The following is a 288,358-nucleotide window of genomic DNA, read 5'->3' on the forward strand; positions in this document are numbered from 1 at the left end:
ATAAACTTGGCTTGCAAAAGAAACAGGTTTCGCAAAATGAAAAGCAAAACTACTCCAATAATTTCTTTTAATATTGTAAGGATTTATTTACATCATCGTTATAATTTTTCTACCAGACATTGGAAAGCCGAATATGGCTGGGAAAACGATTGCAACAATAGGCAATTACGAAATTCCCTGAGAGGCTATCAGATCGAAAACAAATTTAAAATATCATCGCCAGAACTAACAAAAATTAATCCGCTTTATGGGAAAGTATTTAAAAAAAACCTTAAGTATTTTTAACTCTAATAGTCTTATCGGCTAACATCGATTTCTATATAAATTACACAGCTTAATAAATAGAAAAAGTCGCAAACTATATCCAAATAGATAAAGTAACAGTCTTTTGGCAGATATACAAAATAGTCTATAGAATCACGCCGTCATTGCCGCGTCCTTACCGTCGTTCAATACTGCTCGCTAGCACTATACTATAGGATTTTTTTTAAGTAGCTACCTAGTAAACATCGCTTTTGGTACATTTGGTAAAAAAAAAGGAATCGCACAACTGTATTTGTATTTTCGTTCGGCACAGAATTTTTTCCGCCATATATATATATATATATATATATATATATATATATATATATATATATATATATATATATATATATATATATATATATATATATATATATATATCACTTAAAATTTGGGGTTAAATATGCCTGCATAATAATTTAGTTCTAATAACTAAATCACATTCATTAACGGTTGCTTTTATTAATTGCATTTAAATTTACAGCGCATCTTTCAAACATAGGGATGAACATTTCAAAAGAGATTTTAAACCAGATTATGTGATCCGTGTACGTTTTGTTGTCTGTTGTTTTTCAAAACTGGCAAATAGAAAAAAAAAATCCCCTAGCGAAAGATACACTGAAATAAGATCTAATATAAAAACTCTATGTACATACACGCCTTAAAAACTGGCCATTTTATTCTTTACATTAAGGTAAACACTGACGCATTCATCTTTAGCCTCAATAATACTCGTTTTAGACTTAAACTTAAATTTTGTACTGGGTATCAAAAATCTTCGAATTTGTCAAAAGAATGTTGGTACCAACTCTAAAACAATGAAAAAACGATTTCCCTATACAGCCGCAATTTTTTTTCTTAAAACAAAAACACACATTCTGTCGCCACGCGCTTCCGTTTATCTCTCACTGTACACGTCTACCGAAAAAAAAAACACGAAACAAAAATATCAAAATAAATACAAAACTATACTTAAAAACACTGTTTTTGAACACACTAGCCGCGGCCGATCGGTTTTTAGGAAGCTGATGCTGTTCTCGTATTGGTTTGCGAGTTTTGTGCGAACAACACGCCCTGGTACGTCACGCCGTTCAGCTCCATGCTAACCACTAGGGAGTTGTCGCCACTTCGAGAATCACCTGCAAAAACAGCTATTTTTACGACAAATTTGGTGAAAATTCTACTGCTTCTGTTTTGGTTAATTTTAATTAGTTTTTTTGTTGAAACCTTGATTTATATAACGAATGAAAATATTTATATTCTCTCTTAGAAATGTCTTGCTGACGTTTCGTCAATCACCGTGTTGGCTTCTTCAGAGCCTAACTAAAATTAGTTTGAATTCTGCTCTGTACCTGCTTATATACTGTTTGAGGGAATTAAATAAAGAGGCAAGACAAATACCTCGATTGCAGTTAAGATTGTCGGATTTGTCTTTGGTAGAAGAATTAATCATATGCAAGAACTGCTTGTGAGATTATTTGTCATAGTCTTAAAGTACTTTCGTGAACTTTTAGCTTCGTTGATATTTTTCGTCCTGTCTCTCCAATGTATTCTTTGCAGCATATGAATGGAATGCTGTAAACTCCGGTTGTCTCGAACGGAATTTTATCTTAGACGGATGTAAAATATTGTGAGATTTTTGGACAAGTGATAAATCTGTTTTTAACATTCAATTTCTTAAGAACTTTTGATATGTAGTCAGTCTTTGAGCGTTTGTGGTGTGCATTTTGTAATGGAATGCTTAATGTCTCTAACGTGAACATTATTTGAGAGAAGAGTAGTGCCTTTCCTCCGTCATGAAGCAATAATATGGGGCAATATATAAGGTGAGAGCAAAGTCTCTTTATTAATATAGATTTTAAAAATAAGTTGAGTGTATCTGGATGGGATTTCACATTTTTTCTCTCTGTCCTTTCCTGAAATCTCATCAAAATCAAATAAAGCCTAAAGTTGTTGTGCTCTAAAACACCCCTTTTGAGGAAATTACTTTTTCACATTTTGCTCACTGTTGAATGTTAATCAAGTTTTGGGGGAAAATTCTTCAGACTTAAAAAATTAATCAGATTATAAGGTCGACTTGAAATAAAGAAATTAAAGTACTTTTTGCCCTTCTTGGCAAAGATTATAGAACTGAACACTTTGCACATGTGAGGTAAAGCTGTATTTCAGGTTATGTTGTATTCGTTGTGCTTTTGGTTAATAATAAAATATATAATAATAATAAATAATAAAGTATTTCTGTGTGGTTAAATTATCACCGACATTCAGAAGAACCTCTTCAAGCGGAGCGGTGTTCTGGTAAAGATTTGGAACTACGTGGAACTTCTATTTTGAGTTCGTCTGATACTAAATTTACTAGACCATGTCTTGCATTATCGCGTCTCAGGTACCATTTTCTGTTCCACAGCGCTGTTCTTTCATTAGCTATCGTCAATAACAAAAGTAATAAATTTGGCAATGAAGAAACAAGGATGGTGTTAATTATATATTTTTTTATTTATTTTTTTTTATTAAATTATTGTAAGAGTGGGTTTTTTGAGCGTTTGTTGGGATTCATATGAAAAATGTTACGAAAAATGACATTAACTCTAATATCAAATCACAAACAAAAGTTTGTACGTCCAAAGCGAATCGATTTGATAATTGTAAGATATTTTTTTAGTTAATATTCTCTTAATCTTTTAGAGAATCCCAAAAGCCCAGAGATCCCATTAAATTTTCAGAGTCTCGCCCAAGTAAATAAGTTATGCAATAAAGCTTAACTAAAGGACAAATCTATAAGTCCTCCCTACCGGTCACAAAAGGCGACGTTTGCGGAAAATAAACTTTAATTGCGCGGAAAACGTCCAACAATCGACAATCAATCACCGAAAATTAATGATCTCGCGAACTTAATAAACGTAGGGACCTGTCGCTCCGGCACGCGCATAAAAAAAACTTCCGGGCAAATTTAAACCGCTTCAAACGAGTCGGGTGATTAATGATGTTGGGATATCTAGAGGAGTTTTGCAATAAAATGCGACCGGCTAAAAGTTTCCTCCTGCGCGTAGATACTCCGTTGCTTTAGTGCTAGCAGTAGTTCTTGTTCGAAAATTCAAATGATCGACCCGGAAGCAATAAACACAATACGGGGTGGACCATTTTTTAAGGGATAACACGTATCAAAAAAAATAAAAGTAAAATTACGTTGCATTTATTGTTTTTTATTTAACAAGATTTCTCCCAAATATTAGCATTTACTGATTTACAGATTGAAATCTTAATTGACTTAGCTGAACTAGTTGTTTTTGAAAGTTTTGTATTGCCATTTAAATAAGTTAGAAAAGGTATATAATATAGCAATCAATAATGGTAATCAACTCAATCAGAAATCGAGTAAGCCTAAAACCTCCAGGTAGTCGTGATAGAATATGGCACAGATCTGGAGAAAGGTCTTATGATTCTACTATCAATCAAATCAGGTGGTGATTCAAAAATATTGTGCAGTAAATATGTTTAAGGACCGAGGTATACACCAAATTTCAATGACTGTTTTTTGTTACTTAAGTGACATCTTCGAGTGGCCACCACGTAGCCTATAGAGCACCTTCGGGATGTTCTAAAAATATTCCTCAAGCAACCAGCCAAAACTTAATAGCAAACTTAACGAGAAGAATATAACCAGTTATAAAAGCTCTAGGAGGTACTAGGTGTTATTGAAGTTCATTGACCTTTTGTATAACGAAAATTCTCTGTCAAGTTAAGTTTAATTCTATATTTTTTAAGTTTTTGTACTTTTGATTTTTTCAGGGAATTTTAGACATATTTCATACATGTATAACAACATCTTATACTTAAGTTTTAAAGTTTCTGACATAGAATGAATTTTATGTCGAAAGTGAAGTTTGCTGATTTAAATATTAAATACATCTCCTGTACAACAAAAAAATGGTGAAAATAAAAACGTCTTCCGACAAATTCTCAAGAGAAGTGAAAAAATATTTTTGAGATGCGCGTGTGGAATTAAAAATTAAACATCAGCACAAATTTGCCAGTCTCTTTATAACTTTTAAAAATTTCCTATATTGTAGATCATCATGTGATATCTTGCAGTATCTAACTCTACAATAATTTAATTTACTATAATATAGACAAAATATGTTATGCATTTTTTATGAGAAAATGCACAAGAAACAATAATAATAAACGCCATTAATTTTAATTAAACTTGAAAATATTTGAGTGAATAATCATCCCACTAGATGACTAACATCAGCACATATAACTTTACAGCGATAACTTTAATCGATTTTGAAAGATTAGTGATTACAAAAAATATTTGATAATTTTTTCGATGAGTATATTGAGTGTTTCAAAACAAATGCGAAAAATTTAAGGTGGTGATTCCTTTTTTAAAATAAAGAGTAGTTTGTTAAATAAATCTTGGGTCAAAAGCCTGGGTGACGGAGGAAAAGAACTTGGAAATTAAGTTCCCAATTTGGACAATAAACTAAACACTGTAAAAGATGAAATAAATATACTTACCCCTACTATTAATTTTGATATGCGTGCTGGGCGTCAAGAGGGGTGATGCTGGCGACAAGGGTTTCGGGTTGTCGTCCTGCTCCTTGGTTATCCTCTTCGAAGGCGGTGGGGAATCCATGCAATCGGGTTCGCGTTTAATGGCCGGCGAGGTGTCCGAGAGGTTGATGGGCTCTTTTTGCGGTTCTATTTGGGGCTGGTTGTTATTGTAGAGATTGAAAAGTGTCATCCGCGACATTTCGAATTGATTGAGGGGGGACGTTGCGTTTGGAGGAGAGATCTCTCCCGGTCTCGGGGGCGTGCCTGCCGACGATCTGCAATGATACAGATTATTACGTCACGGATACAAAAAGCTGGTTGGTAAGTGATAAGACGAAATTAATACATTTCGGTGCTTGCTATTGGGTTCCACGTTTACATAACTAAGTGTATGGTCGAAGAGCTATTTTGTTGATTAATATTGAGTGTTGGTTCTATTACGAAAAGAAACAAAAGGGTTAAGCTCCTTTGTGCAATCAGTTTGAAACAACTCGTCGCCATACAACAGGCATTCATACGTAACTTAGTATACATTGCCGCTGGTCATATATGGAAATTTTAGGGAAAACGAGTGGTAATTACTAATAATTAGTGGAAATCAGTGGTGATCCTTAGTGAAGTTACAGTGGAAATATTAGGTATTTTAACGAAATTTTGGAAATAATTAGTAGAAACTTTAAGGGAAATTGGGTTTGAATTAGCAATAATTAGTGGAAGTATATTGGTAACTTGTGAATAGTAGAATTATAGTGGTAATACTAGGTAACTTAAGGAAATTCTGCACTAATTAGTAGAAATTTTAAAAGGAATTGAGTGGTAATTATTGGTAGTCAGTGAAAGTATACCGGAAATCAGTAGTCATTACTTGTAATAAATAGTTAAAAATACGTTTGATTCTGAAGACACGTCGAAAAATATACCGTTAATATACCCTACTTAGATTCTGTTCAAAGAGTCAGTGATGTGTAATTCCTAATAATGTTATGAACCTTTTGATTGAATTGGTGGCTTTCACTTAAAATTATTAAATATAAACAAACACTGTACGAGTTCGAAGAAACTCTTTAAATGTAGTACCTATTTTCTACTTTATTATTTTTTTAAAATTGAATTTAAGTTTTAAGTACTGTTTTGGAAAAGATGAAACAAATGAAAACAATCTTCTATAACTTTTGCGTCTGCGGACACGCCAGCGACGACGTCGTGAGAGTTTTAAATAATTTCTGTGTCAGTTATATAATTACCAACATGACTCTATAGTCGCCTTCCAGAGGAGTTAAGACATTTTACACTGACACTGTTATCCTTTTTTTTTTCGTTTGTTCGAATGAATTTGAAAAAGTTGTAAGTTTTTTTTTCTTGTTCAATTCTACTTTTTGTTGTAGTAACCAGAACTAAATAAATATCGATACATCTATATGTCTATTATTAAAACTGAAAAGTATTTTATTACGTGTCCCACGCTTTCCACTTCTCATTTTCCTCCTTTTTCCTTTGAGAGTCTACCTTCACCCATTCTCTCTACGCGACCATAGCACCCCAGAAGTGCATTTCTAATGAGAAGGCTTTGTTTGTGTTTCGCTTCCAAACAGGACTTTGTTTTAATATCTTGACCCCCCCCCCCCCACCCAAGTCATAGTTTTTGTTTGTTTGTTGGGTTTTCACATTTTAGAGTGAGTAGATTTTGACTGTTGGTCTCCATCACTATCTTAATTTGTTGCCAAATTTAACAAACGAGTTGTTTAGATTGCTCGCTTTTATGTTTTAGTTGGATTAGGTGGCTCAAAGAATGCATCTTATCACATCCTAAATATGTTACGTAAAATGTATAAGAAAAATATTTAAAAAAAATTGTTTCGACTTCATCTTGTTTCTATGTGTTGAATTTTGATATTATTCTTCCTCTTGTCGAATAAGATGTTTTGTTTTTGTTATTATTCTCCTAATTTAGATGATTAAATAGAACATTTGAAAAATTTTCTGTACTAACTGTAAATATTTATTTAATGGAATCGAGATTAATCAGTTCAAATTGGTATATAGTGATAATTCCGGAAGTGATTTCTGATAGAAGTGGTAATTTATCGAAAACAGATGCACAACTAACATCCTTAGTTGGTTGACCAAAAAAGCTCGGACAAATATTCTTTTTCTGAAGGATTTCTAGACAAAGCTTTTAGAACCACTAACCATGGCTATTTTTTGCAATACAATTATTATTGTTGTGTATTCCTACAGTTTCTCGAATTTAGAGTAAGCATCAACAACATAGACAACATTTTCATATACCTCTGTTAGCTATCATAATGGTGGTCGAATATAAAAATACTGGAAAATTGGACACCCTGTACGACACCGCACTTATCAATGCTTTCCAAATTGTTATGATTAATCGTAGGAAATAAGCGTAATGTTCTAATAAATACGGACCAAAATATCCGTCACTCAGATAAATTTCCTGGGAATTTAAAAGTAATTTGAAAGGTCTAATGAACCAATACATTGTATCCAGCTAAGAAATCAACCGGAAATGAGGGATTTCGTGAGTACGACGCCTATCGTTATCCCTGTTAATTTAAAACCAATTAAACATAATTTTAATTTTAATGGCTCCGGTTTTGGGAAAAATAATCCCCGACGGCCGGTTAGAAACCAGCGGTACTCATTGAATTTACCGTATTTCCCAGAAATTCGTCTCATATTGACATTATAACATAATTACTAATTTGTAAATGAAAAAAAATAATTTTATTAATTGATAAAAGCTATAAAGTTCGACAATAGAAAGAAATCTTCAACAATTTTATTATATTTCATTATTTCTACAAGTAACTTTACAATGCACAGTCCAAAGTTTTTATCAGGGGAGTTAGTAACTCTCAAAGACACTTGGGACACTAAAACTAACCAAAACTAACCACCCCACTCAGATCAACAAACTCAAGTGAAAATTCTGTTTTAGTCAGAATTGTCGAGCTTTATTTACAAAGACACTGTAACAATAAAGATATTGACAAATAGGTAGATATATTGATCTTTCCTTTTTTTTGTTGTATGTATTTATAGTTCTAGTTCAACATCTTGTTTTTCATATTTTGGTATAGTTTGCATATTGTAGCTAAAAGAGAATACTTGTTATGGATTTTTATTACCCTTGGTATTCAAAATAAATAAACAAAAAAATAAGTAATAGAAAATTATTTTAAAAATATTTTTTGTTAACTCAATAAAAAATTGATGAGAAACAGTTCCTGTACGAGGGTGGACTGATAAGTGCCAATAGTTATATAGTCTTTATAAATCAAAACGTCAACTTCATTTTCGCCAAATGTCTTTTTTCCTTTAATTATTAGCTCAATTCAGGCAATTAATGTGTATGTAATATGAGTAAATGGGTTACACTCCTTCCCGCTGCTGTCTGCTGCTTTGACTGTTTTTTTATTTTCAGCAGTGTAGTGGCGGATCCATAGTTACAAATCGACGCTAAAATTCGTCAGGATTTCGTTTCGTTTAATTCTCACTTGAAAGTTTTCGTTTACAGCTATTACTCAGGCGTTAGCAGGCACAATCTTGGGCAGAGCTTCCTTGTGTGCAAAAATATTATTTAAAATAGTGCCAACGCGCTCTTTTGATATTGCAGCACATTTCAGGCCATATTGAATATTTATTCGAGAAGACTTTAAACACTTAAATGTGTTTATAATTTCACGTTTTTCAAGATGTTCCAATTTTGTTAAAGCTTCAATAGTGTTAAGCTGTCAACTGAATATTAATGTAATAAACTGCAACTTCATATATTGTAAGACAGTACTACAGAATGCTCATAAAAGCTATTATATGGAGACACTATTTTTACATCAGGACCAGGACTAATAAGCATACTATCCTACATATTTTGAAAAACTACGATGTATCTAGGAAAATTGAACTGCAGACCATTTTCTTATTTTATTATTATTTGTTATCCATTTATATATTTTTATTTTTAATATTTTCTCTATCGCTTATGCGTGCAAACTATTGAATTTGGTATTATATTCTAAATGTTACTGAAAATCTTATGATTTTGTAAATATGTGAATGAATGCAATTAACGCAATAACCTGAAATTTTATATAGGTTTGTATTATAGAATGACGATAAAAATTTTAATATGGAGACCCGGGACTTATCAGCCCTTCCTCGTATTCAGCGACATGATACGTGTATATTGCAAGTAATCATCAATAACATTTATGTGCTATGGTCCTGAAAATGCATTACCTCATCTCTTTATTCAGCAACTTCATATACTCCATCATTCTTGCCTCGAATTCGCTAGGTGCCAAATTGGGCAGCGGTCCTCCGTTCACCAGTGGCTGGCCCATCGGCTGCGGATGACTGGGATGATGAGCCCCGTTATGGAGGTTCATGCTTCCGCTCATCACGGAATTCATCCGCGCAGCGATCTGCTGTTGCTGCGCAGCAGATACCAGCGATAACGGGTTCAACTGGTGCGTGGGGTTAGGCGACCTTAACAGAAAGCTTAATATTTAATTTAGGTATACCGTTGTCACTATGGTATTTTTTAATCAGACCTCTGTACTCTGTATCTCTATACAGAGTACAAAGTATCTCGAAAGATCAAAAACTATTTGAAAAATAGAAAAGGCAGCGTCCAGAATGAGTCCTAATTTCATACAGAAGCAACATTTTTTATTATATTTTATCGTACTAGTAGTGAATAAAACTGTAGTGAAAAAAGTGTATGCCGCTGTTTTTTTTTCTTCTAAAAATCGTTTTTGAAATTCGTATTTAATTTACAGCAAATTTGAATCCCTATTTTTTCCCTCCGTTGCCGTTGTGGCGTAAAAATATATATACCGTACCTAGACATCGAATCGTATTGTCCGTAACTACTTCTTCTACCCTCTCGCCTATTGCCGTCTATCGCCGCCTGTAGTTCCGATGGCGTACTGAGGTGTCGCTTGTCGCATTCATACGGATAAAGGTATTTCATGTATCTGAAATAGTAGTGAAGGAAATTAATGCATCGCAATAACAAGACTAAAAAACAGCTCAATATCACAACTAATTTAAACTAATGCAAGTTTAAATATCTGTTTTCCATAGTAAACAGTAAATTTATGGACAGCATTTCTTTATAAACTAAGACTGGCACATACATTACAAGAAAGTATATGTATGAGAATTTCAAAAAAAAAAACAAAAGAAGCAGCCCAAGAAGCACTAAGGATCAGAATTTAGAGAAAATATCATAGTAATAGTTTTTATGGAATCAAGATTTAGAGAAACTACTTACCAGAGATAGCTAAACAGCCAGGATGCAGCGAAAGAATTCCAAAGGTGATATACAGGGTGTTTTCTAATTGAATGTTAATAATTAAGAGAGCAATTTTTGGGTTCATTTTAAAAACAAAACTTCATATGAACATATGTCCTAAACCTCTTGAGATAGAGGATGGTAAAGTTTTTAAAAATAAAATATATTTTTTTAATATCTGTAATACTACTTTAGATATTTTAATAAAATTTTACATACATGTACTATGTATCAAGAGACATTATTTAGCGTACCGCATTTTTTTTTTCAAACACACCAGTGCCGGGCGTGCGGAGTTTCGCCTCTCTATTTTGGCAGATATTGATGGAACGCCACTGATTTCTCTTAAAATAAAAGTTATTCTGACAATCTTCAATCATTTCTAAAGAAATTTAATTTCTTGATTTTTTCAATCCGATGGACGGTTTTCGCTTAAAAAAATAGAAACCTCTTCTCTGCATGGCCATAACAATATATACAAATAATTTGACAGTCGCTTATTGAAACAATATTCATGTGTTTAAGCGAAGAGTAAAGTTCATTATCTCATTGGTTTCACAAGTTATGAAAAAATGAAAGATACAAAAGTTGAAAAGATTGTTAGGATGCACAATCTAAAATTTTTGCAAAGTATAGAGGGTGACTCAAAAAAAATATGACGAATAAAGCATACTTTTTTTTAATGGAACACTCCATTTTGAAATTTTGTTTTCAATTCCTTTTAAAATTCTTCAATTTTTTTACTAATACCTAAATATAATGTTTTAAAGTTTTGACACCTACAAGGAAATTACCATAGCGCCATTTTTAAAACTCAAATTTGCTATTAGCGTTATTTAAAGATGACGTAACCGAATTTGAATTAGATGCAGAGAATTAATATCATTATTATTTCTTACTTAAGTAATTCTCAATATGTATTATTAAAATACTTCAAAAAATCGAAGTACAAATACGAAGGACGTAAATTTTAAAGTTTATTTTTGAAATATTTATAACTATTTCTTATCATTTTGTTAGGCTGTAAGAATTATTAACTCTGTTGTCAATGCGGTTGTTTGGCGGCTGTTTGACATCAGTTTTTAAATTAAGTTTTTCGCGTCTTATTAATTTCGTTAAAATATCAGAGCATTGTTATTTTTAAAAAGAATGGTAGAGTTTACTAATGAGGAGTTGGCAGATATGCATTTTATGTATGGTTTGGCTGATGGCAGCGGCAGAGCGCTTTCCTAATAGTCACACCAGATAGACGAACATTTTCAAATGGACATAAAAGGTTGACTGAAACAGGTACTTTGAGGGCAAATAATCACTTAACCATATTTGGGTCGATGAAAAGCCCTCTGCAGTTGTAAAATTTAAACACCAATAATAGTTTTCAGTAAATGTTTGGGCTGGAATTGTTGGAAATGACTTAATTGGACATTTTTTCCTGACAGAAAGGCTAAATTGCCATAATTATCGCCGGCTTTTAGAAGGGGATTTGTAAATAGTGCTAGAAGAAGTACCATATTTACTTAGGAACAAAATGTGGTTCATGCATGACGGCGTGCCTGCTCACTTTGGTGTTGCAGTAAGAGAATATTTAAACCACACATTTAATGACCAATGGGTAGGTCAGATTTTAATAGTTTGGACATTTTATTATGGAGCATCTTTAAAATCTGGTTTGTCGCACGGGAGTTAATACTGAAGATGAACTGAAAGATGGTTACGAGCTTCCTGCGATTTAATAAGAAACACTGGAGGTATACTTCAAAGAGTGCGCGGAAATATGGAGAAAAGAGCTGAACCATGTATCCTTCAAGGTGGAGGAAACTCTTAACAACTGATCTAGTTTCTATGTTCTACTTTTTTTCAAAAGGTTTGTTATTAATTTATTAACATACAATCTTATCAAAAATTATTAATAGCATGTAGTGTTTTTTTTTAATAATAAGAATCGTTTATTATTTATCTTGTTGTTAGGATGTAATGTTATTTCATTAAAACTGTAAAAGTAAAAAGAACAGTTTTCTAATATTTTTTTCTGAAGGAAGTTGGCAACTATAAACTAGATATTTTGTTTTAGATAGATATTTTATTTTTCACAAAAAAAAAATCTCGATTTAACCAATGCAGTGCTATTTAACAAAAATATTATTGGTTCATAGACAGTCAGTGGCACGCCACTGATTTCCTTTTAAAAAAATGACCTTTGCATTTATTTAAAAAAAGTTTGCGAGCGAGAATGGCGGACTCAATGTTTTAAGTGTAAAATACAATTTGATGATGTGAAATCAATAATACAGTGTACTAACTGTAATCGATATTATCATGGTAAATTCGTGAATGGCGACCTAAGAGGTTTCACATGAAAAGATCAAGTTGGAAGTGTGTGATTCAGTTTTGGAGGTTAGGAGTGAAACTGTAAACAAACCTGAGCAGGCAAGGAAGAGAAACAGAACCGATGAATGTTTTATTGATCAAAATTATATTGATGTCATAAACAATACTTTGGATTTGCTACTCAAAAACACATCGGAATTAAATGGCATAATCGACTACTATCTAATACAGGAAAATTTAAGTTTGAAACAAGAACTGCAAAAACTAAAGAGTAGTGATAGGTTAACGGAAATTAATTAGATGCAACCGAAATCTTATGCAAATGTTACCAAGATCAAGGGTACTGATAAAATATTGGTTGTAAAGCAAAAGGGATCTTAAAAAGACACAAATGAAATAAAAAAGACGCTTCAAACTAAAATCATTCCCACTGAAATAGGAGCGGGTGTATCAATGGGGCGTTCTATCAAGAATGGCGGACTAATACTGGAATGTGGCGTTGAAAAAGAGATTTCAAATATTCAAGCAGAAATACAGACTAAACTTGGTACAGTATATGAAGTAGAAAGACCTAAATTAGGTGAACATAGAATAAAAGTGGTGGGAGTTGATGAGAGTGAGTACAACGCTGAAGATAATATATTATTGAGAAAATCGTTCAACAAAAAGAAGGTAAAGCCAAATGATAAGGATTTTAAATTGAAAATTTTGAGAAAAACTAAAGTATTTAGTAGCAAATTTAATATCATTTTTGAGGTAGACTCACAAACATACAACATACTGATGCTGAATCAGAGGATGAATATAAGATGGAGCCGTTGCTTGGTTTATACTGATTATGGAATAATTAGATGTTTCAAGTGTTGCAAATATGAACATCAACAAAAAGAATGTAAGGAAAAAAATGTTTGTGGTAAATGTGGTGGCGAGCATGATTTCAAAAATTGCAACAGTAGTGTAAGTAAATGTAACAACTGTGCATTGTCTAATAGCAAATATGGAATGAAATTAAATATTGATCACATTGCATGGGATATAAATAGTTGTGAAACATATACGAGAATAGAACAAATACAACGTAATAAATATATTAAATGGCAATTACACAATAATATCGAGTTAATGTCAACAGCCGTTTATTTTAATTGTCAGGGTTTCTTAAATAATAACGACAGTATTAATATATTGATTAATGATTGGAGGCCGAAAATATTATTATTGTCCGAAACACATGTGTCCGCCGAGATAGAACGTACCGAAATAAATATCGATGAGTATCAGTTGGAGCAGTGTACCACCACAAAATAGGAGAACTGGTGGGGTAATGGTTCGTGTACGAAACGATATCAAATATAAGATCTGTGATACGAAGTGCGTTGAGAAATATGTTTGGTTACTGTCTCTGGAAATTGTCGTGAGCGGGTTGAAATATTTGTTTACTGTTGTTTATCACCCTCCACAGATTGAAAATGCGCAGTTTTTGGATTTTTTTCTCTGACTATTTGGATCGAATATCTAATTTTGAAGGAGTCAATGTTATACTTGGAGATTTTTACTACGACGTTTTAAAAAAATCGTTTTACAGTGATAAACTTTTAAAAATAATACATTCCAATGGGTTCCATCAGATTATTACTAGTCCAACACGTATAACTGATAGTAGTCAAACCCTTATTGACTATATTGTCTCGAATGAAAGAAACCTGTCGCACAAAGTCCACTTGACACCAAAAATCAGCGATCATTGCATTTAAACCATTGATGTCCAGAAGTTGTCCAGAAATTATGTGATAGATTCTTTCAGAAGGTGCTGGAAAAAGTATACTGCCGAACAGTTTCTCACAGTTCACTACTGGAAGTTCAGTGTGATGGTTGGCACTCAAATGTTGACGCGATTGCCAATAGATTTGTACAAAACCTAACTGGCATATCAAATACAATGTGATGAAAGAAAGAGATAAAATTTATGTTAGGGCTGTTTGTCACAGAGACGTTGGAGAATGGAGTGCATATAAAAGATTACGAAACAACATCGTTAATAAAATAAGGTACGAAAAAGACAAATACTTCAGAGAGGTGATAGATGAAAGTAAGCAAAATTGAAGAGAGTTCTGGAAACATTTGAAGGCATTAATCCAGAATAAAAGTTTATCTAGTCAAAGGAAAATTGTTTTTGAACAGGGACTGGTGAAAACTGATAAAGATATAGCCAGTGAATTTAATAAATATTTTGTGCGGAGCATTGAAGATATCATATCGGCAATAACTAGACCATCCGTCAATTTGATGTGTTTAGATCAAAACCAGGATATGGAAAATCACTGCGTAACGGAGTTCCCGAGGTTTGAAAACAATTCATTGGTTCACTTAAAAAAAATTGTGCATGGAATGAAAAATGTTGGTGGGGGTGAATCTGGCATTTCAACAAGAGCATTCAAGGATGCTTTTACGGTGGTTGGAAAGAGAATACTGGACGTTATCAATGGGTCATTAGAATCATTGGAACTCGTTGCAAAGGAGCAGCTGCAGAGACATTCTGAAGAAAATAATTTAGTTGTCTCTAGTCAATCGAGATTTCGAAAGGCACATTCTTGCGAGACTGTCATGGTTAGTATCTGTGATGAATTTGTTGAGGCTGTTGATGACAATAGTTTTGGTTAGTGTTTTGGCTGTGTTTTTGGACTTTAGAAGAGCTTTTGAGACTGTCAATAAGGATATTTTAATAGCTAAGCTAGAAAATCTGAGTATAGAGTACTTAGCCTTGGATTGGCTAAAATCTTACTTATCTGGCAGAACACAAAAAGTAAATTATGATACATCTATGTCTATCTTGGTGGAACATAGGGTACCACAGGGGACTGTTTTGGGGCCATTATTCTTTCTTCTGTATATTAATGATTTAGCTCAAGTTGTTGAAAAACAGCAAAATTACATTATTTGCCGACGATACTATGATATGTGTCGTTGTCGTTACAAATAGTGTTACAAATATTAACTGTAAAGCAAAAAGTAATATTTGATGCCTTTATATTTATATTTAAGATAAAAAATAAAATGTTGCCGCCATACATTGGTAATAGGGTAAATTACTTTTAGAATGTTCATGATTATAACACTAAAAACCGTACTGATTTCATCCTACTCAATCGATGTGAAACTACACATATGTCGAATAACATTTTAAATAAATGTTTGTTAGAGTTTAATAGGGTGCCAAAAAATATTAAGGAGAGTGTGATTTTTCTTTTATAATTGTTTCTGCTGTTATAGACTATTGTTTTGTGTACTTTTGTACTTTTATACTTATTTTAATTCTCCTATTTTGCTATTGACTCTCATATTTAAAATGTAAATACGATTGTTTTCTGTTATAGCTTTATGCTACAATATAAAATAAAAAAAAATATATATGATCTGAATGAGCAGATCTGATTTCATTTTTTTTGTCCGTAGCATGGTTTTAGCTTAAAAATAAAAACTAATTTCTCTGCATGCTGTCTTATTAATGATATTGTTGTGACCATGCAGAGAAACGGTTTTTATTTTTTTAAGCGAAAACCGTACATCAGATTGAAAAAAAATCAAGAAATCAAATTTCTTTAGAGATGGTTGGAGGTTGTAATAACGCCTCTCTAAAGTAGTATTCAGACATTATAAAAATATATTTTATTTTTGAAAACTTTACCGCCCTGTATTTCAAAGGTTAAGAAGCGCTTCCTTAATTATTAACATTCAATTAGAAACCACCCTGTATATCCAATACCTTTGGAATTCTTTCGTTGCATCCTGGTTGCTTAGCCATCTCTGGTAAGTATTTTCTCTAAATCTCCACTCCACCAAAAACTGTTACTATGATATTTTCTCCAGTTTCTCGTTCTTAGTGCTTTTTGGGCTGCATCTTTAAGTTTTGTTTAAGTTTTGCAATGTCTTTGCTTCGTCCGTGTTTTGATTATACGTCGAGATTCTCAATTACGCAGTCTATAAAAAATTATTTTCGTAGGCTGGTAGTGATGAAGAAACAGTAATATTTTGGCGGCAATGTTAGAAAAAACAGAAGTATATAAGGAAATTCCTACAAAGTTTGTTCTATATTGCGAACTACTTATCCTTAACATTGCAATTTAATTCTGAGCATCCGCCGACAGAATCAGCCATTTTATAACAATTCCCGAAGAATGAAAGTCACTCGCAAAATCATGAGCCATGGAAAGTTCAAAGGAGCAATGCAGAAAACACGGTTATGGATGTTAAAAAGCACACCTTAAGATTAAGAGAAGGGAAGAAACTAAGAAAAGAAGCGAAAATAGAATTAAAAAATGTTCAATTTTTTCCAGATTCCTTTTAGAACTTCTAGTAATTGGTTTGAAATTTGTATAATGTGTACGTACCAGTACTGGCAACGAAAACATTGTTTTCCCAAATAAAAAATTTAAAAGAATAATATGAAAATAGACAAATTATAGTAAATATATTTATTGTTTTTAAATCATTCAAAATTCAATTCCTTCAAAGCTTTTGACAAATTTCTTTTTGTCCATTGATTGTTTTGGTATTTTTTAAGTAAAATGAGGGTATTATTTTTTTAATGAAGGTCCTCATTTACTTCAGTTTCTTTTCTTCCCTTACTTTCCTTTGGTGATCTGATGGGGCCGTGTTTATCCTAGTGCACAACTGTCCAGCGCCAGTCATATATTGGGTTTTGTTGACGAAGAGTTTTGATCACATTGAACACAGAATAACAATTTTCTCGTTTTTCTCAGCAACAAATTTAGAAACACTAGTCATTTTCAGTGACGAACTTTACCAATAACTACCGGAGAGTAACTGTAATTCTAGTTTTAAACAGTAAGGCTGTGTTAACTAGGATCTATTTCTTTTTTATTTCAGATCAGATTGCAGTCAAAATGGGCATTTCCGCCATTTATTGGACAGAAAACATCAAGAAACCAGCAGATATCATGAAGAATCTCTTCTTGAGTCAAAGTGGCGCTCTTCTTTGATTTCGATCATATTTCAGTGAACATCGACTTCATCGTTACTTATTGCAAGCTTACTGGGTGATTGATTTTGATCATATTCCAGTCAAAATCAGCTTCACTACTAACAATTGCAAAGAAATCTACACTAAACCAGTAGATATCAGATTAAACCCTCCCTTAGTCGTTTGTATAGTATTGTAGCTTGTTCTTCTTGATTTTAATCGGATTCCTGTCAAAATGGGGTTTCCGAGACTTGTTGCAACTAAAACGGTTAGCTAGCGATACTACTGCTAACCTCATGAATTTAAACCGATAAGCACATTTTTTTCCCGTTTTTTTTGCTAAAATTTTTTTACTGATTCCGAGCATATCGTTAATATTATTTTTGGTCATTTTATAATAATTAGAGGAAAATGAATTTTCATGTGAACGCCTCGATTTGTTTACGTGTTGGAAATAACACAGGTCACTAAAATACCGGCGCGCACAACACTTTAAAATCCAGTAAATCCGTTGAAGGGAACAAAGCCGGTACCTCCGAACTCGACCTTATTTTACGCAAATCCCGTAGACAAAACGCGGTAATAAATCATTTTTATTAAATATAATTAACCTCGAGAACGCTCTGCCGGGGATTTATAATAATTAAACCCGATTCAAGATCATTGGAGCTTTAAAAAAAAAGCTCTCCCACCTTCGCGTCCATCCATTTTTATGATTGGCCTCGCCCGCTGATGTATCAGTTTATAGCATATGATTTAAATTTTTATTAACGCAACGGTAGTAAATCATCTTTTGACTTTCTCGGCCTTCGTATTGAAAAACAATCGTGTCCCTTTAAGCTTTTTTTTCCCTTCCTTTTTGGTGAGTTTTATAGTCCATTTCGGCGTCGAGTGCGCACAAAAGGAACCCACATTTTCTGTATTTTTTTATACCGCTGTAGCATCAGCTCTTCATTATCGACGAAGGATTTCTTAAACATAAAATGGCGTAATTTACATAAGCAAATTTAAATAAAATATTTTTAACTGCGATTTTTAATTTGGTTCGGTATAAAAACGCGTTAATTCGTTTTTCGATGGAGATAATAATAACTTCGGTTTTGTATGGGATAGACCAAGTAAAGGCTGGCTTTAACAAATTGAGAAAGCAATGAAAAAGAGTAATCTAAATAATGATGGAGACTGACCCAATCGACAAAGATGGAAGTAAGTCTATGAAAGCTGTAAAAACCCGCAATATATATATATATATATATATATATATATATATATATATATATATATATATATATATATATATATATATATATATATATATATATATATATATATATATATATATATATATATATATATATATATATATATATATATATATAAAAAAACTCCGTTGTCCTACTGTGAAGAAACGTACATCCGGGCTTCGCATTATTGTTTTGGTTCGTCGTCTTATCAATGTGGCTTGTCGATTTACATATTCAATATGTCTGTTGTGAATGTTGTAAAACTGTAAATTACCAAACAACTATATAGTGAACCGTTGATTTTTGGCTTAAGGTATGTATGTAATCGTAATATAAAAAATTATGTATGTTTTATTGTTGTGCATCTATTTTTAAACAATTTTTAATCACTTTGTTTGTTCTATTGACTTGCACTAGTAATTTTTAATCATTTCAATGCTGACTCCTGTACAAAAATTTTATCTATGTTTTAATTATGACCAGGAAAACAATGCTATAAATAATTTTATTTAAAAACACATTTTTGTAGATTAAAATTAAATGTCTGAAGAAGGTCTTGAAGGCCGAAACGTCACAAAAAATAAAATGTTTCACAAGTAACGGAAACTTATTTTAATTTCACTAAAAAAGGACCAAAAAAAACCCAAGAACCATTTCTTAAGAATATATAAAATCAAAAGGATCCAAGAACTCACAAACTAGAAATATATATATATATATATATATATATATATATATATATATATATACATATATATATATATATATATATATATATATATATATATATATATATATATATATATATATATATATATATATATATATATATATATATATATATATATATATATATATATATATATATATATATATATATATATATATATATATATATATATATATATATATATATATATATATATATATATATATATATATATATATATAACACTAACAAAAGTTTTTATTTTTTGTTTTTTTTTCTAAAGTTTATTTACTTACGAGCTATAAAAAAAGTCTAATTACACTAAGGAAAAATAAAAAGCAAAACTAAAAACTTTTTCCAATAGTTTTTAATTTAAGTTTGGTAGAGACCGCATAGTTGGTGTATTGTTATAGAAAAAAATGTCTGAAAATTAATAGAAAATGAAAACTCTTAATTTTAATTTTTAAGGAATTTGATGGACTAATTCGAAACTGAAAAACAATGTACAATTAAAGTTGTTATCTTTTTCACCTGAACTCTTTCAAAGTCTCTTTTATTTATCTATTCGCCGATCAAACTCATTTAAAAATCACAACATATTATTTAAGATGAATAACAAGATCTGCATTAAGTTATGGAATAGAAAAAACACAATCTCCATTTCATTACGATATGTTAACTTTAATGACCACCAAAAAAAAACTATTTTGTGTGCTAAGCTAAAAATTAAAAATTATAAAGAGAAGAAATATTGGACGTAAGAAGTAATAATCGATATTGTTGATGAATAGATTGAAAAGCAGCTGGCCCAAGGCCCAGAACCTTTTTTTTTAATTTTGAAAGACACTTTCACAGGCTAGTGTAATACTATTTACACATCTTCTGAAACTAAACCAGTTTCGGTTATGTTCTGAAGAAGCCAACAGGATGATTGGCGGAACGTCAGCAAGTTTGATTCTTCAACAACCGACGTTGGAGGAATCCAGATGTGTAAATAGATGTGTAATTCACTCTGTCAAACGTCTCGGAGAAATTCTTTATATTAAACTGAGGTGGATTTTACTTTATGAAAATCGGTTTATCGAAATAAATAAGAACTAAACATTCAGATTTTCACGAAATTATATATTTTTACATGACAATTGTTTCGACAACACCGTGTCTTTATCAAATGTAATAATTACAAACTGCCTGTTACTATATATATCGAAAAATGACAATAAAACCTTAATTTATGTTGTGAGAATTTAAGTTCAATAAAGGAGAGGTATTTAAATATAATTGATCGTTAAGCAATACATTTATATGTCTCATTTTGTTAATCTCCATGGCTTCCAATAAATTTAATTTTCTACCTTTTGTGGCTGTACGTAAAATACTAAAATTGTTGTCAAAAATGTGCTTTTCTGTGTTTAAGTGTGTAGCATAATTAGAATCTAGACTATTGTTTTTAAACGCTCTTGCGTTTCTTAATGGATCTTACCTGGTTGTCCAATATAAATTTTAGGACAAGATCCGCATTTAAACTTGTAGACACCCGATTTTTGAGATTTTGGACATATCCTTCTACTTTTAAAAATTTTCCTATTGTGTTGTTAGTTCTGAACGCTATTTTTAAACCACATTTTGACAAATGTTTTAAAACTTTTTCACTGGGTTCTCCTATGTATGTAATTGTTTTAAATTGTTCGTGTTCTGTATTAGGTATCGGATAAATAGAGTTTACTGTTGTGTGGATTTGTTTTTTATTTACAATTTTATATATCTATAATGGACGGATTGTAGCCGTTGTTGAGTGCAATTGATTCTTTGTTGTAATTTTCTGTTGAGAGTGGTGTATTAAGAAGTCTATGTATAAAAGAATGAAATGCAGCCATTTTGTGTGTATAAGGGTGATTTGAGCTGTTATGTATGACTATGTCCGTGTGTGGAGGTTTATGATAATTGGAAAAATCTAATTTGTTTTGCGTTTTCGTAATTGTTAACCCTAAAAAAATAATAGAGTTATCCCGTTCAATCTCGATAGTGAATTTTATACGATTATGTAATGAATTAATGTAATGTAAAAAAGAATTCAATTCTGTCCATTCCAACAAAGCATCTATACCACCATAGAAAACTTTTACTTAAAGGATGTTCTAGTATGATATTTTCCAAATTATCCATAAAAATCTCGGCTACCAAAGGACTAAGTGGGTTTCCCATAATCAAACTTTCCCTAGAGATGTAAATCTGTCCATTAAATTCAAAATAATTTTGGTCTAAAGATACTATTAAGTAATCTAATAAATCTTGTTTCACCAATGGGTTAACCTGTTTCCGAGTTAGGATAAACTCTACTAAATCTATACGCCAATCTCAACAGAAAATTACAACAATGAACAACGGCAAAAACAAATCCAGACAACAGTAAACTCTATTTATCCGAAACCTAATACAGAACACAATTTAAAACAAAACAAAATAGCTTTCTGAAGTAACAACACAATAGGAAAATTTTTAAAAAACAATAAAACGAAATGTCCAAAATCTAAAAAATCAGGTCTACAAGTTGACATGCGGATCTTGTCCTAAAATTTATCTTGGACAAACAGATAGGTCCTTCAAGAAACGCATTAACGAACATAAGAGACATAAAAAACAATAAGGTAGATTCTAATTATGCTACACACTTAAACAGAGAAAAACACATTTTTGACGACAATTTTGATATTTTACATACAGCCACAAAAGGTGAAAAATTAAATTTATTGGAAGCCATGGAGATTAACAAAATGAGACATTCAAATGTATTGCTTAACGATCAATTAGATTTAAATACCTCTCCTTTATTGAACTTAAATTCTCACAACATTAATTAAGGTTTTATTGTCATTTTTCGGTATATATAGTAGCAGGTAGCTTGTAAATATTATATTTGATAAAGACACCGTGTTGTCGAATAATTGTCATGTAAAAATATATACTTTCTTGAAAATCTGAACTTTTAGTTCTTATTTATTTTGAAATCGGTATATATAGGCTGAGTTGACCTATCAACAGAGGATATTTGCAATTGTTATATGAACCTGTGAATGTACATCTTGTGCGAAATTTACTTTTACAAGTGGAGGTTTCAGAGTTTCATATTTATCAGAACGAAGTATTTAACCAAATTTTTTACGGAGCATGCCCGCCAATGCATAATCTGATGGGGGAAAAAAGGTTGTCTTTGCTTTAATTTTTAAATTCTTAACGATTATATCGTGAAAAAAACAAAAATTAGAACATTACAACAACTTTGGCTAAAACAACTTCAAATGACTCCAATATACAGAATTTTACAGAAAGAACAACTTTAATAATTTTAATTTAAAGGCAATGAACAATATTAACTATTTTTTAAATTGTTGAATTAATAAGAAAGGTTCTGCGAACTATTCTGTCACGTTTGTGCAACTGAGAAACTGATAAGATTTTTATTTTTAATCACTGATAATTAAGACAAATTCATATAACATATAACAAACAAACAAATAAAGATAATTTCGTTTTTAACAAAATTTTGCATTGTGTTTTATTGTGAGTTAAGTTTTGATTTATGTAAATACGACATAAAACAGCACATTATGTAGAAAAAAAATTTCTGAAAAATAATTTTAAAGAAATAATTCCTCTATCAATTTTAATTTAAAGGAAATCTATATTTTTCAGACAAAAAAAAATATAAATTTAATTTGTTGGCAGTTTTCATTTGTTGCTTAGATTTGAGGGACTAGTTCGCAACTGAGAAACAGGTGCCTTATCTTATTATCTTATTTATCTTTTTTTGTGAATACTATTATTAACAGTTATTATTAACAAGAAACACACATGCAATACAATAATGAAAAAAAAAACTGCTATTTCGACCTAACCTAAAAACTAAAATAATTATAAAGAGAGGAAATAGGGAATGTAGGAAAATGTCAAACACGTCGGTATATACCAGCTGACTGGACATATTAATAGAGGTAATTGGGAGTTGTTTTAGCCAAACAAACTATTTTTAAAAAATTTGAAATAACTAAGTATAAATGTATAAGTTCTTCAGTTTCCTGCTAAAAGGTTCCAGTTTTCTTTGCTTTACTTTCGAAAAAACAAAAATTAGAATAACTGAACCACTCGCCACGTTCCTATAAAGCATGTTTGATGAAAATGACTGCAAAAGACTTCTACTAACGTATCCTCCCTGTCCTTCTAAGGCATTTGCCGAAAGTCCTATATATGTGACTAGATTTAATTAGGTTTCCAAGCCAAATTGTCCAGAGATAATTTTGGATGATAATGATGACAAGGACAATATTTTCAAAAATTTTTGAAATTGCTCTGACAATGCAGATTAGTAGTTGTGTTTCTCATATTCAGAAATAGCTATCTCTATCAAAGATTTTTTGAAGATAAAATGCAAAAGTTTCGGCAATACGAAGCGACGGTTGTCAAGTATAGTATAGCATTTGGTTTTAGTTTAAGTTGTAAACATCTTTGTCGCCGAACCCATTCTTATGGGTCAATTTTTTCTGAAAGCCTAATAAAATAAGATAATACAAGTAAAACAACTTACTGTGTCCTTAACGTAAAAGCAGCAGAAGTGATCGATGACGGTAAGTGCAGTCCTTTGATTATTTCTTGCCAGAGTTTCTTGTTTATCACATCCACTAATCCGCCTCTAGCTATGACTAAGTTATATAATTCGTATAAGTCTAAGACCGATTTGGCCATGATGGGCAGTCTGTTGATTGGGGTACCTGAAAAAAGAAGAACGACATAGATTAAAATCGATCGCTAAAGCGGAGGGATTATGTTTTTACCAGGACGGGCTGATAAGTCAGGTGCCTATGAGATCTCCAATATAAAATTTCTACGGGCAATATTTTCAGATTATTACATTAATCAGTATTAAAAAAAAAATACGCTGAATGCTAAAAAAAATGGGTTTCTGAATTTAAAAATGGTCGCATGAGCATTACCGATGCGCCACGCTCCGGATTTCCTTTGGAAATGGCAACACCTGAAATAGCAGAAAAACTCCACAAAACGGTGCTAGAAGACCGAAGATTAAAATTGCCTGAGATCGCGGATGCCTGAGCGCCGCGTTTGCTAATGTCTGAGCAAAAGTTGAAAAGGAAAACTGAGGACACTATGCTAAAAAATAAAACAAAAAAACTTTTAAAACGTTGTTTATGTTGTCAGACCCAGGAATTATTGGCCCATTCTCGTATAACTAAAGTACGTAGGACCATTTTAACGTTTTTGTTCATCCTGTATCGCGTAGACAACTATATTTACGAAATCCACAATGCTAACGACCGTTTTAAAAATCTTTTAATAACCTGAATCATCATTTGACATTTTCGTTTTGTTTTCCTGGCTCGAATCTTTAGAATTCCGAGATGATTTATTTAATTTTAGAGCTTGTAGATTATGATTTAGAAGTTCTATTTCGGGTGAGAGTAATTACGACCGATGCGTGTTCTTTTTAACAAATGTTTTCAATCTTAAGACTCGCCGTCTCTACCGTTTGAAATAGATTTTACGAAACCGATCGAATTCATCCATTTATTTTCAGGAATCAAGAATTAAATTTGGACAATAAGCCAAAGTCATTTTCAATTAGTGATTCCAATAACTTCCGGATTAATGTTTATGGTTCTAGGGAAATGAACGGCCAAAAAAAAAACGTTGAAAATTAATTTAGAATTTCTGAAATGGTAACCTTTGATTTTGAAAACCCGGTTAATGTAAAATTTTATTATATTCACCACAATTAGTGTGCAACTGTTTACCTGGTCACCAAGATGGCGTTTTCTGAAATAATCGCAAAAACTAGAGAGCTCATTTGATATCTTTATCTCAACCTAAAAAACGAATAAAAGAACTAAAAATTAAAAAAAAAAATTGAATTGAGGCATTTATACTTAATGCGTTTTTTATTAATGTTCTTTTAACCCAAATTTACCAAAGAAAATTAGTTCAATTTCTGGAATATTTGAAATTTAATTTTAATGTTTTTTATCAACCTAAATATGTGCCTCTTATGAAGTAAATTACTGAATTCAAGTTAAAAGGCAGGAAGTAATTAAGAACAAAATGTTGAAAAGAAAATTATAAAAACATTCTTTTTATGCCCGTTTTGAAAATGTATGGATTTTATAAAATAAAACTGACAGTACTAGTTGGAAAGAGGTTTTGAATGTATTTTTCTTGTACTTTAATAGTGTTTTTCGTTACAATGGAATACAAAAATGTTTCCCATACCCTAAGAATTAATTTTCAAAATCGGTCAAATCCGTAAATACAATTAGAAATCTGTAAAATCTGAAATTTGTGAAATCACTGTGAAAAAAATATGTGAAATGTTATGGTTGGGTGAAATCCGAATACAATTAATGATCCGAATTTAATTTACACGCAATAGGTCTTGTATTGAGGACGATCAAATTTTTAATATATTAGTAACAGCGGTAACGGGCTATGCATCTATTATATTTTTATATAGTAACACTAATTATAACAGGATTTGGAACTTGACTAGTACCAATTATACTAGGTGCATTTATATATAGTTTTCCCGCATTTTTTTTATAATTTCGAAGCTAGCAATGTATATAGTTCAGCGATTCTAATTTAGGAAATTTGGTGCAATTTCGTCGTGGTAATTCGAAAATTTTACTATATAATTGATTTGGTGGTTTTGTGGCATATTCTACCTCGAAAATAAGCCCTCCTATTTTTCTATATAAACATATGTACGGAGAGAGTTCCTTTCCAAGATACAGGGTGTTCAAATTCTAAGAAAAAATAATTTTTAATTTTCAAACCACTAGATATTTTATTAACATTTCGTACACACTGCTTTCAAGCCAGCCAAAGACATTTTTTGGTGCGAAATATTTTTTAAAAAATTGTCCATTGACAGTTTAATCATGATTTAGATTTTGGTTGTTTAATTTCTTTACCTTGAAAAAAAAATTCAAGAGATCACATGTGTTTCAATTGAACGGGGATTTCAAAAATATATTATTTAAGGCACAGCAGTGGTGCACCAATTTTTTCTTAAAACATATTACAAACAAATCTGATAGATATGGTTAAAAAAATATATCTAAAAATGTCATTTGCTTCTGGAAAGCGGTGAAATATCAGGTTTTGAAAATGAAGATTAAAAAAAGTTTTTTTTTAATTTCACCATTTTGGAAAGGAAGCGTTTCCCGACGTATGTTTGTGTCCCATATTCGCTTCTCTACACAGGAATCTCAGTTTCCACTGAACCTACAGCAAATGGGAAAAGTTTTAGAGGAAACTTAGTGCATCTGATAGGCGGTTTCGGATTTACGATCGGTGAAATGCTTTGGGAAATATCAGCGAAAAACCGACAATGGCAGATTTCGTTTTTCGCCAGTATCATCCAACGGAAAATTAGCAGCTGTCAAAATATGACATTGTTCAGACACTTTTTTAAGACGAGTAAGTTAGTGTGTATGACATGTTTCAATGCACTGTTTTTTTCCATTTTTGGAAAGAGCACAAAAATATTTTCATTAATTTGTAAGTAGGTCATTATTTATTTAACATTAATGTTAATAAGTCACACATAAAATACGCATAAACGCATTGAATTTTCACTAGAACATGAAGGTAAAATACGACTTCTCAATAAGTCAGATACTTTGTGCAAATTACCAATTGTGTTTAAAAAAATAGTTAAAGAAGTCTTCGTTAATTTAATTAACACTGGAATAACCTACAAGTTTGATAAAAATTGGAAAAAAAAATCAGTACAGAAACAAGATACAAATAACGTAATATAAAATGTAATTACACAATTACACTATTTGAAAAATGACGTCAGCAATATTTGGCAATTAGTGACTGTTTTTCGTACAACCCTAGCAAGCGAATTTCTGTTAATGTTTCTAAATGTGTCCAAAATTCTTTGACCTCATTTTTTGTGTGACCCCCATCAGACCATTAAATAAAATAGTTCCTATGTCAAATGCTCGTTTAAGAAGTTACTGACTTAAATTTTGTTACATTTGTGATTTTAATACGAGAAAACGTACTACTTATTGAAATTCAACTTTGATACTTTGAATTATTTAACGTCAAAGTCAAAGCCCTCCTTAGATGGAAAAAATCAATCACGAACTACTCATAAAATAACTTGGAATATACCATAAAAATTTGATACACCAACTAATACTGTTCATACCATTACTGTTCACGGTTCCATCGATATTGTCCGCTAATTGGACGTATCCGCTTAACAGAGACAACTATCAAATTTGAAGACATATTATAACGTACATGTACAACTAAGTAGGACAACCCAAATGGAAAACTAAATAACAATTCAAAAATTATAAAACCCATAAAAAATCAGTTTTTTTTAGTTATTTGTTGATAAATTCTAAAATATTCGGTTGACGCATGTTTTGTATTCTTTTCTTCAAACCAGTGATAATGAAATATTTTTTTCAGGTGTAGTCCTAATTTAAAAAAAATAACAGAGACAACTACCAAATTTGAAGATATATTATAACGTACATGTACAACTACGCAGAACAACTCAAATGGAAAACTAAATAACAATTGAAAAATTATAAAACCCATAAAAAATCAGTTTTTTTTAGTTATTTGTTGATAAATTCTAAAATATTCTGTTGACGCATGTTCTGCATTCTTTTCTTCAAACCAGTGATAATGAAATAAAATTTTGAGGTGTAGCCCTAATTTAAAAAAAAATTTAGATAGTTATTCACTTCCAAAACTTTACGAAGTTTTTCCTTTTGCAGCATCGGGTTCAATGACATTTTGAATTGCATTGTCATTGTTTAAAGTTATCAAATCCGTGTGCTCAAGATTTTCTTGTGTTATATTAATTTTTTCGGTCATCGTTGAGTTACCATAGATAAAGGAAGAAGAGAAGAGGAAGTTTTCTGGATCTCATTGAATCGATGTACAATTGTCAGTATCATTTTTCTGAAAACAATTTTATATCGTTACTGACGAAACTTCATTCCAGGCACTTCTAATGTAATAAACAGCATAAAAACTATTTATGCAGTACTTTAGCTAGCTCTCAGTATTATGTTACTTCATCAATTAAAAAAAAATGTCCGCGTCAGGTAAGAATGTCCGGTTATAGGAGTGATTTTTATATTTAAGAAATAAGCAAAAGTTTGTTTTCAGAAAACATGTCCGCTTACTCAAGGTTTGACTTTATTGAGAAGAAAATTAGAAAGGATTTGTTTTGGTCGTCTAACTGCATTTAGAGAGGCAGCAATGGTCCATCAACGAATTACGGTTCCCGAATGGTGCGGAATACGAAACAATAGCTGTCAAAACTAAATATAAATTCGAACGTTCTCGGAACATGCCTTTTAAAATCTACATTCGATTCGACATCAGGCGTCCTCATACACGTATTGTTTCGACGAAAACGTTATTAAAACGTCGGCCCGTTTGATCCACGATCGTAAAATCAAATAAATTAACACAGCTGCATTTTAATTGCGGCCCGAGTATTATTTTTCAATAAAAAGTGTTCGTCTAGTTTTTATTTCTGCATCTCGCTCATTGTGCGGAAAGCAAAGCACGGTCGTCGTCGCAGCCAAACCTTTTCTTGGGGCCTGTGAATTATTTGATGTCTAACTGCTTCTTATAGCGTCGGATAATTTGGGCCGCGCAACAATGTTGGTGGATTCGAATATGGGATTTTTAGCGGTGAAGATGATTTACAAGTCTCCAAATAATTCTTTAACGCGTCGTCAAGACGTCACACGTTCAAGTTCAAGTTATCAGTGACAAGAAATAATAAAGTTATGCCTACGTTAATTTTTTAAATAATTGTATTTTTTTGCTTTAATTGTTGCATTTTTCATTAAGCTCTATCCGTAAATCCCTTACTTTATGAGATATTTCACTATATTTCAAAATTACGCGAAAAGTGGCGGATATTAAAATGTTTGACTCAAGCTTGCTTTCAGAAATCTTATTGAACTATTGTGGTCTTTAAATATTCATGGAAAGTCCGATAGTTTGCTGGTGTCACAAGTTAAGTTTATTTAGACAGCTGTTGTGCAATAATTGCATGTAACAATGCATTTCGCAGCATTTGTGCATTTGGGAAATTGATGGGAGTGATGGGAATTCTTAAGCAAGTTGCCTAGTATTTTTTTGGATTTTCAACTACACTTAGAGCGATCAGCATTTTATTTCCATCTTATTTCAACCGGTTGGACAACGTTCATGTTTTTGATACGTCACATTTTCTATTTTTTTGAATCTATTCTTCTATCTTTGAAACATGTGGAGGCTCTCGCCATGTTGCCAGCAAAATTCATTATAAACAATAATAATAATAATAATAATGATAAATGATAGATAACTTGAAAACCGGGAAATTGTAATTTAATTAAATTTATTTTCAAAGCAATCTTGATTAAAACATTTTAAGAGCTGTTATTTTGGGCATAATTTTGAAATAAAGGTAAGGGATTTAGATGTATGTCACACTTTGCTTTATTAGGTCAATAAGGTGAAGCAAAGAAATACAGAATTTGTTTTTTTCTTTAATTTGTAGAGCTATAACAGACAAAACTATTTTGAAAATAAAAATCGAGTACATACCAGAAACCTTTGGTTAAGTATGGAATTGATTTTGAACGTCTACCTTGAGTTTTACAGAGCCTCTGTTGATTGAAACAAGGCACTTATATCGCAATAAAACAGAAAAAAAAGAGCAGTAATGCATCAAAATAATTAAGAAAATGTAAATATCTTTCTTTCTCTTTGGCAATAACCATTTTTAACTAACCATGTATAATTAATTATTTTTAACTTGTAGATTCTTTATCAATCTTGTAACTTTTGGCTAAAAGAGTTTTCCCTATCCCTGGTCGTCTATGAACTCTCCAGAAAACCGTTTGTTACTACTTTGGGTAAACCGAAAAAGAAGCTAGAAGAAGATGAAAGGTATATAACTGTTAACCGTTTCAACTCCAATAGATAAAAATCAAGATTGCTTTCGAAAAATCGTAGCTGGGCTGGGTAAATTCGTAGCGCGTAGCGAGAAACACCTTTGTATCTCAAAAAAGAAGCCGCTTCGCAGTTCCTTGTCCTAGCCTAGCATTGTTTTTCTATCATGTTCCTGTGAATAACTATTGTGTAAATAAAGTGACTTTCACCTCTCATCGAATTTGAATGTCACGGCAAAATTTGGTAAATACAAAAGTTTTTACAAATAATAGCGATTTCCAATGATATTTTTCCCAATATCTTGAGCACCCTGTAGGATAGACGATGCCTAAAACTCTGTATGAAGTGTCAACGAAATTCAAAATTATGGCAATATAATTTTTTTTATCAGTAAGGGCGATTTACAATAATATTTTCATTCAAATATCTCGGGCACCCTGTATAATAGACATGAACTATAAATCAAAAAAATGTAGCTCTGGACACAGTTTATGATGCTATCAAAACCAAATTATCCCATCTTTTACAGTTTTTCATTTAAGGCCAATAATTTACCCACAAAAACGGAAATTTTCGAGGTCTTTTAGATTTGTGTTCATACCTAAAAAACCTTGTATATAATCAAAAAAATGAGCGAAACAAAAGTTATATAGCCGGATCTCCACCATATCATGGTTTCAACATTTTTCCGATCAGATGAATAGTTTTGGAAGAAAACATGTTCTTCCGGAAGCCAAAATAACCACACAAAAAAAAATTAAAACAAAAATACTTTGCGGTATTTGATTGCTCCAAATATAAAGAGTATAAATGTTGACTCGCACTTCTAGTTCTCTGCCAAATCTGAAATCGATATCGGAAAATTGGGGGCACCTATTACGTTTTTTAATATTGCAAAAAATATCGCGAACATTTTATACAACAGGTAAAAACCTTAAATACAAAACTTTTAGCTGTCTATACGGGCTATATTGTCCACAAATATCTTTGAATGTTTCGTGAAAGTTACTAAATAATAAGGCAGGGGGCCACATTACATCAATGGCTTTGGCGAGTAGCGCTGCCACCTAACTCAGTTTAGGGGTGTGCCGGCAGTAGCCCAAATGGGTGCATCCCCAAATGGGTGCATAATATTGTCGGAGGCTTCGTTTGGCTATCTCCCACACGACAGTCTTTACTCCTCTAGTTATGAGCAACAGAGGTCAAAACCCCCACACCCGATTTCGTTCGGACAGGAATCAAGGTGAAGGTGGTGGGGTTCAACCCCCGCCGTGGGTATATCAATTGTAGTGTGAGTCACATCCAGATCTAACACATTTGACCCAGACCTGAGGCGTAGAGGATTTGTTGAACTCCTTGGCGTTCCAGAGGGGGAAAACGAGGTCACGGCCAGTAATATACATCGTCCTATTGCAGCCACACCGCTGCTACCTCTGCATATCGATTTTACTGAGAGAAGGTTATTACATCGCATTAAACGTCTGAGACATGACCAATTGGCCGAGCTGAACAGATCTGTGAGTGAGAGAATACCTGCCAACTCGGATATAGGCAATCTCAGTGATATTCTCTATGAGCAAATTTCGCCCTATTTAAATGCAGCGCCCACTACAGAGGATCCGAGGGTAGCGAAGGACAGACACAGAGTAAAGAAGCTAGAAAAGAAAATATTATTAGCTCGTAGATACGCTTCTCAGGTGCGAAGTGTTCTGGATACATTGAATTCTAACAAGTCTTTTACAAAGAAACTAAAAAATATTGCGTCTAAACTTAGGCGGCACCATCACACCCTTGATAGGATAGTCTTGGCAACAGTGAAGCAGCACAATCTGAACCGCCTGCGAATGTTGGTGGCGGCAAAGAAATCAATTCTTAAACGTATTGATTTTTTTAGCAAGAATTACACTTTTATTAACAACCCATCCCGCCTTTTTAGTGAACAAGCCTTTAACATTGAAAATCTTCCCACTGTTTCACACGTAGAAGAATATTGGAGAATTATATGTGAGCAATCTGAACAACTTAAACAAGAAATCACTGTCTCCAACTGTTTAGCAATTTTTGTAGCAAGAAAATCAGACAGCGTGTTCCTTTGACTCGGTTAACTCAAGACTAAATAAAACAAGCATTGGTTGGGTCCAAGAATTTCTCTGCAACAGGACCTGATGGTATAAATAACTACTGCTGGAAAAAAGTGACAGCTGTACATGAACACCTCTCAAATATCTTTAATTCATGGCTTGATGGGGAGCCCGTCCTGATTGGGTAGTTCAGAGAAAAACTATCCTTCTTCCAAAAGAGGGAGATCTGTCTCAACCACAAAATTACAGGCCTATAGCATGTCTCAATACATGCTGCAAATTACATACTTCAAACTATTAAGCCCGTTTACAAACACATTTATGAACAGCGCGGCAGGGCGTCGCGGGGTGCAGGAAGAATCTTTTGATAGACAGGTGTGTTACGCAGGATAGGGCTCAGTTCAAAAGGAACTTATCCATGACCTGGATTGACTACCGAAAGGCCTTTGACACAACATCTCACGATCTAATTATTTGCCTTCTTAAGAGCCTTTCGGTAGATGAAACCATAGTTCGGTGTGTTGAACATCTAATGTCTAAATTGCGGACAAAATATTTTATAAGCGAAACAATAGTGACGCAATCCATTAGACTACGTCGGGGTGTTTTCCAGGGCGACTCTTTGAGCCCTGTGCTGTTCTGCGTTTCGTTATTTCCATTATCTCTGCCTTAAGATCGGGAGCAGGATACCTGTGTGGTTCACCAGGCCGTAGGAACTTTAAAATAACGCACTTGTTCTACGTTGTATACCTCCGATAGCGGTATGAGTTTCGGACTTGATAAATGTGCGCGCATTAACCTAACAAAAGGCAGAGATCCTAGGGCTCAGAATAACTAGGACTTGGTTGATGACAGCATAAGTCGTCTATTGAGCCATGAGGAACACTACAAATATCTTGGTATTAAACAACGTCACCTACAGGCAGCTACAAGCGTAAAAAGCGTACTTATCTCTCGCTCTCTAGCTGATATAATAATATAATTTAGAGCCAAAATTAAACAAATTTGGAGCTCCCATTAACATCCCGCAATAAAATTCTTGCAACCAATATGATGGCAGTCCCAATCGTAGCATATACATTTGCAGCCGTCAAGTAGACGCAATTAGAACTTCTTCAACAAGTGGACCAAACAATGAGAAAATTAATGACCATGAATCGTAGCTTGTATCCCCGCTCCTCAGTACCAAGGCTCTATCTTTCCCGCCCGTCCGGTGGTCGGGGCCTGATTGGACTATAAAACTTCTATAACTTCTTCTTCTTCGAATGGTTTACTGCCACGAAAAGTCTGGGGTGGATGCCTTTCTTTTTGGGAGAAAGCAGCCGAACAACTTAACCTTACCTTCGACTCACTTAATCGTTAAGAATCGTTGACTAAGTTAGAGTCAAAACGCATTAAAACAGTAATAAAGCAATCTGAGCAAATACTCTTATTAAACACCCACAAGTCTAAGTCGCTACATGGTCAGTACTATCAGTTAATTGACATTGGTTCACTAAGCACAGGATTAGCATTTTCGATTTAGTTTTGTTGGATCATTATTCATGTTTGAATTTTCGGCCCTTTTTGATCAAAACATAGCAAACAAGGAGCAGGGAAAGAGACAAAAATATCAAGACCTGCTAGAAGACAAATTTGTGCTGGGCACACAGTAAAGGAGGCATTTTTGAACATGTTAACCAAACAAATTATCATCTGTTTATCCTAAGAATAAGCGCGTTTTTATGAAATATCTTGTATATTTGGGATCCACTTCGAGATTCCTATGTGAAGCAATAGATACCAGGCACTTATACTTTGGTTTGAGACTTGGGATTAGTCACATAAAACTAAACAAAGTCAGAATAATTAAAATCGTCGAGATTCATCGAAGCAATTGACAAATAAAGATTGCGTATTTTACGCTTCACGTGATTGTTTTGGTTTTTTAGATTCGATGGCAAAACAGCGTGTTTAACCAATGAGACGCATTTTTCTACTCGTATCCTGTGCCTTGTCCAACATTATTTTCATTATATCCATGAAATTGAATTGTCCTTCAAACGTGGTTTTCAATAACCTTAATGAAGTGATTATTTATTTATAAGTAAAAAAAGAAATTCACACAGCACATGCAACCAGGCATGCATAAAAAATCGATCGCTCGCCATGCGACCGACACACGTAACGCAAAATATTAGATATTGTTTAAATGTGTTTACTACGTTTGTGTTTAATTGCTAAGTGAAATGTATTCATATATGTGAGAAAGTCTGACGAAATAATAAATGGACAGTATTAACTTCTGAATAATTTGTGTTATACATATAATAGAGAAGGAAACCGAAAATTTTGAAAATTTAATCGTTTTGCAATTGACCATATAAAATGCTGGAACTTATATTAATAAAAAACAAATTGTAAATTTATTGAAAAGTTAATATGGTTCTATAAATTTCCCAATTTCCTTCGTAAATATTTACTTTACCTCTTTTTTATATTTCTTATGATTGATATGATTGGATGGGAGGATGTCTGGTAAGTAAGAAGCATGCAACATGAGTTTTTTTAACAAAGTGATGATTATATAGGTATAAACCTCTATGAATGTTCTATATTTTCGTGGGAAAAACTGAACAACTTACAAAAGCAAATGCCCAAAAAGAGGAATTGGGAAAGTATGCTTTTTTTCATTTAATATGATGAATTAGGCTGATGATTTTTTTACCAAAAGTACTTTAATGTTTTTTTTTTGTTTAGAATATTTTTCTGCAAATTTAAAAGTGAGAATCAGGAAGTTGAAAAAGTTTGCAGGAGAGGAAAATAAAATTTTGAAAATAGAGACTATAAGGATTTTTTCAAAAGTATCATACAAATATTTTCAATTCCCAACTCTAACGAAAGCATACAAAGTATATCGGAATATATCATATTAAAATGTAAGTAGTAGGAATGTATATAAAAATACAAAACAATTATTATTTCACACATACCGTATCCCTTGAAATATTAATGTAGCTATGAATTTTTCAATTTCTTTGGTAAATTGTAGGAAGTTATAGCAATATTTCCTTTATCTCTTTTTGAAATTCATTATCGTTGATCCATTATTGTTATTAAATTGGATGAAAAAAATTTACGAATTTATCCATAACTAGTTAATTTTAGTTTAACCTTTGTCTTTGAAATATATTTTTTAAATTTAGAAGCATTAATCAATAAATTGAAATAGTTTGCAGAAGGGAAAAGCAGACAATTTTGCTGCTGTTTAATTTGAGTGTTTTTTTCTGACAGTATAAAATTCTGGAAAGCTTTATTGAGGATTTTAGACGTCAACCCAGAAAAAGGCTTCTTGCAGTTTTTGGTACTTATACCCCTCAAAAAATTCAGTGTGGCAAAATTACTAAAACATTAAAATTCCCTTGCCATAATTATTCTAATATAAACAAAGAAATTAGTCTTAGATTTTGAAAGTCGATGACATTTCCGACATCATTTTCATTAAATTATCCTATAAAAAAACAATGTTGATTCAAAGTATCCAATATGGACGGCGATCAGGTTGGGTCCCTTCTTTCTCAAGTTCGCGCATCAGCCGCCAGGGTCGCATGGATTAATTAAGTACAAAACTTGCATGTCATCGGTACATTATTTTCATTTTTTAAAATACATCGGAGCCCGCAGTCAGATGATATGCCATAGGCATGCATGGAAAATCGGGACAGATATAAACTATTTATATGATTCGGTGTTCCACATTAATATTTTTATTTGTCTCTCGCCTCTAATTTAATCACATGTCTGCTATAATCAGTCATCGTCTGTCACCTGTCAGTCTGCTATTTTTAATATCTAACTTGCCCGCAGCATCAGGTATTTTAATACGCGTGTACATTGTCTGCCTGATCTAAATAATATTTGGATCGAGATCAAACTTTTGTTTTCGTTGTTGGATCGTCAGAACAATGGTGGGCGGCGACATCAATAAAACATATTTTTATAAAAAATATTTTTTGAATGGCAATCTACCAGAATTCCATATCCGCAGATAAACAGATATAACAAGAGAATATCCAACCCATTAAACCAATTAACGCAACCCTATAAACCTTTAAATTGAAATAAACCTTTAAATACGAGGGACGTTTCCAAAGTTCTGTGAACTGTGCTATGATTAAACTACATCACTGTTTAATCAGATTTAGATGTTTGATTCGTATAACACTGTTTTTGTAACCGATAGAAAGTGCAGTAAAATGTTAAAGTGCAAAGATTTTACGTTTGTGGAAAAAAGGTGTGACATCAGAAATTATTCAGCGTCTGCAAGTATTTAGTGAGTCCGCAGATTGCTAAAAACCACTGCTTATCACTGGATTGATTGTTTTAAAGCCGGCGGAAGATCACTAGAAGATGAGGGACGAGAAAGAAACATTACTGCCAACATGAAAGAGTACAAGACAACGCCATTAGTCAAATTAGTGTGCGCCTTGTGAGAAGTATTCAACAAGTTCATGACGTCTTGCATGATTGGGCGTGGTTTCGACTCGCTGACTGCCAAGGGAAACATTCAGTCTGATATTTTTCTTCAACTTCAAGAGCTGTTTGCCTTTCATGGTGATCAATTTTGGAAAGAGTGAACCCGAACAAGAGCCTCCAATTGCAGTCCATGCAGCTCTGTCTGTAGGAAAGGTAATGCTTACTGTATTCTGGGATTGCGAAGGGATTATTTACATGGATTATTTAAAAAAAATTCCTACAATTAACGCAGAATATTATTTAAATTTATTATTCAGACCACTGTGACAGGCATTTTTCATAAAAATGCAACAGGATAATGAAGTTAAGAAAATAATTATAGTTAAATTAACAAAACTTTGGAAACATACGAAGTCGAAAGCTATTTGCTTATAGCTAAAAATTTTCTGTTTAGTTCGATGGCATCGGCATAACCATATAAAAAAGAACCAGGTTCAAAAGCTCGAATTCAGAATATCCTTCACAGACTTGTAACTCTTGCCTTTTATTTAGTTGAGTTTTTCCTTCGCAACACTTCTTGATTGGTAATGTCAATAATATCTTCGGAATCCACCAATACAATCTACAGCTCAGTGTTCATGGCAGTGGCGGTTCTTGGGAAAAATATTAAGGTGCTCTGAAATTCTTGCAAAAAATTTTTGCTTTGACCAAAAACCAAAAAATTTTATCAATTATTTATTCATGGAAAATTTTAAGCATACACTGCAACAGATCTTTCTGAATTTCTTTAGAAGTGCTCCTAAATATCGAACTTTTTAAATGCTCACTTAGAGGTATCTAATTCAGCTGAAAAACTAATAAGTCCATAAAAGATCCCAGGATTCTATTTAATTTAATACAAATAATAATTTTTGATGAAATATGTCTATTCTTAGACACATTTTGATTATATTTCTGTATATTTATCCACTAAGCAAAATCTAATTGAATTGAATTGAATCTACTGGTCCAGCTTTTTCAATGGTAATATCTGGTAATGGCCTAGCTTTTGCTAATTCTAACTTTTCTTCTTATGAATATTTAAAAAAGCATATTAATTAAATTAATGACTACCTCCATAACTTCCAGTAAATATAAATTGTCAGAAATGCTTAAGAACAGAAGCATACAAGCGAACTCTTCCCCTATCTAAACCGCAACGTTGGTTTAGACCATCGCGAAGGTTGAGGTGTGCAGCGTGGGTATTCGAAAGAGCGCTGAGAGCATGTTCGTCTTGCCCAGAGCAACTCGACGATTGTAGGTTGGTTATTCCACTGGTCCATTTTACCACCGCGATCGGCGGCATTTCTATTACAGTTTTTTAGCATTATGACGATGCGAATACGAAATATTAGTAATTTTATTGTTCATAAAAGAAAATATTTCAATTATTATTATTGTTTTCTGTTTGTTCTTAATTTTTTGAGAGCTCTGCGGCACTACAGCGAGTATGCACCGGCTGCCCCTGCTTCACCGTGTAGAAGCACTGAGAACACATTTAAGAAGTCTAATTTTTGTATGTTTTGTCTGATATTGATGTTGATCTATACCGATAGGTAATACCTAAGCAACTGCAAATGCCGATGAAAGACAAATATTGAAAAATGCCATATATATATATATATATATATATATATATATATATATATATATATATATATATATATATATATATATATATATATATATATATATATATATATATATATATATATATATATATATATATATATATATATATATATATATATATATATATATATATATATATATATATATATATATATTCTTAAGAAATGGTTCTTGGGTTTTTTTTGTCCTTTTTTAGTGAAATTAAAATAAGTTTCCGTTACTTGTGAAACATTTTATTTTTTGCGACGTTTCGGCCTTCAAGACCTTCTTCAGACATTTAATTTTAACCTACAAAAATGTGTATTTAACCTACAAAAATGTGTTTTTAAATATTATTTAAAAACACATTTTTGTAGGTTAAAATTAAATGTCTGAAGAAGGTCTTGAAGGCCGAAACGTCGCAAAAAATAAAATGTTTCACAAGTAACGGAAACTTATTTTAATTTCACTAAAAAAGGACCAAAAAAACCCAAGAACCATTTCATAAGAATATATAAAATCAAAAGGATCCAAGAACTCACAAACTAGAATATATATATATATATATATATATATATATATATATATATATATATATATATATATATATATATATATATATATATATATATATATATATATATATATATATATATATATATATATATATATATATATATATATATATATATATATATATATATATATATATATATATATATATATATATATAACCAAAAAATAAAAAAACAAAAATCCTTTTCGGTTGTGGTTCCTAGAAAAGGGCTATTATTATGATTATTCTTATTACGAATTATATATGATGATATATGAAGAACATGGGATTATTCAGAAATTTAGAACAGAAACTAATGGAACTAACCAAAATAGTGGATCCACTAATGATGAGACTACAACAAGAGGTTTTTTTGGAAATTATCAAAGAAACATCCGAAATTGCAGGTGTAAATAAAAAATTATATGTTGTTTTTATAATGTTTCTCAATCATTTTCCAGTGGATTTAAGGCCAAGACAGAAACTTTTAAGTATATTGCGAACTCGTGACTCAAATGCCATTTACCACACTTGTTGCATAATACTAATTGCTTGCACACACTTGCTTGTTCGGGCTTCTGGCCATAGTTTTTACTTTTGTGTTAGTATCTATCTATCTAAAAATTACGTAAAGAATTAATTCTGAAAATAACTTATTTTCAAACAATTTACCAGAAAAACACCTTACAACTTCGTTGTGAGTTCGTTTAGTAACAACTAAAGCATTCTAAAGAAGAGTTTTTGATATTAATATGAACTTTTCTTCTACATCTCAGTAAGTATGTAATAAAACATTCTAAAAATATTTTCAGTAACATCACGACAGCAAATTCCAAAGTATCTCTCCATCGCATGCGCAAAAACAAGTTTGCGGCGCAATAAAATTCCCACAGGAAGCGATTTAAAAGTCGCTTAGAATTGATCCCGCAAAATTGACGTATTCCGATGCGGTTTAATCAAATACTTTGGCATTTATCTTTTGTTTGTTCCGTTAAAATTTTAACATTTGAAATGCAAACACTGTTTTACAATTATTAAAGGTTTAACCAGCGCAAATATCCGCCATAATAAATAATATTTTAGCATTAATTCGAGATGAACAAATAATGAATTATCTAATTTTCTACTTTCTAATGGGTCGGAAACCATTGCCAAACAAGAGTTCGCATCGAACGAATCGAACATGAGTCATTAAATTCCGTTTTACTTTGACTTGAAAATTCTTGAGATAATACTTCTAGCAGATTATAAAAAGATTATTAGATTCTTCGTTTGATTTGAAAATATTTATATATCAGTTTTTATCATCGCCTGATTGTTTTGCTGCAGCTAAAGAGTTAAATATTTTTGATAAATGGCTTTAGTAAAAAAATAATGTGACGGGCACTTTTTTATAGAAATCTTACAGTTTACAAATAAGATGTAAAGCAATGTATGTTGAAAGACAATATTTGATTGATGCGGGATGAAAAGCTTTACAATTATACAAAATGCATGTCTGCCATTTCTGCAGTCGCGCAATTCACCATTATTGAATAGAACTGTTATTAATTAATTAATCAATTAAACAAATTAATTTTTAAGAATTCAGTTTAAATTATATTATTTTTTTTTATTAGTCCTATTTTGTATTCCAACTAGTGTTGGGGCTGCTCAATTGACCACTTCTTAATTGTAATTGAAGGGTCTTATCTATCGTTTTTTAATAATAACATGCATTTTATAAAAAATTATGCTTTCGATGTCCAATTTACCTATGACCCTCTTCGAGGAATACCCGAATACGATACTTAGCGATATATATCGACTCCATTTAATTCCCAGAACCACGCGAAGGCGACATAACGCTCAATATAAATAAATATAAATTTCAATGTATTTTTAAAATTATTTCGGTCACTGGACACCAAAAAATTCTACCGGTCAATTCCACAACCCTAATTCCAACTAAATAAGCAACATAAAGCAATAATAAGAAACGCCGTAACAATATATATATATATATATATATATATATATATATATATATATATATATATATATATATATATATATATATATATATATATATATATATATATATATATTCAGAAAATGTGTTCCCACAATAATAAAGCCTTCGTTATATTTGATTGCAATCTATTTTCGTTTTTAAGATAAAAAATAAACACATTTTTTCCCCGCCATATTGGTAGCGCGAAATCTTCCTAATTTTCCTTTCCCTTTATTTTCAACAAATAATCACCCCCTTAAGTTGTATGTATTAGGAACACCCTGTATAAATATGTAAAAATATTCACTAAAACATTGTAACTATCCATAACTTAAACAAACTTGACACTTATAATTGCCGATTTAATGTAATCATCCACGTTTAGTTTCCTAGGTGTGTCATACAGGTGGCCGATAATCTAGTGTACGGCTTATTTTCGACGCTCGCATTAATTTCTGAACACCCTGTAAAGCATTAAAATACCTCGTTCGCGGTTAACGTATATTTATATATTATGCAAAACGTAATTTTAATAACTTCAATTCGCCGTTCGATGTTTCATTAGGCTATTGTCAGGCTTTCTTCGGAACATAATTACTTTGTTGCTAATGAAAAAGGACAATAATTCAAATGGTTTTTTTCCCTTAGCGTTTCTATTTTAGTATAAGCAGGTTTTGCATCGCTCTAGTTTTGCAGTTAATAACAATTATAATTTGTAGTAAATCGTGATGAAATTTATGAATTCATCTGCGTCGCACGCATATACGCGTTATAATGCGATACTCTCGAAAGTTAAAATGTCAGATGCGGCTGTGATTGATGAGGACGCATTTATAATTAGCGGACACTTCCGGTTTGTTTATGTTGGCAGCCCCTATATAAGCACACCCGTCACTCACCGCACGTCCTATAATGTCTTATTGCCAACTTCACATGTGTTACATCTACCCCGAGATTAATTAATCAGACGCACAAACGAAACGAACAACGATAGAGGACATTACGGTTGCGCTCTTAATTACAACGTTTCTTCTTGTTTCACGGGGTGCTTCGACTTGTTACCGAACGCAACACCGAAGTACCATTTGGGATGGAACTTTCACAATAAAAATGGGTAGTAAAAAAGTTAGGAAATTTTGAAGAATTGCGGGGGATAAACCGAGTGTACATGGTAATTCCTTGTAAGCTAACAATTGCAATGCTATACTACAACTAACTGGAATTTTGATCTGACATTTTGTTCAGATTTTGTTTTGGTTCCAAAAATTCGAGGCTCGTGGAAAAAAATGAGGAATAGTCACTTTTACAATGATATATGATAATTTTGGCAAGCATACTGCCACAGAACAAAATGTGTCATACTAATTATAACCTTCCTGATGATGTTTAAGGCAAATAATTTTTTTTTCAAAGAAACTTCCACAGGCCATTTTAATACTTTTTACAAAACTTCCGGATTCCTCCTGCGTCGATTTTTGCTGAGTCGAAATTGCTGAACTTTAAACCATCCTGTTGGCTTGTTCGGAGGTTGACTGAAACTGTTTCAGTCAAGCTCTGGAGGGATCCAGAAGTTTTGTAAAAAGTGTTACAGTAGCCTGTGGAAGTTTCTTTGAAAAATTAACAAGCCTTTATGGAGAGGACATCAAGCGCAAAAGCAGAAAGTTAGAAGATCACCGACTGAAACTGGTAAAGTTACTCTGTACACTGACGTTTTTATTACGTTGTACAAACCATAACGTTATCCCCAATTTTCTTAAAATATCCCATCACGTCAAAACCTCATCCGCTGATAAAACTCTTGAAAAACTTAGTTTCGCTTTACTTCGAGAAAGAATTCACAAAACCCGTAAGGAAATAAACCTAAGGCTCTTCTGTCTCTACACCTTGAAATTTCTTCCATTTCGTCGATACCCTTTCAAACATGATTCACAACAAAGCTTTAAATCTTTATTTACCTACTACCCAAAATCACATTCAGAAATGTAAAAAACTAATTTCAATCTAGGAAAACCATCAAACTCTTCTCAACTACCAAACACTGTAATAAATGTATCATCGCACCAACTATCGGAAACGGAAAAATTAGTTCTTTTAAAAGGTTCCAACTTCGTCCATGCCCCACGTATTATCCCAGAAGAGAAAATCATTTCAAATGTCCATTCTATCCTAAACAAATTGTTATCTCAAACAGCTAATGAAATTCGATTTGAAACCGCAAAAATCCTTAAAAAATCAAAACCTCCTAAATCAAATATTGCAAAGCCTGAACGCATTGCCCTAAAATCTCTAAAATCTAATCCAGACATCGTAATCCTAAAAGCAGATAAAGGAAATTTTACGGTGGTCATGGACACAAATGAATATAAGGAAAAGATTCAAAATATTCCTCCAGACGGATATCACTTACTTAAAAAAAAAACTTAAAAAAAGGACCCTACGTCATCTATGAATCGCAACCTTAAACCTGTTATTAAGGCTTCTTCTCTATCGGACTCCGTGAAAAATCTGTCACCCCCATGACTCTAAAATTCCTCATCTCTACGGACTCCCAAAGATCCACAAACCAGGATTACCCCTTCGAGCTATTGTCAGCACCATTGTTTTCCCAACATATTCTCTAGCAAAATATCTAGTTTGCTTATTAAAAACCCTTACAGGGAAAACTGCCAGTTTCGTACTTAATTCGTTTCATTTCATTGAAGAATTGAAAAGCATTACATTAGATACACAAGATATTCTAGTTAGTTTCGATGTAGAATCCCTCCTTACCAAAGTTCTTATTCCTGAAACTCTCAACATCATTTCAGATATATTAAAGTCCAAGAATCTGGAACCAAACCTTCTCACCTTAATTGAAAAATGCTTGTTGGAACATATTTTTCTAATAACGGTCATATTTTTCAACAAACGTCGGAAACAGCTATGAACTTTGAGAAGAAAGCTCTCGACACCTTTTTGGAAAAAGCTAATTTAAAACTAAATATTAAAAAGTGTTTCTTTTTTGAAACCAACATTAATTATTTGGGATATGAAATTTGTCAAGGACAAATCTAACCAGGTAAACAAAAAATAAACGCAGTCGCTAACTTCCCAAAGCCCAAAAACATAAATCAATTTTTAGGTCTTAGCTTATATTTCAGAATCCGAGGCACAAACACTTGTAATCGGGACCGACGATTGGTTTTTAACAGTTACAACATCCAGCTTTAAATTTAATCCGTGAAAAATTAAAATCTACTGACTGTGATAAAGAGTTAAAAATATGTCTTAAAAAAAGATTAAAAGCTTTATAGGAAAACAGCTGACGGTTTCAGCATTTTAAGGATATACCATATCAACGTAAAAAAATACAGTACGGAAAAATAGGGGTTCCCTTTTTCCAATTAATAAACCAGAGCAGCCTTTTCATACATAGCAATCGACCACCTTCGGAAAGATATTCTTATATATTAATGGTAGTTGAATAATATTCAAAATATTTATTTACAAGACCGTCAAAATCAGTAAAATCTACAGAAACTATAAAAATTCTGAAAGATCTTTTCAGTATATTTTCAGTACCTAAAAGAATCGTTTCTGATTGTGGAAAAACTTTTAAAACCAAAACATTCAAACAATTTTCTTTCGAGTACAAATTTCAGCATATTCTTAATGCCGTTGCTTCACCAAGATCTAACGGCCAAGTTGAAAGGAACAATCGGCGTCAGAAGCTGCCATTAATACGAGTAAATCTGACGAAAGTCAATGGCGTTTAGGTCTTCCTGATACAGTGTGGTATAAACATTTCTATAAATTCGAGTACAGGGATGACACCTCATAGATTAATATTTGCTTTTGATCAACTGAAACACCCTGATGTAGATCACACTACTGCAAAGGTAGACAGAAAACAAGATTCAAATATCACAAAAGCTAATATGAATAAACAAAAAAAAATGAAACGAAATTTTGAAAAATAGCAAAAGTAAGCAAAAACACGGGTCTTAAATTCGGTGGGCCCTATAAAATAATTAAGTTTAATTCGAATCAATCAAAAAAATATACTGCTGGTGTTCTTTGAAAATCCAATTCCGATAGTGAGGTAAACAAGCTGGAAAATTAAAATAAAACGGCTCTAGAGCATACAACCACAGTAAATCAGAGCTCTAAAGAGCATAAAACAACAATACAAATAGTGCTCTAAAGCGCATAAAAAAACAATTAAACTCTGAACAGCATAAAATTAAAATGGATATAAATATATAAAAAAAGGATATTGTTAAATCTTTCACAAACACTATTAACATTAACATTAACATTAACAAATTCTATTATTCTATTATTTCTATTATTCTCTGAAATTCTACGCGGAATTCCTTGATATGCTTCATCAATTAGTTGGAATTACTCTGGAATTTATTCATGTTCTACATAATTACTTTCATATCCTTCCGTCGGGGATTTCTAAGTCTACTTAATTTACTAATATAAATCCAAATTACTCTAATTTTATTATTACTAGAGTATTTCCTATATTATTTAAATTTAGAAAGTTTATAGTCTGATTAGCCATCGAGAACATTTTAGAGTGTGGGTAAAATTGAATATCAAACGCTGTTCACGAAAATAGGTTGCACTATTAAATATTGAACTTTTGAATGATGTATACTAGCTAGAGTTCTAAAAATCACAATTGTTTTGTTGATAGTGACTTATTTTTACGTCGTAAATTAATCTTAGAACAAAACCTAGTTTTCGTTACTTTCTAATTGAAGTTCACTAAACAATGCATGTTCCTCGTTTGCTACCCTGCAAAATAAAAATTATGCAATTTGAAAAACTTTTTTATAGCGTAGCGTACAGTACTTTCGAATTAACACCATATAAAAAAAAGTCGGACGTGATTTTTATAAATAAAATCTTAATTTAAATTGGATAATTAAATCTGGCCAAGAGTAAATATTTGCTTTTGGCAGCTTTTCTCCATCAACAGATGCTGCATTTGATACACGTAATTAAAATCTGAGAGAACACGTGTTTGGAAATACTTAAACGGCAATAAAATGTCGGGGACGAAACATTGTAAGTTGGGTTTCCCGTTTCAAACATCAAATTAATCTTTTGAATGTTAAATTTAATTATCCTTGGGTCAAAAATTGCTTTTATTCGAATTCTGTGCATATTTTTAAGGGTTTAACCTTGGACCTACAAAATTAGTCCAATTTGTCAATTGATTAATTGTAAAGTTTATTTTCTGTGAGATATAATGCAGCACTTTCTTACTATAACTTTTGCATTTAAACATTTAAAAAAAAAGATAATCTTAGGAAGATATAGAAGAATTCATCATAACGCTATATGGAGATTGGAAAATTAAAAATTGGGTTGGGCCGTAAGGGGTTATGATATCAATTTTTAAAATATTCGGGACATTGCACCGTCGCCTATATGTATATTATTACATTTTTAGATTCTATGAAAAGTTCTAAAATTTTATATGTAAAACAGCTCATAGATCTCTTGAGATACTTTAATATTAAACCAACATTTTTAGCTATAATGGTTGACGGATTATTTTCTACCAAACTTTCTAAAAAATAATTTTTATCTCCAACCAAAGAAAATGTCAGACAATTTATTAATAAAAAAATGAATTTGTCAAATACTATTAAAATAGTTTCATTTTGGAAACTACGGTTATCGTCCCATTTCAAAATATTTGTTTTAGTTTATTTTCAATTCGCGGCTAGAATGGAAATAAAGTCATCACCACTTCTAGCTACAGTAAACAATGAACGGCTTGCGCATAATTTGCATAATTATTTTCAATTCGTAGTGACCAGTTTAATGACGCATCTCACGCTGGCTCTTCGTCTAGCCCAGTCATGTACTCGTTGACAATAAAAATAAGAAATAAGAAAAATCAGTGGTGGCGGATTTTTTCGATTCTGATATACGCTTTTTGAATAATTGGATATTTATTTCTCATTGTTTTATAAAAAGGCTTCCCATCTTATAACAATTTTAAGGAGCTACAACTTTATTTTTAACGAACCAGGGAATGAGGTAGTCAATTAAAATTTGTGAATGTTACAAACTAACGGTGGCATTCAACCGAATTGAGGAAAATCCTCTAATAGCATTAACATCGCTGGCAGATATCAATATTCCGAAAAACAATTTTAAGATTACTGCTATGATGTTTCAATCTCTTCACATCGACATTTTGCTACTAATTACTATGAAAAGAAAAAGTTCTGTCGCTATTTTCCAGTTTTGTGACGCAATGAATTTGTTAATTGATACCAAATTCATTCTAAACTAAACTACATCTAAAACTACAAAATCTAAAACTGAAAGACTTTCCAAATTGCCAGTGGATTGTTAAAATTTTTTGGAAAAAATTTATTGGACTGACGAAGAAACATTTTCAAACTTTTAGCACTCACAACGCACATTTCTAGAGAATCCGAGGATGGTTCGAAGAACTAACTTTCAACATTGGTTTTCTATCAATGTGGGAAAGTCTCCTCATAGGTAATACGTTAATATGCCCTTTCATTTTGCGAAACAGATTAAATGATAATTCTCAGGTCCATTCATTATACGGCCGATAGGCCTTTCTCGACATATATGTTTGGATGTGGAATGGAAATAGTTTGTCTCACTAATTTCGTGTTTGCATTATTAGATTTTAGACAATTCCCAAAATATAAAAAAAACTTTAGTGCAATTTTTTATTGCAGTAAGTTTTGCGTAAGTTTTGTTCTCTATGTCCATGGTGAACGACTTTGTTTTGATCCAGTGTGCTAGTGTGGGCTTGCGTGATATAGAGTGTAAAGAAAAGCGGAGTCAACATTTCGCCATGGCCCGCTGCTTATTGACCCAACGTAAACTTCAATCTGACCGGGACAATTCACTTATTTTTTCCATTTTCAGGTTTGATAACTGCCCTTTATCGTCAACTTGCAAATTGCTATTGGTGTTGCTAGTTGGGCATAATTCCTATTTCACTTTTAACCTATTTTAACTCGAACAATAGGAAGAATGATGCGTGTTTATTAACCTTACTATTTTTCGTGTCGCTTTAATTTCTGTAATTTCACGTCAATACTGCAAGTTGACCGACACCGGTACCGAAGTGTTCACTTACTAAGATAATAATCATAACACTGACTTTGTTCCATTGCATAATTACAAAAGGTGAAATTGAAGCTTAGCTTCTAAACTTAACCTATTTGGAATATTAAATCAAACATTATGGCAAACTTATAAGTTAGTTAAATGTGATGAGACTCTCCATTATTAAATTTAAGGGCACTGAGCTCTTTTGAGTTAACTGGTACCTTATTATAACAGGTGTAAATCTGGTAACTAAATGATACTTGTGTTAAATCCAAATTATGAGCATCATGCTTGAATTCTATTTTTGATATAAATATGACATTTGGAGGAGACTACTTTATTATAAAGTATTAGGCTATGTACCCACAGTGGCTTTAAAAAATTGAGAAAGGAAGGATCTAAGCTGTTATGATTAACATGTAAATGAAAAGGAATTTTGTATCTTCGCTGTGGAGCTTTCATAAACCGCTCTATGTGTTGCAACTGGATGAGTCACTAGAGAAATAGATTATGGAGTACATCAAGGTAAAATTCCGGGTACTTTACTTTTGAAGATCTCAACGATTCGTTTATTTTAAAAACTTTGACTGATATTATAAGTTATAATTGCAAGGCGATGATATTAATGCTTTTTGCTCATAACATACCTGGAATGGATGAAAACATCTACCTGAACAAGATTTCCAAACAATAAATTCTTGATTCGTATTTATCAGAATCATTTACCAAACTTTAGTTGCTTAAAAATAATAATAATCAAGAAAGCCCGGAAGAAACATCTATTAGACACCTAGAAATATTTGTAGAAGTACACACATGAAATAAGATTTACAAATGAAAGATGTATATAAAATATTTGCATCTTTACCAAAATTTCGATATTTCAAGGAATTCTTACAAAAAAAAAACAGTTTATCTCAATCACATTTCTTGGATTTTAAGTTGGGTTCGAGTATCGTTGAAATCTCTAAGCAATGCCGAAAAATGGTTCCTTCAACTTATATATCACAAAGGAAAAACCTACTTGCATTTTTCAATAAATCAAAATTTTTGGATATCCGCCAGATTTATTGTTTAGAAATATCAAAAATCATTCAAGGGTAATATCCTATTAATAAAAAAGGAAGAAAAATATTCTAATAGAAAGAAGAAAGTATAGTAGTAGAATATTAAGAGTATAGCTTTCTCTCTTAGATTTCATCGCAGCGCTCAGTGGAATAGTTTGCATCAAGAAGTTTCAATCATTTGCCAGTAAATATTCATGCTGGAAAATCATTCTATAAATTTAAGTGGCACTCTGAAATATGGATTTTAGATAATAAAAGTAAAATATAATGAACTAATTAATGTAAAGTATAGTAAAAAATAATTTTGTTTTATTAATTTTGTAGTATTTTTTGGTTTCTAGTCAACAAGTACGATATGACTTGCATATGTTAATTCTTGCTGTACATGAAATGGTATTATAATTACTTTAAGAAAAAGTGAAACTTTATTATTGTTATACCTTTTTTTCTTTTCATTCGGTATATTAATAATAAAACGTAACATTTAACATCGATCGAATTGCAATACCAATTTCGGTTTATAATCCGAGAGTTATTCTAACGTTGAATGTAAAAAAAAATATGCAACAATCATTAACGTTGTTTATATTATGTGCCGGTTTCGTTGAGCATCACCATTAAACAATTGGTTTTGTAAAACCGCGAAAAAATGAATTTAAGATTAAGATAAATTTGCTGTTGCACCTCACCTTCATCGCCAATTTAATAATTAGAAAAAAATTAAGTACCTATTTAGGCATGTAGTGTATTAAATCATGTAATAAAAGTCTCACAAATGTTTACTTGCTGGAGAGAGAAGAGAGAAATATAATAATACTAATATAATATATTAGTAATTATAATGTACAACAATAATACTAATAAACAATATTACAATGTATTTATCATGCAAACCAAGTCAGTTTTAAACTTTTTGTGATACTGCTTTAAGCATTGGTTTTGAAAGTTTCGGAAGCAGAATTATAAAGTTTTTATTATGTTTTAGTACTGTTATATTAACTTTTCTTTAATATCAAATTATCATAATTTCGAAATAATTGACGGGGCGCTTTAAAACTACTTGTTTTTGAGTATTTACAACAGTAGGTCTTTTTTGACCTTGTGATCTAATCAGCGAAACATTGTTTAAAGCTAAAAAATTCGATTTTAATTGTTTTCCTGAAAACTATTTTTAAATTACTTATGCTATTGCCATTGCGTTTACTTTCCACCAAGAGACGTTATATTAATTTAAAATCATAAACTAGTATTGTTACAATTTTTTTTAACTGGAATAACACTTGTATACAAAGACATAAATATATCGTGTTAGAACACGGTATTCTACATATATGGTATGAGCCGTTTATTTTGACAGTGGCCTAACTCCATTTTTCATTTTGTTGGATCAAAGTACGAAAATCAGCTAGGAATTCACTAAAACAAGATCAGATTATTATTTTGCTTTCTTGTTCGACCTCCAAAAAGCATTACTGAATCCCAAGTTGACTACCTCAGTAGTATATTAATTACATAGTATGTATGTTCTAAATTAGGGTATTCACAATTTTCAAAACACAATTAAATTAGAACAAAAATGTTCAGACTTTTATAGCTAGTTATAGGTTTATGACAGCTGTTTCGGCAACGCCGTGTCGTTATCAAATACAAAATATGAATGACAATATTCCAGTGGTGTTTGAATAAAAAATAAAAGGCAGACATTTTCTGTGACTTGAGTTATTTGTGAGTGATTTAAGTTATGTGTTACTTTGTCTGTGTGTGAGGGTTTGTGGTAAATGAAAAAATCTAATTTGTGGTGTAATTTTGGTTATAGTTAAGTCCACAAAGTTTAAAGGGTTATCTAGTTCCGTCCCTGTGGTAAATTTTATACAGTTATGAATGGAGTTAATATGATTCAAAAAGGACAGTCTTTCCGTTCCAGTGAAACAAGCAAAAACATCTACGTCTCTATAATATCAAAGAAATCTTTATTCAGAGGATGTTTATGTATGATATTTACTACAGTGTCAATGAAAATTTTTATATTGTGGAGCAAGGGGGTTTCCCACAATTAATCCTTCTTTAGCAATATAAAATTGACTATTAAATTCAAAACAATTTTGGTCTAAATAAACTGCTAAACTATCTAACAAGTGTTGTTTTATGATAGGTTTGACTTATCTCTGAGTGAGAATATTGTCTATTAGGTTTACTAGGTCAATCAGTGGAATACTAGATTTTGGACCTCAAAGGAAACTAGAATTGCTTTATGAAGAATTTTAACCTTGTTCATTAGTTCGAACTTAAAGACAATATGATATTTTATTTTTTTTATTAACCTTGTTGTAAGTCTAACTGACGGCTGTTACAAAAGAAACCATAAGCCCAGTGTTTGTGTAATTTAATTAAAGAATATAATTTTGGATGTTGAGGATTCATAATTATTAGTTGTTGTTTTTCCCTGTCATTAAAAAGTGATCAATGTATAATTACAGTGTTGATTTGTTTTTGATATAACTCGGTGGGATGCTTTGGTATATGTCTGATTTAAGAAACTGTTTGGTTTTTGTCACATATTGTAGAGAATCGATAGCCATGACTGTCTTTCCTTGTAAATACGATATTATTTTAGGAAGCCTCCTTTTTAATTAATTTTACCATAGACATATGTGAATTTACGTTAGTTAGTCTAAGTTGAGATTTTATTAAATTAGCTAATACGTGTTTCTTTACGATATTGTCGTTATTACCGTTAATTTAATTGTGGTAAACGGATTTTCATCAAGTAAAAGCCACCTAAGTTCAATTTTCAGCACGATAATGTTTACATGTACGTTAGGGATGAAACTGTTGCATCCTGAAGTGCTTAAAAAAATTGTTTCATGCATCCTATAACATATAAAAATGTTTATAGCTTACAGTGACATGTGCGCCGGATATTAAAGCAGCTTTAATGTGGTTAAAAATTGTCCACACTTTGGAAAATCATGTGGAAATCATAATATCAGGACATTCGTTTTTACTAAATAATTTATTTTTCGCTCCTCAAGATTATTCACAACTCTGGGAAAGGTAATAGATTTGTTGTAAATGAAATGAGACAAGAATATCTTGTATTAAAAAAATACTACAAGACGCAAAGTTTTGGTTAGTTTTATATTGTATTGACACCACTGTATAAAAATATAAGACAAGGACATAACTGACCTATCACGATATATACCACCGGAACATCATCCATTCCTCAAATCCCTTTCATACACACAAAATCTAGAGGAGCAGTAAATTTGTTGCAATAAATTTATGCTTGTAATTTTGCACATTATGCAGTTAAAAATGTGTTGAATCGTATAAATTATGTTTCCAAAGTAGTTTAAAGATATGTATGTAAAATTTAAAAATTGTTTTAGAAATTAAAACATAAGACATTATTTACTATTTTAATAAGCAGTATGACTCATTAGTATCCTATACGTCTATTTCGAAACTAATTGAAATGCAAACTATGCCGATTTGAAGATAAATGGACTTAGGAGATTTTCAAAATAAAAAGTCTTATATACATTATGAGATAGTAGCCCATAAAACATTGTAAACACACGTAACTTGATGGTGTCATAACACTCTTTAATTGAGTATTAGATTGTTCCAATCGTAATGGAAAATATCCTATGAAAAATGTGTAATTACATGATAAATGTAGAATTTTATGTCTGTAATTGTTCACACACTTGCATGGCATACAGGGATCTAGTGTAAATTTTACAAAAAAATCAGTGCAGTTATTAACACAATCTCAATTTTCATCTCCGGTTTCAAATGACTTCTAATTTTCCACTCTTTCCTCCCCTCCCGCAACTTTACTTCGCGCACACATACGCCCATTACACCCCGCTTAGAAAACCAACTACGTAATATTTTCTGTACGGCAGTAAATTGAGCTACGAGCCCCATCAAAGTCTAACTGCAACTATAACTTCGGAGTTAAATCGCGTAATATACAACAATGTAATTCAACTGTAATTGTTGTTGGTGGAGGTATATAAGCGAGCACCTACGCCACAAGCACGTTCCATGGTAAGTAAATACCGGATATTTTTTGAAGCGTTTCTGTTGGGTCTATTAGTGAGTTTGTAACGTTTATAAGTTCATTGTCGTGGTAACTATGACGTAGGAAAGCTGCGGTACATTGTATTTAGTACGCAACTTTGTTTTTAAAGAAAACGTTGAAATTTTTATTGCACTAGATCTCCTTAAAAATAAAACTTACCTTAATTTTTTAGGCCGACAATTTTTATTTTTTTCCGATACGAAAATATAAGTTACTAAATCAGTAACTTCTCAAAAATTGGACGTTAATAATACGAACATAATGTAATACATAATATACAAGTACAATAATACTCCCTAAAACATTGTTTCAGCGCCAAAAAATCCCTAATTTTTCATATATATTGATTTTCAAATCATATATTTATTATTTATTAGTTGATTTTCTATGTTAGGTGTTAACGAAATATATAAAACAAGACTTTAAATGTAAAACATTGGTTTTTGTGTCTTAAATAGCACTAAACAAATAATTAACTTAGAAAAATTATTCCTATTTATTTTTGATTTCGTGATATTTGCATATATATATATATATATATATATATATATATATATATATATATATATATATATATATATATATATATATATATATATATAATATTTTGCCTGTTCATTTGACTAAAATTGCTTTTTTTTTGAGATGATTGAGGAGAAAAAATAATTAGAAAAAATCAAAGTAAAGAGTAATCAACAGACGAGTGATCAGAAGAAGTTCTTTTCGGGGTCAAGTCAAAAAGTATATTTTTTACATTTATTTTACAATTTAAATTTTTGGGTTTATATTTTTTTTGAACGGTAAATCATGATTTGCACTATGATATGTCATATTAAATCAACCGTTTTTAATTTTCAGTGTTATTATGGAAGCAAATAATTGTTATGATGTATTTTATAGAGTGAAGAACAGGTAATAACATTGTTTTTTAAAATCCTTTTTCTACTCCTTTTTGTAAAATACCTAATTACACACCGATCTAGCGTGCGGAAAGTGTCATTTACGGCGTCAGCTTTTTTTCGAGTCACTTCGGACATTCCCCGTACATGACGGCACGAGTTGGGAGCAATCGGACGTGCATGTATTCATGTTGTTTTGCATAAATTACCAAAAAATTCGTAGGTGCTAGAAAAAGTTTAGCATGGAACAAATTATGTGACAGAATATGCTGATGAAATGCTAGCTTCAGTATTCCCAGTATCTGCGACGCGACGCTTGCATAAAAACTTTATATATATGAGAATTTTGTACTTTGTGTTCAGTTCTCCTTGTAATGGGTTAAATAAAACCTCGTAGTTCTGTTTGTAAAACAAAAAAAGTGTTTTTTAAAAACGAGATCCTTCGTTCGAAAACCTTAACTGGCGCAGTCGTGACGGATTTGGGGTATTTTTCGGTCAAAGCCACGTCATCGGGACGATTTGATCGCGAAACGTGGGTTTCAACCCTTAGACTCCAAAACGAACCAGTGATAGACTGTCTGACAAACCCAACGTGATTCAGTTCGACTGAGGGCAAGGAAGGCAAGAAATCACCCTCGCAAGCAGTGCTACGCAAGGAAAATTCCAATAGGAAGAATAGGCTGACGACTAAGAGAAATCAAGGTTAGTGCCCAAAATTCCTATTGTTCTCCTTTCATCTTCCCTGGTTAGGACGGTGGAAATAATTTTAGGATTCTTAGTTTTAAGTTCAATTTTAAGAAATTTCAAAATCAATTAAATTTATGAACGAAGATAAAGACGTCAACAATTTAAGTGCGTTTTTTACTTCGTTAAACTTAGTGGAAAAGAAAGTAGAGAACAGTCAAATCAATTTGAAAATGAATTCTAATCAATCGTCGAATTCAGGTGTAAATTACACTTTGCTAAAAATGTTTATAGATAGTATTCTGCCTTATAATGGTGATCCCAACACTTTAAATAGTTTTCTATCAGCTGGAGATTTCCTTTTTGATACATATGGCCAAGGAAACGACGAAATTTTAAAACAATATTTGTTAAGAACTATACGAATGAAACTTGTTGATCGCGCACAAATTCTAGTAGGCTGTAGAATGGAGTTAGTAACGTGGAACAATATTAAAGTAGCTTTGTTAAATTGTTTTGGCGATAGACGAAACTTAGAATGTTTAGAACAGGACTTGTTTATGGCCACCCCCTTTAAAAATGAACATCCTTTAGATTTTGGGAAAAGATTACAAGTTTTAAGAAGTATCCTTGCTCAAAAAATTAATGCATTTCCTGCCGATACTATGGATAATGCAAGCAAAGTAATTCATTTACGTCAATACGATCAAATTTGTTTAAGGACGTTTATTAGAGGATTACTAGGACAATTACAAAGTATTATAAGACTTAAAAATCCGAGCTGTATAGAATTAGCTACGACCCAAATTACTGAAGAGGAAAATTTTCAATATACACAAAATATCTTCAGAACTCCAATTCAATCAAAAGTTTTGCCTAATACTTCTATCGAACCCGTTAAACAATTTTCACAAAATCCAAATTATTTTAGTAACCAAAATTTTAATTATGTACAACCGATTCGCCCTACAAATTATTTTCAAAACAATAATCACTAGAATTAGGCATGATCAAAATCAGTTTACTGCCCAGACTAATAGTTTTCCCAGAGGTCCAATTAATATGCCTCAACCACGCGAAGTTCCAAGAAATTTTCCTACAAATAGCAAAGTTTTTCGCCCACCTAAAAACGTATTTAAACCGATAGGTCAGGTACCTAACAATAAACCCGAACCTATGTCAACAAGAACAAACTATACTATACCACGTCAAAATAATCAAATTAACCATTTCAAACCTACTGGCCCTAGAAATTTTATTTCGCAAGAATTTTACCAAATCGACGAAAGTAACGCGGTACAAACAGATGAAACATCTGCGATATTTCAAAATGAAAATATTTACCAAGAGGAATACTCTGAAATTGAATTTTCAAATCAAATTGAATACTCTAATAACACTCAAAATTTTGACGAACACCCTGAAATTGAAAATCAAATCTCTCAAAATTTTACAATAACGAGCCAATGCGACTCAACGAAATGACATTAGAAATGTATACCGAAATTAATAATAGTTTACCGTACATCCAGATTAAAGAACCCGCAATTAAACTTTTAATTGATACTGGTTGTTTTCACTCGATTCTTCAACCTTCCATTGCAGAAAAATTTTATTGTGAAAAAATATATCATTCCCCAACTATTATTAAAACAGGAAATATTTAAAGCAGATATTCCGGCTTTCCCAGAATTAAAGGCTAATACCAACCTATCTTTTATTCTTTTTGACTTTCATAAATTTTTTGACGGTATAATAGGATTAAACGACCTAAAACGTTTTAATTTTTCTATCGATCTTGTCAATAAACAATTAAGGAATAATACAACTAATATACCAATTTTATTTGCACACGAAATTGTTAACGTAAGAATTCCAGTAACACAAAACAATGATGTTATTATTCCCGAGCAAGTCATTGAAGGTCTCTATTTTCCAGAAACACTTACTACTGCAAAAAACGGTTTTGCGCAAACAGAAGTTTTTAATTACACTGAGAAAAATATAACCTTAAATTTCCCACAACCTCTAAATGTTTTATCTTTTCCGGACTTTCATAAAGAAAATTTTGAACTTTTTAATTTAGAACACATCTTACCAAAACATAAAGAACAATTTAGTAAATGCGATATTTCCAAAATAATTCGTTGCGAACATTTAAATTTAGAAGAAAAATCTGCTATAATAAGGCTTTGTAAAGAATATAACGATATTTTCCATCATGAAAACAAAAAGTTAACATTCACCAATAAAATCAAACATTGTATAAGAACAACGGATGAATTGCCTGTATACACTAAATCATATAGATACCCTTTATCCATAAAGAGGAAGTTCAACGGCAAATTAACAAAATGTTAGACGACGGAATCATTAGACACAGCCAAAGCCCTTGGAGCAGCCCCATTTGGGTAGTCTCGAAGAAACCTGACGCTAGCGACAAGCAGAAATGGAGGATTGTTTGTGACTTTCGTAAGGTAAATGAGAAAACGATAGACGACCGCTATCCATTGCCTAATATAAATGATATACTCGATAAATTGGGACGGTGTAATTATTTTTCAACTATCGATCTTTCATCTGGTTTTCATCAGATCGAAATGGATCCGGAATCAATTGAAAAAACAGCTTTTAGTGTCGAGAATGGTCATTTTGAGTTTGTTAAAATGCCTTTCGGATTGAAAAATGCCCCCGCGATATTCCAGCGCGTCATGGATAATGTTTTGCGTGATGTACAGGGAAAGGTTTGTCTAGTATACATGGACGATATCATAGTATTTTCGTCATCCCTAGAAGAACACATCAAACATCTTAAACTTGTTTTCCAAAAACTGCGACAAGCTAGACTAAAAATTCAACTAGATAAAACGGAATTCCTACGAACCGAAGTAGAATTTTTGGGTCACATAATAACAAAAAACGGAATTAAACCGAATCCCAAGAAAATTATTGCAATCCAGAAATTTCCTGTACCGAAAACAGCAAAAGACATAAAATCCTTTCTAGGCCTTCGGATACTATAGAAGATTTATTAACGGATTTGCAAAACTCACCAAGCCATTCACAAATTGCCTAAAGAAAGGAGCGACCATCAAACACACGCCAGAATTTCTAGAAGCACTCGATGTTTTTAAAAATATCTTGTGCAATGATCCAATACTACAATATCCAGATTTCGAAAAACCTTTTATATTGACAACGGACGCGTCTAATGTTTCTATAGGAGCGGTTCTCAGCCAAGGAAAAATTGGTAGTGATCTTCCCATAGCCTTTGCCTCTAGGACATTGAACCCGGCTGAAAGCAATTACTCAACCATAGAGAAAGAATTATTAGCAATCGTGGGGTCAACAAAATATTTCCGACCATATTTATTTGGCCCAAAATTTGTGATAGTTACCGATCACAAACCTCTACAATACCTGTTTAATATGAAAGAACCAAATTCCAGATTGCTAAGATGGCGACTAAAACTGGAAGAGTTTGATTACACAGTTCATTATAAGAAGGGCAAACTGAACACCAACGCTGATGCCCTGTCACGCATCGAACTAAATATGATAGATAAAGAGTCACTTTTCGGAAATCCTGGAGATATTAATGAAGACATCGATAAATACATACATGAAGAAGATCAAAATATAAGCCTTGAACAATTGGAACAAATTGAAGACGTGTTTAACCCTCTAGAAAATGTAAACACTCCAAAAATTAATATCATCTCGGACATTCAACTTAAACCGCCAAATATTCCTAATACTGGTGAGACAGTACACTCAGCAGCTGAAGATCCAATATTAAATATACCAATTACCGAAAATATTTTAAATACTTACTCTAATCAAATAATATTTAACCAAAAAACAAACGGTCGTTATCATGTGATTAGGAATTACCCATTTCAAAATAAATCTAGATTTTCTGTTTACTTAAGTCAGAACTATCAAAATTAAATAATTAAATTCTTTTTAGATTATTTGGATCCAACAAAAATGTACTGCCTTTATGTACAAAACACCGAAATAGATTCAAATCGAGAACTATCTGTTTTGTTACCAAATACATTTAAAAACCATGCTTACAAATCGGTAATATCGAAAACTCTTTTAACTGACATCACTGACAGGACAAAACAAAAAGACCTAATTGCATATCATCATGAAAAAACCGGTCATCGTGGAATTAATGAAAGCCTAATAGCATTAAAAAGGCTCTATTATTGGCCAAATATGAAAACTGACCTAACTGAATATATTAATAATTGTGACACGTGCCAACAAACAAAATATGATAGACATCCGCCAAAATTAAAGTTTATGTTGACACCGACCCCTTCTGAACCATTAGAATCCATCCATATGGATACTTTTCAAATATGTAACGTAAAATTTCTTACAATTATAGACGTATTTTCACGGTACGCCCAAGCTTATCCGTTAGAACCCGCTTGCACAGCAATTGCCATCTTAGACGGTTTAGCGACCTTTATAAGTCATCACGGTCTACCTCAACAAAAAACGTGTGATAATGGTACGGAATTTAAAACGTCTTTGCTTTTAGATTTCTGTAAATTGCATAAAATTGCAATTCATTTTACAACTCCCGGCAATTCTAATAGTAATAGTCCAATAGAGAGATTTCACTCTACTCTTGTTGAATTATATAGGGTACTAAAATTAAAAGAACCTAAAGAAGCCCCTAAAAATTTAATAAAACACGCAATTATAGGTTACAATTCATCAATGCATAGCGTAACAAAACAAAAACCTTTGGACGTTATTAATGGAAAAGTAAACGGTTTAGATCCCTTTGGTTTAACGGATGAAATCATTGTAAATAATTATATCGCAGATAGACGTGAAAGACTAAAAACTATCTATCAACAAATCTACGAAACATCGTTAGAAACAAAAATACGTTTAAATGAGAAACAAAACGAAAAACGAGAAAATCCACCTGAAATGAAACAAAATACCAAGGTTTACGTTACTGACAAAACAGCAAAACGTAGTAAGGACAAACCCCGAAGAAAACCTGTTATTATAGATCAAGATATTGGGAATAAAATTATCACAAAAAATAAAAAAATAATTCATAAATCTCAGATCCAAAAACCTAAAGCTTTTTCTTCTTCGCAGGTTAATGAACCGGACAACGCTGTTCCTTCTTGCAGCTACGCTGTTATTAGTGATAGTGAATAATGATATTGAAGTTATCCCAATTAAAACACCACTTCTCCCCTTCCGCTTAGGAAATGCTCGAATAATTCAACATCAACATACATTTTTGCATTTTGAAGAAACATCTCAACTTTTTTATCAATTACGTAATTTAGAATACGCTTACGCTGTAATCGCAAAATCATTAAACTATACAAATAAACATAATTATCAGAATGTCCACTATATTAATGGAAATAATTTACTTAATAATGTTCGATATTTAATTACACAAGTAAAATTTAAACTTGGTAACATAAAACCTAATAACCGTACAAAAAGAGGTTTAATAAATGTTGTAGGTAAATTATCGAAATGGCTTTTTGGCACTCTCGATTCAGAGGATGGACAAAAATATGATAAAATTATCACAGAACTTGTGCGTAGTAAACATTCATCTGACATCCAACTAAAAAAGCAAACCTCGTTGATTCAACAGCTGATTGACAACTATAATGATACTATAACACTTCTACAGAAAAATCAAGAAGCTATTAAAAAACATATAGACATTTTTGAATATAATTCAAATAAAACTATTACTGACATAACTACTTTGATTAAAGCTCAATATACACTAATGCAAATAATTCTAAATTGCCAAAGTTTTATAACTTTTTGGATAATTTAGAAAATGCCATTACATTTACGAAATTAAACACATTACATCCTGTAGTAATATCGGCGGCTGAATTAGAACAAATAATTTTTAAATTGACTATTCTCTATGGTGATGATCAAATTCTAATTTTTGAAAATCAAAATATATATTATCAGTTAACAAACTTACAAGTTAAATTTACAAAAGATAAAATAATTTTTGCCGTCCATATTCCGATTTTTTGAAATATTCCACTTGTTCCCAGTACCTGTGAATCACTCCTTAATTATACCTAATTTACCCTACCTAATATTGGGCACTGACATGCAACAATATCAAGAATCAATCTGCCCAATCATTGAAGACACCTACGTTTGCGAAAATCAACTTACCCAGCCCATCAGTGATTGTGTGACAACCCTCATTAAATATGCGGAAAACAAAAATTGCCACGTAGTCAATGTAAATGTTTCAACGCATATAATACGACCAATCACTAGTAGATTTGTTTGATCGGAACAGAAACTTAAATTACAAATGCATTGTCGAAACAAAGAAATAGCTTTTATTGAAGAAGCCTGCCTAATCAATGTTCCCTATAATTGCGGTATAAGTACCCAAAATACTGAGCTTTGGAATAAAGAAGAAATTTTTAAAGCAAACCCATTCTCACTGCCACCCATTAAAATTGAAAATATGGAACATCACGATGTGAAGTACCAGCCACTCCAACTACAATCAATTGATCTCAATACGATCAAAAAAAACTACGATAAGCTGCGAAATCATCGATCCCCGACATTGGTTATGAAATTCATCCAGTCACTTGGACTCTCGCCACTTCAACAGGAATGATGTTTATTTTAATCTTGTTAATAGTTATAGCATGGAAAATCTACAAGAGCCATTTGCTGCAAGATTCCAAGAAAACCAAGTCTTCCGAAAACAACCCTTCGTCCCTGTTGTTTTCCACTTCGGAGGGAGGAATTATGTGACAGAATATGCTGATGAAATGCAAGCTTCAGTATTCCCTGTATCTGCGACGCGACGCTTGCATAAAAACTTTATATATATGAGAATTTTGTACTTTGTGTTCAGTTCTCCTTGTAACGGGTTAAATAAAACCTCGTAGTTTGTAAAACAAAAAAAGTGTTTTTTAAAAACGAGATCCTTCGTTCGAAAACCTTAACTAACACGATTGCTACACTTTTTCAGTCAAATGCCGTTTACCATACTTGTTGCATAATATACTATTACAGTCTCCTCAGGTCTAACTTTTGTCATATATATCCGGACGCAGCCAAACAAGCATATATCTAAACCCATTTTAACAAGTTTTGGCTCCTTCAAAAAGCACAGAGCGAAAGTTTACAATAAGGAGGAGGCTGAGGAATTTAACATTTTGGCTGGTGTTAATGTAACTTGCAGAAACAGACAAAAGCGGGTGAAATAAGTCGCGGGTACAAAGGATATTAAAAACACACAAATACAAACATGAAGTCTGCGTTGTACAAACATCCTGGATATGCCGAATGAAGTATTAATTTTTCTCAATGATTTTTACAAAAAATTAATAACTCAAGTTTTGGGAGTTCAACAAATCATATTTAAGTAGAGCGGAAATATTTAACAGGCGTAATATTAGACATTGCTCGCGAGCTACAAGGAAGTTTCTGGTTTAATATCGGTTGTTTACATTAAAAAAATCGACACAAAACTGTGATCAGCATGTCAATGCAATATAATTTTATACGCAGAGTATCTGACGGTTATAGTGGAAAGTGAAGATTAGATTACCAAGAGCTATATACAGACTACAAAAACAACGTGATCAATATTGTATGAAAATTGCAACAGAGAAAACAAAAATTATGGCTTTTTTAGAAACATATATAGAAATATGTTTAAAAATAGTTTTGAATAGTACAGTTTTGGAACAAACAAAAAACTTTCAATATCTAGGCTGGAACATCTATTATCATTATAACCAATTAACCATAATATCGAAAAAAACTGAATAAATTTGCCCAAATATGTGTGGAACAATCACGAAAATTCTAAAGAACAAATCCAGGAAAGAAACACAAAATTTTACACAACTCTAAAAGAAAATTAAATATTTTAGAATTAATACTATATTATGTTCCGAGTGTGGTAAACGGCATTTGAATCACGAGTTTATTTGGGACAAGCGGAGCGCAGCAGCGCGAGTATTTAATAAACGAGTGACGCTTCCCACATGTTAGATCGATGTATAATTAGATATTTCACAGAAGGAAGTAGAAAAAAGCATTTACAACTGAGGTTCTTTAATTCTGAAGGCAATTTGTTATAAAAAGTAGGTGGATATTTTTTTTTTGAATTATAATATTTGCGAATAAAAGGATAATAAATAAAATAAATAAAAATAAGCGGTTTAAAAAATAAAATAAAAAATTAATGTTTGTCAACACATAAGACTTTTTAAATGCCGAGACACGTTTCAAAATAAACTTAGTTTTTTTTATACGGCATAGCCGAAATGGGGCTGTCTCCACCTGATATCCATCTTTCCAATATACAATTTTAATTAAAATTCATAATAAGGTGCCTATTTAATATAACTACGCACATATATAAGTTTAGGTTTGATTGATACGACCAGTCAACGTTTAAGATCATTTATCAAAGAAATAATTAGGTGAAATAAATATAATTTTCTCTGATTTGCCTCGAGGCCGCTTCGTTAATACGCCTGTGCGGGTTCAAAATACTTTTCCAATTTTTAATTTACTTATATTTTTAGCATAACACGGCGGCTAGCGGATGTTTCAGCAAATTATGCAAATCTTTTTAGCTGATTTTGACAAAACTTGCCGGGCTTATTTGTCACCGTATCGGTCTTTCTTTTATGTTATTACAATATAATTGTCCATTTCAGTGGCGTCTCTGAGAGTAATCTAATTGATGTTTTAAAGATTTTATAATTTTATATTTAAAACTTGGATTAATCGATATATTACTAAATATTTTGGTCCAAGTAGATAAAGCAAAATTACGATTTTTTTTTCAAATGAGCCTAAATACAAAAAACGTGAAAAGAAAGGTTTTTATTTTTGAATACTTGATATAAAAAAATATTAAAACATCAGTGGCGGAACATCACTCTACCTATGAATATCACTTACATCACCCTCTCAAAGGTCAAATCTTTAAAATACTAACATTCACGGGTTAAGGAAAACATATAGCGAAAGCAAAGCGGAAGATATATCGGCTGGCTTTGGATTTCCACAGTTGTGCTAATAAGTGGAATTCGCACGACCGCGGCTGTAAACTAACATTTTTTGAGTTTGCATCAATTTTTTGTTATCCATAAAGAGAATGAAGTACTATGCGAATGAATAATTCTACATATATTTAGACTATGGGCTTTTTATACCATTTCCCTAAACAACGTTTTATTTTGGCACTAGCTACTTTTTAATTTTTTTGAATAAAAACTACAACTAAACTAAAAAAAATAATGTAAATTTATCCTTATGTTGATCAGTGTGAAAAATGTCACCTTCAGGACGGTGTAAACAAAATATTTTGCGTGTTCCACAAAAAAGCCCAAATTCCTAAATAATTAACTCTTTAGTGACAAGATAAACCGGGTGTCCCAGCAAGGACGGCGAGGTACGGTATTAGAAACAGATAATCCTAGAAATTAAAAAAAAAAAGATTAAGTAAAGCATCCAAAAGAAAATACTGGAAATTATGTTCAAGTCTCTCAAACGGTCACTGGGGGGCATAATTGTTATCTTGAATTTTAAGACTCCGTTTCTGCAAAAATTTCTAATGTTAACCATAGTTGAAGTGCATCCCATTTTAAAGCTGAGACAAATTTCAAATCTTTTTTTGTTGAATACGAATTTTAATTTTTTAAAAATTTGAAAAACGCTTTTGACATATTGAAGTTTCTAGTGCAATTTACGCAAACGGATTACAGCTGCATTATCGGTGGCGCCCATTTTAGCCGATTGATTTTCATTCGCGCACTAAAAATATTTTACGTTAACAAGACGCGATCGGTCCATTCGGACTGCCAAAACAATTCCGGAACGGGCTTTCGTTCGAATTGTGATCCATAAAATGCGAAACGTTGAAACGACTGCGAGCCAACACCGTTCGAACATTATTCCAAATGCAATTATGAAAATGTGACTTAATGTTCCCGAGATTTATGCCACGACTTAAATATATTAATTTACGATCTTATCCTTGCTCCGGGCACCGAATGCGAATGCAGCTTTTATTATTTTTCGCTTTTTTATTTTTTGTTTCTTTGACGATATTACGTGTTGAGAGGGAGGAGGGGGGATTCGAAGATATCCTCTCCCAATGTGATGCGTTCGACAACGAACAAACTGTTATTTCCCTTCAATTCTTTGGTCACCTATACTATGTACTATACTATACTATAGTGAAAACTGTGTGGTTTTCGCACGTATCTATTGTTCGTAATGTTTTTCGATGATTATAATCTCTTATTGGGCACAAGTCTGTTGATTACTTAATAATAAATAAATAAATAAGTAAAGGTCCAAATATTAATTGTTTTAATAAGTTTTTGTAATGAGTAGTGCATTGTAATAATAATGGATATTGACGACTTAGGTACTCACAAAATATAGTGAGTTTTTAAACGATTTTCTTTGAATAAAAAATATCATACAGCATTAAAATTTACGTAATTTTTAACTTATATAAAAGTAATATAGTTCTAGAGGTAGTACCTTTTACCAAGAACGGGGATGACTAACGGCCGTGCCGGAAGTTAGTTGGTGGTAACTGGCCCTCAGAAGACTCCCAATTCTCACTTATGACTCCTAGCGCCATATCCCGGGCAACTGCATCGATCTGCAGGCCAAATCAAGTGAGGATAGTCAGATATGACGAAGCTAGCACCTAGTGGAGGCGGTATAACTTCAATAAAACAAAATGGTTGACTAGAATATTTACCAATGTCTATTCAACAGGGGAAATTCCAGCAGACTGGTTGAAGTCAGAATTCATCACACTCCCCAGAAAAGCAAGTGCGAAAACTTGTGGTGATTTTAGAACAATAAGCTTAATGAGTCATCTCTTAAAGTTATTTCTTAAGATAATACATAAAGGAATATATAGACTTTGTGAAGAACAGATTGCAACAAATCAGTTTGGATTTATGAAGGCCGATGGCACAACAAAGGCCCTATTTAGTGTTCAAGTGCCTTTTCAGAGATGCTGGAATTTCAGCTGTGATGTGTTTGCTTGCTTGATAGACTATCAGAAAGTATTTGACCGAGTGAGTGATAAAATGGTCGACATACTAAAGATTTTAACATAATTATAAATTTGTATTGGAATCAGACGGCAGTTTTAAGAATTGATGGCGGGCACATAGAACAAATAAAAATATTGCAAGGGGTAAGGCAGGGATGTATTCTATCCCCTATCTTATTTAACGTGTACTCAGAATACATCTTTAGAGATGCACTTCGCAGTATTCAAGAATAACCATAAATGTTGCTAAACTAAATTACATAAGGTACGCAGATGACACTATAATGTTTGCAGATAGTCTTCAAGGACTACAAAAACTAATGGATAGGGTGACTGAGGCTAGCTCACAGTACGGGTTGGAAAAGAATATAAACAAAACCAAACTTCTTGTTTGTAGTAAGTAAAAGAGGCATCACAGAAGACAATTTATACACCAACCAAAGTAGAATACAAAGAGTAAAGCAGTACACATACTTGGGGACAACCCTAAACAAGAACTGGGACAACTCCCAAGAAATACGATGTCGCATCGAGAAGGCCCGCTCAGTATTTATTAAAATGTGCTCGCTTTTTATGAGTCACAATCTGTCCTTACACATGAAACTCAGACTATTGCGTTGCTCGTTTTCTCGGACCTTCTGTATGGTGTAGAAACTTGGACACTCATTAAAGAAACCACCAAGAGACTGGTAGCATTCGAACTATGGCTGTACAGGAGAATATTGAAAATATTTTTGACACAAAAAATAACCCAACATAGAAGTATTACGACGTATGAACAGAACTGCTTGAAACCGTAAAATGTCGTTGTTGTTAGCAAACCTTAGAACGTAGTTTAACAAATCATCAGCAGAACTTTTCCGGATCGCCATCAACAAAATAAATATAGCCATGCTAATCTATCTAATCTTGGTAAAAGGTACAACATCCGGAACGGACAAGAAGATACAAGTAAAGAGTTTTTCATTAGTGAAGTAAATGAGTTCTTTCTTATATTTTACGTTTTTCAAGTGATATCTTGCCGATAGTTAAATGAGCCTCAAAAAAAATATTTTCTTGTCATTTGGGTCCCCGTCAATATATAAATAACTTGATTATTCAAAAATTCAGACCAGAAACTTAGATCAGTGATGGCAAACTGTTTGAGCTTGATGTGTGTGTCACACGTCACTAAAGTAAAAACTAACAACAGGAATATTTATCATTTACGAAAGTTAATTATTTGTTTTGATGCCATTTAATATAAAAAAAATTCAATTAATTATTTACATTTAAGGACTTGTCTTACGTGTTTCATTGACACTTTACATAGAAAACCAAGTAAAATATATACAAAAGATTTGAAAATAAATACTATTAACGTAAGTAATAATATTATTAATTACCAACTCTATACCAAAAATATAAAATGTCAAGTGTCAACACTGGCACGTGGTCATAGATTCGTCATCGCTGTCTTGAATCCACCAAACCACGATAGTGGATAAAAATATAGGTATATTTAACTATATATGGATTTCTTCAGATCCTATAATATCTTGTTGAAAACGAATAAAGGAAGAAAGGAAGTTCTGCCTTCCTAGAAATTTACCATGGACACACAGTAAATAGTTACTTTAAAGTGAACAACAACAGTAGTGTAAAAATGTAAAAAAAAAAATCAAAATTAGGTAAAAGGCAACCGCAAATTTGATTTATATAAAACTTTCATTAATAAATAGTTTTCTTCAAATAATTAAGCATATTCCATTGCAAATGATGATTGCATTGTATGCTTAAAATTCAGCTATGAATTAATTAGAAAAATAATGCGTTTCCAAACAGTTTATTAGAAAAACATGCAACTCGATTTATAGATGTTGTTTATTTTTCATATTAATATCAATTTTTATACTATACCTGAATAAGTATACACTGCACGGATTTTTTATACCACACGTCAAAAAATTTATGAAAAACGTCACACAGTGTTTATAAGCAATGCGAGAAATATTTATCTGCAGTGCTCTCCTAATAAAATAATTCCCTTCCACGTGGCCCCAACTTTATAAATTTAACGTTATTTTTAAAATGATGAATGTTTTAGTAAGTCGTTGGTGTTGCCTATTTTATGTACTAATCTATAAAAGTCAAGGGGAAAATAATACAATTAATTTTGCAGTTCATTTTAAAAATAACCATTATTTAAGAGCATAAAGAAATGTTAAAAGGGTGTTATTAATTTCTACATACTAATTAAATAATTTAAAATCCAAAAACTAAAAATAAAGAAAAGAAAAACCTACAACAAATATTTTTGCTGATAATTTCTTTGTTGAACTTTTTTAAAAAATCAATTGTTCAAAAAATAATATTCATAACCAACATTTGTTTATTCTGTTTTATTAATTGTTTGTTATCTTGATTACTTGGTTATTATGTTAAGTTATATGGCTTACGTTAGAGAAGCGACCTGCAGGTACGGATTTTTAAACATTAGGTTGTTTTTCAAAAACCTATCTTTAGAAGTAATAGTTTTGTTTAGTTTTGGTTTAGAAACTTAAACGACATTAACCGAGAAGTTTAGTCAACTATTTTCCTGAATTCAAAAAATATTTGTAAACAATGAAAATGTTTTAATAAACCGCGAAAAGTAAATAGTAAATCGCGAAGCCGAAAAGAAGTCGTAATAACAGAAATGATACATAAATTGCAAAATGTTCTTTGACTGCTCGAATACCGACGGTACTACACACGGGCACGTCGTAAAAATAATGCCCGTTGCCACATTGAAACTATAACTTATCCCCGGTTGACATTTATGAATTAAAACCGATGCGCAAGAAGGAATGAAGGATGACTGGTCGGTAAAATGGCCGCGGGAAATATAACGCGGTGGTAAAAAAGTTTCGATCAAAGAGATAGAACGCCTTTGTTAAAGCTAGGTTTACAAATAAGATTATCAAAACTGATAATGTTGACGATTAACCCCATGTCTTATTTTTATAGTATTTCTTCAATCTAACTGTCATACGCAGAAACTTCCATTTCCATTCATTATTCGAAGAAAGCCAAAAAAAGTAAGTATTTTTTCAAGCATGGTCATACTGGCAGTTTTTGATCCACTCATTCATTGTACTTTACGGTTGGTTTACTAAGCTACCCTTCGATAATGTTGCAACTTATCAATAAATCTACAATCCCTTATGGAAAAATGAACTTACAGAAGAGAAATAAAGATGGAAAAGGTTAGTAATAATGCAATTGCACTGTACACAGCAAAATTATATCCTAGTTAGTTAGCAATGCTTTTATGGCTGCCAGGTTTCGATGCGCCGAAAAAGTAGCCCCCGAAAGCTGGTCGAGACGTAAGATTGAATGACCCCTTTGTAGTGTGGCCAAACCCATTTCAAATCAATAAAAATGTATAAAAAGAGAAACCCTGAAATGGTGGAGCAGACATGCTCAAACAGGTCAAGGAATTCCTCAGAGAACGAAATTTATAGCTTCCATAGGGTGCAAAGAAAATAAATGCAGATTCTGAAGAGGAAAAAACAACAACATAGGTGCTACGGAAATGTAACGGTCTATCGAGAATGGATTTTTATTTGCAGAGGCAACGAGCTACGCGAAGGAGCAACTATCGAAACTCTAAAGTCTAATCAGAGAGATGAACGTAGATAAAACTCTATAGCTATGGAGCGCGTCACAATGGATCTTTTGGCTGGCAATTTGAATATTGATTCTTGAGTCTTTAGCGTGCTGAGTATTTTGGCTCACGCGGTACGAAACTTTATACGTCGATGTGGCCAAATTAAACGAGAGGATTGCGTGGCAAGTCGGCACGAACTTTTGACTTAGCTCCGAGTACTGGTACGAACTAATAACATAACCACTTTGAAATTGTAAAATCGTTTGATTTCTGTTCAACCTGAACCGTACAATTATGTTTATGTATAGATGTATAGATATATAGTATTGCGGGAGTTTCTAGTAGATCACGAAATGATTATAATATTACGGGCAAATATTATTCACCACACCGGACTGTTATTACGGGTCGTGGTCCTCCTATCTTCGGCAATTTTCTCTCTGAGAAAAAATGTTGGGAGGAAAGCTGCGGGCGCCATTCGCATATCAAAATATCGGACGTGCCTCGAAGGAATTAAAGACATTTCTCTCGTAATTGCGAAAATTTTGACGAGAAGAAAATGTCGGTTACAAGCATAAACACGTTACATAGTTGCATAGTTACATAGTTGATAAGGCGTTGTTATTTTCACCTCTATTGTAAATTCACTTCAATGCATGAAAAGGAAACAGATATCGTGTATACTTTCCTTTTAAAATAATAATTTTATCTATTTACGCAGGTGATAAATAAATTAATTACAGAAAAACTGAGAGCATATAATTATAAAGTAAAGTTACTAAAACCGATTTATTATTCGACTTAAATATAGTGTTTTAGCGTTAAGTTTAGAGTCCATATTATGCAATGTTAGAATAAATAGGCATTTAATAAGATCCTTAAGGTTCAGGTAAAACTAACCAAAATTTCAAAATTTTATACAAATTTGCCTATCTCGACGAATTTACTGTCAAACCGTACACTGGAACTTGCTTAAGCTGGTTAGGTTCTAGTATATTATCCAAAAAGTTTAATAAACGCTGGTTTCATTTGGTACCAGCGTAGCGCAGCAGACGGGTGCTGAATAAACGAGTGACTCAAGAAGCTGTCTAGGTTACGCTAAATGCGATTTATTTTTAAATCGCCCCTTCACTGCACTTTTGAATGCGAAAAAATAAATTTCCAAATAAACAAAAAAAAATTGTTGGTTTTAAGGATCTAAAATCTTAATTCTAATTTAAACCATGTATGTAAGTAATTATTTGTATGTTATTTGTCTTGAACTTTCTCGCAATTTTCTTTTTGTCTAAATCACCTGCAATCTAATGAATAATTTACTTACTAATCTCAAAAGTTAGAAGCTTACTTAAGACACATATAAGTATTGAAATAAAAAATGAATTTAATTTTTTTTCCTTTATTTTGCTTCTTTTAATTCTTGTAATATCTTGTAAACTGTCAAATCTGAACTCTGCCTAAACAACGAATGGGTTCATGTATGTCGCAATACCGACAACGTTTTGTCATAGAAAAGCCACTGCTTCCCTATCGAATATTCATAATTTATTTCAATTCATCCTAAATGTCTCAATAAAGTATTGTTACAATTCGGATATGGATATTCAAGATATTTATTATTATTATTTAAGATATTTTTGAAACTCCTTTTCTTAAGTTTGACACCCTGGATGTTGAAGACTATGTTTATATTATATATGTGCCTTATAAAAAAAAACTTTTTTTAAGTCGAAGTCACCTTTTAAATTATTTCAACGTTTCTTCCGGACATCCTGTACTGGGAACTATTAAGGGCACGGACGGTGCTAGAAACTTTTTTTATGTAAATCGATCAAAAGAAAATGCTGGAAATTATTAAAATTCAATTTTTTTTGTTTAATTTTATCGATCGTGCTATGAATGACGCGATTGCGATTGATTAACTTGGTAACCAATGGTGTTTGGTGGCATAATTGCAAAATAAACAATTTTTGGAAAGAAAAAAAAAGTTACGATATGATTTTTTTTCTGTCATCCGACAGCGAAATAAAGGCAAAATAACCCTGTGAAAACCGCGTCTCAATATCTTTATCGTCACTGAAAAAAAGAACGCTCAACAAAAGTTCGATTTTGGGAAAAATTATCTCTTTGCGGGTTGTTATTAATGTCTAATTATCCAAAATTTACAAACTGGGTACATTTTTAATTAGAACATTTAATTAATTTTAAATTCATAATAAAATTATGTTATTTATCTGTTAATTTTTCTACAATTCCATTGGTTCGCACAAAATTACCAAAAAGCTGACATTTTTTATGTCATTTTGATATCATCGCCGCCATTTTGATATCAATTAATTTACTATTCTCACTTTTTTTTATTAATAATTATCTTTAGGCCAGTTACCAAAACTAACCAGTTTAATTAATTATTGATTTATTTAAGTAGAATTTGTTTTGAAATATTCAGTTTTTTCTTAGATCCTAACACGTCGATCCCTTCTGGGTAATGGATTACGATGAATTTAAACGAGATGTTTTTAATGCATTAAACATTTAACAAATTTAAACTAAACAAAATTAAACTAAAAGATTGTTTTATTCATTTCTTAAATGGTTTTCCTCATTTTATTATTTAAATAAGTCAATAGTTAATAAAATCAGTTAGTTTGAAATAATTAATTAGTGATCAAGTTTGTGATTAGACTTAATTAAAAAAAAAGCGATAAGAATGTCAAAATGTAGTAATTGTCAACTAAGCTCGTTACCTTGAAAGGAAAAAAAGTCATAAGAAAAAATAATAACATTTCATATGGATTTTAAATATTTGGCATCCTGAATAATAATTAGTGGTAAATTCCGGATAATTAGATAGCAATAACAAGTCGTACAGTGGAAAATTTTACCAAAATCCAACTTTTTCTTGAGCATTCCTCTCTTTGATTTATATATCGTTATATTCTTGCATCTATTCTCTTTTCAGAAAATCATTTGTGTTATACTACCATTACTAGGACGTTGCATATTCCTTGCATATATCATAAAAATGCGCATGCGTACGTAATGCGTACGTGCGCATTTCAGACGAATCATTATCCGTTGCGTTCTCACAGTTTACGAAAGAGACCACCTGCGATTTGTCCGGTGTAAGCCAATACAAATCAATTAAAACAATAAAGGAACGTTGACAGCTCGGCGAACAAATCGTCGCGAATCAACAGAACACAAACACATCACGTAGAGGGAAATATAAATACGGCCGTTAATCGTGGTTAAATTATTCCCAGACGCGGATTCGGAGAAAAGCGTTTGTATCGGCACACCCGAGCGACGAAATAAAAACTTTCGACTTTATTTCGTTTCTACATTGAGAAATTGTTTTTTGTGTGTGAGACATTTTGGTTAAATTGTTAACGGTCCGCGAAGGCATTGTTGGACCAGCTTGGATACGGTTTACGAAAACCACAAATGGTGTTGCCACTAAACGACACGGATTTTCCTTGTTTATTAATTTATTTAATTTATACCAGGTTGTCCCAAACATATTAAAAGTCTCGAAAGTTGCTTTTTCTATGGAAACCGTTTTATTTGATAGAATTTTTAGATTCCACTACCAAAATAAGTGTGTGTTTCAATCTGGTTTTTGAAGGATTTATTACTAAAGTTTTTGAAATAATTTGAGTCAAAAAATATTCAAACTTTAATGTACGAAATGTATAAGCATTTATATTAAGTCAGCAAAATTTACAGTGGAGTGTAACAATATATATACATTTCTTCGACAATTATCCTGTTGGCTTCTTCAGAGCTTGACTAAAACTGGCTCGCATTTTACTCTGTACCTGCTTATATATTATTTGAGGGGGTGGAGCTAAATGAGGAGCAGAAACACTGTCTCGGATGACCGATTCTCATGTTGGTGACAGGTAAAGACCCGAGTCGGGGTTAAGGTTGTTATAGATTTCTACAGACTCTCGGATTTTTCCTTGGTCGAAGAATTGATCCAAGAATTTTAGTTTTATTGAATAAAATTTTTATGTCCAGTTTCGTGATTGTGTTCCGCAACTGCTGATAAGTTTATTTGTCTTAGTCTTAAGGCTCTTCCATGATCTTTGAGCCTATTGGATATTTTCTCCAATGTATTCTTTGTCGACGCAGGAGGAATCCAAAAGTTTCGTAAATAGTATTTTTATGAGCTGTTATTCTTTTTTCCAGTTTTTGTGAAGTCTGTCAAATGTAAAGCCTGTCACATTTAGTCCTCAAGGCATAAACCTCTTGCGGTTTCTAAGATGGCGGAGTTGTGTCTTTAAGAATAAAGTATAATTGTCTTTTATAGATCTAGATTATATTTAGATATAATAAGGTTCATCGGATGGAAAAATCTAATCACTTTAAACTTTATAGTGTCGTCTTCATAGAATAAAATTTTATTCAACAATGAATTGAGATATTTATTATGCAATAAAATGTCTCTTAGATGCAATAATTTTGATTGTATTAGAGTGGGATGGCATATAGAATTTTAGTGTTATCGAACAAAATTTTATGTCTGGTTTCGTGATTGTGTTCGGCAACTGCTTAGTTTTAAGGCTCTTTCATGTTCTTTCAGCATAGTTAATATTTTTCGTCCGGTCTCTCCAATGTATTCTTTGCCGCATATGCATGGATTGCTGTAAACTCCCGGCATCTCAAATGGAATTTTGTCTTTGACGGATCGAAAATGTTGACAGATTTTTGAACAAGTGGTAAATCTGGTTTTGACGTTATATTTCTTAAGAACTATTGATACGTGGTCAGTGATGTTTTGAATGTAAGGAAAGACAAGAGTGGAACTTGTGGGATTGCTTTCGGCCTCATTGGTATTGGAAGGTTATGCTGAAGTGTATTTTGTGATGGAACGCGAGCCAGTTTCAGCCAAGGAAGAAGCCAACAGGATGATTGGCGAAACGTTAGCAAGTTCGACTCAGCAAAAACCGACGCAGGAAGAATCCAGAAGTTTTTTGGAAGTTTCTTTGAAAAATTAGCCTTTAAATCATTTTTCAAGCTTTTTGGGACATCCTGACCCACTTTGTGTACTAAGCTTTTGTTATATGCTTTCAAAAAATCTGTTTCAAAAACCGGACACAGTATTAATTACATATAAATATAAACTGAACAACAGTAATCTTAAATATCTTTGTTTTATTCACCCTGACTCTGGGTCTAAGACTTTTAAATCAAAAGACAAGAGTGAAAATCACGAGTAATTTACTATTACTATTTCTGTTATAAAACTGTTCCTCATAAATACTTATGGGAGAAACAGTGTTTTTTATATGTTTCATAATATGTTTACGAGTCTCAAAGTCGCATAAAAAATATTGTACTATGTTCTCTCTATATTTTTGTTAATAACGATAGATGTTTGTAATACAAAAACTCCGTCACTTGTTACTTAATCACAATGTCTATGCCTATTTTTGAATTAAATAATTTTAAAGTAACCGTCTCATGGTTTTCTAAATACAACCCTAATTCAATTTATTAAATATCTTGATTATTAATCTGAATTTGTAGAATATATTTTAAGAGTACAGTAAAAAAACTGTGAATATAATCGTCGTTTTTGCGTACGAGTCGTTAATTTAAAAAAACTGTTAGAAAACGTCGTACAATTCCAATTTTGCCCTGTTTCTCGCAAACTGAACATTTTTTCACCATCGTTTTTTTATATTTAAGTACGAAGCTAAGTTGCAAACAACTGAGAAACATAAAGAAAAACTATGGAAAACCTTTAAGGCCGCTTTAGAAGGACGTTGATGTCCGTGTTGATGTATGCGCATTTAGAAACATGCATGTAAAAACGTTAATGTGTAAGCAGATAAAAATCACATATTTATTTGAATGCTCAGTCAATAGAAAGGATCTTGTAGATGCTTCTGGATGCAGACTTAGTGAACCTTTTTGAATGTGTATACAACAACGTTTGTCTGTAGGGGCGTAAACCAGTTCTAATAAAAATCCATTATTAACATCCAGTGGGACATTGCCGTCACCAGCTATGTTATGCAACTTTCTGGGAATCTATAATCCAAGCTAGGCTATGTACAAGAGAAAATAGGGTGTTCTCAAAAACAACATTTTCTGTGAAAATAATATTTATAGAGAATATAACCGCGATATTGTTATACTTGATATAATGTTAAACATTTAAAAAACAAAAAAATTGGCCTTCCCTATACACCGGCCCTGGGTGTTTACATAAATTACGGGATTATAATATCAATAATCGCAGAGAAAAAAATGTTTATTTTACATACGGGACCCGGTCATGATCTAGGTGCTCTCATTATCATTTTGTGTTTCAAAGCGTCGGCAATTGCGAGGATCAAAATGTGCAAAGGCTGAAAATTGTCCTAATTATATCGTGACCGAGGGGATCGTGCAGTTATTAAATTTATTAAAATACTGGCAGTTGTTTGCACTTCTCAGAAACGCCGGTGAGAAATAAATGTGCAGTGGCGGGTGTTTACATTTCAACACGCATCGGCGCATCTCTATCGTATAGCTTTCGAAAGAACTTTAACGTTAATGACCGACACATACACACATAAGCAATTAGAATTTAAAAAATTTATCGTGTTGGCTAGTTTTGAAGAAAGAAGAAATCATGATTTAAACAAAAATAATTAATACTGATTTAACTTTTCTATTTTGGAATTTTGTAACTCATTAAACAACTCAGTATACAAAACAATACAGAACGATATTCATTTTTTAAAAAATGATCTACAAAAAAGCTCTTTTTATGGAAGTTAGGTCTCAAAAATTATTGAAGAAAAAATGAAAATCTTGTTATTCGTTTTTTATTTAACTTCATAAATTACAAATTATTATACAATCAAACATTCAAAATAATGTTGAAATTATTAAAATGATAATATTCTACGGATTAGTATAATATGATATTTTTAATATGTTAAAAAAACTCTTTCAAAAGTATATATTAAAAGACTCTTTTTTGTACATCATTAATTTTCTTTAGAAATCAATATTGTTATATTGAGTTGTTCGTTAGTTACAAAATTGCAAAATGAAAAAGTTAAACCAAGAAAACTTTTTAATAAACACTACAAAATTTTTCAATCAGAGCTAAATGTTGGGGTTACTTTGAATCTATAGAAATTTGATTATGATTGTATTTTAACTGACAAAATCATCTTAAAAAATATTGAAATCAAGTCCCGTTGAAGAAATTCGAAGTTTCCAGAAATAAAAAGGTTACGGGGATTTTTTTTTTAATTCATGTGTTTGAGAGTTACCCCGTAGCTCAGAAACGAGTTGACGTATCAATATGTGGTTTCGATATTTGAAGTTGTTTCTAAAATTGTAAAAATTATCAAATATCTTTAACGAAAAAAATTTGTTATTCACAGCGCAAGAATGGAGAAGGAAAAAGCAAATATTTGAAATGCGAGTGAGCTTTCTTATTGAATACGGTGAACTAAAAAAATACGGGGTCCCCAAAAAAATTCAGTTAGAGGTATTTGGTAGGTATAACTGGCAACTTTTCACGTTTAGTGTTGATTAAAAAATTCGGTTATCTTTAATCTAATCTCATTCATAATCTTCTATCCATATAAAATTTTCACACAAAATCAACACGAAGAGAATATAATAATAAATAATTTTCTATTCCGTCTCAACCGAATAAATATTTCGATTTTAAGTTTCGATTCCATCGATCCTGAGGGATTTGTTGCAACATGTTGAGCACAAAGCAAAATCAGTTTTTGGATGTATGGAAGATCGATGGTGCTATACGGCTCAACGAAAGAAATCGAACTGATGTCGCCCATGTGTGATGAGTGTGGGTCGGGCACTCTTCTAATATTAAACACCGCCGCGCTGTTATCCTGTCACGTGACCGTCTGTCTAGCGGCATTGGGATCGGATATGGCGCACACTTTCGATTTCAAAAATATATCTTAATTTGAAGCATCAACTCAAGGTCGTTGCATCATATATAACATTTTTCCTGACTTAAACTCACCGGGTCATTAGAGTTATTTATTTCAGGATAAATTGGGATTCCCCAATGAAGTGCTTTTAAAAGAATCTTCTGTGCGGTCTTTACAGCAGCGACAAAAAATCGCGAAATTATTTTGCATTTTTTGCTTGCTTAGTCAAATCAACATTGCAGTAAAGCGTTCTCGACCAGATATGTTAGAACACATTTCATTTATTTTTTTATCTTTATGCATTTTTATTTATTACATTGCTTCGAAGCTCACCCTTAATGGTGTTAAAATTATGAATTTTTGCCTTAAATCAGTATCTTGATATTCATTAAAATTGGCCTATAAAAATGTGTCAGCTTTTTGGCCTATTTGCTTTTGACACTTATTTGTTCCAACAATTCCCCTTTCTTGCATTCATTAAGGTTTGGTGCACTGCAAATAAGTTTCAGTTAAGCTCTGAAGAAACCAACAGGATGATTGGCCAGACGTCAGCAGGTTCGATTTATCAACAACGAACGCATTAGGAATTAATTATTCATAAAGAGTCGGTACACTTTTTGAATGTTACAAAAAGCACACTAGCAGGAACATGCCATTTTTTTTTAATTAAAAATAATCAAAATGAAACCGGTTGCTGCTCCATTCTTGGAAAATTTGTAGCGAGTGCCTTTAAAATTTGAGTGTATAAAAAATATTAAAAAAAAAAACACTGAAACCGAAAACCGCTTTCGGAACGTTTAGGATCAATATCGACCAAATTGTTCAGAGCGGTGTGGCTCTGGTCTCGTTTTAGACCAAATTTAAATCGTCAAAACCTTCATTAGGTCAAAGAAACGCCAAATTTCCGTCGAAATGATAATAAAGCCAATATAGCTGCGAGGTAGCGCTGAATCATGACGAATAGTGCTAGGTTACAACGTGATCGTCAGAGAAATCTTAAACGGTAGCGACAGACCCGCATAATTCAATAATAACATAATAATAGGGCACCGGAATTTGATACAGGGCTTAGTTGCAAGCTGATGGCAGTAATTTCTGACCCGAGAGATGTACCTGTGTGCTGTTGGCTACCGTATCGGTCGCGTTTATCTCAAATCTTTCTACGCCATGACTTGATTTATTTGAATTTAAACGTCTTATTACCGGCAATTTACGAAACGGACGATGAATTATTATTAGCGGGCTCGAAACCAAAAAATTGCTCTGTTTGCGGACGATTTTTTTTTTAAATAAATACGGTGACTTTTAAGCTGCGAGTGTAATGTAAAGATAACATTGTATGTCAAACTTTTTGCGACCACTTTTTTCAATCTAAAGGGTGGTTTAAAAAGAAAGTCGGATTTGAAAAGGCTGCAATAGCAGACTGATTGACATCGATGACTCATACTTGTAGGTGGTCGATATTAGTCCATATTTATATAATAATGTTTTCTACATTATCCAAGAGGGCAAGTGGACGTTGACGGGGGTTAAGTTGAACTGCGTCGAAATCAGTCTGATTTAAATAATTTTATGCACGTGGTATTATAAAACTCCTCTTGCAATTTGGCAAGCTTATTCGTTAGACATTAAATTGCGTAATTTATTGAATCACAGATAAAGATATGAGTAAAGAACAAGTGCTCAGGATTTGACAAACATTGAATATAAAACTGGTTTTGACGTTTCGCCAGAATTTCATCTGGCATCTTCAGAACCTGCGCGTCCATGTCAGTTGTCCGCACTTGTTTGACGCCAGAGTAAAATTTCATCTGGCATCTTCAGAAGCTGCGCGTATGTGAGTTTAAGTGGGGACACGTATAGGTATTTTTTTATAAAATGAGTCTCTAAAACCAACTCTTGGGGATAGGTTAATTAGCGCATTCATTTTATTACCTAAACCTTTTTTCCATTTTTTGTGCCCTTTGTCTTAAGTCTTTTTTAAAACCATTTTTGTGTTTTGTTTCCTTCCAACCAATGGTCTATTCCAAAAAATCTCAACAGCGCGAAAGTTACAGTTACAAAAAATAATCAAACTTAAATACGTTAACTAACCACAACGAACCATAAAATACACATTAGCGACAATTACGAACAAAAAATTCAATGCTGAGTCGAAACAGGAATTTTATAATATAATGTTTATAATATAATGTTGAAATGTTTATTTTTTATTGGTCTAACTTAAGCAGTTATAATTCAGTCATTCGTTTGGTATTTTCCAAAGTGAACGGAACGCGATCCGACAAAGATAGTCTAGCTTTATAAAAGCACTAGTTAGGTCGGATTTTAAATAGCTCCAAAATTTTATTTTGGATAGCCTATTTGATTATATTGATCGAGCGGGTCGCGGATCGTTGGATTCCTTTTAATAATCAATTAAGGGATTAGATTCTTTATTCTTTTAAAATGTCCGAGAAGTCTAACCCTGAATATAATGACCGCGATGAGTGCAGTACTAAATAAATGTGGTACTGTTCGATGGATAAAGTGCAAGAGAAAAAAATTGAATGCCGTTCTTGGCAGTATTTGCAAAAACAATAGATTTATGGGAGTCATGAAGAATGTTTTGTCACTTAAAATGTTTGCTGTTTTGTTGCTATGGTATGTTGTAAGGGTGACTAGACAAACGATTGGCTCTATTTCCCTCCGGTCGTCATACTGGATCGAAGCGTTAATCTTTGTCGTTGCCCTATAGTACTAAAATTTTGCGTAACCGATCTTCGAAATTTTATGTGACAAGTTATTCCATGTTTCGCTCCATCTCCGGGCAAATAGCTAAGAACAGAGTCTCCCTGGTTCTTTAAAGCTCCAATTTGGTGAGATCTTTCCTTTTTACTTAGCACGGATTCAGATTGTTTTCTATTGAAAAAAACTATTGCATGTAAATATGATGGCAAATGTCTGAACACTTTGCCCACTTTGAGGGACAGTACTAGCTAGCTCTTGAAGATGCAATAAACAAATGCTGCGTTTTGAAACAATTCAGCAAATTTTCTTTTTATGGATGACCAGGTATCTCTATTCGTTTTTGGTTTAAATGATCTTTGCTTTAATTGAGAATTAAATGTGCTAGTTTGAAAAAAAAAAGTTAATTTTTGTAACATGGCCAAACAATTTTCGTACAAGGAGTTTTACTTATTACCGTAAGCTCGGGTATCTTAGAAATTTGCTTAAAAAAGACAAATGATTCATTTACAGCAAAATATAATAAGAACTGGTTGTTTATCTTTTTTTTATTCCAACGATTCTATTAAAGCAAAAATAGGGCACCACGTAAATTATAAACCACTTAACGTTACTCAAAATATCAAATTGTAGAAACACTGACAGGTAGTATGTAGCTCAATGACACGATGAGGCCCTTTTAAAAGTTGGCAAAAACATATGATTCCAAACAATATTTTTTCAGTAAAATGGAAAGAAATAATTCTTTATTTTACTTCATTAATGACATTCGGTATTGGGAGAAAACTTTATAGAAAATTTAGAAACGTTATTAGTCATGTATGGTGCAAGTGAGAAAATGTTTTGTTAATTGTTTATTTTGGGCGATAAAGTATCTCACCTCAGGTATGCAATTTGCACTGACATTTCCAATAAATTAAGTAGCAAAAGTGATACGAAACAATACGTCTCTGTAAGCATTGACGCATTTATCAAATTTGTATTGTTTATGTTCTATAACTGCCGAAATAGCTGTTAATTGTTTAAAAATCTAACAATTTGTTTGGTGCTCTTTCTGGTATGAGTCGTGGAAGTGTTTTGCTAGCAGTGAATTGTTATTTTGTAGTGAAATTCAATCTTAAATTGCATTTTATTGCTCATTGCACTACTAGGGGCTAACGAACAAGCAAAGAATTATGCAAATCTGCAATTATCACTTAAGTGCACAAAACATGAGGTTATTGTGCTTAATCCAGCACAATTTTTATTCGGCAAATCAGTTTACTCTTTGGAATTACAAAAAATTGTTACACCAATAATACTGTGCTGACATCTCCTTCACTCTCTGAAAGTTGTGATGTAGCAAGTAAAAATATCGATAAGGTGGCAAAAAAAATGTGAAAATAAAAGAAAAGTTGGAAAAAGTTACTGTAAAGTCCTTTCCAGTAGACGATTTCGTATATCATAAAACAAGTGAGTACATAATTTCCAAATTAGATCGTAAATCTCGAGGTCAATTTATAATTACCGCAGTTTTAAAAAAGTGCAAAAGTACGTTTTCGAATTTGCTCCGCTTATTCGTGGGCCTGATGAGCAAGGTAAAGCGAAAACTGAAAAATGAGTAACAGAATGAGCCTGTGTCGGAGAATTCTTAAAAGAAATAGGTAATATTTCGATAGACAAAATTCACTCCCTCCTGACAAAACTAAGTAAAAATAATAAAATAAATAAATAATAAAAATGTTCTTGATAACTGATGCTTTCGTAGGTTTGCAAAATGATATTTGTATATTGGTAAATATTAATAATAACAATAACTTTTATTTTTCTTGGTTAGTCAGAATGGACAAGTGAAGGTAAAGCTTTTGAGGTCTAACTGAACATCAGGGGTCCGAGGACGTGCACTAGTCAGTATGGCCGTGTCGGCGTCCTTAGCTTATACGAAGATAGTCTCACTTTATAGAAGCATTGGTTAAGTCGGATTTTAAGTAGCTCAGATAGTTTATTTTGAATAGGCTATTTGGTAGTTGATCGAGCGGGTCGCGGATCGTTAAATTCCCTTGTATAATCAATTAAGTGATTAGATTATTCATTTGTTTCAAGCATTGTATTGTGCATTCTTTTAATATGTCCGAGAAGACTTTATGACGTCTCGCTAGCCATCAGAACCCGCCACTCCGGGTTTGTATTTCTATTTTATTATTTTTATAACCTTATTTATTATTATTTCTTACGATCTCCGACCTATATTTTAATAATATTTTGCGTTACTTTACTGATTTCTTAGTAACACATTTTTGATATTATAAAAGGTGCGGATGGACGGTTATACAGTCTGTACGAGTAAATGCGAAAAGAAAAGGAAACGAACGAAATTTGAAAAATAATTTTATAAAATAAATCGGCGAAGACAAAATGCTGGAAATTATTTTTGAGTTTCTATAATATCCACCATATTTGCATAATTTAATTTTAAATCTATTTTTCTACAAAAATTTCTATTCCTTTTTGTTTAATGCTCTTGGTCAATGTCTACAAGGAAAGTGGTAGGAGTGTTCCAACATCTCCAAACAGGATTAACGCTTTTTAATAAACTTGCAGTAATTAAAAGGGGCTTTTCTAGGCTATCAATAGACATAATCGCAAAGAAAATTGCTGGAAAAAGAATGAATGAAACGATGTGAGTTTTTTATGTTATTAAATAGTCAAATAAGAGCCCAACAACTTAGCGCAAACCGCATCTCAATTTTTTTATCATGAAATAAATGTGAATAAAAAAAATTAACACCAAAAAAAATTGAATTTTCGTAAAATTTCGAGTTATTTTAAGTATTTAATGTCTAATAGTTCGTTAGCTAATTATTCTACAACAATTTAGTGATTAAACATTATTACTAGAAAAATAATGCTAAATAGTTGAAAACAGCTAAGTATATCAAAACGTATTGTAAAAAAAGTATAAAGGAAAAAATATTACTTGTCTACTAAAATAATAAATTTCCGTTTTAATTGGTAAATTCGGCAGTAATAACTATACATTAATAACAGCACCTAAATAATAAATTTCACCCAAAATCCTTTCACAATCAGCACCATAGCACAAGTGAAGGAAAAGCCCTGTTTATAGTCTCGAAGTTTATTAAAATGCGTTAATCCTTTTTGGAGATACAGATATTTAGTTAGGATAACATTCCAACCCCCAACCACTTTGCTCGCACAAATAGAACAAACATCATTAAACAAGAAAGATTTGATTTTTTAATAGTATATAATAAGAAGAATAACAAGTCAAAATATGTAGGAGCTTCCATTGAAACAAACATATGGTAAACAAAATATATTTTTTGCCGCCCGTTTGCAATTTCATGAAGCGCACCTTAAAACATCTTTTCCAAATTGTGTTAAATAAGGGAGATATTGTACTTTATCACGTTAATGCTAAGTGCTAGTGGCGACACAATATTTTATGAAAATAAACAAATCATTTTACTGTTCATCTCAAAATTGTCGCTTAAAATATTAAAACAATGAGGCGACGCCATCTGTCTAAAAGATCGACAGCAGGATATAGGAACCCAAAAAACACATTTTTATGACAATTTAAATAAGCATGGACCAAACAAATGGCACCGCCATCCGATATTATGCGATTGACAAAAGCCCAATAAAACGATTTATCAAAAGGACATATTTCCAAAATTATAGCTTGTTTGGTTATTGTCTATTACCGGGTATTTTCTATTCAAGCGCAGGTACTCGGAAAACAGCGATCCCGGCTGGGATTTCGATTTATTTAGACTTAAAGACTTAAGGGTGAAATCGGGATTTCTCGGAAAGAGGGTCGTCCGCAGATATAACTGTATATATAAAAACCATAATCGCATTACAAGGCCGCCGTAAAATGCAACTTTTAGACTTACCACGTTTTTGCATAAACGAGAAGAGATCGTCCAGGAATTCCTTACGTTTTGGGTCGTCGTTGATTTCGTATAACTGAAATAAAAAAAATCTATTAACGCAATGATTCTTTTGGGATTTTTTTTACCGGCAGCTGTGTACGTCGATTGAAGCAAGATTTTAGCCACACTTTTTGGAAAAAATTTGCTATAATTAGAAATTAATTTTGTAAAAATACATTTTGGCCAACTAATTCGTTATAATAAACAACATAACAACAACCTAAATAAAGTAAAAGAAAAATTCAATGAACTGAAATTATTCATTTGTCGATTATTTCAATAGTCTAAATTCTAGCCGTTGTGTTGTAAAATATTATGATCCTGAACTGTATAAAAAAATATCACAAAATATAATGCTTGGGTTGTTCTTGAGTTATTCAATAATGGCAAAATTCTTTAAATTTGTTATTCATTTTTTATTAGACGTTTCAATCAGTATGTGAATCTTTATCAAGAATATAAAATACATACAAATATTATAAAAATTTAATGTTTCATATTAAAATATTTACATTCTTTAGTGATATTTTTAATGAATTAGGAAAAGTACAAAAATGAATAATTGACATTAATATTTCGACATATTGATTATTAATTGCTAATTGCTGGTTTATTTTCAACACTATTATTATAAGAAAGTCGATTTGAATTTTAATTTACAGTATGTTATTAAATTGTGGTAATAACTGACTTAAATTACCAATATTTTTTCAATAATTTGTCTTTTACTGCCAATTTTTAATAAATCTTATCTAGCGTTAAAATTTTATTCTCTTTAAAATTAAATTCATGATTTGTTAAATTTTATTTAAAGCAGTTGATTCTTTTTTAGTATATTTATGTTGATTTATACGATTTTCAAAAAGTTGGCTTGTGATTTGGGCAATTTAAACAAGGTATTGAATGTACATACGATATTTAATTCCCTTTTAACTGAAATTTTATTTTTTAATGGAGCAAAAATTGATTTTATGAATTTGTAAGAAATTGTGGGAAACTGTAATATCATATTTAGAAAGAATATGTTTTTTTAAATGTTTTTTTCTGATTATTTGTATTAGTTTATTATATTTTCTTTTTATTATAAAACAGGTTCGCTGTTTAAAAATGATATTATGATGTTAGTCTTACATCACGATCTGTTAAACCATTAACAGTATTTTGTTGATTTCTAGAATTATTATTTAGATCTTTTCGTATATTTTGCGTACCATTTTGTTTTTTATTATCATTAAGATTTCTTGTTAAAGTTAAGTCAAGAAAATTTATATTTTTTATTTCAATAGTGAATTTTAATTTAGAATGAAAATTATTCAAAGCATTGAGAATATCATTAACATGATTTTTTGGCATAGGTGATAAATAATCATCAACAAAATATCTGAAAAAAAGTTCAAATTTAAATTTCAAAATTGGTAATCCATTTAATGGTTGGTAAAATAATTATTATTTAATGTTATGTTGACTGCTTCTGTAGAATGTTTTAATAAAATAGAAGTGTGATATTTTAATATACCCTTATTTTTTTAGAAATGCAGTTATAATTTTAATTTAATAAAATAAGTCAAATTGTCTTTAATCTTTAATAATTATTGCATTATTGCATGCTGCTGTTCTGCGCTTTGGTATTAAAAATTTTAATTTATTTTTGGCATCCCTGTTATCAGAGTTCGCTTGAATTTATTTTTAAGACTCTCTAAAGTAAAAAAAGCGCTTTTTGCTAAACCATGTAAAAAACGACCCAAATGATAAGTCCTTCGATAAAACATGTTCAACAAGGTTTCACTAAATGTAAAATTGTGGCAGGCAATACTGATACTCAAATTTGACATTAAGAAATCTTTATTTGTCGTCTTGCCAAATAGAAGTAATTTTAATTTGGAGGCATTCAGTTTTAGGGCGTGATGCTCAGAAAAATCCTTTAGTAGATTTAAATCGGAACGAATGGCCTCCGTGTAAGTATTAAAATCAGTACAAGGAAAGTGAGCACATGGCCCGAGGTAGTACATTTAAGAAGCTCTGAAGTGCAGGTTACAAAAAATAGAGGATCAAGTATAGAGCACTGGGGCACCTCAGAATAGTATATTATGCAACAACCAATAACCGGCATTTGACTCACGAGCTTATTTCACACGCAGGGGAGCGAGTGTTTAATAAACCAGTGACTTAAAAAGTTTACCGCACGTGTTGCATACTACATTTCTTGTACGACCGTTAGTTTTTGGGTACACGAATACATTAACTGACATGACCGTCAAAATTGACAAACGTCAAAATTCAAAAAGTGGGAAATATCTGCGAAAACATCCGATTGCTCCCAAATCCGTGCGGTAAAATCCCGGAAATGTCCGAAGTGGCTCGGTTCCGTGGGAAACGAAAGTGACGTGGTAAAGTGACGCTTCCCGCACGTTAGATCGGTGTGTAATAAGGTATTTTACAGACGGGAGTAGAAAAAGCATATTACTGGTCTCTAAAAAAACACCAGAACCAGAATTTGTTGTGACCTTTCACAAAAATATTATATCTAATACTAATAAGCTAATAACATGTAATACTTAAGACGTGATGCAAATTTTTTGACAGGTGCAACACTTAGAACTACTAACTAAGAAAATCTAAACCTACCTATATCATCTTCCAATGCAAATTTCAGGATTGTTTTTGTCTGAAGATAAGAATGTTTTATCTAAGCATTCTAATACAGACCTGTATATTGTTAATACTATAGTCATGTCTACTGCAAATTTTTGGGATATGATTTCTGGTTCTAAGCAATCCAGTCTCATAATGCGTGTTGAACAATATAGACGTTTTTTCTTCTTTTTCTTATACTTATTCTTCATTTGAAGTATTATGCTTAATGTTCTTATTACGGTACCCATCTGTTTCTAGGTCTCCCTATTCTAGGCTCATTTTATATTTTCTTTTACTTTATCATGTCCACTTGTTACCTCTGATTCCTCTCTTATATCTGCATTTCGAAGGCGATCGAGTCCTGTAAATGTCATTTCAGTTGCTTGCAGGCGACTTTCTTGGTTTTTATTGAAGATCCCTCTGTAGAGTACTGTTGATATTGCTATGGTCTATACAATTTAATTCTCATGTTTGTTCTTGTTTTGTGTTTAAGGTGGCGGTTTATTTGACATATCTGGCTAAATGTGCTAAGTTTGTTTTTAGTGTCGTTGTCTAAATCATAAGAGATGTCGCAACCAAAGACTTGGAGAGATCGAGAAATTTTCCCACGAGTACTAATTTTGTTCGTACTAGGTTTTTCCCAATAAAACCATAGGTTTGATTTTTTGAAAAGATATTGTGATATCATACATATTTCATTCAGCTTATAAGTTCATTTTCTGTGGTGGCCAGGATCACGATTTCATATTGGTAAGCTTTAACCCTTTGTTATATGTTGTTTTTTGATGTTTAATGATGTTATTGATGTATACAAAAAGCGTTGGGGAGACGGAGCATCCCTGTCTGACAACTTCATTTGTAAGAATTATTTTTGTAATTCTTCCTTTGATTGTTGTTGTTGATATTAATGTTCAGGCGAATTTTTGTTTCCATAAGTTTTGGGTATCCTCTCCTTTGGATTGTATCTGATAGCCTAGATCGATTTAAGTAGTTTTTCAAATGTAGAATTCTGGTATATATTTTGTAGGTTGCATCTAACAAAGTGATAACTCTATAATTTTCACAATTATTTCCATATTATCCCCTTTCTTAAAGAGTGAAGTTATACTTGCTTCTTACTATTTTTAAAACGTTTTCCCAGATTTCCAAAACATGTTGTACAAGTTATTTTGAGTAGTTCCATATACCGTCATATCAGTAGCTTTTCTGTTTTCGGTTTCCAGTTAGCTAAGGGAAGAAACTCCTACAGATAAATCTCGGACCTGCAGGATAGGGGGCTGAGCAGATGGTTGGTTCGTTCTCGTAAAATTCTCTATTACTTTCAGTACCCAAATCAGCCTCGGAAAAAATGACAGAACTACGTTGACCGACATAGCACGAAATAACGACATTTTTTTAACTTTATAAATAAGATGATACTAATTTTGGTTACTTTAATTGTAAATGTTGAATTAAGGAGTCGGCAGCCCGTCAACAAAGTACAGTTTAATCCTATAATACATTAATGAGGAATGCGCGGATTTATATGGCAAAATAAAAAAAATATATGCCGTGAGAAGAATACCCCGTCTTCTATTTTACATCGGCACCGTTAGTGTCGCGGCGTATCGAAAATAGTAAAAATAGGAACTTAAGTATTTAATTACCCTTGTCGATTGTGTGAAAACAGCCTCTTAACGGGCACACGCAATGAAATTTCTCTCGTTAATTTGTCAATTAATTGAAAAGCCCAAGTCAACAAAGGTTAAAACCTGACCATATAATTTTATTAAACAATTTAAAAGTAAACGTTGAAGGTTTAAATTTTACGTACGTTGCATATTCAGAAATGTGTTTAAGTTCAATAAAAATGGCCCGGACGTTTACGCTAGTAAAAATGTTTCCCCCAATAAATAATAGAAATCGCCGCATGACGTGTAATTATTGATTTGTAAAATTAATGCGTGCGAGTTGTAAAATACAGTTTATATGGCATTTTAATTACACAATGGAGGTATTCTACCTACGCCATTCCCATTTAGTTCTAATGATTTAAAATTATAACCCTATAGACGCGAACGATTAAGTTTATATTAATGTCCGCTGACGTGTATGGCGAGAGGCGTGGCGAGATGAATTTTACGAAACCTAGAGAAAACCAATTAATTTTCTGCGTCTCTTTTTTACCTCTACGTTTCCATTTCACCATTATAGTGCAAAGATGTATGACGTATCGTAATTACACCACTTATTAATTGCATTTTGCTTTGCTAAAATTATTGTCAGTAAAATACAAATTAGCCGTGGAGAAATTTGGTAGTTTATATTTTCTTTACTTATTCCAATTACAAAACAAAATAAAATACAAAGTAGTGAACCAGTAGCAAATTTTATTTAGAAGGAGACGGATAGTAATGGGGATTTTTTATTTTGTCATACAAGTTATTGTTGTACCGGGTGTTTCAGTAAGGGCGATGAGGTATGATATTAGGAAAACGAACGGTTCAAGAAATTTGAAAAAAAAAAAAGAGTAAATCAGTTTCGAGTTTGGAATGGCCATTATCGGACGTAATTATCTTGAATTCTAAAACTGGGTTTCTACAAAAATTTTTAATCCTAACCACAGTTACAGTGAGGTCGGTTATTTATAAAGCAAACTTGCTGACGTTTCGCCAATCATTCTATTGGCTTCTTCAGAGCATAATTGAAATACGCTTACATATGTTGTTATTTATCTTTATTAGTTTTTTAGAATTGTTTACAAATTTCGCAAATTACCTCGTAGTTGACATTTCTATGCTTTGTTTTGTTTTCAAATATTTAATATTATCACTTATTCTTCCATTAATAATTAGGTTTAGTAAACTAACCAAAACTAATTTTTCAAAGAAACTTCCACAGGCTACTGTAATACAATACTTCTGGATTCCTCCTGCGTCGGTTTTTGCTGAGTCGAACTCGCTGACGCTTCGCCAATCATCCTGTTGGCTTCTTCAGAGCTTGAAGTCAGGAGGAAGGAGGAAGAAAGGCAGGAGAAATCCAGAAGTTTTGTAAAAAGTATCCAAAACTAAAATATTTCAGTAATTCCAACCTATTTTAGTAATTATTGATTATTAAAATAATCAGTATTTTGCTTAGTTCCTTAAACGTCGATCTCTTGAAGGCAATGGACTACTAGAGCTTTGCTCCAACCGCAGTCAGAAATTCCTATCACTCAACTGATTTTTTTGATATGATGAATGTTTTGACCTGACAAAAATCAGTTGAGTGACAGCAATTTACAGTTCCAACCCGGTTTCTAACTGCGGTTGGAACAAAGCTTCCAAGTTTAAATAAGACCTTTTCAATGCAAATAAATATTTAACAAATTTAAACTAATTAAAACGGTAGGCGATCGAGAGACTTGTCAGATAAGCACAAAATTTCTGTCAAAGACCTTTCATTAATGTTTAAATGGTTTTCCACATTTTACTACTTAAATACGTCAATAGTTAATAAAATTATGTGGTCTGCAACAATGGATTAGTGAGCGAGCTAGTGATTAAATGTAATTTTTCATCTAAGTGTGTCAAAATATAAAAATGTCAGCTGCAGGCAAACTTGATGCCCTTCGTCATAATTGTAAATTAAGTATTAAACATAAATAGTAACATTTTATTTTGATTTTAAGTATCGTTTGGCATTACAAATAATTAATTAGCGTTTTATTTGGTAAATTCAAGATAATAAGACCCTAATAACAACCCGCAAAATGGAAATTTTTCCCAAAAATCAAACGTTTTTTAGGCGTTAAGTTATTTTATTCGTATTTTAGGTTAGGACATAGACATTGCGATGTGGTTTTCACCGGGTCGTTGAGCCCTTATTTTTCTATCTAGTGGCATAAAAAACATTATTATTTTAGTATTAACAATTTTTTTTTGCGATAAGGTCAGAAAAATTCATTGCAACGTAAGCAACTACAATGGCTTCACTCACTTATAGCCTCACTATTGATAGCCTAGGAAAAGCACTTTTTAACAATCCAAGGCATTTATTTAAGAAAATATTCGATTTGAATTTCTCTCAGGTATAAAATATTTTTTGTAGAATTCGAGTGTTCACTTTTAAGATAAAAACTACGCCCCCTGGTGGCAATTTCAGAAACTCGTAACTAATTGTCAGCATTTTCTTTAAGTCGATTCACATCTTACCACCCCCTACTTGGACACCCAATATATATTATTTCTCAATTTTCCTACCCATTCCTGGTAATGCTCCTTTACTTTCTGTAAATCCAAATTAATCTACATTTAGGAGCCCATTACTGGCAAAATATCAGTATCAGTCAGTAGGCTTCCAGTTGCTTTTTAAATATAAGCATTACTCTACTCTTCTTAAACATTCCGGAAAATATCCATTTTTCATACAATCATAAAATCTACGTGGAAACTGGAAGTGTTGCCCCAGAAATTATACAGATAGGAGGACTAATTGATGAGTGCAACAGGAAACAAGTAATGGACAGACAGGAAATTTTTCCACTTATTATTAATGTTGACGACGACTCTAGTGATTCTAGTGATTTCAGTGAAGAATAACTAATGAATAAAAATATTCTACATGTATTCCAGTATTCAGAATATCTAATTATCATTATTTGTTATATTTATATACCGTTTTTCTTAAGTTTATGATAGAAAAACAATATAAATGATATCACGCTTTGAAACATTGTTTATATATAAAATATAAAATATTTTGATTAAAGGAGAACGCTGAAACTTATTTTTTTATGAGCTATATATAACCTTCACTAAATCTCTTCTCATCTAGATAAAATATATTTTTCTGCTCTATTCAATACTTCTCAAGTATTTTTGTTCCAAGCAAACAATTTCATCGCTGTCCAGTAGAAGTGGTTCACGGTTATGCTTTTCCCAGGCAAAAGCCATAAAAGTTTTCTAGTTATCAACGGAATAACTGACTTTATTTTATTGCACAAAGTTTACCTACGCGGAGCTGGACGGAATTTCCTATTTCATTTCTCTACACTCTTCCGAAACAGCCTATAAAATGCCAATTAAAGATCAGCGCGAAGTTCCCAAACAGCAACCGACTGGAAGTGTTAACGTTATCTCAAATCGGGCCTACCAAAACGAAAAAAATAAAAAAACGAAAACCGTTTCATAAATTCGTTATTGTTGTAATCGAGGTTGCAGTCCGAATAAAAGGAGATCGCCCGGAGCCGGGCCGAGTAACTTGTAAAGATAGATGATTCCGGCGGACAGATTAGTTAACCAGGGTTATTAATGGCCGTGTTTAACCTTCACAACCCCACCTCACAACAATGGCCGGTGTTTTAACACCACATTACAACCGATTACCGGCGGTCCACGGGCCGTAGAAGCGGCACACATACAAGTATATGAAATATTCCGGTGTGCGTGGAACCAATAATAATCGTGCCGATAATTTTCTAATTAAGATTTTTATTACGGAGACAGACGAGAAAATTGCATTTACCGAATCGGGTTACGTAACAATTTAGATTAATTGTTTAAATAAGGAAGTGACGCGTGCACTTAATGAATCGCCCATAACAAATTAAGAAAATTTATTTAGTTACCACGCGGACCTGTTCGGCTATTATCTTCTGTCGCGTAGCAGTGCGACCGAGTGGTACGTAGAACTTCTACGGGGTGTCTTATATGTGCCAAAGAACAACGGGATATACTGTACCTAGATTATAAGCAATTTCGAGGAATTTTAGAGAAACTACAAAAAATTTTGAGAAAAATACAAAGGATTTACAAAGAATTATAAGCTTAAAAGTAATTCCAACTAATTACAGAGGTATTCCGAGAATTATTCCAGTTAATTTCCAAAGAATTATAAGTCCAAAAGGTATAATTGGCGGATTGTTAAACTGAAGAATTATAGTGTTTAAAGGAATTGTAACTAAATATAGAGCCAGAGAATTTCCAAGGAATTTCGAGATAACTTAAAGTTTGATTTTCAAAGAATTGTAAGTCCAAAAGATATTACTCTATACATTTTTCTCTCTGAAATTTGTTAATCGGAGGAATTATGGTGTTTAAAGGATGTTTAACTATATATAGAGCAATTTCATGGAATCCCGCAAAGAATGTCAGAGAATTTCCAAGGAATTATAAATCTAAAAGGGACCACTCTCCCCTCCAAGGTTCCCAGCAATTAATTACATAGGAATTCCAAGGACAAATTACAATCTACACCCTTCTCTCTATAGTTTGTTACTACCGCTTCAGACTAATGGTGTTCTATGGAGGAATTACAAATAATTACGAAGAAATCCTCCGAGGAATTCCAGAGTACACTCTTTCCTTAGCAGGTTTACTACTTATCGTAAAGGAATTATAATGTATGAAGGTATTCCAACCAGTTACAGAGAACTATTTTTCTTGTATCGTAAACCTGAGACTGGTATGGCTTCATTCTTTCTACTTAAAAAGCGTACTTGGTCAATATGGATATTTCAAGCAGTTAGCGAAATAATGCTTTTTATATAATTAATCTTACCAATGTACGAAAATGGGGTTAAGATACTGAGGCATCATTACAACTGGATGCTTGGATTCTTGCCTGACTCTCTAATTATATTTTTGAGATGATTTCAGAAACGTCATCTAGCAGCAAATCGCAATCGCCTCATTTAAAAACGACTCAAAGTTCATTAAAATGCGTTAACCGAACTTTATTTTCGAAAATGTCCGAAGATCCCCACCACGTTGCTTTCGGAGTTAGAACAAAGCGCATTAATTAAAAACATTTAAATATGTCTCAGATTTAAAACAGTTCTAAACAAGAACAACTAATATTAATTGCAAGAAAAATTGAGTTTAAAAAACTAAGATTGCAGTTATGTTCCTGGTGACCAGTTCTGAATTGACCTGTGAAAATAGGTAAAGAGGTGAAGCGTTAAAAGTTACGTAATTTTCCACGGCGAACAAAAGACATCGCTCGAATTTCAATTAATTTCCCAAAGGGTTTCGAAGCAAGCGCATCGGTCCAATATGGTAAGCTTTATCGCGTAGATTGATTACCGTCAATTTAGCAACACCGTCTCGACCGAGAATAAACGCTGTCAGTGGATGATCCTGCGGGGCTTGATGAGCGTTAACAGCCGTTTGATTGATGCTACGTTCCGCCCCCGGCTCTCGGATAGAAGTCTCGGCCATATAACAAATATCGCTATTAATTATATCTTTTGTGGTTGGGCAGTCTAATGCATATTTTTATTAAAGTCCCGGACCACGGGCTCGATATTCGGAGTTCACACACCCGACCTCATTAATTGCCTTTTCCTTTAATCTCAAACCCCGAAGGCATTTCTAAAATGTTTTTTTTCTAAGGATTCACCATGGCTAAATTATTTAAGTCGACCTTCTTGTTCCCCATAATTAAAGGTTTGTTTATTTACGGGTTCAGCGGAGGCAGAGACGTGTTTTCCTGCGTATATCAAAGGTTCCTTACAAACGCAATATTAATTTGGAACACAAATCTATGCCGAAAAAAGAATTTTTATTTCCTACTCTAAAATACCTACTGATCCATATTCCGGAAGCAGTGCGACAACAATGCATACAATCGTAATGTTGCCAGTTTTCACGGACTTATTTGAACCAGAAAAGATCAAACCTTTGAGATAACAACTATAAGAGAGAGTAAACAGTTAAGGGAAGTGCGACCTAAATCCATTGCTCGAGTTTATATCGGTGTTTTCGACGGTTTCCCAGTTCTTTTAAAAAATTGCTGTCAATAAATAATAATAATGAAAAATGAAGGATTCTCAAAGATCTGAGAAGGTGAAGGAAAGTAAGTAACTAATTAATAACAAAATGGAAACAGGACGAAATGGCAGGAGTAGTAAACTATTTAGTTAATTAATAACATCAAACGTTTTCTTCACTTTTAATGGCTGTACCAAGTGAGTCATAGATTAAAGAGAAAAAGGTTTTGCTTTGGAGAATTCTATTGGCATTCTACAGTTACAATATGGTTAAAAATTGTTTTGATATATACTTGTTACCCACAGTTGTATTAAAAAAATGCCAGAGGATTTTCGAGGAATTATAATTCTACAAGGATTTACACTGTTCCAACTAATTACAGTGAAATCCCGTATTCCAGAGGAAGTTCAAGGAAATATAAAAAATCAATCACTCATGTACAAACTCCTCCCTGGAGTTTAATCATCACAGCAGAGAAATTATGGTGTTTGAAAGAATTACAACTAACATTAACAAAGAAATTGTTAGAAATTTAGTGAAGTACACAAGAGAAATCCAAAAGAATTATAAGCATGAAAGGATTTATTGTGTACAAACTTCTCACTGTCCTCGCCCCAGAGGAAGGAGGGTGTATGAAGAATTATAAGTGATAATAATGTACATACTTTTATATACAGTGTTGAAGAGCAATTTCGGAAATTTTTTAGAGGAATTACGAGTAATTTCATGAACAGTTCAAGAGGATTGCTGCGATTTATTCTTTGACGCAGAGCACTTATGGTATATCAAGAAAATCCATCTAATTATAATGGAATTTCGGAGACTTCCGTGAGGAATTACAACAAATTTCGTAAAGAATGCAACAGAAATTCTAAAAATCGATTATAAAAGGTGTCTAAACTATATATATATATATATATATATATATATATATATATATATATATATATATATATATATATATATATATATATATTCTCACGTATTGATTCACGGATGGAAAAATGTGATGACACACAGTGTTCGAAGTGTTTTCGGAGCGCGAGCATTGAAGATGCCAAGTGAGATTTTGGCGAAACGTCTGCAGGATTCCAGTCGGAGTTCAACGAGCGAACGGATGATATCCCGGAATATAGTGTCATCATATATATATATATATATATATATATATATATATATATATATATATATATATATATATATATATATATATATATATATATATATATTATGGTATATGAAGGAATTCCAACGAATGACGGGGGAATTCAGGAAAATTCCAAAGAATTGCAGAACTCGATAAGAATTCCAAAGAATTATAAGTATAAAATGAATTACGGAGTACGAATATCACTATGCGGTTTTCTCCTCGCAGCATATAAATTATGGCGTATGAAGGAATTACAACTAATTAAAGAGGAATTCTGAAGAATTCCAAGAGGAATTCCAAGGAACTTCGTTGAATAACTCAAGAATAATTCCAATTCCATTATTTCTCGGTACAGTCTTTAGGCTTACAGTAGATACTTTGGCATAGGTAAGGGCGGTTTAAATGACAACCGAATCTTATTAATCAGTATGGGATTTAATTGAACCGCGAAAAATACAAAAACGGTCTCGAGCAAATAACCGCCGAGCGCTCGAGAAATCAATTAATGACCAAATTAGTTCTTACATTCTGAAAACACGCAATTAAGTCTTTAAATTAACACTAATTTTATTGAAATGTATGCGGCGATGACACCGCGAGATAACCGCTAGCGGCTCTGGCAGATATAAATATACCGGGCCGATTCATAAGGCGAGATAAACATCGCGCAACAAAGTACATAAACATCTAAACAAGAGGATCAAAATCACTTGACTTTCGACAGAAAAAAGGAAGGGAAAAAAGGAACCTAACCCCGAATCTGACCCCGTGCCGTTTCGAGAGGAAAAAATACATACGCGACCCTATTATAAGAGGTGTGAGCTGAGCGCGTGAGCGGTTCCATTGTTGTGTTCTCCGTCGCTCTTTTATAACATTGAATGGGATGTTTTGGGGGCCATTGTCTGGCACAATAACAGCATAAAATGGAACGACAATACGGTAGTTGGTTTGATAATTAGCCAGATTATAACACTTGGACGCCTGCAATTCGTCGGCCGTGAAGCTACGAATAATATCCATCGATTCGTCTCTATACGTATGAATGGATGGAATGGAATAAATAATACATTCGGAAGGTTTTGATGTATTCATAAAGCAGCCCTTTTCGTTGAAAGTCGCACGCTTTTTTAGGTTTTTCGATCATTAAGTCGCTTTTCTGAGCGTGAACCGAGCGACGGGGGGTATTAATAATTTTCGTAACGTTTTCGTTTAAATTTTAAAACTGCTGGACCACGTTTTATTATGCTAAACTCTTTTCTCTCGTCGAATAACCGTTTTCCTTGGAAATGTTGGGAACCGGAAGGAGGCTCTTAGGTTGACGTTATTTTTTTTATTCGCGATTGTACTATTGCAAACTAAATACAACTATTGTATACTGAGGTTCAATACTCGCCGCAGAGGAATTATGATGTGTGAATGAATTACAATGAATTACAGATCTATTCCGGAGTATTTCCAGTACAATTCCAAGGAATTTAGCGAAGACTGAAAAGGAATTACAAAGAATTATAACCATTAAAGGAGTTGCGGTATATGTGTAATTAAAGAGTAATTTGAGCAAATTTCTATACGAATTCCAAGGAATTTCGTGAAGACTTCATAGGAATTCTAGTTCTTTGGTTTGATTACATCTACCAAAACGAAATAATGATAATCTAAAGCTCTGCTAATCAGGAGTTCTAAACTAATCCAGGACCTCAAGCTCTTAACAAACTTCAACTTGCGGGCATTTTTAATGTTGCACTATTCTGGAACTGTTGGTGAAATTCTATTAATCAGGCGTGTCAAACCTACCCAGGACCTTAAGTTGGGAGCAAAGTTCCACATACAGCCAGAAAATCCTGAGGTTTTCAGTAAACCTCTGATGATCAACAACCCAAATTCCATTTAACAGAATTTTTAATGCTAGAAAATCTTGATATTTTCGGTAAAACCTATTTGACATTTGGGAAGCTGGCGGGTCGGGAAATATTTTAAAATAATTAAAATACGCATTTGCCAGGGTCAGAGAAAAAAATCATCATTCATCCAAAACGGTTAATACGATCGAAAAAAATCCTGAACCAGGAGAGAAACTGTTATTCTTGATAATTTTTTGAAAATGCACAGCGTGTTGGTAATTAAAAAAAAACTAACAAATGAATACTTTTTTATAAAAATTAGCCATAACTAGAAGACTATGTTTCAGTTGTTAGTTTCTTGCCTACACAGCTAAATCTTTTGTATTTAAGATTTTCATATGTTGTACAGGGTGTTCGATATTATAAAAAGTTAGTTAACAGGTGTTTCAAATTGGCAACTATTGACTTCAGATTTGGCGGAGAACTAGAAGTCTGTATCCACATCTAAACTGTAGAAATCGGGGTACAATCGAAATTTTTTTAATTTTTAGAGGTTATTTTTGGCTTCCAGCAAAAATTATTCTCTCAACAACTATTGATCCAATCGGCAAAATTCTTAAAGCAAGAAACGCGGGAGATATAGTACTATAACTTTTATTTCATGCTTTTTTTAGATTATATACAAGGTTTTTCAATTAGAGCAAAAATGTAAAAGACCTTAAAAAATGTTCCTATCGGGAGCAAATTATTAGCCGTAAATCAAAATTCATAAAAAATATGGCTATTCGGCCGCATCTAGGGCTACAATTCTTTTATTTTAGGTTTTCGTCTATCACACACGCTGATCGAGATATTTGAAAAAATCGATGTGAAAATAGCCTTTTCTTGTGCTCAAACTAGATGCGAACCATACGAACTGAGTAGTTCCAGAAAAAAAAATATTTTCTCGAAAACTATTTATCCTATTGGAAACACTCAAGGACAAGAAAACGTAGGAGATTTATGGTTTATAACCTGGTACAAATTTTTATATTTAAACAAGTTTGACAGCACTTTGACGTTCTGCCAGCATTTATTTGCACGAATACGATAGACAAGAAGAAGCCGCCTTCCTTGAAAAACAAAGCCGCGCTGTGGACTGCGAATAGAGCGCATCGCGAAGCAGTCACATTGCGCAGAGACAAGATTGCTACAAGCAATGCTATTTCAATTTTTTATTTTATTCTTATTTTAATTTTTATTTACTTATATTTACCGAGGTTTCAATCTTTCGTCCTACTTTATAAGATGAGGATTTTTTTCATCCGCACCGCTAGCCATAAATAACATCACTGGGTATAATAACCAAAGTGAAGAACGAAGAAGTGAACATTCGCGTTGGCCAATAATTCACTCGAATAATATTAAAACACCTACGTTTTTATGATAAATGGATTAAAACGGAGCGGCATATTAATCGGAATACCATCGTCCGTAAGCAACTATAACACACCTCGAAAACAATTAATTCACCCTTTTTACAGCGATTGCGCAGCCTACACCAATCATCTATCATAGCTATCGTTGACATATTCCAAATTAAAAACACTAACCTGCGTATAAGCCCCGATGCGCCGTTCAATATCCGATGCCTTTAATTTCTCCACGCGTTTCAGTCATTGTAAATCAAAGGGGGCCTCGGGATAATGTTTTGATTACGATACGCGCGAGAGATACATTCCTTTTATAACACCTGATATATTATCAGTATTTAGGATCTGTAATTGAACGTGTCTTTAGGCGGATAATATAAGACGGTCGGAAAATATTCGGTTTCTACGTCGTAGCTGTATCGACATCTCGACTGACGCTTGTTCCTCGTAATACAAATTTACGAAAGCGCCTAAAAGTTACCAAAATAAAAATATATAAAATAACCAAAATTTTTGAGAAATGAGTTAGAATAAAAATTTAAGCAAAATTTAGGTTAGAAAACTAAGTCAGAATTAAGGAAAAAAACAAGTAAACATTTCTCGAATTTCTGAGAAATGTCTGAAAAACAAGTCGGAATTTCTGACATAAATCTTCCGTAAGGGAGTGTGCCAATCGAAACATCAGATATACTGGGTGGTTCATAAAGAATGGTCAATATCTAAACTGGGGGTTTTAAACATCAAAATATTATGATTGAGCTCAAGATGCCTCATACAAATGTCACTGGTTTCGGAGATACAAAGCGTTCATGTTTAAATTTTATTTATTTTTAAATTTTCTCATTAATTGAAAAAGTTTTACCTTTGCCACCAATTAGGGGAAACAGGATCATTTCTCTCCTAAATCTATCGACGTCGATGAAGAAGGCAAAATTTTCATTCGTGTTCCGCGGAAAATCTAGGTTTGAGTATTTTATGTTACATAGTGTTAACTATGGGTACGAAATTAAAGAAACACCTACAAATTCTTCGGTGGAATCCAAGTAAAATTATTTTTTCTAAACAGAATAAAAACAAATATCATTAGAATTTTCTAAAACACCACTCTGTTTAGAGTAACTGTCTTGGTCAACTTTGTGTGCCCTTTATCAATAGAATGCGACACTACATCAAAACGCAACTAAGCGAAAAACATCTAAAGTTTAGATAAAAACAAATAAATAGACTTTCCAGCAAGTTCCACGCCAAACAATTAAAAATGCACCCGAAAAAAGATAACTTTATAAATTATTTATACGTATACGTGGTGATACGGTAGGTAATAATTTCTATATTATGGAATATTTTCAAGGATGTGTCGGCACACAGTGGGACCCAAAGTAACATTACTGATGGGTCTAACACCAATCAATGGGAAACGAAAATCATATAAAGGCTATTAGGGTAATAAAGTTTCGCGAGATGACATCTTTGTCTTGGTATGAAATTTTAATACCATAATATGAATTCAAATCTTAGAGAATTCCCTAATGTGTCTTTTTTTTGGGCCTAGTCGTACGTTTTCATTTGTATATTCTAATTGCCTCTTACCTATAAAACACGTTTAATAGTCAACATTGGAGTACTTTTGTGTTTTATTTGATAAGCTTATCGGTTTATAGTTAGCCATTATGCGGGCGGGAAATATCGCTTTTTTCGTTATAAATTTATTGTACGATATATAATTGCAAGCAACGCGCTATCAGCGAAAACATTTTCTATTGTAATTAAACATATTACTTTATGTGGGAACTTTCCAGTCCGTTGACTAATGTGGCCATGAGCGTATGCGATTAAAACACAGAGCGAATATTTTTGACGGTAGATATTATAATTGCTTGAAGTTAAGTTAGACTTTTTAATTTCCATACATGAAAAGAAGCCACTGATGTGCGCTAAGAGATTTGTGGATAAAAATAAGTATGGAAACTTTTTATAATTTGGGTTAAAAATTATTCAGTCTGGATTCTACAGTTCAATTATTCTGTAATATCATGCGTAGTCGCTGTTACTTTTCATCTGATTTCGGACAAAAAATTGTAAATTTTTTGAAAATAGGAGAAAGAGTCGGAAAATGAAAAGTTTTTAAGTACTACTTAATGACAATATTAGAAAAATATGTAAGACGTAGGAAGACCTCGTAAAACTACTTCCAGGATTGATTAAACCATTTCAAGAAAATAGAAACTGGTCCCCGAAAATTTTTGAAACAACTTAAAAACGAAATCTCAGAACAGTTTTCACTAAAGTAACCCATACAACGGTTAGAAAGTGATTCAACACCTGAAAAGCTGGAATGGAAAGGCCCGAATGGAGTTTGCTAGAGATCTACCTTGGACAGAAGATAAATAGAATACATTTCTTTGGAATGATGAAAGCAAATTTTCTTTGTTTGGATCTGGTGGTAGACAACATGGAAGAAAACTGGTTAACGCATTGGCAATATACCAAATTTCTACTGTGAAACATAGAGGGAACACAATTGTCTGGGGATATTTTTTTTTTGAAAACGGAACAGGGCTAATCATTCAAGTACAGGGTAAAATGGACCGATTTCAATACAAAGAGTCATAAGAAAATACAATGCTACCGCAGAGGATAACAGGACACATACAAGTTAGTGAAACAATGGTTTAGAACGAAAAAGCATAACTGTACTTAAATGACCGTCAGAATCGCCAGACCTGAAGTAGATCTTTGATATGTCTGATTGTTAAGAAACAACATAAATTCACAAAACATATGCCACAAAATACTAAAATCAAAAAAATTATAGTTTTTCAAAAAATAATAAAAATTTTCATAATTATTTTCAGATTTGATTTGAAATTTCTTTAAAATTTAAAAATATGAGTCTGAACTATGCTATAACTGGTTTTTCACACTTTTTGCCACCATTGTATAACGCGATTTTTTCAAAATGTAAATTAAGCATGAAAACAAATTGCAAACGCATCAAAATTCCAGCAATTATTTTTGTAATTGTTTCAACCAACTGACAAAACAATTTGGCGACTTCACAAATGTATTTACTTTACTAGAATCTGGCAACTTTTATATGACTACGATTTTATAGTTCTAATTAATATAAAATTATGACCAGCGATCAAAATCAAAATCACAGACGACTGTAGTAGAGTTCTCCAAAATATATACCGTTTTTACAACTTTTTATGGTTTTGACTTCGGAGTGAGTTTAAGACCCGCATATTGTAAAGCGGAAGGGACTATTCTTTCGGCACGTGTACTACAAGCCAGGACCGTATTTAAGATGTTAGCCGACAAGAACTGTGCCGTGCAGACTGTTATATTTTAAAAGTAAGATTGGATTTTTCACTGCATGGACTAATAATAATAGAGGAATCTCACCGATGAAACTCAGCTTTCAGCATTTGTATGCACGAAGTACCAAAGTACGGTTCTGGAATGTCATTATGGAATTGTGAATCTATTTATTGAGTGTTACAAAGACAAACCCAAGTGAGGTAGGAATACGGATAGGCCTTCATAAAAATTTACCAAAGTAAATTACCGGATTATGTCATAAAAACGGTATATCGTTCGGATAACTCTACATCTTTAATATACCGGTTACTTTACAGTTCAGTCACAGAGAATGGTAAACCGAAACTAACCAAATAATTAGCAGTGGGTTATCCTTTTTGTGTTTAATTGAATCAGTGACCAACCTGGATAATTAATACCCTACGTTAACTAAGTTATTTTTAATTATACATAAACCAGAAGCCACAAGAAAAGCAATTACATAGTTAGTTTATCAAACTCATTAGTTATTATTAGTTAGATTTAGGGTCATTTTCCATTATTTTTGTGATTAATGCTCGGATTTTAGTTTATAAGGTATTTAAGAATTATTAGTTGTTAATAATTAAAACCCCAGTTAGGCTTTTCTAAAACATTTTATTAAAATCCTCTAATATATTGTAATATAAATTTAATATTACTGAGTTATTTTAGAAATTACCCACGTAACCCGTAAGATAGAAATCCTGGTACTTATATAAATAATCACCTGTTTTATGGATAATTTTTAAAACCCCTTTTTGATCAATCGAAATAACTAAAGTTCAGAGAAGTTTTACTGAAAAATTTCAGTTTAAGTAATAAATATCGCAGTAATTCTTATAAAATATTATCGAGTTTGCAAAAAGCCTTGTAGATGTAACATTATTCCTTTAAAATACTCGAAAATCGCAGTGTAAAAAACACCATGTATATAAAAAAATATTTTAAAAAGGGAATATAGATTAAAGAAAGGAATATTAAAGCGATAAAAAATATTCCAGCAACGCGTCATAAAATGGATGTTCATTGCATTATTTTCTTTTGAAGTAGGTTGGCAGAAGAAGAAAACTATTGAGTCAGAAAATAAAAATAAGAAATCCCACATGGTTAGTTATATCGGCAGCGTTATAAAATTAATCAAAAACCGTAAGCAGCCTAAACGAGTTTTATTATTTAAGCATTGGGAAAATATTACCTGGCATACCATCCGCCCGATTTATCTGTATATCAATAAACCATTTCATGCTATTTGAGGTTTTATTATGGCGGCTTATAAATCACCTTCAATCTATCAAAGGATCTGTCTACCTCCGGTCTTAACAAAAAAGTGATTAAAGGAAAAGGTCTATCTGAATCCATAAAATTTTTAAGAACCATACACAACTACTTTTGAAAGAATTTGTTTCTTTTATTCAAATTCAGGACGGAATTTTTTTATTTCCGCTGTAAGTGCTGTTATACAAGATAATTTCACATATTTTCGAATAACGTTTAACTACCAGTCATTCCTTGGAAATTAATTAATAATTGAAAAAGGTGAGGGATATGGTGTCCTATTAAAACCGAGATTACAACCTATTAATACCAGAGGTCGGCGGCATCAGTCCCCACAAAGATTTAATTCCCGACATTTTATTAGTTTTATAACGCTGGCAATTAAATTTTCTATTAAAATGTATCTAAATGTTGTAAAATCCCAGCCCAGAATAGGAATAAATTGAGACAACAATGTTTTTAATTACGTTTTTTATTAGGTACATTCCTCATTACCCCGGCTAACGTTATTCCATCGTTTGCGATCGATTATTTCATTACTAGTTTTAAATCAGACTTTATATTAATTTTCGTTGATTTCAAATTGGTAAATCGGTAAATTATATTATAATTTGCACTCTTTGGAAGAAATAGTTGAAGCTAAATATTACGTTACTGTAGTGCTACAATCTGCTGGTGACAGTTGCGAGAGTTAAACTCGAATATTGGTCCTGTAGAATCCCCAGCTGGGTTTAACCCAACTTCGTTAGATACTGATTTACAGGGCGTTTTATTAAAAAAAAAATTGCCAAGTATTTCAAAACTATTTGCCGTACTACTTTACTAGATAATGCTAATTAAACGTCTTTAGCTGATGCCGTAGCACCAAATGGCCGGTTAACTCTCCCCACGTTCTACGGCGCTGCCGCAATTGCCATTTTACTACAATTTGTTGATTCTCCAATATTTTATACGTAAATAACATGCTCTTGCTTTGTAGCTACAAAATCATTATTCCAAGAGATATTTAACGTTAAACACAAAGCTGAAAATTTTTATGTTAATGATACTTATTAATATTAATTATGTCGTATTTTTTGCACCATAGGATTACATCTACAGAAGGACCACGATTATCTATGTACACACCAGTATAATATTTGCATGTTCGGTGTTGAATATGTATGTACCAAAAAACAACAACAAAACTACATTTCTTAAGTTGAAACTAACTTCATATTGTCTAAAAGATAACCGAATTAAAAAATAATTTAAAAAAAATAAAAACTTTACATGTTCTGGCATTTAAATAAAGCAGATGTGTATGCACATAGTATGTTTTCAAGAAACTATGCTTTCGAAAACAATTAGTAACTCTGGTCTGTGTTTTAAATTACCACAGTAGCAGTATTTTTAATGCTAATTAAAACGGCGAATGCAGGAAAACAACTGAATGTATCTTACTCACGAGTAAATCAGAAACTGTATTTTAAAAAGTAGGTCACCCTATAATTTTTTAACTCTAATATTTGCAAATTGTCATACGTTATAAAAGTTTCTATAAAATCTAATAATCCTTATATAAATGACATTGGTACTGCTATTAACTCATCTTTCTTTTTTGTTATCTGAGGATGATCGCATATTATTTAAAACAATTGGTTACAACTCAACATTAAGAAGTATCTCTCTATACTTTTCAGTATATTGCGTAAGGTACAACGATTATGTATACTTAGGGTTGATTCAATTATTCGGATATTCGTTGATAGGTAAATTGGGGATCACAAATGCATAATAATTTATTATATTATATATTGCAAGATGATATTTAAAATATTTTTTGACTAGTCAATTAAGAAGTGGTCAATTGACCAGTCCCAACACTATGTATAATATCCTGTTCTACTGGAGTTGAAAGTACTTGGGTGTAGTGATTAATATTTAGGAATGATATTACTAATATTGTTTATAAATGGATCGAATAACTTAGGATTTGTCACTAGAGATAGTTATGATCTACCTCCAGATTGTAATTTTATATAATTCTCTTGTACGATCTAGAATGGATGCGCTTCAGTGATCTTCAGTTAGTGCCGTGTTGATGAAATTGAGTTCAAAGGAAATATTTGCGAACCTGCGAACAAGTACAGATGATTCTAACATTAATTAGAATCCCATAGCTGAAATGTTTGAGGTGGTGAATTCGAAAGCATGCAAGGGGACCACACCACTAACACAATCAATAACAATACTAATGTCTAATAAGAGAGCCCGTAAAAAATTTATTGCAAAAATCGTTAAATTTGCTCGTATTTCATAACCCGTACCTGGTAACTTGTCAAATAATTCACCGCGCAATATCACCACCTTGTGGCATCTACGCGTCCGTCTTTTATTACATTTCATTAAAATGTACGCGTACGTAGACAATGCATTGTAGCTACAATGTAAGTAAATTCTCGATCAATTTGCCATTTTATCGCCTCGCGAGTGGTTTTCTACAAACACGAATTGAAATTTTTATTGTAATGGATTTTAACGATAATTTTAACGATTCCGACTATTTTACAGTTTTATTTAGAAATAAACATTTTACAATTGGCCTTGCAGGTATAGTCTGAACAGAAAATGAAGATAAAATAGCCTGGAAGTATTTTAACTTATCAAATGCCAAAGAAATTCACACCACTGGCTTTTTTGCAATTTTTGTTCTATAGTGTGAATAAACCGTGAAATGGGACCTCTCCTTTTTGCAGTTTACATAAATGCTATGTTACATATTTTTTCTCAATTGCTCTTTTTGTCCTATAAGAACGATCATCGAAACTTGGAAACCTAAAAAAATTAACATAACATTAATGAATCACTTAACTATTTATATAATGTTTAATAATATAATTATTATAATATTATTATTGCAATAAGGGAGAAGAATTTCTAAAAATTTAACAGATCCGAATTACTTAAAATGAAAAGGATAACCAAAAGCAAAAATTTTCTCTGCACTGAAAACATGCAAACAGCATATTATATTTCCCAGCAAAGGTGGGTGTCAGACAGGCTGGCGTTCTTAGTTCACTGCTATTTAACCTTTAATCTTTGAAGTGGTTTGGATAGGGGAGTTTCCAGATGAAGTGGATATATTCGTAAAAAATGAAAGAGAACTCAAAAAGAACCTGGAAATCTGAAACGACATGTCGAACGAGAAAAAAACTTAAAATTAACGGGGAGAAAATGACAACTATGGCTACAAAAAACAAATGGAACAAGTTAACCCTCTTAAACACTTGGGAGTATAATTAAGTATCAACAGATACCATCAAAGAGAACTAAAGGTTCTATTCTTCCAAACTAATCAACACTAAAAGTACAACCGGTGTTCAAAAAAAATGACCAGACGAACCAAGATTTGCAAAGCGAAAAACTAGAGGATCAGAGGAAGACCGCAACTAAAAAAACTAAAAAAATATTCAATCTAACACATTCAGTTGCCTTCGTATCTTATTTAAAAAAAAAAGAAAATTGACAAAACGTATTTTTATTAACATGTATTCTGTTAAGCCTTTGATACAAAATAAATTTTTTTGTAAAAAATCAACATTAAAGAAAATGATAAAAATGCCCATACGCGGCGCACATTTTTTTTTTTGGAGTTTATAAAAGAAGAGAACGATGTCTCAAAATAAATTATTTTAGACTGTAATATTAAAGCAAAAAATTCCGAGGAATAATTTTGTTGAACGTACGTTTTTTACTGATACGAGTTGACCATGAAAGCATTTGAAATATTAACAAACAATTATTGACAACTTGGCTTTTGGTTTTTTCATATTAAGTTGTGTTGTTTGTAAAGTGGTATCGATTTTTTAAAACCGAAAACAATTCTGATTTCGACAATTTCGATCAACAATTGTACAATAGAACATCATTTCTTGATTAGTTTAAGTTAGTTAATTGGTACCTAATTAGCGTTTCTTTTTTTTTAGATACATTCTTATACATTAAAAATATAATATTATATTTTTAATTTAAATAGAAATAGATCAGCCTGAACCAGATAGGCTTATTATTCACTTAATACTAAACAAAGTAAACTAAACTAATTCTTTATCATTCCATATTCCAGACAAAAAAATCTTAATAAAGACAGATTTACAAAGTTAACCCAAAAAGATAACAGTTATATAATATATATAAAAATATATAAAATATAAAAATTTAGAACACTTAACACACAAATGTATAATTTTAATTCAAGAATGTATTAATATAATAAATATATAAAGACATTTAATAAATATAATAAAATAATTAAATTAATTAATTGTTTGGTATTAAATTCAACAAAAAATGTTTTAATTGAATCGATCTTCTGCAATTAAAAATTGGTTTTGATTTGTTGTATTGTAACTATGATACGAATTATGATCGTCGCTATGATGAAATGAAATTTATAATAATAGGTAGTAAATATGTAATAAAACTTAAAGAAATAATTAACAGATCTAAAGCTATTTGGAACTGAAGTTCAGCTGAGACCTAAGATTTCTGTTTGCGTTTATAACCTCCTAAATTGCCATAAATGACATTAATTCAGTGGTTTCTTTTTTAAAGAACAGATTTATTGGATGTTCTTAGACTTTTCCAAATTAAAATTTCGGTTTTATTTTTTTTTTTTTTGATAAAACCTTATCTCAACTAATGAAATTAAGAAAACACTGGCATCTGAAAAGTTCGCAAATTCAAATTTTTGTTTATACTCCGAATGTCCGGACGAACCATCACACCCCAAACCATCACATACTAAAAGTAACTGTATTACAACGTTTTTAATATTCAATTCACGTAAAATTTATTTTTCAAGAATTAACAACCGTTTACTGGTGTGATCTAATAACGATTGCAATAACACCTCCGCTTCAATGTCCGATTTCAAGACAATCTCTGCTGGGTAGTATTCTTGTTTCGCTCGCATTTTCATAGGAGTATATATCACAGATATATATCACAGTTTTTTTTTCTTTAGTTTGTTGTCTAATTAAATTATATTGCTTTTTGCTAAATTTAGTTTCTGTAAGAGAGCTTCATCGTTACTCAATTTGCATACAGCTTTTTTGGAATCTAGTCTTTGTGTCAATAAGCCGCTACATTTCCCCGGTCTCCAAATTTCGATTGAGTGGCGTAAGCCAGTTCCTGCACGGTATTATTACATGACATATCCGAAGTTTTTAACCTTTTTGACCTCACTATTGTTATAAAAATCAGATTTTGGTCGACTGGTAGACCGTTTTATGTTTTTTTTTTTTGGAAATATTTTTTATATTTTAAGAAATAAAATTTTACTTCGACTTACATCAAGCTACTTAGATTTTAAAGTGCAGGTGAATCGAAGAGTTTTTTTTCTTATCAACAAGTCAAATGTCACAACCTGTTCCCTCCAAAATGCCTATCTGCAGTCTTTTATATCCAAAAATTTTTCTGAAAAGCTTTTAAATGTTGTAAACAATTTACAATATGTAAAATTAACGTAGTTTTCTCACAAATCTAAAAAAAACAATTTCTTCTTTTTACTCTCTTAAATACCATACCGATTGATGAAACCAAAGTCAATCAAATATAAAAAAAGAAGAAAAACCTCTAAAAACGTGGGGACATTGATAATACCAAATCATCTAAATCAATCATAATTAAAATAAGGAAGAAGAACCAAATTTACGCTGGAGATGTTTACTTTAAAATTTTCCATGGCGCACTTTTAAATTCGCTGAGTTATTTTTTCAATTATTTTCCGGGTTTTTATCAAAAGAAACCAGTGCGCGTCGTAAGGATAATCGCACAAGCCGTTTTTTTTTTTGAACATTCGACACCCGTATATTGGAAACTAGCTTTCTTTTTACGCTATATAACTATACAGAATAGAAACAAAGAAAAAAAAAAGACGTATGAACTAACCAAACATTTAAAAAATAGAAGAAAAGATATGTTCGACGTGAATATTTAGCCTCACAGTTTAGTCTGAAGATTGTGAAAAAACAAGGGTTTGTTAAGAAAAAAGCTTTTTTTTAATAAATATATTTTTAAGGACCCCATGATCGGTTTCTCGGTGCCAGAGTTCTAAATCATTATTATTGAACTGTAAAACTTAGTAGTTTTAGCCGTATTCCATAGGCGTAGTTTTATACGTACGATGATTGTCAAGAGTCCCGAGAGCATTAGTGTTTAAAGTTAAAATTATGATTGCAGTTCGGCAATTATTGAAAAAAATCGGTCTTGTTAATGATGATAATGTTTCGCAATTTGTTGTTGAGAAACGGAAACTCAACATCCGGAGTTGCAAAAATAGTTGAAACGTGTTCGGCTATACATAGCAGGAGTTGGATATTGTGGGGTACGAGGATAAACGCTCCTTTCATATTATTCCTAGTTATATGTAAGTTTTTATTTACTTTTAATTATTCTCTACTATACTACTATAATTATAATCATGTATAATTATTATTCCAATATACTACTCGTAGTAACGCCACTGTCACATTATTTTTATTCTCCAGACTGGTCTTTCTATTGTATGAAAATTAGTGTGTCCCTGATCTAGGTATCATTGCAACTAATCTGAACTTTACGATATAACCACCCAGTTTATATTTATATGTACACCGTGTGCCCAATAAAACGACCCACTATACGATCTGGAAACCCATAGGAGATAAGATTTAAATATAATTTTGTTGATACAGGGTGTCCCAAAAGTGTTCCCCCGACATCAACTTTCTTATTTTATTTCGACATTTTTGGAATCCTTGGTTAAAATAAAGGTCACATTCTTAATAAATTCCTATTCAAATTTTGAATAGTCTACTAGGCAGAAATTGAGGTTATGTGTTTTTTTTTTCATATTTTGATTGCCCCATATAAAACTATATTCTTGTTGAATTTAAAGCTGCCCACATTAGGTCACTTGTTAGCAATATTAGCTATTTTTTAAATAGCAAAGACACGACACTACTTCTTTGAAGGATATAATACTGCAGATATATGAATAAAACCTATTGCTAACAATACAGGGTGTCCATTAATACGTGGAAATTTTGAAAAAAATCGACACTATACTACACACTTTAGCAGATTTAATAAGACTTCAGAATTCATATTTAAAGAAACTTTTAATAGTTAATTACCTAATTTGATAGAAAATACCTAGTAACAAAAATAAATAATTAAAGTTTATAGGCTATCTAAACAAAGTAACAAATTTGAATAAATAAATCTATAAAACAAAAAGTTAACTAAAAAGAGTTCGTTAATTCGGTCCATAAAGTTTAGTTAAAAATGTTCTTCTTAAAATGCTCGTTTCATCTGGCATCAAAACAACAAAGAAATATCAAAATATTTAAAAATGTAGTTGTATGACATCACAATCTTTTTTTTGCGCATTTAGGTATAAAGAAACTTTGACATTTCTGTTTGTTTTTGTTATTTTTCATATTTCTCTTTAAAAAGTTCATAGTTGTCAAGTTTTTTTGTTAGCATATATATGGGTTTTATCTTAAACCCCGAATATCTCAAAAAGTAAGATAATCTAAGATGAATTACAAAGTTACCTTATTTTTTGTCCTAGAATTGATACCTGAGTAAAAATATAGTGTGTTCCGTTTGAAAACCTTGAGATTTTGTTAATTGAATTGGCCAAAACGGCATCACCTATTTGGGACACCCTGTATAAGCTGAGTCGCATCTGTCAAACTGATTAAATAGTGCATCATCTCCTTGGTCTGTGGTTAAATTGTCGTTCCAATACCTGCATCAGTAGCGTCACAACAAAGTTTTATATAGGGCAATCAAAATATGAAAAACAAACAAACACACAACCTCAATTTCTGCCTAAACTATGCAAAATTTCATAAGAAAGTGACCTATATTTTAACCAAAAATGTCGAAATATATAAGATGTTCAATTTAAAATAACAAAGTTGATGTCGGGGGCGACACAAATATTTTAAATCTTTATTTGGCACTTGTACACTAATCATTATGTCCTTCACTATTTTCTCGGGCGCATTTGCAAAATTTTTCGAGTATTCAAACTAAAAACTGACCCTCGACAACCGACAACAAGAAAAATCTATTTTCGGAATCTATACACGCACCCAGATAGCTATCTAATTGACTTAAAAATGATACCTACGGCGCAAACAAAAGTCAATAGGAAAACCAGTCCCCGGGCAACAAAAGACAACATTATACGACGAAATCAAATTACTAACACCGGTAAATTAGAACCCACACGACGACTAATAAAGCAAACACGGAGTTATAAAAAAATCGGTAAAAAAGGTTCAAAACAAAATAAATACCGGCACTGTATCAACACCGATATATAGGGAATCGCTCACGGACCCAACTAGTTGTTAATCAAACACGCATATGGACAACGATATTCTTTGTTGCGCTGTTTGAGTTTTCTTTTAGCGGACGCGCGTTAACTAGTACCTAGTTTAAAATCGTAAGATCCCGGCTATACGAATCCCACAAGTGCTAACGATCTGGCGGTCAATTAACGATAGTAGGGGAGTGTAAAGTCAATGTCGATCAATAAATCAGCAAGTAACTGCACTATCTCAGCTAAATTCCAACCTAGAAATTATTAAAACCATCTCACTTCGTCATAATCTGCCACTCTATCCGTCGAAATAACATAATAAAAATTAATAATATGCCGATAATCCAAGAAACTTGTGCTCATAATAGTATTTCTTATTAAATATCCAAAGCTTCTAACAACGGTAGGAACTTGTGATTGTGGTTCTTCCGACTTTGCAAAAGCATGTGAGGTGGTCTACTCAAGAAGTTAATTCAATTGAATTGTTTATATGAATACGCTTCTATTATCCTATTTTATATAATTTAATGTCCTAACTATGTGCATATAGAAAACAAATTCAAGAAAGTCAGAGAAAGTTTTTTAAACATTTATCGTTTAAAGCTTCCCTAAGAGGTACTTGGATCTGGAGCAAATAATAACCCAGTGTTTTAACTTTTTTAAGATTGTTAACCTTGTTCTCTCCCGAAATACTGTACTTTTTTCCTAGATATCTCAGACGGTCTCCTCCCTTATACAGAGTTAATAGTCGCTGCCATAATATGATTTAAAATAGAATAGTATCCAGAGGTAGATTGTTCCAGTAAAACTTTAAGATCTTTAAAATATGAGCTGAAGTATGGGATATTCAACTACTATGTCATGTTGTATGCTTACTACTACTTTCAATTCATTTTAATGTGCATTTTAACTGTGTACTCCATGCACTGCTGTTTACTATTTATATCCATTTTAGTTCTATTGTCAATTATTATCTCCGCCAGGATTTTAATAATATAATAATATATTTTATTATTTATACTTCATTAATTACAATTATCGGACCGTCAGAGAAAAAGAAAAACAACTCTTACTAATAAAACCCTTTTTTAACGTTAATTTAAATGTTCCATTTAAATTCATGTTTTTGAATTTGTCAGTTGCCCTTATTTAATTTGTTAAGGCACATTCTCACAAAAACGCTCGGATTTTGTTGTACCGAATATTAAGCTGGAGTCTGGAACATCAAAATCTCCTTTTGTCTCGTGACTGTCGACTTCACATCCTGGTACAAAACAGTTCTTATAGAATAAAAGGCCACCAACAAAAACAGAACTTGCTTGAATTTCCCCAGTATATAATACAATACGACATAACCGATTGAACGAGTTCAAAGCATAGTGATTCAAGAGTGTTATCTGGCACAGTATCACAAATATTCTTAATTAAAAACAGAGTTGAGCTAAGCTTAGATATACCGCTTTCAACATGGGCGTGCCACGTTAGCATTTGACCCAAAAAGATCTCAAGAAACATAGTACTGGAAGTATTTTCAATTGCCTTATCTTCAACTCTAATTAAAACGCTCTAAATGCGTTGCGTTGTAGAGAACAGGGTTTGCAAATTGTTCTTTCAGTAAATTATTCGTAAAAATATTAAACAACGTTGTTTAAACACACAAACCTTGATGCGTATCAGCTTTTATTTCATTTAGTTATTGTGAATATTTTCAAAATTGTAAAAATGGTATAAGCGTCGATAAATAAATAAATAATCATGAATATTTTACGTCGCTGCAATCTTCGACACCTTGAGATATTTCAGTATAACACACTTTATTCTGTACGGAATTTCTGGATGCCGTTAAATAAAAACCCTTTCCTTCTCCCACAAACAAAATAACATTAATAGAAGTAACAAAAAATGGGTTATTGTCTATTGAGAACATTGTAAATATATTATTTTATAGTTTTTTTTGAAGGAATTTGCGAAAATTGTATTTTTGCCTTTCTGGTCTCGATTTTAATCACTTATTCCTTTATAGTGTTCGGAATATGCTAACCAAACTAACAACCAACCAAGTGTCTTTATCTCGTTTTTACTGTGTGATATGTCCGTTAAATTAATAATAAAAATATATTTTGAATTGAATTGATTCTATCTATAATAACTGACCTCTGCCATTTCCATCTTAAAGGACATGTTTCCGTTTCGCTTCACTTGATTTTCCGTGTCATGTGCCTGTTTTTTATCACTTCACATTCTTAGATGTGCCGCGCGTTGCCAACCTCACCAAGTTATCACAACAAACTAAACAGGGAGTGTATGGGGTGGTCAGTAGGTGCCAGTACTAAATTCAAATACATTAAGAATTGTTACACTGACAGTTCCGAGTAAAATATATCCACGGCAGGTAGGTAAGTGAGGCGCAAACAAACCGAACCGAGTTAATGCCGAAATGGTTGAGGAGGTACTGATTTTGTGGGGGCATAAATAAGGCTAGAAGCGATTTCGAAGAAACAGGCTTTATATATATATTTCCGAAATTAATCATCACGATAGCAATGGAATTAGATACGATAAATTTCTGACCGCCGCGATATTTTAGAGCAACGGTTTAATTAAAATATGAAAATTTATAACGTTCCCCCGTTATGGATATGGCGAGACCGAGGGTCAATTGGAAATTAATTTTTGTTAATTTAAATTGGCGAGAATGTATATTTTGAAACGTTTTAACGGTAAGAACTCCATCAGTATTGTAGAGTTCAAAAAGTATTGGGAAAAAAATATAAGGTTCCTTTCAACCTCAAAGCATAAGTAGGTTTGAATCATATTTCCTTATTGAAAAACTTTACGAAACCTACACAAATAGATAAAATTATAAAACTTCAAATTTTAAAAGACCATTTAACTGCTAAGCATCTAAATCTATATTTATTGATTGATTTATTGATAAAAATCCACATTGTGATCGAAACGTTCAATAAAACAGAAAAGTTTAAAAGCATTTTGCTATTATTGGACAACCTCCGCAGAAGAACAATTCAAGCATTATATGTATTTCAACGTTAAAGAATAAAAAGAAACATATCCACTCATATATATTAAGTTACTCTATTTTAGATTATTTCACATCTTGTTTTTTCCTTCTTTCTAAAAGATATTATATAGATACCTTATTGCGAAAGGATGACTGTTTAACAGCTACATCAAAAAATCATATTAATGATTATTAAATTACAATTCACTACTGAAATAGAAACATAATTCTAATTTCCACAGAAATAAAAAAATATCTTGTAATTGGTTTGACAGATTGTGCTGTAAAACAAACGTCCACAGAATATTGGGCAGAAATTCTATCAAAAATCAGACAAATTAATAATATTACATAACATTACTGTAATACTATTCACAAATCTTCCGGATATCTCCTGCGTCGATTGTTAATGAATTGAACAGTTTCAGTTAAGCTCTGTAGAAGCCAACAGGATGATTAGCGAAACGTCAGCAAGTTCAATTCATTATCAACTGACGCAATAGGAATCCAGAAGAAGAAAAAGAAACAAGTGCTGTAAATGATAGAAAATATATTAGTAATTTAAGTCAGTTAAAAACTAAAAATTTTCTTATCGGTTATTCCATATTTGTAGCTTCCTAATTTACTAAAATTGTGACTTAGGTAATGTTACATTAAATATTTTTATATAAAATATTTAGTATGCATTTCAAGCCTGAAGAATAAAAAGAAACATATACATACGGATATATTAAGTTGCTATGTTTTATATGAATTTCAATATTCAAGAATAAAAAGAAACATACATACATAAATATTAAGTAATTATATTTTAGATTATTTAATATTTAATATAAAAAAATACATCAAAATTTGTTTTTTCGTTTTTTGTACAAGAGATCCTGCATTAAAGCTATCAAGCATATTTTTGCGTCCAATTTTACTAGCCATCTTAATCGATATATAATTGATTGGAACTGGTAGCGATAGTGATCTTTCATGTAGGGTAAATGTGGGTGAGATGCCGCAGTGGGACAGATGCCGCGGTGTACGTTTGGCAACACTGCGACTTTTTAAAAAGGCGCTTGTGTTTCCTTACAATTAGTTGATGGCTAACCTTGAGAACTCCATTACGCCGGTTGAAAATAAACGATTTTCTCAAGAAATATTTCGTGTGTTTGTTAAAATAACGTTCAGGTAAGTTACAAAATTTATTCAGTGTTTCTTGTAAGTTAAAATTATACCTCTAAACGAATAAAATTTGGTTTGCAATTAACTTATAGGAGATTTAGGATAAGTAAGGTTATGTTACCACCGGGTTTTAATTTCGTGGATCATAAGTGTCACAAAAAATGTGCTGCGGCATCTCTCCCATACATTTGGGATAGACGCAGCAGAAGTTTGTGGTAGAGATGACGCATTAATTCGATGTTTTATTTTAGTTGGATATGCCTCGCAAATATAAACGAAAATCTAATAGAGGAAGATGGACTCAAGAAAATTTGGTTACAGCCATAAATTTAGTACAACAGGATAATATTCCAGTACGAGAGGCTGGTAGAATATGCAACGTGCCAGAGCGAACGCTAAGAAGAAGGTTAAAAAACAATAATTTTGAAAAGGGTGTACAAGGGCCTTCGTCATCTCTTGGCCAAGAATCCGAAAAAAAGGTAGTAGGGCATATTAAAGCTCTTCAGAAAGCAGGCTTTCCTCCCACTGTAAGAACCGTAAAACAAATTGCCTATACCTTGGCTCAACGTTTGGGGTTAAAACACAAATTTAACACTGAAAAAGAAGAAGCTGGAGATCACTGGTACCGATCGTTCATGGAAAGGAATCGTGATTTGAGTTTAAGAAAGGCAGAGGGACTATCAACTGCAAGGGCGGAGGGTATGAATAGAAAAGAAGTTGAAGAATATTTTAAACTTTTAGAAAGCATTTATGAAGCTAACGATGTCTTTGATAAACCAGGTCATGTCTTTAATGTTGACGAGTCTGGCCTTCAGTTAAATAATGTGCCAAGTAAAGTTATCGCAGCAAAAGGTAGCAAAGAAGTTCACACAGTAACGTCTGGGGAGAAAGGGGAGACAATCACCGTTGTAGCTTGCTGTAACTCTGAAGGAAATTTCTTACCTCCCTACTGCATATTTAAAGGGGTAAATAAAAAAAAGGAATTTGAAGACGGCATGCCACCTGGTTCGGTTGTTGTTATGAACCGCAAGTCTGCTTATGTTAATAATGAGCTATTTTTTGACTGGTTGAAAAATCATTTTGCCCCTCGCAAGCCACCAGGGAAGACTGTTCTAATTCTTGATGGACATGGATCGCATATGAGTCTAGATTGCCTCGAATTTGCGACAGAAAATGATATTTCTGTGGTATGTTTGCCCAGCCACACCACACACTATTTACAGCCACTCGATCGTAGTTTTTTTAAACCGTTGAAAACGTTTTTTTATCAGGCTTGCGACCAGTGGATTAAAACACATCAAGGCAGACGAATTACTCGTATGCAATTTGGCACATTGCTAAGTAGTGCTTGGTCTCGCGCAGCTACAGCTGGAACGGCTATTAATGGTTTTCGTGCTACTGGAGCATTTCCACTTAATCCAGAGTCAGTTCCGGACCACGCTTTCAGCGATCAGACCTGCACGTAGCTCATGCACACAATGTTGAAGACACTGCAACTAAAACCTGCAATACCGAAAAAGAAAACGCTGCGCCGAATCCATCATTAGAAATCAACGTTAAATCGCAAGAAGCTCAACCTCAACCTTCTACTTCGGCTAGCACTGATATCACTCCTGGCAAAATGTTGCAACAAATATCGCCCATTCCTATTCTTTCTAACACTACAAAGCGCAGAAAATAGTGGGCTGCACATCTAACAAGCCCCAGTTATATTGAACACAAAAAAGGGAACAAAACTAAAACCAAAAAGGACAAAAAGCTAAAAGTTAAGCCTTTAGCTAAAAAAATAAAACTTAAACAAAAAAAAGATTTATCATCGTCTTCTGAGTCTGAGGAAGAAATGCCAATTTGTTCTTCAACCAATGACTGCAGTGATATTGACGAAAACGAATGTGTGGAGTGTCTTGAAAAATACTGTTTAACAAAATCACGTGCTGATTGGATTCAATGCGTTCGCTGTGGATATTGGCTACACGAGACTTGCTCAATATACAAAACCACTAGCAATCGATGTGGAAGGCTTTTATTAAAAGCCGATCAAGTTAGAAGAAAGATGTAATGTTATTTTTCGTAAGCCATCTCTCCCATGTACTATGCGGCGACTCACCCACGTTATGTAGGAGAGATGGCCAAATACATGGGATTATAAAATATATTTTCTTAGAATACTGTTTTATTTAAATTGGTTTTGTTACATATTTACTTTTAAATAAATGTTCTAAAAGTAAACATGTGTTTTTAATTTTATTTTATCTCGATAGGTGTAACAGTTATGAAAATCTATAAAAATGTGCGGCATCTCTCCCACATTTACCCTAGCGTCACTTGAGTTCTGTTTTTGGATATTTCCAGTTTTAAAATTCGAATTGAATTGAGTTTGAAATACCTCGATATCCAGATAACGCAACGCATAACCGTGTTTTTTTATTCTCGGCTCGTCTAATATTAATTTCAAGTCGTCCTCATCAGAACTTTCCAATGAAGACATCCACGAAATTTCCAGATTTTCAATATAAGCCGTGGAGACATTGTTCACATAGTCTTACCGTACAAATAATGGTCAAGCACAGAAAATCACAAAAGCAAAACTAAAGCAAATTAGCTTTATTACACTTCTGCAATGAAAAAATTTGGAAAGTAGAATCTTGCTAAGGCTGTATGTGGCTATATTTTTTATATAACAAATAAAGTAGTCTATAGATTATATATCAGCTCCTTTAGTGTGGTAAGATTATTTTGTTATTTATCATCACCCAATTTTATGATTTTTGTACCCAATTTTAATGAAATTGCAGAATGGGAATCATTTTATCAAATTAAAATTAATCAAAATAATAATAAAAAACTCTTTTTAATATCTTTATTTAATTGTGAATGAAATTATTAAAATCAACTCTCTTTTGATTACTTATATTTATTCAGCTATTCTTAATAGTATCCCTGATAATTTTCCACATTTTTCTAAAAATTGTGTTTATTTAGGACTTCTTCCTAGTAAATGAATAACACATTTTTTAGATACTTTCAGTACTAGTTCTTAATTCATTTTCCCCTGTCTTTAGTTAATCTATGCTTCACGCTTATAGAAACATAATTTTGTTTATTAACTCTGTTCACCTTCTCTGGCTTTTATATTGCTTTTTAAGGTTAAATGTTATTTGAATTAGGAAATCTTTCAAAAAAAATTTGATTGGGTTATAGACGAAAAATAAATATGATTTTTTCTTTTTGAAAACTTTGATGGTTTCGAGTATACATCTTCTCTTGCAATACCTAAATCTCTAATCTGTGTCCCCGAGATCACGATAAATATATTGAACTGTCAACTAGAGTAAGAATCAACCCAAGACTTTTTAATAAAATTGAAAAACACCCCAATAAATGTAACAATTTATTTACTAGATTTTGAACTAATTCTACAACTAGACAAGTTTTAATAAAATTAGCTTTTTAGGTTAGTTTTCAAAATTGCAATAAGATGTCCTTGTATTATTCGGAAGACTGGATTAAAAAATATATTATGAACTTTTATTTCAATTTTACCTATTATTTTCTTTAAACACGAAGTACACAGTTTTGTCATTATTTATTTTTAATTTGTGAGAATAGACCTACTTATTCTGATTTTTGAATAACGATTTGAAAATTGTAATGTATGTGGAAAAAACGCTACCATCTAAGGAATGCATTTTATAGGTAAACGCTACTTTTTGTAATTTTGTACCATCAATTTTTATTCCAACATTACCTATTTGTTTATCATTCTATTTAAAAACCATGTAACACAGTTTTATCATTATTTATGTTTAAATTGTTTCTGTAATATTTGTTTGTGTAATATTCATCAATTATAATTAATTGAAGGTGATATTAAAATTATAAAACAAACTTGAACGATTTTGAATAACGTTCTCAACATTACCTCTTATTTCGTTTAAACATTTTTAATTAATTGCCATTAATTATAGATATTAAAATTACAAGGTCGTCAAACTTGAATTATTTTAAATGGCGATTTCAAAATTGTATTGTTTGTAGAAAAAATGCTACCGTCTAAGCACGACCCGTATTAAGAACCACATCGTAAAAGTCATATCGTACAGCGAGAACTTTTAATACAAATTTACAGCCTCACATTTTTTACTAATTTAGTCATAACACGGGCTTGTTTTATATCGATAAATTTCAAAGTAATTTCTGTTGTGAAGGCTTCCAGACTAAATCATTAATTTCTGAACGAGGCAATCGTCACGATTCGGACCTTCTCGATCGGAAGGAACGGAGGACGGAGAATCATGCAATATTTCGACGCCAATTAGCCACGACTCTCGTCGACGATATTATTTGGAGCAAAATTTTTATCGTTGAGTTTCGTTTGTTTTGACTGCGCGTGTTTATAAAAAATACTTGCCCTTGGACGTCAAATTGGGCGTGCGATATACCCGGCGACTCGAAAAATGCTGAAAATATTTTTGTAAGGTTCAATCTCCTCCGCTAGGGCGCGTAATTGCTAAGAGGCAATTTTCTAAGAAAATTCCCAGTATACCGGATGTCGCAATGGGGAGCAACGAGGTGCGCTTGCAAGTTCGACTCAGCAAAAACCGACGCAGGACGAGGAATTAGTTGGAGTTTTTGAAGGTAATTAGGATTTTCTCAAACAGGCGAAAATGTAACCAAATTATAGTTAAATTATAGACTGATATGGATAGATCTGTTGTAAGAAATGCTCAATTCGGGATATTCAAACAAGTCCGAAACTCAACAATATATTGACACTACAAAACGCAACATGAAAAAGATGAATCCAAAAGTACAAAGTAACCACGTGTCTCTTATTCTAACATAACTTTCTTTTTTTTAACTAGACCCTAGTCTACATTCGTTTCTCGGACCATAGATGTAGGATATATTTTATTGGTTCGTTTTACGATTACCAACACGCCCCCTCAATAAAATAATTCCTTACAAGGTTATGATTCATAACACTCATTTTAGCTTTTCTATTCTAAACCTAAACCCAAACGTAACGTTTTAAATTTTACGTATGTTAATGGTTTTGTAAATAAATCTGCTAGTTGATTTTCACTCTTAACATATGTTACAGTTACAATACCAACATCGATCTTTTCTTTGATAAAGTAAAACTTAACATCAATATGTTTTATTCGTTTATTGTTTTCAGGAATTTGAGCTATACAAATTGCTTCATATATTGTTGTTGGGCTATCAACATGAAAACCAAAATCATACATTATTTTTCTCAGTCAACATGCTTCAGTTACTGCTAGACTCAACGCTATGTATTCTGACTCTGTTGATGATATTGCTACTGTTTGCTGCTTCTTGCTGGCCCAGGCGATAGTGCATTTAAACATCTTAAATATAAAAACTAAAATATAAGAACTGTGGAATCGGAATCAACATATCCTATTAACAAATTTTTGTCATCTGGCTTAAACATTAGTTTTAAATCTAGTGTGCCCTGCACATAACGCAAAACCCTTTTTAAAGCTTTGTATAAGTTTTCGTTTGCTTTGTCTTGAAATCGACTTAACAAATTAATGCTCTCACATAAATCAGGTCTAGACCCCATTGCGGCGTACATTAAACTTCCCACAATACGTCTGCATAATTTTTGCAATGCCAGGTCAACTTTTTCACATTTAAAAATTTTCAAATCTATATTACTGTCTAAAGAAGTGTTAATGGATTTACAATCCTGCATACCAAAACGAGTTAACACATTTTTTAGATATTCGTTTTGTCCTAATTCAGTAAGTCCCTCATTTAGTGTCTGTTTAACTTCTATACCTAAGTAATTTGGAATAACTCCTAAACCTTTCAAATGAAAATTTTCATTTAAAACTAGCTTTAACCTATCTAATTCACTGTCATCTGTACATAATATTAAAAGATCATCTACATATAACAATACAAATGATTTGTTGTTTTTATTCAATTTGAAGCATAAACAATAACCATTCTGTGATCGGTCAAAACCTTGATTTCGCATGAAAGAGTCAAACTTTTTGTTCCAATATTTTGGAGATTTTTTAGACCATACACCATGAATACCTGTTATTCTATATCTCCTTACAAAATGGCACTTCTCACATCCATTTGGTGTATTGGTCGACCCATCTTGCTGCTCACTACCAGTAAGATGCGGAAAGTTGTTGACTTTGCTACAGGAGCATATATGTCATACAACTCAGGATCACTTCTTTGTTGAAAACCGCGCGCAACAAGTCTTGCTTTATATTCTCGGTCACCTCTTTTTTTAAACACCCACTTACTATCTATGACGTTTTCATTCACGGGCCAAGGCACTTCACTCCATGTATTGTTTTCACGAAGCACTGCCAATTCTTTTTCCATCGCATTCTTCCATTTTTCACTATCTGTACTGGTTATGATTTCCTCGAAGGTCATAGGTTCTTCTGTTTCGGTGTAGAAAGTCACATCATAGTCTCTCATCCAATCTGGTCTTCTAACTTTTCTCTTTTCCAACTGTTCATTCTCTTTTCCTTCTTCTTCATTCTCTTTGTCTATTTCAAATTCTGATTCTTGTATTGATTTATCTTCACTGTTTATGTCTGTGTCCAAATCTAACAAAACTACGTTAACTTCATTTTTCTTCTCTTTTCGGTCAGCCTCCTCAATATCCGGTATAAACGCTACATCTCTGTGGATTTCTACTTCCCCTCTTTGTGGAAATAAAATTCGATACCCTTTAGTTGTCTGTCCATATCCTACCAAAATTCCAAGTTTGCTCTTTGAATCCAATTTCTTTCTTTTGTTTTTAATTATGTGCACCCCTACTTTGGAACCAAATTCTTGAAACATATTCATGTCGCATTTTTTGTCAAACCAAAGCTCATAAGGTGTTTTGTTCGGAATGGAACTACATCCAATTCTATTTAACATAAAAACTGAAGTGTTAATAGCTTCTGCCCACAGATTTTTGTCCAGACGTTTGCTATGCAATTACGTTCTAGCGGCTTCTACAAGGATTCGCATTTCTCTCTCTGCTCGGCCGTTTTGCTGTGGAGTATATTCACACGACCTTTCATGAAGCATTCCTTTATTGTTTAACTATTTTTTCACTTCAAAATTCATGAATTCCAAACCGTTATCTGTTCGTAACTTCTTAACTTTGTTCTCTGTTTGTGTTTCTACCATATTTAAACAATTCTTGATGTTCTCTGCTGCTTCTGACTTATTCTTTAGGAAATACACATATCTATAATTGGAAAAATCATCCTTCAACATCAAAGAATATCTTGCCTCTCCCAGTGATGGTACTTCAATAGGCCCTTCCAAATCAGCATGTATAAGCTCTCCTATTTTTTTAGCTCGTGACTCACTATGTGAGAATGACAGCCTGTGCTGCATTCCTGCTAAACAATCTTGACAAAATGGGTTGGCAACATCCTTATATTTTATTTCATTCCTTCTCAATACCTTCTTTACTTGATCAAAATTGACATGGGCTAGTTTACGATGCTAGTTTGTCAGACTTTCTGTTATATTGCATAGTGACATACTCTCTGGAGGTTTAAAGTTCATTTGATATAGTCGTCCTTTTCTCTGAGCAACTGCCCTCACGTGTCCGTTTTTATCTGGGAACTCGCTCTCTTGTTTATTAGACTGCATCATTAGACCTTTATCTAGAGCGGTACTCAATGAAAATAAATTTACCTCAAGGTCAGGTACAAACAAAACTTCCTATAAATTCGTTTTTATCCAGTCATGACCGTTCCATGCTTGAACTTCTAATTTTCCAATTCCTTGGACTTCTAGCAAAGAACCGTTCCCAATTTTTACATGTCTTCTTTCTTGGAGTTCTTGCATTTCTATAAAACTGTCCTTATCAAAACACATATGTTCCAATCAAAGCTGATAAACAAGATACTCCTACTAGTGCTTGTGTAACATTTGCTTTTGTATTTTTTTCATCGTTTTCTGCATTACCACCTTCTTCCTTTTTCTTCTTATTTTTGTTAAACCAACAGTCTTTAATTAAGTGTCCCTCTTTTCTGCAGCAGTGACATATTTTCTTGGTCTTTTCTGGACAATTCTTCTTTATATGACCCTTTTTATTGCACTGAAAACATACTATATCTTTCCGTTGTTGTTGAAACTTGTTTGACTTAAATGTGTTTGTGACTAAAGCTGTCCCTGAACTACTAGGTTTGTTTCTTTCTTCTTCTAACAATCTTGACATCAGTTCTGACAAAGTTTGTTTGTCTTCTGGCATGGATTCCCACGCTGAAACAAAGTACTTTAAACTTTCGGGTAGAGACATAAGTATCTTTGTGATTGCCATTTTATCGCTTATTTCTTCTCCTTGCAGTTTCAGAATTCCTTGAATTTCTTCAATTTTCGATATCAACCCAGCTATGCCACCTTCTCCATACTCCAAGTCAAAAAACTTCTGCTGCAATAAATGTACACTTATCTGAGATCTATTTTCATAGATTGTCACCAATTTTTGCCACATTTCCGCTGCTGTAGTACATGCCAACACATGGGTAAGAGGCTTTTCTTCCAATCTACATACAATTACTTCTTGAGCCTTTGCATCTTTCATAATCCATTCTGTAACTTTCTTATCCGTTTCGTCGCCAGACGGTTTTACAGCAGCCTTGTTAACAACTTCAAACAGTTCCTTGGATTTTAAACACACCAATGTTTGAAATTTCCAAAGTGTCCAATTTTCTCCATTCAACTTCACGACTTGCAATCCTTCTGCCATCACTATTCTTTGTTGCGTTCGTTTTTATGCCAAACTCTTTAACTTTCCCAAATAACTTGATATTGCTTTTTTTCCTTTCGACTACGTTTTTTTTAAACATATATTTTAACTTTCACGACTCCCGAATTCTTATACACACAACATGTCTGGGCCCATAACCTTTTGTAGGAAATGGTCAATTCGGGATATTCAAACAAGTCCGAAACTCAACAATATATTGATACTACAAAACGCAACATGAAAAAGATGAATCCAAAAGTACAAATTAACCACGCGTTTCTTATTCTAACATAACCTTCTTTTTTTTAACTAGACCCTAGTCTACATTCGTTCCTCAGACCATAGATGTAGGATATATTTTATTGGTTCGTACTCATGTAATATTCTTCGTTTACATTGCTCAGATTTTTTTTTAAATGCAGTTATTATAAATGCATAATAAATGCAATAATATTGTGACCTCAGTTGTTTGATTTCTTTTAAAATTATATATTTGCAAGTTTAGTTCAATCAAATTATCAAACCCTTTGAGTTATATTAGCGCAAAAATAATACCAATGTTACTATTTATTCCAGATATTTCAATTTTGGCACATCTCGGAAAATGATTTTGAAAATTGGAATTTAATTAATTAATATTTTATCTCAATTAGAAATGATAATTCTAGATGTCCCTATTAATTTTACTTCCCGCGAGTTTATTTTTTAGTCAACTTGTACACTGTAAACATCCGTTACTGTTTTTGGGGTAATATAACTACCCCAAAAACAGTAACGGATGTTTATTTTTATTTATTTAAAAAATTTCTATCTTGACACAACTTGAAAAATATTTCTGAATATTTGAAATAATACAGTTCAAGATGTCCCGATTATTAAAAAAACAATTTTCCAATATAAATACTTTATCTCAATTAGGTATGATAACAAAAACATGCTCTTTTTTCATCCCGCAAGTTAACTTTCTATCCAATTTTCATACTGTACGTTACCGCAAAAATAGATTTTTATTTCTATTTATTTAAAAGATTTTTATTTTGAAACATTTTGAAAAATATTTTATCTCAATTAGAAATCTTAGCCGACTAGTTAGCAATATGCCGATATGTAAGAGAGAGAAATGTTAAGACGCGATCAATTACGTCCCCTATCGTGGTCCAACTTTGTATTAGATTAAATTGAAGTCAATTAAAGCACATACACACAACCTTAAACGCGTTTCCCGTTCGTGACTTCGGTCGAAATGTTATTATAAATTAATTGGCCAGATTTTATTATTTTCGTAGATAGAAATGAACAACTGGCAAACAGATGCCAAGAATAACCGGATGCGATGTGCCAACGATTGATTTGACGTGGTCCGATTGGTATTTCGATGGTTTGATTTGAGCCGGATTACAAAATTATTTATAAGCTGCGAGAAAATATAGATCCGGTGACAGAAACGTGTCTGCAAAATAATCTGAATTTTTAAAAATGAAGTTAGGTGATTAGTTAAATATTTTCAAATTTAGATGTTATTCGTGCTTGATTTATATTTATACTTGACGGGAAACTAAATTTATAGACAGTGCTTAAACAATGTCCGTTCATGTTGCATTTTTGTTCACATGAAATGCCAGAATATTTGACGGTGCATTTTCAAAAACGTTTGTTTTTTTTTTCGTTCCGTTGTTCGTTTTCGTTTGAAAATTACTGATTCGATCAGCATTACGTGCTAAAACCTCAAATAACTTCAAAAGCAGTATTCTTTTGACTTTATAAAAATTTAAAAATATCTCCATAATAAATAGAATTTTCTCAGCTTCCATGACACATCAGTATTTGTAGTTTGAATGAAACACAGCAAATCTAATTTTTAATGAAATAACTTTCATTTTCTGAAATTATTATATCGCAACGCCTATTAATACTGATAATGATTAATTAATTACCACTAAGGTATATTTATTTATTATTTTTAGTAAGTATAAGGGAAAAACAAAAAAGAAAGGTGACGCTTGCCAATTTTGCTAACAAAATTTTACCAACATTTAATGTAACATTATATATTAGGTTAATAAAAAACGTCCTTACATTGAAATGATTTTTACTGAGGAGAACATATTAATTTTTCAATACGAGAGATATACTAATTTCTCTACATAGTAGTTTTAAAAATCATATATATTTTTTGGTACATGTACTAGGTGGATATTTGGAAAACTAAATCCTTTTAAGACTTCAGATGGTGGTCGCGCCGCTCAAGTAATAATAAGGGATGTGCGATGGATTAATGACATTTCGTAGATGAAGCATAGGAAACTTTTTTGCATTTGATTACTCCATGTTGGAAGTAGATGGTAGTTCACATGTTCAGTCAACCAAAATTAAGTTATGAGTCACGTATTTGTTTGCTAAGATGAATGGTGTTGCCAGCAAAAAAAATAAAAGACTTTCTGTGTTATCAAAAAGATATTACCATATGTTAAGTTATTACCATATTCAATTAGTATTTTATACTTCTATAAACATTTTCCTATTTTTTGTTTTATGGTTACTAAAAAATGTTTATGAACTCCTATAGTTTGTACGCTATTAGAATTGAGAACATATCCTTATCCTTATCGATTCGTCATTTGTCAAATTCACGACACAACTCTAGTTTTCGCAAATATATCGAAACTTTTTCCGCGTCATATCTAGTTTCTTCAGAATAACATCATTAAACAGGATGGAAAACTTAAAGATTATATCGTAAATTTCAAATAAATTAGGGTTACACTAATTTGCTTATAATAGAACGACGAGTTTAGTGAATGAATATAATGTGGGGCGTTACGTTTTTTTCTTCTTCTTCTTCAGCCTTTCAACCTCCACTGCTAGATATAGGTCACCCTTCTTCTCCTCCACTCTCCTCTATCCATCGCCTTCTGATACCATTCTCGCCCCGCCGCCCCTCTTATGTAGTTCATCCATCTTCTTGAAGGTCTACCGATGCCTCTTTGATGCGTTCTTGGTCACCATTGCATAATATTTTTTGGTTTTTGTTGAGTTCAATGTCAATCCTAGCCTCTCTAAGGCTGTTTGAAGTTTGGAGAGAATTATCAGGTCAATATCATTCGCTAAGAAAGATGGCTAAAATAGCGGCTATCAATATTTATAACGATGTTACTAAATTTACTAGAAGGTAGTTTATTAAAATAATAAATATAATAATAATAATAGTACAACATTATAACTATAGAGATTCGCAGATAATTGAGATATTTATTATTCTAAGATCAAATAAATAAAAACTTATAAAGAAATAAGAATAATATGAAAATAGTTCAATTGAAATAAACATTATTATTTATTTACAATGCAGCTTCACTTCATTCATTTCCTCAAAGTTTTCAATTTCTTCTTACCCATTCTTATTTTTACAAAGGCCCAAGGTGTGAGTAAAACGAGTGTATTATTCACTTTTTTCTCATTTTTAAAAAACGCAATTTTACTAATCCGTTTCCTAGCAACAAATTCAGATACACTAGCCATTTTCAAAAACAAACCGTTGCTCTCGTAACAGGGCATTTTTGTGGGTAAAATGGTTCAAAACTAACTAGCCAGTGGAATTTAAAATGCCACATTTGAAAACAATGTTTCTAAAAGCAAAATCTGCTGAACGTTGTTTGATGAAAATTGGCTTGTCAAATAGGTAAAATATGATTTCGAAATCTGGGTAACGTAATTGTTTCAGATCCGCCTAAATCGCGGATCTGACCTCAAAAGATTAAAATTTAATAATATTATTAATGAGTTGGAAGAAATGGAAATTTTTCTATTAAAAAATGCTTATTTAAACTGGTCGCCTTGCGAGAGTCTTGCATTACGTCAATACGGATGCCAAACTTCTAGAATTGAAGAACTTCGAGACTTTTACCCGGTCCAAATTAAGTAGGCAATTACAAGGTGTTCCAAACACTAGTAGGTGATGTTTATGTTAAAATCGGAAAATCGGGGTTTTGAAAGTAAAATTTTAAATAATTTTATCATTAAGAGAAAACTCTTGTATCGTCGCAGGGTTACAATATATAAACAATTATAAAAAGACACAATGTAAGATCCACAATGAGTAAAATTGAAAGAAAATTTGTAGAACCAGGGTAAGAAATTATCTTTTTAGGTGTTGAAAATGGCCATCATTACATTATTAACTTCTTCATAATAGGCTCATCGGTTTAAAAACCTTTCCAAAACATTTCTCAGGATATTTTCATTAATTTGCCTGGTTATATACTTTTTTGTTAAATATCCCCAGAGCAAACAATTCAGCGATCTGGAGATCTTCTTCTACAAATCGAAGAAATACCGTATTTAATATTCACGCACTTGCCAAACAAAATAGGAGGGAGCACTATCACATTAAAACCAAATCTGTCGATCTTGCATATCAAGATGATTTGAATTTGAGAAAGAAACTGCAAAAGTTTGAATTAAGTCACTTTCAAGAAATTGGAAATCTCGGGCCCAGAGAAGATTTTGATGGTCCAATAATTTTGTTATTGAAAATCCCTGCCCAAACATTTAGTATTTGTGCATGTTGTGTATGATTTTTTTTATTTGTACTTCAATACCTACAGTTCTGTTTATTTATCGCACCATTTAAACAAAACGTGACTTCGTCACTGAACAGTATCTGACGATGAAAAAATGGATTGAAGTTGCACATTTCCATCATAGTTTCACAAAACTGTAGTCTGCGGTCGAAATCATTTTCATCCAGTTCATTATCCGAAGCTATTTCAGAATATGCATGATAGGGATTATTCTCAACTTCTAATAAAATGTTTAATTTTGTGTTCTCATTAGTTTTTGAACGACCTGACGGCCGTAGACGATCAATACAAAAACAAATATTATTCAATGTGGATCTTGTAATAGGTGTTTCTGGATATATAAACTTCTTCTTTTGTCTCCGTATCCAATAACATTTCAATTCCCTGGGTTTCACTTAGATGCGCCATATTCACTCTCCTCCCTGACAGAAATGTAATTGTAAAAATTTAAAAACTGCTTTACCTGTTCATTCTAAAATTAAATTTTTGTTTTTTATTCTTTTGTTCATAAAAAATAAGAGGTAAGGTATACATGAATTACGCGTTAAATTTGACACAGAATTCGAAAATGGATTTAAAGAAATTAGGTTCCATTTAAGGACAGGAACTTGGTACCGACATCTACTTTTTGACCCATGCTGTATATTTTCTGTTCACTGTAAAAATGCTCAAGAAAAAATTATGATTTATTCACTGTACATATGTTTCTATTTCTTTGTCGAATATGCAATTGGATGCACGTTGTTTTTTATTTTCATTTTTTTAACACAAGCTTCGGAACCTCAAACCTAAGCCGACGAACGTCCTATCCCTTATTGAAAGCTAAACAATGTATTTTTAGAATTTTTCCTCAACGTCTTAATCCCAAATCTTAGTTTTGGGTCAGAAACGTACAAAAAGTTAAATCTTCCTAAAACCCAACTTTAAATGATCAACCGCTTTACGCTGTGTATAAAAATAGCCCGCTAGCGAACATAACCAACAAATCAAAATATAGGGTTAACTGTACGTAAAGTGTAAAAGTTTCGGCAAATGGTTGCATTAGTGTTAAGACTACGGGGGTTAATCGATCACAAATGTCAAAGGTTCAAAAATAAAACGATATTAAGTCGCGTTTGCTTATTTTTGGAAATAACGGTTGGGGCGAGTCGACTTTAGACCCTTGAGACATTTAATATGTGTTGTTTATAAAGGGGCAAATTTTAAGTATACGCGTTGAACATGTGCGTTCAATAATTAACCCTCCGAATGTAGATAAGTATCTCGGTTTTAGATGTTTCTTCGACAAAATGCGGGCTTTGTATGAAAAATTTAATAAACTCCGTAGATGTCAACGGCAGCCATTTATTTCCATTTATTAGCGTTTTAAATGAAATTATTAAAATACTATTTATTTATTTCCGTACTAAAACATAATGTATAGGGTGGACCAACCACAAAGAAAATTTTCGGCTGCCGTTTCTGGGTCTCGAATGTTATGAGCAACATTACTCATTCAAATACAAATTGGCCATTTGCAAGTACTTGGCCGCTAGAGGGCGTTTGTTAAAACTGCAACTTAAACAAGTCTACCGAAGTTTTTTATTGTTAAAGGTAAGTTAAATTTGAAAAAAACCTTTTCTAAGCAACTATTCATACAGAATATGAAAATGTCTAAAGTTTTTATACAGGGTGTTCTCTTTGCGGGTTACTCATATAAAAATAAAGTTTGGTTTGAACCAGTAAGTTACTTATAAAATTCGGGAGACTAGAACAGAGTCTTCAAATATATACTGAACAAACACTACAATTTACAGACTAAAGGGTGTCCTACTCCCTCCACTCAAAAACTATGAACGATAGAATAATATGTTTAATTTTTCATATATTGATTACTTCCGTTGGTTCTTATTCCTTGTGGAAGGGGTCTGTTGTCATATATTGAGTGGATATTTTGGATGTAAATTAATAGTAGGTGAGCAAAAATGATGTACCAAAATTAAATAAAAAACGTAAAAAGGATTTTTTTTCAAGTAGAAACATCCTATTTTTACTTTTTACAAAACTTCTGGATTCATCCTGTTGACTTCTTCGAAACTTGACTGAAACTGTTTGGCGAAACGTTAGCCAGTTCGTACTCAACAAACACCGTCGCAGGAGGAATCCAGAAGTTTTGTAAAAAGTATTAGCCTGTGGAAGTTTCTTTGAAAACTCCAATTTTTATAACTTTATCTGAATTGCCATTAAAAATTAAAGTGGCTTTGTATAAGTTTGTCTATCCCGGAACTTTATAATTTTCGAAATAATGCGCAGCACAGAAACGTCACTTAAAAAAAACATGTCAGATTGACACTAGTTCGCTGTCATTGATTACTTATCTGATTTAATTAATCTGATTGGCTTAACTATTAGCATTAACTAAATTAGTCAACATTACTATTTTTATTTGTATAATAATAATTATTATTCGGATGTTGTATTGAGATGAGGAGAGCAAAGGTAAAAAAGACGGGTGGCTGCAGATAATAATGTTCGTTAGTGTGTCGTTAGTTATTTTGTAGCGCAAAGTCGGTCGAAAATCGATCCGAAAAATTATTGAACTTTTACGATCATCTAACCACCCATTTGGCAAAACTTAAATCGCCTCCCGCAAAAACCCTTTACGCTTAATATGTACCCGGCTACGTCATATAATTCATAGGATTTCCAGGTTTTATGGCGCATAATTTCATCAGCACAGGAATTACAGTGCGTTCGCAAAAGTTATTCAACTATAAAAGTCAACCGTTTGTGTCTTTGTCTCTATTATTACCGAGACGTAATATAACAGGGGATAAAGGCGAGCGCGTTAACTTCGAGCCTTTAATTTGTACTTAAACCTTATTCGACGTATTGTTTAGCCTTTGGAACATGATCTGACGCGATACGATTCGCTAGTTTTATGACTTTTTTGCGATGATTTATGGTTATTAAAAATTCGCTTATCTTCGGGGGCTGTTGCGAGTTGAAAAGACAAACCGAAAGGACTATGTAGCAGTTTACTGCTTGTATAAGAGGACTCGACACCAAACTTTGTCCGTTTACATTCGTCGTCGCAGTTAACAAAGTAAAAACATTTAGACGTTGCTTAATACCCTGCAACTGTTGTCCATACATTTGGTAAACAGTTGGAAACTCATACGTGTATTGACTTATGTTCAAGCTCAAGCTAAATTTTCCAATCTCAATAAACCCTTTAGTGAATTCAATTAGCATCCTGATCAATGATTAGGGGAAGATACTCGAACACGCAGATCTACGTTGAAACTTACAACTTATTTCCGTCGGCACAATCGGGACTTTTGCTAAGTTACAGCCGTGCCACGGCTCTCCTCAATGTGAAACTCACTTCTGGAATGCTAAGCATAGGCTAAAAGTAGAATTGCTTTTCCTTATTTTCAAATATTTTGGGTTTGCGAGTCTTATGGTGGAGATCTATCTTATTCGGCGACTATTGCAGTCTCTGAAACTCGAAAATTCCATGCAACTGCTAGTTTGTAATGCCGTACTTCAAAGATTTATCCTTTACTTTTTATGCATCTCAATTTTCCAGTACAGTTGTCCTTTAAGTCAGAGTAAATTAAACTAAAGGAAGATCTAGGATTCTTTTTAAATACACTTAAAAAAAAAACAAAATTTATTCACGAAGCAATAATGTAGGCATTAGAAAAATTACGTATTTACAACAATATATGTCCTCTTAACTCCTCAATTGTATTTCTTCTTTAAAATAATATTGAATTTTTTGAGAGAGGTAAGGGCAATTAAATTTTAAAATACTATTTTCTAAAAATAATACAATTGTGTTTCTTCAAATTTCCTTTTTTGGTTTGATATATTTTACACAGAATCGCGCAAAACTCTATGGAAAATTAAGAATAATACATCTGCGACATCTCTCAAGTAACGGTGACACGAATTTAAAATTTTTCGAGATATTGCATTTATCACATTTCAAAAGTTTTAACTGAAAAAAGAAAAAAGAAAAAAAGAAAAAAGAAAAAAAAACAAAACAAAATAAAAAAATGACCATTGTCTCGCGTTGTCGAATTGCTTTTTTTATAATACCGGAGGGCAGTCAACTCGGCGTTCAAATAAAATTATAATAATACGAATAGCAAATGAGCTGTCTATGTGATGAATTACCGGGTCTCACTCCTCCACACCATACCTCGCAGTAAATACTTTATAATTACATACCGCTATACTTTGATTTAGTCCTCTAATGAGCCGACTAATAGTCCGTTTAGATTTGCGCTTTCTAACCCTATTCGATTTGACACTATTATATGGTAAAATAAACACGCCTTACTCGCACGTTCGTTAGTTAATGTTGATCAGTCGTCTGCGCGACAGAAACGATGGGCATACATCTGCCTATAATAATCATCAAGTATATGTTGTCTGATTGTAATTTTCATTGTAATATATAATTACCGAAAGCAAAGTTGAAGCTTGTCCCACCCTGTTCTATCCTACTCTAATCTTGGAGTAGATAAGCAAATTGGCTCCTTAAAGCAATGCTTTCTGTTATTTAGAGATAAAAGAGAAAGTATTGTAGCTAAATTCTACAAGAGCGATGAGACGATCTTAGAAATCTCTTCGAATTTTAAGCTGCTAAGACGATTTAAACTACTATTCTGAGTTTTATTGTGAACCTAGCGTAGTATGTCCAAAGTATATCGTCTTGATAGATATACAAATAAATACGCCATTATTTAAAATCTAATTCTGCTTCACTCTTACAGTCGTCATGAAGATTATTTATAATGTGCTCTATGTTATTTTATATGCAAATATAAGAATCTTCAATTTTTAAAATGCGCTGCACTGAAAAATAAAAATTTGGACTGAACAAAACATCCAGATCCCCGAACTGACATTTTGGTCTTATGGAATTTGATAACTTTGAACTTCAACACATTGTGACTCATGACATTAGCCTGAGACCACACAGTCACCCCGTCAATGTTAAGTCATCTGCAAAGTGTAGAAATATGGAATGTAACAAGCATGACGTTTACGAATTGCACGCTAGATGGAATTAGAATTTGAGATATAAAGCTGTTAATATGATCAATGAGATTCATGTCATTAGCATACATCACACAATCAACCTGTCAAAGTTCTCGTCATTGCAATCGTCAGCCGAAAAATTTTTAGGAATAACTTTAAGTAATCAGCAAAAAAAAAGTTAATGACTTAAATGAATAGATTGATAGGCAGAGAGCACCACTAGGACCCTTGAGACACACCAGATGGTGCAGTGATTTGAAATAAAGCACGAAAATCAAAATAAACATTTTTTTTCTGTTTCTTTGGAAATATGGTTACTCGAAAGCAGTCCACAGATTTAAAATATCTAATTATAATACCAAAATTGGAGCTCAACACAACACCCATAAGAATAATATGATAAATATAGTTATTCCACACTCCAATTTTATTGAACTTCGACACATTAAGATCCATGCCATTAGTCCGACACCACCCGGTCAACCCGTCAAGGTTCTCGTCAATGCAATTGTCAGCATAAACAATTTTTCAGCAAACAAATACAGTTTCATCGAACCTCTAAGCTTCTAACTTAACCTAATCTCCCAAAGTGTAGCAATCGAAACAATTACTTTCTTTTTTTCTTTGGAAATATATGGATCTTCGAAGGCAGCCCACAATTTTTAGCGTCCAGCCGTTTAACAAAAAGCGGAGGAGGAATCTTTTACTCTAGCTCTTTAAACTAATCTCGCGAAAATTAGGTGCAGAACAAAGCGAGATTACTATCGGACGTTCGTTTTATGACCCCTGGAACTTACCAAGAAAGAAAATCGCCCCTTGCTCGTCCAGGGGCGGCATAAATCAACATTTTCGAAATAGGTGAAACAATTTACCGACGGATTTTACTACCGCCGCGTCCGTGAGAAGAAACATCTTCGAAGATTGTAAAATCCGGGCTGGAATAAGATGGAAACCGTTCGGCCGTCGACAAATCCATTTGTAGATAAATGATTGAATCTCTTCTCGGAACAAATCTATCGGTTATAAGAAGTATTGGAGTCCTTTTGCGCCAAATCGCCCTGACCGCTTCATTATGTTGTTGATTGAGTCATTTACTTCCCCCTTCATGAGATTAATACATGTGTGTAGTGGGCGTGAGGGGGTAAGTGACCACACGAGCGTGTTTCTGCGAATTTGTCTTAATATGATGCTGCGACTACCGGTTTTCGAGTGTTGCACCCCAACCGAATATTTAGATTTATTATCCCGTTATTATTTGGTCACACGCACCGGCGACGCTCGCAGTGGATAATTACGAGGGTCCTTCAATAAGGTCACAAAAATGGTAAGAAAAAAACATTTTTTTATGTTCGTAATCTTCTTCTAACTTTATACATACGTTTAAGCGTTTTTTTTTTTAATTTTTATTTCATATATTATTATACCACTCCATATTCGTGGATAACCCCTTCTTATCCCTCTAATGCTCCAAGATTTCTTTGCTCAGGCGATCCAATAATGTTAGCGTTGTTCCCTTTCCCAATGTAGATGATTCCACTAGCATCCCAAAACACCGTGATCACCTTCTTCCGAACTCGTTCACCCTTAAAAATCCACTGTTTTGACTGTTCTTTTGCGTCGGGAGTGTACTGATGTATGCATGTTTCATCAAAAGTTATATATCGACGCACAAACTCATCAAGATTAAGCGTCAAAACAGCCTGAGAGTCGACCACACGAGTGCGTTTATTCTCTGAGATTTTTTTTGCACCCACCTTGCGGTAAACATGTGACTTCAACTGATTCGTCTATCACCTAAAATTATAGTGGATATTATCAATCATTTCCGATGCAGACACTTCCGCATCAACATTCATCTGGTGTGGATGAACGACAACGTTTAAACTCATTCACCCAATTGTAAACAGTTGCAGAGGAGCAGAAGTGCAATGAACTTCCTCCAACTCAGCTCTGATTTCTTTCGACGTCAACCTTTTCAAGTACAAACATATCACTTTTCCATTTTATAGACAAATTAAAGAATGCTAAAATGTTAACAGCTGACTAGATTAAGTAAATATATATTTTATAAGAAATTTAGACATACAGGCGTGGTATCCGACATAACTGAATGGAAACAGATTATTTTCGATACAACCATCACCATCATTTGGATCAAAGCACTTGTTGAATGACCTTCGCATATTTTCTACCTACTTCCTATTTCTTACTAAAAATCGGAAAAATATTGCCACGTCTTCGATTTTAAATTTTAACTTAAAGGGATACGTTTTTAATCTTTCAGAAGACTCTCCTCTCTCCCATCGTTCTATTATAATTGGGATTAGGTGAAGAATTGACACAAATTAAACTGAGTTGTTAATATGAAAGGTATTCCTTACGGTACTTAGAATAATGGCAAATCTGGAATAGAGTCAACTTCAGAAGTGATTTTTATAGACTAGGTTAGGTTCAAATTACTAATGCATTCATTTTTTTAAATATAAACAAATTCAAAAATGTAGTCAAAGGTCATTTTAACAAAGCAGATGCATTTCGCTACACTGACTTATATTTTTATAGAAGCCGTTGTGTTTTTGTCGAGTTAATTCAATTTTTCACACGATTTTTTTTTTCTTAAATTTAGGGCTAAAAGAGTTTATTATAGAGGTGAAATATGGCATACGAGAATAGTCTGAGTTAACCGTAGATGATGAAAATCAAAATAATTACTTAGATAAGCATACACTTGTTTCTGTGGCACACAGTACATATCCTATTTTGAATCAAAACGATGATTAAGATAGATCGTCAAATCCGAAATATTAGGGGATAAAACAAAAATTTGTATACGAAATCCCAACGGATTTGATATACGACACTGTGCGTATCTAAATCACCCATGTCGGCAAAGTGCACGTGTGCGTCTGTGTGATAGAAAGAGACGGAATAAAAGCGGAAATTGCCAAATCGTTTGGGGTAAATTAATGAATTAACTAAATAATCAAAACTCGGTCCGACCGCTGCACCTAATCAAGCCGGTACTCAGGCCCAAATGTGTAGAACAGATGTTTGAATCTCATAATTTCGAATGCCGCATTCATTTTCATTCATTGGCTGGGGTTAGAGGTTAAAATTAGATATATGTTTCAAATCGCATGGAACCTAGGAAACTGTCGAGAACGGCCGGATCCGGATACAGGGTGGCGTAAGAGGAAAATTTAGACCCCTTATTGCTTTTTGATTATAATATATTTTTCTATGTATACATCGTATTTCAGAATTCGGTACAAAAATTTCTTGCTTCCTATTCGAGATACAGAGTATCAATTTTTAAAGAAAAATTGGTTTTTATATTAATTACTTAAAAACCCTTTAGCTGATTTATTGAATAAAATTGGTCGTCATAAGGGTATTTGTATTAATCGTGTACTTAAAACAAAATCTTTCATTTCAGTGGCGTCCAAGAGGGTGATGTAAGTAGAATCATGTGGTGCTAGATTTTTTTTTACATCAGGCAATCAGAAATGAAACTTTTTTCTCTTTTTACATTTCAATCGAATTGATTGCCAATTTTTTGAGTACCAAATAATCCAATTTTTACAAAAAATTGGTTATTATTCAGGTATAGGAACTTGATATATCATTTGAATGGGTTTTTATCGGTCTTCTAAAATACATGGATTGTTCCTTTTTAAAAAAAAGATATTTTCAAAATTTATGTTTCCACCGGTATAATCATACATTTTCAGCACCCCTCTATGTTCTATAACACGAGAACTTGTCTACATAAGACAGGCACGAGACCTTCGTAAACTATACCCGAAATTTCAACTCTCTGCGAATGAAAAAAATATTTACTTGCAGCTCGATATGAACAAAAAAATAAATAAAACAATTAATTTCATGAAATGAGATAGCTATATTATACAAAATTACCAGAACTGATTGGCGAGAAGGAAAATTCCATGAAAAGAACGAAACTTTGTAAATAATTAAAGTAATAAAACCGAGCATTAAGCTTCACCTAGTTCACTAATGAGTGAACTTATTAAAAATTTGCTAAATATGCTAATTCTGTGCAAGTAACCGCAAACACAGTGAACAGTTATCAACCATTTTGGATTACGACATGTTCCGGAAAAATCGAAAAAGTACTTTTGGGGCACACTAAAAACTTGTCCTCAAAGGCGCCACAGACCGTCGTGTGTGTGTGTCCTACAAGAACGTTGTTCATCCTTTGCGTTGCTAGTGTGTGGACAAAGTTTTACGCACATGCGCATCGCACAATTTTCTATCTGAAATTGAACTAGAATCAACGTGCCAGCATCAACATGCATGTCGGTATATGAAAAAAACTGTTTATTTCACATTCAGTTTACCCACTTGGTTAGTGCTTAATTATATTTTTCCAATTTGCCTCTTTCTTTGCTTGATGGTCTTTGGCCAAGAGCACATTCGCATACATGTAGATCATACATGTATGACACACATGTACGCCAGTCTGTGGCCACCTCTTAACAAGGTTACCTAAGGCCAAGCACTTGATTCCTCAAAACTAAATAAATGTGCTTAATTGGAGCTAATTACCAGTTAACATCTTATATTAAGAAGTATTTTTTATCTGTGTTTCGTTTAGATCTCAAAACAATTAAGGACTATTCTTAATTCTGGATATAGTTTTATTTGTTTTGACGCCAGTCGGTACAAGGTTGCCGCGTTTACTAAAAATAACCAAGGATCCGACGAATAAAGAGTTCCGATACTTAATCGAGTATCTATGCTGGGACTTGTTTACAAGTGGACACGTAAAACCCGATGAAATAATAGGCTTTGTGAAATAAAATCCTTTGTTTTCACACGTTCAGCCGCCGTTGTGTAAAAGCGAGGCGGACCCGCTTTGTTTATATGCGCACGGTCTAGATCAAAGTTACCCGTGCGTCGTTAATTTGGTATCAAAGGAACTATCATTGATGAATTAAGACTTTACCGCGTTATACAGTTGGATCGTGTCCACCGGATTGTTTTCATTTACTTTAATAATATTTTGATATGTTTATCGGGCGAGATAAAACACGTATTTTTGGGTTATTTGTTATTGGTTTTGTTATTAAGTATGAATTATTGTCGAAATCACCTTTTGCTGATGGTATTTATATCCTGTAAAATATTGAGCAGTAAAAATTTTACGAGAGGATGCTCAAAAGGATTCGGTCACAGACGTCAAACTAAAATTGTTATTGTAATGATGCAAGGCAAGGGACGAGTAAGGTGAGGAGTGCAATGCAATGAATGGTTGCTCCAAATTTAAAACGCCAAATTCATTGAAAACTTCACAGTAGTGCGACCTTTTTGGTATCAATTGTTGTCGAAAAACACTTTTGCCCTCTCAAGAAATCATGTTTCTCGCAAAAAATAAGTGAAAGCAGAGTAGTACAAGACGCATGTGACATCGAGGTTAACGACTCGTTGTAACCAAATCCTCCTTCTCTATCCATTATCCTTTACAAAGGATGTAGTGATACAATTTATATTTGATTCAGCAGTTGATTCCATGCTTGCCTATCTTGTGCAATCCTTTCTGCATCATGTAGTCTTATATTAAGGGTCTTGTTTGATCTATCCATGTAGTTCGAGATCTGCCTCTTAGGGATTTGCCTTTTACTTTCCCTTCTATGTTTAGTCATTCCATTGTTCCTGATCTTCTAGCTATGTGCCCCAAGTACTACAGATACATGCGGTTTGTTTTTGTTAGACGCCTTGTACGCGGACCAATTTCTTGTAACATGAATACGTTGCTTCTACCACAGACTAATAAGAGTCGTCTATAAACCCACATTTCGAAAGGCTCTATTCGGTTTTTATCGGTTTTATTTAAAGTCCATGTTTGGACTACATACGTTGTATTGGGAAAGATTAGAACAACTAGACGGAGTTTCGCTGATTTGGAGTTAGATTTTTTTTTCAAATTTTGTTTAGTTTGGAAGTCGCTGCTCTTGATGGCGTAATTCGGTCTCACATTTCACATTGTTTGTCACTTCGTAGCCTGCAATTTACAATGTCTGTGGTGAATTATTGTCTTGTCTATCAACAATTACCATACACCTATTAGATAATATAGTGGCTCTACTACGAAAAAAATTGATACACCGCAGGCGGCATTGATTTGACCTAGAGAAGGTTATCAATTTCCGCGCATTTCATCCACTAACCTGCACTTTGCGCCATTTTCTTTCTAAACAGCGACTACACACACTTAACTCGTTTTCCCAGGCCATTTAACGAGATTAGGCATATTTTGAGAAAAGGCTGCCGTAAAAATGCCGCATTCAAACTCACTGACCGTCTCTAAATTTCTTTCATAGTAGCTTCATAAATTGCTGTATTTTCGGCATTAAAGTATTACAACGCCGGAAGAGATTGATATCGAGCTAAATACGTGGAAAAAGGTTGATTTAATATGATTTTAAAAATTAGAAAAGTATACCCAGTGATGTGAATTTGAGTCAGAAAGTGGTGAATACTTTGGGTCTGAGCGATGGTCATGAAGATCCTGAGTTTTTTGATAGTTACAGTACAGCACAGAATTCTTCAGAAAATAATTTCTAAATGAAAATAATGGCGCTAAAATGTGACCTGAAAGTGGCTAAGCTACAGGTCGATTCGTCCTATCGCGTTGTTATGGAGCTGGAGAGGAATAATAAGGTAATTAATATGTATAAGTGCGATAATTTGTCGGAAAGTTCAAAAATTTCTTCTGCGTCAAAAACTGCGCAAATGGCAACGTCGATATCAGTCTCTCAATTGAAAACCGCCTTGCAACAGCAAAAAACTTTCCAAAAATCCAATACGCGAAACGAGAGTTCATGTCGAGCAAATGGCCCTCAAAACAAAATATCTGGAGGATAAGATAAACAAATAAAGATTAGTGATTCAGTAACTGTAGAAACGAGTGAAACTTTAAAGACATGCCGCGAATATGGGGCAATTCGATAAGCAATCTAAATCTAGTTGTGATACGGGCCGGGTATGAGGTGGAATTATGTATCACATAGGAAACCGCGTAAATCGACTGCTTGGTTCACAAAAAAAAGTGATCTAAAATCCGTTCCAAAATATTTAGGTCTAGAGAAATAATGTGTCCAGTGTAATGACCCCAAGAGGCTTGTGTTAACAAGTTTTTTTACCTTCGCTAGAAACCGGTACACACTCAATAGTGCACAATTTGCTCAAACTCAATATATTTCTACTAACGCTCAGTATTTAACACTTTGCAAGGTCAGTGATATTAATATTGACATAAATGACTTTTTAAACTCCTTAGAGTTTTTCTGTATTAATAATATGTGTGTAGAAAAAAAAAGTTATACAGTTTGTTTGGCGTTGGTAGCTAATAACTGCCGTACTGAATATAATTGGGGTGGATGTGCAATATGGTCCAGGAGAGCCTTTCTTTCGATCGGCTTTCCGTGCACAAAGAAGTTTGTGGTGTGTTGTATGTAAAAAAAATAAGTAAGAAAACTTGGAATTATCTTTAATTTTATCATTCTCCCAATGGTAAATCAAACTTTGTTTATCACTGGATGTGCTGAATTTCGTATATAAAAAAAATAGGAAAGTTATATTATGCGGTGACTTCACTTATATTCCACAAGGAAACCCTACAAAGTACAGGGAAATTAATAACATATTCCTATTTTGGTTTAGCAAGTAGAGTTCAGTGGCCAACTAGAGTCACATCAACTAGTGCCTATATAATTGATCATGTATTTTCGAATTTTATCGAATATCAGACCACAGATGAATTTTATGTTTAATAAGCACTGTCGATACTACAAACGTAATTCCAAATAACATAGTTACGTTCCGAAGATCTTTCTCGGAGAAGGCGATAAGGTTTTTGAACAAGCACTTTTAAATGAAAATTGGTCTAATATGTAGTGTGATGAGCATTGAATATTTGAATATTTTTATTCGGTGTTTTTGTCAAATTTTAACATGCATTTTTTATGTGTAACAATAAAAAATCGGGGATAAAAATCAAGTACGGAACTTAAATATTTGTTTCAACAATGGAGCATAACAGGCTAGAAAAGAATAGAAAGAAAAGCTTTTACCAGAACAAAATCTGAAAATATAACAAAATCCACTTGTAACGTGGTAACATAAGTAACTAATAGAAAGAGAAAACTCAATAACATTCAACTTGAGCGTAATAATACAAAAAAAATTGAAGATTCTCGAGTTATATCAGATATGTTCAATGATTTTTTCAGAGAGGCTCCTTTGAAAATAACAATTCCCAGACAATCCCAAAAAATAACGCCGAATTTCCAGAACTTCGAAATTTTATACCTTTGTAACCCCATTTCTTAAAGAAGAGCTATATAGTTAACTTATTAAAACTGCTGGATGCGTCTTAATATTCATTAAAAAGCCATCTACTTATCTAGTAAATTTATCCTTTTGTGAAGGAGCATTTCCTTCAAGTAAGAAAAATGCAAAGATTATCCCATTACAAAAAAGGTAGTAAAACAAGTATTAATAATTACAGACCAGAAACAGTTGCCATGTTTTTCTCGAAGTTGTTTGAGTAGGCATATTTGCAACGACTTTTATTGTACCTTGAAAACAATAAAATACCATCCGATAATAATTTGGGTTTTCGAAGTGGGACATCATCCATGCAAAAAGTTGTTGGGGTGTTGTTAATTCTAGAGTCCGGCGAGTGTCCTGTTGGGGTATTCTGTGACCTTAGCAGGGCATTCCATTGTGTAGATCACGACTTAATGTTATGGAAAATGTCTTGCAATGGTATAAGCATAAGCGGTCCTCGATTGAAATTTGCGAAGTCCTTTTTATCTTATAGGAAACAATATGTTAGCCTAATGTATAAAACAGAAGGTGTATGCTCTGAAATAAAGTCGAAGTCATCCACGGTAACAATCCACGTCCCTCAAGGTTCTGTATTAGGGCCAGTACTTTTCCTCTTGTATATTGACGGTTTAGAGAGTTTGCGTGACTCGGACGACTTTGAGAAAACAGCGTTTAAAAAGTTTGGTGATGACTTTACGATATCCATGAAGAGTAGGTGTGATGTAACGTGGTTTTGAGTAAGGTTAGCTCTTGGTTTAATGATAAGAACTTATACCTTAATCCACTAAAAACATCTTACAAGATTATAAGATTCCATCATAGTCAAAAGCCATGTAGAGACCTTTCGCTTTATATAAATACTGAACATCTGCGACCAGTAGATGATGTAAAGTTTCTTGGAATATTCATAGACAAAAACATGAATCTTAAAACTCATTACTTTTCTTTGGTATCGGGGTTGGGCCCCATCATCTAATTATTACATAACCTGAAGGATATTTTAACAGAATCACAAATATCAAGTGTTTATTACACTCATATTGAGACGAATTAGGTATGGTATAATTTTGTGGGGATGGTCGACTGATTGGACAAATGTGTTTGTGATTCAAAAAAGGCACAAAAGATGTATGAAAGTATTTCCCAATCTACTTCTTGTAAAACTTATTTTAAAAATTTAATATTTTAACATTGTATAGTCTACATGTGTTTGAAATGTGTGTTTATGTGTTTCCAAATAAATCAGGTTTTGTGTCGAACAATAATTTTCACTCAGTGAATACAAGGTCTAAAGACCACTTTAGAGTTCCTTTTACAAAATATGATAGTTCTTATAGAATCCCAAGTGTACGTGGTGTGCGATTTCTTAACCTCTTATTGTAGGAAATAAAAATGTGTGATAATTTATGTGCATTTAAAAAAATGTTAAAGGAATATCTTGCCATTAAATGCCTGTACTCAGTAGAAGAGTAGTTTAATTAGTCTTTTTCCTTCCTTGTCTATAGATTACTGTTTGTATTCTTGGATTAGGCGTCATTTTATTGTATTTTTTCTGACAATTTCCTATACAAAGGTTGTATTTATTGATTTGGCAAATAAAGATTATTATTATTATTAATATATGCATGATCTCGATATCTCTAGTAGCTATATAAAATACAAAATGTCTGCAAAGAAACGGCAAATCTTGTCGATGTCAGGGAAGTGAATGCATGTTAAAGACAATGTTTCAGTGTTGAATCTTAAAGAATTTCCATCGACTCTATTTGACTTAATTACATAATTTCTCGGAGAGAAAATTTGCGGTTATATAAATATTCGAGAAGATCATTAAAAACCTCTTCAAATGATATATTATATTTCTAAGAATTCCGAAACAAAAGAAAGTTTTTGTAAAAATTGAATTATTTGACTTAGATAGTCATGAAATTTTCAATCAAATCAATTGAAAATTTAGAATGAAAATGCCGTAATGGGTGAAAGGTGAAAGAATTAGTCAAATAAAGTTTTGATAAATTTGTTTATTTTTCACCAACAATGTGGCCAAATAATAGCAAGAACTCTTAAAATATATCAATTCTCGCAATGACGCCTAAACCAGATTGCTGTGAGAGACCAATTTTTGGATCTTTCACTCTTTTTTGTCCAGTGATATATTCAGTACCTTTAGGCCTGAAATGAAGGATACTGAAATATAAAAGACCAAAAGTCATTTTTAAGATATTTTTCTTATATCTTCCTTATATTTTTCTTTATTTTGCACAAAATTCAAAAGAGAAATGCACAGCCTGAGAGTCTCGGAAACTTTAAGAGCGGTCAAATATATTTGTATACCTACATTTTTTAAAATAATTTTATTTCCTGCAGATTTTCTTTGAAAACTAATTTTAGTAATGAACTCCACATTTTATTCTGCTAGATTTTTCGCTCAATTGGACTCAAAAATTTCGTTCTTTCTAACTAATCTTCCTTTAGTTTTTGAGATTTGATTTGAGGTATTTCCGACCGACCTACGGCAGCTCTGCTAAAGACTCTTATTCTTGAGTGAGTTTTTTCAAATTTAATCAACTCCGAAACCAACTCTGAGAAAAGTTTTTCATAAAAGGTGCAAAAGAAAGCCCAAATTCAGAGTAGATGCATTTTTTGACGCAAATTGTAAATTAATTCTAGGAATTATGTACCGTTTGACTATAAGCAAAACAAAGAACAGTAATTGTAAAAAATAAAAAACTGTTAATTTTTCTACGAAACTTTCACAGGCTACTGTAATACTTTTAATAAAACTTCTGGATTCTTGCTGCGTGAGTCGAACTAGCTAACGTTTCGCCAATCATCCTGCACATGCCAAAAAAATGACGGTATACATGGTGTTTCAAATTTCAATTCTTATCAACCCAAAAGAACTTGTTTTTTTATATGAACATGTGAACATAGGTATAACACCATATCTTACCTAAGGCACTAAATACTTGACTCAAGAAATTAAATACAGTACTTTTTTATCAAGATTATATCATTGAGATAAGTAACTTTAAGTACTTTTAAAAAGATTGCGATTCTTGGACCAAAGGAATGGAATATCTTCAGGCCAACTAGTTTATACTTGTAAATCTTTGATAAAGACTGTGAAACTATGTTGCTCTTAATATTACAACAAAACCACTTGGTGACTATCGCAAAAATAACATTCATTTGGTCATACTCATTGGATCAAGACGTGTGAACGTGTGAACCCAAACATCCTGCATTTTGATAATAATTACGGGGTGTTATCTTAATAAGTATAGATAATATAGAACTAAATTGGTTCATTAAAGCTAAGGCAAAAAGATTTCGCTGCACATAATAAAAATCGCATTTTTTTTCTACATAACCGTGTTAATGACAAGCACATCAATTTCACATACGTATACGAGGATGTTATACTATATATCCAACTGTATCGAATAGCAGCAGCTGCGTTAAATAATAGTTTACACTACCACCGAAAGCAATTAAATCGATAGACGTAGGCTCGCGTTCGGAGTTTCTATGGTAATCTAAATCCGCGTTGCGTTTAAACGATTAAATTAGTAATTAAAAGAAGTAATAGCATAATTTAAGTTTATATGATGAGCAAATTAATTTAGAATTTTGAACTTTTAGATATATAATAGATATAAATCCAAAATAAAAAATAAATTTTAAATTTTAAAATAAGATGTTCCATTAAAAAAAAAACTTACATTTTATTCATCGCGCATTTTGAGACACCTTGTACACTTTAAAATAAAATAAATTGCTCATTCTAACAATCTTTACAACTGTTGTATTTACCATTTTTCAAAAGTTTTGAAACCAATGAGATAACGAACTTCACTCTATCGTTGACTCACCCGGTACACCGAATTTCTCATGTGTTGCTGACGTTTCACCAAACATGCTGCTGTGTGGCGGTTTATGTTCTTAGCATGATGATTTCGAACGACTCTCGAATTTTTCTTGGATAGCAGAAAGTGCTAGATATAAATATTTTGCTAGTTTCGTGCTGATGTTCAGCACCTGCTAATGTCGATATTCGTGGACGGCTGACTGATCTATGGTGTTCTTTTAGTCTGGTTGATAATTTTCGACTTGTTTCTTCGATATAATTTTTTACACAAGCTACACGATTTACCCTAAAACTCCTGTGGATTGTAGATGTTTGATGAGTGACATTTTCAACATAGAAAACGGAGGGTCAATTTACTCTGTGTAAATGGAAGTTCTGGTGAAGTGTACTTTTTGATAGCACGTTTGATATCTTGATAATTATAATTGTTTGAAAGACGAAATGAGGTGATATGTTTTAATTCCGGGTTAAAAGATTCCGGTTCGGACGGGGATAGTGCTCTAAAAACTAAAAATTTAATCACAGAAGATTTCTGGTCTGGATGGCTATCGATTTAGGTATCGATTAGTATGAGTCGGTTATTTATTGAGGTAATTGCATAAGGTTAAGTCTGATTTTCTATTAATAAGAATGTCTAGAAAGGGAAGAGTATTGTACCTTTCTAATTCCATAGTAAAATTGATGTTAAGATGTATGGAGTTTAGATAGTATTGTAGTATAGTACAACAATTTCGATAAAAAAAATACAGAAGCAGAAGAAAAAAATGGTCACATAAGCTTTACCAAAAAGATAAAACGGTCGTCAGTCAGGCAAATGCAAAAATCGTCTCTAGAGTTATTATCACGAGAAACCTCGACCGCCCGAGCGTAGGTTCGGGGGTATATATATGAAATTATAAATTTTTGGGAGCCGTATAATTTTTGACAGCGGTGGGTATTCGGTGTGTGCATTATATTGTGTTTTATTCATGCGATTGAATTAAAGAGTCGGTAAATTTATACATCCAAATGTAACTTGTACATCTTCGGGACGTATATTACGAACTTGATATTAAAATATAATAACTCCTACGTAGTTGTAATTCATGTCGGTCGTGTCTGGCTACGACTGCGGTCGCAGTTCCCCGTATAATAACGTATGCGACACCCTACGTGCCTAATTTGTTTTCGAATGTAAAAATTAATTTGCAAGTAAATCATTTTTCGGTCGAGTTATTTGTAAAAGCGTGAATCAAAAATACAAAGCGTACCATTGGATAAGGCGGCGTAGAGAAGGATACTGACGAACTACTCGCTTAATGGAAGGGACTCTTCTATTAAACGACAGTTTCATTATAATTTTTTAAATTAGGATGTACCATAAAAAATTTTTAAAAGCTTCAAAGAAATCATGTTTGGCCGATAAATCGGAAAATCTGTAGAAAACTGAAAAAGCAAAAACTTTTTCCAATAAAATTTTTCAATATTTTCATACATAACCTAATACTTTTATATTGATGTTTAAAAATTTTGGTAAATTGAGTTATTGTTTATTTTTGATGCACAAACTATTTCTAGGATGAAAATTTGCTTAAATTCATTAATAAAAAATGTTCCCATACGATGCCGGCTTTAGTGGTGTATAACGTAAAGCTGTGATTTTTTTTAATGGGACTCCTATACGTCGTTTAACAATTTTAATTAGGTTGTTAAGTCTATATCTTTAATTTAATTAAATTTTTTATTTGTAAAAAGCAAGCAAACATTTTAAAATTTTATGAAAATTTAATTTTCTTTCTTCGATATTTTAGATTAGAAATAAGATATCGGGATATCGTTTTCACAAAACTATTTATGCATGGTTTATTATAGTAATATAGTAATATGTGAAACTGGTTTGCATTCTACTCTGTATACCTACTTATATACTGTTTGCGAGAGGCAAAACTAATGGAGCAGGAACCGAGTAAAACGCAAACCAGTTTCAGTTAAGCTCCGAGGAAGCCAACAGGTTGATTGGCGAAACGTCAGCAAGTTCGACTTATCAACAACCGACGCACGAGAAATCCAGTAGATTTATAAATAGTATTACAGTAACCAGTAGTGGAAGTTTCATTGAAAAATCAATATCGGAGACTCCTCGACTTGAACCATCGACGACGCAAAAAGAATATCCAATGAATGACAATCCTTAACGCAAAAACTTTTTCCAAATTATAACAATAATAATGCTACTAAACAAACACAAGACTTATCTATATTGTATCTATGCTGCATTTCCGCAAATAGAATATAATGCAATGGAACTGCATTAAGTCAAAAAACAGATATCCTTCAGTCAAGAAATTATTTCTTGCCAGGAAATGATTTTTACTTGAAGTGACGATTTAGCACTTTTAAATTTAGAGCGTTTATTTATTTCTATCAAGATAATGGGCGTGAGGTAACTCCATGTACATTTAAAGAAATTATGTCCCTTCATATGATGTAGTTAGTATTTATCTCGGTATTTCTTGCTATCCTAGATCACAATAATAAATTATATGTTGAAAATACAAGCAAATTAAGAACTTGTGGATTTTTCTGAAGATAATATTCATTTGGGCGTATCCAAAGACAAAAACTTTTGAGTCAGTGTTTCTTTACCACAACCTTGTAATTTTGATGAAACAGGTGAAGAGGATTTTAGAGAAACGACGAAAAAACAACGGATGAATGCAAAGGCTTAAAGCAAAAACTTTTTCCAAATATATGAATACATATCAAGCATTATAATAATAATGGTAATAAAAACAATAAAACTTTACCATCTTAAAAATTTAAGGAGTTAAAACTCGCTCTCTCATGGCACCATACTCACTCCTTATCTAGCTGCCTTAAACTACCTACCAACGCGATGTCGGCAAACCGAAAATCTCGATCTCTGTTTTGCAGCTTCCGAACTTTCTTAGAGATAGTGCTTATCTTGCCGACGTCATCGCGACGATTCGTGCGCGTACTTGAAAACTGAGCTAAGATCTTACCTGACGCACCTGTTTGAATTGCTCTTCGAACGACCAGGTGTGCTGCGAAGATGCGCTGCCCTCAGACGAATGGGAGCTGCCAGACGACGGAGCCTGAGGTTGGGGGGCCATGGGCGGTAAAAAGGCGGCCGCGGGGTGAGGAAACGGAAACGGTACCGGCAATTGAAAACCGTCTTGGCCGCGACTATTTATCGGGAAACTGAGGTTTCTTTGGCTGTCGAATTCGTCCTGCAACAATTGATCAACGTTTATTTAAACGAGCAGCTGTTAATTGGAACCAGTGAACTCCCGAAAATTTTATTTAGACCGGACGGATAGAGATGGGTATCCTTTTCTTTGTCATACATTAATGGCATCTAACTGTAATTGACTTGTTTGAGGGTAAAAAGTAGCTCAATAGCGAATACCTTATGAAATCATTTCAATCCTTTGTCTTTCGAACTAGGTTGGTTCTAGTAAATGTCATATGTAATCCATCCTGCCGTAAGAAATCAACTTTAATAACCAAAGTTTTATTGTCAATCAATCAGTCTTTGTGAACACCAACGTCTTTACTTAAATTTGCTCTGGTTGAAAATATTAATGCCGGATAACAAATCGTCTTATTAAGGTAGGTTTAGATTTAAGATAATGGGATTTCTATACAAATCAAAATATATTGGTTTTTGTACTTAGTATTATAGTATCTTTTACTTATTGATTTAGTTGACCCATAAATTTATTGGTTAACTATACATATTTAAGCAAATAAAAAAAAATTTTAGAAGCATTTAAGTCTTTCTTTTATTGAATTAGAAAATAGTGTTTGACTTTTTGTAATTAATTTCAGAAAGAATGTATCAGCGAGTAAGGTAACTAAACAACCAGATGACTCATTCTCCCAACTACTGACTGGAAGAAACATATAACGTATATTATCAGTTGTCAATGTTCCAGTTCAAAATAGACCATGGTTGATGATCATTTTATATTTAGAATATTTTTTTAATAAATATAACCAAAGACAGGAAGATCAACCCAGCTCTGAATATTTAGGATTAACATTGATCCGCACGCTTGATTAGTTTTAATAAATTTTGTTGGGTTGAGGTTGTGCTTGCTGAAAGATGCGTAGGCAGTTTAATAACATGTTATCTAAGTGGCATGAAAAGAGTTTGGTAATACGGGGCCCCCTACCGGCGTCTCAAAACTTTTCACCACCACCAGTATATGGCTTTAATTAATTAAGTTGTTTAAGATACCAAGAGTTACCATTTTGCTTCAAAATTCAAACCGTATATTATTATTAAGTAAATAAATTAATTTATATATTTATACAATAAAGAAATTCAATAATTTATGTATTAATTGATTTAAAAAACACAAACTTAAACAAAAGGAAAGAGTAGAATTATCACCTAGTTTCAAGTCGATGTGCCGATTGGAAAACTACGTTCTAGTAATATTTGGTATATATAACAATATTGCTTTCACTTAACAATATTGCTTTCTCACCGTCGCAGAAAATCAAAATCATGACAAACTTTGGTAAAAATAAAAATTTTGGTTTTGGTAGCGAGTTTTGCCAATAACTGAAAAGAAATAATTATTAATCTAATTTTAAACACTAATGCACAAGCAAAATTAACTCTCGGTGGTCTATTTGCCACTCTCTTGACCTTTGACAATCATCATAGGTACAATACTACGCCTAAGTTTTACGCCTCGGACATCATCTTTTTATGTCCCAAATGACTAATCGCCATCCAAACTTAATCAACATCACCCTGTATAACCCGCAGACGGATCAAACTATTACTAGCTCATCCAAGTTGTTAAACTGTGTATTCGCAATTCATAAATTTACGTGAACTCGCGATGAGGTGAGTAGACTTTGACTGAAATAAATAATCTAATGGCGGAATTAATAATCGAGGCTCGTCTCGAACGAAATGACTGCATAAATTAATATCTGTCTTACATCGAATATGGGATTGACGATAAAACACGCAGATCTCGATAAGTGGGTCTGCCTAACCGAAAGATCGACCAGATGATATTGCCGACCACGATGTGATGGTTGACAAGCAAAGTAACAAATCCAAATAAAAGAAAAATAGAGAATTTGACAATTATGTTTTGATTATAATCTTAGATTATAATTTTTGTTGTTTCTTTTACTCCGTTCCTTTCATAGTTTATCAGTTGCTTACCAATATTACTTTTTTGCCAAAATTTTTCGTAACCTGCCTGGCAAAACGCATGGCTAGAAGTTTGACCTAATTTTAAGACAAACATTGAAAATAATAGTAATAATAATAAGAAGGAAACACCTTATTACTCTCGCAAACAGATGAAATAGATTTTTTGCGAAAATAAACGCGTTCGTTCCTAAACTCGATATCCCGGTAACGGTAGGTCCTAGAGTAAATAAATTTTAGAAAAAAAAAATAACAAAAAATAAATATATATATATATATATATATATATATATATATATATATATATATATATATATATATATATATATATATACATATATATACATATATATATATATATATATATATATATATATATATATATATATATATAAAGAAATATTGTAACTAATTGAAAGTAAACTATTCCTTCAAAATTCAAGCAACTGGAAAACACCAACTAAAGTTTTTATTTTTTGTTATTTTTTTTTTCTAAAATTTATTTACTCTAGGACCTACCGTTACCGGGATATCGAGTTTAGGAACGAACGCGTTTATTTTCGCAAAAAATCTATTTCATCTGTTTGCGAGAGTAATAAGGTGTTTCCTTCTTATTATTATTACTATTATTTTCAATGTTTGTCTTAAAATTAGGTCAAACTTCTAGCCATGCGTTTTGCCAGGCAGGTTACGAAAAATTTTGGCAAAAAAGTAATATTGGTAAGCAACTGATAAACTAGGAAAGGAACGGAGTAAAAGAAACAACAAAAATTATAATCTAAGATTATAATCAAAACGTAATTGTCAAATTCTCTATTTTTCTTTTATTTGGATTTGTTACTTTGCTTGTCAACCATCACATCGTGGTCGGCAATATCATCTGGTCGATCTTTCGGTTAGGCAGACCCACTTATCGAGATCTGCGTGTTTTATCGTCAATCCCATATTCGATGTAAGACAGATATTAATTTATGCAGTCATTTCGTTCGAGACAACGAGCCTCGATTATTAATTCCGCCATTAGATTATTTATTTCAGTCAAAGTCTACCCACCTCATCGCGAGTTCACGTAAATTTATGAATTGCGAATACACAGTTTAACAACTTGGATGAGCTAGTAATAGTTTGATCCGTCTGCGGGTTATACAGGGTGATGTTGATTAAGTTTGGATGGCGATTAGTCATTTGGGACATAAAAAGATGATGTCCGAGGCGTAAAACTTAGGCGTAGTATTGTACCTATGATGATTGTCAAAGGTCAAGAGAGTGGCAAATAGACCACCGAGAGTTAATTTTGCTTGTGCATTAGTGTTTAAAATTAGATTAATAATTATTTCTTTTCAGTTATTGGCAAAACTCGCTACCAAAACCCACCGTTGTTGCAAAAATAGTTCAAATGTGTTCGAATATAACTGGAGTTGCCAGTCAACAATATACAGACTAATGCACGATTGTAAACGCGTCACCATCCGGTCACCAAACAGAATTACAGAAAGAGAAAAAGCTAATAAATGAGGATGAAAATACTGCTATACACTCGTTTTATTAAAAAAACACACACACACACACACATTGTTTTAAATAAAAAAAACTGAAAGAAAAAACTCAAAACAGAAAATCACTTTTAATACTGAAAGAGGAAATTAATCTGCTGGCGACAACGATATTTGAGAAAAGGTGGACGTTAGAATTTACGTTTTCGAATGTGCGTATTAATTAAAAATTATCTGATGGGTCTTATGATGCCCGTGTGGGCGAAACTCACTTAATAATAATATTTTTTAAGATCTTGTGAGTGTGTTTAAATCCTCAATTTTTGACAATTATGAACGATTTGTTTTATTTATTCCTCAGATATCTTTGAAATTCCCTAAAAATACCCAAATATATTCTTAAATAGTTTGAACTCCCTTGGAATTCCTCGCCCTCGTATCCCAATGATTGTCGGATATTTTTGAAATTCCTTATAAATGCCCTAAAATATTTTGAAATTCCTTGAATTCCGCTGAAATACTTTAGCCCTTGTACCCCAGTTATTTACTCTTCCACTTGAACAAGTGACTTTTTTTACTAAATTTACAGTTTCGTAATGCTTCCACCTGGTATGCTCCATGTGAATGAAATAGGGAATGAAATAAAAGCTTTGATCAATGATGTACGGAGAGTAACAATGTTTTATCCTACTTACGTACATGGTACTCTGAATTAAAACGAAAGAACAATGCCTCGTTATCGTATTGAACATTACAATAATACGGTTGATTAATAGCAAACGTTTTAAATATTCTATTTATTTTCTGAATTTTAAAAATTGCGTACGACAGTTTCTTAAAATCAGCGTAACCGAACTCTAAACTGTCGTAAATTATTACGTTATTAATTCATTTCACGCAAACTCCTTTGGCAAATATTTGCTTTCATTTATAACAGTTACTATATCTCACAGTTAGTCGTGTTAGTCGAACGGTATACGGGACTTGATGAGTCGGCATTTTGCAATAGGAAGATCTACTATTCTTCAAATTTTATAAGTTGTTTCAACATCAACATAATCGGTCATTTTCTTTTAAATTTTTTAAGTATGTCAATACGCATCTCCTACTTTGGCTTGTGTTTTCACCATTTCTTCGAGAGGGACATCTTCCCCTTGATACATAAAAAATTTCAATAGCAACTTAACTGAATATAGGGCTTGTTGAATGGTTGGTGGTGGTCCTAGCTCAACTTCTTCATCTTCCTCTTCCTCTTGGTTCTCTTCCTCACCCTTTCTTGCTTGTTGCAATATGGCTTCCTCCGTCAAGTCTACTGTTGTAGGCAAATCCTGATTTATCACCATAAAACCTTGCAACTCCTCACTTGTAAACGTAATTGTTGTTTGAATTTGCTTTATCCACTCGCTTAGTGGCCTTGTTTCTGCTGTCACCTCTTTCCAAGCTTTACCAACAAAGTTGACTGCACCTAGCATATTAATGGAAAATTTGTCTTCGGACTTGATCATTTTCATTAAAACTTTTTTCCTGTATCGACGCTTAAGACTTTTAATACAATTGTTGTTTTGGCTGGAAGAAATGCCAATGCAGGGCAGTTATCTAAGAGAAGTAATAATTTCCTCCCCTTTAATTCTGCATCTCATTTCCGTATCTCCTCTTCAAAAATTTGCGATGTCATACATGCAGACTTGTTTGCCTTGTAAGTGACCGGCAAATGTTTGATGTTCTTAAAACATTGTGGGTTAATTGACTAGCTTTCTTTTTTCTCTCCCACTCAAATTGGCAGCTACTAACACTGTTATACGTTCTTTACGTTTTCCACCCACACACTTTTCGCTTCGAGATTTAAGCGTTTTATCTGACGTCATTTTGCAAAAAATACCAGTTTTGTCAGCATTAAAAATATCGTCAGCAGGGTACTTTTCTGCTAGTTTTGGCCACGTCTTCTCCAGCCAATCGTTAGTGACGTTTCTGTTGACATCACGGGTTTCGCCACTTATCTGTCCATAATTTATACCATGTCTCTGAACTTTCCCAACCATCCTGCCGACGCTTTAAAATCGATAATGCCAAGCTGTTCAGCAAACTTTTCTGCTTTTAGTTTTACGATAGGTCCAGAGAGTGGTACAATTTTAAGAGGTTGCTGTTGGAACAACAAATCTTCAAATTTTGGTTTTCTTAGTTTTGTACTATAACTGCCTGCCGCTTGAGCCTGAATGATTTTTTCTTTGCCCTTTCAAATCGTGGATACAGTCGACAGTGTAAGGCCGTATCGACGTCCCACATCACTTCTTTTTTCCCCCTTCTATCTCCCGAATTAAAGCAACTTTATCATCTAGAGATAAAATTTTTCGTTTACTCGCCATGCTCGTCGTATTCACTAAGTCAAATTAGAACTGATTGAAACAATGGTGTGCTTTTATACATACCGCTTTTAGCATAATCGCTTATTACGAGAAAAATACTTAGGACGACCAGGTTCTCGGTAATTAGATTATTAGGGTAAGGAATTCTGAGAAGGTTCTATTAATTACAAGTGTTACCTCATGTGCCCTTTTTTCTTTCAGTATAGAGAGTGAGAAATTCGTTATACAGAGTAGATTAATACATAGCTTTGTATGTTGTTGTAGCGAAGCGTTACATCTGAATTTTACTGGATGTTGTGGACTCACGTAATCCTTTTTCCACTGCCATTCCAGCACGACTCCTAGGATTATTCGACCAGACATAAAAAGATGTAAATTTAATGTATAATAAAAGGACTCTTAAAATGTATCAACCGCACCCAAAAAATACGCAATAGTAACAGTTCGTCCATCAGCATGTATAAATTTACCTTATTAGAGCTGAACCAAGGATTGCTTACCCTCATGTTAATATCCCGTACTTGCATTTTAAGCTTCGTAAGGACATCGTTGTGATCGGTTAGAATCCCATGACGTCGCATTTCATCGCAACTATCAGCATCGTCGTGTTCACCCCCGGAATGGCCCTCCCCGTCGCTCATGTCTTCCTCATTGTGAGACTGCAATATCCAAAAAGAACGGATCTAAAAACACTAAATCTAAACTAAAAATATTTTGAAGTAAAATTGCTGAAACTCAAAACAAGACATTACCCTCCTTTAATATTATGATATTCTTATCGGATCACACAATGCCAGAGAAACTGCAAAGTTAGTATTTAAAGAAATAGCCCGCTCATTGAAAGACTGCCTCTAGGGACAATATTTTTCATATTTTGGAATATGTATATAGGATACGAAACAAGTTAAATGAGAAAGCTGCAGTTTTATCTAGACTTTGTATGTTTTTTTCTATAGTTCGTAGTTTTTGAGTTAAGGTATGAGGAACCTTATTTTGCACTCCCCGTACAGTGCATTCTAAGGCCGCGCCAATATCATGAGAATAATTGAAGAACCTCATTTCTACTATTAGTATTATTATACCAATTTTTCCAAAGGCTTTCGAAGTCAAGCAAGTGCGTTTTCAAGGATATCCTATATTTCGATAGTCTCTTGTGACAAAAGGGCTTTTGATGAATGTTTCTAGGTACAGTTCATTGGTGTGCACAATAAAATCTATACTATCGTTTGTTTTCTAAACCTTAAGCAAACAAAAATTAGCCATTGTGACATATCATGGAAAAGAGCAAAATTTGCACAATTTAGTGACGTAGAATAATATATTTAAAAATTCATATAGGGACTGTAACTTAAAAAGAGTTTACTGAAACATATTTCTATTTTTGTGCTAAAATTATTGTATGTCGATTTTTCGTGGCAATCAGAAAACCCTGTAGGGGGATTACCGAAACGAAATAGAAAAGAAGTCTTACAGTCTTGTGGATTAATGACAAAAACCACCCTCGGTGAGTATGATAGATATTTAATTACCTGGGATATGAAATCGTCTGGTCACTAATTGAAATACCTAGTTACTTTTTAATCAGCAGGTATCGTACAGGTATTCCAGGAAATATTAATAACAAATAATATTTGAGGATTTGGTGAAATGCTTTAGATAATGACGATTATTATACAGACCGAATTCTTAGCAACATTCCTACCTGATTACCGGCTGAAGTATTGAATTTGAATAATTTTGATACGTCAAAACTTTGAAGAAAATATTAATTATTATTTATTGAATAATCAACAAATAAGGCACATATTGGAAAAATAATTTTAAAAATACATAACAATTTCTTCAAGAAAATGAAAATCAATTCTTTAAAATTATGTTTGATTTAATTTAAAGTGGCAAACATATTTTACTTTTTTTTCTCGGAAACAATACGGTTTGACACGTAAAAACTACAGTTCGTCCATACTATAATCGCCCACATAATCATTTTTTTTCTGATAACTAACAATAGACAAAGGATGCGGTTTTTGCATTAAATTAATAATGTCAGCATTTTCTTAATTAATGACGCATACTTAAATATTTTGAATTTTAGAATCTGTTTGAATGAAGTCATCAACTCTTTCCCCATATCTATCTTCTTGTATTAGGCTATTAATCTTTTTGTTATTTATCCATATTTTTATGCCACTTATCTTTTCTTTATATTATGCTTCCCACTTGAATCATAGGTAATTATTCATTGTCACCCTTATCAACAAAATCCCTTAAAGTTAATTGAAACAACTTTGAAAAAAATGGCGATAAAGAAATACATATTATTTCAATGATATAACTTTGACTATTCCGAGAAATTATTTCCTTATTGTCAAAAAACTTTTTTCAATGCGTGAGACTGAATTGCATTGAATATTGAATAACTAATTCTACATAATTCGAATTCAAATCGGAAAGGTACATAATTTTTTGCTAACGATTAGATCACTCTGGACAAAAATTAAGATTTATGCCATCTAAATACATGACAAGGAAACGGGAGGAGGAAATAATAAATAAGGGCTAAATATGTACCAGCGAAAAACCCAATATACTTATATGACAATATTAGGATAGATAGAATAGGAGTTTTGCAAGATAGGCAAACAATACAAGACAGAATGGAATAGTATTTGGGAGTTACGTCGACATAAGGTGGAAGTGACGAAAAATATATTCTCCACACAGTAGGAAAGGGAAAAACAATGGCTAAGCTAAACTCTTATAGAATAAGGGAAAAAGAAAGACAATGAAAGTCTACATTTGGATAAAAAACTTGACTCACTGCTCGACAATATGGAAAGGCCATGACATAACGGAAAACAATGAAATGCGTAAAATTACACCACAAGGTAAATGTCTCACTTCTTGAATACATAAACAAATTTATAACTTTAGAATTATTTGATATTCAATGTTTGTCCCACTTATCAAACATTTTAAAGAATATTGTTAGGAATATGTTGTTTTTTTAAAAAAAGATGTATTAACGGTTCGGGAAGAAAATTAAAACTAGTTTTAACAAAAATAATAAAATATATATGCAACGTTCTAACTAAATCTAATTTTTAATATCACCTTATGGTAATAAAGTTTCATTTTTTTTAACCACAATAACTATATCGCAACGGCTTACCAAAAATCAGCAAATAAAAATACTAATTACCACTCACGGTACTTATATATTATATTTAATGAACGTATTACGAAAAGAAAAAATGCTGGCAAAGTGAAAAAACAACCAAAACTGACCTTTACTCCTTTACAAAAACAGTCCGTCGACTATTTTCCACCGATAGACTATTACTCCCCCACTAAACAAAGTTACATTTTAAACAAAGTCGAATTCGAGTCGTGCGTGGGCGTACAAGACGATGAAATTGGCCACAAGTCGTCTTACACTAACTATGACCGAAGGAAATGCACTTATCGGGGTTCGATTTAATCGATACTCAAGAAATCTTATACACCGTGATTTACTTGTAATCCAATTTGATAAAATTGCATTATAACGTAATATTTTTATTAAAATGAATATAATACATGCGCGCTGAAACCCGGCAAAAACCGAAACCATTTAAAATTACTAACTTAGTCGATTTTGCCGTTGTCTTTTTACAAATTCAGGTATTACTATCCGTTTTATAGTTGCCCAAAAGTCCGCAACACAATTCTTATGACCAATCGTTAGTTGAATTTAGCGCCTTAGTGATATAAGTGTTATTAATAATTATTGGAAAAAAAAGGAAAAAAAAATAGTCCGTAACCAACCAACTTACCAAAAGCCCGCATTCCTGAAATCGGGGAATAGAAATGAAATACGGAGAAAATATTTCTCAACAGCATTTCCACCAATGAACGTCGGTAATTTTATCCTACTCTTCATAATATATAATGATTTTGATATTTAACTGACCAAAAAAGAGTACGGTTTCACCCTATCTTTTTTATAGAATTATAACCGAAAATAGGAGGTCACTGTCGTTTCTCACGGATTCGAACCACTTCGCACATTTCGGATGTTGTCGGAGATATTTCCCACGCTTTGAATTTTGACGTTTGTCAATTTTGATCGTCATGTCAGTGAATGTATTCGTATTGTTTTGCGAAAAAATATCCAAAAACTAACGGTCGTAGAACAAGAGTATGCAACACGTTCGGTAAAATTTTTAAGTCACTCGCTCCGCTCGTGTCAAATAAACTCGTGAGTCAAATGCCGGTTATCGCACTTGTTGTATAATATACTATTCTTAAAATAAATAAAACAGTAAAACAAACAATATACTGACACAATTTCTAATCAAAGTTAAGGATTCAATATTTGTATTGTTAATAATATCTATTTCCGTTACGGTAATCCCTTGTCCTGTTAGGATTGCCTGAGCCGCCCTGATCACATCCTGTATCAATTTTTAATATGAAACGCGTCGTTGTCTGGGGGCCTCTTAATCTCCGAAACTCATACTGAAAAGAAACGGAACAAGTCCATTGACGCCACTGGTGTTATAACGACGTAATAGTAGGCACACAAATTTAGGGTGTGTTTATGTGGAATTGAATAGGACCACCCTCCGTTCGTTCGGCTCCGATAACGCAGTTTTCGATATTCCATTGTTGGATAAAGAACAGAGAAACCGACACATGCGGCCAATACAATCACTCGCTTGGTGCCTCTCGTGCCGAAGCAGACGTGTAAGCGGAATCTTATTGTTCTAAATTACAGTATGCGACGAATTATCGTGAATTTTTGCTTTGTTTGAATGATTTAGATGCATAATTCGATGAATAAATTGTAAGAATGATACTTTAGGAAAATAATATATTATGCAATAAGTGTGGTAACGAGTATATATATAAACTCAAGTCGTGAGGTAAAGTCTCGGAAAACATCCCATTCAAACTATGGAACATCCCAAACGGCGTTCGTTTCAAATAGAAAAGGACAAATAGATGTTTCGTTTGAATGACGTGATACTATACTCCCGGATATCATCCGTTCATTTGTTGAACTCCGACTGGAATCCTGCAGACGTTTCGCCAAGGTCTCACTTGGCATCTTCAATGCTCGCGCTCTGAAAACACTTCGAACACTCAGTGATATACAATAAATATATATAAAAATATATAAAATACTTGCTAATCCCAGAAAAAAAAATTTATACCCATATTTGATGAAGGTTAGGTGCCGTTAATTTGTCTAATATCGCCAATAAATGTGCTGTGAGTCCAGAAGCCATGTCCAGTCCACGCTGTTGCAGATTTTAAAGTATTTTTGTTCCATTTTTATGTGATTCTCATGTGGCTATGAGAAATGTCTCACCTCTCGTATTTATAAAATAGATTTGTAAATATTATTACAATATCCTGTACAAGTTTCTTTGAAAAAAAGTAAGTTATAGATTCCAAATGGAAAAACAGCCAAAAATACTTTAGTAAGGTGCTTGTTTAAAAGATAAATTTGTCAACGTTGTCATTCATAAAATTTTAATAAATTTGATTTGATAGACTTTTACCTTAGCTGGTGGCTGTAATAAATAAGGGGGGATAATGACGAAACAATATTCACGGGTTAGTAAAAAATATTCTTTTGAATGGAAACAATAATTGATCCTATGCATAAGAATCCGAATGTGTCCCGTGCGTATTTAGCACCCAATGTACGTCCTATATATTTGAAACAAGCAACAATTTTTAGTTTAATATTTAGTGTCGACTGTCAAATTACAAAGTTTTCCTATTTCGATATAAAAATTTCGTCATTTAAACCGAACGCTATTTGTTTTGTTTGTTACATCCAGATGCCGCGCGAAAACGAGACACACCGAGACTTTCGGAAACGGGATCGAAAGCAGTTCGGGATTTTCGATACTTTGAACATTCGACACTTTGTGGTGTTCCTTGCCGAACGGATCCGTAGGACTAGAAACTCACTTGGTAAGTGACTCTTTCCACAAACTCAAACAAATATTTCACATTTATAACAGGTCAGCAGTAAAACGACTGTTTGTTTTGTATTGCCCACAATTCATCTTGAAATGATTCAGCACATAAATCAACCATCATTACTTTATTTGATTTGCCTTGATAACGGAGTTCATCCCTCTAATATCTTCATCTTGCTCACGTCTCACATTAGATGGGAATACAAAAAATGCATAAACCCATACTTTTGAAGGCTGTTAATAAATCTTCCACAAAAATGGCCGCCGAAGTAGGAGCGCAACCAAGTTTAAATGTGTTGGGCCGGTATATAGTTTCAGACTCAGCTTTAAAGGTCCGAAAATTTAAATTGCAACAGAGTGATTGACGAAATCTCAACACGTTCGATTAATCAATCAAAGATTTGTAAGTAGTAATCCTTTCCGAGCACACGGATAATTTTGATGGTTTTAAACCGGTACATGAAATTTTGACGAACCGAGTACTAGCTTCAAACCATAACCAACCAAGTATCAGTACTTGCTTCAATCTTCAACCAACAACTAGTATGATTGAATCAAGTACTAACTTCAATGCATTACCAGTACCGAAGCGTGCAAGTCTTTTATAAGCCTAGTATAAGTATGAGGAGTTCTTTTCGTGCCTGTTTGGAGAATCGCAATGTTGAACCTCCTGAATATATTCAAGTGAGATGATATAAATAAGAGCCACCGTCTCTCGTAGCACTTCGCAGAAAGGTCCGGCAAATTAAGAAAACGAAGAGATTCATTAAAGAAGACTGTATACAAAAGAAATGAACTAGGGAAATTTTTGAGGAATAAGTCGGAATTTGTGACATAAGTCAGAATTTCTGAGAAACACGTCAAAATTTATGAAAAATAAGTAAGAATTTCTGAAAAACAAGTCAGAATTTCTGACATAAGTATCTTGAAGAGACATTGCGAATCGAAACTTCAGATATACAGGGTATAAAGAATGGTGAATTTCAAAATTAGAGGTTTAATGTTTTCATTTTATTCTGAACTTCTTCATGAATTTGGAAAGTTTCAATAGTATAATGATAAAAATTGGCATTTTTAGGTTTTATATGATTATTTATATTATATAGAAAAATCGAATCATATTTTTTTATCTGAAATCTGAAAAAAATTTAAATACTTCATAGAAAGGCCTTCTAAGTCGGTCGGTTTTTGACTTACAAGAGGGACAGGTACGAGGATCAAGAAACAAGCAACCAACCACCTAACAATTGTGGTAATAATAATAGAAAAACTTCAAATAAAATGTTGACATGTCTTAATATTTTGGGTTTTAGTGGTTCCAGTTTAAAGATTGCTCATTTTTTATAAATCACCCTGTATATCTTATGTTTCTATTTAAAATATACTTTACGAGAGACAGAAGTTCTGCCTTATATTTCCGAAATTTTGACTTAAGTGAGAAATTCTCGGTCAATATTTTGTATCAAGGTCGCATGCAGCTTTGGCAACATTTGACAATGGGTTGTGTGCGATAACGTTGCCAATTGTTGCCTTGGTGTATGGCTTTACGAATACAAATACATGGAACGATCACTGGAAACATTATACGCATGCGTCGAGCAGATTGTATCTATTTCCGATTGATCCGCGAACGAAGCTAATAATAAACCTTACGAAATAATTCAATGTTAATAGCGACGCGGTCGAAGCACAAACCGTGCGAAATTGGCCTATAAAAGGGAACTGTAGGCAATTAACCGACCGGCATTTTGCATATAAGCAAGCGAGGAAGAAAAATCCTATCTTCGACATTTCATCGCGACGAATCCGCGCATTTATATTCGTCGTAAAAAGCGTTTTAATCCATGAAATGGCGTTTCCTAACCTCCGGCGTTTCTTTCGTCATTCCGCCCGTCGATCTCGAAAAAATGGCCTGTTAAAGTAGCCGGTCAGAATCGAAAGGGTAGGAAAAAAATAAACAAAGTAGTGAACGCTGCTAAGAACCTCAGGAAACGACATTTTTTGATGTTTTCATTTCCTGACTGCATTCCGTTCCAATCTCCTATGATGAGGTGGGCTGTAAGTTTAAATCAGCAAGCTGGCCTGCATGAAAAATAAATTCGTGAGGTTATCATAAGACGATCAATATTAATAAATATTCTCCTAATAATGAACCAGCTTTAATGCATCAGTTTTAGAGAATAAAACGCATTTCAAATAAGCACTTGCCCTAACTTCAAGTGAAGTGAACTAAGAAATTTACAATAGCAATTTCTAAATTTTTTTCGTTAGTAACTCACTCACTCTGTATGATAAACGATAACAGTAAGTACCTAAGTAAATTGTAGCTCAAGAGGCAGCCCACGCCATTGCTTAGAACAAATCGTCCATTCTTCAGTAAATTTAAGATTCTTTTGCTTCAATCATTTTACCCGAAATTTACATGAAACGGTATGTATAATTTTAGCTTAAAGTCAACGAAATGCGATATAGATAATTTATCAGAATCCCACAATCTTCTAATGTGGATTAATTAAGTAGGTAATAATTAAGATGCCAGGACAGGCAGGCTCTAAAAAAAAAATGGCTTAAAGTAATACTTTAAACATCAACATATTATTAGATCATAATTTCGATGATCTCTACAGCGTTTTCCATGATTTGATACAAAGACATAGAGGTTTAACAAGGATTGTGGAACTGCCGAATTTATGTCAATTTTCCGAAATAATTTTGAAAATATCATAAAATTGAGTCGCTATTATTATTCTTTCAATAGGGTTATAAGACATCACAAACGCATAATAATTTATCATAAAATACATATTATTATTAAATAATAATTGATAACACTCTACAATTGCAAGATGTTATTTAAAACATTTTTTGGCTAGTGGTCAATTGACCGGTCCATTAAGAAGCACCGGGTGTAACTGCAGTGCAGTTTGATCCTAAAGTAATTGCACGAGAACTGGGCATGGCCCGCACTCTCCCGTCCATAGGATTTTGATAGAACAAAAGTAAGTAATTAATCTACCACAAAACTCTTAAATAGACGAGACCTAGCTCGTTTAATTCCGATAACCCAATCCAGAGATAAAGACATTTCAATAAAAACAAATATAACCTTTCCCTACCACTTTTTCTTGTCAATTAGGGTAAAATGTTTGAAACAAAAAAAAAGAAATTTACTGAAGATCATGATTTCATTATTCACGATACCTCTTGAAAACTTCAAAATAATTTCCAGCAATTACCTTTTCCTTCTTTGGAAGCGTTATGGAATTGACCGGTCAAACTGTTTTGTGTCAATTGACTGAAATAATGTTGAAAATACAATGAATTTTATATTTATTTATTTATTCATATTTATTTATATTGTGGGTTTCATCGCATTTGCGTAGTTTATAATGAATGAATATATTATTGGGATTCCCCGAATCGGATTCGGGTATTCCTTGAAATAGATAAATTGGACATTACAAACGCATAATAATAATAATGATAGATACCCTAATTTGACTAGTCAATTAAGAAGGGATCAATTGGCGGGTAATTGGCCAGCTCTAACATTACTCTTTGGCGAATACTTTCCAAGATACACTAAAGATACATTTTTAGTGGGATCTGTGGACCTACATACAATCCAAAAATTACATCCTATAGTAGTTTATCGGATCTCTTTCTTTTGGTTCAATAATTTTTCCGATCATATAAGTAGTTTTCGAAAACAACTTTTTGTAACATCATAGTTCATATTCTTATGTGAAAGATAGTGCTAACCACATGAATCACCAACTGTCGGGATATTGATACATATCGATTATATAATTGTAGGGAGCATAGTCATGCTGCCGGCCGGAGTCCATTGTAATCGAGTGATATTTCGGTTAATATATCGCGAGAGTTCGAAAAATCAGGTCGTTTTATTAGACCCGAGCTTCATATATCAGAAATGGGATTACTTGCGCATTTTAAAAATGAATCGAGATAGTGATCGTGATGAAAACACCCAAAAACGTTCGGGAAATCGAAAAGTACGCGAGAATGTGAAATATATGAGTGAAAAAATTCGCGAAACTTTATCGAAAATCCAAGGTAAGATAGAAGATATGTAAACTAGCAGTTATGGCTAAAGTTTGGTACAATGGGTTATTGGAGTATAATATGGAATGAATGAAAGGAGGTTGTCCAAATGCCTTCCTAACCGACGCTTATTTCGTGAGTAGTCTAAAAAACATGCTCGTAAGAAAGAAAAAGAAACGGTTTTTTGCTTTTTTTTTAAATCTAATTTAAAAATAAATATTGAAAAGTGTTTCTTTTTTAAAACCTGCCTAATTATTTGGGATATGAAATTTGTCAATTGCAAATCCAGCCAGCTAAAACGAAACGAAGTCGTTAACTTTCCAAAGCCCAAAATATATTAAAAATCATGCTATTGCTCCCTTAAGTAATATTTAAAAAAGTATTTCTTGGACATGGTCAATAGAACAAGAGAAAGTTTTTAACGAAATTACGTCAAGGCTAATTCTTGTTATTTATGATCCAAATTTGGAAACGGAACTCCATACTGACGCCAGTTTACTGGGGGTTGCAGCGATCTTATTGCAAAAACATAAGACATAAAACCGGTTATGTATTTTAGTAGAGCCACCAGCAGGGACGAAAAAAAATCATTCGTATGAACTAAAAACGTTAGCTATGGTTGATTCATGATTTTGAAAAATAATACCGCCCTGGTAATAAAATTATTCATGTTGACGCCACATACCCAAGGCACAAACACTTGTGATCGGGACCGACGATTGGGTTTTAAGCATACCATTAAAATCTACTGACTGTGCTAAAGAGTTAAAAAATACATATGCCTTAAAAAAGGATCAAAGGCTTTATCGAAAAACTGGTGATGGTAAAGAAAAACTAATCATTCTACACTCCACCAAATTCAACTTTTTAAGGAAATTCCATGAAGACATCGGTTATCTAGGATATAAAAAATATGGATCCCTGATTAAAAGTAAATTTTGGTTCAAAGAGATGATAGGATTTATAAGAAAATATGTCTATGTATCTTTAGATTGCGCTTATAAGAAAGGACTGTACAGAAAAATGGTGGGTTCCCTTTTCCAATTGATAAACCAGAGCAGCATTTTCAAACATGTGATATCGATCACCTTGGGCCTTATGCTAAAAGTTAGGAAGGAAATTCTTACATATTAATGGTAGTTGGTTGATTCATATTCAAAATATTTATTTGCAAGATCCTCAAAAGCAGTAAAATATACAGAAACTATGAAAAATCTTTTCAGTTTATTTTCCGTACGTAAAAGAAACGTTTGATTGTGGAAAAGCTTTTAAAAGTACCAGTACAAATTTCAGCATATTCTTGTTTGAAGGTTTGAAGGTTTGAAGGACGTTATAAGCTGCCATAATACGAGTATACCCGATGAACGTTCAGTTCTTCCTAATGCAGTGTGGGGTATAAACAATTCTATGAATTCGAGTACAGGGGTGACACCTCATGGACTAATGTTTGCTTTTGATCAACTAAACCACTACGATATAGATCATACTACTACAAAGACAGACAGAAAACAATATTTACAAATGGCAAAAGCTTCAAATTATAGATACATAGATGATAGATATACAAATTATAGATATATAATATGAGCGTTAAAAGGCAAGAAAGATTATAAAAAATATACAGCCACAGCTCCAGTAGGTCAATTAAAAATATATAATGGTGGTGTACGTATGTATATGGTCATGCTGCAGGCCGTGGTCTATTGTAATCGAGTTATATTTCGGTTAATATATCACGAGAGTTCGTAAAATCGGGTCATTTTATTAAACCCGAGCCTCATATATTTTTTTAATACTTCCCAACGTTCGATTGTGAGATAAGCATCCTATATATAAGTAAGATAACTTTATTCGAAATTAACTACATTTTGCGTCACCAATTGAGGAATTCGGCGCTGGGATCAACAAAATCAAACTGGATTTCATTTCGGAGTTTCCAATCGTTTGATAATTATAGCAAACGCGTAAACAACATCATTTGGAACGACTTCTTTAACTAATTTTTTTGTGATTGAGTCAAAAAACAACCTCGTGCTCAACATCCGCGACTGTGAATGCACATTCCAATCAAAACTAACGCACCATTAAAATTTGGGGCCATCTCAAAATTAATTTTCCTTCGCTTGTCCTTGATACAATTGCACACTGTAGTATCCGTTAATCATGTTCTCGATCACGACGTTCAAAGCAAAAAACGAGTTTTTTTCGCTTTTTTTTTGTCTCCGCCGAACGCCGGCCGGCCGTTCGCAAAATAGCCAATAGTGAGAAAAAGTGGGAGTTGAAACGACTTCAGAAAATTCAGAGTAAACCGCAATGTTTGGAATCCAGCGATTCGAGAGTATGCCCTCATCTAGTGAGACATCAGGTAACTTACCTAATACAGAGCAGTACTTACCTTTTAGGAATCGGCAAATTATTAGTTATTTCCAGCCATATGTTTATACAGAAGAGTGAAATCATTTTTTATATATTGTTAACAACGAAGGAGAGTGACATCACTCGATTTCAACAATGCTCTCCGGGATCATGCGGTCCACGCCATACGGTAACACTCGTTACTATTTTATATCGTTGTTATCAACGAAGGGGAGTGAAATCACTCGATTTCAACAATGCTCTCCTGGATCATGCGAACCACCTCATACGGTAACACTCGTTACCTTTACATACTGACGATATCAACAAAGAAGAGTGAAATAAGTCAATTTAAACAATACTCTTCGGGATCATGCTAACCATGCATGCGATAACACTCGTCATCTCCTTACATTGATTATATCGACAAAGGAGGGTAAAATCATTCGATTTCAATATTCCTCGGGATCATGTGATCCAGGCAAACGGTAACACGCGTTACCCTTTTATATCGACGATATCGACAAAGCAAGTTCACGTAGTCCTTTCAGGTGCGATTGGCGGACCCACCTAACGGGTTCACTCGCAACACTAAACAGCTCCGTGGAAGGTCCCCGGACCCCGAGTAGAGAGAAGGAGGGCTATGGTGTCGGGTAGGTTCGGTGTGTTCGTCATAGCAAAATCATGTCGCTGAGCCCCCGTGTCAAAAATGCGAGGGTAACAAAACGGGGCCCACTCTGGGAGGATCACTTCAAAAAAATCGTGTACACCTAAGCATTATCTGCTCTTCTTAAAAAGTTAAGTATTCTCTTCGTTGCTTACCTAGGGATATTCTGATTATGGACTTAAACAAATCTCAATGACAAAAAAAAAAGTTTAAAGTTCACAACGGATCCACAAAATATTACCATATCTACACACTGATGGCGCCAACTTAGCCAAGAGAGTAAAAACGGACGAACAGTTGTTCGGGAAAGACTTGCATAAATTTTTCAAAAACAACGAAGCACTAAAGAAGTCAAGTATAGACCGAAAAAAAAAAGAAAAAAAACTTTCGTCAAACCGGTGGTCGGGTAGACAGCAAGTCTCTAATCTACAAGCGATTTTTTTTCAAACAAATAGTCCAACAAAATAAATTGTAGGTTCGCCGAAAAAAACCGTGTAATTATGCAAGAGAGCAAATCGGGCGATTTCAATTGCACTTTCGGGGAACATTCGTACCCATTCAAACAGGTAGCACGCGTTACTGTTTGGACGCCAGCGCTAAATTTTTATATTTTTTGAAATATTTTCATATCCATTCACTTATTTCAATATTATTTTACTATCAAGTCCTTTTCTTCGGAAATGGAAGTACTCACAGCTAATGAGGACTATAGGCAACAAGCAGATTAGGCCGATAGTTTTGCGTTGAAATGCAATCTTTAAAAATGGCTTAACAAGTACCCAAAAAAAAAAGAAATAACAGGAAAATTTAAAATTCCCATTCATTCATCCAAAATCAAACAAACAAACATACACACAGTTAGTCCGTGGTCTATCGGGGCAGTATTTGGTCAAAAATTACAAGTGACCGAACAAGCAACTACTACCAACATATTGGGGACATTTATGAATATTTACAATTCCTTCTCTCAACACAAAACCAAAGTGTTTCAGAGCAACAACAATGTATAACCTTCCTGAGCTTCTCACTAAACACCTCAAATATGAAAATCACAAATAATTTCAAAATTATAACCTCAGAATGAAGATCCCCAATAAACTAACGTTCTCTCTTGGTGGGAAAATAATATTTGAAAAGGTCAGAACATAAAGCCGTAAAAATTCGTTCCAGAAATTTTCTCAAACGCGTCTCCGTCTGGTGTTGGTGCCTATTGTGGGGGCAGAACTTTTCATGGTTTCTAGGATCGAAGAGAAACGCTAATTCACATCAACTTTTTGGAAATAAAAGTGTAGACGCCCTATGCAATTTCTTACCGACGCGGCGAATGCAGTATGTAATCAGCCACATTACCTATGTTACAGAATGTTTTGTAAGAAGCTATGGGTGAGCGCATCAAGGGCGCGGCAGTTAATGTTGGTTGCGCGATTGTTTTGCGATCAATATACATTGTGTGAGCGTTAGTTTCAATTTTCGTTTTCCATTTTTAAAATCGTCTATAAAAGCAGTTTACTATGCGTTAAATTCATTGACGAAAAATGAAAATAATATTCGCATTTTGCTCAGAACCGATAATCGCACTGCAAAATCTTGTACCAATCGAAGAGGCAACGTAAAATTTCACCACTTAAACGATGTAATAAAACAAATTTGGGAATGGTGCAAACACAGAAACTTAACGGTGTTTGCAAGCTACATTGCGTCAATAGAAAAATTAGAGCGGCAACGACCCTAGATCAGTGGTCGCCAACCTCTTCAATTTGTTGAGCTACTCTGTTAATTTTCGAATATGCAGTGAGCTACCCCTATGACCTACCTATGAAAATGGAAATAACTAATAATTTGCCGATTCCTAAAAGGTAAGTGCTGCTCTGTATTAGGTAAGTTACCTGATGTCTCACTAGATGAAGGTATACTCTCGAATCGCTGGATTCCAAACATTGCGGTTTACTCTGAATTTTCTGAAGTCGTTTCAACTCCCACTTTTTCTCACTATTGGCTATTTTGCGAACGGCCGGCCGGCGTTCGGCGGAGACAAAAAAAAAGCGAAAAAAACTCGTTTTTCGATTTATATATATATATATATATATATATATATATATATATATATATATATATATATATATATATATATATATATATATATATATATATTCTCACGTATTGATTCACGGATGGAAAAATGTGATGACACTATATTCCGGGATATCATCGTTGAACTCCGACTGGAATTCTGCAGACGTTTCGCCAAAATCTCACTTGGCATCTTCAATGCTCGCGCTCCGAGTGTTCGAAGTGTTTTCTATATATATATATATATATATATATATATATATATATATATATATGATGACACTATATTCCGGGATATCATCCGTTCGCTCGTTGAACTCCGACTGGAATCCTGCATCCGACTGGAATCCTGCAAATCTTGCATCCGACTGGAGTGTTCGAAGTGTTTTCGGAGCGCGAGCATTGAAGATGCCAAGTGAGATTTTGGCGAAACGTCTGCAGGATTCCAGTCGGATGCAAGATTTGCAGGATTCCAGTCGGATGCAGGATTCCAGTCGGAGTTCAACGAGCGAACGGATGATATCCCGGAATATAGTGTCATCACATTTTTCCATCCGTGAATCAATACGTGAGAATATATATATATATATATATATATATATATATATATATATATATATATATATATATATATATATATATATATATATATATATATATATATATATATATATATATATATATATATATATATCCTTGCCTCACTTATTAGCCTTTAAATCTGTATTTTCATTTTCACTTATATTTAAACTTTTTTTCTTGCTGAAATCTTTAACATCAAAAGCAAGCAATTAAAACTAATAGCGAATGTTTCATAAAGTTCAGTCGTGAAAATTACATTGTTATATATATATATATATATATATATATATATATATATATATATATATATATATATATCCTTGCCTCACTTATTAGCCTTTAATTCTGTATTTTCATTTTCACTTATATTTAAACTTTTTTTCTTGCTGAAATCTTTAACATCAAAAGCAAGCAATTAAAACTAATAGCGAATGTTTCATAAAGTTCAGTCGTGAAAATTACATTGTTTTATGCTTTGTTTTAGAGGGACTACATGCTTTGACAAAAAAGGTTGACACAATTTGCGCAATGGGCCCCATGGTCATGGGTTTCTTTCTTTCGGCGAAATATACGTAATATTGAGGAACCCAGTCCCTTACTACAGCTCGGAAACACATTCCTTGCTAATAATTCACATTCAAATTTCTTGTTTGACGCTTCTTTATTGATTTAACATTAAATTCCGTATTTAATAACTCAGATAGCGACATGAATAAAAAAACAAAATACTGAAAAAAGATGGGACTACGACAGACACCTAAGTTTTAAATTGCCGTAGAATGTGACACGCATTGAATACAAAAATTGGTTTTTCTTTAAACACACTTAACTTAAGTTTAAATAAAATCGTTTTTCATAACGTTGTTCCTGAAGATTAAGCTACAATTTAAAAAATAATATCCAAATCCAGGCAGTTGTGAGAAAATCAATTTTGAAATTGACGCAACTCTAGTGGCTAATTTTGATGCTAAGAACAAGTATCGCTTTAAGAGGAAACGTTTTATAGACCCTTTTCAAATCAAACCTAATAGCCCACCCGATAGGTATAAACCCTCATTCGCAGAAATGTACATAGGCACTTTTAGTAGTATTTTCATTAAAGCGGGCTCTTCAGTGCCGTACACTAACAGCTAACATTGCTTAATATGAAATTCATTTACCAATATTTTATTTTAAAAGTGTCGAAAATTATTGTAAATATGATTTTGTAAATTTATTGAAAGGAATAATAAATGTCTTATTTACTTTCATCAAAATTTGGGTTACACATTGAACGATAATAGCAATGTTCGATTGCTAATGAATGATGATGAATGAATAAATGAATGTTATGAAATTGACAGCTTCTGCACTGTACCGACGACATTCATAACATGAATACAAACCTCCAGCGAAAATAAACAACCAATTATATTTGTTACTGATTTCGACAACAACGACAACAACAAAACAATAAAAAAAAAAGAAATATCATCACTGAAAATCCAAAAAATATGTCTTGCACGCCCATGCCTCCAAATCCGAACACAACAGAGCTTCCAACTGAGCCGATCGTAGGGCAAGGCGCCAATAGCCGATACCTCGCTGTTTTGCTTCCTTTGATTTCAATGGTGCTTTAAACGCATCGGAAAGCCACCGTATTCTATAAGGGTCCTGAAGCTAATTTATTACAGAAACTTAACTCCGATAGGAATAGGAAACAGTTGTTTAAGTAGATACCTACCGCCTTATTACTGGAGCCACAGGAATTTGATAAGCCCAGCTTAGGATTGTTTTAGATAAATTTTATTAAAAAAAGAAATTCTTAAAAATACTAATAAATTCAGTTGCAAGAATTCATTTAAAGACTTCGAAATTCACACTGAATTCTTTAGATAGCGAATAGATACCATACAGAATTAATGAAGAATTTAATTCAAATTATAGTACGGGCATTAATAATAAATAATGTAATAATATAATTTAATGTAGGAGAGCAACTATGCTGCAGTTCGCAGAGTTAAAAATAAAAGTTTATTCTATATTGAAATTCGTAGATCAATCAATTAATTTTACAACTTCCAAATGTAATAAAATTTCAGAAAAAATCTTCTTTGTGAAGAAAACTTAATAGAACCAATCATCAATATAACTTTTGCACTTTCTACAGGGTAGATGTAGATTTTGCATTTTCTCACGGAGTTTCTTTTTTGCATTCCTTAAATATATATTGTGTAGAATCAATAAAAGGATATATTCCAATATATAACCCCAATATATGTAAATTTAAATGCATACAATTTGCAAAATATTTAGAGTGAAGTCAACAAAAAATGCACACATGAACATTAATCCTATTTTAAATAAAGCCGGAACTATTTCTTTATAATTAAACCCGACATTCAGAAATCCTATAAATGAAACAAAAAAATCATAATAAATGTTTTTTATTCATTGATACGTACAAAGCAAATTGCAAAATATAAAATCTAAAACATACAGTGACAAAATATTATTTGCGTTTATAAAAAAATTTATAATATAATTAATAATTCAAGAATACCATTGATACATTCAGATAAAAGCAACTTGCATGACATACAATTCGTAGATTAATAAATGATTCTCTGCAATTATGAAAACAACTGATAACTAAATGTTCTTCAAAAATTTCCAAAACAAAATTCTGTTTTTTTATCTGTAAACATATGTTTAAAAGTAGAAAAATGTGCTCAACATCTACCGAAGTTATCTAGTTCTCTTTCGAAATTAGACAGAATTTTTTTTATAACCGCAACCCCAACAGTACCTGAAACTTTTTTGTACTCTAGTTACAAAAGAATAATAATAATGTTTTTGCATTTATTTGGGCGACAGAAGATGAGTCGTTTACATCTTCGATAGCTGTTTTAACTAATCCACAATTCTCGACATAAAATATAAATATAGCAGCGCCTAACCAAAATGCTCCTGTGGTGATAATTGAGTATTTGGAATTTTTTTTACTTGATTAATTAAATAATTTACCATGGAAAGTGGTCTCTTCTACATTCTGCCACCCTATTAACATTATGAGCCAAACAAGTAACATGAAATAGGTTAGAATAAAATATTTTTAAATTTTGTGCTGCTTTAATTATATAGGATGCAGCATCCGATAAAAGGACTATGAGTTTTTTTGCCAGTATACTGTTGGGCAAAAAAAATTGATTAATGTTTCTTGAACAAATCTAGTTACACTTAAATTGTTTCCGGATAGGGTCTTTATTTGGAAATAAAATGCAATAAATTCTCCATTACTGTAAAAAATGCACAATTTTGTACAAAGCAGACAAAATTTTAAAAAAAGCAAAAAATGCATATTGTATTTTCTCCTCTCCTTAGTTATGGTATACTGTTTACATTGATTTGAAATATGTATTAAGAATAATAATTGAAATAATTTGCACTGAAAATGTGACAATAAAGAAATATATCTAAAATCCTTTTTCCTGAAATGATTTGAAATAATAATAATTGGCATAATTTTAAATGACAACCTTTCTTCAGAAATAACCGAAAAAGTATAGAATCAATAAAGAAATATATATCTTAAAATCGATTTTGTTGTGAATTACTGTATTATATTATTGAAATTATTTTAAATAATAATAATTTGAATTGAAAAGGTGGAAAATTTTCAGAAATAACCAGAAAAGTTGAAATAATTTTAAAAAATATATCTAGAATTTTTTTAAAAATAATTTGAAATAATAATAATTAGAATAATAATAACAATTAAAATAATTTGAAATTAAAAGGTAACAATTCCTTAAATTCCATCAGCAAATCACCCGTTTTCAAAATTTCGGTAACAAATTCCCATTTTCGCCATTTGAACTAACCCTTGAAAACTAGGCCTGCTGCCAACGCTATTAAATGCCATGGTCACGTGCCTCGCAGCAGATATCTCCATCTAGACGTTAAGGTAGGTCGGAAATGACGTCACGACCGTGAAAGCCTACGCGTTTCGATCGCATACCCAACATATTCACGCACCCAAACAGCACTATGTCACGCCGATAGGATAATTATCTGTCTAGGCTGAAGATTCCATATGGTTGGGGATTCAAAACAAAATGTTAGGCTCGCGTTGATCGTTTAAGTTTCCGTTTTTCTTGTGTTGGTTAGCTGGTTACTTATGGTTTTTAAGAAATTACCATTATTAGAACAAGTTTATAAAAAAATTAAAAGTGACAAAATCAGAGGTATTGAGTGTTGCATCATATTTTTTGCTATTTGTTAAACACTTTCAAAATACATAAGTAATAATATAAGACTCCAATGAAAATTGATATCTTCTTTTTAAGTTATCTATACTTTAATTGAAAAATCAAGCTAATGGAAAATTTTGGTTTAATAGAACAAAACTACTTAATAATCGAATCACAAGTCAAAAATATTGCTATTTCTGAAGACTTAAATCTCTCTATTTCTTCCTACTTGTTTGAACAATCAATCCAGTTTTTCCGATCCTTTTCCGAAATAAATGTCTCTGTTGACGCGTTGCAAGAAATCTTATTTCCAGCAATTTGTTTAAGCAATTAACAACCAATCCAGTTTTTCGAGATAAATTTTGCTTAATAACAGAAAACTATTTAGTAATCGAATAGGGTCGCGCCAAAAGTATTCCTATTCCTCAAGAGTTGCATGTTATTTATTGCTACTTGCTTAAACAAAAAAACAAATAATAATATAAGAATATATTATTTGAACAATCAATACAGTTTTTCAAGAGAAAATTTTGGCTTAATTATAGAAAACTATTTAATATTCGAATAAGGTCAGAACGACAACAGTATTCCCTAGTCCTGAAGACACAAATATCTTTGTTGACACTCTGAAAGGACTGAGTTGCATTTTATTTTTTGCTACTTATTTAAACAATTAAAAAAATACATAAATAAAAACACCATTGAAATTTGTTATTACTGTATTTGTTAAGGCGCGTCAATAATTGTCATTTGTTTATATACAGGTAAAGGCCAAGAAGTTCAAGGACATTATAAGGAACCTGTTTTATGAATTCCGACGGCATTTCTATTTGCTTTAAATGACGTCGAGGATTTTAGGCAAGGCGAAAGCGGGTAGAATCAAACAACTCGATGGCACACGTGTATAAATATTTGCAGAGAACCCCTTTTGCAGGCTACTCGAATTCCAAAATGTCTATTTCCCATTTATAAAAAAACTATTCTGTTGTTTTATTTGATGCGTTTGAACTAAGATTAGTTCTGATCGCAATGAGTTCAAATAACGAAAACAACGAAGAAATAAAATTTAATAACCATTTTTACACGAGTATTTATTGTTATTTATTTGTTTTTTTTTTTCAATGTCGAATGATAAAATTGTATAAATATTGAAATAATAAAGATATTTTTGGATAAAAAGATTTAAAAGGAGCGTGGAAGGGGGATAATAGGTAATAGGTACTTGATATTTTTCGTCCTGTTTCTACAATGCATTCTTTGCTGCATATGCAATGCTGAAAACGGTTGGTGTCTAAAACGGAATTTTGTCTTTGAATGAAGATTGCTGAACTTTTAATATATGTTGTCAGTAATGTTTTGAAGGTTGAAAGGACCACGGTGACAAGTGTGGCGGTATTTGGGTTGTGGTGAAGTGTATTTTGAAACAGAATGCTTAACGCTATTGTGGAAATTATTTGAGAGAACTTGAGAAGAGTAAGCTGTTTTAATTAAGGGTCCTGTGATTCGGCTCTGTAAACAAGAGAGTTGATAACCCACGATTTTTGGGGCGGACGGTGATGTGCACAGCATTAAGGTACGGTACGTGTGAGTAGTTTTCTGTAAACTGAATGACGCAATGTTGGGTCTGATTTTCTAATGATAAGAATATCTAACACATGGGAGAGTCCAAATAACAAAGGTATCATCAACAGCGTCTCCATAGTTTTCGTTTTAGCTGGAAAGTGGCGAGGGCTTTGTTCTCAAAAGTTTCCATGAATATATTTGTCATAACTCGTGATAATGGAGAACCCATAGCTGTGCCTGATGTTTGTTCATTTGGCTGTTACCAGAAAAATATGTTCCAGATAAACATTTTCCAATTATGATAAGAGGATTTGATTTCAGATGTTCTAGAGTACCCTGTGGAAGTTTCTTTGAAAAATTATCATTAACAGAACAAATAAACATAACATTGTACAATTGTGGATTCTTTTTTGTTTTAAATTCATTAAAAAATTTCTGCTAAATTTTTCCCGACTTTGATTCTTTAGTAGTATTAGGGAGATTTAAAAAAATATATTAAATTGAGTTTCATTTAAAAATTCCTGAGACATTTTTTCGTCTTTTATTGATTAATAATTAACACTTGAAAATACTAACCCGGCAAATTTTCGTAATTTACTAATTAGTTGACATTTATTAAATTTCAATTTGAATGAATGAATATGAAATTTTATTGCAAAACATAGTTCGGTTTTTGCGAAATTTGCGAATCGAACAAAACCAACAATATGTTCGCTCTAGCGAGCGAGGCTTTTGTTCGTCGTCGTGCATTTTAATTCAATTTCGAGATGAATTCGTGTTTATAATATGCGTATACCTACGTTATTACTTAGCGTAATTTCGCAGGAAATTTTCTTTGACGCGATCATTTCGCAACAATTACACTGTCAATTCATCAGCGCCTGTGGCAGGTGAATAAAAATACCGAATGTAATTATTTGGTCAAAAACGACCGAAAGCTTACTATATCATTAAAATCGTTTATTATTTTTTGACAGTGGAATTAAAAAGTTTTTCGTGGGGCCATAATATCGCCGGCTACCGCGCACAGTTCGTATTGCGTGAGACTCTCCCAGCCCGTTTCTGTGTTTTACTTTATAGTCTGCCGGGTTTGGCACCCTGTAATCATGGCTATTAACTTTCGTTGCCCTCTCGATTATCGCAAAAAATATTTATAAAGGCTGCACAAAGGAACCATTAAAGAAATTACGTCGTTCGTGAATCTTGACCTATGGAGAAATTGCAGCAACATTTTCCCTTCTTTATTGATTATTTAATTCCTAGCAATAACTTAAAAAATCCCACTAGTTTTCTTTCATTTTTATGGATTAATTAATACTTAATCGTATAGAGTTTTTTTAAATGTAATGTATTTTTGCGTTAAATTTATTTTAAAAATTTACCATTTACCAGAGAGATTTTTGTTCTTGCGTTTATTTAAAAATTCGAGGTCCATGTTTCCTTTTTTTGTTGATTAGTTGGCACTACCTTAGTGTCGCTTACTGGAATTATTTGTTATTTTAGGAGTATAAAATTTAAATGTATTGTTCCTCCATTTTTTTTCATTTTTATTGATTAGTTAACATTTGCCAATCACTTATTGAGATATTTTTGTTTTCAAATTTATTAGCTAAATACATTTAAAAATGCCTGCAACATTTTTGCGTTTCTTAATAATTAGTTAACCCTTTTTAACCAACAACTCTACATTTTTTTTAAATGCATTAAAAAATTCCTTCAAAATTTTTCCGAACCAAAATGGTTAGTTAATACTCAGTAGTAATCACTTATATAAAATATTTTTTAAAATTTGTTTTAAAATTTCTGTAACATTTTTTCGTCCTTTAGTGATTAATTAACACTCCACATCATTAATTGCTAGATTTTTGTGTTAAATTTATTAAAAACTCCACTAATGTTTCTCGTCCTTTATTGATTAATAATTAACACGTATTAGTCGCTCACCCCAGATATGTCCGTTATTGCATAAATTAATGTTAAATTTATATAATTTTAACACAAAATTATTTTGTAACCAACAAATTAGTAGATTTTGCTTTTAAATGCTTTAAAAAATTCCTGCAACATTTTTTTCGTGCTTTACTGGTTAATTAACACTTAGTTGTCATTTATTCGGGAGAGGTTTGTTTTTAAATTTCTGAAACATAAACTTCCTTAAAATTACATAATAAATATTATTAATTATAATTGACTATTATTAACTATGTAATTACCACACTAGGAAGATATTTTATTTTAGGTACCATCGAATTTACCATGAGACGTATCGTAAAAATTACGTAATTCCCACAGGCGTATATCAAGGGATTATATATTTGGTGACAAATTTAAATTTTATAACTTTCCAAAATAATTTTATTAGATCGTACTGCCCAACAAAATGCCATTAAATTCGCCAGTTTAGTGCCGCTAAACGTCCCGGAATAATTTATTTTAGAGCAAAGGTGCGCTGAGAATACTAAAATTGTTAAAATAAATTTCCCCTTTTATCCTAATTTTTTCAAAAGCTTTGGAGCATGTCCATTGATTTTTCGTAATTCGGTGCTTTAAATATTTCTTCTTTTTTTGCATTACTTTCTTGTCCATATTTATGCACCTATAGCCCTAAAAGTGTCTCTTATGTACAAAGAAAACTATTAAAAGCGTATTGTGCAAAATAAATTATAGACGTTTATAGGTTCAGATGAGTTGCAAATAGCCAGATTATTCAAGTGCCTTTGGATTTTATTGGTTCTTGATTATTTTCTTATTCACTTATACTTCTTTCTCCCTTATTTTTATAGTCGGCAACTTCTGCTATCATTTTTGGTTTTATATATGACATTGGTTCAATATGTCTTAATACAGTTTCCATCTAAAACTTAGCATAAGAGGTTATGATAACCATAATAATAGGTATAATAGCATTGTCATCAACTGTTTCAAATTAGGTCCGTCCGCCAAAATGTGTTAAACAAAAATGGCTAAAATTAACTTTTGATATAAGATAAGATTTATAATAAACCTTTGGAAAAAAATGTACGCAATTCGATATAACACTGAAAATACGAAATAACACTGAAAAAAAAGGAGAAAATTTTATGAATGAGACAGAAAACACCAAAAATACTTATTTATTTTTTATTTCTATTTATGAAATAAATAAAATATATATAAAATAATAGCATATGCTGTACAAAAATTTCGCGTTTTAAAAATTGCGAATTAGTTAACACCAGCTGTATTCTAGATACACAAGATTGTCGATCTCAAGGATAGTCAAAATATATCTAAACCACTTGGTTCAAAAAAGGATAAAACAATTAAAATGATTTCAAAAAGTACCCTCTAGCAAATGGTTTACCTTCAAAAACCCTAATGAGTTAGTAAAATTGAGAAAGAATATAAAACAATATCTTATACACTTTTATGTCATTAGTATTGTGAAGAGCAAGCTGAATCGGCTGAGACCGACCCTGACCGCGCTCCCATAACCAGTTGAAAAGAAAATTAGGAAGACATATTAATAACCAGTAGGAGGTTAAAAAAGGTTATGAGAAAATAAAAAAATCAGGGCCATATATTGACTTTTTTTATATTTTTGTTGATATAAATTTTAAAATTATTGTTAGTTTTCCTGCCACACTTATAATATTTCTACAGTTGTTTGTCTTTTGGCCACTGCAGGACCAACAAGACATACCAGATTCTCAAAATCTTCGGTGGACATTATTACAAAAATTTTTAAAGCTTGAGCGACGCACGTCACTAACATCAATATCATCTTCACGTAACTGAACTGAAAGAGTTTATCAAAACTCATTCAAAATAGTTTTATTTTTCCACCATTCGATGAAAAGATGAGAAAGACAACAACTGGCGACTAGGAATAAATACGCCACATAGTTAAGAAATGATTCGCAACAACCGAATTTTATTGCACATTTGTTCTTATGTTGTGGGCAGTTCGTCTGAATAATTAAAACTTTGTTCCAATTTTGTCTCAAAATCATGTTTACTTTTTGTCTGGATGATCTGGACCGGGCATTAGGGCATTAAGCCCATGAGACAAATTATTATACAATAAACCGGAAGTATATAGGCGTCATTATGGTGGTATGAATGTATGGTATGTATCTTTATCGATTTGTGCAATCTGTACCATCATTAATTTGTTTATTGCAGTTTTTTCTTAGGCTGGCTCGTATATTACTCGGTTTAAGGGGGGTGGAGCTAAATGGGGGGCGAAAACATCGTCTCGGATGACTGATTCCCATATTGGTGGCAGGTAAAGACCTGAGGCGCGGTTGCTTATACATTTTTCTAGATCCTCGGATTTTTCGTTTTCAGAAGAACTGCATGCAATTGCATGCAAGAATTTTAATTTTATCGAATAAAATTTTCTGTCCGGTTTCGTGATTGTGTTCGGCAACTGGTGATGTCTTACGGCTTTTTTTTTGTTATTTGAGCCTAGTTGATATTTTTCGTCCTGCCTCTCCAATGTATTGGAACATATTTTTCTTATAACGGAAAAATTTTTGAACAATCATCGGGAACAGCTATGGGTTCTCCATTATCACCAGTCATTGCGAATATATTTATGGAAACTTTGACAAGAAAGCTCTCGACACATTCCATCTAAAGCCAAAATTATGGAAACACTAAGTCGATGATATTTTTATTATTAGGACTCATGGTCAAGGATCCCTACTAGACTTTCTTAGAATTGCTTTTTTTTGTTTTGTTTTTATAGCATAGAAGAATATCTTAATCGTTCTAATCTTTTTTATTAATTTTTTATTGTGAATGTTTTTTATATTGAACTAACCAACTAATATAGTGAATATTGTCCTTATATATTTTAAATTATGTCACTGTATTGCGTGAAATGTGCTTTGTCGCCAAATGTTATAAACTTCTAAATGTTATATAATTTTTTATTGCACCTCTTGAAAAATGTTAATATCCTCTGTGTAGGATTATATAAAATAAAGAATTTCTATTCTATTGTTTTCTATTCTATTCTACTTTCATCTTAAGTAGAAATATGCATAATGTTCCATTCAAAAAAGTGAACTTGTTAATTTTTTATACATTTGCGCGGCGCATTACAAAAATTATTAGAAAATTATGACTTTTGTATAAAAAGTTTTTCGCTAGCCCCTTTAATAAACGCTGTAGGTGCGTGTCGAAAGATAAATGAAAACCCTGTACACGATCTAGCCATTGTCATTCGGTGGTTTATTTAGCATATGATCTGCAGCCTGCTCCGACTCAGGCGAGATATTAATTTTAAGCCCCGCCACCATTCGTCTTTGTTTTTGTCGCGATCTAGAAAGACGCGCACGACGTTATTCAAGTGAGATCGCGTAATTTTAGGTTTGCCAACGGATGCCGTGTTTAATAAGAAAGATTCCGAGAAATTAATTCAACAAAGTCAGTCGAGTTTTAATTTTAGATCGGTCTTTTGATGTCTCCTTGAACGTGGCTCGGTCGTTATAGCTTGTTCCGTGGGACTTCGAGACATTTCAAATTAAACGAAACGGGTCCGATTTTCGCCGAATGAAAATTATACGGTGTTTCGAAAATAATTTGTTTTGTTTGAAGGAGCGTTACTTTTGACGACGTCGTTTATATATGCAATGGATGCGTTTGAGTTGGAAGTCGTATTAAAAAATATTTTCGCTTGATTTCAGGGCAAAAAGAAGACAGAGAAAAAATAGCAATGTAAAAAATAAAAAAAGGCCTTGTCAGTTAACTAAAAATGAAAATGGTCAAATGATAGCCAGAATTGAAGACGGGTGGTCAGTATGTGCAGAAGCAGAGTTTACAGAAAATAGCAAAAACACTACTTCAAAAATGAAGCAACGTTGGATTCAGTCTTTGATAAGAATAATTGGCAGTGCTGTTCTGGGTAACCCCTGCTGCCATAATTTTGAATTCTAATGAATTTTGGGAAGTGTTCACGGGTGCTGATAAGTCAAAATGGTCAAGAAATGTATATTCTATATTCCAATTCTAAATGGTCCATAAAAAGGTGCTTCAAAACTCTAAAAATTGGATAAACCATTACTAAAAGATACGACACTTAGTTTCGGTCAGTTCAATATTGAATTCAATAATATTTACAAAAAACTGTCATCAGTTCTCCAAATTTATCACCATCAAATAAATTCTGGATCTTCTTTTTTGTAGGAGCTTTTATTTTTACTTCAGGGCACAAAATAGTTGGTTAATATTTATTTTCGGGACACCAGATGGAAATTTGGATAAACTTAAAAAAAACCCATCGAATGTTAAATAAAGTAACAATTTTTCGGATAACATTAATACATTCGGACTGCCTGGCTAAATTAAATACGGCGTGTTTCATGAAAGAATTTATCGGGTATCGTTAGCTCGTGTCCCAGAAGAAAGCAATGAAAAGCGCCAATGTCAAACTGGTAAAGATAAACACACGGTCTTTCACCTATAATAGACACTGTCTCTATAAAAGTCCTTGCTACAAAACAAAATGACAGTTGAAACAGCGCGAGACCGCCCGCACCAGCGATAACAACATCAAACATACCGGTGCACAAATAAGGGGAACGTAATAAAATACATTTATCAACAATTTATAGAAACCGTAATTTAACACAGAAAAATATGAAAAAATTGTAAATTTTCCAACGTATTTTAAAAATATTGTACTCATGGTCATGTTTAGCGCAAGTCTTGTTTACATCCGGAAGCATGCAACATTTTATACTTGCCAACTTTGTAGAGGAAAATTATCTTTTTAAAAACAACTTGTAGTGCGAAGCAGCTTAACAATCGTTGCAAAGAACTCATAGCATCTATGTTTCAATACCTCGACGGGGAACACAATAATAATGGGTCCTTATGTCTCTTAAAAACTGTTAGGGAGCTGAGTTGTCCTTGATGTCCAATAGGAATTTTGATTTTAGACTCTCTTGTCTATTATTTTCGGCACATAGCACACGCCTTAAACTTAAGTCTGCCGACTATTTGTGCTATCTAAAAAACGATGCATTTCGAAGAGAATCTGCGATATTTTAAAGCTCGATACCAATGCTATACATACACAACCCTACGCAACACCGTGTTGTTTTTATATAACATATTTATTTATATTTATAAAATCAACTTTGAAATAATATATATAATATAAGTAATAAATGTTTCTTGTTCTATTCTCAGAGTTTCATCTTCTACCGAAGGTTAGAGATTATCGTAGCAATGCGGACATTGTTGACAACCGCTCTAAATAGCTCAGTGTTGATGTAACCAAACCGACCTTTCAAATTTCTCAGCGGCGATATTTTTCACCTTACGAAGCTTCGTTTCGCTCAAATTTTTCCTTGTACAACCAGGTGTAGCAATCCATATCGCGGACCCCTCATTAGATATCCTTGGAATTCAAGTTTCCTTTTTGGTTACAAGCATTTCCGGCTTGCATCCCATCATTCTATAAACCTCAACATTTAAGGCTCTTTCTGTCCACGATATCTTCAGAATTATTCTATAACACCAAAGCTCAAACGCGGCCATCTCTTCATGCCAATGGAAAACACATTGCACCGAAGCATTCTCAGACGCCCGATCAAATCACAAGCATGTATTAGTAAAAAACTTTATAAGCTTAGCAAACCCTGGAAGTGCGTTTTCAATTCGTGTTTTAATTTCTTTGGTCTGATCTTTCGATATTCCTGTTGTTAACAACTACATGGATATTTATGCGTGATAATTTAGTAAGGACCATAAATTTTGTTTTATTAAGGTTGATTTTTAAATCGTATTCATTGCAGCATGTATTTATTCAAATCATTATGTTTTGCAAGTCATCGGTGCTTTCTGTCATCATAACTGTGTCATTAGCAGATCTAAAATTGTTAAGAATTTCGCTATTTATCACTTTCCCCTCTGATCAATCACCCAAGGCTTCCTGCAATATGCTCCCACTGTGGACATTGAAGTGCAAACACAAACACAGCTCTATTACAGTGCTCCCTAATATCTTAATCTCTTCGGTATATTGATCTTCCACCTGTTCCGGCTGTTTGATCCCAATAGAGTGTAGATATTATATAAATGTTTTCAACCACTAGAATGTCTGTTAATTATGTATGTTGCATCATATCGACCGCCCTTGTAGCCTTTCCATTACTAAAACCACACTTATGTCCATTTTGAGGGCACTGAAAATTCGATTGTTTGTAATTTTAAGAAACACTTTCAATGTATGGCTCATCAAGGATATGGCCAGCGGAGATTGTGGTGTTCGGTTTCTTAAGGATCGTAGCGAAACTCGATTGAAGAGATTATCCAGGTGTTATATGGTGTTAAATAAGTCGATCAAGACAACAAATATATCTTCTTCAACAAATTTGATTAGTTCGATTGGACTCTCATTTATAAAGCCAAAACTCCAGGTATCATTTAATATGGTAGCAGAAACTAACCTTATCTCTGGGTCGTCCCGTCGTGGACCAGAAGGGGTGACCGATTTCCACTGCTGCATTAAAACGAAAATTTTCTGAACAATGCTGTATTAATAGTTACCTTACCAGGGAGGTACAAATAAGCACGCTCCGTGCCAGTGGTAAAGACACAATTTATATTGCATTTACCCGATATGCATACACGAGGCATTTGTTCTAATACGCACTTGGTCAGCAACGATTTGATAACAACTGATACTGTATTTAAAACAACCCATTGTTTTCCATGTCAGATGCTTGTCGGCGCAACTGCATCCGATAGCAACGGTCCAGGTCGATCACAAATATCAAGATTAGTCACACTTGGGTGGTGGCTGCAGGCCTCAAATAACCAATCCCTTGTGTTGTGCCATCCATATTATGAAATAATATTCTCGTTATCGACTCACCTTAGTGGTTGGGCTCACAAAATGGAAGGTTAACCAACTAGAAGGTCGTAGCTGCGTGGTCCGGGAAATCAGCAATCCATAAACCTGCTGTAAGATAATTCCTTGGAACCCGCAACGACAACTTGAAAAGAAGTTGCTGTCAAAATCCAGAGAACTACTAAAATTAGACTCGGCCCGAGGAAAAAAGAATACTGACATAAACCGTTGGATATAACATTACCATCACTCGTTTCGTCCGAACCGAATTTCTTAGCTACCGACAGCTATGTGGTGCTTACCATGTGACAAGATTTAATTATTCCGCACTCAAAGTTAATTATAGCAAAATTATGAGGGTTTGAGCAAAAAGGGGGAAAAAATTAACAAGCTGTCTTATATTCTGTCTAGTTCTTATATTTCTACACACTTACCCGATAACCATTTCTTTGCCTAGCGAATGTTGTTCCTTAGTGCTTTTTTTAAACTTCTTTAAATTTACTTCGTTAATTTGCTTTTTGCTAATTCCTTTAGAGGATTTAAATGTTTCCTACCCACTCCAGCACAGGACAAATGTTTACACGTTTACAATATAAAATATTTTGATTAGGAAAAATTTAGGAAAATATGGCGGAGTGCCGACCGAACTTGATGAAGAGTCTAATAGTTTATGTACGATCTATGTGGACGTTGCATTATGCAATTTAAAACGTTGGTGCTAGCAACCTAAAGCCCGAATAAAGTAGTTTGTAATATAGCGTCGGGCGGGTGTGGGGTATCCGGAGATTTATAAATTTATCATAAATAATGCAGCAAAGCCGCGGGATGCCGGGGACACTATTAGTACAGCGATGTAGGAAATTGATTTATCATGAGTGTCGGCGGGAAGTCCCCACAATATTACACTAGTATTAATATACGATTCGATTTTAATATTGTCACCAAGTATTTATAGCGCCATTTGAATATTTGTTTTGTCTCACGTGATGGCACTGAGCGGATTTGAATAATTGAATTTATAAAATTAGGTGCGGTGTTTTATCTCGACGGGAGGCGGAGGGGGGAAGTGAGCAGCGGGTATGTACCCAAACACCATCGAAGAATTCCCATACGCACAGTCGTGGATTTATGAGGTTGTACTTTTTCCAGTTTAATGACCGCCGATGTATTTTTTCGCCGAGTAAGCTTCGCGATTATCGAGACTGCGGTTTTACAGAGTGGTTCAGTGAAATACCTGATTAAAATTTTGATTCGTAAAGAAAGACACTTCTAATGCAATCAAATGGAGCGAGCCCATCAAACTTGCGGGTCAGATCGCCACGCACTCTCAGTTTCGTTGTTAGGTTAGTTTAGTTGTTAGGTAATATACAAGGTTCATTGATACAAGAAGGTGGGAACACCCTACAACTTTTAAACGGCTTGATGCGACGATTTTTTAAGAATAACCTAGTTTTTCAAATAGTTTTCAAAAACCGGCACTTTATTGTAACATTTTCAAAAGAAATTTTTGGACAACTGCTAAAAAATAAGCTCGCAGGAAACCACCAGATCATTAAATACATTTTTATAAAATTAAAATATTACATACATTACATTTGCTTCTGTTCATCAACCCGAATACAAATTTTAATTGTTTATACATTTTATTTATTTTTCCGTGTTATTGCTTCGGATGATCATTGAAAAAATCAATTTAAAAATAGAAAAAAACTTGATCAACTTTCAAAATTGTTTAGAGATTTTCAACAAGACACATAAATTACCATGAGCATTGCATGTATACATACGTAAAAGCCCTTTTTACCAAAAACTTTGCTTTAATTATCTAGAACAAAAAAAATAAGGGTTCAAAAACTTCTGAATCGGTGAGGAAGCTAATATTACTAATTTTATGTGGACATTCTGTAGAACGCCAAGAACTTAGCGTCTACTTCTGAACTGACAAATAAAGGGTGGTATGAAATTTTATTAATGTTGGGTGGCTATACGTTTTCTTCCTGTACATATCATTATCATTATCAATTATCATCTGTGAAAAGATGTACCCGATAATAGTCATCACTATTATTCCATTTTTAAATTTTCAGATAGAGAGGTTACTAACATTTTCCTATACTTTGCTATTGTCTTCACATAAACCTTAATTAAATAATATTAATCAAAAATTACATAATTTTCATATAAATTTCTTTAATCTATAATATTTCATGAAGAATCGTCATTTAAACTAAAATCCGCATCACATGCGAACAAATTTAAATCCTGGTGTTTTTTTGTATATCAAACATAATTAATAAATCAATTTTCTAACTTTTTTGACCATTTTCCAAAATTGACATTTTTTATAAAAAAATGTTTTTAAAAAATGAGTTATTGTCGAACATATTGAGAAATTTTACTGGAAAGAGTTGTTTTATTATCAGTTTTTAAAAAAAAATCGGACAACCTTAATATTTTCATGTTGTTCCAATCTTTTTTTGGTACAATCTAACTTCGGAACCAAACTACTAAAATGGACAAGACTCAATACTTTAGTAACATATTTTTCTTTAAATTTACCTACATTTTTCAAAGAAATTCTTCAAATGCACCCATATAATAACCGTCAAAGTCGATGCAAAGCGAATATAGTTTTAACATTTTAAAACATCGTATCATATCAACTGTTTTTCCTTCAAAAAACATCAAATGTATAGAAACAAAACGCTAATTCATTAGCATTATAGCAAAACGTGGCGGTTAATTTCCCTGCATGATACATTAATTTATCGTAATTATATGTAGCAAACTAGGTATTAGCTGATAGCTGAAATATGCACGATGACGTTCATGAGCGTGGCACAGTTTGTAATCCAACAACACCTGCACTAGAATAAATTGAAACTGATACCGCTGTTCTAGTTTTGAACGGCTCATGAGAAGTCATCACCTTTTGCGGGTCCATCGAGGGTATAGACTTCGATTCAAAATTTGTGGTGTTACTGACTGACCTCAAATATAACGTAATAAAGCTCTGATCTTAATAGATAGAATATAAATAAATTTAACCACGAAGTGAATGTTCAAGAGCAGTAGAGAAATGCTGGGTCGGATTTTTCTAACCTAAAAAAGAGACATGATTCTCAGTAATTTCAGATTGTACCTTTCTTGATTCATTAGCACGACTTTTGAAGAAGAAGAAGTGATTCTAGTCTCTCAATGTATTTTACAGTCTGTGGAAAGGGTTTCAATATCCAAGTTTGTTTGTGCATCGCAGTTAATTAGAGTTTTAGTTTTAGACTGAGTCATGCGTTCCTTCATTACTCGTTGAAGTCCTAGAACAAATTTATTTACTTGAGAATCTTCGTTTTCGAATTTTTGTATAACTGACGTGAGTCTTTCATTTTTTACCTTGTTCCCAGTTCCTGGCAACACTGGATTACAATTTTTGTCTTATCTTTAACTATGCAAACATAGCTTGTATTAATTGTATTGTTTGCTTATATTTTTGCAGGACATTTTGCCCAAGTGTCAACATTTTTCCTGTAGGTACTTGTGTTCTATGCAAACTAGTCCCGGAAACTTGTTTCCAGATTAATTAATTGAGAAAATATAAACCATTGACTTAAAACTATATGAATAAAATGTATAACATAAAGAACTTTACAAACATATGACTAATTACTCACTCGGCCTACTTTTTCAACAATATTGAAAATGAGCACATAAAGACAATAGCAAAATGGCCGACACCGCACCAGACGGTTTCCTGCGGCATCACGTGGCCAGTGATCACGTGACACGAGCCTTTAATTTAATTTGGAATTGTATTTTTTATAAAGTAACGTTTAATTTAATTGCAAATTTAAAATACTTAGTGCGGTAGACACGATGCATTTCTACATGTATTTTTGCATATATTTTTTCATGTAGGTAAATATTAAATATATAACGTATTTACTACCAAATTGCAAGAACTTAGGTTTAACCTATGTAGAAAATGTAAATAAAATTAAAAGTCTAAATAAAACCTTTTGAAATACTAGGAAAAATGTAAATGGAAAAATATGTTCAAGAAGTTACTGTAGGACCTCCTATTCCTGCAACACAAGTCTAGCAATTGAAGATGAAAGCCTACCGAGCTTTAAAATACTCTTTATTTTTATCAGTGTGGGCAAGTAAGCTACGAACGCTCACCCATTGCGGTGTAAAGTAGGTTGCCTACCCAAAGAACAAATTTAGAAACTAATGCTTAACCAAGGAAAGGAAATCAACGGCTCAATTATTTATTCACATCGATATTGCTTATTTTGCATATACACGGAACAATTTAAATCGGCTTTCGATACAATTCTCGTTATAGTTGCAAACTCCATGGGACGCCCGAGGTAGCAACCATTTTTCCCCTCAACATTAACCGACGTCGACTTTATATAAATAATTATCCCCTATTTCGAATCGTCTCGAGGCAATTCGCCACATTTCAATTTGTTTAGCGAAAGAAACGGCTCTTAAGTGTTATTACGCGGTATCAGTTGTTGAATCTCGGACGGCGAAACTACCCACCGAGCCGGCCATCTTGAATATTTCAACTAATTGCAATAATTGTGAGCGTATACACGCGCACCACGCACCGCACTTTATCAATTTAGCATCTATCCGTTTTTCGTTTTGAAATTATCACACGCGACCGAATTTTCGAAGAAACTCGCATATACAGGGTGGTCCATAGTGAATGCGCCCAAAAGCAAGTCTAGATTAAACTAATATTGGTATGCTCTAGTAGAATGCTACTAATTAGTGAGATAAACGCTCCGGAAATTTTTTGAAATATCGACATGAAAATTTAGATTCGGAGGTTTCTCGAGATTTCGAATACGATTATAGTAAGGTCATTTACCCCCAATAAACCGAGCGATAACCAATAAAAACATTTGCACTTTGCCATTACAGTCATTACTTGTTATTTTTAGGCAGTGGGTAAAAGAAAATTTCGGAATTATGGAGAGTAACGAACCAAAAAGAATGTGCCATTTCAATATGTGCTACAAGAGAATCGTTTTACGAGTATATTAACGTAAAATTTATATAACACTTATATTTTTATCTTTTTCGGAAAATTACAGACACTGTTTCTGCGTATTTAAATTTTAAAAAAGTGAAAATATATCAGTTAACGTTTACTATAACATTCCCGAAACTTTAACATAGAAAATAAAAATATTCGCAAATATTTTTTAAAGCAAAATTTGTCTGCAGGTCTTCTAATAGCAGGCGTGGAAGCCGCTTTAGGGAGAACAGTGGAGTTAACTAGCATTTCAAGGTCATCCTTCGATTCCTTCATAATGATTTACAAAAGGGAAGTAACGTTGTGACAACGGCTTTGTGAAAGTGTTTCGAATGTATGCGATGTATGACAGTAATCAGATTCCGTCAATTGAGTCATTGCAACAGAAATAAAAAGAAAATGTACTGGCAGTTGAAACATTGCGCTAATTTGTGCACAAAACAGATTTAAATTTAAAAACATTGACAGGCGTAGTAGCATTAAAGAGACCCAACAATTGGTTTAATAGCGACAACAATATTTAACTCAAATTCATCATTAATGAAGGGGTGGCAACATTCTTCATTGGACTGCATTTTGAATGCATCTAGAGAAAAAACAATATCCATTTAACACTGTAGCTCGTGGGAAAATTGGGTGCCCCATGCGTACAAACATTAACAATTGTTCAGTTAAAATATTTCGTAATTTCGCAAATATAAATATATCGACATATTTGAGAAAAACATCTTTCCTTACACAGAACATTTACAATATTTATTAAATTTCCCAAACTTTTTAGTAATTAAGTGACAGTTAATTTTCTTCGTCCTTAGATTTAGGCACTAATAGGAAATAAGGATTATATGGTATATTATATGGTTATTTCAGTAAAGAATAAAGTAAGTAGGATGGCCTTGTGTTGTTATCTATACCTGTATTATACAGAGTGTCCTGAGATAACGTGGAAATATTGTGGGTGGTGATTTTAGAGGTCAAAATAAGAAAAAGAATTAGGTACTAACAACGTTATTTCAAAGCCTCTGAGTTGATTTATTTTTGAATATTTCTAGATCATAATCCTAATATAAAACAACGAATAACCTAATATAAAAATTGCTAAGGAACAATTATTTTTTGACTTTTTAATCTACATATTTCGCCTATTTCAATTTCAATAAAGGTGATTTTTTCTAAACTAACAATGCATATAAAATATTACATAGCGAAGTAAATGAATTGTGCGGGCTTGCGATAAACATGTAACATTAATTTATTCGAATACTTATATAAATATGGCAAAAATAATTATAGATTGTGTTGGAATTTTCCGTTGCAGTACATTTAGATATAGAGCTAATTTAAAATTTGTGTATGGAAAACTACCGAATTTTTTTGTGCAATACCATGCACATTTTACGGTTTACTAGAATATTATTTGTTGGCTTTGAAAGGCTATTAGTCTGCAGCTTTGACAGGTGGGTATCAATTTTTGGGCGTCATATGAATTTAAAAACACCGTAGATATTAATTTGCGTAAATAATGTAAATGAAATTTAAATTAATAAGAATGAATTGCAGTTTAACGGTAAGATCTGTCGATCCGATGTTTTTCTGTTACAACTATGAACGATTACATACATACACTTCCAAAAGTTGTCCTTTCTTGTAACTGGATTCAAAGTAAACGTCATATTGGAATTGTGCTTTTTGTAGCAGGAGGCTGTGACAGCTTTCGATATCTATTAAAATAACACTGCTATCCGGAATATTTCTTAAAAGATTATGAAACCAGTTTTCACTTACATCTTTGTAATAGTCCAGATGCCAAGTTTTTTTTTATTCAATAATTCGCTTTTAACAATATCCTCTATTGAGGAAGTACTTACCTTCTGGGGAGGGTCAGTAAACCAGGATATATTTTGAAACAAACCATACCTATCTGCAATGGTGTTGCACAAGAAGCGATTATTCGTTAATGTTAAAAATAATAACATAACCAATTCGGTATTCTGATTTATCCGAAGCTGCTTCAATCTAAGTTAATTATTTTTTATAAGATTGCCATCGGTATTCAAGTTCTGAGGTTTGAGTTGAGTTTGAGTTGCCCGCGCTCCTTCTCGTCGACGAACCGCATGAAATACGCAGTTATTGGAAATCTTTTCGCAAGGATCGTGCAGGAATAATGTTAAAAAAATTAATCACGTAGCAACGCAGGCACATGTAACGGCATAATAAGTCACGCTCTCTACGAGATCAATTTAATGATTCATTCTAATTATGTTCGAATTAAGATAATACCGCTTTCTCTTTAAACGCTGGCAGATGACGCTTTAATAAACAATCAGTTGCCTAATTACCGTTTCCAATGTTAAAATCGTAGACCCGCATTAATTAATGAGTTATTATAGACGGTTTAGAACGGGGGACGATTCCCACAAATAAATGTATCGCCACTTATGGGCGATTTTTAACCTCTCCGTTTCAAATTTATAAGGTAATAAAATAATTAACCAAATGAGTCACTATATATGGAATCACAGCGAAAACTAATAGCCAGTTTTCTAATAGAATTAAAATTTAGAGGAAATATTTAGGGAGTTTGCTGCCTAATTGTTATTAAAAAAGTCATTCAATCTATTCAATGCCACATCAGTTGTCGCCTGAAAATTGTGTTATATAAAAGAATCGCAGATTCGTATATATAATTGCTTCAATATATATCTCCAAAAATAACTTGAGCCTAATCTTCCCGGAGATCCTTAACGTAGGAAGTTGTTCAAGAAATACATTCTTTAAGCTGTAACTAAAATCTAAAATCTTCATTTCATGTACTTTATGTACTTTAACATCACCCGCAAAGCACGCAAACTTAGATTATTAGAAACAGTGTCTTATATCGTGTAACATGAATGATAAGATGAGGTATTTGTGGCAATATTTTTTGTAGTATCTGAAGATAGAGATTTGTAGAGATATTTCCTTTAAAAGTATGACGTTTTATTGACATTCCTAGTATGAAACAAGCGACGTTAAACCGAAATGTACCTTATTACTCCCGAAGGTGTATCAAATATTGATTTTCACGTGACCACTTAAATATTCCAGTAGTACGATTCGTCGGACCATTTAATTGAACTTCCAAAATTTGAAGAACGAGTAAAAATATACCGCGTGTCCCAGTTAAAAAATAATGTAGGCTTCCATAACTGATATCTAGCATCACTTTTCTAGCCTAATTCTCTAAAACTTGAAATTTGGGTCAATGTTTCTACAGTGTAGAAGAATATGTAGCATCCGATTTTAGGCTATAAGTATCTTTCTTATAATTTATTTGGTTCCTGCTACACTTCTAAATTTACATTATGCAGTAGTCAAAATTCTATTATATTCTATTCTTCTTGACCTGACCGTACATTTATTTGAATTGAATTCAAATCTAGGCAAAAGGTAGAGACGAGGGGATCTCAAAATTTATAATTTTCCAGTTTCGCCTTGTATCTCAAAAATGGAACGAGGTAGGAAAATTTTCTTGCCGGCTTAGTAAATAAAATGTAATAATTCATTTCGCGGGTAGAAAACGATGAACATTTTAATAATCATTGTAAACTGACCCGGCGTTTATTTTGCCATACGTTTAGTTCAACACGTTCCCGGTTTTGATAGACAACACCATTCGGTGTCTTATTAATATATCCGAAAATAACTCTCTCCGCCAGACTCTTCAGACAGAAGTTTTTATAATCGTCATTAATCAAAACGCACCTACGTTCGCTCCGTCTATCCTTCTCTTGCGATTTGTGACCACATGCGTGGAAAAACGGAGGCGATTCCGGTAAATCCGCGTCAAAAATAACCTGCCATTATTCTCGGAAAGCGAAATATAATTGCACGTTTATTAGAAGAGGTCGCTGAAACATGACTTTGGAGTTTTCTACGGAAAAGTTACGCATGTGTGAACAAAGGCTCTCACATTTTCCATCTAATGTATATGGAAGTTAATTTGGATGGAAGTGCGTATTAGAAGTATCTGACAAACGGATTTATTTTAAATTATACAGTGGTGTTGCCGCTTCTATATGAACTTGGCAACATCTTGTTTAGTTTAAATGGTACTCCCTGTATTTTATTTTTACATTTTCCGCAAAAAATAAAGTAGATTTTTTTCCGGTTTCCCTATATCGTATATCTATATCATGCCGTTATCAAAATAAAAAATAATTTCTTATATTTTAAGCAGTTTGCACTCCTGAAGAAATTTTAATAGTTCCATTGTTGAATTAAACAGAAAGTCGCATTTTATCGGGCACAACTTACAAGTGGTTCAAAAATAAGTTTATGTATGGGAGTTATAGAAACATGGTCTATTAAGTTTTTTTTTTAATAAGCACACCCTGTATTTTCCAGTTCCTTTAAAATTTCATTTAAACTGCCAACAAACAAACGTCCAAACTGAAGTAAATGCTCATCCAAATGCGATCTATTTATTTAAGTTTTTACTTCGAACATTTGCTCAAGCTCATCAGCACTTGCTTGCTTTTTATTTATATGGGTCAATGTTTGTCCCATTCTGTGGGAATTTCCAACAGTATTAGGTGTCTGTCGAAGGTAACGTACAGCCATCTTTCTTCGTTTTGTTTTTTTAAATTTACCTCTTGATCTAACTTGTCTCACATTAAATGAAATACGGAATTTAATGTCAAAACTAACAATTTCAGCTTATTACAAACAAAATTAAGATATAATAAAATAAATATTAAATGAATAGAAAATCATATTCAGAATGTTGTACAAAAACTATACAGATTGATAATAATATATTTGTATCTCTTCTAGTTATATGATAAAACACTATGTTATGAATTTTATGAATATTACAAAAGTATTTAATTACATATATAAACTGTAACAGAGTAGATTTTGGGCATATGGTTTCAGTGTCCGGTATATATCAACGTTTAGAGGTTTGCCCTGTCGATATTAGGATGTTGTCTTTGAATGTACTAATCGTGATAATCGTAGCCAATATAGGCGAACCTTCTCTACTCTCCACTTAGTTACATATGTAATCTCTATTGCTGAAGCCCTTGGCACAAAACATCTTTTGGGTGTCGCATTTCAAAAAAAGGCTATAATAAAAACACAAAATATATTGGATAGGGATTTCGGAATGAACTTTTTAAGGATCAGAAATATTTCCAAGCAAACAAAAATAATTCGAGAATGGGTATTTTTATTGCAATTGGTTGTGGTTTAAGCTATTTCACTTGCAGATGGGTGATTTCACGTTTGTTTTATTATTATAATTTAACAAAATATTAAAATACATAAGTTTTAAATTTCAATATTTTTAACATTATTATTATTCACGCTACCCAATTTATTTATTGAAAATTTTAATAAGAAATGCAGTGACAGCACCAGATGTGCTAATAGCCATAGTTTGCAAAAGGAGTATCGTGAATAACAATTGATTTCAAAAATTGAATAAATAAAACTAATTCAACTATTTCATTACAACAAAAAAAAAAGAAACAAAATCGAAATCACAAATCTGCAAGTCAAATAGGCAACCACTTGGAACAAACATACACCATAGCATTATTATTTTCAAGGTGCGCTCTATTTGGATTTTTAAAATGATGCAATTATTGTTAGTTTTGTTAGCTATAATAAAGAAGGGAAAAAAATAGAACGAGAAAAAAGCATCTGGCAACTGTTTATGCCAATGAAATCACGACTTGTGTGATGCCAGACGGGTTTTTATCTCGCGGACTCGGACCCAAGTGGATAATTGTAAATATTCTTCCAAACTAATCTTCGGCAATTATCTGCACCAATGATACTTATTTTGCTAAACACCCAGTGTGGTACTGAAATAAAAAGATATTTCATAATATATGCCTGACCCACATTATGGGAATATTCCTATACGGTGGTTCCCTTTTTGGTTTTGCGCCAGCTATAATTTGGAAGGTTTATAATTTGCGAAATGTTATTTAATAATGGTTGTTGTCTCCTATAATATTTTGCAACATTAGGCGAAATTTATGGAAATCTAACGATACAAAGTATTCGATTTAATTTGTCATTTCTGAGAACGACTATTTTTTTTTAATTTTTAATTTCACGGAAAAAATAATAAAATATTAATTCGAATTAATACGTCAATTACACACATAGGTCAACAAAATTAAACTTTTTGACAAATGTTTTTATTTTGAAAACTAATTTTGGTAGGCTGATTTCAAAAAGTCTATGCATTTATTTGTATAACTACATGTGTTTTTTTTTTGAAAATATTAAAGGAAAAAAAATAATGTATTTTTTATTTAGTAAAAAATTGGAATCCTATTAAAAAATAAAATAATATAAAACATTACTCAGACTCTTTTGAGTGAAATCTTCTTCTTTTTGCCAGAACGCGGCGTTGTCTGGCCATTCGGCTGTGTGTTTTTAAGGGAATATTCAATTTTAACATCCAGCAGTAGTCCACCATCATCGTTATGCTCCTTCCAATAGTTCAAGTGTGAAAATGCACTTTCACACTCATTTTATAACCTAGACGATAAAAGTGTTGTAACAGATATTAAACAATACTTTCGTAGTTTTCGTCCTTAGAGTTCCCAAGAAACTTATTATTACTTTTTTAAATGAAACCCAGGCATTTATCTCGTTATCGCGTATTGAAAATCCTTGTTTTTGCATAATGTTCTTAACTGCGACCCAACAAAAATACATTCTTCATTCATCATTTAAAAATCATGCCTAACATGGAACAAACATATTCATGTCATAGGGATGTATATTAATAAAATAACATTTCTAAGATATAGAGCGCTTTAAAAAAATGACTTGATAGAGCAAAAATGCTACATTTTTTTAAATAAATAAGCAAACAGCTCTCAATCAATCAATCAATTATTTTCTCTCTATCTGTGATCTGACATCGACAGGCAAATCGTCTAAAATTTGTACTCCAGAATCCGGCTTCATATTAGAGTCCTACGAAATCCCACCGAAATTCTACCAAATTCCTCTTAAGACCCAAGGCAATCCCGAAAAATTCTGTGAACCATGGAATTCTACGGAAGATTTTGCAAGTTCAATTCTCTCCAGAATTGGAATTCATAGTAATTAGTATTGTAATTAATTCGAATTCTTATCTGATTCCTTCATCCTTTATATCAGAATGCCTCAACAGTTCTCAAAAAGTTGGATCAAAAGTATGTACAAAATAAAACACTATTCTGCAACGCCAAGCTTTCAAAAATAAATCAAATTCTAGTTTTCAAGATACAGAGTGTCAAAGTTAAAAAAGGTAAAATATTTTTTTTCCTTGAAAATTCTGTAAAAAAATCTCTTTGTTGTCAAGAATATTGGTGTTCTCTCGAAGCTACTAGGTTTAGTTGGCGATAAAACTAACACTTTACACAGATACCAACCCAAGTTGAGATAGTAACTGAATATATGTAGTATATTACATAAAATGAATGAATGAAGAAACTTATCAACTTCTTCAGACGAAATTGGCGTACTTATTCCTACAGTCTTGTCACTATTTATCGGCAGGCAGGTAGCAATCCCGAGCTTACCCTCACAGAGCTAAGAGCTTGGACAGCGGTTCAACTATCTTGCTCGTTAGAGTACCCTCCATTCAAGGTTCCCGTCCGTAACCAGATTAAGTACAAGAATATTTTCTCGGGCACAGAATCAGTCGTCTTTTGTAAGGGACCTTCGTTCTATATGGCATATGAAAGCCTGTCCCTCTTCATAGAGAGGATATCCGACTCAAGAACAAGAGTGGCTCACGAAGTCTGGCATTCTTTCCTTGGCACTTTGAAGTAAGGAGTAGGAAAAAAAATCTTAATCTTGAAAAACAGACCTTTCGTGTCACATGTTTGTATGAACTCTAATGTCCGATTTTGGTTCTGTATTACCATGTAGAAAATGATGATATTCAGCAAAAGGGCCCACGTAGATGCGATTAACAAAAAATTATAACGTGTCAAGACAATTACGTATTTAGTTTGTTCACTTAATGACCAATGGGACCACTCAAGAGAAATTATTATTATATCTTCTCAGTCGTGTACTATGCACGCTGAAAAACGACTCGAAGAATTTGAACTAAGGTGTTATTTTAGCAACATTGTGAGGGGACAAAAACTTGAGGCAATGAACTGGTGAGGCATCAACTGGCTTATTTAGGACTACATTAAACAAAATTATCTATACCACAATGATTACCAACGTCAATTGAAGATACGGCACTGGAAGAAGAACATCTTGTAGAAGAGACGCGCGAGAACTGAAAACAGCCCGCTCGCCTATACGCCATTCAAAATCTTAAATTAATAGCCATAATTCGGTCGAAATAAAAAAGTAAATATGCTGGAGCACCGCCAGCCGTCTGCGTTTTTATATCATTCGCAGCAATTTATTTAAGAACATTTAATTATCTGGCAAGGGTCCAAATTAGTCGGATTCCTGTTTAAATACATTCCCAATCAGAACGTGCGTTATTGTAAAGGCGCTAAACTTTCTGCTCTAAACTGCACGTTTGGTTTTACTGTAAACCATTCTTTCAGTCGACACGTGGCGCCTGGAATTCTTGTTCCGAATCACGATTCGTCTAATTTGTAGCGAACTGTTTATGCGGAATTTGAACCGGGTCATTCCGCATAGTATGGAATGCAAGATAATGGAGAGCAACGCGATTCGTCTACATAAATTAAGAGGAGAGGGAAAAAACTCTGCATCAGAGATATTCGTAGTAAGGCAAGACCTAAAGCCTCGGGTCCACTTGCAAGTCACTTTATTGAGGCAAATTACTCTAGCAAGTGCGTGAGAAAAACTTTAGAAAAGTGTCGCCACAACAAGTGGCTGCTGTGTGGTTGTGACACATATGGCAAAAAACGCAGAAAAATTTGGGTGCGAAAATGGAATGATTCAGCACACTTTAGCTCGTGAGAAAGTGCTCTCTGAATTGAGAATAGATTTTTGCTTATTTTGGTGAAAGGCAAAATACATAAAAAAAAGGTAGCAAAATGCGAGAAGCGATTTCACCAATAGAACATCTGTACTTAAAACTTTGCTTTTTAGCAACAGTTATTTAGTTAGAATAAAATACAACTGCACAGAAAATAAAAAAATGTTTTTACTGCCACAAAGCTTAATGAGCACTTTGTTATCAGTACGAATAACATTTTTAATAGGTGTGCAAACACATTGAGCTGTTCACTCAAATTTTAGTGATAACTACATCCACAAACAGCAATTTTGCGTTAAAAAATCCCAGCAGCTCCAAAGTAACCAAATAAACACAGATTTAGTAGCTAAATATGTGCGTCTGCTATTTTCCATTACAAAAATAAAGAGACAGACAAAATTATTGTTCTTATGCTATGAATATTGAGATTCGTATTTTAATCACTATCTCTCTCCTAACGAACACGGGACCTTTTTATGTAGGACCCAGTAGCGCACTCAGATATGCAAACCATATAATTTAAATTTGTTTTAATGAACACCCTGTATATTTTCTAAAATTGAATGTGCTTTTTATATGATTTTAAAAAATATATAATTGCTTAAATATACCAGTTTCTTTGTAACTTAAGTTTATTCCAGTTAACATATCATTATTATTATTATTATTATTCGATTACAAAAAATTTAAACATAAATTATGAAAAGTTTCCTTTCTTATTTCTTATTTCCAACTACAAAGTGGTATCTTAATGTATAAAACTTAAAAAAAAAAATCTAGCTTACTTCAATCATTAATAATATAAACATTATTTTATATTTATATATGGTAGTTAAAAAATAAATAGCAAAGGAAATTTTCACTTATTAATGTTGCAGATATTTACTTGTGATTCAAAAGATTTCCGATAAAATACATCCAATCAGCCAAAAAAATTTTGATTGGTTAAGAACTACTGGTGCGAAATTTTCAGCAATATTTCTCTGTTGTTTTCACGCAATTCAAGGAACTTACAAGAGTTGCCTAAGCAAATTTTCTTGCAAGTATAAACGAGACTTAACGGCAGGCCCCATGTGTGTCAGTAAGCTGTGAATTCCTATATTCCTTCTTGGAATAACACTCATTTTCTTAATGTAAATTTTATTTTTTTTTATTGGGTAGCTTAAGTAATGTTAGTAATCTGCTTTATTTCAATCTATAACCTTAGACGATTGTTATTAAGCGGGCAGAGTTATAATCTGCATTAGTGGCCACTTTGTTCTGTTGGACTAGTTAAGACGCTTGTTGGAACTTGCGTCGCGCCTTGCACGACGATAGTTTTGTTGTTAATTAAATAGTGTCGATATTTTTATTGAGATTCCCCGAATCGCCAAGTATCGTATTCTCGTGTGCCTCGAAGGGTTATACATATTATCATATATATTATTATTCAAAAATGATAGATAACACTCTACAATTGCAAGATGCTATTTAAAACGATTTTGACTAGTCAATTGACCAGCCCCGACACTACGCATGCACGATATTTAAAATATCGACATTGAATAACCAACATGTCCGCTAACAGATCTTTCAGCAAGTTTGGATGCGCCACTTTTACGGCAGTATCTTCTCAAAATATGCCTAGATCTCGTTAAATGTTTTGGAAAAATGAGTTATGTGTGTGGAAATCACTATTTACAGTTTACAAAGAAAATGTCGTTAAGTGCAGGTTAGCGGGTGAAATGTAGAGGCATGCTACGAAAATATCAATGCCGCCTGCGGAGCATCAATTTTTACTACTATATAAATGGTTTCCCTGTTGCTGAAAGGTTGTAGCGTAAATGGGTAGAAAACGTCATACAGAGGACCCACGACCCCACGACCCCACGACCCCACAACCCACCAATCTAGCCGATGTTGCTATTTCTCGTCAGTCGAAGCAAGGCAACGGTAAAATGTAGTCAAGTGTTACACATACGAAGTCCAAAGATTCTATGATTCGGCGATCAGAAAAATCTCCTAAACACGTTTACAAATAAGCACTGAATTTTTTTGACAATTGCAAACAATCGGGCGGCGTCTCGCCGATTAAGCGTGTGAACTGGAATCACCGCGAAGACCCAAATAGGCCGATCGTTTCCATTGTCATGCCCGAGAATAGAATCAATTAGTTTCGATGAATGATGATTGGATCGGGCAGTATTGAATGCTGATGGGTATCGGGCTCACGGAGAGTCGCGATTCCCCATCCAGATTATCTTAATCGACCCGGTTGTTTTCCCGCGTAAACCACCGGACCATCTGACAGTTGATAGATCTCTTTCTTTTACATTATACATAATAATACGGCTACAAATAAAGGACGCGCGATGTAGAACATAAATCACACGACATAACATTCCACGAGGGCCTCTGTATAAGATATCATTATTTGTATTTAATGAATTCCGCTTGGATAAATTCTTACCAGTTGTCATGTGATGAAATGTTTAGATATACGTATATACAGAGCGATTCATAAAGAATGCTCAATCTCTTAAATAGAGGTACTAAACATCAAGATATTATGATTGAACCTCGGATTGGGCTCAAGATGCCTCATGCAAATTTGGCTGCTTTGATAGATACAGAAGTTTTTATAGTATATTAATAGAAGTTGGCAGTTATAGATTTTTTTAACATGGCGAGTTTTAAACTTGTTTACACATTTACATCTATTGGGTTATGGTTGGACCACGATTACAATGTCAAAGATTGTTCGATGTACCTATTTTTTTTATCATTGTTATAAATATTTATAAAATGAAATGGCACGGGGGCAATAAAAGATTGATAATTAACAACAACAGTTTTGATAATAGTAATAAAAAAACTTCAAATCAAACGTCGAACTGCATTTTAGTCAGGATTGACTGAAGCTTAATAAACGAGACAATAGCATATTATGCAACAAGTGCGGTAAACGACACTTAAAAAGTTTATCGAACTTGTTGCATACCTATACTTTTCTACGACCGTCAGTTTTTGGGTACATTTTCCCAAAACAACACGAATACATTCTCTGACATGACCATCAGAATTGTCAAACGTCAAAATTCAAGGTGTGGGAAATATCATCGAAAACATCCGATTGCTCTCAAACCTGTGCGGTAAAATCCCGGAAATGTCCAACCAATTCCTTCCCGTATGATCATATTAAGAAGCCCAGAGGGTTTAAGTCTGGGCTCCTTAAAATGTCATATTAGCTTAGTGAGAATATCATTTCTTGATACTCAATAAAAATAAGAATATTAATTAATAATAAAAATAATAATATAATAATTATCATCTGAAGTAATGCTGACGCAGTTCCAGGTGGAGGGCACACTGTTTTGTCGTCACGAGAGGAAGTGTGAGTACGCTCACACTGGGTTTACACGGTCGGCTGTTGCCAACCCGTCGTCGCCAAGGGGACACACCATCCATCCCCAGGGTGTCTTGAGACGCCCAGAACGGGCTGAGGAAAATTCGCCTTATAACCTCTCATACAAAATAATAATAATAATAATAATAATAATAATAATAATAATAATAATAATAATAATAATATTAATATTAATAATAACAATAAAAATAATAATGAAAATCAACACATTAATAGTAATGATAACAATATGAACAACAATAATATGGTAACCTATTTTATACAAACCTAACCTTGTAATAAAGTAGATAAGTAAATAGGTTTTTTTAAAAAAAACAGAAAGACAAAGGAAAAAAGATAATAATATATTATGCAAAAAGTTTGATAAACGCCATTTTTGTCACGAATGATTGAAGCTTAATAAACGAGACTAAAGAAGTTTATCAACGTGCATAATTGGGTATTTGGTATTTTAGAATACGGAGTAGAAAAAAGTACATACAAATCTCCATATTGAATGCTAAGCTATGGAAACCTTTTAAACTATTTTAATAATAATATAATAATAATGAAAGCTATTTATCCAATAACAGTACAGAATTCTTTATATTTTGTTTTGTGATATAAATATTTTATAAGTTGGATTTAAAAGATGCAGATTTTCAAAATACTCTAGTCTTGACCATAAATGGCTTCGGGGTATAAAAATTTAGAAATGATCGGGGATTCGCAAAGAGTTTTAAGTACTTTTACTTTACGACTTGAATAAAGTTGCCTTAGTATTCTTCTTAAAATGCCCATGCCTTCCTAGGCATCTTCTGTACTTTTATCGCATTATTCTATCACTGCAGTCTACCGAAGAGACTGCAGTCTACCGAAGAGACTGAAAGTTCTGTATTCCCGTCCACTGGCGAATGTTCCGGAGCCAAGACATTTTCTTCCTTCGAATGACACGCTTTCTATATTCGATCCTGCAGTATTAGGCGCTGAAAGTCGTACTGCTCTCCACGCGCTAGATAGTATCTTTCGATTTTTAATATATTCGAAAAGTTTTCGTCCTTCAATTATGCCATCTATATTTCGAATGTCTTAGTATACTGTAGGAAAATTGACATGATTGATGTGTTTGGTGAAGCAAAACTCAGAGTCTATCCACAATAATACATTTTTTATCCCCCATCCTAATCTTGTCGAAGACGAAGGTGTCGCAGTCTCACGTCTATATGAACGTTTTGTCTTACAATTATCCAAGGATTCGTTATTCAAAGTCAAATTAGTAAACGACTTCGACACTGTATTGCACAAAAAATTCCGCCGCGGCTGCAATTCCTCGACGCAAAAATAATTGCTTTCTCCATCATGTACCGCGCATAACGCAAAGATATTTCGATTTAATGTTGCGCGGCAGAAGGACAAATTGGCAATAAACCGGCAGTGATTACACTAAACAACAATTTGTTTACTCGCACAGTTTAATGAGTAATTTGTTTTGTTTATAGCATAAAAGCCAATCTAAGACTTATTAACATTTAGTATATGCCCGCGTATATAAAAGTTTAAAAATTTAATGCGGCAAATATAGGTTAAACACTTTTACGTCACTGAAGTTTATGGATATCCGAAGTGTGGGACCGTACGGTATTTCACAACGTTAATGTCGATCTATCATTTTGATATTTCTGATGTGGATATTTCTTACCTTGACCCCTATCGTCAGCCTCGAATTACAAACGATAAGGAAGTTAAATAAATAAGCATTGCATTAAACAATCGATAGTGTAATTGTTATGTATTAGGAACAACAAAAACGACCAAGATATCAGTGTGATTTTCATATGGGCAAAATGTCAAACGTCACTAAGTTGTGGTAATCAGTTCCGCTTTATCTGAAAATAATTTTTTAAGTTATTTATAAAAACTTTTTACACAGGGTGTTTTCTAATTAAATATCAATAACTAACGGGGCGATTTTTCGGACCATTTAAAAAAGCAAACTTTATAGAAAAATATGTTCTAAACGTCTTAATTTTGGAGATACAGGGTGGTAAAATTTTAAAAAATTAAATATATTTTTTTAAATATCTGTAATACCACTTTAGATATTTTAATGAAATTTGGCATACATGTACTATGTATCAAGAGACATTACTTAGTGTATCACATTTTTTTAAATACGCCAGTGGCGGGCGTACGAAATTTTACCTCCAATCATTTCTAAAGAACTTTAATTTCTTGGAGCTGTTAAGTCTTGATTATACAGTTCTTCTTCTAACGTTTCAATATAAATATGAAAAGGGTCGGGCAGGTGACACGCCTGACATATGAAATCTGATTTTCATATCTGTGACAAAATTTCAATCCACGCACTCTAAAACGCACTTTGCCTAACATTAAACATTAAATACCAAGAAATATGTCCTTGGTTTGGCTTAAGATTAAGTGTTAGTGACGTTTTCCAAAATACTTCAAGTCTAATTTACCTCTCCATACAACTAGTACAGAATTTAAGTAGAAATGTGTGTTATATAACCTCAACCATACTGAACTTTTGCACTGTGTGTAATCTCAAAGAAAATGAAACTCGATTCGGATTAGCTTTCACCTAAGAGCCGGGTGGATATTTGTGCAGAGTTGATGAAATACCATGAAATTTGATATGTGGGGTTAGACTAATATTCGGAACAACTTCAAAATAGCTCTATCTTTAACGCGAAGCAGAATATCGAATTATAGGCCCTGTTTGTTGATTCTATGTGAGTGCCCAAAATATAGGGGTAGTGTCATTTTAACACACTGTATATACATAGTCATAGTCTTCTAGTAAATAAATAATTTTAATAAGAATAACTTAGCACATCCCTGATAAAATTAAGGAAGCTACATTGTTATCAAATTATTATTTAGAAATTAGAATTAGAATTGTGAGGTATTGCCTTTTATTATTATTATTATTATTATTATTATTATTATTATTATTATTATTATTATTATTAGCAGTGTACGGGCTCATAGAAGAAAAGAAATTACTATTTTTTCCTATCTCAATCCCTGAGACTCTCCACATTTTCCGGACACTCTACATAAATCTCATAAACAGTCCGCATATCTCCAAAAAAATTAATTGTCGTGATGTAGGCCACTAAAAAAACGGCGTCGATTGTGAGAAATTATTTTTAGACTATACCTTGTATATAAAGCATACGATTAAATGGGTTCTCGGAATTGCAGAGTCACAATATTGAGGGGGAGGAATCTTTGTCGGTGATAAAACAGAACAATAACGCGGAGGCGTGGTCCGGTTTTCGTGCGGCCAATCGTTGCCGCGCCCGTTTCTCCTTTGTTTTACGACTCTTGACGGAATTAAACCGCCAAATTTAATTAAAAGTAAAAGGTTTCAGCTGCGATCGGAACTGTGACCGAATTTAAAATATCGCGGTTTTTTTTATTATAAACGTCGGACTCTAAAATCTTAATTGGAGAATTAAACAACGAACGAATAACAGGCGAGCATGCATCTATAGGGATAGTTATGCCGCTGGGAGATTTTCTAGTAAGCCGCAGGATAAGCTATACCTGATACGACCATGGTAAAAATATAGTTCACTTAGTAACCTAAAAGTAAAATCAATATCAAAAACTACAAAAAATAAACCAAAAAATATATATATATTTTAACCGAAGAACAAATGATGACCAGAATGTTCTGATGATGGTCGAACACTCGAAGTGTTTATATATATATATATATATATATATATATATATATATATATATATATATATATATATATATATATAAACACTTCGAGTGTTCGACCATCATCAGAACATTCTGGTCATCATTTGTTCTTCGGTTAAAATATATACGCAATACACAAACACAAATACACAAACGTGTATTTGACGAACAACAGTTTAAGAAATTTTTTAAACGTCAACCAATAAATTTGTCAATTCGAAATAAAGTCTATTACTAAATAACGGACTAAACCCAGGAATTCCAAAATAAAATGAATGCAAGGATGTGTATGTGTGATATAAAAACCAACAACCTAGATCAACTGTGGGACTTTTTTAAAAGTACGATACTTAAAACAAGCACAGGAGTATGTGGAGTAACAAAAATAAACAGGGACATAAAAACAGCATGGCGGAATGCAGATGTCAAAAAAGAAATTAGAATAAAAAAACAAAAATGGAAAAAAATATTTAGCAACCAAAAACAACGACAGCTATCAGGAGTATAAAATACAAAGAGAAAAAGTTAAACAAAAGATATTCAAAGCGAAGAGAGAATCATTTGAAGATTTTGGAAATAAAATCGAATCGGAATAGCAACCAAAAATTGTTCTACAAAACACTAAAAAATATAAGGACCAAAGATAAGCTCGGAACTACAAAACAAATAAAAGACATAAATCGAAAGGTACTGGACAACGACAACGATATAATCGACAGGTGGAGAACATATTTCCAAAGTTTATTGAATAACGGCAATAAAGAAGATGATGACTTTGAACAGGACACTGGCGACACGAGCAAGAACGACTACATAAGGATGGACGATATAAAATGCGCTCTAAGTAAGCTAAAAAAGGCAAAGCTGCTGGGCACGATGAAATCACGAGGCAGATGCTGAAAAATATGGGTGAAGTGGGATGTCGAGTGCTAGCACGAATATGCGACCTAGCGTGGCAAGAGGGAAGGGTGCCCGAGGATTGGAAAATCGGAGTCATTGTGCCAATATTTAGAAAAGAGGATAAAAGAAATTGTAGTAACTATAGAGGGATAACATTATTGAGCATACCATCGAAAATATATGAGTGAGTCTTACAAGAAAAGCTTTCTAAAGTCCTGGAACCACAACTAGAACAATCTCAAAGCGGATTCAGGAAAGGAAGAAGCATACACGACCACATCTTCATTATCAAGCAAATTATGGAAAAGGTACAAAACAGCAATACAGAGATCTATCTAGATTTCCTAGACCTGGAGAAAGCCTTTGACAAACTTCTAAAATATGTGGTGAGGCGGAGTTTGATAGAGCGAGGTGTTGAAGAAAGACTAATTTCAGCCATAATGTCCATATATACGAACAGCAAAAATTGCGTCAGAACCGACAACATGCAATCAGCATACTTTACAGTAAACGAGGGCGTTAGGCAGGGACGCGTTTTGAGTCCGTTACTATTTAACTTAGTTATGGACGATGTAATAAAAAAAACAAGAACCAGTACAACCGGTTTCTTAGTAGGGTATAAAGATCTGGAACCCGTTTGGATACGCGAACTTGAGAAGAACCTGAGAAGTTATATAGGTACATGACACTGAACTTTTTCACTTAATCTTTACATAAATAATATTATAATAATCAAGCCGTTTTACAGTATAAAAAATGTTCAATGTAAATGTTCACTTATGTTTTTTTTTAGTTTTCTTCGCAAAAATTCGGAGTAGTAAAAAAAGTAAAGAGGTACGATTTTTAGATGATTATGCTTTGTTTTTGTTAAAATCCAAAATGACTGACCCATTTTAAAAATATTGACATTTGTTACTACAGAATTTTATCACATTAAAGTAATAAAGTTCTATTATTTATAAGCGAATTAACTTGCCATTTTTTAAATTCCGTGGTAATTTACCGTATGTTCGTAGTACAGAGTAAAATTATATGATATTAATTGAAAATTGGCGGTACTCATGCTTAATTTGTTTTTAAAACTCAAAATATGTATATTAACAATTTTACAAGACTTACACCAACCCGCACATTCAAATAGCGTGAATAGCTTGATTATATTAATATTGTAATATCTGAATTTAACAAGGAACATAATTTTGTGGTTAAAGTTCCACAACATTACATTCTCGAGTAAAAGCTTCTTGTTTACATTTTAATAGAAAAACCTATCCGAAGCCCCCCAAAGGTGTTATATTATAATGTTATTTAATAAAGGGCCCTTATTTGGTTTCGACGGAGATTTTTTACAAAAATATATAACTGTGGGGGCGGCATCCAACATAGTTTCTCTCATGCAACCCCCTAAAACGAGTATATGACACAATTTATAAAATAAAATATAGCATATAAATTACATAGACATTCATTCAACAGAGAAAGGATTAAAAACTGCAGCTGAAGAAAATTTGAAAATCATAAAATCCTGGTTTCAAATAAATTAACTCTAAGTTAAAAAAAAAAAAACAAAATACTTTGTAATCTATAAAAACCATTTTCCAAACTTTTTAGGATAGGCTGGCGAAGCTTACGAACACAGACCTACTTTTTCAAGAAACAGAAATATTAGATATTAGCGACCTTTATTGTTTGGAAATATTAAAAAATGTATATACTTAAAAGAAAAATTATGCTCAAACAAAGAATAAAAAATTATACAGCAAGAAGGAATATTAACTTTGCATTTGCATTAAAACCTGTTTCACCACACTTCGCGGAATATTCTGCATCAAGAGTACTCAATTCTTTACCTCTACAAGTATTCAAAGAATACAAAAAATTCACCTTTTCAAGAAACCTAGTTAAAATAGGGAAAATTGTATAATTTAAAACATGTTAGAGAATTTGTTACAATTAAGAAGTTTTATTTTGTTATTTTCACAGTAATAGTTGTTAGGTGATAATATTTAGTCAGTTCACAATTATGATTATACTTTTATGACTTTTCTTTTACCAAAGTACTTTTCCATTTCCAATAACTTGCTATTTGTACTTTTAAATTTGAATATATACCCACTCTACGATAGGTTAATTCCTTAAGAGTGCAGTTCCTTCTGATAAATTTTAAACATTTAAAATCATGTTTATATATGATGGTAACTTAAAATGATATTTTTACTCTTAAGTCTGTGGAAAAATTAAGTAACATGGTTTACGATAAAACGGCATGCATTCCTAGCAGTTTATTTTTTAATAGCTACGACGCATTTTTCAATGAAACGCTGAATTTTCAATTCCAATAAAAATAATAAGGTCAAAGTAATAAAGTTAGTTAGGCGTTACTTTTTGAGATTATCTTGACAGTGGCGTTGTCAATACTGAAACCTTAATCAAAATAGTGTTAACCACTGCAGACGTGGGTAAAATCGTCACTTTACAAGAATCAGAAGAAGAGCTACGTTGAAGACGCTTTACGAATTCCGTGATCAATATTCTTGGAATAAGAAGGCCAGGGTCTGGAAGGAAATAATCAACCACCTTAACTGAAAGTCATTTCATATTACTGAAATCATCAAGGGATCAAAGAGCTACTGCCAGTTCAATAAAATATGACCTACAGCAGGTACGTCGAAAACACCTTAGGGAAATAACCATAAGAAGACGGTTAAAGGATGCTGGGCTAAATTCCCGGAGATATGCTGTAGCGCCACAATTGCGTCCTCGCCATCCTCAGAATCGGTTAAGATTTGCAGTTCAGTAGATATGTTAATTGGACAGAAAAAGAGTGACGAAACGTATTGTTCCGGATGAACTTTAGAATTTGTCTTCGATCGTCAGTTGGGCGTGAGCGTGTTTATCGAAAACGTAATGAACGATTTGCCGACGGTACAGTATCGGAGCGAGTCTTGTTTCATGGTGGATTTGTGATGATTTGGGCAGGAATTTGTGGAAAATAGAGCCTTAATATCCCCTTAGATATATTGAAGAAATACTACAGAAAGTTGCCATTCTATTTGTCCCTTTCATTAGAGAAGAAACAATACCCATACCCAGAGGTTAGAATGGCCACCCTGTAGCCCAGATGTCAATCCAATTGATCATTTTTGGGATGCATTAAAAAGACGCGTTGGCTGCCGTCCCAACAAACCTACAAATTTAGGTTAGCATTAAATGATTAATATGAAGAAATAATCAATTTGATTGATTGGATACTAAGGAAGAATGCCAGCAGTCACTGCGGCTAGACGTGGACACAGCCGCTATTAACTTTCGTTTTAATTTTTAATGTTCTCATAACAACTCTAGTCATTTCAAAATACGTAGCTCGTCAAACAAATAAGATAGTTCGATTATTTAAAAAACCAACTGCTAGGAACATATTTATCTTTATTTCAAACCACGTTTGAACAAGGTTCTTGGGTATGTTTTTTCCACAAGGTGTTTTAAACTTAAAACCAATTACACCATTTTCACGTACCTTAGTAAACCAACCAAAATTTCGAAGAAACTATATCGCTATCTTCGTCTAGTGTCCAGCAAAATAAACATTGTAATAAAGTCAAAAATAAAAAAGTTATTCGATATTAAAATTATAAATTATAAAATAATTATGTCGCGCTAGAGGGTTGATTTGCAACACGGTGTGTCGATCTCAAGGAACACACAAATATCAAATATGTTTTGACCGTTTGCGTCTCGACTGATTCAGTCCCGAGTCTAAAGCATTAAAGGCAACAATATAATAGTTGTTAGGTCGTAGATCGCCGACGTGCTCAGACGGCCGCAGCGACGGAGGTGCCGCAGCCCGCGAGAGTGCGTTTGAACAACAAAAACATCGTCGAGCGACTAGCAGCCGTCCGTTCCCTCAGGCCCTATAGTAAAGACTTCTTTGATATCACGTTATTAGAATCGCTGGTATACGCTTTGAACCGCGTAGTTCCCCTCTCGCCATTGGGAGATGACGCGATACTAACTCCGCCCTTCCCTCATCTCTCTCCATTGGATCGAAGTATTATCATTGCTCGATGACCCCGTTTTTCTTTTTTATCCCCGTATCAAGACGTTCGCTGGTAATAGGCTATTCGAAAGCAGTAAATACGTAGTTTGAATTGAATCGAATCACAGTTCGTTTTGCGGATGACACGACATATTTGTTACCTCTAGTGTCAGCAAACTTTAAAACTTCAAATGCTTTTTTAGATCTAGCGGGAAGATTATTTAGTTCTAAAATACCGATTAACACGAGGTTAGCGGTAGCAAATAGTCTCTTTCTTAATTCGAGAGGGTTATGAATCATTATTGAACTGTAGAAATTAGCGGTGCTAGCCGTATTCCATAGACATAATATTGTACAGTCCAGCACACGATAAATGCCCATAACTTGCCTGGCCTTTATCTTCACTAAATCGAGCAATAAACCAATAAAAAGTCGATTTACAAGCGTTTATCTGTACAGGAAGTTATTATTTTAGTAGTGTCTTTACAAATTTTAAAATCATGTGCGCTTTGCCATTAGTGGTGCTATAGTCACTATGGGCTAATTAGTATATTACGCAACAAGTGCGGTGAACGGCATTTGACCGACGACTTTATTTGACACGAGCGGAGCGAGTGTTTAATAAACGACAGAGTTACAAAGTTTACCGAACGTGTTGCATACTATACTTTTTCTACGACCGTTAGTTTTTGGGTACATTTTCGCAAAGTAGCACGAATACATTCACTGACACGACCTTAAAGGCGTGAGAAATATCTCCGAAAATATCCGATTGCTCCCAAATCCGTGCGGTAAAATCCCGGAAATGTCCGAAGTGGCTCGGATCCGTGGGAAACGAAATTGACGTGTTAAAGTGACCCGAACGCTAGATCGGTGTGTAATTAGGCATTTTACAGACGGGATTAGAAAAAGATTAACTAAACCAACCAACTAGAACTAACCAAAAAGAAAGCGTAATTTGAATATGTTTTGCAAGATAATCGTTTTTTAAGTATAAGAAGGTGAAATTTATATATTAGTTATATTTTTACCTTTATTATCGGGCAACTGCTAATTCTGTTTGAAAGGATATCAGTCAACTGCAATACTATACTATAAGTAATCTTCATGAAACTTGAACACAACAAATAAAAAAAATCCCAGATTAATTAATCATTACTTCAAAATTTGTTTGCGGGTTTTTGCGCTGATTTCTGCACAAAATCGGATAGATTTAAAAATATTGACTAGCGCAGTTGCGTGAAAAAGATTGGCGGAATCGAGAAAAAATGCATCTATTTCAATCAATAGGATCAATCAATAGACGCGTGACATGAACACTCTCAAGGGAAGCATGTACCTCAAAAACTGATAAAACCAATCTGGTCAATCTTCTAACTTTATATCATAAACTGTAGAAGCATAAAAAATAAATCCCCAATTTATATTTGGTAAATCATTTTCGAAATCCACAAGATTAAAATTTTTATTATTTCGGTCTTTTACTATTTTTGGTGAGTTTTAATTTTTCTTAATTAATTAAATCTTTATTGGATATCGCGATGATGTCTACCAAGGTATGCGTAGTACCCACTATCCGAATTGAATATGCCACCACTTGAGTAAAGTTATAAGCATTAAGAAAATTATTGTTTAAATCATCCATTATTAAATTTTCATAACCCAAGGGTATCAATTTGGCCATAGAATTTTCAGAGCAATTCCTTGATTCAACGGTATTATAACGAGGGGATTTATATAAAACTCCCAGCCCAAAACTGATTTTATTAATTTTGCAAGTTACCTAAATCTGTTGAAATAACTGGCTACGCTCCCTACAATCCAACATTTTTATTTGCAATTCACTTCTAATGTATATTGCGAGTCGGGCATTACGATATTCTCGGTCGAGTCTGTAGAAGTCCAAACCATTAACGCGCACCTTCGAATCCGGCACCTCCTCCGAAAGCCAAGTCTCAGTGACCCCCAAAATATCCAACCGCAAATCAACAATTAATTTTCTTATCTCATTTATGCTAGGTACTAAAGACCAAGTTGTTTTTATCTAATACCGGCATTTTAATTTGAAAAAAAGTGCCCAAAAAACATAATATATGTTGCGCTTGCAACATCCGGCAATTCCAAAGCCAAAATGTTTTCGCAAGCACTTCGCACGCTTCTTCGCGTCGCTCATGACCTCATTCCCGTGTATCATGGGTATTTTGGATTTATTTTATTTATTCGGTCTTCCCGAACATGCTGCCCCGGGTAGAAAGCCTTGTTTTCAAACTGATTTAATGAACGAGCGCATTTTCATCATTTTGTAGTAGACTTACCTTGTAATGCTTCTGATGTATACGCCATTTTTAGTTTTAATTTTGACTGTTGGAACCTTACCCACAGCACTTGGGAAAATTTCTATAACTCTGGCTATTGGCCATTCTAGGGATTTCATATTTTCTTCCTTAAATAAGACTACGTTCGTTGACCTTTAAATTTCGGATATTACGTAGCCACTTCGACTTGTTCTGAAGGAAATTAAGATACTCTTTGGACCGTCGTGTCCAGAAACCTGTTGAGAAAGAGAGAAAGTTCCAGATGTTCCTCCTTCAGCATTAATGAAACAACTCGATTTTTGGACAGAAGTAACAAGGCAAGTCTGTACTTTTTACAAAACTTCTGGATTCGTCCTGCGTCGGTTTTTGCTGACGTTTCGCCAATCATCCTGTATGAAGTTATTATTATATATTATGTCACAAGTTAGTACAAATCTTGAATCGCACCAGAATGTCAAATAACTCAGGTTGAAAGGAAAAGAAAAGAAAGATTTACTTGAATAAAACCACTTGGAAGAATCTTCAATGAATTTAGAAAAAATTACCTCTTCTATCTTCCAGAAATTTTGAAGCAAGGAATCTTTAGCAGCTTCTGAAACCTCATTAGAACTTTCAATGTATGAAATATGTTCGCTAGGAAATATGTAACAGTTGTGTAACAAGTGTGAGGAAACTATAACGAATTCGAATACGCCCCCGTCAATAATTGAAAACGTCAGCGCCTAGAAGTAAATCTATTTGAGAAGGAATGAAGAACTCTGGATTTGCTAGGCTTATATTTGTTGGAATTTTAGTTTTGTCTCTGTCTAACAGAAAGTGTGGAAGTTTTCTAGTTATTTTTTCTGAAAGTTGAGTAAATTGTGAAAGTTCCCACTTCGTTAGCCTGCGTTGAACTTTCTCCTACTCCACTAATTTTAATTGTTTCTCTTTGCGGAATTAATTTAAGTTTTTTAACTAAAGAAGTTAAGCGTAAGCTGGCGGTACTACACGAATATTGAAATATTTACCATTGTAACTCAAAACCTTGTAAATTCGCGGAGAATACTAATTGTTCGAAATTTTGAAGAGGTTCGGTGTAAGAAGGCTGATCGATTGTATGAGACTCTATGAATCAATTTCATTAATTTAAAGGAATTCTGAATGTTCTCATTTGAATTAGAACCGTTACTTGCTCTCGAAATAAAGTGCGATCTATACTAGGAATACCCATTATCATTATTCTGAGCATTTGTGTTTTGTCTGAATGGTCATAATTAGAAAAATATGAATTTTTATTTTGAGTGTAATTAGCGTCACTATGTACTAATGTGTGGAGAAATCTTCCACACGTACAATGCAACCAGTGGTTTTATCATTTTTAACAGAATGATTACTCAAATTACTAAAAATTTGAGATTTATAAAACGTGTGGCCGGAATTGTTGCAATATAAACAGCGTTTATTATTTTATTGTAGCGAAAGATGACTAAGTTTATTGTTATTCAGGGGGAAGCTCTGCTTTTCTGGGTGGAAAAAGATGGTCGATTGTTCGAAACATGTTGGCAAATATGAACGTTGTGAAATCTTTGCGATATTTTCTGACCCTTTCCTTTAATTTTATCGGGAATTTCTTCATTCTTCATTAAATTAAGTCACACATTTTCTCTGAAAATTCAAAAACTTGTCTAATGTTGGAAGTGTTTGAGGGTCAATTTCTTTGTCGAAAGCTCTACCAGTAATGAAATCTAGGCCCAAAGAACAGAACAGATAAATAATGGCCAAGTTCCATGTGAAATGAATTTATATTTTGGGTTATAAAACTCAGAAACTGTCTAGAATTCATATAATGAGTCTTTCTTAAAGATGCGTACACAGTTGGAAGTTATTTATCATACCTTTTTTTAAGAATGTTAATTGCTGTGTCAAAATTTGAGCCTTCTAATGTAAGACTTTCTATCGAACTAAGTTGCTTCACCAAGCAAGTAAGATTTCAGATAAACTAATTTCTCGATGTTAGAAATTTCTGAGTTATTTATAATACGTGTTTCGAAAATGTGATAAAAACTATTCCACCCTCTAATATCGACTCATTAATTATTTATGAACAATACGTTCCGTCTAAATTTGCGACTAAGTAACAAGGTGGACGTAACCATGACAAAACAAACTGCGAAAAACGGGCTCAAGGCTAAAACGTAAATGCTATGTATCTCATAAAATAAAACGCATTCCAAATTCGGGCCCTATCTCGACAATTCAAATTCAAACGGTGAACATAAAAACTGGCGCTAAACCCGGTAAACGCGAAATGTAAATCGACCTTTAGCTTCTATCTATTCAAATTAATACGATTGCGAGGCATTTTTCATTACCGATTCATATTTATTTTTATATACTAAATTTTCGAAGGCCTCAAAAAGATAATAACTTTTGATTAAAATACAGTAGGCAGGTTAATCGGATGCCTTTTTAGACGCAAGTGAAGTAGACGGGTGGCAAAGTATGCGAATGGCTAGGTAGGTGATAAAAGCGAAACCCGGAATTAATGGTTCGCAAAAGCAATTATCTCCGCAGTCTCTCAGCAGCGTAATGAGGAAATTCATAATGTGTCGCGGCTACCGTGTACAAAAATTAATTTACATATAAACAAACAAAATTAAGAAAAGGAAACTACTATATACTCATCTGAATAATAATGACTTGATGGCATTTTTTTGGAATACGTGGCAACGTCGCACAGTGGGTTATATCTGTTGATCTATCCAGCACTAAAAATTTCGATGGTTTATCACTTTTATTCAGATTGAAAGAAAAATTTTCAAATTTTCAAAAGTAAGAAAGGTTTTTGTATGGTAGTCCGTGGTTTTCAAACAATTTATATAGTAGGGAGGGTCACTAAGAGAGATTTTAGAGACTATTAAATATCATACCTACATACCACCAATTAAGTGCGGACACGTACAATTGGCATGGACGTGGAGCTTCTGAAGATATCAGATTAAATTCTGGCGAAACATCAGGCAAAAACCAACGGATGAATCCCGCCAAAATTTAATACGGTGTTAAAGGTAAAACATTTTTGTATGCAGCTGTACTGTGCTTCAGTATTAACAATTTTTGATTTATTTCTGGTTAACTCTATTGTACATCTTGTCAGAGTTCAGGTGTATCTTTAATTTACATACACTTATTTCCTTTGTTTTCTGCTTTCCTTTTTATTTTATCTTTTTTGTTTTTTGTCGACTGAAAAGAAAATTAAATGTTTATAATCCCAGCCCAAAACTCGTCAATTCCTTAAGATCGAAAGAGATTCTGACAAATGTTTCCCTACTTAAAGTTTAGGTGTTCCAAACTTAATCGAATATTTAAATTTATAACTCATTTAGATATAGGATTCACCTTCACAGATTAATGTTAAAATGTTTAAAATTAAAAATCAATCAAAACTAGCATATATATTTTTATATGAAACAGCATTTATATTACACTTTTATATAAAGAACCTGATCCACTCGAGTTTACTGACAGAAAGCACATCGAACTGGAAGATGTCTTGTACTTTTCTGTTTTAATCTGTGTTTAAAACGCATTAATTGTATCAGCCCATTATAATATTTCGGTCATTAGTTTTTTTTATGTAAATTATTAATTATGAAATTCAATCTCCAATAAAAACTTTCAACCTATTTGGTTGGCAAGCGAGACCTAAAATCTTACAATTTGTCAACTGCCCAGGTTTTATGACATCTTAGGTATACGCGTACCTACTTACTGGACGTTAAATACTTATAACTTCAAATTCTTTGAAAACAAAATAATTAGAATGCTCGGTACCTGCTCCCCCAACCTTTCGACAGGCAAAGTAAACAATCGGCTATAGGATCAGGCAATGTTCTGGCGCTATCGATTTTTTTTTACTTTATTTATTCGGGACGACACGCAGCGGCGTACACTGAGGAATGAACAATGTACAACTGATCGAAAATCAAAATATCAAGTGTTCCCCGGATTTTAAAAATATCCATAGATAACAAGTCAAAACAATATTTGTTTACTCTGCGTTACTAACCGTTAGTTTATCAAAGATACCACTTCGTGCAAATCTGAAAGGAATTATGTACAAATCCATCATGCATATTCGATACGGTGCCTCTTTTACATGCAGACTGGGTATCGATTTAAGATGCCATCTTTATAAATACTATTTTTAAAAAAAATTATATTGAAGGGATTAAAAATCATGCAGAAAATATTAAGTACGACTTTTACAGAGAAGTTAACTATTTTCTCGAATTCAGCTAAGTCTATAGGATAAGCCGGTATAATAGCCCCCACCGGATAATACGCCCCAATTAAATCTATCATAAAACTAACCGATAACCGATACAGTGGACACTATCAAGTAAAGCTCGTCCTTTTTTTTAGGTTATATTTTATCTGTAAGGATTTCTGTAATTTTTTTGAAGCTACTAGAAAACACTTGTTATAACCTATAAATTGCCATTCGTTCATTAGTTTTGTCGATTGCCATAATTTATTATAAAGGTGGGGCCTTTTTTACGAGCGATTGAGGAACGCGGCTCACTAGTAAAATGCCTTATTTGTTGTTATGCTATTAATTACTACTATTAAGTTTGTTTTTAGGGAAAAAAATCTCCGTGAGGCTACATCGGCTTCATTTAGTTAAGCTGCTTTAGCAGAGACTACGGAAAAAGTAAAACTATCGAGGGAAATGGGTGTAAATGAAGCAAGCCGAGCCCATGGGATTGCACCTCGAACCTTGATACGTCATTTGTTATTTAGAAGTATGAATAGGCAAGAGGTCATCCATTTTTTCACTCTGTTGCTTGAAATTATTACAACAAATGAATTGCTTGATAAATTAAGGCAAATATTTAGTGTTGATGAGACAGACATCCAGTAGTAGCTTGACAAGTCGCAAAAAATGTTTATTAAGGAAAAGCATAAAAAGGGCGAGTTTTATCTGGCCTATGTCCTACTTCTAGCGTTTTAATGACCCCTAAATCGTCGTATATTAATTTGGACGTTACTTTGCGTTTTTTTTACTTTACATTTGAAAGATATTTTCCGCCAAAGAAACGACCATGAAAGGCCCTTCTCATACATGACGGACATCTCTTAAAAGTTGCTAGTTAAAATGAGGTAGTGCTGGTTTTTCTTCTTAGTCACACGACACAAGCATTACAGCAATTAGATAGAGCTTGCATAGGGCTCATTGGACGATTCGAAATAACAACGGAAAACTATCGAGAATAAACATTTCCAGATTAATTGGTATTACATGGGGTAAGGAAGCTAACGCGCTGTCGGTTTTAGAACTTGAACACTTCTTTTGAATATCTGATGCAAATTTGTCAGCCAGTAATTCAACTCAACTCAAAAGAATATGTTTTAGTTGGTTTTTAAGATACAAACAATTTAACAATTAAATAAAACTATACGTTTTTCATTTAAAGCAACAAAGTTCGGACCTCTGGGAAGAAAACTATAAACTCGGAAATATTTTCCATATAATTATTGAATCAAACATACCAAGTGTTCCAAATAAATTGAAAAATGAAGTATTTGATTGGTGTGGGATTTTTGACTAACCCTGGGTAATGCAAATATCTGTTTATCCTCAAAATTTTAAAATGTTACTAAATATATTATCCGCTTTTAATTTAAAATGTTTTTGAGATATATATTTTTTAATAATTTCGATCATAAATTAATTCTAAATATCCCACTTTGCAGTGTAGACAGCTAAAGTTGAAACTAAAAAAAAAAAAGGTTTCCGAGAAAGACCGCCTGCCGTTTCGAATTGCAAAAAAAGTGTAAAATATACAGAGAGTTATGTTTTTATTTACAGTTTTATTTATCACGTCCTCTCTAAAATTATTTGCTTAACGCAATTTTAAACTCGATACCGAACAATTTTTATCGATAAATAATTAACCCGGCAAATATTCGTGGCATCCAGAACAAGTTTTGAAATTCGATTCCTGTTTGGAGGGCCGTTCGAACAATTTGGTAGTATATAATGAAGCCATTCCGATTTCTCGGTCGAATCAGCTCGATTTATGTTGCTTTCTCGTGACTATGTACTTCGTTTAATAAAATGCGATTTATACATTCGGGAATATTACCAAGGTCGATTTTATTATAACGGCTCACCAGTTGTGAAAATATTTCTGATTTAATAAAATTGCAAAATATGGAATTAAAATAAAATGGGGGTCATCCGGCAACAATAATTTCGGGTTTCGTCAATTTTAGATATATTTGCCTTTCTGGTGTCATTTTTCCCAACGGCTCTATGATCATTCCAGTGCCCAAAAGGACTAATCCCATCTGTGCATTTGATTTTCGTCTATTGTCACCACTTTCTGAATTTCTATAATTGTTTCTATTTATACAGCCGATTTTGCAGCTTTTTTAAAATTCTGAGACTAACAATTATACTATTCCTTTCCCTTGATGGACGTTGATCTCGTTATCGATTATATTAAAAGTGATCCAGATCCCATGGTTTCAAATTAAATACTAACAAGACCTAAATAACCAAGTTAATAAATAACAAAGATATTAATTTTTGTATTGACAACTTCTGCTTTAAAGGGTCTAAGTTTGCTAGAAATCTGGGCTTACGTATAGATTCGAACTTAAGATTTTCGCAACATGTGTCAATTTTACTTAAAAACTCGAATGCTAAACTTAAGATCCTATCCTACACTCTGCATGAGCAAAGAAATTAAAGTTATGGGTTCTTCTCGTTAGTTTTCCAGAACTTTTAATATTACACTCACTATAGTAAGAACTACAGCATTTTACGTTATTTGATCTCTGACTTAATACACAACACCTTCCAAACAATGTTTGCACTATTGGTAACGACGAAAAGAAACATCGTAAGAAAAACAAAATAGAATGTTATAGTAATATCAAATAAATAACGCAGCAGAAAAAATAAAAAAATAACAATTTCTGCATCAACACAAAAAATGTATATACAATTTATCAACTTATATTAAATATTCATTCTTAATAAATATTCGAATGAATTTCTAAATTAGCCCTAATAATCTGTGGGCGGTTATTGCGATCCTTTCAATATTGGATTACACAGATCTTTCCAACACACTTTGGCACATCCGCCTGCGCGACCTAGTTTTATTCAGTATACACTGCGTAAATTTACATTGCTCAAACTCTATCTGTGTATTTTTTTATTGATTTCCTTTGTTTTCTATTTTTTCTACTGAATTTTTCTGTTTCGTTTTAAACAGTATACGTGATACCTACAGGTGATACACCACTCTTAGCCTGTACTGCTATCTCTTATGAAGATAATTCTGGATAAATCCAACAACTGCTTCAGATGTCTGACAAAGTGGAGAATAGCTAACAATAGTTGATAATTTAATTTATCGAAAACTTTAGAGTAGTCCAATAAAACCAAATAAGTGTTTTTCCCAGAATCAGAAGCTCTAATAGTATCGTCTGTAAGGTGGTACAAGACAGTAGTACAGCTAAACTCTTTTCTAAAACCAGATTGATAATTGAGCATCTAGATGTTCCCTAATCTGTTGATTCGTAACTATGCTGGACAAAACTGATCCTCCACTACTTGGTTGGTTAGTGGAGGTTCGTGTATGTCTTAGGATCTTATTTTTTTTGGTAGATGAGTCACCCTGGAAATTTAATTTCCAAAATTATTTATTAAAATTATTTATAATATAACATAACAAAGTTTCCAATCTCGTTTCCAATATTAATTATAAAAGACAAAACTTTTTCATAACTCAATAAAGTCATTGCCAAACTCACCGATCCGGACCTGTAGCAGGACTATTAATTTCGAACAAATATTTCATTCATCATATTCATCAACATCTTTCTGTAACAGTGCAAAAAGTAAATAATGAGTGTTTTTTTCATTTCTGCTTGTGGAAATGCAATATGTCATTATCGATTTGACGGTTGGACAACGAACATTTTAAAAATTATTTAGCTATTTCGTTTGGATTATCTAGAGTTTCAAGAATAGTGCTTGTTTTTTGCAATGAAAAGATATCAAGCTTATTTAGTTTTTTCCAAAGTATTTTTAAATTGTTAATGTTTTTTTTTTCATTGCTTATTGCAACATTTGTTTATAGAAATTCCAGTCAACAGGATTTTTAATGTATCAAATTTTTTGAAGGACATTTCCTTTAACTTAATCATGTTCATAGTGATAGCCAACAGGGCAGGCTTACTCATCTTAATTTTAATTTCTGATATGTGCGCCAATATATCAAAAATGCCTGAGCAGAAAGTCTTTGGATCGTAACAATTTTTTTGATATAAAGAATAGAATGCAAAGTCGAGGAAATAAAATATTAAATTCAAAAAAATCAAAAGGCATACAAAAAGTTAATTAAAAAGTAAAAAATCACCAAAACAAGTTTATACTATTCCATTAATATTGCCTAAACTGCAGTAGTTTTTTTGTGTTATTTCTTCTTCTAGTTTTTTTTCATTCTTCTGACAAAACTTCTCTTAATTTTTTTTGTTGGTTATTTCATGACACCGATTTCTTTTTTCTAATATATCCCACGGGTGCCCTATTAGATAGATATACGCACAGACCGTATTTTAAGATAATATTTCTTACCATAAATCTACTCCTACGTATTATTTTTCCATTTTCGATATCAGACTTTTTTCTTTGAATAATTTGAGCAATTAAACTTCTTTTCACCCATTAATGTACCAAAAAAAGTACTTCTATTACAACTGTCAAACCACTAATTCGACATCTTAACATCTTTGAACACAGGCTTTTCTTTTAGAAATACAAAATTAATAAATTAGTCAATAATTTTTCAAAGATACTTCCACAGGCTACTGTAATGCTTTTTACAAAACTTCTGGATTCCTCCTGCGTCGGTTTTTGTTGCTGTTTCAATCAAGCGCTGAAGAAGTCAACAGGATGATTGGCGAAACGTCAGCAATTTCGACTAAGCAAAAACCGACGCAGGAGGAATCCAAAAGTTTTGTAAAAAGCAAATCAGTCAATAATTTATATAAGTTTATCCAAACTTTTTCTGTTAAAAGTACTTACATTTTTTGTTTGCTATTATTAAATCCTTGATTAAATCATTGTGTTATGTTAATGTTAAAGTTTTCTGGACTTCAGTTGCGCTTTAAAATATTTTATAAATACATTTTTAAAGAAATTGTTAATGTGCTTGAACTTGCTGGATATTGTATAGTATAATATTTTAGAATAATATCAAGTAAACTTGCAGAGGCCAGTCTTGACTCTCGTGGGGTTTCCAACAATGTAAAATAAAAACATATGCAGTCGATATTTGCTTCAAATCAATCGTCGTCTACATCAACTCACTCAATAACAACGTCCAATGCACCTCGGCAAGGGTGTCGCCGAAATATTAAAACAATCGGTACGTACCACGGGGCTCTCGTCCCCCAAATCGGTCTCGCGTTCCTGGGGATCCATTTCCATTGGATACACTTGCACGGGGTCTCTGTTTTTGACGCGAATCTTGACAGCGTTTGGCCGCAGAATGCGTTCTCGAACGCACCCCGCACCGGCTTCACTAATAAATTAGCGATACGATTATTACCTCGATCCAACACAACAACCACAACAACAACAAAAAAACAACACGCAACGACGCGACAACGCGAAATATTTGGAGGTTATAACAGTCCTGAATTAGGCTCGAGAGCGGGACAGAACCCACTCGGACCTTAACAATTTCAACGCAACTCGGCGGTTATTGAATGAGCGCGCGTGCGGTGGACGTTTGCAACGTGTTTCTCCCTCTTCGGGAAATTCGTCTCGTCCAATCCGACCGTTCAGGAGGAGCCTGAATAAGTGGAGGGGTGGAACCTCGCCCGCGTCTCACGTAATGATACGTTTTTATCGGGTATATTATCCAATCGTTTGCCATTGCATACAATGTCGATTACGCGAGATGGATTTTTGATTTAAATTCAACATGGATATGTTCGCGTCTCTCTTTCTCGGAAAGTTTTAACATTACGTTTTACGATCGGAAGGTTTAACGTATTCATTGAGTATATATATATATATATATATATACATATGTGCGCCCATATATAACTAGTAAAATAAAAATGGCAGCTTATAAAAGTTGCGGTCAGACAAAGGCCTCGTTTTGGCCTTAAAACGGGTGTTAGTTTGCCCGGTCTATCGTTAGTGTAATTACCTTTCGCAATAAACTTTTAGAAAATTTGATTCCACACAAAACGATTTACAAAATGTTAAGTCCATAATTGGTTTGGTAAAGTCATATAGCTATTAGATAATTTAGTGCTCTACTACGGTAAAAATTCATGTGCCGCAAGCGGCATTGATCTAGGCATATTTTGAGAAAATACTGCCGTAAAAACGGTGCATCCAAACTTATTGACGATCTGTCAGCGGCCATGTTGTTTGTCGAATCCCGTAAGTAAATGGTTAAAAACAAGATTTTAAATCTCGCGCTCGGGAACGATGAATGGACCTTCTCAAAATATTGTTCATAGCTGCCTCATAAATTGTCTGTATCTTCGGCATGGGCAGGTCCTCTATATCTCTAGTACCTAGCTATATGGGTAAAAATAAAGTAAAGTAAAACGTTTTCTACTCGTTTCTGTAAAATGCTCAATTAAATACCGATCTAGCATGCGGGAAGCGTCATTTTACCATGTCAGATTCTTGTTCCACGGATCTGAGCCACTTTGGGCAGTTTTGGGATATTACCGCACGGTTTTGGGAGCAATCGGATGTGTTCGGAGATTTTACCGCATATCGACTACTAAATTGTCCATGGTTTTTTTCACCCACCTTTTGATTTCTTCAAATAATTCGGCCAGAATTGGAATTTGTTCTACTCCAAAGGCAGAAAAGCACGTTTGAAACAGCAAAGTCTTTTATCTACAACTTTATACTGTGGAATTTATTTTTATCTGTTTTAGCAAACGATATGGCCGAGTTAGATAATTTTTTTTACTGATCTAGTAAAATGTGTTCATTCGGTATTTTCTTGTTGTAGGTACTTAAAAAAATTGGCTACATTTCAAAGAAATTTTAATCAAGTTATGACACCTATTTCATCGAAATATATTTTTAAGTTTGAAAATTAAAATTACATTAGGTATAAATTTTTGAATAAAAATTTGGTTGAAATCACATATGAAACTATTTTATTCTTCTTAAATTAACAGTTTGTTCCACTGCTGCATCTTAGATAAAATTGAATATAAAATAAAAAGAAAATTTTGTAGTTTAAAAAAGTTCTCATCTACTACAGAAAATTTCAAATTTTCCTTTTTTAGCCATATTTAAGTGCTCTTTTCGACGAAAGAAAAAGTTAGCACAATAAGCGCTGATATTGAACTGAGGTGGCTTTTACTTGATGAAAATCCATTTATCAAAATAAATAAGAACTAAAAGTTCAGATTTTCACGAAATTATATATTTTCACATGACAATTGTTTCGACAACACCGTGTCTTTATCAATATCAAAAATTGTCGGAACAATTGTCATGTCAAAATATATAATCTCGTGAAAATCTGAAATTTCTACTGGTTTTAGCACTGTGTAAAAGCATTTCTATTTATAAAAAAATTGGCACAACAATTTTTGTCGACACAGAATAGAACAATCTATACTCGTAGAGTAAATTGAGTAACTACTATCCTTGAAAAGGAAATCTTAGCAAAGATTTTTTCGCTGATATATTTCTAAAAGTCCTGATGTTTTCCACTTTTTTAGTCCGATCTAAGTGACTTTCTAGATTTAAAAAAGGTGGCACAATTATTTTTTCACAGAGAAAAAAAGAATCTGTAAAGTAAATTGTAAATTGCAATTGTAAGTAAAACTACTATATTTGCAAACGAAATCTTTTTGAGTTCTATCTGAGTGATTTTCTAATTAAAAAAAGGTGACAATCATTTTCATCACACAGAAAAAAACAATCTGTAAGGTAAATTGAGTAACTACTATCCTTGCAAAAGAAATCTTAGCAAAGAATTTTAATAATATTTAATATTAATTTAAATTTAAACTAAACTCTAACGAAATCACTTACCCTATTTTTAGACCTTTTTTGTATTTGAAATATTATTTAAAAATTGAAATTAAAAAGATGGGTTAGAGAGAAAAACTTCAATGTTAATTACATTGAAAACTCTGGCTAAACTTTTCTTTTTTTAAAGATTTTTATATATCACTATAAACATTACGATAACATTTTCAATCATTTAATTTAAACAGAAACAGTCAAATTCACTAGTGAATTTAGAAAATGGCAACGCCGATTCCGAAACTCTATATCTACATAATTACATTCTGTGTAGGCAGTGCAAGATTAACGATGTTCCTCTCGACGCTGATATTAAACGTTCTCCGTCTATACCGCGGCAAGTCTACTTATACAAGTCGATGTAGAGGAAGAGGAGGGCATCTCATCAAAGGTTATCCGCTGCAGATGAATTAGAACGAGACACGAATTGGGATTGTGAGGGACTATACACCGACCACAGACCGGAAAACCCTAGTTTTCATCTACGATCGTAAAGGGCACTTTTGGATGTTTGCTCTGTACCCATCTACGATATGACATACATAATGACGATCTTTATCAAGAATCTAAAATTACATACAAATATTATATAAATTAAATATTTTAGATCAAAATAATTACAATAGCTTAGTGATATTTTTAATGAATTGGGAAAGTACAAGTAATGCATAACTGTTGAAATTTATGTTGTTAGTTGGTGAGAGTTAAATTCCTAATATATTGTCGATCATTCGCAGCGTTTATTTCTTTTTTAATAATTTTTAATTCATTCAATTTTAAAAAATTAATTAATGACTTTTGATAAAATGTCTGCCCTATATATATGGTGACAATATTTTTGTACCACGATCTGTTAAATCAATAATAACAGATTTTTTTAATTTTTGGGTGATTAGAATTATAATTTAGTTACCATTCTGACCATATATTTTATGCATGCCATTTTGTTTTTATGTTATTTTCATTAAGTACAATTAGCCCATAGCATATCCATTTAATTGTTGGTAAAATTTTTCTTAGATCGCAACATATTTTTGTTAATGAATTTTTTACATTTTCGATAGTTCAGTTTGCAAATCAGTATCAAGTAGATGCATATTTCATATAATATATAGTGGTTAATGCATAAAGAATGATTCAAGAAACCGACGCAGTAGAAATGCTTGAAAAATTTAAAAGATTGTTCAATTTTTCATAGAAAAGGCGTCATTCAAAAAGTTCAAGGCATTTTTTCCTTTTTTTTAAGGGAACATTTAAAAGGTACCGGGAACAAAAATGAAGCCATATTTTGCAATAACAATTTTGGTAATAGTAATAAAAAAAACTTCGAATCAAATGCTATCCACCATCTTCATCTAGTAGTATCTTTGTTAATTAAAATCTATTTACTATTTCTAACCTACAAACAATTAATTTCTTGAGCGTATACGAAATTCTTCAAGTATTAAAAGCCCAGGGGGTTTAAGTCTGGACTTCTTGGTGGCCAAATTCACTTTCAGGGCCAATCCATCGATGTTGAAACTGCCATGTAAATATTAGCGTACTGACAACGCACAATATGTTGACGAACAATCATGCATAAACCACATAGGCGACTGATACATCTAGGAGTAGTATAATGATGTATCTAAAGTTTAGAGATTGCCTATAGTTCGAAGCGTATACTTTTCTTGTATAATTTCTACTTCTCTCCTATTTCAAAAGTGCCTAATCAAACAATTAGAATTTGATTCCAAAGCTGGGCTTGTCAGAATCATTGATATGGTACGATGATTGCGAAATTTATATCGTTATTTATTTGGTTTTGATTTCCCCTTCTATTCAAATATTCCTTTTTTTCAAATGTGCTTTACTTAAGTATTTTCATAAAATCGATACCTATTTCCAAGACTGTTGTTCTTTTTATCTATCTTTGCATTCAATGGTGAACTAATAGATATTTGCCTCATCTCATAGCCTATTCCATGTAAAACAAATATTGTTTTCTCTTCATTTCCTAACTTTTTCACGGTCTTATAATACTCATTTAGTTTCCGGAAAACCAGATCATCAAATCAAAGCTAAGAACGATTTGTTCGATGACGTTTGTGATAACGTATTACAATGAAAACTTCCTGATCCTAATATTTCTTATCCTTATTTTTATAAATACTTCTTATATAGGTATTGAGATAACTAATATTATTCTACTAATTCAGTTTTTCCGCATGCATCCTAAATACCTGTAGAGAGATAAAAACTTCTGTTCTGTTTTGTGATGATGTTCAGAAACTGCTGATGCCGTTAAAACTACTGGTTGTTCTTTAGTTACTCGTTTATTTAAATTATTCACATTATTGTTATTATTATTAATATCTTTATTACTATAAGCCGCTCAGTGGATAGCCTGTTAGAAGTGTTTATCACTTTCAAATAAACGTCGCAACATCTTTCTTAGTTTAATTGTATATGTATAATTGCATTTTTATATTCTATGCAAGAAATGAAGTAGATTTTGTTCAGGTTTAGCCTGTCATTTATATTTAATATATTTTTTTAAATTTGTAAGCATTTTCTACCCCTTGAAGAAATCTCAATAGTTTTGTGCTTTAATTAAACAGAAACCGAACTTTTCCATAAAGTTCCTGGAAGGTATTCTTTACCATCTTAAATGAAACATCTAGGGTGTTTCGAAAATATTATTTTTTACGGAAGTTCTAGAAATAGGATTTATTGAGTTTATTCCAAATACTACCGCTGTATATTCTTTGGTTTTCGAAATCGAGGAGAGAAATCAACACAATCTTGTGCAAGTTTCCCTATACCTACCTTTAACCGCCTCAAAAAACAATTAATTAAACACCGTAATTTCGAAGAAAGTTTCGCGTATGGACAGAATAAGCTTCGTAAAATCTCATTTTCGCTTAATTGTATCCGCTTCAATTATAATAATCTAATAAAGTCTAAAAAATTATGACCGTTTAAATTGTTATTCAGTTCAGAAACAAATGTTTGGAATTTGACAGGAAAGATTCTGATTCTGATGATTTTCAAAAAATAGTCAAATAATTTTTTTAATTTTTTTTTCGTTTCTCAGAATATAAGTATAGATTTTTTATTTTTAGTATTGTCATAATAATTATTAAAATCCATTCCTTCTTCTTGTAGTAAGTCCACACTCGGAATAAACAATCCTCTGTGCCTCTTGTCCGAATATCCAAAGTGTCTGAAGTCTATACCTATCCGACTTATTTTTGTTCAGAGTGTTGTGTTTACTTTAAGTTGCCCTATACAGGAGGCTCAGCCCACATATCAAAATCATATCTTTTTCTTGGTAGCTTTTAGGAAGGAATGGATGGCCGAATTTCTTCATATACGAATTAATTTTATGCTTGCGTTACGAGCTATTGCCAGTCTACATTTCAAATTTTTCCTCACATCCTCCTTCACTTGTAACGAAACATCCTAGGTCTCAAAGACTTTAAATTCAACAATTTTGGTTGTTTATTGTTACGATTTTTTTTCCTTTAGATTTAGAATAAGACCATATTCCTTACCGATTCTCTCCAGTTTGCTCATTATTTGGACCAATTCTTCTTCTTCAGGGTAGTTTAAAAGTATTGTCACCTATTTTTATTCCGACTCTTGCAAGACCTTAAGAACACAAAACTTTCAAGGAGAATTTTATTCGATATTATGAAATCACTTAAAAAATTCAAAGTCTTCTCCTTTCCAGTCGGCAATGGATAATCGGCCTCTCCGTCCTATAGTACACTTATCCATCGAAGAGGTCAAATGAAACTGTGGCTGTCTCTGTTGGAATCTGGAACAAGCGCCATCTCGACCGTCGAGAACAACCCGGCGAACGTGAACGTTTTTGTAGCGGAATTCTGTAATTTGGCGCGGTTTCTGCTGATTGATAGTTGCGCTTGACGCGCCGCAGAAAGCGATATAGAGAAATTTCCATTAATTTTCCTTCGCGCTTCGTTTTAGATTGGTTAATTTCCCGTTTAGCGTGTTCGACGAAATTTCTACATTTGTCTAAGTCGTTAAAAAACGAGGATGAAGTTATTTTTACGTTCGCAATCCTGGCATTGATGATACTGTACGAGCCAAGTATACCGGATGATCTGCTTTAAAGGAATTAGTTACTTGCCGTCGTCGAATATATGGAAGCTTTTTTAACCTTCAGATTGTTAGTTTTTTATTTTTTTACAACCCACGAAAATCAAGACAAAAATAACAAAGCGTTGAAAGCATTGCTGTCTATTCTTGGTTAGTTGTGTAGTTAACGGACAGTAGAGCATCCTGGCCTTACCAACGCAGATTTTATGTTCGCAATCCCGGCGTTGATGATACTTTAAGCATGCAGGGTGATTTTCTACTTTGCTGTAGGGTGAAACAAAAAAGTTATATAAATATATTATGCAACAAGTGCGGTAAACGGCATTTGACTCACGAGTTTATTTGACACGAGCGGAACGGAGCGGAGCGAGTTTTTAATAAACGAGTGAGTTAAAAAGTTAATCGAACGTGTCATACTATACTTTTTCTACGACCGTTAGTTTAGACAAACGTCAAAATTCAAGGCGTGAGAAATATCTCCGAAAACATCCGATTGCTCCCAAATCCGTGCGGTAAAATCCCGGAAATGTCTGAAGTGGCTCGGATTCATAGGAAACGAAATTGACGGGGTACAATGACGCTTCCCGCAGGCTAGATAGGTGGGTAATTAGGTATTTTGCAGACGGGAGTAGAAAAATATTTTTTTCTACTTTAATCGAAATTACACACTTTTATTTCTTGATGAAAATGTGTCCACAAAGGTTAGCTTTCGTTCTCAGTAAATATATTCTCTTACACTCCCGTACGGGAGTTGCTATAGAGTAAAACTTAAAAGTTGTCAATATTTTTTTTCTACTTTAATAGAAAGTTAAACACTTTCATTTCTTAATGACAATACGTTTTCAAACGCTAACTTTCATTTTCAGTAAAAATATTCTCTTGCTCTTCCGTACGGGAGTTACTATAGAGTGAAACTTACAAGTTGTCAAAACATTTTTCTACTTTAATCAAAACTTCAAACAATGAAAGTGTGTAAATTTACGAATTTTTAATTTCACCGTATAGCAATGGAATTGCAAGAGAATATTTATACTGGAAACGAAAACTAACCATCAAGAAATGAAAGTATGAAAAAATATTTGAAACTTTTAAGTTTTACCCTATAGCAACTCCCTTACGGGAGTGTAAGAGAATATTTTTACTGAAAATGGAAGCTAAAAATATTTACAATTTTTTAGTTTCACCCTATAGCAACCCCCGTACGGGGCTATAACCGAACATTTTCTCTGGAGACGAAAGCGAAAGTGCTCTTTAATTTGAATCAGTTGCTTCCTAAACTTTTAGCTGCTAACTTCACCTACATACATACATCATATTTTCAAAACTTTTTTCACGCTTTTTTAGTAATAAGGAATTTTTGTCCTCGCAATATAATTTTATCTTATGTCGACCATCACTAAGCATTACAAGGATCCTAGTTTCTGGATGTCATGGAATACTTGTAATTTGATACTTACCAGCATCTCCAATTTGAAATCTGTGGCGTCGAAACAATTGACAATTGTTGCAATCTGCTCTCCGTTTTTGGCTTTTAATGTCCAAGTATACAGGGCGATCTTCTATTTTAAATTCGCGAAATCTCTAGTTAGGAAATACTTTCAAAAGTTTACTTTTCACACACCCTCAATAAGGAATTCCAATCGTATGATCTCACCTTATGTCGGTCATCAGGAAATCTTTTAATGGCTTTAAAGGAATTCTTCAACTACAACCGTTTCTTGCTCTCATCAAATACTTGCTTTTTCGTTGTACCAACATCTTCAATTCGAAATCTCTGGCTTGCTCTGCTTGGTTAGTTTCCAATCTTGACATTAATGATAATTTATGACCTGTCCATTTATATAGCGCGATCTTCTACTCTATAATCACGATATCCATCCCTCGTTAGAAACATTTTCAAAAAAGTATTTTTTCCCAAACCCTGAATAATAAGGAATGCATAATTTCACCTTGTATCGATTATCAGAAAGTATTTTAATGACTTCAAAGCAATTTTTGAGGACTGCTAATTTCTAGTTAGCACCAATATTTCCAATTTGAAATATCTAGCGTTGAAACGATTGCTAATTTTTTCGATCAGATCTCGAGTTTGGATCAGTTGTGTGGTTGGCCCCAATGTGGAGTACACTGCCACTATCCCAAAACATACTTTATTTAAAATAATAAATTATCTTTGTCGGCGAATAATAATTAACTCAAACGAGGAAATATAGACCAAAATGCAATTAAGGGTGTGGTTAGATCTAAATGAATAAATATGTCATCTAAGCAGGCTCCGCTTTCTCTGGATCAGGCTTCATATAAAGTGTATTGAGGAGTAAGTGACGAAAATAAATGTTCATTGATTTCTACCCACATTTTTACTTGTCAACCATACAAGAATTTTCTTGGGTTAAGTAGTCCGATACAGAAAAGCATATTTCAGCGATAATCACTGATGGCGAAAACTATGATTGATGGAAAGCCATTCAAGTATATTCTTTATTCCGGATGAACGATGATGAGAAACCAGGTGAGATGAAGAAAGAAAAGATGCATCCTTAAATGTACTCAACGAAATTTTTAATAAGTGTTGTTGAATTTGAAAGGTTCTGCAAAGGAATGAAAAATGGCACACTTATATTTCAAACATATCAGGTACTATACTAAGTACTCTAGAGGTATCAGTGTAAAAGCGACCATTGTAAGACTGTATGGTTTTATTATTATACAACACTTGGAATGGAGAAAGTAAATAGGAGAAGAGCAAAGCAGGCGATCCCGTGTCTACAGCATCTTTGTCATTAATCAGACCATAGAAAAAATACGAGTGGGGAATCAACACATCTTATTGACTTGGACTTGGAAAAAGGATATAGACCTCCAGAGAAATTGATAAAAAGTTCAAAGGGATATAGAGAGATGAGAAATAGTAGAACAAGATTCGCTTTTTTTTTTTTTCGGTAGGAAACTTTTGCAAAATGGATAACAAACATTTACAGTTATTAGAAACCGCCTAGAAAGTATTCATCCAATTCTTGCTGTCTGAACGCTTGCCAAGAAAATACTTAACCTGCGTAATAAATACTACCAAATTCTGATGGATTTTATGTGAATGTTTACACTTCTTTGTCACTCGGTATACATTCAAACGTCCACATATTATGTAAATACCGGATACAAATAAGAAACATGAGGAAAAAAAGCACGATCTCTGCGTTAGTGCCCGTACATTCGAGGAAAACAACACAGAAATCGAAGATAAATATCAATCAAGTTATAAGTGGCCATATTGTGTACATTAACCGCATATCTGACTAATTAACAGGTTGGTACGAACCTATTTATGGACTTTAAAACGTCCGGACTATAAATGCTGAGCAAATATTGGTCTTGGTTTTCTTGAGAATATCTCGAAGAACTCAAAATTATCAATATTAACTTTGTTTTACCATCAGGCGCTCTTTGTTAAATATCATTCCTTTTTGTTTACATTAATATACGTATGCTGCGATGCACTCGCGCGTTTTGATTCGTGTTAATGCCTTTTTGACCTTTCGGTGAATCCTGATATGCCAAGGGTGGGTCCAATTAACTCAAAATTAATGGACAACTAAAATTTGGGTCCTAAATTGAAATATCAGTTGCGTTTGAAGATAGAGATATAACTAATGCTGATAACTTATCAAGCAACTCTGAAAAAAGGTTGAGAATATCCATTTACGCGCGAGATTTAAAATCTCGTTTTCAACCAAGAACCTTGCGGCATTCAACAATTCGTCAATAAAATTGGATGCTGCATTTTTAATGCAAAAGTCAGGGGTGTGAATATCAATTTTTTTTTAGAAAGAAAATGGAGCAATGTGTGTGTTAGTCAGTGAAATGTAGAGGCATGTGTGCAGAAGATCATTTCGATCTCTACGACAATATAGCCATCTGAGACGCATCACTTTTTACGGCAGTAGGGCTACTACATTGTCTAAGAGCTACATGCGTTATTAACGCAGTGGAACATTTATGGGATCAAATGAACCTTTCAATTTTTTTGTAATAAACTGCGTTTGACACAAAGTTGCATATTTCATTAATTAAATGTTTCTCGTGAGTTAAACTACAATGTATGTATATGTATATCCAAATTGAGTCATCAGTTCGCGAGAAAATTAACTTTTTTATTGACATAATAAATACGCAAAAATTAAATTAGATTTTTTTAAAAACTCTCCAACAGGCGTAATTTTTATTGATTGAAGTAGAAAATATTTTAAAATTTAATTGAAATACATTTTTTCTATTTTTATAAGGACATTTTTTGCTTCAAAATTATGTTCTATAACCCATAATTAAAAAGCTGTCATAGTGTGTCATTTTCTTGACTTGCTGGGAGCAGAGTGGAGAATGGTGCACCAATTTTGACCGTAGTAGAACCACTATGTTATCTAGTAGTTATATGGGCAGAATGTAGGCTCTATCAATACTTAGGGTAGAATTGTTGGGTACATCTCAGGTCGCTATGACATTATCCTATAGTATAGACATGCATATACCTACGCATAAATTTCAGACTAACCTATACATGTCGATATTTGATTGCTTGTTTTTCACGTTATTTCCTACCGAAAATATATAAGAGGAATATATCAATATCTAATAAAATAAAATGTTTTAAATATAACTTTAGCTAAAGTTTAAATAATGTTCGAAATTTTAAAATTTGTCATAAATTTTATTTTCCGTATTTCGTAATTTATGCGTGGATATTGCGCAAATGTTTCCTATTGGCCAAGTTCTGATTAAAGTCAATATTGGTGACGGAATTGTTGGGATTTCTACAAATAGCATTACTTACTAACACATACATTTTTCATAAAAGTGTTATCAGTATTACACCTTAAATAAAAATACACCTATATTACCTGCTCAACCCATATCCGTTCCCACACATACCGGTGTGTCCAAATATTTAGTTTAACTTTATTGATCGTGGGCGCTAGGATTTTTAAGATTTCCGCAACTTATTTACCGATCGAGCAGAAGAAAAATAATACATATTTAATGACAAAATTTTAATCCAAATCATAGACATATATATATGATATTCAACTAAATTATTTTAGAATCTTGTACACTAAATATGCTTACGTCACATGTAAGTGTAAATGTCTTACTTTCCTTCTTTAAAACGACATTATGTAATTAGATATGTAATTTACCGTTACCTCAAAGATTTTTTTCTACATAAAACTTAGATACGTATTTAGATGTAACATCCTGTATATATAAATCTCAGTATACGACATTCTTGTGTAATTTTTCATTGAAATGCGTTTCTTTGTTAATTAATTATTCCCGCTATCTTTTATTTCGCAGGAATACACTCAATATTAGACTGAATAATTCTGGCAGTGCTGTAGAAGGACGTTATTTAGCAATTATTTCAGACAACGATCCGAAGCCATTTTTAATCTTTGGCTTCAACAGGCTACTTTTTTTAATTGCTGGAAACGCTTATTAGTAGATTCAGGAAACATCAGCCAAATATTGAAAAACTTACATTTACACGCACTCGAAGTTTGAATCGACGTACTTTTAACTTATATATAAACTAAGGTATATGACATCCACTAAAATTTTTGGTATGTGCGTAAACTATAATAGTTTCTCATCGGCTGACATTCAATGCATAGTGACACAAGCATATTTTGTGTGATGTCATATTTAATTTTAATAGAAATATTTTTTCCGCAGATTTCATACGAAGGACCGATTATTGAACTGCCTTATCAGTGTGCAAAATAAATAAGAATCAGGTGCTAAATAACGTTCAATTCAAATCATTACGCATTTGGAAAATTTTAAACATGAATAAATGTTAGATATTATTTAACAAAAGGAAAAAATTAACCAACACACTACACAAACTACTTTGTATTTCTACTTTCTTAGCTCAACTATAAAATATCATTTGTGAGATTTTTTGGACTCCGCTTTCGGAGTTTTCATTTGCCGTCATGACTGACGTGAATATCTACTTTTACTGTTACAACTGAAGATTTTTTCAATATGCATTGAATATTATGGGAGACTGTATTTCATAAAAATCATAACCACTGGAGTCCATAAGACATTTTGTTGCCTAAGAACTAAGGTACCTCGAGCGAAAGCCCAAAGGAATTAGACAGGAACACCTAATTGCACTTTAAGTAAACACACTAGCAGAAATTTTATTTTTATTTTCAGTATTTAACAAAAATGTAATAGAACTAGCGTAATAATTCGGGTTACTTAACGATACAAACGTAAAACTAAATAATTTAATGAAAACATTATTAAAATCCTTAAAAGTAATTTATCACAGTATCTTGGTAATATGATTGTTTGGATCTTCGCCTTTAAAAATAATAGGAAATCTAAAAATTAAGTTACACCAGTTACAAGGAGGAATAGAAAATGCGAGAGAAATAGAAAGGAAATTTTTATTATCTATTAATATATCACTTGGAAAGAAATATCTCTATTCCTAATTGACAACCAACTTGATTTTCATAAATTTCTTAATAGTTTTTCTTATATAATCGAAAATGACAATAAAAATTCATGCATTTAAGGGTTAATATAATGTATTCATAATCAAATTGGTCTGCTGCTCTTTATTTATTCGTATATTCTCAGCTGATACCAATAAGATTGTGATACAGAAATGGTTGTCCTAGACTTGATTAAGTAACCTTTAATCTTGACTCAATTTGAAAAAAAAACCGTTTTGAAATTCTATGAATTTTATAATATTTACGTTGAATGATTTAACACGGACACTGGAAATGACTGGAAAATGACTTATCGAAAAGAGATTTAAGTATATTTTTTTATTTTTTTTTGGTTTCAAAGTTTTTATTTAAGGCGGAATAGAAATATTTTCCACATAACCTAAAAATTATTTATCGAAATAGGTGAAATCAGTAAAAGCGTTTAGAAATCTGTGAAATTCATGAAGGCTTGTAAAAACCTGGTGTATCACTTTAAATAAACAATTCCTTCCACATTTAACGGTTTTCTGAGTATAACGTGTGGGTTAGTTAAGAACTTTACACATAACAGTTACAATTTTAATTTTCTTATTGTGGTTATTTTCAATAAAAGTACTTATGAAAAAAAAAAGGTGAATGAATGAACGCTAAATTACTATTATGTTGCGTTATCACAAATTACGCATCGTTATTGTTTTTACGAGCCGCCCTTGAATCCTTTCTTCCAAACCGTGTCCTTCAGATAAGCGAGCTGTCCGTTAACCAGCAAGTCCTCGACCACGTCAGTGAAACCCAATTCGCTGGCTATCCGATACTTGGCGTGTACGGAAACCAACTGCCGGACTATATTTTTCATGTTCCTTATCTCGTTCGGTTTGTTAATATTGGCGTTTATGAATTTTCGGGAGATATCTTGCACCAGAGTCTCCCCGAAAGGATATACGCCCATGAACTCCTCTAGGTAGGTACTGTTAGTTCGGATTATGCACTGTTCAAACAGTATCGAAGCCCAGTCGGGCTGGAAGTTGTATGCTTCTACTAAAATACGCGACTGAGCGCAACTAAAATATTAAAAAAATCAAGGGTTTACTAATAATTTTTGAAATTTGTTTAGAATTCTGAGAAAAAAAAATGTATCTTTTGTGCTGCGTTGCTAACCGAACTAAGTAGCTTAGCCTACTAAATGCTATTAGGCTACTAAAAAATATGTAGTAAGCCTTCAAATATCAATCATAAATGAAACTCAAATCTCATTTTGGAACGCACCCATTGATCTGAACATTGAACTTTCTTCGCATTGCTGATTGCCTGATTCCCTAATTAGATGATATACCTTTTAATAGTTCCCTCAGCGAACGATATTTTGAATGTAAGGAAGGACCACAATAGCAAATGTGTGATTGCTTTTGGACTCATTTTCTTCGGGAAATTGTGGTGACGTGTATTTTGTCATGGAACGCTTAATATCACTAATGTGGAAATTATTAGATAGAAAAGCAGATGCAGTTTTAATTCTGGGTTCAGTGATTCGGGTTGAGATCGTTTTACGGCAAGACAATGTGAATGTGAAGGTGTTAGTTTTCAAAAGCTTCCATAAATAGATTTGCATTCACTGGTAATAGATAACTGAGAACCCATAGCTGTTCCTGATATTTGTGAATAAATTTGACTGTTACAGATTTTTGATTTAATATATCTGAAATAATGTTGCCAGTTTCAGGAATAGGGACTTTAGGTTTAAATGTAGAAGCTAGATATTTTGCTAGAGAATAGTTTGGAAAGCCTACTAACTACTAACAATAGGTCAAAGGGGTAATGCTGGCTTGTGAATCTTAGGAAGTCCATAGATACGTGGAATTTTGGAGTCATGAGGATCTACAGATTGCGTTTCATAGATAACGTAGGATCCTTCGTCAGTTGACAATAAGGATCCGTCTGTAAGAATGACCAGCGTAGCATTTTCTTTACCTGCTTTTAGAGTTACTTTGGCGGGATTAGATTTTAGAAACTTTAGAGCTATGTGTTCAAGCTTTGGATTTAGGGGGTTTGGATTTGGGTCAAATTTCTTTGCTGTTTGCACTTTGTTAAGGATAGACTCAACATTTGAAATCATTTCCTCTTTTTGGATAATACGTGAGGGAAGGACGAAATTAAAACCTTTTGCAAGAACTGATTTTTCAGTCTCTGATGCTGTTATATCTTTACACATCTTATCTTACATAGTGTTTAGTGGTGGTTAGTTGAGAAGAGTTTGATGGTTTCATTTGTATTGAGGTTAGTCTTTTAAATTTTTGAATGTGATTCTGGGTAGAAGATTTAGGCGAAGATTTTTCAGCTTTCTCATGAATCGTATTTGAAAGGGTATCGAACTAGGACAGCTACAAAATAAAAGCAATTTCAATATATAGAGAAGATTCTTATTGATTTGGTGTATTTCTTTACGTGTATGGTGAATAACGTTGATAATGATTGGCGAAACGTCAGGGATTTATCAACAGCCGACGCAGGAGGAATTCAAAACAACTATGAATAATATCACATAAATGTCTGTTAAAAATGGAAGAAGAAACAACTTAAAAAAAACTGGTTAAAACACTACAACAATATATACCGGAATGGAAAAACTGCAATTTACTAACAAACGATGCGAATGATATTTATTAAGCAACCAACAAACCCTCTTGTTCAGCTGTTTCTATTGAAAGAATTGAAAAAATATAACTTTAAAACATAAATTAAATACATATTTATGCAATGAGTTTTATTTCTACCCACCTTTAGCGGGTGTACTATATTATTTTCACCTGTAATTCTAAAAACTATATATTTTATCTGAAAAATGTTAACAACCCTAGTCCCATGTATGATGTGATAAATAAGTCCAGCGAGTAACTTAAAATTCACTCTCAGGCAACTGGCAACGTTGTTAGTTGTGGTGCATTTCACAAAAAAACAGTAAAGAATATGTAATATTAAGAATATTTAATGATAATGATTTAGTCTTGTGCAATTTTGCAGAAATGGGTGGTCCAGTTATTCGGAAAAAAGTGTACAAGACCAAAGCTATGGGATAGCTGGATCCTAGGGTGGTGAGTGATTCAGTTGCCCCAAATAGCTATCGTCATTTACAGTGGTACCGTTTTTTAGGGTTTTAAGACGTATATCCCTTATTAGTCAAGCTAGCATGTATCTTGGATTTTTCGATACAGGGTGATTTTGGAAATTTGGGCATAGTCCGTTTCCTTCTGGAAATTTCATTAGATCTATAATAATATAAATAACATTATAAAGGCTATTTTAAATACTAAGTCTCTCGGAACGTTTTTCTACCAGGTTGTCAATGAAACAATAACTAAAATGTGCAACAGTTAACTTAAATATGTTAGTTTACTGTCAAAATAAATTTGTTGTATTTATCTGCTGTATTAAATGTGCACCTTATAACTTTTCATATGTTATATATTATATTATTACATATGTGTTACATATTTTCGAAAGACATACAGAGTATTTTATTTAAAAAAAAAAAGACAAGTTTAGTTTATACGTCAAAATTTGTCAGTTTGGGAAGAAAACTAACTACGCCACTGGATCCTACGCTCAACCGCACCAAAAAGGGTGTCAAAAAATACAACAAAAATTCAAAATTACCTTGTATCTAAAAAATTTCAAACAACCGTTTGTGGTTCCTTCGTTCCAGAAAAAAAGCAGCTTTAGGAACATTTTTTCACACTATGCAAACGAAAAAAAAAAAACAAAGCTGGGAGCTGAGAAATTCTGGAAATTATTTTATGCTTCGAATCTCACCGCAAAGGACGCAATTGACATAAAAATCCAGTTACTAACAAAAGAACACTCTTTCAATTTACATTTAAAAAATTTTAATCATACTTTTTTGTTTCCTGTAGTTTATTTCAGTTGTTTTCATACAATATGAGCAAAATTTTAATTTCAATTAAAAGATAAAAAAAACAGGAAGCTAACAATAATACGGAAATTTGGTAATAGTTTAATCAACTAATTTTAATAAAATTTAATAAGAATTTATAAACCCAAAAAATATTAGAAAATAAACCTTCCAGCACTCACCTCAATTCCTTGGATATTAGTGAAACAACCTGAGAGTTACTTAAATGAAATAAACACTGTGCATTCGGCATAGAAGATCGAAACAAAGATTTTTGCAGGGCGATTAATTCTGCTTGTTTTACGGCGTTCATGGCCCTGGTCAGTTTCTCTCCCTGCATATGAAACTCTGTCGCGTGGGTATAATTTTCCATGAGCTTAAAAAAAAAGAAGAAACAGATTTTTTAAAAGAAAATAATAATAATTGCGATTGCAAATTAAAAACAAAGATATTGATTACATTAAAAAAAAAGCCTCCAAATAAATGGTCAATCAAATCTAATGTTATTGATGCTGGATTTTTGAAAATATGCAATAATGATATTTATTTTTTTATTTCAATATTTTCCGCATTCAATAGCACAACGAAAACCCTCTTAGCCGCCAAAAACAAAGCACTATGAACTCAATAAGCTTAGAAACATTTGATAGTTATTTACCTTTAGTTTAAAGTTATGTTAACAAGCAAGTTAACCAAAGATCTAGAAATTAGAGATTTCTTTTTCTTTTATAGATATTTTGATCAGTTCTCACCCATTAATGACCATCAATTTCATTAATCGTAGGTTTGCTTAGTCAGCTGTCAAAAATAGAAACAATAATGGAAGACTTTAAATTTACAGGAAATTTTTTAATCAAATGCAGTAATGTGGTTTTTTATAAAAGTGTGGAAAATGCTTTAAATACAGGTAAATATTCACTTTCCGGCATATTTTTATCTACTGACTTAAGTACCTACCTTACGTACCTGCCCTACCATAATACAGCTTTCGGATTCACCGACCAGGATCTACACAAAGGGCAACAAGGAAAACTGCGACAACTATCGAGGTATCGCAGTGACGAGCTCAAATAGAACGCGAATACACAAACAGGGAAGCAGAAGAACAAGCCGGCTTTCGCGCGGGAAGATCCATCGTTGGCCATCTGCTTTGCGTCACCCAGCTTATCGAGAAAATGACAGCCTTCAATAAGGAGATACATCTCCTGTTCGTGGGTCTGAAGAAGGCGTACCGCTAACAAAACTTTGGGAGGCATTAGACCAGACACACCGAAGCGTCAACATAATAAGACCAGTGAAAGAACTATATAGAAACTGCCACATTAAAGTCAAGGTCGGCCAAAAAATGTCCATTGGAGTTACAAACAACAAGGGACTCAAACAAGGGTGTTCTGTATCCCCACCCTGTTCAAGATACATCTTGAACAAGCGTTAAGGATATGGAAGCAAAAATGCAGAAATATGGGCATCCCCCTTAACAATGCGAATATATACCCTAAGCTTCGCAGATGACTAAGTCATAATGGCGCAAGACTACGATGACGTAGAATACATGACGCGAAAACTGATCGAAGAATACAAGAAATGGGGGTTGGAAGTAAACTTACCAAAGAGAAAGTATATGTGTATCGTGGAGCACAACGCGACCTCCTGTTAGAGGACGGTCAGGCTATCAAAAGCTGCGAAACCTACAAATACCTGGGAATGTACATATCCAGCAGTGGGACGTTAGACAACGCCATCAAAGAACGAAATAATCAAGGCAGAAAGGCTATTACTATGCGGAACACCTTCTTGTGGGACCAAAAAATCACGAGACGAAACAAACACCTAATATACAATACAATCATTAAAAGCATAGTCAATTACAGCAGTGAAGTCTGGCCACTAAAAGAAAGAACCATGAGAACGCTGGAGGCAACAGAGATGATCTTTTGGAGAAGAGCGGCAGGAAGGTCAAGAACCGAAAGAGTCCCAAACGAAACAATTCGCACAACCATGAAGGTGGGCCACACAATTTCAGACGAAATAAGAACAAAACAGTTAAAGTGGTACGGACACGTCCAAAGAATAGAAGACAAGCAACTGCCTAAACAAATACTTACCTGGACACCTACAGAAGAAGGAAGAGGGGAGGACCGAGAAAGAGCTGGAGAGAGGGCATCGATAGTGAAATACAATGGAGAGGACTGAACGAGGACCTATGGAATGACAGAAATCGATGGAGATTTGGAATCGGACGACGTCGGAGAAAGTTTTAAAAACCGATAGATATATATACTTAAGTACTTTCAGTAGATATTTTTTTATCGAGTGCAAAAACAAATTTATCCAAACCTGGAATGCTTGAAAAGGTCAATTTTGTTTGGTATTATATGGCAAAAGTAATTTTATTGAAATCTGTGTTGTGAGCCACCAAATACTTTATAATACTTGGTACCACAAATTCATTTGTATCTTTTTGTATCTATTTGTTTATTAGTCGGAAAGCTTTCGCACAGAGAGCCTTTCTTAGTTTTTTGATTGTGATCTTTTAAAATTTATTACAAAACTCAAAATAATAAACAACTAAAACAAAAAAAAAAAAACTATTTCAGTTGAATTTTAAATATTTAAGAACGAAGTGTCTAAATACAGATTGTCTTGACAATTTCTTTGAATTTTTGTTTTATCCTACTCCAATTCAATGTGAACGAGCTTTTTAAAAAATTTTTTCAATCATATTTGACTTGTTGAAAATCCTTATTTTTATGCAAATGTTTTTATTGATACCTATAAAGTATTTAAAAAATTACAAGTCGTTATATTTTATGATCTTTTTTATTATAAAATTATTATTAAATATTAAAAATATTACTACACTATTATTTTTTAAAATTAATTTTGTTATATAGAAACCAATAAATAAAATAATAATGCTTTCTTTAAACTAAATTGCCTCTAGCCTATAACGCCGACGCTTACTGTCGCGTCTCGTTAAATTGGGGTTCTCTGATCACGCCGAAAAGTTTGCCTTGGTCAAGGTGTGACATTTTCTGTGACTTCACTGATTATCGCTCGAAGTTGTATTCAAAACCTGCATGAAATGAATGAAATTCTAAACAAACCTAACCTAACATGATAGGTTAAGTCATTTATTTTGTATGGCTTTACAATAGAAAACAAATTTTTAATATTACAAGCACGGATGCTTTTGAAGAAATAGCTGGCTTATTTGGAGCGCCAACAACTTACGAATGTTTCCGAATTTCTCAAATATTTAATAATAAACTTATTTATTGACAACTTAGAACTTTTTGTTTATTTTATTTCACACAGACAACGTCCAAACCTCCACTTCCAATCAAAATAACAAATTCAAAACGTTAAAAATCGAAATTAAAGGCATTGGAGTTTTAAAAGTGCGACTACTATTACTTTTATTAATATTATTGAATTTTTAATAGTTTTATTATATTATGGGCTGGGTATAGTATTTAGAATAAATTTAGGAATAACACAATTTTTAATATTATTCTTAGATTTTTTTATTTCATTAAGATTATTAATTAGGTCTTTAATGATTTCACATACTTAGAAAAATTATACAGAAATCCTTAAAATAGAGAAGATTTTTAGGTATAATTAATTAATATCTCTTTTCCTAAAACGTGAAAAATGTATATTTGATTAAAACATGGCGTTGTCGAAACAATTGTCATGTAAAAATATATAGTTTCGTGAAAATCTGAACTTTTAGTTCTTATTTATTTGGAACTAAGAAAGACTCTCTGACTAGAACACACTTCAACAACGTGAGATAAGCCTACTACTAATAAACAAACGAGCACGTTAGAGCTTTTTGACCTTCATACCCGGGACCTCTGGTCATACGCATACAAAATTCAGTTGGTTACTGTCGCCTCTCTTTAGATTGGAACTCTCTGGCATGGTTAAGGTAAAGAATTGTCAAATTTTTCTCATGTCATTTAGGTCATTGTGCTTTGTTTTTGGTGGCTAATTGTGGTTTTATTTACTTCGCCTAGACTAGACTATTTTAAATTAAAATCTTAGGAATCGGCTGGCGTAGTCAAACTGAACGTTTATAGGCCAGTATTAGCAGGCAGTACTTCATAGGCTTTTATAGACTTATAGTGAGTAAGAGTTATAGTAGTAAATTGTTTCTGTTTTCATTTGGACTATAGTTTCTTTGAAGTAATTGAGGATTTTTTTAACAAATGTTACCAAGAAGGAGCTGTGAATAAGTCAAGCCTTTTAAAATGGGGTGATCATGACACCTGTGGCAGGTTGTAAATGCATCTAATAACGCGCATATTAACACTATTGTTGGCTCTTACCTTGTTCAAACACCTCCTGGTGCTACTATCGTTAGGAAACAGTATATAAGGTTCAGTCTCCGGGTTCAGTCTATTGTTCTCCATATCCAATTTGGCGATCGCTATCAAATTCTGGATAAGTATTTCCGATTCCTGCTCCCACAAATCCGCGACTTCTGAGTAAAGTGTAAAATGCAACGCGACCATCTTAAAAAGCTCCTTGTTATCTGGGCAAAATCTCCGCAAATACTCCAACAACGCGTCCTTCAACGCGTCGTCCCTTCTCGAGCCTTTCCTCAGCAAAAACTCAAACTGGTCATGTTCCTTCAATATTTGGAACACATAGTCCATCTCTGAGTAACGCGCAATGCCAATAAACAGCCTCACTATCAATTTCCAACTCCTCAAAGTGACCAAGTGGGCGACCACCGATCGACATTTCCTCAATACCGAGGAGATGCCTTCCATGTTGCAGTCGGCGGTGAAACAATTGTGCGCGATAATTAACAGTTCGACTATCAAAGCTAGCTCGCTGATTTTAAAGTCCAACTCCATCGAAAGCTGCGCCTTGTAGAGGGCGTTCGAATAGCTGTACAGTTTGTAAGCCAAGCAGGACGATTCGTCCTTGAGGAGTTTCAGTATCAAATGGAACTGCGTGTGGACATCCACATTCCACAGGATGAAATCTTCCGTTTTCGATTTCACATATTTTAAGGTGGCGTTCACTATTTCTTCGCAAAACAAGTCTGAAATCTATTACAATATATGTATACCAAATTTTAATTCGAATTTCTTCAGTTAATCACAGTGAGCTGTCAAAATTTTTAATAAATTATCGATAAATCATCAGGTATTTTATTACAAATGCAAAACCGAGCACAATTCTGATATCAAAAACGTCAGCTTTTTGCAGTCTTTTCGACAGAAAAATAAAAATATACCAGAATTGGGCAAAGAAATAGTGCTCTTGCTCTTATTATTAATTCCAGTAATTGTTTGCTACTTAACATCAAAAGAAATTGATGGGTCAGTCCTTGGCTGGAAAATAAAAATGAAAAGGGGTTAAGGTTAAAAAAGAGTTTAAACATGACTCTGAACAAGATAAACCGTTTTTGAGGATGTCAAAAGAAAGTTTTGATAAAACACTGTGTGAAAGCCCATGTAAGTATAAATACATCAGGCTGCCCCGGTCACAGTTTACACTAAATAGACTTTGAATCATAGCACAATATAACTAACGCTAATAACCACTTTAAAAAATGGTCACAAAGTCTCAAAGATATTACGCAGCTATTTTTAAAACTATAGAACTTATTACAAATCCAGTTGACAAGAATGGACTTTACAATATTCTTCAATCATACATTAGTTCTAGAACTCAGTATGTATAGTTAAATGGGGCGAAATTTAAATCTACTACTATACTGATATACTCGTATACCTCAGGGATCGCACTTGGGACCTCTGCTGTTCTCTCTGTTCATAGCAGATGCGGGTGAATATTGTCGTTATCCTGATAAGCTATATGACTACTATGACTACTACGTAAGTATGATATCATGGAATAACTATAGACTACGCATAAAAACATTTTTTTTACTTTAGGAGTTAGCAAAGAACTTCAAGATCCCAAGTAGCTGATCATACTCTATACGCCTATGTGCAATATCATATCCCTATCAACCCATCGTCAACATTGAAAATAGTTTATTTTTCACATTAATTTCAGATATAACCACAATCTACTAGGTGTATCATAAAAAGCAAGGCTTGAATTCTATCATATTTTGAAATTATCTATTACGCGAATAGTATACAGTGACTTTCTTTTGCATAAATTGTTAATAACTGAGTGCATTTGTCACTAAATTCGTTTAGGAATCAAGTATAAGCTTTTAACTCAACCTAAATTTAATTTCTTTCAATTTTCTTTCTTTGCATTTTTTCTTTTGTCTAGAAATATTTTTACTTCTTTGAATTACGATAAATGTAATGATTCTTAGTGCAACTTTGCAAATTGTGACGTTAGTTCGTCATGTTACAGTACCTTGTTTTGAGGTGTTTGGGGTAGTTCCGTCATACTTCGTATCTCTTGTCACTTACAGTTCTGCCCGCTATGAAACGGATCAAGTTTGTCGTGCTATTAAAGCTGGTGAGTTAAAACTTGGTGAGTTCGAAGCGGATTCAGAACTCAAAATTATTTTAAAACGGGGTTAAGTGTTGGTATTGAACTACATCTGTTTTTTCATTTCCATTTTATGTTTCATAAAATATGTTTACAATATTTACTTAGTATTTTACAAAATATGTTGTTGGCAATTAAAGAATTTTTTTTTATTTTCTTTCATTTATTTCTATATTCATTTATATTCAATCGTCACCGCTCAAAGACAGATTTGGATATAATACAAATATGTTCCCTTGCATGTTTAACGGGATGTGGAAGAGTTAAAAGGTTAGACGAAGTGGTAAATATAATTCCTTCCTTATAAAACTTGAATTAAACTTAATAAACCAAAGAAGTTAAAGTAATGACTTACCTGTTCGTTTGACCATCTGAAGACCATAATAAAATCATGGACCACTTCTACTTTATTCATGCAATCGTCGTCGAGGGCGTCCTTGAGCATTTTCATCTGATCCGTACAAGACACCACCACGTAATAAGGTACTTCTATATTAATACTCATCCTGTACAACATTAAAATGGAATGCGCCAAGTCTATTCCATGTTCCAATTTTTCTATGAGACAATGCATTGCGGAAAGTATATTCCTGGACGACGAGCCATTACCCGAATTTTGTGGTTCTTTCGAATAATCGCAGCAGTCTGGAAAATACATCCAACCATTTTAAATAAACTGTCCAGTAAGACAAGACTATATGATAGTTCATAAGTATTTGAAAATTATTAAAATTTACCACAACCTAATGAATTATTTTAATTATTATCAGGGTTCGTGAAAAGACGATTTTTATTAGCTGACAAATTGTTACCTACTAATCTAATTATTACGAATGTAATATAAAAATCACATTATGTAGTATATTGGCTAAATAATAATGTAATAAAAAGGATTAACCATAAATTATCATTCCGTAAATATTGAAATGATGCTTTTAGATCTAAAGGATAGTTTCTTAAGGAATATGTCGGGAATATTCAACCATCTGATTAATTGGTAGAATGAAGTTGTCTATTAGGTCAAACACTTGTTAGAAAATGATTATCGCACCGTTACTTTTTACGCTTGTAATGTAATGTTTTTGGTCTGTCAAATATAGAACCGTTAGTTAGAAGTAGCGGTTTTTACACGATTTTTTTTGAGTAGTTATTTGTGCACACGTTTCTTTGAGGCAAGCACAGATGTATTTTTGAGCTTGAATTTTTTTTATAACCTTAAGTCTTTTAATAATAAGCCAATCATTAACTTACCCTTTTTTTAGATAATGAACTTGCCGTTGATATTGTTAGAGCAATTAAGAGAAACAGATTATACCATTTGAAGACTACACCATATATTGGAAGGGCGGTTAAAAAAGAACTTACAAAGGACGGTGTTTTTTTTTTAAAGGCTAATTATAATTATGTTTTATGGTCGTTTACCATTGGTACGAGCAGTTCAAAAGTGGTCGTGGGTCAATCGAAGATGATGAACAACAATGGTCGGCATCGAAAACTGACGAAAATATTAATAAAGTAACAAACATGTTGCTCGAAAATCGCAAATTAACCATCAGAGATATAGCTCGGGACTTGGACATTGACTATGGATCCGTCCAAGACATTTTAGTTAATGATGATAATGGTTTACGTCGTGTAGTAGCAAAGTTGGTACCAAAAGATCTTAATTTCAAGTCAGGTCAATCAATTTGAAGTCGCGAAAGAAATGATTTGCGATGATAAATCCGATCCCATATCAATCAAAAGCATTATTACTAGAGATGAGACATCAGAAAAGTGTATTTATCATTAGAAGGATGAAAGAGTTTTTAGACTGGCATATATTTTAAAGGTTTATGTATTCTTTTTCATATACACCTTACAGTCTTATTTTGGGAAGCAACTTGGAGCTCGTGAAAATCTTAACTTTACATTTAGTATTTATTTATATACAATTGTTAGAAATTCATAACAATAAAAAAAAACATTCTGATATTCACGGCCATGATATATGGTAGGATAATCTGATACATCTGAACATAAAATTGTTTAATATTCGTCTGAATCATATTAAAAATCTTAATCGAAAAAAGTTTAAAACTGTGCTTAAAGAAAGGAAGTCTAATCTGTAATAATTTATAATGTTCAGGTCTCCCTTATATTTAATATTATTTCGATCTAATCTACATGTAATTCCAGTTGAAGTTAAAATATTCATCTTATATCTGTCTAACTATCTATTTTTTGAATAAATTTACCAAGAACTTCGTGAATTTGATGAATATTTGATATAAAAATGGTGAAATTGCCAGCGTAAGATTAATATTATTTATATTTAGTATTAAGTTATTATTACCAGTTTCCGAAGCTTTCCTGGAACCCCGTTCGGCGATCTTATGATAATAAGTAAAGGAAGAAAGCATTTTTTTCTGATCGGCGTCCAATTGATCCAACCCAATCATCTTCTCAGCCAGCTTGTGGCAACACTTCAAAACGTCCATATCTGCACTACTATAATTAAAAATCTTCTCGACCCTCAGCGCCAACCAAAAGTTACCCCGATCCAAAGCTCTATTGATCAATTCACCGATCTTCGCTGAATGTTCGTCGGGTAACTTCTCGGAACGAGTTTCTATATTGTCGACTAACTCCAGCATCTCCTTGAAGGTTAGGTTTTTCACGTTATCCAACTCGGTCAGTTCGTTTATGTCGCCGAAATAATCTGGGACGGCGACGAAAGCGAGAATCTTTTTCTTTTCCAACTCGTACTGGCTACTAAGGTTGTAAATTTTCGACCACTTGTGGGACAACTTTAAGAGCACGTATTTTGAGTCGTTGCTAGTTATGCGTTCCATAAAAAATTCCACCGCGGTTTGAGGGGAAATATTTTGCTCGGCAAACTCCCTATCGCACTCGTAGAAGAAACCCAAATTGCTGGGGTCACGGTTTTCAAACTTCCACCGCCATTTTTTGAGGACGATAGTATCGGTAACGATATTGGAGCAACGTCCGATTTCTAACGCGGCCTCGAACAAATTTTCTTTCAACAGCCCGTTGAGCACGTCTTCAAGTGCACTTTTCTGAGTTTCCGCATCAAAATAACGACACATATCTAACTTTATTTTAGTGCCAAATAGAATCTTTAAAATTTGAGATAAACGGTAAAAATCGGGACACGATACATTGCAATATTTTTCGAATTTAATGTCACCCAGAGTCTCAACGATCGTTTCTTGATGGTATGTTGAGTTCGTGTTGAATTCGAGCGCGCAGGCCAAAAGTTTCAGAGAGGTATTTTCCAGCCAAGTTTTATTTTTGATGTAGGTCATCTCGTACTCCTTCTCACTCATCACGCTGCCTCTTCTCTGCTTTTTTGAATCTCTGAACAATTCCAGTTTTTGCTTTTGTTGTTCCGGATGCTCTATTCTGATTGCCGCAATGAGAAATTCCATGAAATATCTCAACGGATTCTCCTAATAAGAAACATCATGGTATAAAAAAAGACGGCATTTTCTGTAACTTACTGGAATGAAAATCAGCAAACTTTCGAGAAGGGTTTGTGGAAACCCACTTTTTATGCTACTTCTCAGCAAATCACCGACTAACTCCCCGGACATTGTCAACGCCTCAAAGTTGGTGAATATTTCATACTGATTGGTAGCTACGGACAGCCAGGCAATCCAACTGGTGATCACGGAATCAGGCTGAAAATCCCCCATTCAATTAGAGATTTTTTTTTTTTAAAAGTAGCTTTGTTGTTTAAACTAAGGATCCTTAATAAAAGATGTTCAAAACGAACGCTTTGGGGATTTGTGGTTGAACTACACTTTTGGTATATCCTGCGTAATCTTTGTACTGGATGTCTCAGTAAGAGCAACTAGGTCCGGTGGAAAACGGACGATACAAGAATTTGATTTGATTTTGTGGAGGAGTTCAAACATTTTCTTAAATAAATGTCCATATCTCCAAGAACTCGTGACGCTATCCTTCTTGTTATGTGTGACGGAAATTCGACTGCTTCCCTTGCCACCAGGTGCCGTTCAATAACTGAAAAATGAATAAATACAAAGATATAACATTTTTTAAGTCATTAGATAGTCAAATCTGGGCTCAACAACCTAATGAAAACCGCATCTCAATATCTTTATCCTAACCAAAAATATGATTGAACTTAACACACAAAAAAAAGTTGGCAACATTGGCACTTTACGGGTTTTTAATAAGAATTGACTAAATAAAAATAAAGATAATGTAAAAAGAAGTAAGATAATTAAAGATATTGTAAAACAGTAATCAAGATTACAACAAAGTAGCATTTTATTTGACAAATAATTAGACATTAATAAGAACCCGTAAAGTAGAATTGTTTCCCACAATATAACTTTTTTTTACCGTTAAGTTCTTTTATTCATATTTAAGGTTAGAAAGAAGATCTTGAGATACGGTTTTCACTGGGTTGTTGAGTCCTTATTTAACTATCTAGTGACAGAAAAAAACTCGTATCATTGCATCTGAGGCAATTTTTTTTGCGATTTTATGTCAGAAAAATCGTTGGCAAGATAAACAATCGTAATTGCGTCACTCATAGCACTATTGATAGCCTAAGAAAAACCCTTTTTAAACAATCCAAGTTTATTAACCTACATTAAGTCTTGTTGAAGATATGAACATTTATTTAAGAAAATGTTGGAACACTCTTAACACTTGCAGAGGTATTTGTTGCAGCTGTAAAATAGTACTACTTTAACTATGGTTAATATGGTCTGGGTGTTAAATATTTAAGGAAATTTGACAACTACTGATAGCTCAATAGATTCTGTTCATGTTGGTTGTTAAATGATACAATGTCTTATTGGTTAAAAGAAAGCTTGGAAATGACAAGCGCATGGGCATGTTGGCTTCAAAAATACCTTTTAAGCGTCATGAAATTTGCAAACCATTCGGCGTCAGGCGATTTTGGTTGGTTTTCTACCTTGCACATTAATACTTATAAAACTAAATATATGCAAAAAGTCTGCCCAACACGACCTCTCCAATAAAGCGGAGAAACGACTGTAAACAATCGGTGAGTCAACACGAAGAGGGAGGACAAATGCCAGTATTTCATAATGAAAAAGTGACAAATTAACACAAACCCTTATTTATAAGTGGCAAAATTTTATGGTGGTAGCTTCACTAAGGAAACAAGCAATCAATGTTTTGAAACGTCAATAGAAGGACATTTACAAATGGCCAAATATTGTTTAAGAGCCAAAAGTTTTCATTTTGTTTATTGGAAAATATACATACTGATTACTTAAAGGAGAAATTTGGAAAATCTGTGGTAAATAATTAATTAATCCTATTTTGCACTTTCTTCGACTTTTTGTGCAGTAGATATCTTGGTAGATATTGTGCATGTAAACATTATTGAATTTATTTTTTTTTGCTTTCTTTGATTTTTTTTTGCTACTGTTAAGGCAGCTTAACAAGCTTTTCATCTTGTTGATTATTGTAGATATTAAGCTGGCTCTTAGTATACTTCTTATAAACTTCATATAAATTCTGTTATTAAAGCAATCTGAAAATTTTTATAAATTTATTAATAACTCAAAATTTTGTATTTTTGAAAACCTCTTTTGGCCACTTTTAGTTTATATTGCTGGCCCATTCGGTGTCTAAAAACATTATTCGCAAATATTGCAACATTTTCTTAGTAGTTTAAACATCAAAATCTAAAACTAATATGACATATTTAATTGCACCAATCAATAAACTTACCTCATAACAAGTTGCCACGATGGCCAGAAAAGGGTGCCGATAAAGCTGGCACGCCTGCAAAAGGGCCCTAGGAGGATCAGTACTGTTATGGCAACGGATCAGAGTATGAAGCAAGGTCGTCTTGACATTCGAAACGTCGATCTCGATAGAATCGGAAGTGGAGGAACTGTGTCCGCTCGAGAGACTAAAACTCGATTCGGACTTGCTGTAGGACAACAAATCCAAACTATCGCTTCCAGACTCTATGTTCTTCCTCACGCCGATGCGAGATAAGTAATATTTCCTAGAATCTCGCTCTTTCATAATGGTGCTCGGTTCTTCTACGTGTATGTCGTGAATGACGCTATGTACTATATGCTCGCTAACGTTCGGGTTCTTGAAGTATGCTACCAGAGCCTTCACTTGGGGAATGGGATAGTTTTTCATCTGGGCATACAACAAGAACGGAAGCCACAAGTTTTCATATGCGCAACGTTTTAAAAATAATTCAGGCAGCGGCAAATTGGAAAGCACGCACAGTTTATGGACAATTTCGTAGTCGCTGACTGCGTTTAAGAAATTAGAACCCGAGCACAAACTTTTAAACTCGATTGCTTCGACAATCACCCACTCTATCAGATCCAGCACAGATTTCGGATCTTGGTCGATTTTGAGAAACAAAGACATCACGGTTTCCAACTCCACTCCTGAGTTTAACAACATTTCTGCAGAGTGCACGCACACTCTCAAATAATCCGAGCTCACTCCGATCATTTCCAAGAAAGCGATGCAGCTGGACGTCACTTCGATGTCGTTTATTTTCATTATGGCCGTTTTTAGTACCTTCTTCCTCAAAGTTTTGAGTCGCTTCGCCACTACTTTTTCGCTGAGCTTGAACCGTCTATAGGCGATACTCGGGCGACATTGAGTGAGATAGAATATGTAATTCACTTTTTTGGAATAGCCGTATTTCTCCACCATGCGTGGGTCGTTGAAGTGCGGCATCGACCCGCCACTAAACCGAAACGAAAACAAAGTTCCGATGTCGATATTTAGGTGCTTCCTCATCAAATCGTAATAATTGAGGTTATGTTTCATACCCCCCACCCATTTGTTGTAAATATTTGAAAAAATCTTATACTTGATGTCCAGTGCGCCGAAAAGCTGGGCATCGCCGACAACCAACGACTTTTGCGACATTACGTCGGTCACAGACAAATTTTTAGAAAATATAAGCAAACCTAACATTAATATCGGATTATCACAAAAATATGTTTCTATATTACCAGATAAATACTTCGCGACATTGAGGATATTATCGTGAAGAGAAGTCTCGTTAAAATAGGGAGCTAATTTCCTTAGTTCCACCATTAAATCCAAATCGATGGAACGTTTTTCCATAGCAATGGCGGTCAGGTCGAAATTCCTAGTACTGTTATTCAAAACCGTTACCAAGCCCTTGTCCAAACAATAATCGACAAACAACACCATGTACTTGTCGAAAGGTAAATTTGAGTGTTTGTTATTTAATATTTGGCCAATGTGGGCGATGTTGTCGGCTGCGCCTACTCTTCTTGACACGCTTATTAAACTATGTACCTCGGACTCGCAGAATATTCCAAACCTGGCGAATTCGTTTAAGACATGATCACGTATGTGCAATGAGCAATCACTATCCATCACTTTGTTTAGCATTTTCAATGTGACTGGAAAGGACTGGAACAGCTTGAACAGAGGTTGGGAGATACTTAAGCTGTCGCAATCTTCTTTGGAATAAGTGACAATGATCCACGCTTTGAGCAAATCAATATCGTTATACATAAGTAACTGCTCCCAAAGAACTTCGGCATTGAAGAACGGCAACAAATGAAGATCTGAAACCAAATCACTCTTAAAAGATTATAAGGGCAGTTGTACAGGAAAATAACCCAATGATAACCTGCCTACGTATAAATGTTTTGGACTCACACAGGAAGTGTTTGTGGATAGTTTAAGCAATATTTTGCAGCACTGCATCGACAGACTGGAGTCGAACATACCTTTTTACTGGAGGTATAAATAGAGGCTAACGTAAATTAGAAGATGACGCAACAAAAAAATATTTAACTTAACTTTAACTTAAGATCATGGATTTATCAGTATGAATAACAAGCCAACTAGAAACTCCGAAAACACTGTAAATGTAGAGGTGAACTGTTTAATAATCTTAACACAGCTGAATTAAAATATAGGCCAACAGACCATTATCCCATCCCCCTAAGTCGGCAAATCAATTGCTGGACAGAGCGGTAGCTAACTAACGGATATTTTTATTAATAATCATAAGAATAGTATATCCAAATGATTTCCAAAGGGATTATAATATCCATTAGAAACAGTAATTGACTTAAGAATCTACAGAAAATAACAATCTAGAATGATATAAGAAGTGTAGAAAACTGTCGCCCTTTCACTTTCTGCCCCTTCCCAACCTGAAGAGATTTAGGCATAATTATAGATAAAAATGTTCAGGTCAAAGTAACAAAATTAATATTTAAATGCTATGAATTAAGAACCATTCTTAATAAATCACTATTTGAGGTAAAGTTTGTGTGATAACTTTAAATTAATTCCAAGTACTTCAAAATACATTATTAAATTAAAATTAAAAATATGAGGTATCTGACAGAGTCTTTTGAGGGAGTAAATTATTAAATATTCGTCAGATGCACCTTCATGCTATAATGATAAAGGTAGTAAACATACTATTATCATGGATAAAATACAAGAAATGTAACAATAAACAATGTTGAACTGCAGAACCCCAGACATTCAACATGTCAAATGCATATTTATTATTTAGGACCCAAAGTTAGTAGTTTCCTAACAAATCAAAAAATGGACACTGCAAAATAACTTCACAGTTTTAGAATTTTAAAATATTAATAATTCCTAATGATTTATACTTGGAGTCTATGGAATTTTGAACTCTTTAATTTAATATTTATATATTTGTATATGTAAGTGTATCTTTTTCTTTTGTATGGATGCTAGTCCTTTGTTAAACTCACTTTAAAGGCAAAAATTATCAGAAAAAATATGCACACCCAGTACCATCATGCAATAATGTATTAATCCAAATAGGGTAATTGAGAAACATACTTTTGAAATTTATCTGATGTACTGTTGATTGCATTACAGATTAAGTTATATTATTTTTTTATGATATATTTGCACTGCTAGTGCTATGACTAATAAATAATACTCACCCTGGGTTCTTAAAATCAGTTTGCAGGCCATTTCATTTTTCCAGATATGAGTTTTTTCATCAAGACAATGAATACTATCTTCCCTTAACCTACTACGCACTGTGAAAATGCTATTCTTTAAAATTACGTCCAGAAAGTGCCAAAGGTTTTTCATGTCTTCAGTTAGGTGGCCTGACTTCTGTAAGTAACCTCCGATGTAATCTCTCAAATCTTTCTTATTGGTGTTACGGAAAACTTTAACCAATTCAGGTACAGGATTGACATCTATGTTCTTTAATATGTGAGAGACTCGAAATATTTGTTTGCGTTCCAGTAACTCATTTACCCAGATGGATATCTAAAATATTATTTAGTAAATTCATAATAATTTTGCAACTGTTATTAGTAAAAATCTAGTCATACCTCGTCTTTAATAAATGATTTTGCTTCATCCACAGATATACCTTTTTTCAAGCACAAAAATTCCATAGCAAGATGGACATGACCTTTTGCACCAGCTTCCCTTGCAACCTCCCGATCACTTTTAAAAGTCCATCCGTTCCAAATTCCAAGATTTTCCTTTGTTATATTTGGTGGCGGTATTAACTTTCTTTCCTTCAAAGAGTCATGGTCTTTTAATCCTACATAAATCTTGCGGCTCAATTTACCTACTTTAAAAAAATGTTTCGGTTCCATTTTTGAAATGAACGGCCTAGACGAATATTATCAGTATAAATAGTTAACCTCATAATCAAAAGCCTCTTCCATAAATAATTTTTTAAATGAAAATCCTAGCCTTTTGTTTATTTTGAATCATACGCATAACACAAAATTGATTAAAATATTTGTTTTCAATTAATGATAGATATCAGCTGACGTGTATAAAGGTCTGTTTCCATGAAGGCTTTTGCGACAGTTGCGAGAGACGCTTGGCTGATCATTTTATCATCACGTGGTGAGGTATTCATTTCAATAATTTCTAAGTGCCATTAAAATATGTTTAATAATCATACTGAATATATAATTTAGGCACTAAAAAAGGCAGTCTTCCGGTTCTCGCATTAATATTCATTAGTTTTTCGTGTTGCATAAACTTTGCGGACATTAAAATCCTAAGAAAACAAAATCCGTGAATAAACCCATAGATTGGACAAGAAGACAAACGTTACCATTCCAAATTTATTACGTCATTTGTCATATTTACGGTTTCACCCTGTTCCAGGAGTGGCAAGGAAACAAATTATCTATGAATTGATTTGGTAGTAATTTATTTTTTTTATTGACCTGACGATGGCTGGCGAAGCAAGCCACAAAAAACGGGGAAAATTATCGAGACAGGAGTCAAATAGGTCCACAAAAGATGCCGAGATCGAAGTAGATAGGTCAGGAGTTGGTGCTTGCAATAATCAAAACAAATCAAGAAGTGGTATTCGTGTATATAAAATAGTGGTGTTAGGTGACGGAGGAGTTGGAAAATCAGGTCTGATATTTGTTAAAGTCCTGTTGTTACACAGAGATAATTGGTACTTATTTTCTAGCTGTTACTCTTCAGTTTGTCAGTCACAGTTTCCTAGATTACCATGATCCTACCATTGGTGAGTGCCGTGAATTCGTAGCTATGTTTACCTAAAATACATTCGTTTTAGAGGATTCTTATCAACAACAAGCAGTTATTGACGGCGAACCTGCTCTCTTAGACATTTTGGATACGGCTGGTCAGGTATAAATCTAATATTTTAGTATATTTACTGAAATGAACTTATTGCTTATTATTTTAGGTGGAATTCACGGCAATGAGAGATCAGTATATGCGCTGTGGGGAGGGTTTCTTAATTTGCTACAGTGTTACTGATAGACATAGTTTTCAAGAAGCTTCTGAATATAAAAAGCTCATCCAAAAAGTGAGAGCATCTGAAGATACACCAATTGTTTTAGTAGGCAACAAATTCGATCTTCATATGCAAAGAAAAGTTTCAACGGAGGAAGGTAAATCTCTAGCGAGACAGTTTGGTTGTCCTTTTTATGAGACATCTGCCTGTTTGCGTACTTATGTGGATGATGCTTTTCATACATTAGTGAGGGAAATTAGGGCAAAAGAAAGACAAAAGCTAGGGTTACCCTGTAATGAACGTAAATTAAGGAGACATAGTAAGTGGTGGCGATTAAGGAGCATATTCGCTTTAGTTTTCAGAAGAAAAAGACAAACAAATTTTAGTTCCTAGGTGTCATAACTTCAAGAGTTTTTTTTTATTGCTGATTTGTTTTTAAGAAAAAAAGGAATTTAATGAGATGGGATCAAACATTCCTTTGTCATTCCTAGAGTCGCCAGCGTAATACAACATTTTGTGTCAGTTGCAAGTGGCCCAAGATTCAAATTAACCAAACCAGACTAACCAAAACTAACTTAAAAGTTTAAAACAATCACATAATTTACAAAATGTTTATGCATGTGAAATTAAAAATCTTAAAGTTACATTATTTTCATATTTGTGGGCAATAAGTTTTTGTTATTTTAGGTATTAAATGTTTCATATTCACATATCCATACAATTTGCCTACCTTTTTTTTGCAGATAATTTTTATTTTAGTCCACATTAAATTTAATGTTTCCATTTTTCTTTTTTCCCATACCAGTGTTCTCTAGTTTTGGTTTGTTTAGACCCAATGAAAAAGAAAATACATCATTGTAAACTTACTATGTTAGTCCTGGGCCACCTTGTTTTCATTTTTTTGAGATCATGTCATGCTGGTTTTTGTGTGTTTTTCTTAAATTTTAATTTATGTCTTGCGTTATATGTATTAGTATTAGTGCCAAATTGTGTACAGTAATTTTGCAATAACTTCTAGTCATTTCCTAGTTTTGTAATTCCTTAAAAATCATATTAATCATTTCGTTAATAACAAATATTTTTTCATAACAAGGGAGGTTAGAATTTTTTTATGAACTGCATTAAATTTAATCTAACCATCTGACCAATTTGTTATTTTTATTTGCTAACAATCAAGTGTAACACTCTCAATTGATTAGCGATAATTTTTTGACAATTATGAAAGTTAGTTATTATAAATATGTATATGTTGTTCTGTAACATTAGAGGCGGCTTCCCAATATTATTTTAATAAAGACTGATTTAGGACCATCATACTGTCCCAAAAAGCCAACAGCACCATTGTTGATATATTCCATCCTTCCTGAAAATGAGCGATAACAATCCATATAAATAAAATAAAAAATTGTTCATTACATTAAAACACTGATTGTGTAAGGTACATTGATAGGTTTATATAATTAGTTACCTGCATTTAATGACTCCCGTCTTCATTGTTCCATATAGCAAGATTACAATATTTGGAATTGCATTTTTGTTTATAGAGTGAGTTTGGCAATATATATGTACTAATACGGAATCAATGTTTGTCAACAATTTTAAGTTATCTGCTGTTTATCAAGCTCATTGGTTTGTTCTAAGTATATCACATCCTAGTGGTGTTTTTGTAATTTGATTAGTTGAAAACTAACAGTATCACTTGGGTATTGTAAATATTAGTTTTCGTTGTGATAAGATTGTTACTATATTTTATAGTTATCAACACTCCTCTTTTAATCTACAAGGAAGTAAGACAATATTGAACAAAATATAATTAATTTTTGATTTACCATACTGACTGTAAACACAGCAAATAGATGAGTCATAGTCAAATAGCCTTAAATACATTTCCGATTAATTACATTACGTAAGTTTCCTATGGCAGATTTGTAAGCAAAGATTAGCCAGGTTCGGCTCGACAATGTCATATGCCAGCATAACTGTAAATCTGTAGGATCTAATTTTTTTTGCGAGTTTCAAGTGGATATAGAACATTATTTACGGCTCCACGTGATCGCAAAATATCAACTCCAGAAATTTAGCTGCTTGTTTAAACTATATGTTACGAACTATTGATCATAATTTTTTAAATTGGTTAATGGTTTTAAAGATAAATAATGTAAATTTACTACGCGTTATGTTTATAGTTAAAAGAAAGCTTGAACTCGAATTAGTAGCATAAAAGTATTTAGCTTGCAATCTAGAGAACTTTCCGAGTTTTAATAAAGATGAACTAGGGCAATTTTTGGTGCGTACAAAAATTTCGTAAGATACAAGGCCAGTATACAATCAAAACTGTCAAAATGCACCTTGTGTTATAATTAGTTAGAAAGGATTTATTGAATGTATATTATCAACGGTCGAACCATATTCATTCAGCATTTGTATTAGTGTTTTGAATGTGGTTAGCAGCAATTGAATCTTCTTTACCCGGAAGGAAATATTTATCTTGTCTGCATTTTTCCTGTGACGCTTAATGCAATTAATTACTTAGGCGGGTAAGAGCCACTAAATATTTCACAAAAACTATGATAAGTACTGGGTCCTGTAAACCTAGAGTTAAAGGGCGCAAATCAAGAAATCAAATAATTAACAATCTATTTAAGAGTTTCTTTTTATTCTTCAATTCCTGACTCTTCACATTTTAAGTTTAAATCTTTGAGTTTTATTCAACGTTTCAATCATGATGTGGCACTTTTTCAAGGATCTAAAATACATACAAATATTATATAAATTAAATATTTTCTATAAAAATATTTACATACGTATTATTGAACAACCTAAACCTGAGCATTAAAGATATTTAAATCTAAAAAATATTATAATTTTTTGAAAGTTTATAGTTTACATTGTGAGCAGCTATTTTTTTTTAAATCTTTAATTTGATACACTTTTTGCGATAAACATATTAACAACAAATTTAAAACTAATAAAGTTGCTAAGTTGCTAAGGAACACTACTTTTACTATTTATAAAACTTCTGGATTCCTCCTGCGTCAGTTGTCGTTAAATCGAACAATCAAACAATTTTAAGCGCGACTCAATATGCCCCTCCTTTAGCTTCGCCTTCTTCAAACAATATATAAGTACAAAGTAGAATGCAAACCAGTTTTAGTTAAGCTCAGAAAGTTCGATTCAAGAACAAACCACGCACAAGGAATCCAGAAGTTTTGTAAATAGTATTACAGTAGCCTGAGAAAGTTTCTCTGTAAAAAAACTACTTTCATTAAAAATAAATTGTCAGCAAAGTTAAGTATTTCAAACACTACATCACATTTTTTGTATGTACCTATTTAAGGCATTTGAATTAAATTAATTCATCAAAAAATCTGCTGTCCAATTTTTTTAAGTGTCTCTCTTTTTGTTCATGTGCTACCGCCATTATTTTTAAAAGAATAATTTTGTGTTTGTGGCAATGACTTTTTACTTCATTTTTTGTTTCTATATGCTTTGGTTGCCTCTGAAGCAAGAAACAATTTTTTTAAAGGGTTTCCTGCTGTTCACCTGATGGCTTTAGGGACAATTAAATGTTTCTTAGGTGTTGTGCACTGTGTTACGTCATTTTTTTTCTTTAAATGGCATTTTGGGTTCAGTCAACTCTCTTTTTTCTTTAATAAAAGTAAAGTCAGATTTAGTTTCCTTAATATTTGTGAATCCTTCCACTGGGTTAACAATACTTAAAACTCTTTCATCACCTTTTTAGGCGGACCACTACCTGTTTCTCATCGGTACGCAAGGTAGTTGCTTTTTTGGCCTTATATCTTGCTACATCTGAAACAATAAAAAATAGCAATGTAGACATTTGCGTTGTGGAGGTATTCTATCTTTCTACAGTTTTTGTTAACCCCGAGTGAACTTTTTAACGCTGAAGAAACTTCTTCCCGTACCTTTTGTGCTTTTGTGTAAAATCCTTAGAAAACATGCCACTTGGTTTGGTACTAACAACACAAACGTATTTTTTTTAATCTTCCACATTGTCTAACTGATTCTAGCTTATGAATATGAACAAAATAACATTTTAGAGTGACATTCACAGCAAAAAATAGCTCCACAGGTCGGGTGAATAGATTTCCTTCCGTGTGAATTATTGTTTTAACTTTTTTTTTTCTGTGGTGACATTAAAGACTGAACTTATCATCCATGGCATTTGCGTTGTTATTCGTCAATTTATTTGAATTGTTAAATTTTTGTTGTTAAATTGGACATACAATTTTAACAGAATAATAATTTATTTTACTTTTAGGCATATTTATTGTACAAAACTTTAATACAAATTAATATTAACTATTGCATATTTTCCTGTCTCCACTCCTTTAGTTTAATTCTGAGTTCTTGCTTTTCTCGATTCGAAGCGAAGGAATAGTCGATTGAATTGCGGGAAATTTTCCATAGCTGCTCCCGATTTAGGTTCAAATGTTGATAAGCAAGGAAGAATTCTTTAGATAATGAGGTATTAAACACTCCTTTGTCGTCGGTCTGAAATTTTTTTGTTCTGGAATTTCGGCGTTTCGGGACTAAAAAATATACTTACGCATAAAGAAAATGGCAATTCATCCTTTATCCAGGCTTGGATGTGATGTTCCTTATAAGACTTTGTGGTGCGACATATAACATTTGATGTCAAACAGATCTCTGAAAGATAGTTCCTGTTCTATTAATTTCTAATTAACTATTAATGAAGAAAAATTTCAAACTGTATTTGTAGAGCTTATAGAAACGTACAAAACAATGAACTAGACCAAGTAGGCACTCCTCAGTTACGGTATTGACAGAGTAACGAAATGCTTATGTAAAACTTCCGGATCGTTCGCGAGGTTAATGTGCAAAAATCTCCGAAAACATATTAGTTCAATTGTTGTTTCAAATTAAAAACAAATGAGTAACTACAGAACCAGTTGTCAGAATTATTGCAAAAAACTTGTTTTTGGACGGACGTCCTCGCCGCACCAGCTGACAAGATGATCGTTTATACACGCGTAATAGACAAACTGTACCTAACAGGTTAGGAAGGAATGGGACAGAAGCAAGACTTTCAGTATCAGCGCATCATTAACGAGAATTAGCTGTAGTGAATGGAACAGCAATGACTGCTGACAGGTGTACGGGGTGTTCTTGCTTCTTCGATGAAGTAGCATCAACGTTAAAATTTAAATGGGATCCGCTAATACTTTATGACTATTCTTGAATAATACGTTGCTACATGTATCTTTAGCGGTTTTCGAGAAATTACTTTCTTTATTTTTCCGACCAAAACACAGCCTCAATAAAATTTTTATTATTACGAAACTGGAACAAGAAAGTTAAAATTCTGGACATAGCTTAGGGAGGTGTCGAACAGAGTTTCTTATCGAAATTAGTTCTACATTATACAGGGTTGGACAAAACTAATGATTTGACTATCAGATCTAAAAATAGTGAAAAGTGCTTTTTCCCTTTCGAATGATATAAATAAAAGCAAATTTGACTGAAAACTGGATCACTTTGGCATAATTCATCTTTTATGTGGCCATGAAATATTCGTCTTATGTTAAATAATTCATTTTTCGTTTGACAGTTTAATAAAGATTTACTCATTACTGATTGTGGTGCAAATTTTGTTAATAAAATCGGTTCGAAATGGTATGAAACCAGTATTCTAATGCTGTTTTAATAAAATTGTTTATTATATGGACGATGCAACAAGATTATAACTCGAACATGCAGAAAATTTAATGAAACGTATCCTGGTTTACAACACATGAACAAGAGACAATTTGCAAGAATTAAGACCAACTTTACAAACTATGCTTCGAAACTAAGGCTATTTCCATCTTTACTAAAGCGTGCTACGTCAAACGAAGAAAATATAATACACGTTTTGGCATAGTTTGTGTCTTTTTATGAAATATTGTTGGTCTGCCATTGAGGAGGACCCTCTTTTTCTTTGGACCGACAAAACAAAATTTTCAGAAGAGGGTATTTATTTTCAGTCGAAGGGACAGTTTTCGTCTGTCGATCGATTTTTATATGGTTTTGACCAACCCTCAATGATATAGAACTTATTTCGATATTAAGAAATAAGCTACGCTACGTAGAAAATTTTAACCCTCTACTGGTTTCAGCGTCGTAATAATAAACATTTTATTGAAGCTATGTTTTGGTTGAAAAATGATAAAAATAATTTCTCAAAAACCACTAAATATAGAAGATATAAACGAAATTATTCAAAAACAGTCAAAAAGTATCAGCGGATCGGAAAGTGCAGTGCAGTGCAGTACATGTGTCCAGTGTCCAATTTAAAATTTAATGTTGATGCTACCTTTTCGAAGAAGCGGCAAAGTAGCAGCATTAAAAATATATCGATAGAGCATCTCCGCTTATGGAAGTAACCAAATTTTCATAACAATCCAATGTACCGTTCGCCGTAAACGTTTAGGATACCATCAACCATGAAACACCCCGTATAGTGGGCCAAACTATAAGAGCATATTCAACGTCGAAAATAAGCCTATGTTTTCTGTATAAATATGTCGAGAAATGCCCCCTAAGGGAGCCACAGGCCTTAAAAAATTTGGCATGCTGAAACTAAAATTAGAAATGTCAGATTTTGATCAGGGCTCTAATTTTTGAGGGATATAGGAAGCATAAATTCCAATAATGTTTTTCTCGGTTGACTTTTTTCTTGTAAAATCGGAAAGTTGTGCTCTTTTACGAAAAAAATGAATATCACAGAGTATTTTCTAACATTCATAAAAGTCTAGCAGAACGTGCATCGTTTAGTGGATCTCAGGGGTAAGGAATATGGGAAATTATGATTATGAGGGACCGCTAAACAAAATTGAGGAAAATCCTCAAATAATATTAAGAGCCCTGGAAGATACCACTAACATTCTAACACAATTGTAATAAAGAGAATCCGAGGGTTCTTCGAAGAATCAACTTTCAAATTAGGTTTTCTATCTGTGTTTGGGCGGATATCAGAGGTAATTGTAAAGGTAAGCTTATTTTACTTTTACTTTTTTTAATATATAAAAAAAGTTCCAAAGTCAACTCTCAAAAAAGTTATTGCAGTTTTTGCTAGCTGCACCCCTCAAAAGTTACGCCCCTGTCCATTTATTTTGAGGCATGTGAAGTTGGGCATATTCTACATTTTATGTAGATGGAGAAATTTTAAATGTGATCGCAAAATGACAGACAGCTCCACGGCGTTGTCAAACTGTAAGATTTCTTCGATTTAACCAGGAAATTATGTAAAACTGCAATTTGATACCGCCTGTTTTGATAATGCATTTTAAAATCAACTTGATGGAGTTGGATAAATTAAACTGAGTTTATTCAAAAACTTTCGCAATACGATTAAAAAATACAACAAATTTTGTTGCCTTGGCCAAGAATTCAGGAGACAAAAAAGCGCATGCTTGTATTTAATAGTATATTATGCAACACGTGTGATAAACGGCATTTGAGTCACGAGTTACGAGATTGCTTAATAAACGAGTGACTTAAAAACTTTACCAAACCTGTTGCATATTAATATATACTTTTTCCACGGCCGTTAGTTTTTGGATATATTTTTGCAAAACAACACGAATACATTCACTGACATGACTGTCAGAATTGACAAACGTTAAAACTCAAGCTGTGCGGTAAAATCTCCGGAAACATCCGATTGCTCCCAACTCCATGCGGTAATATTCCGGAAATGGAAAGGGATTAGATTTTTTTTTTATTTACAGTATTAGTAACAGCCATAGCAATTTTATAAAAAAAATGTTTATTTTGGGAAATTCAGTTGTCAGTTTTAAAATTATTATGGCAACATGAATGAACATGGAATTCTCACTAACACATGCGCGGTAGATACATTAAGGTGCAAATGTACAGTAGTAGTAGTAGTGTTCAAATTAGCCACTCATTGTATTGAATGGTATGGTATGGCAAAATCATGTATTCGCAAAAAATAAGTTCTGAGAAAATTGACCCGAAACAATATTTTCTTTGCTTTTTTGAACTTTCAAAAGTATATTCAAGTTAATAGTACCTATTAGAACAGATTGAATAATTGTAAATATTTATTTGGAATAATATTGAAATTTGGTTTGATACACCTTTTTAAGAAAGTATAATTACTATATTTAATAAACAAAAGGGTAAGGTTAGTACTATAATAAAAAAAATTGTACAAAAAAATTTAAATTAAAAATTTTACAAAAAGAGTTAACGAATCTATATTCCCGTTTTAGGATGTCTACTAATTTTCTCCATTTATTCCCCGAAATTTCAGCGTATCTAGTTAGTTTGCAAGTTAGTTGGGATTACCGGTGTATTTATTCCCCACTTACCTGTTGGAATTTGTAACATTTTGTTCATTTGCCAAAGTCGTTGCGAACCTCCCGATTCTGGATGCAAAAAGGTACCGTGGCCGATTCTGTCCGGATTAAAATTTAGAATTCTCTCTGCTTCGATATCGTTCTTAATTTCGGCGCAATGAATTGCGGTAAACAAACCATTATATCTGGCTTCAATAAACAGATCCTCGTAAAACTCCCCAAACGAAGGATTACCGCTTAAATCGATTCCTTTAACGATGTCGGGATATAATTTTTTAAATTTAATAATGCTTTTCACGGTTTTCCGTTGCTCTTCGATCGAACGTCTTCTGTCTAAAGACAGCAACAGTTTGACCACTATGGGGCTTTTATGGCTTGTGATTCCGTCTACTACAGCTTCGATGTATTCTTCTTCAGTCATATTTTGTTCTTCTCTAGGGGTAGTCCGAAGTTCTAAATATAGCACGTTATCATCGGCAAATTCTTTTATTACTTGTTTTGTAACGTATTTTACGGAATTAACATCGCTAGTTGCTTTATGCGCTACGCTAAATAGTTGGAAGCAAGTTTGGAGGTCTATGTCCGATTTATTGTAGATTTGAACGTCTTCCTCTAAACATCCTAAGTCTTTCAGAGTTGCTCTGCTGAGGGACCCGTTCAAATGTGCGTGCAATTCCTGCAAACCAGCAGGGACATATTACATGATTGGATATTCACTTGCGTTAAAGTAAAAATGATTCTTCCAGCATTGTGGTATTACTTATTTGTGTAATAGTATCAAAGAATAGAAGGGGCATCAAACACAGGCGAAGAATCCTCATGATCACCATTGATCCTAGAGTAGGGCATCCGCACTTCAGGCAACCAGTCATACTCTAGGATCAAACAACGGACGTATAAATACATTTGGTGAATATATTTGGTGTTAAGTATTTGGTCTGTGGTGCAATAACCGCAACCACCGTTTTAGAATTAAATTACAGGGCAAATTCAATAGACGAGGATCCATATTTGTCAAGAGATCCGTAATTTTCCATGTTGTTAAGATCCAGTGTAATTGCTCGTTATTCGTTATTCGTGTTTTAGTAACGACCAAACTCGACACTGGCAACGAGATCCGGAAGGGATTAATGGCAAAAAGCAAATGTTTACTAAGAAAAATTCGAAAGAAATAAAGTCAGTAAAAGACCATCTATCAGATCTATATAATTGTCGAGTTGTAGTAGTCTGTGTTCAGTGGTGTAAGTCTGTCGTATCTCGAGCATAAGTTAAACACGGCTTATGGTCAGAATATCAAGGCAGCAGGAGAATGCGGTAGATGTAAGTCATAAAACTAAGTATATAAGTGGTCTTTGACAATTCTCGATGCGAAAAAAGACTTCACCTATGTTAGGTTGGACATGGTTGAGTGCATTGTATCCTAACTAGCAACATCATTTTGAAAGTGCTTTGAACCTGCTTAAAAGTTATTCAAATGAATTTAAAGCCAAGTACAAGAATGTGTTTAATTTAAGATTTATGCAGTCCTACAAAATGAATTAAAGATTCCAGATAAAAGCAGATGTGGTGCCAGCAATAAAAAAAGCTTGCTTGATGTCAAATGCATTAAAACCAATAACCTGAACCGCACCAAAACTAACCATTTTCGGTAACTTTTTACAGAAAATGGTTAAAGTGAGAATACTTTAACCTGTATCACATTCCGACTGGGCTTCACCAATTGTGGTGGTATCAAAACGCGATAACGATGTCAGAATTTGTGTAGATTTCAGGGTAACTGTTCTGCATCAGTATCCATTATCAACGCCTTAAGATATTTTCACTAGTCTAGCAGGGCGACAATGTTTTACAGTGCTGGACTTGACTGGAATTGAGAATACAACAGAAATAGTTGACCATCAACACTCATATTTTTATACTGTATGGACCAGTTGTTGGCAGGGATAATCAGTGTAAACTGTTATGGTTAGTATTCAGATTGAGTAAAAAGCAAAAAAACAAAATAATGTTTTAACACATTATAATGCTGATAAACTAATAATTAATTGTATCTTGTGATACAAGTTCGTATGTGTTGTTGTCATGTTGACGGAGTTGTAAAACCAATTCTCTTTGCGTCAGGTTCGTTAGGCAAAGCGGAACGCAATTATTTACAGTTAGAAAGGGAAGCTTTAGCTATAATTTTTAGTGTAAAAAAGTTTCATAAATACATCTTTGGTAGAAAGTTTACTCTAATAAGAGTAAGAAAAATTTTTCTAATCCAGACAAAAATATAATTGTGATTTTATCGAGTTATAATTATGACATAGAATATAGTAAATGCCTTCAAATGTTTGAGGCGGATATGTTATCAAGATTGCCGTTAAATTAATTTGTTAAAACGAGTTGGCCGAAAGCCGAAGGAGAATTGAGAAATAATTTTACTAACAGACACGAACTGTCGGTTAAGAAAGGTTGTCTAATGTATGCACGTAGAGTGGGAGTACCAGAAGTGTTACAAAAGGCATAGGCATCATAAGAGCGAAAATGTTGGCGAGAAGTCCCAGAAGTGTTACAAAAGGCATAGGCATCATAAGAGCGAAAATGTTGGCGAGAAGTCTATGATGTTGAGAAGTCTATAAGTGGTCGATTCTGTTTTAACTGTGATTTTTTATGTCTTGTCTTGTTAATAATAATAATGAAATGAAATATGAAATAATAATAATGAAATTTTTGTATTAATTAGCTGAGCATATAATACAATTTGTCATTCAGGCTTCAAGACTAGAATTTTGTATAGTTTTAAAATGCCCAAGTAGTTTATAGTTTAACTAATAGTATCCTGGGGAAGAATTCAGATTGTATGGTCTTTTTTCCACCTGCGACGTTACTCTTGTGGAATGAAAACTGTATTTATTGCCTTCGTGAGATGTATTTATAACATTATATATAACAAAAGAGAACCTACAATATATCAGCTAAATATTAGTACCGTGTCATGCCCATTTCTAAAATTTGTCTATAAATTGTTAATTCTATAATCCAAAAAAAAACACTTTTTAATGTTTTAAGTTAAAAGTGAATTTCGCTTCACCTTTTGTCTTTAAAAATTAACGAAATTTTGAATTTATATGACTTTGAGATTTATGATACGTCTAGTGAATCATGTTGAGAGGACGTCATGTAAGTGCTGTGATAAATATTTCGAGAACTATATTTTTGGTGTGTTACTTTTTATTTAGTTGGTATACTTTAATTAAATCAGATAAAAAAAATAGTGATTACTAATTAAAATGACAGTTTAATAAATAAACGAGTACGTACGCCACTGCGTTGTATAAATGCAAGGCATTCTCTTCCATGTGTTTGGAAATAGGTTAGAAAATCTTTTGTACAATAATTAATAGTTGACGGCAAGAGAAACGATTTCAATTGAGTCACTTACTATTTTGGGAATCGAGACACAGAATTTTTCCATTTTTTAATCGGCTCATACGTAAACAGAACCACCGACAAGCCGACAGTTTGCACAAAGCCTTATACACTTGTGCGGATTCACCCACGTTGTTGCCATATTTACGATTTAAAAAAATATTCCCCTAAATAAAGAACCAATTAAAAACGAAAATACGGGAACTGGTTAATATAAAGGGAATATTTTTCAAATGAGTATTTGTTTTTGTATCTTCGTACCATCCAAAATTAAATTATTGATAATGTCGGTTTTATCAATTGCAATTTGTACGTATATAATTCTAGTTTTCGGTTTATAAAAAATGTGAAATTAAATATTGAATCCAAATTATAATAATTGAAGTGGGAATAATAATGTGAATAATGAAATTGCCATGGCCAATTTCGAAAAGTATTTGTCGTAAAGATTTAGGGTAAAGAAACTAATAACTTAAGCTGCCAAAGAAAAAATGTTAGAAATTATTTTTCTAGAATTAGAATTACGGATAGGGGGCGTAATCGCATTCTTGAATTGAATCCCGTTAAAATGGGCGTCTTAGGCTATTAACACTGCCCAGAGCGGATTGCTTTCTATTGCTTGTATCGCTTCTAGAGGGCGTTTCGCGACATAACTGCAAATAAAATTTATTTTCTCAAAAAACTAAACGGTATCACTTTTATTGCAACAAATGACTTCTTTCCTAACCTATAATATCAGTAAAAGAAATAATTCAGGATTATTAAATACTAATTTTAGTTCTTTTAGCAAAATATATATGAAAGTGTTAAATGGCCAACATTATATTCAAAATGTAAATAGTAATAATTGATACTCATTTCCATATAATTGAATATTACAGTACAATATATTACAATAATGAAAACCAAGAGGCCAATTTTTGCTATCTTGCCACGATAGGATTTGAAAAATTTTCGAATTTCGTGTGGACAGATAGGCAATATTCATATTGAATGGGAATTAATTTTTATTATTGACATTTAAAATATAATGGTGGAATTTTAACAGTAATTTTATGTATAGTTTGCTAAAACATCGAAAACTAGGATTTAATAATGGTAGGTATATGTATATATAGGAAAATAGACCCAAAGATGCCAGATTATTTCAAGTTTTGGTTAGTTCTCTTACACATCACATTATAGGTTAGTTTTCGTTAGAAGAATCGAAATGCCGTTTTCACTATCGTGTTAGACTCTTATTGATTTATATTGTATTGTAATAAAAGTGATATCGTTGGATTTAATTTGTTTGTGGAAAGATAAATGTTATTTGTAGCGATTTTGAAAACACTCTCTAAGGACATACAACGATACAAGCAATCTAGATCAATCTACTCAGGGTACCGTTAATAGCCTGAAAGCTCTTCAAAGGATTGAAACTGTGTGTAGGTTGAGCGTTAGAGAAAATGGTCTACATTTTGAACAGTTTTTTAGCTTAATAAATTAAAATTATTATGTTCAGATTTGAACTAAAATGCATTTTATAAATAAAATGTTAATATTAATTATAAAAAATATAAATTATAAAAAGCCTACCGCAAATACAGTCATGAAAATTTTTAAAAATCATTTTTGTTAGGACATTTCTACCCAACTGTTATACATTTTTGAGAAGCTCATACCAAGCGGAATCAGACTGGCCTCTGAGATATAGGAAGTTCCGTTAAAAAAAAACGAAACTTTATACTTTTTCAAAAATACGAAACCATTTAGAAAAGAACTGACTACGCCACTGAATTCAAAGTAAAAATCTATATCGGATGAGCTTTTCACCTTTCCGATATTTCGTAGCATACCCAGGATACGAGGGGTGCCCCAAAACTTCAAATTTCCAAAATCATCCTGTATTTTAAAAACTAAGCAATACATAAAAATTGTCTTAACGTCATCTTTTGTTCAGAAAAAAATACTAAATGTTTGCGAAAGCGCAAGGCTCTATCTTCACTAATAAAAGACATATCGCTCAGTCGCGACCAAAATGGGACACAGTGTACACCTGACATAATAATGTTATTAAGTTTTTATCTGCTCGTACTAAGATTAAATCAACATGACACAAATAAAAGTAGTAGTCAGAATAAGCTATCATTATCGTCGCTTTTTTCTACTCACGTCTCTAAATTTCCCAAGTGGCTTGAATCCTTGGGAAACCAAATTGACGTGGTAAAGTGACGTTTTCCGCACGCTAGATCGGTGTGTAATTAGGTATTTTACAGACGGGAGTAGAAAGACTTTTTAAGTCACTCGTTCGCTTTGTTCCGCTCGTGCCAAATGAACTCGTTACTCAAATGCCGTTTACTACACTTGTTGAATAATATTCTGTTACGTTATCCCAATTTTTTTTATTAACATTTTCCACTTCAAGTAAATAAATAACACATTCTCTCCAACTCCTCTCTGGTAATAATTCACACTGAGTTTTAATTATATCAATTACTGGGGTGAACATTTTTGGGTTTATATTATTGGGTCTAACTTTGTTTTATAATTCAGCTCATATCATTTCTATAGGAATCAAATCAATCTCCTTTAGATTACTGCCATTTGAATCCTATGGAAATGATATATACCCCTGTATATGCCGGATTTTTTATTTATAACCCCGTTCTTAAAACTTCAACTAGTTGTTTTTTTTGTGTAAGCATCTTTAAAATATAGCTCATGCTGACTAAGGAACTCTCGGAATATAATTTTTTGCTGATGTTCGTTGGCCCTTTTTTAGCTGAAGTGCTGTGAAATTATTATGCTGCCTGGTGTGATATTTGCCATGTCGTCAGGGTAGTCCAATGAGCAGTTTTTAATGTTTTTTGGTAAAAGCAGCAAAGCGTTTGTCACTCAACCTTCCCTTCCCTTTCATTCAAAATGTAGTCGAAGATGAAGATAGAGATGAAGTTTTCCCTAGTTTGAAATTTAAAATATGTCGGTTTCTGTAAAGCGTTTTTAAAGACAACAAAATTAATCGGAATATAATTTTAACGTGTTGCTTAAAACTCATATTACTATCGAGTTTTTGTCTCATGACCTAAAACAATTTTAGTATTGCCTATAGAGATTTCAACATGGCTTTTAAGGAATCTTGATCCCAAAAATCATAAAATGAGTTTTCTCAAGATTAAGTTTCAAGTTGTGTTTTTTAGAAAGATCGCTTAGTATTTGTAAACCCTCATTAATAAATCTAGTAGCGTTCAAGAAATCTTCGGCATCAAAAGAAATTTGAGGTTCATAAGCGAATGGGTGTATTTTGTATTGTCCTATGGATCTGGACTCAAACCTGTCATGTAAATAGGTACTTATAAGAAGGGAAGCTGTAGTATCAAAAGTATAATATTTTAATTTAGATACCGGAAGTGAATGAATTATCTCATCAAATGCCTTTGAATAATCTAACATGATAAGGATAGGGTTCATCTTATCAATATTGTAATATTTCAGCTAAAGTCGGTAACGCGAAGATCGGATTTAGGGGTTCAATTTTCGGAATTGGTTTCACAATTGAAATTTTCCATTGATTAGCAAAATAGTTGATCTCCAACAAAAATTAATGATATGTGTTATGTATTTATCCACAATGGAATGCAAAGTTTAAGCATTAATGAGAAGATTTCATCCATACCTGTTAAATTACATAAAATATATATATTTAAGCAACTGTTGCCAGATTAAATGAAAAATTAATTGCATGAGAAAATTTATCATTCTACTATTCCGGCATTTTTTCTTGGTCGATTTATTTTTAGTTAGGTGGTATAAAACAGCATTCATTAACAAACTCACAGCAAAGCTTAAATAGCGACGTTTCCGTAGTGCTCGATTGTTTTTTTTTCGCCATGTTTTGCTGCCATCTCAATTTTAGAGTGGACAAACGTTTTATTGTTAATATTTCGAAATCTGCACAACTTATTCAAATTAGACAACTTTATACAAATTCACTCCTAAATCCGACAAAATTATAAAAACCAATTTTAAGATTACTAGAGTTGATACTCTTCTTTAGGAACATTGATAGATTTTCAACGACAGATCTGCAAACGCTACTATTCGCATAAAATTCAAATATGTGTCAGAAACGACAACTGATGATATTAAATGTAAAATATGTCTAAAAAGTTTGGAGGAATTAAAAAATGTCTTAATGTATAGGTTGGTTCATTTAAAAAAAGGAAGTTGCCAGTTGTCCTTGAAAAGTTTGTTTAATGTGTTTTCTATATTTTGGGATAATGTATCATCCCACGCACGGTGTGCGTTCAATTTTTGATGATTTTATGTCGTATCTTCCTTATTAATAAAGCTAGCGTATTAGGGATTCCATGATCCAAGGCTACTTTTTATGAAATGAAAGGTGGCACAAACAGACAGTCATAGCTACCTTGGATTTTTAGATATGGGGTGATTTAGCAAATTTTGCATTTTTGCCACTGGTGAAAATCGGTAGAAATTGGCAGAAAAAAACTGACTACACAACCCTACATAGTCAGTTTTTCTCTAAAGCTCACAAGTTTTTAAATTTAAACTAAACTTTTGTTTTCTCTGTCTTTTAATTCTTGTATTTGACTTTCTGGTAGGTTTTCATAAACATATAACACATACGAGTTGTTTTAAATGCAATTTAATTTTATTATTTTTTTATGAGTATTCTATGGGAAATACACAGTTTGTTTCACATAAATTTTGAGATTTATATACAAATAGTTAATTACCTATCAAAATAAGAAAAATGGACCCTTTTTTCATGGTCTACTTATTAAAAAAATAAAATTAATGATAAATTGTAGCACTGTAAGAAGACTGACTACGTCATTGAATTTCCTATCCAGGCTAGTAAAATTATAAAAAGACATACTACGTTCGCTTTATTAATATTGGACATACGCCGTAAAACTATTAAAAATAGGACCCACTGTACGTTAAACACTAAAATTAGTAATGTTGTCACGTTACCGTCGCGGCGCGTCGAGCTCTAACTCTAAATCGCTTCGAACTTTTACAGGAGATTATAGGGCGCATTTTCAGTCCGCTCTCGGTCGCCGCAGCTCCTGCGTTTCGGAGCTCCAGCAGGATTAAGCGCGCGCGATGTAAATAAAGCTTCAAACATGTCCGTCAGCGAGCCTAAGGAAAAACTCGAACAAAAAAGTATAAAACTGGCCGTACACGAGATCAATCCGAGCTACACGGTGCGCGTAATATGTTGCGTGGTTTTCATTTGTTTGACGGAAATTTTCCTCGCGCATTACGTTTACAGGTAAGTTCTCACTCAAAAATAGAACTTCTATCGGTTTTTATTTTTATTATTTTTTCTACGTTATCTATGTTTATTTTTAGCAAATTAAGCGTGGACTGTTCTCTCTGCAATCCGCAATATCACATAAACAATGAATGTTATACGAAATTTAGTTGTTTTCTATGTTTCTTCACGGTTTGATAGAGAGTCTAGAGTTTTTATCGAGAATCAGTTTCTCTATCCCACAAAGACACTTGCACCGGCACCTAATTTTTTTAACTCCATTTAAATCAAGAGACTCAGGTCAAAATTCTGCTTTAGTCAGAATGGTCAGGCTTTATGCGGAGCACTGCAACCATATATATTTATATTTAAATTAAGCCTAAATAGTTTTAAAATGCAAACTAAATTAATTTTCCAATGTCTTTTTTTCTTTTGTTGTATTTATAGTTGTACTTCAACATCTTTTTTCTGTATTTTATTTTAGTTTAATTAAAGCATATAGGGATTAGTAGCGAATACTTGTTATGGATTTTTGTTATAAATAAATAAGTAAATGTTTTTTAAAGAAACTTCCAGATGCTACTGTCATACTATTTAGAAATTTTCTGGATTTCTTCTGCGTCGGTTGTTGAGACATCCAACTTGCTGATGTTTCTTTTGCAAGTCAACAGGATGATTTGCGAAACGTCAGTATCAACAACCGACGCAGAAGGAATCCAGAAGATTTATAAATAGTAAATGAATAAAAAAACTGTATAATAATATTTCTTTATTTCCATTATTACTGCCGATTTTTTGAATTCATTGCTTTTTTACTATTAGCACCGTCAGCTAACAACCCATTAAGTCGCTGGTATTTGGTGGCTGCTTATGACTTGATCAAAAATGAGTTTTAGGAACATTTACTGAGTGAAAATGTCTATTTTTTTAAATTCTTGAAAATATTAGAGAATGAATGATGTAAAAAATTCTGAGATGTACACATCTATTAACAATATGCGTTCAAAATCGATCACTCTATATTCCCACCAAGTGTTTTCTTACCCTTCAAGATTTGTACATTGGAATGGAAAAAGTTAGTTTTCCTTTTTTCCTGTATAGCGTCATTTTCACATTTGCTAGAAAAATAGTTTTTTCGGAATTTTAGAAAAAGAACTTTTCTCGGATTGTCACTTTTTTATATATTTTTGGAAAAATTAATAATTAATAACATTATTCTATAATTTGATCCTTTAATTCAACAGAACTGACTGTAAACCACAATGGAGACGGTCGCTAATAAGTTTTAATAAAAGTTGCTGGCGTAAACATTTTAATTTTCATCGAGATAGAAACGCAGTTCGTAAACTATAAATTCTAATTAATAAAATTTGCAAACTTAGTCCACATGTAAGTTGTGGCAGCGGTCGGTGACGTAATTAATTTTGGACGAATGACATTCAACCGAAATCATCTAAAATCCAAGCTGTAATTATTTAAAATCAAACGGAGCGTTTCAAGAGTGACATTTTAAATTACATTCTATAAATTTAATTATTAAAACATATAAAATATTGCGGATGGATTCTTTTAAAAATGATTTTCCCCGTTTTTGCTTTCCAATTTTTAAATTATGGTCGATATGTACTAATACCGTATAATCCATCTATAACAAACTCGCTTATAATGGAAGCGCGCATACAATGCTATGCAGTAAATTAATTCTGAAATCTAGTAAGTAGGTGCAAAGTTTTCATTTATATTTTGACACCCACCTAGAGGGTTTAGTCAAAGTGACAAAAATCACCAACTTCACTTTGACAGATCCGTTCCGTTCGCCGTTCTCAAAAATGTAGTTTGTCGATATTCGGTTTAACCGTTTTTAAAATAACTTAAGGCATGGGCTTGGCCACGCTGTTTGTACAATTCGATTAATTTTTGTTATACAGGATCTGGAATCAATCAGTGCTTTAGAGATCACCGGTCCTGTGAGACTGCTATCTAGTGAATTATTGCGAAGTGGAAAGTTAATGTATCTGTAGGCTTCAAAAGTGTGTTTAAAACAATCAATAGGGAAATACTAGTTAAAAAGTTAAATAAATTTGAGATTGTGGGTAGTGCAAATAAATGTGTTAAAAGGTAAAAGTTGATAATATATATTGAGATATAAAGCAGGTTAAATTTAGGGTATCTTAAAGTACTCTGTTAGGCAGCTTGATACTTTTGAAAATCGATGAAATCGAATTTTTTGAAAGATCTGCGCTCGTATAAAAATTTTATATCTCGGTAACGGTAGGTCCTATGGGATCACCGTTGGTACAAAAAGGATCACCGTCGAAAAAAAAAATTTTTTTTGTCTGTTTATCCGTTCTCCGTTCTCCGTGTTCGTCTTTTGGGTTTTCCTGAATAACTTTCGAATCGTTGTAGTTACAAAATTGAAATTATATTGAAATATAAGAAATGGCCCTGATCCGACGTCAGTATCCATCTTTTTTTCGCGATTTTCGACTGTTTTTTTGGACCTTGCTATGAAAAACGATAAGTGTCCGAAATTTGAAGCAATCGACTTCATATTGGGCATATATATGAAGCTTTGCCCCATGACGGAAAATAGTGAAAATGGGGGGGCTGGGGGGTCGGGAAGTATTCTAAAAAAATAAAAAATGGCGCGTGCAAGGGTCTACAAAAAACATCATTTTCCAAAAACTGTTTAGGTGACCAAAAAAATTCTCGAATCAGAAGAAGCAGCAGATACGGCTCTATAAAGCTTTATTCTTGACAATTTTTCAAAAATATTCAATTAAATTTCAATCCAATTTCAAATTAAATTAAAAAAAACTGAAAAATGTTTATTTTATATTATTATTTTATATCGCGATATAGCCCACATAGACAGCAAAAACATTTGTATTTAATCACCTATTGTACAGGGTGTTCCCCGATATTTCGTGCTAAATGAGAAACGTGTTAAATTTGCAGATATCATCTTCAAATTTAGCAGAGAAGTAAAAGTCCGTGTCCATATTTAAACGGTAGAAATTGGGCCCTATCATATTTTACCAAGTATTTTTTAAAAATGTTTGAATTTTTTTTTTTTGGTAATTTTAGCTTCCAGAAAAATATGTTTTCCTCCTTAATCGTTCATCCGATTGGCAAAATTCTTTAAGCGGCAGACGCGGGAGATCCAGTTCAATAAAATTTATTTCGGGTCTTTTTTGGATTATATACAGGGTTTTCAAATTATAGGCAAAAATCTAAAAAGCCTAGCAAATTGTTCTTTTACGGAGTAAATTATTACCCGCAAATTAAAAATCGTAAAAAATATGGTTAATTGGTTCAAACGATGTCATAGACCGCATCAAGAGCTACAATTTTTGTATTTGCGGTTTGCGTCTATCACATACGCTGCTCGGGATATTTGGAAAAATCCATATTGCAATCGTTATTTCGGGGGCTGTCAACACATGATGACGCGTGGTTTCAGAAAAAACTTATTTTCTCGAAAGTCATTAACGATTTTCTAAAACTTCTTGAACCAGGAAACGTGGAAAATCCAGGGCTCTCACTTCTACTTCGAACAATGATTGAATGGTATACTGGGTGTGTCGTTTATGGGCAAAAAATCTAAAATTTCCTAAAAATTTTCGTTTTTCTTAGTAAATTATTGGCGATAAATGAAAACCCGTTAAAGATGGGATAATTTTATTTGAACAGTATCGTAGACCGTTTCGTATGTGGGGCGTGAGATATTTGAAAAAATATCATTCGACAACGCTATTATGTGAAGATGTGAAGGACAATTTATACAAGGTGCATGCACAATTACATTACATTGATTTTGCGAAAGTTCCATAGTGGTCCGCAGGAGCACGATAGAAAAACAATGCGTCCTTTTAGCACACGAAACCGCGAAGGTCTTTTCATTTATAATAAAAAACTGCTTCGCGCTACACGCTGCGAACTTGCCCCGTGACGACTTTTCGAAAGTAATTTTGTTTTGCCAGTAACAGAAGATTATATTGGAAAAATGAGGAAAAAAAGTTACTAGGGTTAATACGTAAATTAGAAACTGGCTAAAAAAACCAAAGCGATGATAAATAAATATAAAAAATATAAATAAAAATTTTGTTTAGGAATGTCAATACCTAGTGTTGATTATTGACGGTGAACTGAAATTTTCAAATCATGTTTCTTATCTAATTACTTGAAAAGGTTAGTAAAAAAATAAACTTCCTTAAAATCGCAATCGTAAATCGTAATGCACATATTTCTATGGCTTGCTAGGCTTAATATATACATTTTGAGTATTGTCCGACAATCATTTTGTATGTTAATGATAAAGATAAAGCAAGCAAAATCGAGCAATGAGAGTTATGTTAAAAGTTAATATATATGCTAAAATTAGGGACAGGTTAACATCTTTAAATTTTAAAAAGTATCAATCAAATACTAATTATGAATATTTTATTTATATATATAATGTTACATAATATATTACCTAGACATATTAAAAAAAAACTTATGGAAATGGAATTCTTACATATAATACAAGAACATCCATGTTCCGATTGTTAACAGAACTAGAACTCAAAAATCGTTATTCTATAAAGTTTTGACATTATTGTCATGTAATATTAAAGAGACTTCAACTCTAAGAGTATTCAAAAGAAATCTTATTAATAATTAAAAAAACATATTATCAATAATATTCCCACGAAGTTTGGCTAACCTTTCGCCAAACATCTTCATAAATTTCATTTCATAAATCAAATAAATACGGCAAAAAAGATATAAAAGGGAGAACTAATTTCAAGGAACTGGATGCTGTGATAGATACAAAATTGTCAGCGTCTTTTCGGTACTTTTTTGCGAAATCAAAGTTGGCAGGAACGGAATTTCTCTGGCTCTTCGATTTTGATGTTGAGCCTTACGCCCTGTATCTTTTCTATTTGATAACTTAGTTAGTAATAGAATACCATGTAAGTCAAATTCATACATAGAATACAAGAACATCTAATAATATATATGTTCCGATTGGTAATAGAACTAGAATTCAAAAATCATTATTCCATAAAGGTTTCAAATTATATAATTAATTGCCATGCAATATTAAAGAGGCTTCAACTCTAAGAGTATTAAAAAAAAATCTTATTAATTATAAAAAATTAATTGTCAATCATCTAGAGAAAAATAGCCTAGTTACTGTTGGCATTTTAGTGTTATGTAAAAACTGTTATTTGTAACATTTGAAGCTGTTCCACAACTTTAATCTATGTGTGACAATATCATCTTTCATACGTCTTATTCTCAGCATATATTCTGTGAAGTTCAAACACATTTTGTCTGCTTTCTTCTATTAGAAATGACTACAGCTTCCTTCCTCAATTATTGACCGAATTTAGGGTACCACTTTCTGTTGAGGTTAAAAATTATTTGTTTTTTTAAATGAGCAATAGTAAATTATGCAACAAGTGTGGTAAACGGCATTTGAGTCACAAGTTTACTTGGCACGAGCGGAGCGAGTGTTTAATAAACGAGTGACTTATATTATGCAACAAGTATGGTAAACGGCGGAGCGAGTGGTTAATAAACGAGTGTCTTAAAAAGTTTACCAGTTTTTGGATACATTTTTGCAAAACAACACGAGTACATTCACTGATACGAGCGTCAGAATTGACAAACCTCGAAATTCAAGCGGTGCGGTAAAATCTCCGAAAAAATCCAATTGCTCCCAAACCCCTGCGGTAATATCCCGGAAATGTCGGAAGTGGCTCGGGTCCGTGGGACAAGAAACGCACGTGATAAAGTGACGTTTCCCGCACGCTAGATCGGTGTATCATTAGGTAATTTACAAAAGGGAGTAGAAAAAAAAGTTTACCAAACGTGTTGCATACTATACTTTTTCTATGACCGTCAATTTTTGGGTAAATGTTCACAAAACAACCCGAATACATTCACTGACATGGCCTTCAAAATGGACAAACGTCAAAACACCCATTACTCCCAGACTCGAGTGGTAATATCCCGAAAATGTCGGAAGTGGCTGGGATCCGTTGGACAAGAAACGCATGTGATAAAGTGACGCTTCCCGCACGCTAGATCGGTGTATAATTAGGTATTTTATAGAAGGGAGCAGAAAAAATATGTGATAGGATGGTGACAAATTGAAGTTTAATCCATAAAAAACAATTTGACACTATCCTGATAATTTTTAAATTCAACAGTTTCAACGCATTCCAAAAGTGTGGAAATATAGATAGATATAGAGTTCTTGTAATAGCGACCTTGATATGTTTTATGTTATAATACAATTCAAATCTGCTAACTTTTCGGAAAAATCGTTTCCTGTTTTATTTGGAATGCTAACAGTTTATGCAAGCACTTATGAACATTTTACAATTTTTCAAGTATTTAGTAACAAGTTAGTTACTATACTAAAACTTTATATTGTCTTCTCTGCGCTCCGCTCGTGCTAAATGAAACCTGTGACTTAAATGGCGTTTGTCAAATTTGTCAAAATTATAATCAATATTATATATTATTATTATATCTCCACATAAATGACCTTTATCATTTCTTGGCCCCCAATCAGTGCGTGATGTTTGCCGACGATACATCCTTTACTACATCTGCTAAGAGTATCGAGGAGTTGTCCGTTAGGGTTGGCATGTTGGAGGACAGGGCTAATGTCTGGTTCGAAAATAATTATCCTAAATTAAATTTAGACAAGACCCAGAGTATTGTGTTTTCCTCCAATTGCTTGGTAAATAGTGAACAGTCCGTCAAGTTGCTTGGCATTAGGATCGATGATAGTCTAAATTGGAAACAACATATCTCAGACCTGAAAAATAGATTGTCCAGCAACATATTCGTTCTTCGACGACTGAGAGGCCTGATAGGAACAAGGACTCTGCTTATGGTCTATTTTTCTTTGTTGCATTCACACTTATGCTATGGCACGATACTGTGGGGTGATTCCTCAGCTGCTGTGGAGATTTTTAGAATGCAGAAAAGGGCCATTCGAGTCGTTGCTAATATAGGATATATTGACCATTGTCAACCTTATTTTAAAAAATTCAAAGTGATGCCCCTTCCTTGCATCTATATCTACTACCAGTTATTAGAGATACAGAGAACGAAAGGAAACTTTAGCGCTAATTTCCGATTGCCATGCCTATTCAACTCGTTCGGGGGATATCCTTAGACGGCCTAGGTTTAGACTGAGGAAGTCTGAGAACAACTCATTGAACCTGAAATTGTATAATGTTTTGCCAGGTACCGTGAAAAAGATGAGCAATAGAAAATTTAAACATACTATTAAAGAATTCCTGCAACGTCATTGTTTTTACTCCCTGCGAGCATACATTGACACTGTCACTGGTATTGATGCGCTATAAAACTGTATAGTACTGTCTAATTTTGTTTGTATTAGATGTGTGTTTTTATGTTATTTATTAATTTGATTTTATTGCACTTGAATATCACTTCTGACTTGTTACAATTGCATGTCCCTTTTATACGAAACAGAGTCAATAAATGAATCTATCTATCTATCTATCTATATTACTCATAATAAGAAAATAATGTAAGCATGGACGTCATGACCATTAATTCCGATTTTTTCCCTCCACAACTGAAGCCATTAAAAATGTTTTTTAATAATTTTGACCCTTTTTTGATGTTGAGACCCTTTTTTCGCTAATATTTTAGAATATTTGTTGCTCTTGTCTCATTTCTAAGATATTTTATTTCAGGCTTATAAACTCGGAAATACGGGAGACGTACGTGAGCAAAACCGACATATTGCAACAGTTTCAAACACAATTTCGCTCGCAACCGTTTCGCGACGAAGTGATTAGGATTTTCAAAGACCTGAAGGATCCCGCTCCCAAGGACTTAAGAACAAAACGCAGTGTCGTTTCAGGCGGGGCCGGGTATAATTTTCTAACGCAAAGCGAAGAACCCCACGTGGAATTTTTCTTGGAGGAGACTGAGGAGGAGGCGAGGAGGAAAGCCTCTAACGGGAACGCTCCCGGAGGGGATTCGTGGATATGGGTCACCAGTTCCAGCAGGATACCGGTAAGCGCTAGCAGTTTATAATAATAATAATAATAAACTGTCTTTAGTGATAATCAAAATATTACAATATAAGTAACAATGCAAGAGTGGCGACATTCGCAATTTGCGCTCTTCCATGTAACCACAAGAACAACAGCACCAACACCATAATTGTCAACAAAATGCACACCTGTATATACATCGTAAACAGAAGAAATAGACGCACATCATAAACTCATACGCTTTTGCTAGTTACGGGCGGGTCTAATAAACAATATTAATGCTTTTTTGAAGGACTTTATTGTAGGGAGGGACGTTATAGCGCAAGGAATTTTATTAAATAATTTAACTGCGTTATAGCTAAAATATTTCTGGAAAGTTACCGAAGTGTGTCTAGGAACGCAATATCTTAAACAATGACGGGTGTATCGATTATGAATATCATTTCCTGTGTAAAGTTTATCAAACAAGTTACGATGGGGTCTTATAGGAGTTCAGTAAAAAAACAAAAGTGGCTAACTGAACTTCATATCGGTCCTCCAGCTTGAGCCAACCCGAATCAGAGAGGCATTGTGAAATATGGTCATACTTTCTGAGATTGTAACTAAAACGAATACAAGCATTCTGAACTCGTTGGAGTCTCTCTTTATCTCGATTAAGTATAGTTGGCCAATAGACAATACTGCAATAAGGGACATGGGATAAAATTAACATATCACAGAGTTTAAGTTTGACTTCTTTACTGAGAAAATGTTTATGAATATACAATGTCCTCAACTTATAAAAAGATTTTTGCAACACCAAGCCAACATGCTTAGAAAACCGTAAGTCACCGTCAAACCATAATCCTAAATTTTTACACCCGTCTGAAGAAGCAGAGATCATTTAGTGTAATCTTAAAAGAGGCGTTAACAATAACATCTGCGTTTTGTTAGTATTCAATAAGATTGATGAGATTTACAAAATTTAAGAAAATTAGAGAAGTCAGCTGTATAAACTGAGAACAAAATGGGTCCCAGAATACTCCCCTGGGCTACACACAGTACCTTTTATCCCGAAGAATTCCAGTTTAGCTAGGAGAAGGAAATGATCCACGGTGTCGAACGCTTTGCTATAGTCCAAGAGTATGAGACGAGTTTAATTTAGAATCCGCTGCTCTCAATAAATCATCAGTAACATGAAGCAAGGCAGAAGTAGTGCTGTGAAGAGGAAACCAGGTTGAGTGTCTGGGAGGATTTTGTTATCGCATAGGAACTGACGAAGTTGTTTAGCTGCAATTTTTTCAATCATCTTTGAGATGGTCGACAGCAAACTGATTGGTCTAAAATCGTTAATGCTACTTGGATAACTCTTTCTTTGGGACGGGTATAAATTCAGCCTGCTTCCATGAGCCCGGAAAATATTGGTCAGCATACACTTGCCAACAAGGAAAGTGATATGATCAACTAAATGTGGAGTAGTCAAAAGAATCATTTTTATATCAATATTCTCTGAGCCATGACCGTTAGTTTTAATAGTAATTAAAGTTTTATTAACTTCCTCAGAGTAAACAGCAAAACGGAATGAATTAGAACCAAATTGTTTATTAATATAATTTGCCTACAAAAACCCAGGATCAATACCACCAACAGCTTCAAAAGAAGTAAAAGCAACATTAAAACTATTAGGTTGGACAAAATTGTTTTCAAGAAGGATTACTGTGCACTGGAAGTCTCCTCAAAGTACGCCAAAAATTTTTAGGATCAGCTTTAAATGTATTTGCCAAATATGCCCCTTTCTCGGTTCTCCCAAATTTCGTAATTCTCTATACCCGTTTAAGTCGTTTGTATCTTAAACGTTTTTAAGTTTTATTAAAAGTTTAAGGTTTTCGGTAAGCCAAGGGGCTGGGCGTCTTTTAATTCTAACTGTTTTTAATGGAGCATGAATATCAAATAAACAATTCATATTATTCGTAAGAAAGTCAACTTGTACGTTTATATCATCAAAAGAGTATAAAATATCCTAGTTAATTGCTCTGAGACTATTCATAAACAATTCATTATCGAATGCCGAAAAATCTCTAAAGTTTCGACGATCTTTCTGCAGCTTGAGATTGCAAGAAATCATACAGTGATCTGAGATATCACTCATATCATGAACTTCAATATTGTCACATATGGATAAATTAGAGGTGACCAGTACATCAAGAAGCTAATTAGAGTTTCCAGTAACCTGAGTGGGCTGTGTAACTAGCTGCTCCATGCCGAAGTTGGTGAGAGTATTTGAAAATCGAAAATAAGCGGGAGTATTAGTTTTTAACAGATCAACATTGAAATCTTTGCCAAAGAGGTCTATGAACTGTTCCCAGACACAACGTTTTCCCTTCGGTGTTAATAGACAACCATAATTGTTCTAAAATATCGTTATTAATATACACGATATATCTATAGCTCTAACTTTAAAATGACTGTGATAATGAAATGCTATTCCTCAACCACGTGTTTCACGGTCACGCCTTACAATACTATAACCATCAATGTTTAGACCATCATTAAGTACCAGAGAGAGTATATTATTAATAATTGAATTAAGCTAGAGCTCTTTTAATTTCAAATAAGTTTCCACACTTAATCTACAGCTTTCATTTGATTTTGTTTTATTTCAAAATATAAATCTGCACAAAAATAGTACTTTCAAATATCGTTTTAAATTTTTTTTTATTATTGTAGACAGTGCCAATGATTTGCAGAATCAGATATAGCTCCTGATATTAAAATGCCATCGATGACCATACTGGATGTCATTAATGTAGATTTAACAAAAGCCTTTGACAGACTAGATCACAGCATTCTGTTAAACAAATTATCTAGAATTGGATTTTCCTCCTCTTTACTCACGTTGACGGAATCATACTTAACTAACCGCAGGCAGCACGTTTTCGTGAATGGTTTCAGTTCGAGCGAATATAATGTAACTTCGGGTGTGCCACAGGGCTCCGTCCTATTGTTCATTCTATTTATGAAAGACTTTATACGGATGACTTAACACTGTATGCTGTCATAAATCATTTTCTTGATTGCATTCGACTGCGACATGATCTGAAGATTCTAAATCTGTGGTGTAACAACAACATGATGCCTCTTAACATTAACAAATGTAGTGTCAGGACTTACTCTTTGAAATCGTCCCCAATTCTCTTTGACTACAGCATTGGCTCAACATCTCTTGCTAGACCCGACTCAGTGCGCGACCTAGGTGTAAAATTCGATAAAAAGTTGTTGTTTGTCGATCACATCGAGTCACATCTAAAACTTTAGGTTTTTTGGTCAGATGCGGTAGGGATTTTGCTTCACATAACTCGATAAAGCTTTTGTTTACCGCTTTTATTTGCTCGAAGTTAGAATATGCCTCTGCCGTCTGGTCGCCTGGTTATAGCGTTCGTTCGCAGAACTTGCAGTCCATTCAAAAGCGATTTCTAAAATATATGTATTATAAAACTCATGCATCTTATCCTGAACAAGGTGTTCCCTGAATTTGTTTTCGATGGACTCTCTGCAGACCAGGCGACAGTATTTGTCACAAGTTTCGTTATACAAGCTGATTCATAATTCGGTAAATTGTCCTGACTTACTTGAGCAGCTGAATTTCATGGTTCTGCGGCTAGCATTGCGATACTCTGCTACCTTTTACCTTCCCACCGCGAGGACTAATGTCTTGAAGTTCTCTCCCTTATATAATATGTGCAACGTATCCAACCGTAGCAGCGATTTAGACATTTTTAATTGCAGTTTGAGTAGCATTAGGCTAAAATTCTGTTGTGCCTAGTCTTCTTGAAATTTTGTTGCCTTCGCAGTTGAGTAATTTCCTTCATTAGTATTTTTCTTATGTTCATTTTGTTGTGGATCATCTTTTTTGCAATATTAGTGTATTTGTGTGGTGGTGTTTATACTTTGTAAATAATTTTGTAATTCTGAATAAATATAGTTGGTGTTCTCCTGCTCTATAATCGGGTTTGATCTCCTGTTGAGCAGTGTATGTAAATAAATAAATAAATAAATAAAAAACCCTACTTCTTTGACTCAAGATGGCGATTTTTGGGCCAAATTAATGACTATCTTCAGTTCAATCAATTAATATTCTTTCTTATCTTAGGTGAGTGAATGAACATTCGAATAGGGACATACTGTGGTCGAAAAAGGTATGGATATCTGTTCCCAGACGTATAGGGTGTTTTTAGAAAATCGCTGGAACTTGTTATAGGAAGTTTTTTGCTTCTATGGAAACATTTACAGCGCATTTTTTAAGCAGAATTACTTAAATATATTCGTTTACGAATCAAGCTGCTTTCTTTCTTGTTTTTTTTCTTTCTAGGAAATACTTTTACTTGTTTTTTTGAATTAAGATAATTATAATTATTCTTAGTCTACCTTTGTAAATTGTGATGTTGGTTCCTCATGTTAGAGTACCTTGTAAATAAAAAAAAAATTAAATAAATCAAAATACTAGATAACGATGAAGACAAACAGTAACTTTGACCACTTTCATTTTAATACAGAAGACAAATGCGTGGCCAATTTCTGATTTTGCTTGTAAAGACACTAGGTTGTAGTTCAACCTTTCAAATAAATTTGAAAGTTTTGAAAGTAATTATGCACCAATCTAGCGGGCGAAAAGTATAATTTTACCAAGTCAGTTTCGTTTCCCACGTCTCCGAGCCACTTCGGACAATTCCAGGATATTACCGCACGGGTTTGGGGGCCAACCGAATGT

The 288,358-nt window shown here is 32.9% G+C and overlaps 5 protein-coding genes across 8 annotated transcripts in view; 2 read left to right on the plus strand and 3 right to left on the minus strand.

Annotated features, from left to right (window-relative positions):
- Nucleotides 1-701: 701 nt before the first annotated feature.
- LOC132701712 (protein dead ringer) lies at nt 702-224,427 on the minus strand. 3 transcript variants are annotated; one of them, XM_060669863.1, is made up of 9 exons: nt 224,113-224,427; nt 156,425-156,583; nt 149,898-150,116; nt 84,309-84,381; nt 24,031-24,214; nt 9,732-9,866; nt 9,127-9,387; nt 4,828-5,138; nt 702-1,442 (listed from the first exon to the last, which is right to left on the minus strand). In XM_060669863.1, exons 1-9 carry the CDS (start codon nt 224,164-224,166, stop codon nt 1,321-1,323), a joined length of 1,518 nt encoding a protein of 505 aa, XP_060525846.1. In that variant the 5' UTR covers nt 224,167-224,427; the 3' UTR covers nt 702-1,320. The 3 variants fall into 3 exon arrangements, with proteins under 3 accessions (XP_060525846.1, XP_060525855.1, XP_060525837.1); XM_060669872.1 differs by having other exon boundaries at nt 9,127-9,375; nt 149,889-150,116; XM_060669854.1 differs by having other exon boundaries at nt 149,889-150,116.
- Nucleotides 224,428-236,005: 11,578 nt separating this feature from the next.
- Nucleotides 236,006-257,702, minus strand: LOC132700118 (spatacsin). Its single transcript, XM_060667245.1, has 10 exons — nt 257,394-257,702; nt 257,145-257,336; nt 256,743-257,079; nt 253,516-255,368; nt 251,280-251,459; nt 250,112-251,228; nt 248,132-248,421; nt 245,613-246,344; nt 241,458-241,651; nt 236,006-238,429 (listed from the first exon to the last, which is right to left on the minus strand). Exons 1-10 carry the CDS (start codon nt 257,415-257,417, stop codon nt 238,066-238,068), a joined length of 5,283 nt encoding a protein of 1,760 aa, XP_060523228.1. The 5' UTR covers nt 257,418-257,702; the 3' UTR covers nt 236,006-238,065.
- Nucleotides 257,703-257,903: 201 nt separating this feature from the next.
- On the plus strand, nt 257,904-275,412 carry LOC132706064 (GTP-binding protein Rit1). Of its 2 annotated transcripts, XM_060677153.1 has the most exons (5): nt 257,904-258,201; nt 258,260-258,316; nt 258,368-258,441; nt 258,500-258,707; nt 275,339-275,412. In XM_060677153.1, the coding sequence occupies exons 1-5, from the start codon at nt 258,012-258,014 to the stop codon at nt 275,410-275,412; spliced, it is 603 nt and encodes a 200-aa protein (XP_060533136.1). In that variant the 5' UTR covers nt 257,904-258,011. The 2 variants fall into 2 exon arrangements, with proteins under 2 accessions (XP_060533136.1, XP_060533127.1); XM_060677144.1 differs by lacking the exon at nt 275,339-275,412 and having other exon boundaries at nt 258,500-258,944.
- On the minus strand, nt 262,849-270,448 carry LOC132706056 (adenosine deaminase-like protein). The gene is made up of 4 exons (XM_060677131.1): nt 270,323-270,448; nt 266,911-267,574; nt 263,121-263,221; nt 262,849-263,065 (listed from the first exon to the last, which is right to left on the minus strand). Exons 1-4 carry the CDS (start codon nt 270,353-270,355, stop codon nt 262,874-262,876), a joined length of 990 nt encoding a protein of 329 aa, XP_060533114.1. The 5' UTR covers nt 270,356-270,448; the 3' UTR covers nt 262,849-262,873.
- A 29-nt stretch (nt 275,413-275,441) lies between the features above and the next one.
- Nucleotides 275,442-288,358, plus strand: part of LOC132706029 (uncharacterized) — a 154,168-nt gene continuing 141,251 nt past the window's right edge. Inside the window, exons 1-2 of the mRNA XM_060677082.1 lie at nt 275,442-275,590; nt 283,306-283,630. Of these exons, the coding sequence (XP_060533065.1) occupies nt 275,442-275,590; nt 283,306-283,630 (474 nt within the window). The remainder of the gene's footprint in view (nt 275,591-283,305; nt 283,631-288,358) is intronic.

This window comes from Cylas formicarius, unplaced genomic scaffold, assembly GCF_029955315.1.
Source record: "Cylas formicarius isolate icCylForm1 unplaced genomic scaffold, icCylForm1.1 PGA_scaffold_10__41_contigs__length_53128322, whole genome shotgun sequence".
Classification (NCBI taxonomy): Eukaryota; Metazoa; Arthropoda; class Insecta; order Coleoptera; family Brentidae; genus Cylas; species Cylas formicarius.

Bases quoted from the DNA above. Each gene is read 5' to 3' on its own strand.
- LOC132701712 (XM_060669854.1), bottom strand. From the start codon at position 224,166: ATGGAAATGGATCCCCAGGAACGCGAGACCGATTTGGGGGACGAGAGC. The intron at 156,584-224,112 runs GTACGTACCGAT...TGGATATTGCAG, and splicing joins TGGGGGACGAGAGCCCCGTG to TCTCACAATGAGGAAGACAT. The intron at 9,867-24,030 runs GTAAGTTGTTTT...CTACTATTTCAG, and splicing joins GCTTTTACGTTAAGGACACA to ATACATGAAATACCTTTATC.
- LOC132700118 (XM_060667245.1), bottom strand. From the start codon at position 257,417: ATGGAACCGAAACATTTTTTTAAA. The intron at 246,345-248,131 runs GTAAGTCATTAC...ATATTGTAATAG, and splicing joins TCAGATGGTCAAACGAACAG to ATTTCAGACTTGTTTTGCGA. The intron at 238,430-241,457 runs GTGAGTGCTGGA...TTAATATTTTAG, and splicing joins CTAATATCCAAGGAATTGAG to TTGCGCTCAGTCGCGTATTT.
- LOC132706064 (XM_060677144.1), top strand. From the start codon at position 258,012: ATGGCTGGCGAAGCAAGCCACAAAAAACGGGGAAAATTATCGAGACAG. The intron at 258,317-258,367 runs GTGAGTGCCGTG...CATTCGTTTTAG, and splicing joins TTACCATGATCCTACCATTG to AGGATTCTTATCAACAACAA. The intron at 258,442-258,499 runs GTATAAATCTAA...TTATTATTTTAG, and splicing joins TTTTGGATACGGCTGGTCAG to GTGGAATTCACGGCAATGAG.
- LOC132706056 (XM_060677131.1), bottom strand. From the start codon at position 270,355: ATGGAAAAATTCTGTGTCTCGATTCCCAAAATA. The intron at 263,222-266,910 runs GTAAGTGGGGAA...ACTATCTTTCAG, and splicing joins AATGTTACAAATTCCAACAG to AGATCTGTTTGACATCAAAT. The intron at 263,066-263,120 runs GTAAGTATATTT...AAAAAATTTCAG, and splicing joins AATTGCCATTTTCTTTATGC to ACCGACGACAAAGGAGTGTT.